Raw genomic sequence first — 241,724 nt, 5'->3', positions numbered from 1 at the left:
ATGTGCATAGATACATGCCAATACAAGATTTTTGTGTGTTGCAGATGTCGGTCTAGGTTAATATGGACTGTTTTTTGGGTCATAATTCAAAGTAATATTCAAGTAATATTCTATTCAATTTAAAATTTGTTCATGCAATTTGAAAATGCATTTTTCAATTTACAATTCAGATGCTCATCAGGGTGGGGCCTACCACCTTCATAAATTTGCTAAATCCTGCCTGCAACTTCCTTCTTGAGATCTGTTCATAGGACAGAGTGTAAATCCTAACGCAGAGGATGGAAGAGCTTTTCCTCCTCTCAGCACCAAACACGTCTGTTGTAGAAACCAAACATTTTGTCTCTACTCGTCAGATCTTGACGGTGCATTTTTAGGCATAATGTAGAAAGATTATCCATCTAGATCTAAACAGATGAATAGATATGCATACATATTCATACAGCATAACAAAAAATACATACTAGGCTAGTTTAGTGTCTTAAACTTAGACTTTGACGATTTGACGATGACGATTTTCCCTCAGATGCTAACAACCGGACGCTGACTTTAGCTGTGTCCGACTTCTAAGGTGTGACGGATAAATAAAGCAAAATAAAATGACACAACTTTTGTAAAACTGGTATTTTCTAAATATAATATAAACGTGAATCCACCGTGTCTGCAACTTCATTATCCGTGTGTGTGAAACAGAAGAGAGTCAGTTGCTACTCAATATTTCACAGAGCGGCTTCTGCTACGTAGGAACAACTGTCTTAATACGTATGTCGAGGAAAACTCCCGGTTTTGTCGGTAAACACAGATAGACACAGAAGCTAATTCATTAGCATTATCTTCTCTAACCTCCGACAACAAATAATTCCATCAGTTAGTTGAGTCTTTGATATTTTTAATTGGTCATCCAAAGGAAATGGAGGCGGGATTTAGCAAATTTATGATGGTGATAGGCTCCGCCCTGATGAGCTTCCGGCAGGTTGCATTTCAATTAGAATTTTGACACAGATAAAGCACAATGCCATGCAAATGTTTGTTTGTTTCCCTTTCGGCTTTTCCCATCAGGGGTTGCCACAGTGAACGAGTCGCAGGGTAAACTTGGCAATGTTTTACGCCGGATGCCCTTCCTGATGCAACCCTCTCAAAGCAACCGGGCTTAGGACCGGCACAGAAGTCGAACCCTGGTTTCACGGACGGAAGGCGCCGTAAACCAGCACGAGCTAAACCGGCTCCCCTAAAACCGGCTCCCGTCACAAAGCCATGCAAATGAAAATGCTTTAAATCGGGGAGTGCAGTTTTGCTATTTAATTTGAATTTTGACACAAAATCAGCATGGCATTTAACAATGCAATAGATATGAAGTTACTTTAAAATGAAGTCAAAGCGAACAGTGTATTTAAATGTCATGTTTTAATATTGAATTGTACATTGCAAAATGCATTGCCATTTGAGTTATGACATTCAAAACTCATGACAATTTAAAGTGCAATTTGTTTTGTTGTAATTTAATATTTTTTTGTCATATTAACTTTTAATGTTAATACTGAATTCTAAATTGCTAAATATGTTTTCATATTCCAAGCCTAAATTACATATTGAATTGTCAACTGAGAATTGCATGTTACCTTGATTTATGACTCAAAAAAACTTCCATGATAGAAACTCACATTAAGGAAATTTGTTCTTGAGACCATTAGACAACATTTACAGTTACTGCTTAGCTAAATGCTAACAGGCTAGCATTGGTTCATGGATTCATGATTTGATTGAGCGTATTTTGCTAGTTAGCTTCATGTGATCACAACTTTGTTTGAATAACTTTTATTCATTTGAGTTTTAGATGTCTGTTCGGGGATGCACTCACAGCCGCGACTGCTGCAGTACTTCCATCCCGCAAAAATAAAAGTCTGTTTAATCCCTCTCAGCTCATTTGAACTTTCAGGGAGCTTGCAGCTTTTCTTAGGCCTTACACACTGCAGCGAGCTTCTCGGGTATCATGGACGTCCAGGGCTCCGTCCCTGTGGTGCAGCCGCTGCCGCGTGGAGGTAACTCAAGCATGCTCAGCATTAATGACCAGTGACCAGGGCCTCCTTGTAATCCACTTACAGTCATTACACAGGGTCAGTGTGGCTTCTCCTGCTGCTCCTGCTGCAGCGCTCTAGTGGTCCAGCTGGACGCCGTGCTTCATCCCATTTGTGCGGTGTGCAGCTGGAAGATCCCAGCAACCTTGTTTAGCTACTTACGCTCTCAAGACCTTGGGGTTTTACAAAGTTGCAGGGATTTAATCCGTCAGCGCAGCTGAAAACCCATCAGAATTGCAAACTTTTCCAAAAAGGTCTTTGCGAGGCAGGGGATGTTTTTGTCGCCTTCACTCATCCAATCACAACAGCGCTGACAACGGTTTGAAGACTCCAGAGAATTATCGTTTAAAAGCTGACAGCTCCGCATTGCTTTAATTATGAACACCTTGCAGAAGAGGCCTGCGAGCCCAAGGGTTTAAGAAAATACAGGTGGACAGCGCTGAACTAAGGTAACAGCCGGTGCTCCTGGACCCCCACTCTCACTCCACGCGTGTCAGAGGAATTCTTCAGCTGCGAGGACCCTCCTGCTGAACTTTTAGCCCCGACTATCGCTGTCAAACCTCACAGTGTCACGTTAACCTGCAGGCAACTTCACGCCCCACCCTGACTGACTTTCAGACTGTTATGATCCCTACAGTCAGATCAGGGTGAAAATAAGGTTTCGTACGGAGGAGCCGTCATTCAGGAGCCGTCATTCCCCCCACCAAAAACATTACCGCTTAAGACTTCTAATTGAGAAGAGCAGGTCAGAGCAACACGGCCTGCAGATCGACAGCAGTAGCGTCTCCCTGTGGTCAACAGCCAAGGATGAGGACATCATAGATGGTTTTTCTTGTGCATGGCCACATGAAAGACAACAGGAGGAAGAAAGGCATTCAAATGCAGCAGGAGTCCCTTCTGAAGCCTCGTTCTTCTGCTCACACTCAACTAGCAGTCACATTATGGGATAACTCAGCCCTGTTCTGTTGGTGTATCCTGCCACCGTGCTTCCAAAGCTGTAAATCAAAAGTGCCGCAGACCATATTAAGACGCTGGACTTCTAATGGATTCCAAAAAATGCGTCATGGGATGCTGAAGGAACCGTGGTGACATGTCGCTGGGTTCCCAACTTTTCCACATCCTCTCCATCCATTTATTCTCCTCCCAAATAATGGGATCGGTTAAAAGCCCAGATTTATGGACATGAAAAAGAAATATGTAAGTAGGAAAGCGAGCGATTCACGAGACTCCACTGGGGTGACATGAACATCCCAGATCCCAGATGAAAGCAGGCCCCATCGTTCCATAAATCCCTGGATTTGGTTCTGCTAAACTATTGCAGCCATCGGGAGTAGGGGGGCGGGGGGCAGACGGCGAGCTGCTCTTTGATTTGGTGGGCGCCAGTGTTCATGTCCTAAGCTGGGGAAGCCATCACTTGGCCTGTTCTCACATGGCAGCTCACTTCTCAAGGGATGTCAGGGAAACATGAATAAAGGAAGCGGGGGAGATTTGCTACCTAAACCTCGCTCAGGCCAGAAGACAGACGCTCATAGAATTACGGGAAGATTTATGAAGCCATGTCAATCTTTGTTCCTACTTACCTCACAGACTCAAACGCACTGAGCACGTTGTCATTTTCTGTGATACATCATCACTCATGTCAAGTGCCCTGGCATGTGTGGCTGCTTCCTCTCTGCTCATTATGCACGTCGGGGGGGAGGGAGGGACACACCAACATCCAGGCGTTCTGAGCCACAGCCTGACAGCACGTCACCATGCAAAGATGCAAAACTGCTTGTCCGTCACCGCCGTCCACCAACGCAGCAGGAGCTACAGGGAGTCTGAGGATCATCAGGGCAAAAGTAACCAGAGACGCCTGACACGTCCAGTTGAGCAGAGCTGAATAAACACATGGAAAAAAAAAAAACCTACAGCAGACGAAGTTCTGGGTGATTTGAGACATCGGCTTGAGAAAACTTTGAGATTTATTTGGCTTCCTCAAACTTACCACCACCTTTACCCCCTTAGGGCTCTTGGTAGGACGGTCCACAGCGGCACTCCACGTTTACAGGAAGTGGGGGTCAGTAAAACGTCGGTGGAACTCCTCCAAACATGAAGCTTTTCCTAAAGACAGGAGCTACTCAGCACAAACCCAAGAATAAAGTCATGGAATGTCTTCCATTGGATGGTTCTTGGAGGAGGCCTGGTCAACTTTAGAGACATGAAGAAGAAGCCTTCAATATTTTCTGCTATACTGTTTTTTAACCAGGAGGAAAAAGTCATTACTTTTGCATGACTTTATCACCTTAATACACCAAAGTCCAGCAGAGTAACACATCTGAGTGAAAATTAAGGAGATGGAAGATCTCATTTGAATCAAGTGGAGGATAGAAGGTAAAATCCAAACGTTAAAACCTAAAATATGAACTTCATGTTGATTTCAGAAAAAGATATTCTACGGAACTAACTTCTTTTTTTGAATCATCTGGATGTAAAGAAGCATCCAGATTTCAATTGCAAAAAAAGCCAAGAGCAGCGTTGTATGACCCGCAGGCGCTTCCCGACCCCACCATGTGGCTACATCCTGACACGCCCTCATTGGCATAGCTGCTGCTAACACCCCACCCCACCCCCCCGTCCACCCCCATCCACACTGGTCAGAGCTACATCTAACAAGTTCATGATAAAAATAAAAATAAACTTTCTAAAAATGACAGCTTTCCTGTTGGTTTAATCTCCATAGCAACCACTTGATGTTTTGGTCGCCTGGGGTTGACGAACAGGTCAATGTAATTTCTAGAAGATTTGGCCAAAGTAAACTTTTAGATTTCCTTGGCAACAGAGGTTATTATTAAACCCTGCCCACATTTCTAATATGACGATATGTCATATCATTTTGCTCAGTTTGAGCCAATGATTCATATATTAAAGTTTCACAATATTCAGATAGAAAAAGTGTGAACAAGCTCGCCATGCTTACACCGTTCAACATCTACAAACCTTAAAACCGATATTTTTTACAATGTAGTTTCCCAATGAGAAGGAGTTAGGCGGTGATAGATTGAAATCTCTAGAGTTTTATTTACACTTTATTCAAGAGTTTAAAATTGGTTGCTGGTACTTAAAAGGATTTTCTTTTTTATGTTCAAGATGGCGGCCTCATCCCAAGATCAGAGGACGACGTAACTTCTGCGGTGGTTGTAGACTTAATCTTCTTATGTGTGGGGGAAAATTTTTCTGAAGATCACTTGATCACTTGAATTGTGGATAAATGTGAAAATAGCAAAAATTCACACTTTGCAACCAAATCGCCAGCAAGTCCAGCTTCTGTGGCCATCCCATAATAATTTCAAAGCTTCCTTTGGTTATCCCTGACATGTGTGCTTAGGTTTTGTTTGCAGATTTAGAAATATTTCTTTAAGCCCCATAAGAGATTTTGGTGAGATTTTAGAGATCTTTGTTCTTTTTTTGGCCATTTCCCCTGCTGTGATGTCAAACTTTATTCTTTTTTGTGGTGGTGGTCGTTATTCCAAATACCAAAACACTTGTGGTCGAGGTGACATTTTTGTAAGAATGTAAGAAATACGGATTGCTAAACAATCTAAGCTTTTTTTTTTTTAAACTCCTGCTTCGTTAGGTATGCAACAGAAACTTCTTTGACATGCTCTCTACTTTTGGCTCAGATAAAACAAAGCCCATAATCCAGCCATATCTTACTCTAGAAAGCCAGAAATATTCATAAATTCACGGTGATACAGGGAAAATATTTCAGTTTTCTTTTGGGAATAGAGCGTTGAGCGCATGACTTTTCCTGCTCTCCCGTGTCGTCATTTACAATGTGAAGTGTGTCGGAAAATTTTCCACTGGTGAAGGGAGATGACCGACGGCACAATGGGATCCCTCTCCGCTCGCCGCAGCTCCAACTGCGCAGACGCAGGCACAAACCCATGAAAGGCGCATTTGAAGTTGTGATTGGCTGGATGTTCTTTACTGTAGCATAAAGACCCATACAGTGTGCCACATAAGCGGCCTCTTCATTTACAAGTTAAAAACAGTCTTCTGTACAAATGTGACCCCTTATCAATGGAAGAGTGGAGGTGTGGCGCACAGAAAATGAAGTACTTGAAATCCCTAAAACACTGTTTGAAACCAAAATTTGTGACAACTGTCAACATGACAGCAGATGGAAAAAAACAAAAAACATTTGAGCCTTTTTTGAGAATAAAATAAAAATGTATTCATCACCCACAGTCGACGCACAGGAGCAAACAAGGCCTTACATTTCTCTACTGCATTTTATAAAACTAAAATTTGTGTTTTTGAACTTTTATTATGAAATTGATACCAACTTTGATTCTTATACGTACCTTTCAACCCAGGAATTATTTAAAAACAGATGTAATTTTCTCTTATGAAATATATTTTTTTTCCTTCAACTCTCTTTGAGGTTTCTCCAAAGTTTGTGACGAGAGCACATGAAAAAAACAGGAACCAAAAAAGAGAGGAGGAAAGGAAGTGTCGTTTGATCACAAGCTACAGTTCTGGTTCTGTTCTGGTTTGAGACCACTTTAAATTCAAATAAATGAAAGTAAAAGCCTTTATTTTATCCAAAAAAGTGAAGATCTGGAAATGAATTTCACAGAAGTTACAGTATCTTTGTGGAAAAAAAAACAAAAAATGTACCCTAAAAAAATCTAATAAAACCTGGCTTTTTCAAACTGCTTTAAATGGAACCAACAACATCTAGCTGATGGGAAATGAAACTCTTCTAGAATAGAAAATATCCATTTAAAAAATGGTGCTACAGTTAAGACCAGTTCCTCTGAAAGTTACATTTTGTGTATAAAAAGAACTAGTGGAACATTTCAGAAAATATATTAATTTCTTTAAATAAAATAGTTATTGCCCTTCTTGTTGGAGTACCTGGCTGAGTTTTATTTGGACTGAACGTTGTGAAAGCTCAGGCGTGTGGTCAGAGAGAAAACTTCTTTTTTTTTTATTGTTTACCCTGTTTTTTTCCCTCACAGTTCTGGAGCCAGCATGAAGTCCGTCGCTCCTTCTGGTCCATTTCTAAGCCACCGGATAATGTTGGCAGAAAGGACAAACAGGTTGAGGATTCTGGATTGGACCTGGAAATGTGTCCAGAACTCCTATCCTGAACAAAATGGATGGAACTGAAGATCCAAATCCCTCCACATCCCACTTTTCTGGTTTTAGTGTGGCAAAGCCAAAGTCGGCGGGGCGGTCCAGATTTGTTCTGCCGATTCCCTCAGAACTAGTCGCAGCAAATATGAAACAGATATGTGTATTCATCTAGAAAAAAACACGTATTTTTGTGGGAAAAGCCCCGCCCTTTAACCCTTTTACAGTCCTTGCTGGTTTCAGGAGTGAGTCCAGCTGACTGGAACCCAACGAGCTTCCGTCTCCACTTTCTTTAGTGCTGACCGCAGCTCGCTGAAGGCCGTTGAGAGGTCGTCGTTGACTATGACCTTCTCAAACAGATGACCATACTGAGTCTCCATCACCTGCGCAGTGTTCACCATCTCCTGGAAGTCTTCCTCCTGCACACAGACCAGAGGAGAGAGGTCAGCACATCCAAGTGGAATTTAAGAAAAAGATCAGAAAGGAGTCAAATACTTATATCGTTAACACTAAATGCATGGCTTTAGCGCACAAATAAACATTAGACGTGTTTGCAGAGCCTGTTATAACCCCGGTACCCACGCATGAACCCTGGCACCCCTTCTGCACGAAAGCCTCAAGGAATTTTTCCAATTTCCACCATCGAGTACACACAGTTATCCAATTCCCTAAGCAAAACAGAATCTCCTCAAAATAAGTCAAGTACAAAACATAGCCTTAACTTAAAAATGGCAGACACGAATAAGCACACATGACTGAGAAATGACAGCATGTGCACAGACAGTGGACTAAAATGGACTCGACTCAGGTCAGCCTTGAGGTTTGATGAGGTTTCAATCATGGTCATCAGACGTGGGATTGAACAGCCGGCCCTGCAGGCCCGAGTCAAACCAGAATATCAGTTTCTAATTCAGCACAAGTCTATTTTAGGTTGACCTGTCGTTGGATCAAAGCAAACTTAGGAAAATAAAGACTTAAAAGTCCCAATCCAATCATCTTTTGATCTATTTCGAAAGCCTTCCCAGTCGTCTTTTAATTATGATTGTGATTTTTTTGTCAACATCAAAAAACCTGTGTCGTTTTCTAGGATATAGTTTCTGCAGAGTAGCAGGAATTCATTAAAAGTTTGCCTCAGAGTTATGAGCATGACTGTTGGCAGAGAGCAACCCCCACCCCTCTTCCCATCTCCCATAATTGATCTGTTTGTTTAAATGGTCTTAAAGGCCCTCATTAAAATTACTAGTGCAAAAAAAATGGCACGGCATAATGGACAGTTTGGACAGATGCCAGCTCTGATGAGGGAAACAGAGACATACATTGATCTAGTCGTATGTAGGTGTATTTGTAAGAAATGTGATTTTTTTTCCAACAGTTGTCTGCTCTTTATTAACAACAATTTAAATAGAAATTTAATTTTAAGCTGAATTTTCTTTACACAAGAACATGTTAAAAACAGAAACACAATCGTCAGAGTGGGTCTTTGAGACTGTATAGCTAGGGCGGGTTGTGTCTTTTTAAATCTAGAAAGGGGGATGCACATCCTTCTTTGGTCAACCTCTGGACTGCAGTAACACACTTTGACACCAGTCAAAACACACTTCCATGTTTGCAGTTCATCCGCAACTCTGCTGCCCAAGAAGCAAAAACACGATCATGTAACTCCATGTCATGCTTCCCTTCCCTGTCTGACTCCTTTCATTTGGGAGTGACTAAAAGATTCTATTGACTTCATTAGAACCTCCAAAGACTCTTCAAGTTTAGCTGGTGGTGTTTCTGTTGGCACTGATGTCTTTGGAGGCGATTATGGCTCAAAGTCAAGCGCAACAAGTTCAACTGACTCATTCTCCACCAGAGAGTCTCACAAGTCCCTTTTCCCAAGTCCAAGTCAAGCGTAAAGTCTTAAAAGGGTTGATTAAATAGATATATTTTTGGGTGAAAAATGGTCAAGAAATTACTTAAATAACTTTTTTGGGACACAATACCAGGCATTAGGTGTTTGTGAATTCTCAAAGCAATAATATGTGAAGGGAGTTTTTATTTTCAGACCTTTCAGCATTGTCCAAAAATAAAAATAAACATCGTTTGCAAGTCCAGAGTCCTTGAGGTTGAGTCTTAGGTCAAGTGTAAAGTCTCTGCACATGTGAAAACAAACCATAACTTTTATAAATATTCATCTATCAGTGAATTTTCAGTTCCTGCCGAATCCCTTTTGGGGTTGCAGGAGTTATGCAACTAATGCTGGGCGATGATGGGGTTACACCCTGACAGACCCGGGCGCAGAGCATCATTGTAAAACTCTCCTCTGAACCTCCCTTAGGGTTAGTGCTGGTGCAAAACCCATACAAGGAAAATCAAGCAGGTCCTAGCTTTAGCTTATGTGCTGAAAGACAAGTGAAAGGAGCGCGTCATAGAAACCTTAAAGTGACAGACAGCAGTACTCACAAGCAGAATTATGATGTCATTAAATGTGGTTTATTAAACATTCTATCCATTTCCTCTAAGTCTTAATCAATGAGTAAATTAATGATAACAAAATTAGTCTACTAGCCTTAACAGAAACTTGTTAAACTATGTTAGATTGAATGAAGCAACCCCTCCCACTTATGCTAACTATCAGAAATCTAGGATCTCAGGGAAAGGAGGTGGTTTGGCAGTAATATCACAGTCTAGCTTACTTCTCAGCCCTAAAGTTAAAAATATTTTTAACTCCTTTGAAAGCATAATATTGTCTATAAATCACCCAAACAGGAAGACTCAAAAACTTGTTTTATTTATAATTATTTACCCCCCCCCCCCCCCCCCCCCCCCCGGCCCGTATTCAGAATTTTTAACTGAGTTTTCCGACTTCCTATCGACTATTGTTTTAGATTGTGATCAAATTATAATAACAGTGGATTTTAATATTCATGTTGATGACCCCAGTGACTGTCTAGGAAATGCTTTTGCAGCTTTATTAGATGATGTTGGTTTCACCCTAAATGTAAATGAACCCACTCACTGTCAAAGGCACTCCCTGGACCTTGTTTTAACCCATGGTATAGAGATTGGCCAGCTGAGTGTCCTTCCTCTTAACCCCATCATTTCTGATCACTTTCTGATTACCTTCCAGTTTACATTAGATCATGCTACTGCCCCAGTGAATAAGAAACAGCTTAGAAGAACCTTAACTGACCGTTCTGTGTCTGAGTTTAAACTCACAGTTCTGCCAGTACTTAGTGACATTCTGAGAAAATACTCTGAGACCAGCTCCCATAGTATCAGTCCTAGTATAAATGACCAGTTTGTTAATGATGCCTTACAAGCCCTCAGGAGTACATTCAATGTTGTTGCCCCCCTGAAACCTAAGTGCGTTAGACAAAACCGAGTAGCACCGTGGTTTAACGCTGAAACACGTTCTCTGAAACAAGTAACCCGTAAGTGGGAAAGAGAATGGCGCCGCTCCGGTTCAGAGCAGTCTCTGAATACCAGGAAACATAGCCTATTAAATTATAAAAAAGCTCTGCGTAGAGCTACAACCCAGAACTATCCAACCTTAATATCAGAGAATGGAAATAATCCAAGATTTCTTTTTAGTACTATTGCTAGATTAACTCGCAGTCAGAGCTCAGTAGACACACATTCCTGTTTCTCGCAGCTCTGATGATTTTCTTACATTTTTCGACAGTAAAATCTCAAATATTAGATATAAGTTGAATCAAGTTATTCCTACTATCAGCCCAGAGCAGGCTGAAGCGGTAGAAGTGGAGGCATCCATAGAAACCTCTGTAACATTGGACTGCTTCACTGCTGTGGATCAAGTGGAAATGGCATCAATTATTACGTCCTTCAAATCCTCAACTTGTCTGTTAGACCCAATTCCCACTAGACTTTTTAAAGAAACCTTTCCCCTAATTAATGACTCCATATTAACAATGACAAATACCTCTCTGGAAACGGGTTACGTGCCACAGTCTTTTAAATATGCAGTTGTTAAACCTCTTCTGAAAAAGCCCAGTTTAGATCCTAGCAACTTGGCCAACTATAGCCAATATCAAACCTCCCATTTATTTCTAAAATCCTAGAAAGAGTTCTAGTTAAGCAGCTTCACTGCCACCTACAGGACATCAGCCACTTTGAAGACTTTCAGGAGGGGTTTAGACCCCACCACAGCACGGAAACTGCATTAGTTAGTGTCAAAGGCTGCACTGAGGTCTAACAGGACCAGAATAGAAAGTAGCCCCTTTTCTGATGCCAATAACAAGTCATTAGAGACTCTATCGACCACAGTATTTTACTCCATAGATTAGAGCAGGACATAGGGATCAGAGGATCTGCTCTCCAGTGGTTTAAATCCTTTTTATCCGATTGGTACCAGTTCGTTAATGTAAATGGACATTCCTCTCAGTGCACTCGAGTTAACTATCCTAAGAGTTCCTTAAGAAGTCTCCAGCTTGTTCAGAACGCAGCAGCTAGATTGTTAGCTGGAACTAGCAGAAGAGATCACATCACTCCTGTGTTAGTTTCACTTCACTGGCTCTCAGTTGATTCCAGAATAATTTTCAAAATCCTCCTGCTAACCTATAAGACCTGACATGGTATGGCCCCGTCCTATATTAAAGACATCATAGTCCATTCCCTTCCAAATAGAACACTTCACTCCCAAAATGCATGTCTGCTTGTGGTTTCTAGAATTAGTAAAAGTGCGGTTGGAGGTAGAGCGTTTAGCCACCAAGCCCCTGTTTTATGGAATAAACTCCCAGCTCATGTAAGAGAGGCCGACTCAGTTTCTACATTCAAAGTTAGACTGAAAACATTCCTCTTTGGACAGGCTTATTGTCAGACTAGTTAGTATTCAGAGATTATTTAACTTAATTTTAATGTGTTTAAATTAAATTTAATAACAATAACAATTAGTTGTTAGTAGGCTGCTAGAAGTTTGAAGCTGGGGTAACTGTGGTGCACTGGGGTTCTGTCCTCTTTTCTCATCTTCTTCTACCCTTCCTCTCTTGTCTATTCTTGATCATTGTTCATCATTTAGTTCTCCATGCCTCTGTTTGGTGCAGTGCGATTCATGTATTGTCCCTCTTTCCCTCTCCCCTCCTGGGGAGTGGCACTGCTTCCAGATTCCAGTTGGCTTATCCGTGCTCCTGTTCCTGACCGTGTACCTCGTCTCTTCTCCTTCACCTTCACCTGGCTGTGGATCCTGCCTCTGGCTCATCTCTGGCTCGTCTCTGCTCTGTACCTGGCCGTGTACCTCGTCTCTGCTCCTGCTCCTACACCTGGCTGTGGATCCTGTCTACGGCTCGACTCCACGCCCCTGGCCGTCCTCCCAACTTTGGCTGGACGAAGCTCGTCTGCTGGACTTTAAATGTGTAGTTGTAGAGTTAGATAAGTTAATTCTTCTCTATGAGTTCTGGTAATCGTCTGTCCGTCCTGGGGGAGGATCCCTCCTTCATGTGGGCACCCCTGAGGTTTCTTCGTTTTTTCCTGAATCCTTTTTTTTGGGAGTTTTTTCTTACCGTGAAGGAGGGTCTAAGGGAAGGGATGACTGTTTAGTTTAGTCTATTTGGTTATTTCAATTTAGTATTTTCCTATTGAATTCTATTTTGTTTCTGATTCTTTTGATTTTATGTTTCATTTTTTCAACTATTGATATGAAGCATATCATTCGACTGTTGTTGTGAATTTGGGCTATACAAATAAAATTGAATTGAATTGACCCTGAACAGGGCGCAGGTCAGGGACAAACACTCACATGTACACCTAGGGACAATTTAGAGTCACCACTGAACCTATGAAGGGCTGTTGGAGGAAGCCAGAGTGCCCAGAGAATATCCACACATGGGGAACATGCAAACTCCACACAGAAATGATCCAGGATCTTCTTGCTGTTGGGCGAGGGTGCTTACCACTGAACCAATGTGCAGCCCCCTTTTAAAAATACAATTTTTTTTAAAACCAAACTTTTATTGTTAACTGTGCAGCTGAGCTCTGGCATAACATGTTCCCACACAAACAGAAAGACCTTTAAAAGAAAAACCATAAAGTACGCTGCCGTCATGAAGTGCATTTCTTTATATTTAACTTTCAAATCCTCATTTACCCAGTCAGGGTCAGCCAAAGGCCCGGATGTGGCCCTGGTTTGATCCAAAGCACAGGGAAAAACCCCATCCTAACGGCGAGCAGGAGCAAAATAACTTATTTTTATTGGGTTGGAGGTAAATATTGGATACCTGGGGCTCCTGTATTAATAAATAGAGTGCTCTGAAAGAGGGCCGGTATCTCTGGCGGTGGTCCCTGTGAGGACTCTGGTTTGGCCGTGTGGGTTCTGGCAGATCCAGCCCTCAGTACTGCAGCACGTCTAACGTGGCTGCACCAATTTAGCCTCCTGTTTTTACAGGGAACATTCAACTCAAGATTTCAGGACAGATATGGTTTTATAGCCAACCGCGTTGCCAAACAGACTATTATAAATACACATAGATACACATTCAAAGTCAGACGCACAAAATCCGGCAGTGTGTGCGCCCGGCATGTACGCACATAAACACAGCCTCGTAAAAAGTTTCAAACTCCTGAATCGCCTGCTTTTCAGGGAGGCTTCTTCCAGCCAGAAGTTACTTCAGAACCATTCTGGTGGTTTTCCGCTTTATAATGGATTAGCCGCGCAGCTAAATATAAGAGCTTGCTCGCTGTGACAGCCCGCAAAAAACCCTGGCCTGCTTTTCTGGCACGACTCCACCAACGCAGACAGGCTTTCTCAGAGTCTACCGCCTCTTCTCACGGTTTCATCAACTTTGGAGATCACTGAAAGAGGACACGAGGACAAGAGTCTGGCCTCTGATGCTTTCTGTGAAGAAGTCCCTAATTTTACCAATCACTTCAAAAGAGATGGATGGTCGCACGAACCAATGATTTGAGTGGGCGTGTCTGGAGCTTTGAAGGAAGTCTTCTAGATCTGTGGTCATTTTGGCTAGCAAATGAGCAGGACAAACGATCATGACAGGAGTTTGCACTCATACAAAAGGATTTGACTTTTGTCCAATGTCAAATAAGTGCAATTGTGAGTCGAGATCTCACATGACAATAAATCTTTAAAAAAATAAGGGTTTGAAGGCAGGCCGTATACTTCTGTGTGAAGTTGTTTTACCTTGAAGTGATAAACAGAAGGATTTGCTGATTTTCGATGAGTTAATCATTCTTAATACTCTGGCAGGTTTGTTTTCATCATGGTCTTTCGTTTCTTTTTGAACAAAAGCTTGGTGTTCTTCAGATTCAAGTTCTTACTGTCTTTAAAGCATTGACTGTATGTGAGAACTGGACTGAGTGAGTGAGTGTGATGTCACCCATAGAAAATGGTTTGCTTCCAGCTAGAACCAAATGAAGTCAACATTTTTTCACTTTATGAATGCTGCTACGTTGGAGCCAAACATCAGCAGGAAGCGGTGATTGGTCCAAGTCAATCTGAGTCAACATTTCTATGGCAACCAATCTCGCCAATTAGAAGTGTGCTAGTTGGAAGTCCACACACCTATGACTTGAAAGCCTACACATACTTTTATTGAGGCATCTGATTGGTCAGTCTATAAATTGAATAATTTGAACTACAAACAAAATATCATGAAAAAAAAAAAAATAGGAAATTCAAAAAGTGTTAAAAAATGTATCAGAGCAAGAATGGTTATTCTGACAAGTATAATGACTATCAGCTGTTTATTGCTCTTCAGAAGTCCATGGGATTTTGACTTCGTGGAACCGGCGGGTTCTTCCTGTTTGGAACGCAAGGCAGGAGGGGTCTCCGAGTCCAGTTCTGACCATGCTGCATTTGTTGAATATTTTTTTTGTTATTGCTTAGATGCTGCTATGATTAAAGCAGTGCTTCTCAAATAGCGGGGCGCGCCCCCAGGGGGGGGCACGAAGCGATGCCAGGGGGGGCGCGCGGTGGTGGCGGTTTTAGGCACAGGTTTGTCCGGTGCGCAAATTTAACGTGGGGGCAGCGGTGACAGCGGCTCAGTGCTTGGAAAATAATCTGGTCCACTATTCGGTTCCTATTGTCTGTTCTGTCTGTCCGCGGCTGCGCGAGTGAGAACGAAAGGGGAGGGGTGGTGTGGGCCCTGTCTGCCAGGGGAATCGGGGCACGCGGACCACTGCTACCGCTGCCTGTTGCCCAAGATCACCGCTGCCCTTAGATTCCTAAGCTCATGCTAACAATGTCATTCTTTATGAACTATTGTAGACATTTTGATGACGTGTCTTTATTTTCCATCCATGTTTTCTTTGTCTGCCTGTGGTTTAGTTAGTGTCAGACAGACATAAAGACAGCAGGTAATGCAGGAAAACAGCTGCACTTTTATGAGATCAGAAATAAACAATCCGTCATTTAGGAAAAAAAATCAGCACGTTTTTACCTATTTCTTCAGACTAAAAACGTTAAATATATTGGTGCTGCTGTGTTAATGTTTCAGATCAATTTAGATTTAATATTATTTATTGATTGAATTATTTTTTTCAGCATCAAATGGTTCAGTTGGTCAAAATGTTTCTAGTTTAAATAAGGAATGACAGATTTTTTTTATTTCAGGTACTTTCAGCTTCTTTTCTGTTTTAGACTAGAACAGGGTTTCTGTGGCTAAATAAAGTTAATATTTGTTGAAAGTGGATTTATTTTGCTTTTTTCTTTTGTTAGTGTTAAAAGATACAATTTTAGGTATACAAATTTTATAGATACTGACCTGATGTATTGTCACCGCGCGAGTGTGTCTGTGTGTGTGTGTGTGTGTGTGTGTGGGGGGGGTTATGGGGGGGGGGGGGGGTCAGGGGGGGCGCGAAACATTTTCTTTTCCTAGGGGGGGCCTGGCAAAAAATAATTGAGAAGCACTGGATTAAAGTAAGCCACCAGATGCTCAGATGTTTTTAAAAACTAAAAGCCTCAGAGTTCCTTCAAATTTCACTAGCTTTGTTTTCTGAGAAATGCCTCCATTGTTTTTTTCTTCTTTGCTGCTGTGTTTAACTTCTGTTCACTTCCTGTTGTATGTATGCTCGCAAAAATGCTAAGGATGGTAAATGGCTGATGCTTGTATAAGGCTTTTTTACCTTCCTCAATGGCCCAAAGCACTTTACAGCCACAGTCCCATTCACACACTCACACACTGATGTCTCTTTGACACAGAGGATGCTACTATAATCATACCGACTATGGAATCAACGAGAACTTATAAAAACTACACATCCCAAGAGTTTTGGGTCAATTAAGGTAAAGGAACATCACTTGCAGAAGATTGCTGCTTGCAGAGGAAAAAATAGGGATAGTCTTAATTAGGAAAATTTTTAAAATTGTGAGAAAAAGGTAGAGGTCTACATATGAAGAGGGAAGAAAAGGCAAATGGAAAAGTGGGTGAGTCTGAGGGAGTGGATATTCTTTGTCATCCCACGCGTCAAAACAATCCTCGTTAGAAGAAAACTCTTGGGACACATTCATCAAAAATGGCATGACATCACTTCATTTCCAAATGAATCAACCCATGTCATGTGCCTGTTTTAACATTTTATCCTTCCAACGTTTAATGGCCCTTCTGATTGCAAAAAAATGAGCTTAATGACTCAAACTTTGTTGTAACCACTGAGGCTTTCACTTTTGAGTTGTTCATCCTATGATTCTTCAGATCTTTCTGCAGTAAAGTCTGCTTGCTAAGAGAAAGCCTCTTCATGGGACCTTTAACTGCTGTGGGCTTCAGTTTGTCCTCCTCAGGTGTGACCTTTTAAATGCACCACCTGCAGCAGGTCCAGCAGGATGCCTGCTTTATTGCTGAAATAAAAAAAACCCACACACCTGTCATGTCTTTAAAAGATTATCCAAAGCAGGTGGTTCTTTTGCTGTTTGACTGTAATTTTCTGCTGCTTGGCTGCTTTCTGCATTAGAGCGCAGTGATGAATTACATCAGCTTGTCCTGCTCGTCTCCACTCCAGTTCAGATTTTTTTTTTCTTTTTTAAAGAGCTGCAGAAACAATGACACTACTGTCTGTCAGGCTTTAGCACTAAAGCAGACTCATGTCGTCAGGAAAGAAGTGTAGCTGGCAGAGGACGGGCAGGGCTGAAACAGCTTTCCTGACACATTTTACTTTGAAGGGAAGCGGTGACGTACAGTCAACGTTGTTTCACAGGCACTGATTGGAACATGCTTGAAAACATTCCCACCTGCCACACCATTATTACCCAGAGGTCACTACTGATTTTACATTTTTAAAGTAAAGCCATAACCTTTATATCTTGGATACAAGGCATTTCGCTAAAATATCTCCAAAAATACGAAGGGTTCCAAATTAAATGGCAAATACTAATTCTTATTGTCTCTCTACTGGTCAATATCACACCAGCATGGTAAAAGTAAATTGTTAAGCTGATGTATTTTAATATTTATTTTTACTTGATTATAACTGTAAATTGATATTGTTTTTCAAGACAAAAATTGGTTCAGTACTTTTACTGTATATGAAAACTGGACTGAGTGACTCCAAACCTTGGCATTCCGAATAGGAAGTAGCCGCTGGTTCCAAGAAGACAAAATGCCGTAACCTTCTATAGAGAAATAAACAGCTCAGTCATTCTATTTGTCAGAAAAAATTCTTGATCTTCTTCCCTTTTTTTCAACATGTTCAATCCAAACCAATCATTGCTTACTGACCATTGATGTTAAATCAATGGTTAAACATCAATTTACTGTATTATTGTATTCCCATGTGCTAAACCTAAAAGATTGAAGCAGCTATTGAGGACAGCTGTCCCCCCAAAAACCTTCATATATTTCTCATTGACTTTTTTTTATAAATTGTTCTTATAAGCATGGATAGGGAGCCGGTTTAGCTCGTACTGGTTTGCGGCGCCTTCCGTCTGTGAAATCAGGGTTCGACTCCGGGCTGCTCCCTGTTCCCTTCTCTACCTCTGTGCCGGTCCCAAGCCCGGTTTGAGAAGGTTGCGTCAGGAAGGGCATCCGGCGTAAAACATTGCCAAGTTTACCATGCGACTTGTTCGCCGTGGCGACCCCTGATGGGAGAAGCCAAAAGAGGAAGAAGAAGAGTTCTTATAAGCATGGATATAAAAAACGCGTTGATGGAATTTGCTGCTTTCTGATGAGCTTATTTTTTTTAAGTGTTTGATCAGGAACTTAAAAGACTAAAAATGGTTGAACATATCTAAATGGAACAAACACATTTTAAAGGGTAAGATATAGTCCATAAAATCAGTACTACTTTGTCACCAAGAATCACTTTTAATCCATCATCTACAAGCCTCTAGGACCCCTAAGCCCTAGACGGCTGTCAGTCATCCTCCATCTGTTCTGCTGGGTGCGGTCTCCATGTAGACCTTAAAGTTGCCTGTGGTGATTAAGACACGGGAACTGGACAGCTCCGAGCCCGGTGGTGCTGGGAAAACCATCATGCTTTCCCTCCGATCCTTCGCCCGTCAGCTTCACGGCAACCCGCCTGATTGGTTTCATGTGTGTCCCTGCCGGGCTGGGATGAAGGTGTGTGGGGGGATGACCTCATCCCTCCACACACAGACAGAATCCTCAGCGGGACCACAGAGTCTCTGCTGTTACTCTGAAAGGTGCAAAGCCGGGTGTTTTTTACAGCCTTCCAGCTTCATGCTTCAAGTTGACATATTTTTAGCGTGCCCGGAGGTCATCTTATCTTAAAATCAGAACGTGTTCGATTCTGATCGCATGAATTCCACTGTAGCACTTCTGGACGCTGTTGTATCTTTTGGTCACAGCTGTGATGATTCAGAAATTCAAACCTGGAACTACTTTGATGACACTTAAACTTTCAGTGTCCGTCTAAATGACGGCAAACCTGACCCGGCTGTGGCTAAATGCTGAAGAGAATCTGACAATAATTTCCTGTATCTGACCGTGAATGGCCTGGTGCTTCTCTTGTCGTCCTTGCTTGACATGATTTTGGCATTCTTTCTGGTTTCCTTCAGTCTCTCGATGGATGGAGGTTTCACAAACACAATAAAAGGTTTGAACTCTGCTATCCGAAGAACCTTTAGCACCTGAGAAGACAGGGAACACAAAGGAGAAACATACGTATGCTTTTATTCACAGGGAAAATAAAATATAATAGAATCCTCCAGTTAACAGTGTATAATTGTACTTTAGATATCTTCATCAAAGTGTGTAGTGATGAAATAATCTAATCCTATTCTATCTTAATTTATTTTAGGTTGTCGTTAGAAAAGATCCGTTTCAGTCAAGTGAGATTAGTAAATTGAAAAGGGACAGATTTTCAAGACATTAAAATTTTAAACTAAGACTGAACGGACACCAATCCAAAAAAAAAAAAAAAAATCAGACAAAACGCATACACACTGCAAAAGCACAAATATTACAAGGTATGCTTTGTCTAACGTTTAGTTCAAATATCGTTTTTTTCTTTATATAAGTCAAAACTGACTTCACTGTGAAAACTGAATCTTAAGAAAGAAACAGACCGTTTCATAAAAAATATTTTCTGCCTTGCAAAAAAGTTAATCCTGTAAAGAAAGTTTATAAATGGCAAAACAATTTTTGTTTAATACAACAGGTCAAGGGGCTTAGAAACATTTTCTTAAAAAAAAGATTCTTGGTAAAATCCTTAATCTTACCCTATTGGCATTGTTTATTTAAAGAGCCTCTTTTATGTAAGTGTATTATAATGTTCACTCCTCACTGTAGGCAACCCCAAAGCGGTAATTTGATCCGTTCCTCTAAAAACCTAAGCATTAAGCCCTCCCAATCCACGAAAACGAGTGGGTGTAGTCCACTGAGAACAGCCCCTTCCAGGAAGAGCCTAGCGCTGCCAGCCCCGCCCCCAGGCTAAGACACACGCCCACTTTCTCTGTGGAGCTACTGGTGATCAGAAAAACGCTTTACTTTTATATGCACAACATGCACATCTATCTTTGCAAAAGTTCAGATGTTGTTTTTTTTCGTGGACAAAACGCAGACACCCTGCCGATTCCAGGTTGACATCATGAAACCCTTTTGCTATCTTAGATGACCACACCCTTACATTGCAGTGTTATCCCTACCATGACAAAGGTGGATAAAGATGGAAAGATTTCATGTAATCCATGGACACCAGTGAAGATGCAAAGCCACAAAATATCACAAAGTTATTTTTGTCTTGTTTCTAGTTTCAAACACCTTTTTACACTTGATACAAGAAAAAACTCACTAAATTTTCAGTAAGGTGTAATACATGGTTTTAAAACAGCGAGTCGTTTGATCTTGACAACATTTTTCTTTCAAGTAGTATCTCTGATGACAATAGTTTTTAAAGTCATAAATTACATAAATTTTGTAATTCTAGTCTTATTTTAACGGGTCTAAAAAAATAAAGGATAATTGGACTGTTGTAGCACTAAAATCAGGATTTTATAAGCGTATATATATAAGTTTACAGACTTTAAAGATGAAAAAAAACAAAAAACTTTTTTACCAACAAACATTTTAGGACATAATAATTCCAATATTTAGAGCAAAAACCTGCATATGAGCTTGTAGCTGATTTCAATTTTAAAAGGGCAGAAGAAGAAATCTTACCAGAACTATTTCTACTTGTTCCGTTGGCAGATTGTTTTCACTTATAAAAGGGGGAAAATATCTTGTATTCTATATGGTTTACTTGTTTTCACAATGATATTTGCATTTCCTCAGAAACTTATGTGCATCTTTTTTTTTTCTGTCTTTGTAATTAATAATAAAAGGGAAAAAAAAAAAACAGAAGAAGAAAAAAAAAATTAAACCAGGATGTGCCAAAGTAAGTGAAGCCATGAGAAAACACATGCTTGGACAATGATCTGGATTATGATATTGCTTTTACTGCTCCATATGTTTGTGGTTTGAAGACTTGCCATCCTGATGTTTGTTGTGGTAAATGTACCCGCTGAACAAAAGCAAACGGAGCGGAATATCACACAGACTCTGGTTTGTCCAGGCTCAGCTTGGAGCGAGCCATCTGAATAAAGTCTGATCCCAAACTACCCAAGAAATTTAAGACTTTGAATGGAGCAAATTAGTGGCAATTTCGTTCTTGAAAATGAGCCTTCCATTTGCTAAGTTTCTTTAGGAAAGTCAGGGTTTAAAGACCCACTCATGAAAAAGATGTTTTTGGTGTTTTTAACATGTTCTTGCTGAATTTATCTGATGACGGAGAACATATGTAAAGAAAATTAAGCCTTAAATGTATTTGGGAATATTTCTTTTTTTGTCAGAAAGTTGTGAATTAGGTGCAGATGGAAAAATGCAGTTTAAAAAGGGTGTATTTGTTATATAGCAAATACAATGAGGGGGGCACAAGCTCTCTGCAAAGAATCTGGTCGTTCTTCCCAAACACATTTGAATATTTTTCTTATTTCTATCAAGTCAATTATAAAAAGATCCTTTGACTTTGTTCTTATTTTTATTCTTTCCTTCCTCTTACTAATGCGGGACAGCAAGTCGTCAAATTTGGAAGTACTGAAAGTGATGTCATTCAGACGCAGATCCTGCAGTAGATGGTGAGCATCACCGTACTGGGAGAATCTCTGAATGACCTCATGAACCCAGACATGGAGACATGATTACCGATGCTTCTCAAAACATAAAAAACTTGATTTCTTAACATAATTTGTGTCTTTCATGCATTGTAAAAGAGATATATAGGCAATGCTCCCATGTAGTGAAGTTTATGAACACACTTTTAGACTAGCTTGGACCAGCAAATTTGACACGTGTCAATAGAAAGACAGTGGACGCGAATTTGATGCGGGAATAGCGTTCAGTGTGAACGAAGCATAAAAAGAGTAAATATAAATGTTAGCATCTGGCTAAAAGCTCTATTTTTGTTGAACCGGTAATGTGAGATTGGGGGCATGAGGAGCTGCAAGCTAAGGGGAAATAAAACAACACAATTGTGATGATTATGCTATTTTTCAGGCTAAAAACGGCGTAATTCTAATTAAATGACAATTGGTAAAGGTTTGGAAATAGATCAAAAGATGATTAGAGTGGGATTTATAGGTGGATTTAATTCTGAAACAAGTGAAAGTGGAGATCCAAAAACAGAAAGCAAACTGAAAACCAGAGAAAAAGGGCGACAATGTCACTCACATGAGGCTGAACGTCCAACAGACACACTTTGCCTTTGGACAGGACAGAGCGAACCGAGTCCAGGGTCGTCCCGTAGTAATTCCCTTTGAACTCTCCGTACTCGATGAACCTGAAAGAGGAAAAACAGGAGACGGGTTGATGCCCAATTATTGGAGTTTGGCCAAATTATATTCTAAATAATGACTTATAAAAAGTCCCCAAATTTACAGAGACAGAGGAATTGTTCTTTTAATCACTAATATATCTGAAGAGACAAAAGATACTTCTTTCAGTCAAATATCGCCTGCTAAAGAAGAGTTAAAGCCCTAATTTCTCCCCGTTATCCTCAGCACAGCAGAAACTGTACGGGTTGAAGAAAACCCTTTTTCTCTGGATACTTTTTTTTCCAATTGGAATATTTTTAGCTGGAAACCAGGAGGAAAGAAATCCAAGAACGTGGAAAGAGTGTGGTGCTCAAAGAACGGTGTGGTATACCGCCTACCGTCCATGCCATGTAAAAAAGAACATTTTATTGTAATTGCTCTTGTAATTTACTTTTGTGTTTTTTTGAAGGGATTATATGTATATAAAACTCATTTACAGTAATGGAATTCTCATTTACAGCATACAGTAGCCTGTATTGAGAGAAGCAAAACCTGTGTGCCAGCGTGAGGGTTGATGGTCAGAGCCCGTCACGCCGGCAGAGAGAGCTTCACTGAGAGGGTGGAGTGTTGGCGTTCTGACACAGACCAGGGCTCTCCCTGGGAAAGCTGTTCAAGGCGAACACGGATTGTTGCGGCCTTTCATGTCTATGATCACAGCATTGTTTCTGCTGCATGCAATGAGGCAAAACGCAAACAAGTTCATCTTGCATCTTGCCACTGCCGCCTTGTAATTTTTGTAGTGCTGAGAGCTCGGCGCATCTGCCCCACATCACAGCTCCGCTCACCCCCTCCAAACATCGCATGCCTTCACCTCCACCGCAACACGGCCTAAATATACAGCACCTCCTCCTCCTCCTTCATGCCCCGACACAACATGCACTCCCCACCACAGGCTTCCCTCTGCCGTTCGCAGAGGATGTGTTTGTTTGCATGCATGCGCATCTTTTCCTGCAGTTCGTGTGAGACCATCCATCACTCTGATGACCGTCAACAACCTGCATTTTCATTTGTGGGCCACAAATGTAAAGGCGGCTTGCGGTGTGGCTGCACTCTCTGAGAGGGCGACCAGGAAAAGGAGGCATGAGAGACAGGAGATCTAGGGGCCACCGTCTGGAGGGCCCGGCCCTGTCATCAACAGCTCACTCTCAGCTACAGACTCCCAGACGACAGCAGGGAGCTGCTGTTTGAACTGTGGAAACGGGCAGTCTGCAGCTGGGACTTTCAGCTTATAAGGGTTTGGATCTAACATGATAAGCCTGCAAGTTTTTGTTTGAAAGCAAAATCTCAGAGATATGTTTGTCTAAACCCAGCAGCACTGAAATATTAGGCCAGTCTCCATAGCCTACGCTCATGTTGTGCATAAACCTCTTGACCTGAGCACAAACACCAATACAGTAAAACAACCATGTAGAGAAGAGGATGAGGAAAAATGGGTAGTCTTGTGAAGACAAAAGTGCTTTATGATTTAAACCCAAGTTGGTTTGTCTTTTGCAGTGCTATGCTCTTTACAACCTAGTTTTAACTAAAATATTATGTAGAGCAATTGTTAGCACATGACATGTTGTCATCTATTGATGTCAGCTAGTTGGAGAATTTGTACTGAATATCACACATCGGGGTCCTGTGGTCCACCTCTGCAAGTGGACATAAGTATGGTTCACTAAACTTGCCTGTGCACGGTTTGCTTAAATGGGTCTGTGCAGGATTAACCTGCATGATCTTGTGCATGGTTCCCTTAAACAGGGATGGACATGTTCTTTTGGCATTTTTCTGATGAAGAAGGACATATATGAGGAAAATAGCTTAAAATTGCAAATTTGGATTCCAGTACTCCTTTATTCAAATGGTTGTGAATCAGGAGCAGGTGAACATTTTTGAAAAAACTTGTACTTGTTGCGTAGAAACTACAATCGGCAGGCCACAAGCTCCCTGCTCCACTTGTGGACGAATAGAACATGTACGTCTTTGTTTTCCTCGTCTGACTCAAACCTGCACAGCTGGATAGCTCTGACATTCCTTGCGATTGTTGTTGCACTGCTAATGTTAACTAAGGGTTGTGAGCTACCGAGAACATAAAACAAAGGGATGTTGGGAAGAAGTGGCAGGCTTACTCCATGCCAACAGTCCTGCCCACAACCGAGAGGCAAATTTCTAATGAACTCCTGCTGCTCCACAGAAACAATGTTTTAGAAAACGATACAGATTTTGGCTAAAAACTGAACAATGACTATTAGAACTGGGAATGCTTTTTACAACAGATCAAAAGATGAGCGGACTGGGATTTGAAACACGCCTGTGCCTTATTCACCTAAATGGCCTGTACACATTTGACCTCAATGTGCAGAACAAGTGTTGTGTTAAAAGGGCCTTTTCCATGCTAATATTGAGTCTTTTATAGTAAACAATATTCATGTATATAATAATATACTCGCTTTGGCTTACCAAAGAACAAATTTTTGCATTTTTCCCAAGTTCTCTTCCTACCCGAAAGTAAGACGACTCCCCTTTCGCCCATTGTGGGTGCCGCCCATTTCATGACGTCAACCTAGAGTCGGCCTCGGCAGTGTTTCTTCTTTTGCAAAAATGGATGTGCATATTGTGCATATAAAGTAAAAGTGTTTTTGCTGATCATCGCTAGCTTAGCGGACAAAGTGCATGTTTGTGTTGTGTTAGCCTGGGGGCGGGGCTGGCAGCGCAGACTCTTCCTGGAAGGGGCTGTTCTCAGTGGTCTACGTCAGCTCATGAGGATCCACTTATATTTGTGGATCTGGAGGGGCTGGTGCTCAGAGAGCAGGTTTTTAGAGGAATACTCAGAAGTGTGAGAACAGATCTAAATAACACTTTGGGGTTTCTTTTTATGAGGATTAAAAATAATACACTTCAAAGCTCAAAAAGTTGATTTGGCACGGTATAGGCCTTTTAAAAGTTTAAACTTGAATATTTTAAAGGTTTTTCCTTCTTTTTGTGATTGTGTGACATAATTCAATCGTCACGCTGTCAACCAGTGAGACGACAAAATAAAAAAATAATAAAACAATAAACTTAACATCAAGCAGAACCAGCTCTCTGCAGGTCCAGAATGAACTGCAACTGCAACTGCAGACATTATGGTCTATTAATCAGCTAATTATAAATTAGTGTTGAACCTGTAAATGGGGGCTACTACCTACGAAGATTTTGCTTTAGGAATGTTACGAAGCTTTGACGGAAGCTGCAAGCAAATAACCTGTTTGATAAAAACTGCTTTCTTTTACAGTAAAAAGGTAAAAACAAGTTCACACTTAAAACTACTTTGAAAATCGTAAAAATCACAACCCTCTGGTCATTATCCAGTTCAATCTACATCATCAAAGCTTTGAATATGACGATTTTACCCACTTGTTGTTTTGGATGTCCGCCTCAAAGAGATGCTTGGAGATGAAGTGGTACTCAACCCCCTCAGTCTCGTGGTTCTTCTTGGGCCGACTGGTGTCTGTCAAAGAGAAACCGGACCGTGAACACCTGAAGCTTAGACTTTGTGAGTCACTGCTGGAGCTAAAACGGTGCTGAAGCGAGCCATGTTCCCACGCTGCAACCTGCAGATCTCCACAACATCAACAACTGCTAATGACCACAAAGCCCAAAGAGGTTCAAGGGAAGATCAGCTCTCTGCGCTCTCCTTTTAAAAAAAAAGGGGGCCAGAGCGGCACGTGGAGGGAACGTGACCAGGGAGAGGATCTGGATCTGCAAGAGTGCAGGGGTCGACTTGTACTGCAGCTCCTCTCTGAAGGTCAGAGGGGGGGAAGCACTTACCCGTCAGCAGCTCCAAAACAAACTGTTAAACTTTTATCACCTGCAGCCCGACTGCCATGTTTTGCAGAGTTTTTGAGCTTCACTTTTTAGCAGAATGTTTGCAGCATTGTGAACTTTGAAGGCAGATTGAGTAACATTTAATGTCTCAGAATTGCAAATTCCTTTAAAAAAAAACCCAGCTGATTGTGCTAATTTGGATGTAGTACACAGACGAACAAGGAAAAGAACAGTTTATTTTGGAGTGAAAGAAATAATAAATGTATCACAATATTGTAATTACACTTTACAAAATATTACTTAAAAGAACCAAACTAAAATGTTTGTAATATTTCTTTTTTCTATTTTAACAGATGTTTGGGTACAAAATTAAAAACACACATTATAAAAATGATTTAATCAATGATTCAAACCAAATGTGGTTCAAAACTGTTTTTGATTTAAAAAAAATAAAATACTTGGTAGTTCTTCAAATCCAGCCCCATCAGCTGCTGATTACCTGGATCAGGTGTGTTTTGCATATAGGAAGCTAAAAAGTGTCAGGTTAGTTGGTAAACATGTAGGATTAGTCCCCTAAAGGCCTGGAGTTTGACACCAGTGCTTTAGCGTATTGTTCACATTACATTGTTGAGGTAAGAGATGAGAAGTATTATGACCGATGTGATTCTGCAGTGCACAGGCAGAAAGACAAAACAAAAATTGAACGGAGAAAGTAAAAAAGACCAATGTTTCCAGAAAAAAATGTCTTATTTTCTGTCTTGCAAGAAAATAATACTTTTAAGAAAGTTTTTCAAAAATAAAAATCCTAGATCTGAAAAAATATATCTAAGTGAAATGAATTATTTTCCTTAAGATAAAATTTTTTACACCATTAGCAGATTTTCTTTTGCTTATTTACATACAATCTGCCAGTGGGGTGAGAATTACTGACTTATTTCTAACTCCTTTCCTGTTTTTTCCGTGAAATGTCTTTTTGTTGATGCACCAGGATTTCAAATCATCTGGAGTGCCCCCTGAAGTCTTCATTAATGTCAAATGTATTTGCACACATATCTTTGTTACTAGCATCACTAGAGCTCTTTAAGATCACATCCCAGACACAAAAACAATTATCTTCGTAAATTAAATACATTTTTAGTTTGAAAAAATGTGTTTCATAATCTGTTCTGAAGAGATTTGCTGCAACAAGTGTCCGTTTTTCCCGCTTTAAATTGTGTGGAACTCCAGATCTTCAAACCTGAGGGACTGACCTCACCAGGAATCATCAGTGACAGTGCCATCTAACATCTTAATAGTTAATAGTGGCATTTGTTTACCAGAAGCTAATTGAAATAAGATGAATATGAATACTTCGAAATTTCCTTTAAAGAGAGAAGAAAACACTCAACAAAAAAACCCTCCGAAACCTTACGTGTCTGCTTTATATTGGTGATCCAGATCAACAAGTGAATACGATTTCACAAACAGGGTAAATGCATCTGTAATCTTGGATTGGGATGATGGTGTTTAACCTCTAACTCGAGTGCTTTCAATAGTGTCTCTGTTTCCTCGAAGGCTGGTTTACATTTCACAGTGACAAGAGGAGAATAGAGGGAGGGAAAAAGCATCATCGGGACCGCAATCTGGTGGCGTCCCAAGCTGCGGTTTTTAAATGAAGAGAACAGGTCGAGCTTTTAGGCTTAATCTGAAACAACACTACGTTTTGAAGACATCCATGTGTCCTCTGGCAGCAAGTGCCATTGAAAAAGGAGTGAGACGAGATACTTTCCATCCCTTTCCTGTACGCGAGAGCCAGCTCTTGTGCCGTACGTCCTCCAAAATCCCACTGTCTGGCTCTATTAGGCAAGTGCACGTCATATTTGAGAACAATTAACAGACCTAACAGGGGGAAAAAAAAGACCCTTGCCAATGAAATTTTATTACCAGGGACATTTTAAGTGTCAGACTTTGACGCTGCATGTAGCAAAAACAGCAATCACTATGAGCTGTGCTCAGATTTCCTTTAAACTCATGTTGCAAGCTTCCATGCAAGCCCCAGATGGTATGGGCGCAATTAATAGCGCCTTTACTGGGCTTAAATGTACAAACTGAGATTTATTTGTCCCAATATGCTGGCTGTGGGACATCTCAGAGCTACAAAATCCTTCTGCCAAACTGGAGATCCCGTCATCTGCAGAAACCTGGACAGCGTTCAGCAGAGAGGGCTGCGCGTGGGCCCTTAAAAGGAAAAAAAAAATAAGAAAAAAAGCAAGACGCAGCAGTAGAAAGACAGAAAACATAAGGAGAGTGTGTCCCCAGTTCACGAAGGGCAGGACAGACACATTTAAAATGGGAAAGTTGACAATGTAAGTGTGAAAGCTGGACCTCAAGCTGCCTTGTCATGAACGAGAATCTTCCCAGCAGCTGCCACACCAAACAAGCCCAGCTTTTGGGAGGGTTAAAGTTCTCAGAACTCATATTGGGACAAGTAAACTCAACATCCTTTATCCAAAGGGCCTGATTTGAGCAACTTCTGCCGAGCAACTGTGCTTACATTTCTCTGAGTGTTTCCAATTCGTCTCTGTGGACAAGAAGATCCTCGGATGTAAAACCGATCAGAAGGGGAGCAGCTGGTGTGCCGTTCCTCCTCAGAACAGCGCCACATAGAGGCAAATGCTGAAAATACGTCTATTTGAAGCGTTCTTCATCAACCTCAAAGAGTGTGTTTACAAAACCCTCCGTCTTTGATAAGCCCTCCCAAAGACATGCAGTAAAGTCTTTTTGTCCTTTGAGCCACAGGTATGCAAAAATAAGTAAAAAAAGTCAACAAGTTTCTGTAAAAAGCACAACATTAAACTTATACTTTTTCTTTTGTAGGGTCAGAATATTCCCATGTCTGCAAAGGAGAGCTTTAGAAATAAAAGTAAAAGCCGTAAAAAGGATCAAAAGGGAAAAAAAAAACAAAACACCAAAATATAAGTGTGATATGAAAGCACCAAAGAATGAGTGTATATTTCTGAGTTTAAGTCACACGTTTTTGTGTAATTGGGGGTGCAGCTTGTACCCAGGTGTGACTTATCTGTGACGCAGAAGCAATGCAGAAGAAGAAGCGTCGCTCAGTCTGACGACGGGCTCAGAGGAATTGTTCCAAAGCGACACAGAGGATGAAGAATTTAACGGATTTAGTTATTTAAAAGTGATATAGAGAGTTTAGCTGACTTCTCAACGCTGGAGATGTTTCTCTGGCCTGGGAACATCTCGAGGTTCCCCCAGAGGAGCAGGAGGAAATAGCCGGGGAGAGGGCAGTCTGGGTATCTTTGCTTAGATTGCTGCCCCTGTGACCCGCTCCCGGATAAGCAGAAGAAGATGGATGGATGGTTGACTTGTTAGCATGGTCTTTATGGTTATGTCCTATGTCTTATGAAGCTAAATAAGCATCAATATGTTACAATAGTGAAGCGTGTAGATATTATTGCTATTGATTCTGTTTTTATGACTTCCCTTCCAAGATGAAATGTCTGTACTTGTCCCTTATTTTGTGAAATTAATTTCTGCCAGAAGTGTGACCATTAAACATTTTTATCAAGTGCCTTTAGAGAATAATAAACTGCAGGGGAGGCACATTATGCTTGATCACACAGAAAAGCATTCAAAGACTCGGAGCTGAACTTACGTGGGATGGTCACACCAAAATGCTGGGGGTCACTGATCAGCAGCTTCCTCTTCAGCTCGTTCATGCCGACGCCAGTGGGTCCTAGACAAAAACCAAAGTTTTGTTTCAACACTTTCACAAGCAGGGACGGACATGAAAACTTCCTGATGTCCAAAACCAGACAAAGTTCGGACTGTAATGTGCTGAAATACGGGTTTATGCAGCTGTCGGAATGTCAGAGCTAAGATGACAAAAGGATTTGAATTATTAAACTTGATATAATGATCGCTGATCAGAAACTGAAAGGCTCCTGCTCTGCTCTTGTTATCTTTGCTCCATCTGCACGGCTCTTCAGCATCGTAAACGTTTAATGTTTCGACTTTCAACGAAGGAGGACAGCAGAAGTTATTAGAGAAGAGCTTTTCCAGAAAACCAACGGGTCTGACAGGAACCCTCTGTTGTCAGGTATAAAAACAAACTATATAACAACAAAAAACCTTATTTCTTACAAGTTCGTCAATCTGCAACACTTGTTCTTGTTGATGATGCACTTTTAGTCATTTTACATGCAAGATGCATCCCAGACGTGTTCATTTCTGCAGAAATCCTACATTTACAATCTCAAAATTGTCTGTAATCTGATGGGTTCGAGTCTGAAGCGTACTGGAGCGGTGCGGACAGTTGATTTAACTCTGTAAATCTTCGGTTCCACTTCTCCTCTTTGCTCTGGCAGGAGATGAAAGCAAGAAAAACAGAGAACGTAAGAATATTTTTCCTGCCCCGCCGTGAGTCAGCTGGACTTTCCATTAAATCCCCAGTGGGAAAACGGGGGCAGCGAGTGGGAGTGAAGACCGTCTTATATCGACAATGTATCAATTGACGATTTGCTGACAAAACTGAGCGTCTCTCCCCAGCATTTATCACTAATATGGCAGGTAAATTAGACAACCCCAAAAAACCCAACAAAATCTTAATCTGTTAAGCCGATTTTGCCAAATGTTTCCGTTTTTCTAAGTTGATGTTTGTAACAAAATGGACAAAAAAAATTGTGCATAGTTCCTTGCAGAGTGTGCTGGATCTCGGATCGAGATTCCTCGCATGCCTGGCGTTCTGGGCAGGCGGCGCAATCGCCGAACCTGATTGAAAACTCGTTTCTCCAGGCAAATGTGTTTAGCAGGCCGCACCTCTAAAGTAAACGGACGATGAGTTCCATCAGTCCGGTGGATTTGGTGGAAAAAATAAAGGAAGAAATTTCCTCCAGATTTCTTTCAGTGTGAAGGAGGTCACTCTAACTGAACAGGTGTGGACATCACAGGTGTGTTTTTTGAACTCTGAACATCTTCTCCTGCAGTCTAACTTGTGCTCACTACTTCTTCTGTGTCTGCTGCGAGTGATAAAAGCAGTTTCCTTGCTTTGCTTCTGAAAAATCTTCTTTTGGACGGACACCACAGCCTTTCAGGACATTCTGTGGTTACCGTCTCATAGAAAAACAGCAGATGACAGCATCAATCTTCCCGCAGAGGGAAGGCTTTTCACAACACGGACTGAGGAGCTGAGGGCCCCGTGATTTATTGCAGCGACGAAATGGAGTTCATTTAGTATTTTCTTCAGTGGGGAATGCAGCTGTGCCATAGAGGAAAGGGTTCACAATGGCTGAAGGTGTTACAGCATGATAATAGAAGGTCCACCCAGTGGGCTCAAACCTCCACATAGAGTAGGAACGTGGCGCTCTGGCGTCAGCTGCCGAAGCTGCAGCCAGTGCCTGCAGTTCTTCGCACTTGTACAGCCACTTTCACTTTGTCCACCGTTCCACAGCCCCCCACGGGCGATATCAGTGACGCATGGCGGCGGCCCTTCTTCAGAATACCTCAGACAGCGATTAAATGAGCCGCCTGCCTGCCAAGCAGACTCACCGCCCGAACTTTTACAAGCAGAGGCAGCGGCCCGTTCCACCGTCTGACCTCGCTCGCGGCACCGCTTGGTTCACTTTTTTGTGCCAAACAATTCACCGAAACAACAGCAGCATTATGAACATGAAGGCGGCTGTAAAAAGGAGAAACTCGGCGGCTCTGAGCTGAACTGGAGCCCCTCATTTTTTTGTGTGTTCTCTCTGTCCTTGCAGTTTGCTCCCCCTTCGCTAAAAATGTCAGACTTCATCAGTGCTCTCATTAAAGAAGCAGGTTTAATGGAGGGAGCACATCCTGACCATTTAGCGTCCCGTCCAGCACGGTGCTGGCTCCGGCGCTCCCACAGTCAGATCAGGACGGGCAGCAGCACTCCTTTACGGCGCAGGTTCCAGACAAGTAGGAGTTTTACATGTTTGGATAAACTCCGAACAAATATTGACCTATTACATGTGTTCAGGGCGAAGCTGCAAATTAAAAAGGCTCAAATCATCAGAAACCTGGAGGTCATGGCGTCGGGTTACGGGGAAATGTGGGAATCCAGGCAGCTTTTTGACAGGTTAAATAATCAGATTTCTTTCAGAACCCCTCCGCGGTTGGGTCAGACTGTGCGAACAGTGTGTAAAAATATATTTGCACTGGCCGTCGTGTTAGAAGTGAACAAAAGCCCAGATAAGCATCGTGATTTGTCTTTGAAACAGATCTGAGACTTCATTCATCCAGCGCTCCATGCAAGTGTGGGAGGTGGGCGGCAGGTCCATCATTAGTGGGTACTTTGGACCGCGTGCTTTAGAGGAGGACCGCCTGCAGGAGCGAGAGAAAGGCCTCGGGAGGCGGGGGGCGATGTTTGATACAAAAACAACGTGTGGGGAAGGTGTTGGGCCGGAGAGTGGAAAAACGGCGGCGGTGAAGCCAAGTCAGGCACACAGAGCCGCCGCGTTCCTGTCTGCAGCTCCAACAATAAAGCAGACTCCACTTGTGAGCAGGACGCTGACCTTCCCCTAAACCCCTTCCTCGCAGCTCTGCTCTGCTTCGGCTCTCCCGCCTGGAAATAGCTGCAAATGAGCAGCAATTAGGAGAACCATCGAAAAAAGATTTTGACAAAAAAGCAAAACATTTCTAAAATACTGGCCATTAAATCGACTCCTGGTTTCATGCAGAAAAATGGATAACTAGGGTTTAACCTGAAGCTACAAAACATTCAAATGTAAAAGATTTGTATGAAAATCAAACAGTTATTTTAATGCCATAATTACATCAGCATTAAAGCTTAAGCAGAAGAAAGTCTGGTCTTAATGTCCAGTTGTTCCCCTAACCGTTAGCCTTTGGGGTTTCATGTGGAGGGTAGGAAGGTTATTCTTTTAAATGGGATTTGAGCAGGGAGTGCACTTCAGGAATCAATGTGAATCGATTCAATTTAGATTTAGTCAAGACTGTGCTGGTCAGGGGGCTGCACAGTTAGCGCTCCTGCCTCACAGCACAAAGGCCCTGCTTCAAACCCCTTTCTGTGTGGAGTTTGCATGTTCTCCCCGAGCATGCATGGATTTTCTCCAGGGATTCTGGCTTCCTCCCACAGTCCAAAAACATGCTTCAAAGGTGAAGTTTATTACTCTAAAGTGGCCCTAGGTGTGTGCCTGTGTGATTGGGGCCCTGCGACAGCCTGGCGACGTGTCTGGGGTCTACCCCGCCTTCGCTCAACAGTAGCTGGGTTAGACTTCGGGTGAAACCGGTCAAGAGAATGGATGGATGGGTCATGACTTTATTTGATCTGAAATTATATTTTATTTGTATTTTTTAATGCAAATGTATAATTTACAAGCAGTAAATTAAACTGAAGAAGAATTTTCACTTTCTAAATTTCAAATTAATATTTGTTCAAAATCTAAAAGAAATTTGTTATTAGCTTAACCCCTTGATGCCAACTGATGTAAATATGCATCAAACCACTTTTACTACAAAATTAGTTTTATTTAGCATTTACTTGAAAGCAAAACCATTTTTATAGCTGGAAATAAATTCAGGCATTAAGGGATTAAAAAATAAGCAAAACATTGTTATGAAGTCAAATCAATTAATCGATTTCATCAAGAATTTTTTTTAAAAGAAAAGGGTGGATGATGTGTTTTTACATTAGGCTGGCTATTAAATGCACAGAGTTGATTACTTTTGAACAAAAGGGAAAAAAACTGCCTCAGAGCTACAGCACATATAATACACCACTAAATGTATTATAATGGATTTATTAAAATTTGAAATATTACTTTTATATACAGATTTTACTTTAAGAGAAAATAGAAATGTGATGCATCACTAGAAAGATTTATTCATTGTGTGTGTGTTTTTTTTAAATTTAGTGCATCTAAGTACATATTACTACTTAATACTTCCTTTTTTTAAAAACTATTAATCCACATGTTAAGCATGAAATTGTACTGTGCTTTTGCAGGAAAATGTGTTTGTTTTTAACAATAAATGTACTTTATTTGGTGTTAAGACAGTAAAATGCTGACCTCTATCATAGTTGGGTTTATAAATGTAATTTTCAGCTGTCTGAAACTGTCCAAAAAGCAATCTTTGAGTGTAAAAAGATTTCCTCAGGGGTCAAGCGCGGTCATTTGTGTTGTGAAATTCAGAGTAAAAAAAATTTCAGTAAGAAAACAAAGTTTTTTAATGTGAAAAAAATCTAGTGGCTCCTGGGAGAAAATTAAGGAAGCAGGCTGAGAAACAAAAAGCAGATCTTTCTTTGGCCCTCTACGCCGCTGTGTGAGAAATTGTCCACTGATTGTCCTCCAAAATATGGAATTTAATTGGAAACATTTACATTAGCGAGACAGGCAGGAGAGGCTCAGCATCCTGGGTGTAAGGCTGGGACATGCTGGCAGGAAAATGGGCTTTCTAAATGAGCAGCTCGCCTGATGAAGAACATGCTCTGCACACAAAGGACTGGCCAGTCAGGCCGCAGAGCTGCAAACAGGCAGCAGACATGCAAACGTGGGTGGAACACCTTCAGCACAGCTGCCGCTCAAACACTGCTGTGAAGCCTCCAAACCATAACTCAGATGAAGCATCACTTTCAATTTGGTACTGATGAAAACATTTTATAAAGTGACATTAAATAAAAATACGCCTGTATTTGTCTGTCTGTCTGCACAGCGTGACTTTTGTTCATTTTTCATGATCAACATTGGAAAAACTAGTGGATTTCATGTTGTATCTGGTCAAATAAGACTTCATTCTAGCTGTTCTAAATGTAAGAATCCACCGATTGTAGGTTTGATTATTCTTGATTCCTTTAATGCAAAGTTGCTTTTATTCATAGTATGGAAAAACAACAGAGACAAATTCTAGGTTATGTCTCTTATATTATCTCAGCAACTAAAGTTGTCTAAAGAGTTAAGATCTGTGCTCAGGAAGCTGCAGAGGAATTTACTGCTTGGCTCTTTTTTTTTTTAAATATTGGGAATAATATTGGGACTATGCAAGAAGTTTGAACCGTTTGTTCCACCCATTTGGAGCTTAAAGCTGAGTTTTGAGCTAAGCTGGTGATTTTTGCTGTGTGGTGAAGAGACAGTCAGGAGGGCTTGTAGACCCGGATAAAAGTGTTTTAAAAAATTGTGTTTTTAACATGTTCGTGTGGCATTTTTCTGATGATGGAGGACATATATGGAGAAAATAGACCTAAAGTTGCATTTCTGAGTATTTCTCTATTTAAATAGTTGTGAATCAAGAGCAGACAAAAAAATGTTGCTTGAAAAAGCTTGTAGCTGTGACGTAGATGCCACAATTGGCAGGCCATGAGCTCCCTGCTCTGCTCCATTCTGATGCATCCACTTGCAGGCAACTATAAACGTCTTAATTTTCCTCATTGAAGCTGGAATCTGGATCAGAACTGTAAATAAGCCGGATGGCTCCAATATTGCTTGTCATTTTTGTTTCACTGCTAATGTTAGGTTGGGGTTGTGAGGGGCTGTAAGCTAGTGGGAGAGAGTGTAAACAGATGGATGGTGGAAAGTGTGGGAGGGCTTACTCCATGCCAAGAGTCCCTCCCACAACTCAGAGGTGAATTTCTAATGAACTGCTGCTGCTGTGCAGAAACTATCACAGTAAACAAATTATATTATTTTATTTTGGCTAGTAACGGCATATTCATAAATAAAAGACCACTGGGAATGCTTCTAATATAGATCAAAAGTTGATTGGAGTTGGTCTTTAAACATGAACTCAAACAATGATGCCTCTGTTGGATCTTCAATGTTACGCTGAGTCCTATTGCAACAACTTTGAGGCTTTTTTGTCCTGTAAACTTCTTTTTAGAAAGGCCAGAACTTGACATCATCACATCCTGCCAAGATGGAGACTAGTATAAAGAGATGAAGAAATGGCTTTTAATCAGCACGATATAATCAAATGTGCCCTGTGATCACAAATGCCATCTGTTTTTAACATCTACTGGAAAACAAAACTGATGAGTAAAGTTAAGGTATCATCAAACATTTTTAGAGAAACTTTATAATGTTTTGGTTAAAACTGAAATATCGTCATCTTACCTGCTGCACCTGTTTTTCTATCTTGTACCTCTGTTTATGGGTAACACTTGCCTTTCAACCACAAAAACTTCACATGAAGCAGCTGAGTTCATTTCAAGACCTTGGCAGGTTACACAGCTCTTTGTGTGTGTGGGGGGGGGTGTCTCTGCAGCCCCGTGTTAACAACTCCATCAGCGTTCAATAATTCAGGAGACACTGACAGTGAAGTGAAGCAGACGGCGGGAAATACGACTGATAAATATGAGGTCGGCTGTGTCGGTTTAACAGAGCTTTAAGCGACTGCTGGTTAGTTCGAGGCCAAGCCACCTGGAGCTTCTGGATCGACAAAAATCGTGCTGAGGCGTTTGTGTCATCTGTACTTGTCACTACCTAGAAAGTGAGACTTTTCATTAAAATCTGAGAAAATCTTGACTTAGCCAAGTCTGGATTCCACTCCTGACTCACCCACGAGCACAACCAGTCGGTATTTGGCTCCGCTCGGCCTGCGGTGGGGTGCGACCTCCTCGTACGTGGGGACGTCCGCTGTGTCGTACAGTTCACTCTTCTTTGACTCGTACATCGACTTGTTTGTCTTCTTGTCTCTCCTGCTGAGGCGGAAGCTTCTTCTGAAGCCAGCTAGAGATGAGAAAACAGAGAGAAAACTTTCATCTAGAGGTTTGGAGCCGGAGCTGCTGGGGATGTTGGTGCATCTGCAGCTGTGCGTTTCATCTGTTTGCTATAAACTATCATCAGTTTAAGTAAAACTTTATTATTTCATACCATTAAAATGAAAAGAAAGACGTCTGATGCTTTAAAGCAGAAAGAAAATTCACACTAAAAATAGAGAAACTAGACAATCAGAAGAGTTTGCCAAATGACAAAGGGATTTGCATTTACTCTAATACTCTACAGTTTGGGTCTGAGGGCTGCACAGGGGTAACAAGTCCTGTTTGTGTGCAATTTGCATGTTGTCCTTGTGCACGAGTGGGTTTTCTTTGGGTTCCTCCCACCGGCTAAAAACATGGATCATAGGTTAATTGGTGTCTAAATTGTCCTTAGGTGTGCATGTGTCTGTGTGGCCATGTGAAACATGTGCCCAACAGTAGCTGGGATAGGCTCCAGCAACACAGTGACCCTGAAAGGGATTCAGCAGGTTCTGAAAATCGATGGATGGATGTGTCTGATGGACTTTAAAATGTTTAGGGTAAGTAAAAGTTGCAGCCGAATCTACTGCATTGAGGTTTGTACCCATATTGAGTCAATGAAAGCATCTGAATGATTGCTGGATTCAAATTTCTTGCAGATGGTGGAAGATCCCTTCAAAAAAGGTCATCTCTTTACAAACCAGCATGTCTAACACCTCATTTCCCTACTGCCTTCCATTCTGGCTTTCCATCTGTTTTTCCCTAAGCAATAAATAAACTTAAAGATACAATGCCATTTCAAATCTAAAGTTATGGGCTGAGGGAGTTTTAAAAGCTCTCTCATCCTATAGTTTCTGAAGCCGTGTAACACCGCAGTGGGTTGTGGAGGCAAAAAGAGTCTACATTTCTCTCTGCTTTTTCCATACAGCCCCTTAATGAGGGATGGAACTGTAGAGCAATACAGATTTACAAATGAAACACACTGTAAGTCATAAGATCCTACTGTTTTTCTCTTTTTTTGCCTCAGTAGAAATGGGCACATGTGGTCCATAACGGAGTATAATGTTACACTGAACATTTAGGGCAGACTTTGTTCCACTGCGGGTAAGCTGTGGCTTGTGTCGTCTGCGACATTTCTCCTGTGGTCGAGCTATTCATTCGGCATCATCGCTCCATTCCCCACCTCCCAAACCAGGGATTATTACCCTCGACCTCACAGTGGAAAACACACGGCTCATCTGTGTTTCTCCTGTAAAAAGACATCAAACTGTAACCAATATCCACCAGACTGCCATCGGTACAATAAACATTAGGAGTGCAGCGTTGGTGATATCCCACTGAAAGCAAGCAGACGCGTTCTGAAAGTTCAAAAGCCTCAAAAACCACACCGCTCAGTCGTTTAGCACATTAGAAACGGCCTCCTTTGTAATTAAGCCTCTAGTTTAATGATGAAAGTCATTTGTTCTGTTGGCTCACGGCAAGAACAGTCTCTGCTTTTTGCCACAGGGAGAGCAGGTGCACAGTTTCCCTTCCCTTTTTCCTGCAATTTATCTAAGCATGATGCAATTTTAACAAAAAAAAGCTCTTTTACAAAATAAAGGAATTGGCATCTGGTGCAGAAGTATGAATTGCACTTTTCCTCAATAATCACTTCATCCTCTGTTGACAAAGACCGAATTAGGCAGAATACATGATGTAAGTCTTTAACTGGTGGAAGCCTGCCCATAGACATGGAGACGACAGATATGTTGGTGCACCAATCATGTCTGTAAAAGGATGATACAAGCGCAAGGCTTACATGAAAAAGGAAGAATGTTTGCCATTAGAATCCAATACCTCCTTTAAACTTCTGATGAGTCAAATCAGACTTGCTGACAATAGCTCTGCTTTGACTTTCCTTGAAATGGAAAAAAAAAAGTCATGCAGTGTTGAGGTACGACCTTCAAGCTCCAACTAGGGGGTAAATTAGCAGAACGGCATCTTGAAGTTGGACATCCAAAAAACGTGAACCTTCTCCCAAGCTCACTTCGATAAATAACCATCTTAAAGTCTTTTAGGGGGGGAAAAAAAATGGAGCGAGAAAAAATGTTGACATTGTGTAAACATGAGCTGATGACACACAGAGACACACACTCGATTGGAAATAAACTACAGTCCTCTGAGCCCATTTTCCAGTATGATAATGTCTCACAGCCACATAGGAAATTTAGGAAATGTGTAAAGAAAGCAACCAGAAGTCTCTGGAATTTGTGATTAAAGGGCCGCCCCACATTATCTACTTAGACCCCGCACCTGAAAAAGAATGTTCCACAATGGGAGCCCGACAGAATGACTTATGAAAACAAAAGTCTTCACATCTTTTACATGCCTAAAAGGTGACAAGACTGAAAGCCAATTTCCATCAACACAAACTTGATTTTGTGAAGAAGAGAAAAAAACCTCTAAGTGAAACCAACTTGAGGGGCCCCACTTTAGTCAGGACTGCTGTCTGTGGCCCGAGGCCTAACTAAGGAAGAAGGTGCTGACAGCTTCAATGCCATCCTGGCTCTGTCTACCCTGTAGACGACATCTATAGAATTAACCAGGCATGGCGGCTTGGGATTAAACTAGATTAAACCCTTGGCTCAATGCGGCACGCTGCGGTTTGACGCTGTAACACTTAGTCCAACTCATGGGCACCAAAATGTGGGAAGCATTACCAGCTTTCCCTGTCTTATTAAGTACAACCATTACTGTGTTGGCTCGAGTGAATGAGGAAGGCACATGGAAGGCGGTTAGAGAGCAAGATGATTTCCACACCGACAAACGCCGTACTCCCAACAGCACATAAAATAAAGAGTTGTGCTAAAGTACATAAACCCCGAAATTGAAAGAAAAATGTTTCTGTTGAAAGGATCCATTTTAATTATTGTCGTATCCAGGAAGAGATGTTAAACCTCTTTAAACATGGCGGTAACAAAATGTTTAGGGAGCTGAATGCAGGAGAGGGGCCATGCCATTGCAAATGTCCTGGTTACAAAACTTTTATTGATATATTTTACGTCAACAGTGTACCTGATTAAAAATACAAACAAACTTTTTTTTGCTTATGATATAGGTTCAGTTTGGACAAGCAACAGTTTGGGAAGTCCACTACCTTCTACAATCATAGGTGAAAATAGAGTTACCCATAATTCAAAAAAATACATGCAGCAATCTCCCCAGCCCATGATGCCCATGTGTGTGGGGCGGTCGTGGTGCTCTGATCGAAATATTGGCACCAATGTTTAAGCAGTGGAGGAATGTGAATGTGTGTGTTTGGGCCTACAAGGAAGGTAGAAAAGTGCTTTATGTATACGCCATTTACCATTATCATAGGAACTCTGTTAACCCATGGTGACATCAGTGTAACAGAAAAACAGCAGAAATGTATTCCTTGGTCTGTGGTATATTACACATAATTCCTTTTCAGGAAAATGGGTCTGGGTTCCAATGGGTTAAAGGGAAACCTCCAGAGCATCTGAACTAGAGGCCCAGACCTGAGCAAACCATGACTGACACCTTCATGTAGCACAGTAGCAATCAACAGTACTGTGAATACAAAGAAAGCTTTCAAAAATGATAGTGTTGATTGTGTATTTCTAAAAATACACAATCAATACACAGAAGTCTTACATTAAAATTTGGTATGATGACCTTTTCCCTTCAAAATAGCATCAGTTTTCCTAGCCAAGCTTGCACAGTTTTTGAAGAAATTTGGCTGGTAGGTCGTTCCAAACATCTTGCAGAATCAACCACAGATCTCCTGTGGACGTAGGCTTCTCCTTCCGTCTCTTCATGTAATTCCAGACACACTTCATGATGTTGAGATCAGGGCTCTGCAGGGGGCCATGCCACATTACTCGCCCAGTTTTTGCCTCATGCACAGCCGTTTCTGTTTCAATTCATGACTGGGTTTCAACCTACTTCTTACTTTGACCATCATCAGCACCTCTATGGTATAATTGATCAAACACCTGCATGTAATCCAAAAAAACCCCTCACTTTGTGCGGTGAAGGTAGGAACACAACAAATTGATTTGATATAGATTTTTTCTTTTGTTTGCCCACTTGGTTTGTGTACCGACCAACGTAATTTGGTTAGGCAAGAACTTTTGCACAGAAGTGTACATTTTAGAGTCACTGGACATCAGCAGCTGTCCACTGGCTTTTTGAAAGCCTTTGATTCCAAATGGCATTAAAAAAAATCCCATAAAAAATTTCTAAAAGAAGCTCTAAAGACCTCTAATGTTGAAAGTTCAGTCGGTTGGAGCCTTGGTCACATTCACCTGGATGGGAGGTTGACCCGTACGGGTGCTGCATGTTTTTGGGTTGTCTGGGCCCGTGGAGGATCTTAGAGAGGTGCGGTGCATCTAAAGGGGACCGCAGGTGTGTCTTGGGGCTCATGCGGCCACCTTAAGAAACTTCATGAAAATGCCATTTTTTTCACAGACAGAAAGCCCACGTCCACCCATAAGGGTATATATGACTAAAGTGTAAATTAGAATAGTTAACTTTACTAAGATTTTCTTATTTTCTTTCAATTTAAAAAAAAATCCTGTAGGTTAAATGTTATGTTCTGTTTAAGTATTATGGAAAATACATGTTTTAATTCTTAAGATGACATTTAGCATCAAGTGAAATACTTTATGCTATAATTTCTAATGTTTAATTGTTATTGCTACTGACCAAAAAATTATTTTACATCTAAGTGCTTTTCCCTTACCGTAGTTTTTACTATACAAAATAATGTAAATGGTGTTAAATATTACTGATATAGTCCCCAGTGACTTAATAAATAATAAAAAATCCAGATAATTCTCAGTTTGGGTCAATTGAGGGTTAAAAGGCCAACTAGGAAAAATATGAGAGGGGCAACAGTCAGCTATCAATAACATGAAAGCTCAACAGGAAGTTCTGCTCCTCTAATTAACCTGTTGCTGTAGGTTTGATTGATATAATTTCTACGTAATCTGTTCACCCACGTAGACTGTCTCACAGCTGGATTAGGTTTCCTCCAGGCTTCCGTGAGATCATTTTCTACAATAACAGCAAAGAAGAAAGAAAGCGATGGTGGAAGATGCGTTTCTGTGTGGTAACAGGTCCACTGTTACACAGCTTCTCTCGACAATGTGTATATTAAACAAAAGAATCAGCCAAAAACAATATCAACACCTGAATTATGAGCGCAGAAATTGATAAGTACAAGTCCCTAATTACACTCTATTTGTACTACAGCCTCCATTTTACTCTGTTTAATTTCACAACCAGACACATTTACTAAACAGTGACACAGAGGTTTGTATTGTGACTAGAAAACCATTGTAAGCGTTGGCTGGTTGTATAGTTGGATTTGTGGAGATCTCCGTCCCTGTGGCTTCTAAAGTAAACCAAATTAGGATCCTCATGCATCAAATTCAGATTTAATATACTTCCTGATAATCCACTGCAATCAATGATGGCCTGAATGCTGGAAAACATGGACATCACTTTCTAATTTGTGATGCTTTCCCTGCCCTTTACCACAGCTGGACCCATTTATTGACTGACCATGGGTCTGTCTTCATTTAGCTCTACAGCAATCGAAGTGCAACTATATCAAGAGCAGGATCAGGTGATGGCTCAGCCATGGGAAAACGTCCCAATTCTGTTCCTTCTGGACTGATTTACTCCTCCTTCTGGGTCATTGTCTGTCTGTTCTGTGAAGCAATGTCTAATCATTGTTGATGCATTTGGCTGAGTCTGAGCTCACAATAGATAATCTGTTATGCATGGTTTGAATCATGAATTGTTTCAATCCCACAATCTTTTATGTTTTCGTCATTCAACCTAATGAACTATTTGGAGACACTAAAAGTTTTTTTCTCTTATTTTCAAGAAACATTTACACTGGCACACAGAGTTTGTTTTCTCTTAAATCTCGCATCATTTGTAAAAAGCTCAACTTTGGCACGGACCATACCTGGTTGTTTTGGAAACATGAATTGTAATGCAGTTTATTTCAGAGCAACTGCTGACAGACTTTTTGTTGATTCAAGCAAACCAAAGAGAGGAAATGAGTGCAGCTCATTACTGAAAGTGAAATCAAAACTAGCCATAGTGTGAATCTGAAGTAGTATATATCATATATAAGTTGAAAAATATCTCATGAGTAAATGTGGTGGTGGGAGGTGGATTTTAACAATAGAGGACTTTTTAGAGTGGCCAGTTTTCTTGTTGACGTGTGAAATCAACTCAAATTTAACAAAGTACATAAAACTTAATGGCAAACAGGATAAAGAGGTAGAGCGGTCAATCTCTGATTGGAGGAAAGCCGGTTTGGTTCCTTGTCCATGTGTGTAAGTGTCCTTAGGCAAGACACTGAACCCCACATTGCTCCTAGTGGTTATAGGTTGGCGCCAGTGTGAATAAGTGTGAATGTTTGAATGGGACTGTGACTGGACAGCGCTTTGGGACCTAAAGTACGATAGTAAAAACGCTATCTAAGAATAATTTATTTACAATATATCAGTACATTTCTCTGCTAAACATATTTTTTATTTTCCAGCCTGTGTCGTTTCTGTATTTTAAAGCATTAACAGCCTTAAAAAAATTGTAAAATATCTCCAGCATTGTTTCAAAGTGTAGTAATGTTGTCTTTTATACAGTGTTATGATATCTTCTGATAAGTACTAAGTCCTTCATCTTTGTTTCTAGATAAATAATTTGTACTTGGACGAAAAAGCATTAATAACTTTAAAAAGACGTTAAAAACCACTGGATTCTGACAACTATGTCGTTTAAACAAAGTTTAGTAAAATATATTAAGGGTGGGATTATAGAAATTTGCTTCTTCCCACTTTCTTTCAACTTTTAGTCTATTCGACAAAAATTACATCTAATAGATTCAATGTGTTATGAGTGAATTTCATGCACAAATATACCTATTAATGATTAAGAACAAATATACTGTAAAGCATATTTTTCTTTTACTGATCTTTAATCAATTAACGAAATAATATATTAAACACTATTGATATATCTGTATAATCTTTATATTCTTATTTTCCTTTGTTTTTATTGTTAAAATTGCTTGAAATAAACCAATCAATCAATCAAAACAGACCCCCCCCCCCAAAAAAAAAAAAAAAAAAAGTGAAGCCATTATCGGTTCATGGTTTAGGTTCTAAGCAACCTATTCCATTTTGTTTCTGGAAAAACCCAAATATAAAACCTGTAATTCCTTAACCCTCACTTCAATATGAATGGGAAAAAAAAAAACAAGTTTTAGGCAAAAAGTGTGTATTTGAATTTGAATTTACTCTCTCACTACAGGAGTATGCATTGGGTAAAAGGCTGCAAAAAATTAAGTAATCGCACAAATATTTCCGGAACTGTATGTGTTCTACAAATGCTCCCCCTCACACAACTGCAACAACAGGCATCTGTGGGAATGATTATGCTTCCGTAATAAAGTGAGCTCCATGACTGATCTTAAGATATTTGATTGCATCAAGCATCTGTTTTCAGCAGCAGCCTGGAGATACAGTAAAGGGCCTATACGACCTTTCAACAAAGCAACTCGCAGCTGGGTTGCAGCCAACAGATGCACTTCAAACAAGTTTGTGTTGCTGTGGCGAACTCATCAACAGCGTTGCTTAGGGACGACTACAGGCGCAAACATTTTTACAAGACCCAGATTTTTAGAATCTAGTACTAAACCCAAGAGTTATAGGCTTAAATAGAGAAATAGTGCAAAAAATAAGATATTTATTAGTGTTAAATGTTTGCAAACAATCCTGGATACATACAAGTATGTCACCTTTAACTAAAACCCTATGATTACTTTAAGGTGACCAATAAACGCTACAACATGTTTTCATGCTTTTCATTTATGGTTTTATTCCACAGTTCAGGATTTATTTAAAGGTTGGAATCTTTAAACTCCCAAAATGAGGCGGTGCAAATCCTAGGACTACTTTTTTTTTAAGATATACCCCAATAGCATCATTGATAAGAGGCGCAAAGGAAAGAAATAGCCTAAATTAACTTCCCACCACATCCTCCACTTGTCCATGCAATCCCAGTAGCTTTTAAGGAGCATAAGTAGGCTTCTGCACATGTTTCTAAGATTTCAAACTTTTACTGTGGGCCAACTTTAAATCAGACAACCACATCCAACAGGCTAAAAACCAAAGTAGCAAGTACTTCCATAGTGGACTTATTATAACTCGAATTTTTTTTTTTTTTAGCTTCTCCTCCTGAGGTTCTCTCATTTCAGCGAAACCTCGTTCTAGGCCTGTTGGAGTTAAAATGCTGCGACCCCGCAGGAGTTCCTGATGTTGCTTGAGTACTAAAGAGGAGGAGGAGGAGAGGCTGAGGTCGCTGACCTCATGAAGGGGGTAGGGTGACGGTGGAATAGAAGGGAAAAAAAAGGAACGTTGTTTGGGAAAGCTGGGCCTTGGGAAGCGACAGCCGTGCCCAAATGCTGTGCTTCTGAACACGCCTGTACTCTGGAAACCCTGTGAGATGAGGAGATTCAGTGGTGTAGCATAGCTTGAAATGAACTCTCACCTTTTGACCTCAACCTCAAACAAAACAGGAGACCAAAATAAAGACAAATGAGGAGACGGATGAAGAGACGGATTTACATATGAGCAAGTAAGTGCTGGCTGTGGTCTTCCAGAGGGACGATACCTTATGATTTGTTGGGAAAAATGACAGTGGTAATAAGAACACGATGGGGAGAATTGAAAGCAACGTTTGGAAAGAGTTGAGAAGCGGGTAGCAGTAATGGTCATTAAATCTGACCAGCACCACATCAATGAGAGCATCTCTCGAGCGTTCAGAACAAAGTACTGAAAATGAGCCGTTCTTTTAACCCAAATCTGTCCAAAACAGTTCTCTGAGACATCCTGAGACGCAGAGGCAGAAGATGACACATGGTTAACGGGCAAAATGACTTTAAAACTACACCGCTGCTCTTACTTTTGCAGCAAAAGTAAGTCATGGGTGACACGGATTACATTTAAAGAGTGGAACCAGTGGGAACACAATTTGTGTTTTGTGGAACACAGAAGAGTGAAGAGGCCGACAACAGAGGGGCAACTTGAGGATTTCGGGAAAGGAGGATCAGCAGTCACTACTGATGACACAACACATAAGAAAAGAAGAAGGTCGTCTCACCTAAGTGGAATCCGCTAATAGCGTCGGCTTCCTCTGGTGTCGAGAAGAAAAAGAAAGAAAAAGCCGGAAGAATGGAACATCGTGTAAAAAATAAAAAAAACAATTAGAATTGTGAGAAACTCAGACCTACCTCTTTAGGCATGCATAAAAGATTTACACAACTGTACATCCTTTTTGTGGAATCAGATGACTCTCCAAATGACTTGAATAATTGGAAGTTGGGAGATTAAAGATTTGCTCATAAAAAAAGCCAAACGTATTTAGACAAAGAAATAGTCACAAAGCTGAAGCTTTCTCTTAATAGCAGAAGTTTTGACTAAATGACAGACTAAAGAGCAGGGGGGAGAATTTACATATGAAATATTATGAAGAGGGAAACATATAAATGGCTTAACAGTGTCACAATCAGCACATGAGTACCTTTAATCTCCTCATCTGTGAGAGCTGAAGAAGCGAGAACTGCTGTTATTCTTAGTTAGAAGACTGTTAGAGGATTAAAGATTTAAGGTGGGGACAAGAAGAAGACACCTACCAAGTTCCACCTCCACATCATCTTTGAAAAGCAAAAGAAAAGACAAAGAAACAATGAGAAAAAAGGGTTAAAATCTCTTTTTGCTGGTACGCCGTCAAGTCCTTTCTAAAAAAAACTCTCCTTTGTACTTTAATTCTGAGGGGTTTGAATTCTTATTCAGATTTATTTTATTGCTTCTTCTATTCTATGCATAGAGAATTAGAACAACTACAAGCGTGACTTCACATGTGCTTCTATGCTAGATATGTATGGATTATAAAGGACACAATTGGAGTACATTTTGTAAATAGTTTTTTTTTTTTTCCTGTTTCTAATACTTTCAGGAAAAAACTTCAAATAAAATGGGAAAAGACAAAAACCAGTAGGTGACAGTCTGGACAGTCTGAGTGTGGGACTACTCCCATCCTAAACCTAACATTACCGGTGCAACAAAAATGGTGTGCACTACTGGAGCTAACCAGCCGTTCCGTTTTGAGCCAGAGTCCAGCTCAGACGAGGAAAACAAAGACGTACATGGATCTGTTTGTGGATGCACCAGAATGGAGCGGAGCAGGGAGCTGGTGGCCCGCTCAGCATATTTTCTACATAACAACTACAAGATTTTTCAAACAGCATTTTCTAATTAGCTCCTGATTTACAACAATTTGAATAAAGATATACTCAAAAATGGAATTTTAAGCTTAATTTTTTAAATAAGTGGCATCCATGATCAGAAAAATGCCACAAGAACATGTTGGAAACACCAAAAATGCGATTTTAATCAGTGGGTCTTCAGAACTGCACTAATGTAACCTCTGATGTCAGTGAGGTCTACTGCTGTTGCAGGTCAGAGGGATATGCTGTTGGCTTTTGCATTGAAGTGAACCTGACTGAAGACACTGTTTTCTTAATCTTTGTGTACAGGGGCAACAGTGATATCCCTCTGTGTTATGTATATTCCTCAATATATCAGCATCATTTGCTGCTGAAATTTCAGACTCACCTTTTGCACAGAATCAGTCGGTTTTGTCACTTTTAAGCAACACATGAAACTCCTTTAACCACAATAAACAAATCTGTTTTGCTTTTCTCTCTTCCCATTTCTTTGATGAAAATAAATGCTTTTTTTCCCTTTTAAAATAGGTGGTGGTGGTGGTGGTGGTGGGGGGGGGGACTAAAGCTACAAGGATTCAAACTACCAGCTAATGCCTCTAAGTTACTGATGATTTTGCAAATGTGTTTTTACCTAAAGATACACAATCCAGAGTACCGCTCTGTGGAGCATTCACTTCATCTTTACAAGAAAAAAATGACAACCTTTAAACCATCAACCTAGAATTCAAACAGTTCAAAATGCTAAAAGCATTACACTCTTGATTTTACCAATGGTGAAGTGTTTATTCCAGAGTTCTTGTAGTTTTGAATGTACTCCAGATGTTTGTGAGAATCAATGAAGACGGGTTCAGAATGGGTACTGATGCCGGGTCTTGAGGGCGTGTTGGTTTGGTGTATTGTGAATTTTCGGAGCCATTTACAGATGTTTCCTCTTGTTTCACGTCTTCCCATTTGGACCAAAACGAGCTTAAATCAAAACATACACGACTCCGTCTCCCGCAGCATGAGGCTCACCTTACAGCACTGCGCCATATTTTCCCAGAGCGCACTGCAGCTCAGAGAGATGCAGCGTCACAGCTGACACTAATGACCTGTCAACACTAGGGCGGATCGGCGTGAAGGTTGTTTGGGGTCAGAGGAGAGCGGCGACGGGTTTTGAAGTGTGGACCAAACGCCTTTATCTGGCATCCTGTTTGGCATGTTCACGTTAGCTCTACCAGTGATGTTGCCCTCCTTCTGTTGCGACATGACATCTTAAGCTGAACCAGCATCTAAACCACATTTGGAGAGGGTAATTGTAGCGGGGGAGGACGAAGGAAAACTTGAAAGAACAAACAATGAGGACAATGTGAGAATGATAAAGCCGTCCAAAGTCCTTCCAGTGCTGCCTGATTACACTCTGGAAGGCTTTCATCTGGGGCCTATCTGCCACGGGAATGGCTCGGATTGTCTAATGATGTTGCAGCGGCATTCCAAGGCTTATGAAACACCCCGCGATAACATGGCGGGTCTGTCCAACGGCACGTAGAAATCATGATCTGATGCCCAGGCCTGCTGGATCGGTGGCAGCCTAGCCCATCATTTACCCAACTCCAGGGAGCCTTGGCCTCTCACGCTGCGGTCATTGACAGACGCTCTCTGAGGGCAGTCGCCCCATCCGCTGCCAGTCGGCATGCTGCCCTCAGTGGATGCTGAATGCCCTCCCAGGGAGGAGAAACATTCTTAGAGGTTTATCACATGCCCTTTACAAGCCACAAATAAACCACGGAGGACGACACAAAGGGTGAGATGGAGGTTGGAATGTAAGAAAAGGAAGATGTTGCGTTTGTTAGATCAGATTTCATCAGACACATCAGAAGCAAAACTTTGACCAAATTATGTTTTCTCCTTTAGTTCAACCACAAACCCAGATTTGTAGCCTTTGGATTGTTTTCAACCATTAAGCAAATTATACCCGTCGTGCAGTAGTTGCAGATCTTTTAGGCAGAGGGTAGATCTGACAGTCCATAACTGTCTAACATTTTATACCTCCAAACTTCTTTGGGGTGATCTGACCTTTTCCTCTCAGGATCAAAAATAACTTCTCTGTTTCTCTTGTTGCTCCTTTCAATATACTCCGCTATCTGCAAGTGTTTAAGTTGAAAAATGAAATGGATAAATAAACTGAACGTGGAGCCAAAGTTCAGGGCCACTTAAGACCTATCTGGGGTGCTGTTTGGAAAGGGTTCAGCAGCTTGGTGGAAAGAAGGAGCGAGAAGAAGAGGGATGTAATGTATGGAGAGAGCACAGCGAAAAGACCCTGAGGTGAGTGTTAAGTGTGTCCACGTGTTTGGCAGACTTTTACACCGCGAGACGGCAGAGAAGTCTGCATGTCAGCCAGAGCAGCAGAAAACAAAGCTGTCGGGACGTTCGGAGAGCAGAAGCTGCAGGAAAAAACCCACATCAGCTGCACAGATGAAGCAAAAATAACCGATCTAACAAGCAGCTCATTAATAACCGGTTTGAACAACTAATGGCAATTTAAGGATCAGTTTCATGTCCAAAGAATGTATTAATGAAAGCACTGAGATCAACGAAAGGGAAGGAATTATTTATGTCCTGCAAATGTTAAGAGTGAACGGACATGGTTAAGCAACGATCACCTCAACCCCTGCCAAGACCAATATTTTTACAACCAATGGAGCTCCAAGAGAGGAAAAAAAAGAAGAGGAAAAGACCCCCTTCAATCACCACCTCTGCCTTCCACTTACAGCAAAAGGTTCTCCATGGTATTCTTCAATTAGCTTGCAGATTGTACCTCTAAGGTCCAACTCAGCCATGAGCCCAGCTTGATCTCCATCTCCAGAGGCCCTGGGCTGCTCCTGAATGTGCCCCCTTCTTCAACCCCTCCATCCATCAAATGCTCTGCAAGTTATTTCCGTGCTTCTTGTTTTAGTTCTCATCTGTTTATCAAAAAAGACCGTCTATCAAAAAAAACGCAGCAATAAGTTGGACTTTGAGAAGTAGCACAACGGGACACTTCTGCTCCTTCAGTGGAGGCTGCAGAGGACTATTTTTACACCTGGAGGAGGATTACAAATCCCATAACTCATAAAGAGAACCGGGCCAATAAAAAAAAAAAAAAAATACAGAAAGAAAACATCAGAGCGCTGTCTTTTTATTTTTGGCCATCCGTGAATGCCAGCATGTGGTTGAACATAACCAGGAAATGACAACATCTATAATTCACTCATAGACTAGAAGCCGAGGTGAAGGAGGCTAATGGTAAGTTTGGAGGTCGGTCAGTGCTGCAGAGGGTTTGTTTAAACGACATAAAGTGCTTGTGTAAAAGGAAACAAGCAGTCAGATGTGGTAATAGAAGGGAAGAAACAACCAAACACTGTCAGTTAAAAAAAAAGGCTTTTTGGTTTACTGGGGTCATTGCAAGACCAGAAAAAGATTGTTTTCCTTGGAGTGTGTGAAAAAAAAACAGCAATATAAAGTCTAACTATGGAGGGCAAACAGGATTTTATGATTTAAATATAAAAAATTAAGGAATTCATATTCCTAGAAGTTATCCTCCAACGAGTTCGAGAAAACCCTTCAAAAAGTGGGATTGCTTTTTGCCCTGGAAAAGTTAAATTTTGGGTGTCAACTTTTAAAGTGACACAGATAAATATTACAATTCAAACTGTGTGGGTTAGATTTGTAGCTTTGTGTTACCTTATGGCTGCAGGTGCAAGAATTCACATGATTTTGCACTGGAGTTTATAATATACAGCGTTACCTCACTTATTCACGTTTCAATACTCGCAGTTACACGTATTCAACCCAATTTCTCTTTTTTCAATCACGGGACTCCGCCGGTTAATCACAAAAACTCAGACAACGGTTTTGGGTTGTCCAAGCCGTGGAGGGTTGTCGACAGGTGTGGCTGCATGTGAAGGTGAGCGCACGCGTGTCTTGGACCCTTTATGCTCATGCGGCCATCTCAAGGGATGTCATGACAATGGAAAGTACCGTGTGGGAAGTGTATTGTAAAGCATTTGAAAGGATAATGCAACACACACACTTTATCATATTGATTTTTCTTTAATTCTATCCTCCCTGAATCCTGCGCACTGCACCCACTAGTGCTGTTGGGAAAGGTCATGCTCTTTGTGCGCCCATTGCACGCAACCTGGCTGGTAGAAATAAAGAAATTAGACAATCAGAGTGTAGTTTGTGTGGGTGTCCTATGGGCATCTCTTGGGCACTTGTGTCTCATGACGTGCCCATCCTGTGTGAGAAGAATTGCCTGCTGCAAGTAAAGAGTCAATCCTCGCACCCTATTAACAACTAGTGCTGCGTAAAGGGTGTTATGTAACATCCTCACCTGTACGTCATGAGTGTGTGCAACTTACATTATCTTTACAAATACTTCCCAATACACTTACCACACGACAATGACAATAGTACATTACATTTTCATGACAACCCTTGAGGTGGCCGCACTAGGCTCAAGGGAACTGTAAAATACACCTGCGCCCCTCTTATGATGCAGCCCTTGGAGCCACTCTTCGCTACAAACCTGTTGGACAACCCAAAGACCCGCAGCATCCATATGGGGGTTGACCTATACAAGTGCAAGTGACTAAAGCTTAAGGTGTGCGTACCAGCACATGACCGTGCGCAAATGCTGCATGCACAGAGTGTGCAGGTGATAAATAAGAACGCCTGTAGGATGTCCACACACATTATGCTCTGTCTAGTTTCCCAATTTCTAACAGTCTGGCTGCATGCAGAGTATGCACCTATCACATGATGGGCCACTTGCATAGTTCACAGGTTTCGGGCGGGATGAAAAAGTTAAAAATCCGTACAGTTTACCTACGTCAACATTTTTGCTCTACAGGCTCACCTAGCGGTGTGCGCCCTTGCTTTTTCCTCTGAAGACAGCCCTTATCTACCCATAAGAGCAGCTGTGACTAAAGCCTAAGGCATTTTAATGAAATCAATTCTTTGATCTTTTAATCTAAGCTCCAAAAACTGAAACACAGGTTTCAACAAACAGCTTTTTCTCCCTTTTCCCTGCAGCTGGTGTGTTGACAACTTTCCTATAACCACGATACACTGCTTTAAACTCTTTCTGCTGCAATTCTTGTACAACATGGTTTATGTCTTCTGTCGTCATTAAGAAGCAATCAGCAATCCTTGATTTATCAGGGTAATTTAGCCACCATCCCTTCATTTCCCAAACTCCTACATTCAGCCTTGTTTATGGCACGTTTCAGATGAAGCCGTGTCTGGGCCTTCACTGCGGCGGTCTGGGTTGGAGCGCAGATTAATGTGCTGCACAGAGCTGGGTTGAACTTTTATCACACATCCGTGCCTCTAGAATCAGATTGTGAGCCCATCATTAGGCTTTTCACCCGTCATTAGATGGGTAAACGTGCTGGTGGCTGGGCTGGATATTGTTAGCGTTTTGCTTCTTGCATTAAAGCTTCTTAATGAATTATAGCACGATAAGTCTGTAAAGAAGCAGAAACTAAGCAGACTCCAAAGCAAGTGGGGGATCTAGACAGGACATTTCCACTGATGAAAAAAGATCTTATGCCGAAAAGAAAGTACTTACATAATCTCTTGCTTGAAGATCTCTGGATAGGAAGAGTTGCAACAGGCCGTCGAAGAGCTAACCTCCTGAAAGAGGATTGAGATGGATAGGGGGACAGGTACAATAAAACCATCAGTTTTCACGGCTGCTAAGGGAATAATAAAAAGCAGTGTTGTTACAGGGATCCCACTCAACAATCACCACCAGCTCCATTCTGTCAGCTGAGGCTGGTGAAAGAAAGAGAAACTGATAAAGGAGTTCAGGACAAAGGCAGTGTGTAATCATGAAAAGTGCAAGAATGCATCCAAATGTGCAATCTCTTCCTGCATTCTTTGCTTTTTTTTGGATGTGAATAGTTTTACTTCCCAGTCTTGGATCATCCTGACCCTGTCAAAACATTTTTTTAAAAACCTGTCGCAGCCTCCTGAGCTCTGTGTTGGACATCACGTGTGACGGAGAGCTTACACTGATGTGTGTTTTTTCCGTCCGCTTGAGATCCAAAGTGGATCGGTACCAGCACTATCATTTTCTGTCATTACTCATTTTGGGCCAGACGCGGTGCGGAAATCCAGACTATTTTGGCAGTGATAGGCAGGAAAGGGAAAAAAGAAATGAGAAAAAGAAAGAGATAAAGGAAGAAACTTCTGTGGCAAAGAAAAACAAAACAAAACTGGTCCTTACCTCTCCTGGAACTGTCTGGACGGGATTAGGCCGGCGCGGGGGTTGGCGTCACCTTCATGTTTGGCTTGCCACCATGTTGCATCGTCCTGGCTCACAATCTCAAGGATTGAGCCTTTCTTGAAAGCCAGACCAGCTTCCTTGCATGGGATGGCCTTGTCTTCTTTGGGGTCAAAGTCGAAGAGTGCCTTCATGAACACCTGGATGTGCAAAAACGAGGCCATTGGCAGGAAATCAATGTTGCTTTGGCAACTCACGGTGATCCAAACTGTTTTTTTTACTTCTTTAGAACTAATTTTTTTCACTAAAGTTTCTTAGGCATTGACAACCCAATCCAAAGAAAATGGTGATTTTGTTGTTTTTAATATGTTCTTGTGGCATTTTTCTGATGATGGAGGACATATATAAAGAGAATTAAGCTCAAAACTCAGATATATCTTTCTAGTGAGCTCCTGCCGCTCTGTAGAAACTATGTCCTAGAAAACAACACAAGTATTTTTGATTTTGGCTAAAAACGGCCTAATCATAATTAAAATTGATCAAAAAGATGATCAGAGTGGGACTTTAAAGTTTGACCTCATAAAGGAAAATCATCAGCTTTGTTATGTTGTGAAGCACAAACTGCAACCTAAAGCATCTCGCTGCATCTTTCATCTAAATGAAGTCCTCTCAGCATAACATATTACTCCTTGGACAACTTGTTTAAAAAGAAAACATAAGACCAGAAAGCCTGTATGAACAGACAGTCCAGGACAGAGACTGTGTGATGAACTTTTTCAGACTCCTTTTGATTTAAAGAGTGCTTCTGCTATGCGGTGAATTTATGTTGCAGCCGATAGCGTTTGTTTGGAATATAACGGCTGCTTTGGCTGCTGCGCTCTCCAGCAGCTTCCACTCAAACGTGCATGCACCAAGATGTCCTCCTTCTCTTCCCTTAGGGCTTGTTTTGTTCCGACATCAACATGGGTTAGCCACTTCGCTCTTCTGGGTTGCATCTGCACGACCTGATGTAAGCACGCCGGCTATTTTTATGGAGGAGTTGCTGACTGTTTGGCAGCCGAGGACGATTATTCAGAGGGATTTATTAAACAGACGGACAGATTTAACCATTACATGATGACAAAGGATGCAAGTGGCCCACCCTCTCCTTTGTGCATCCATTAAGCATACAGGGTGGGCTGCTGTATGAGTAATCATCGGGAGCCTACACCCTGGAGCTTAAATAAGTGAGTGGATCCAGCTTCTGTCTGCTACTGATAGATGAACTACTGAAAAATGAAGTATCAACACCCCAGTGGGTGAGAGTGATGCCAGAGTGACAGTTGAACTAGGATGAATGGTCATGAGTCTCTAACCAAGCTCTACACATGAATCAATGGATATAGAGATAGCTTGGATGCTATATACACATGTGTTGACAAAAAAAGTAGTGCCATATTAAAAACATTAAGTGTAGAGAAGGGCACCTCGGGTCAAGCAGTGAACATAAAAAATGAGCTGCAACGAGGCTTACCTTTGGCTCTTTGACTGGCGCCTCCTCCTTCACACCGGGGACAAGTTTAAAGGTAATGGCTCCTTCTGACTGAGCCTGCATAAAGGCAAGACGGATGAAGAGGGTTAAGCAAGGTGATGGAAAAACCACATTTACCCAACGACATGTGGAGTTAGAGCTGTGGAACCACACAACAATGGAAAGCTAAAACAGATTCTCTTTGATGCCTTTTGGAATATTCATTATGTGGGGCACAAAAACCTCTCAAGTTATATGAACAGCAAGACTGATCAAACAACTAATTCAAAAACTTTGGTCTGAGAGTCCACAACTTTATACTATTGGAGAAAAACATGCAGTATTGATGTGAGAAAGCTAGTTTGAATGTCCTAAATATAAGCCAATGTGTGACCTGATCCTATACTTCATACGTATCTCAGATATACCACAAGCTTCCAGCTATTACTCCTGATTTTTACACAAATCAGGCAGTACTAATTGTTGCAGTTCTACCAAAGGCAATGGAGGCTGGTTGCAAATGGAATCAATTTTGTATTTATAGCTAAAAAGTCAGATTTTACACCAAGAAAAGTGTGGTTTATAGGATATTTTTAATTTATATTGCTGAATTTCCTATTAATGACAACTCTGGAGGGGTTGAATATTCTACTCGAAAGTAAGAGGACTTGAGTGAGGCTCCGTCTTTCGCTATTTGTGGGTGCCGCTCATTTCATGACGTCAACCTAGAGCCGACCTCTGCGGAGTGTCTGGGTTTCATCCCCAAATACAAATAACATCCATCTGAAGTCTTTCAAAGAAGGATGTGAATATAAAAGGAAATCGTTCAGGTGATCACTGCTAGCTCTGTGGATGTGTGTGTGAAGGCCCGTACACACCGGGACGAATATTCGCCAGGCGTTATTCGCCAGCGTTTTTCGCCACGTTTTTTGTGTTCACACCCAGGCGATTTTCGCTGACGATGAGTGGAGTGAACATGCAATTTCATTCCCTGACATTAGATGGCGCTTAATGTAAAACAGAAATACTCCTGTACACAAGGTGGCGCTGCGCAACTTTACGCTTCTTAAAGTCGCTTTTCACTCAGAAGAAGAGAGCAAGTATTTACGCGCTAGTCAGAATCAAACAAAGAAAACATGAATATTTCAAGCACCAGTAGCTCCAACTGGTGCTTGGTTCGGGGATATTTTAGAATGTCCGTCATTATTGCTTCGCGGCTGTGTAGACGCTACTTGGCGTCTATCTTCTTCGCTGGTATGTGTGCTCAGCAAGGCAGTTTTGTGTTTGAGCGCCCCCAAGTTGTGTTTTACTGTAACTTCAGAAGCTCCAGACACGTGAGCAAAAGTGCCATTCTCATTGGTCGAGTAGATTTCGACGCGACGCGTCGAAAAAAAAAAAACGAACCCTAGGCGTTTTTTTTTTTTGACGCTTTAACGCGTGGCGTTTTTTCGCGTCGGTGTGCACACTCTCGTTGGTGCCCTTTGTTTAGTCACGAGGCGTTAAACGTCGGCGAAAATCGCCGGCGAAATTCGTCCCGGTGTGAACAGGCCTTTAGCCTGGGGGCGGTGCTGGCAGCACAGACTCTTCCTGAAAGGGGCTGTTCCTCACTTGGTGACATCACAATGTGAGAACCCACTCATGGTGCCTAGAGAGCCGGGCTTTAGAGGGATACTCAGAGATGCATGAATGGAGCAAAATACTGCTTTGGGATTGTGTTTTGTGAGGAATTAACATTATAATACACCTAAAAGTTAAAAAAGTTGATTTTGCATGATATATGTATGCCCTTTAAGAAAATCTGTCATTTTGACTTTATTAGGGCTCAAACTAGGACAGATTTAAGGGTTTGGTCTAAAGACTGGCAAGTGTATGGATCTATGAGTAGACCCAACAGAGTGTCAAAATTGTCCTGCCCAAACGTCTTGCCAAAAGATTGCTGATTTGAGCTAAGTAAACACAGGCCAATGCGCCCTCCCCACCTCTGGCTTTTTTTCAGTAGGCACATTTTGTGGCTGCTCGACAGTCAACCGTGAACTGTGTTTGCGTATGTACTGTGTTTTCATGCGTATTGTGCTTCTGTGCTAAAACAGTGTATTTATTTCTTATGTCTATATTTGTATTGTATGGGGTATGGAGATGCAACTTTTCTTTTTGCTACCATGACCATAGTCCACAATTTCTGTTGACTGTCTGATCTTGTTCGGGTTGTACTGAAACCAAGTCCCTGTGACAGTGAGAGCTGTGCATATGACAATAAAATGAATCTGGATCTATTTCTGGTGTAAAGTCTGAGTTTTTAATGTTGGAATCAATGGCAAATTTCTCCTTTTTGCTACCAGCTTCCTGTGGTCATTTGAGGAATTGAAACATTTGGTACTTTGATTCCAGGAAACAAAATGATCCAACTTTAGAACACGAAAAATTCATACTTACACTGTTATTCTAAAAACTATCTTTGACTGCTTGGGTTGTATAGCCAACACAAGTGAAATGGGATAAAACTTTGTGTTTTTGACTATTTTTGTCAATATTTGTGGTCCAGTCATATACATTTCATATACATGTGGTCTAAAGGCTTGCAAAAACCAACGGAAAAAGGCTGTTGCTTCGGTTTTATTGCAGCGGTGGGAGGCTCAGGGTCATAACAGCAGTGAGGGAGGTTTTCACCATCACAAACAAGGAATGTGATCTTCGCCAAGAGAGTGGTTCTAAAACATAAGAGAAACCGCGGAACAGAGCCTTTGCATATAAGCATAAGACATACCATGCGTGGGTTCTCTCCGGGATCTCCGGCTTCCTCACACCATCCAAAAACATGCTTCATAGGTTAATTGGCAACTCTAAATTGTCCATAGGTGTGAGTGTGAGAGTGAATGGGTGTGTGTTTGTGGACATTCTACCCTGTGACAGACTGGCGACCTGTCCAGGGCGTCCCCTGCCTTCGCCCACAAGTGGCCGGGATAGGCTCCGGCATCCCCGTGACCCCAAAAGGGACTAAACGGAATAGAAAATGTAAATGAACATACCAGAATACGGATTATTTCCTCTGGTTTCTTGTCCTCCACAGGGATTCCGTTGACTTCCTTCAGTTCATCACCAACATGAATGAGTCCTACCGCCCCAACAAATAAGAATACAAATCTATGACTATTTAAATTTCATTTTCTGCAGCAGAAGTGGGTGCATCCATCAACATTTTTTTCCAAGGCAGCGTATGGGATCAGAAAAAGTTTGTTTTCTCACAAACACATGTGGACAAACAGTTATCATATCATATATTGATAGTCATGCTATTAATTTAAAATGCAACATGAATGTTGCATCATTCTTTTTTTTTTTATCTGACAAATAAATGTCACTTTTTTTGTCTTGCCGTGACCACAACTGCCAAAAAATAAGAACTGACCGCTTCTGGCGGCTGGTCCTCCTCTCATGATCCTGGCCACGACGATGGCGCCTGTGTGTTCGTCACGTCTTATCGTTGCCCCCTGTAAAGGAATCAGCACTGAACATTACACATGCGCTAGTAAAAAGGTGTTTTTATCTAAGGTAAGCAGATGTAGCAATTAATGGTTTACTACACAACAAAAATGCATCTAATTAGAAAAAATAAACTCCATAAAATCCTTTTAACCCTGCAAAGAGCAAGGATGAGAAAAGGCTGTTTGGAACTGAATCCTCATTACTTGTTGAAGAGAAAAATTGCTCATAGATCCGACAGACCGTCTAGTTTAAACATGTCTACAGACTGCAAACCATCCTTGCATTTTTTTTTTTGGCAGTCGTTTGATCACTCCCTAAGATTGTTTCAATTTCTTGTTGCATAAACAAAGAGGTCTTACCACCTCAATTAGATGATCAGTTCTATATTAAACAGGCTGTTATCAATTTCTGACCAATTCTCCTTTTTCATTAATCTTTCTGACATCCTTGGCGTAGTTCTGGCTACAGCCATCAACACAAATATTGAAAAAAATCCAAGGAAAATCTCTGGTTTTTACCACTTTGGCAACTCCATTATCGTGTCATTTTGGTTGTTATCACAACACAGTCTCTTTTTTATGGTTTTTCTTGAAGAAAATGGGTTCCCCAAGGCTGTTCTAGTGACTATGGACACGAAAACAACAGAAGACATTAGGATAAGACAGTGGCGACACCAAAAAGAATAATTGTGCTTATTAAAGAAACTAGAGAGGTCTAGGTTAGAAAGAGATCAGTAGAGCAGGTCAGCGGGAGAGGAAGGCACTGCCAGAGCTGGTGTCAGGGTCACATAAAACTCTCGTGCTGTGACTTAAAGCAGCCGTCTGCGACGCCGAGACAGACAGAGAGTCCTTTCTCCACGAGTGCCTGGAGGAATTGAGCATTACAGGGAAAGAGACAAACCCTGACAGACAATGGGGCGAGATAGGGACTCTACAGGAAATCTCACAAGAGTATTCAGACATGTGGTCATTGCATTTCTCTCTTTTCCTTTTATATGAGCTTTTTTTCTTTGCCGTTGGATGATGGCCAGAGGTATGATGGATGTTTTTATTGTGTCCCCTGAGGTGTTTGCTGGCTGGTGGCAGTCTAAAGGCTAACCAAACAGCAGAGGAGCAGAAGCCTTGGACTCTGCCTCTATGATGACAATGGGTTGTCTGCACAATACACTCCACACCGCCCGCCTAAGGCCTGTGTATGGAATGTGCTCGCATATGGTGTGTAGATATAAATCATGTTTTGACACACATGGCTTAAATCACACGCTTAAACCCAGATGCCACTCTCAAAGACCATTTTACTGACTTTTATTTCGAGTGGCAAAAGTGATTATAGAGCAGCACATTTAGAATGCAAATAGGAGTGGTGAGGTCAAACTTCTAGGAAGCAGAGACAATTTTATCTCCATTCAAAAACACCACTTTTTATGTGTTTTTACAAAACAAACATGGACATATTTATCATTTTACTTTACTTGCACTCTTTGTAAGTTATTCAAAGTTGCTGTTATTGTGAAATGTTTAAATTTGAGTAACCTAGTTTGACCCAAGACCCTGTGATGTGATGGGCCAATGTCAGACCGCCAATCCAGCAGCAAGAGTGTTTGGGATTTATGAGAAAAGGTGGAGGCTTTCTTTATTATTTGGCCAGCCTTAGTTTGAACTCACACTGGCACGGTAGTCGAACGAGCTCCTTCTGATAAGAAAAACTGAAGAAGGCCAAAAGACTCCAGTGGCAACAAGAGTGAAACAGAGTGCAGCGTAAGTGAAAGAACAGACGATAGTCACAAAACGACGAGCTGCCTGAAGAGGGGAGAAGACATAGGATGAGTAAATGAGAGGGGGTAAAGTGAGGCCAAAACTGTACAGGACAAGGGGTTTTAATTAAATATATGTCCTTGCAATTAGGAACAAAAGTTGATTTTTTTTTAATGAGAAAATGCAAGTTAAGATGGAGATTTGACTGGACAATAATGAACCAAAGACAAGTTTGTCCCTGAGATGAAAAAGACATTCTTGAATTACTTTAACCCCCATGATGTTAAGCAAAAACTATCAATAATTTGCCAATTAATTCAAAAATACTCAATACTCTTTGTACTGTGAAGGGTGTATTGTGTGTGTTGCCTTGGGACATACTGTAACAATCAGCCCTTGCAAACATATTTTTAAAAGCAGTCAATAGTGGTTACATTTTGTTTAGATATTGAAATGTCAAGATAAATGATCTTCTGGTGTTGCTTTCACTCTACAATGTTGTATACTGAAAGTAAGGGAAAAAAGAAAAATAGGTACACTTTCCTTTTGTGTAGTTCGATCTGACTTAATATTCTCAAGGGAAGAAACAATTATCCAAAGAATACGCAGATAGACATCTGACTATCACACATTGATAAATCTCTCTTTATTTTCCATATTTTAAGTAATTAAAAAGAATAAATCACCCCATCAGGAGTAGCAGAGGTGAGGTGTTAGGCTAAATCATGAAGGGCAGGGGTAATTGAGCATCGAGTTAGGAAACTCTGCTGGCCCTGTAACTAGTTATATATTTACTATAGAGTAATTCAGTCATTGCTCAGTTACCTTTTGGATCAAGTATTAAGTAGCTACTCTTTAATATAGCATTCCAACATTACAGTGCAGAAGGCAAAGTAATATCAACATGAAAAGGGTTTTGCTCAACAGCTGCCAGCGTCTTTGGCATTGGCTAAACAGGTCTCAAAGCGTTCCCTCTAGAAGTTGTTGACCTCCAGGGTGGTTGTTTGAGCTGTGGTTAACTGCGGTGAACTCCTGAACTAAGGTGATATTTACAACCATGTTTTTACATTTATGTTAGCGGGCCCTCAGCAGGGGTTTAGGTCGGCCTTTCTAGAGGTAACGATGCGACTTCCAGGAAAAAGGAAAAGACAACATGGCAAAGACAACACTGTAAAGGATAAATCTTTGAAGGGAAGAAAACAGGTAATGACGTACACAGTTAAGACATTCGGAGAAACTTCCGACCGTAAGCAAGAAGACAGAATCAGAATCAGAATCAGAAATACTTTATTGATCCCACACGTGGGAAATTTGTTCGTTACCATAACAACTGACAGGAAAAAAAGAGTAAGAATAATATAAATAAAAATAAAAAAAGAGAACAAGGAAAATGTGGTATAATTTAAAGAGCTATTTACATAACAGTGCAGGTAAAGAGATGTGCAAAAGAAATGTGCAAAATAAAGAAAAGAGAAAAAAAAATGTGCAAAGGTTATCTTCTGCATTGTGAATTATTGAACAGGGTTATAGTATTTGGCAGGAAGGATTTCTGGTACCGGGCAGTTTTGGAGCGGAGCTGTCTGAGCCTTCTAGAGAAGGAGCTCCGCTGTTTGTCCAGAACAGGGTGGAGAGGATGCTCTGGGTTGTCCATGATGGATAAGAGCTTGTTCAGTGACCTCCTCTCCATCACTGCTTCAAAGGTTTCCTGTTTGCAGCCAATGACAGAACCCGCCTTCCTGATCAGCTTGTTCAGTCTGTTGGTGTCACTGACTGCAATGCTGCTTCCCCAGCAGACCACGGAGGAGAACAAGGTGCTGGCCACCACAGACTGGTAGAAGATCCCCAGCATCTTGCTGCACACATCAAATGACCTCAGCTTCCTCAGGAAGTAGAGTCTGCTGCAGGCCTTTTTGTACACAGCAGTACTGTGGCTCCTCCAGCTCAGTCTGCTGTCGATAGTCACACCCAGATATTTGTACTCCTCCACCGCTTCCACATCCCTGCCCAGGATGCAGAGGGGTTGTAAGACTGTCCTTTTCCTCCGGAAGTCGATCACCATCTCCCTGGTCTTGTCCACATTGAGCAGCAGGTGATTCTCTCCAGCCCACTCCACAAATCCGTCCACCAGCCTCCTGTACTCCTCCTCCCGTCCACCGCTTATACACCCCACAACCACAGAGTCATCAGAGAATTTCTGTAGGTGACATGACTCTGAGTTGTGCTGAAAATCTGAGGTGTATAAGGTGAACAGGAAATGGAGAGAGCACAGTGCCCTGTGGGGCTCCCACACCACTCAGCACCACGTCAGACAGGACGCCGCCCAGTCGGACAAACTGTGGCCTGTCTGTCAGGTAGTCAGTGATCCAGGAGACGGTGGACGCACCAGCACCCATCAGCCGCAGCTTATCACCCAGTAAAGAAGGCCGGATGGTGTTAAAGGCACTGGAGAAATCAAAGAAGGTGATTCTCACCATGCCTCCGCCAGAAGAAAGATAAAAACAGGAGTCCATCTTAAATAGAACTAGAATTGTATTTTCCTCTCATAATTTGCACATTTTTGTACTGGAGTCCCCTTTCCCCTGTACCTCATCACAGCCTTTAGCCTGTTTTAGTTCTTTTAACCCTCCAGAGGTATCGCAGTCTCTCCTTGGAATCACAGTGAGGCAGCTGGAACAAAGCAGACAAATCCACCCTTCTGAACTCAACACCACCTTTCGCTGTGGTGTGATACCCTATGGGCGCTATCATGGGCATCCAACCATGCGTAGCCTCTAATGAAGAATGGCTGCTCTGTTAAACAAATGTGTAAACATAGCAGACTTGGACCTAAATAATCACTGTAATGTGTGAGTGTTTTGGAGAAACATAAAGAATCTGGAGCAACAACAGGGGCTTCTTGGTGAAGCAGCTCGGCGTGGACTGATGACTGGGCTTACACCGACTCTTCAACGCCTCCTGGCACATGGAAGCCATCTCAGCCTTTAACTCATGTTTAAACAGAGTAAAACGACTGAATTAGAAATCTACATCTGTCAAATGGCTTGAGGGACAGCATTTGTGTTGTTTTTTGAAGAATGCTAGTGTCTGTTTCTATGAGAATGTGGCATAGAAGTGAGTGTACCTGATGTCAGGCACTGCGGGACCACAGAGAAACCTCAAAAGAATGAATGATTGATGCTGGACATTCACTAAGCCTGATGGATGGGCTACGCTGTATTAGCAATTACAAGTAAGGCACCATTTAACCATCGAGTGTCACAATTCAACTTTTTCCATGGAAAGTGTGCCCAGGAAGGCTAAATAACTTCAGGTTTCAGGTCTAATGCTCGTTAAAGGAGAGTTTCTTGAAAAGCTCACAGTAAAAGGAAAAGAAAGTACACATCTACACCATTTAAAGTGCATTAAAGCAGAGCTTCAACCAAACAACCTTTCAGGTCTTTTAAACATTCATTTCCACTGTGAAACTGTGAAAATACATGCACCACAATCCTTGAGGAGATGAGAGTCACCCCGAAAAATGACCGTGGTAGACATATGCCATTTGTAAATTTACTAGAGACCATTCTTATAAGTCTTTGCAGCATGAAGAATTTCCAAAAGGTTATATTTGTTGTATTCTAACAGTTAAAGGCCGGGTCATACAGCTACTATATACAATTTTGTGCATGTTGCACGGATGAAAATTGGTCATAAATGCCAAAAAAAAAGTGAGAAAAGTTGTGTGAAATTTTCACAGATGAATCATGAATAAACCACATTAAAACCACGGAAGACGTACGAATAAACCACACAAAGAACATGTAAATCAACATAGAACATAAACCGTTCGGATTATTGCGCTGTTAATATGCAATTCATTAATGATTTGTGCGCTAATTACATCATTTTAATGCGACATGTGCACTGTATATGTAATTATAATAACATATACATTGGTGGTACATGCATAAAAACTCCGTTCCACATATGTGGAACGGTCGTAGGAACCCACACATTTGCGTGTGCATTTCGCAAAAATCAATTGCATAAGATCTACATAATAGTTGAATACAAACACGTAGAATACGCATAAACTTTGTAATGATTAACTGACCAAAAATTTTAATCAGCTCTAAATAGAATTCATGTAAAGACCCGTCGGCCGACACCCTCGACGGACATCTGTGCACATTGATGAAAGACAAATGCAAGAAACCCTTTTGTATTAAGTATATCAAGAATTATGTGCATCACAAAAGACCGGAATTTCCTACATGGAAAATGCACAAAATGAATGTAGTGGCTGTGTGACACGACCTTCAAACCTTTTCTAACTCTAGGAACGTTTAAAACACTTCAACGTAATTTTAGGGGTGTCAAATTATTGCATTAATCGGGATTTTAAAAATGTATCACAGAAAATTTAGCACATGATTTTTTTAATCGCATTAATCTCATTTTTGCGTTGGGTGGTTCCTTCCGCATCGTCCATTTTATTTCTCATGATGCACAACTTAAAAGGTTATCCTGCTTACACACACCATGATCAGTAAAAAGAAAAAAAAAATCAGTTTTTAATACTTTAATCTGGTTATACTTTTAAGTGTAAATTGTTTTTCCCAAAAAGTGGACTATTCAAAACTCGGTGACCATACAGACTGCTCTTCTAAACATTATGATGAGTTAAACAAAGCATCATTTCAAAGGGAAAGCTCTTCAAGCTTGTTTTTGTACAGAGAACCAAGAAACCAAGTCCGAACTTGTTATAGTTCAATTCCTCTGGTGTCACCATCCCTGTGTCTGAGCTCCTCGTCCTCAGGTTCTCGTCTCTTTTTCTTCCGCTACATACCAGAATGATCAAATTCAAATCAAGCAGGTTTCTACTGTCTCGATGTTGTGTGTCAAATGTGAAATATGTCAACATATGTTTTGTGGCATTGATAAGAAGTTTGTGTTCAAAATTTTTGAATTGCTCAGAGAAGTGCTTCGAATGTTTTTTGATGTGTTAAATTAGAGCACTCTGGACCTGAGGTATTGTTTTTGTTCCCTCCTAGTGGTGTAAAAGTAAAGTTTGGAAGTCTGTTATAAAAAATAAATAAAAAACTTAATTAAGCCAAATTTCTTTTTGTATTTTTAACTTTTACTGAGCCACAATGTCACAAATTTAAATGAAAATACCTCAAAATGGGGCTTTTCACAGCAATTATTAGATTAGATTAAAAATAGATTGACACGATTAAATAATAAAAGGTCATAATTACTTAATCTCACAAAGCAATTCATCGCATGACAGCCCTACTTAATTTATCAAGAAATTCAGATGATGGACAAGCCAATAACTTATCTGTCTAGTTCTAGTAGCCAATGGCAGAAATAAGTCTTAGGTAATTCATGGAACCTTAAAGATGTAACTATAGACAGAAGTAATTCATCTTTAACAAACAATACAATTTAGCATTACAGGAAAAAAGGAGCAGGTTGGCATGCCAAACTATTATTTCTACAAAGTGGCATTAAATATACAAACGCGCAATTTTAACCCATTTGAAATTGATATCATAACATTGACGCATTACTACCTTCTGCAGTTTTTGGGGGTAAAAAGAAAAAAAAAGTCCATGACTGGGTTGGATTTGGTCCGTCATAGAGAAGAGTGCTTAGCATAGCGTGGCCAACATACAAGCCACACCATTAGAGATGACATAAGCCGATCGCCTCATGCAGAGCAGTAAAAAGCAGAGTATATTGATACAATTTGGATCCTGTTACATCTCACAGGGTTGAGAGAACAGAGCAAAGATTGTCCAGCGAGCTGTCAGCAACACATGAAACTTTAGCAGATAAGAAGTAAAAGACAAGCAGACTTTGGCCTCTCGTCACTTGCCTTGGATTGGTCACAGTGAGTGTTTTGGTGTTTGACTGGAGGCAGTTAGAGTGCCCCCTGGCTGACAGACTTCTGGATGACATAATGGAATTTGGCTGGCTTTGTAAGCTACTTGTAGGAATGACGATAACCCTGGCAAGTTGCATTGGCAAGCCTCATCCTAGTGTCTGTATCTAGACTACTTTTGTCTGTCTTCAGAATGCCGCAGAAGAACAGATGGACACAAGAAGCTCTTCACCCAAGGCACAGCCTCAGCTCACAGCCACTTCGCCATTCCTAACCTGCCAGGGAAAACAAACTCTGAGCTCCATTAAAAAAAAAACTCTCTGCCCTCCACCCGTAACAACCACTCAAAACATTGCCCCCTGAACCCAACTGAACACCATCGCATTTGACAAACATTATTTCTCCCTCCAAATTAAGAGCGACAGGGGAAAACAAACGCGAGCGGCCGGTGAAGGGGCGGACGTGTTTTGACATGATGTCACTTAACAGCAGAAGTGTAACGGGACAATAAACTCCCGCTGACTGCTGTGTTGACTGCTATGTTTAGAGGTATAAATAGGGGTGTAGTGGAAACACATGCCGTCGTTCTTCACACCAGATGTCAGACGTGGAAAAAACCAAATATGAAGTGGGACTGGGCCTCCTGGACATTAAAACACAATTACCTCCAATCATATCTGGTGTTGGAGTGTGTCATTTTGTTTGACCTGAGTGAGATGGCACAGAGCCCCTGCCAAGCACATAACATGCATGACTGCTTGGGTATTTACAAGTTATTGTAAAAAATAAAAACAAGCAAAATTACAAGATTTGTGTATTTGATCAGGCAATAAATGTCCGCTAAGATCACCAAGAGGGAAGAATACAGTGGTGTAAAAAATTAGAGAAGGGAAGCAGTTAAAAGTATCTTTTAAATGATTTTTCTACTTCTACCCCTGCTAGTATGTCTTTTACACCTGTTTCATTAAATCATTTGTTATTTTGACCCATAAAAGCTCAATTTTTAGCCAAGTCTCCCTATAGTGGCTAAAGCAGACTGTGGTTTCCCAATGTTGTTTTCTTAACCCCAAAATTATCCAACTAATTATAATTAACAGCAATACTGAAAATGGAAATTACTGGTCCTTTTTAGTACTATTATTATTATTATTACAGCAAACCCAGTTCAGAGGGCTTTCTGACTGGACATTTGTCTTCTTGCAACCCCTCTTTCCTTTTCCTCTCCCGCTTCTTTAAACCCTAATGTTGGAGCAAATCATTACCCGGTCTACCAAAACACACCTAAGTAGCCCACCTCTGTGCTTCAAGCAGCTGGCTGTACATTTGGGTGAGGGAATCTGTGTATCTGAGGGTGTTTGTTTCCCCCACTCCCGCATGACTCAGTGTGCGAACACTTTGGTGATTCACTTAGGTTGAGTGGAACTGCCACCTCTTTGCTAGAACTTTGACAGCGCCAGAAATTTCTGTCATCATGCAGTGTGAGAGCTGTACGAATGCATACAAAGAAACGGTTGTGCCATATAGAGAAGGATGTCTCTCTGCTTTGGGATTGTTTAGAGTTTTTACCATCATTATACTTTGAATTGGTAAAACAGCGCTTTCACATGCCACTTCTCATTTCCACAGCAAGTCCAGAGGCAGAGCTGCTGAGGGGCAGGTAGCCGATGGGCAACAATACACACATTCAGTCTCAGAGCTCCGTCCAGGGATGTGTGCACACATTCACGACTACGTATCACAGGAGAAAGACTTTATTTAAGGGGGGATGTGAGATTAGGATCTGTGGATGCCTCAGATGTGGCTTTGGAGGCTGTGCATGTTTTCACATTCACAACTCAAGACTGTGAGGTTGGTGTGACAGCCGCGGGAACGAGTGCTCCCGAAGAAAACACAAAAAAACAAACAGCCACTTTTACACCTCTGCTTCAAAACACTGTTATAATACCTGTTCAGTTAGGAGAGAGACATTTCTGCTAAACAGAAATTGTCAAAACGGATTTTATAAGAATCTGATATCAGCACTAAAGTAATATATGTTTCTAGCATAATATTGGTGTAAAGAAAAAACTCATGTGGTCCACTTTCACTTAATTTTAGAGAATCCCTATTTTACCTCTTCATATTTTATAACACAAACATTAAAACAAATTGTTGTTATGATTTAGATTGGCTTCTTGACATACACATCAGGCATTTCTAACAAGTTAGGAAAAGGATGGTTTTGCTCACTTTAGCATGTAAATTGGGGTTTACGTGTTCAGAGTGCCATGCTGTCCCCACTAAAGCAATTCATTCATTAAGTTCTTTTAGTTTGATTTTATTTCTGTTTATTTTTATTTACCTTTGTAGTGGAACCTACGATGGAGTTTTAGCGCCACGCAAAAAATAAAAGTAAAATTAATTAAAGTCTTAAATTTAGACGGAAAAAAACTCGTCAATTTACGAGATTAAAGTGGAAGTGGGCATACGCTACAGCAAGTGAACGGCGTGCAGCAGCAGAGCAGATCGACTAAAATTAATTAAACAGGTGAGCTGAATGTTTATTGATAACGTTAAAAATGTCTGGAAGCTCATTTGTTTGATTTACGATTCATTAATGTTTTAATGTAAAGTATTGCACTATATTTTGTCGTTTTGTAGTTTATTTTCTATAACAATAAATCAAGGTTTTTGTGGGGTATTTTGTTGATATTTCAAAAAGTGTTAGCATACCTTTTTACTGTTTAACATTCGAACACAGATGGAGGATTCTGAGGCGCAAAACTTCTAAGACCGATAAAAAACAAATGTCCTCATAAAAATCTGTGACAAATGCAAAGTTTCCAACTCTGAAGCAGGAGCAAAAATGGGAGTAGGCAGCTTCCCACAGTGAGACCGTCAGCATCAACAGCTCTCTCTATCTTCTGCTGCAGCTTCCCCCAAAACTCCAACTCCCCAGGACAGCGCAGACCAATCCATCACGTGAAAGATGAATTGCATTTAAGGCATGTGGTTCTATCTGTAAAACACTTGCACATGTGCTGTCTTCTTTAATCTCATTAGCTGCTTCATTTATTCCCAGTCAGTGTCGTTACTTTTCTGTCAACATTCTGATAGAGAGAGATAATAGAAAAGTCACTTTCCTTCAACGTATGCATCAATCTGATCTCTCTTGTGTCTCATGTCCTGATTGGTAACGCATTTTTGTAGATTTTTAGTCTTGGAGTGAACCTGTTTGTGTATACGCACAGACTAAACACGTAACACGAATGGCATTGCAGCTTATTTGTGTAGGACAATGACCGCAGCGTTGTAAATCAAAGTGTTTGAGCAGACTTCCAGACAAATGGAGTAGGAGAGGCCCTGATCCCACTGTCCTGATTGTGTCCAAGAGTAGAAGAGGCCTGTCTGCCACAGATGAGAAAAGCATGGCATGTGGAACTGCCAAAATTTCATTCCACTGACTGCAGTTCATGAAAGAACTACCATGTTGCAATCTGAACAGACTACAAGGTTTTTGCTTTGCTGTAATTACAAGCTTCTCATCAAGCAAAGAAAATCTACAAAAACAAAAACTGAAATTAGACTAATCGTTTGAGACACGTCTGTCTTCATACGCGCATTAGTGCCATAGCTCTGACGTCAAAGTGCTGCTATTTGTGGGCCTATAATGAGAAGTCCAGCTGATCCGCTGGTATCCAGGCCGGCTGTGTGGCCGGGCTCAGCAGTGGTAGATCCAGATGGATTGGTTCTAGTTGATGCCAGGCGGGATCTTATGAAGGATGGTGGTGCCAACTGAACGGCAAAGCCAGCTGCACTCAGTGACACTCGTAATATGAAATCCAAACATGGTTATGTATTGACATCAAGTAGAAAGGGGGTATAACTGAAGATTGATACAACCGGACACCGATTGTGGGACAACACTAGAAGCAATTTTGTAACCTAAAACCTAGGAAACCAGGGATCAAAACCTAACGGAACCACAATCTATACATGTGGACTAAAGGTGTAAATACAAACACAACCAAAAGAGCTGATTATTAAGAGACAGCAAACCCTGCCATGGCCTTTTGCTCCCACATCATTCAAAATTGCAAATGAAGGCCAAAGCAAGAAGGGCTTATAGCAAAACCATATGAAAAGAGTGAATTAAAGAGTGGGAGGAGAAGGGAGGGAAGGATGCCGTGCTAGCAGGAAGATCACGAAAGATGAACTGAGTGGGAGAAATGAGTGAATGCTGATCCCACACCGACTCAGCAGCATTGAAAGAGCGGCCGAGTGATGTACGAAACGACAGCGCGCACAGCGGGGCACACGCAACAAGGATCCCCATGTCTGCTATTTACATTTACGTCACCGGGGCTTCCAGAGTATCCAAATGAGAGGAACAGAGTCGGCCACAGCAGGCATGTCCTCCACCGATGTTCTCACTTCATAGCGATGGTCACTCTGAGCAGCTGCAGTGCACTAGTCTGTGGGCGACTTGCTTTTCTCTCAGCTCAAGTTGCAATAGGTTTTGGATTTTTCAAAATTCTTTAGAAATGATGCAGACTGCTCCAAAATAAAGAAGGCCTTCTTTACAAGACATTTACAATACAATTTGGATAAAAAGGAGTAAATGTAATAATGTAAGACAACTAACAGCACTTTTAGACAAATTTCTATAATAAAACTTTTATCAGCTCAATTTTATTATTGATGTTTAGGGAGGCTTGCTGATTGTAGGTCATACGTAACAACTACAAGCTTTTTAAACTGTATTTTATCATCTGCTCCTCAACCACCAAGATTAATCAATCAATCAATCAATCAAACTTTATTTAAAAAGCACTTTTCATATAAAAATATAACACAAAGTGCTTTACATTAAAACAAAACAAAATAAATAATATAAAAACAAGCATGAAAATTAAAATAAACAAGCACAAAAATAAATAAATAACAATAAAAAATAGGGCCCCCCTCCCTGTACCTACACAACCCCCCACTTCTTTCACATGTCCCACCCCTAACCTCTAACTAATGGGGAAAGACAATGAGAAATGGCAAAAAAGAAACAGGCTTAGCACAAAAACAAGATGTTGGAAAGTTGAGGATGTAAAACAGAAAAATATGCAAAGGACTTTGGCAAATGCACATGTCGCCAGATTAATTTAGGACCTTAAAATAATCTGCTACCAATCTAAAAGATTGATAAAATCCCAAAAGAAAGATGGATTACCTTTTAAGGTGTTCAGAATGACAATGAATCATAAAATAAACAATTACACACATAAAAAATGTTTTTAATGCATTTTGGACCCATACCTTTTTTTTGGTACAGTCCAATTCAATGGAATAGGATTATAAGGAATTTTGTTTCTTATTTCAAATTGTTGTGAATCGGGAAAAAAGGAAGGGGGGGGGGATAATTTTATCGTGGCATTTCTAAACTCTCATTTCCTTCAGGACTCCTGGTTTTCTTTAACATGTCAGTTTGTAAAACTACATAAAAAAGTGAAAAACATCCCAGTCCAGGCCTGCTGTTTTCCACGCCACACTCAGACATCAGCCTATTACTACAGGAGAAGATGGGAAGCAGCAGACACACAGGGGAAAGCTCCTGCCTGTTCTCTCGTTCGCTGTGGAGTACTTTGGAATGACACATTTAGTGGCATTTGCTCTGAACTTGACGGATGAAATGTGTTTCTATCTAATTCAAGTGGAAGGCTATAATGAAACGGTTTCCTGTTATAGATCAGAATACCTGCATGTAGTGTGTTGTGCTTCAAAGTCTAAAACAACGAACAGTAATAAAATGCAATTTACTACAAGAATATCTCAAAAGAAAATCAGTACTGTGATACAGTTTTGTGTTTTAGTACTAACAAGTTCTATAATCAAACCCTTATTTATTGAAAACATTTCTTAAAAACTATCTGGATGTGTTTTTTTGAGATTTTCTCTCACATTAAATGATATTTATCCAACAAAAATGTATGCATAATACACTTGAATAAAATTGATTCCTGGTTAAAGTCCGTACTAAAAGCTTTTGAAACCTTTCCTTTACAAGAGGCTGGGATGATTCTTACCATTAGTGTAGTAAAATTCCAAGCCTAGATAGTACTTTTAACGCACTGCTGAAGTATCAGACAGGATTTCAGATTTATTCTTTTGCCAAAGTGGTTATGATAAGAACTAAAGAGCAAAGATTTAGAGATCACAGATGAGAGTTAATCTGATGGCCTCTCAGAAAGACTTTCCTCAAGATTTATGGAATTTTAAATAAATGAGAGATTCATAACATCTTTTTATGTTGAAGAATATCTATTTTTAAATATACTTGGTGACTTTCTTTTATTAACTTTTAGTTAAGGTTTTGATTTTGTACCTAATAATCTTATACCAATGTTCAAACTGTTTTTGAGATGTGAAATGCAAAATTGGATGTACATTAACCCCATATAAACATTTGGTTCATGTATGATACACACTTTTCTGAGACCCCTATGTCATTAGCACGATCCAAACTTCCTTAGAAATTCATTAGATCCAACTTGGTCCACGTTTTTTTGCCTGGTAGTTCATCATCATTCCACTAGGGGCAATAGAAGGACTTTTCCTGCTCATTTCAAACTGGCTGCTTCCATTAATACTCAAAATCACTTTAGGACGACAAAAAAGTGTTTATTTTCACATTTTTATGGTGAGAATGACTTGTCTATTGTTATTCATTTTTTTAATCACTACTTGTATTGAAAGGATGTTAAATGTATTCATAATTAATTCTTTATAATAGAGTTACACCGCAATAAAAAAGTGTGGATCAGATAAAGTGGTTAAATAAGGTGCTTTTTTCCTGAATGCTCATGTCAATATTTTTGCATATTATTTTGCATAAAAAAGGACATTGCAGACATTTTTTGTGGACTTTACAGGGTTCATGGGGGAATTCAATGTAGCTTAACAAATGTGAAGTTTTCTGAACTGAAACTGTGAGAAGCTTTAATCTAATTTGTGGTTGCAACGGAGCCCCTGGCGATCCACAAAAGTGCGTTCTACTTTAACAGCACTACCAATATGGTGCAACAGTGGATGCTGTAACAAACCGATAATGGGTAATTCAGATGTTTTAAGCGGCTAAAATACTTTGAAATAACAGCGTCAGCTTCCTCAAGAATAAATCCAGACAGCCGATTAAGCTGACTGTGGCTGGTGTAAATCTCATTTTGGGTTGATGAAATGGGATCTGCCATCAGGCTCGAGGAGTAAACATCAGCACCAATGTGTGCCGTGAGGTGGAGGAACAGAAAATTCCTCTAAGCCACATTAATTCATTCAGAAGCTACAGAGAACATGCAAGAGGCAGGAACCCAAAAATGGCTTAGGTGTGTTCCCCTTCCACTGGGGTGTGGTGAGAAGAGTGCAACGGCCTGGAGCCAAAATGGTGGTTAGAGTGAAAAACCGCAAAGTCAAAATAGAGGCGGCCAGGGCCAGGATGTGTCCGTCAAAGATCAAAGGTAGGCAGGGCCTCAGAACACAACAAAGGACTGTGAGGACAGAAGGACATGTTTGACCAGCCAATGAGGATGTGTGCTGCTCTGTGTATATTTTGCTGGAGGACACTGAGGTCACCAAGCACAATCTTGGCATTACAATTAAAACTAAATTGGACGTAAATCACAAAAGGAAAAATGGGTATGTGATGCAACCAAAACCAGCGGTTATGGAGGCCCAGTTCCAAATGTCTCCTTTAGCTGAAAAGCGTCAGGAAATGCTTGGAATGGGAACCATCAGAAGACGTAGACTCCTAGGTTGCCACAGGGTGGAGTGACAATGAGAACGCCAGCCAGCATGTAAAAGTAACGTTGAGGCCGGAGGCCAGGACTGGCTGTCGACGTCTGGGAAGTGGACGCGAGAAACATGTTGCTTTGAGAAAGCAACAAGTGAGCAAGACAGGGTAGATGTTTGCAGGCGCCAAGCCTCGGCAGACTGAAATACTCCTGGTAGAGAAAGGGAGCAATTGTGGTTGGTTTTTGTGTGCTTACAACTTCAAGGTTGTGGGCAGGAGTCCCACAAGTTAATACCTAGAAAACATGTATGGGCATGCCTTGTGGTTGGGGCACAGCTTTGATACAGGAGGTTGTAGATTTTTTTTTAAAAGAAATTGAGCAAAACAAAAGCAAAAACAATAGACTGTCATCAGCAAAATACAATGATCACACACTAAGTGTGTGATAAATTCCTTCAACTTCAAACAATAAACAACAAATACACAATTTTCCCACGATTTGACTGCCGATTGCTGTAGATAAAGCTCTGCAGCCTTATCTAGGAGACAACTGCTTATAAGTGTTTTTATGGAATACTGACAATAAGGAATGCAATAACACAAATCTATTATCTCAGACTATTATTGCTATGATTTCCTAATTTAAAAAAAACTGTGTACAGTTCTGCTACGCTCTTACAAACAAATGGTAATAATAACCATCACAAACTAAGAAAAAAACAGTATATTTGGCTACGCTTTCCCTGCTATTACTTGTTCTAGAGTGTTCAGATGGTGAGGATGGCAGATTACCAAGTTCCAGTGACCAGTCGTAACCCAAAACATTTGTAAAACATCTGGACTGTGCAAAAGAAAACGTGTACACAATAAAAAACATGACTCACGAGAGGCTCTTTGTTTTTGACGAGTCTTATGATTTTCACAGAGTCTTCCTCATCATCGTAGTCTTCAGGAAGTGGAGGTAGTTCAGGGTCGTAGCATTTCAGGGCAACAGTGTCGTGGACGGACAGAAGGCACTAGAAGACGCAAAGAAAACAGGCATCTGTTATAGGGGAAAATACATAATAGATTTAAAGAAAATCTACTTTTGATTTGGTCTGAGTGATGAAATAAAGTGAAACAAAGGTGGGGGTTAATATTTCTGTTTCTACGAGCAAGACGGAGAAACTGCAGAGAGGATGACAATGAATTGGGGTGCCTCCCTCAAGTGCAGGGTGATGGATTTCAGAGAACCCAAAGCCAAAAATTGGAGCTACTTGCGTTAATTGTCATTAGGCCTATGCTAACCCTCCATACATCTTCCTGATTAAAGGTAACCAGAGCTCTCCGTGGACGGTAGAGGAAGGGTGGGAATGTACATTGTACCACCCGCTTCCCAAGCCTGTACCCTCTAGCGCGAGGTTGAGAATGCTATAGCGGTGATGCTTTACGCTGTTCAACAGCAAGCTCAAAGTGATGAAGTTCTCAGCTGCCTCAGATATTTCACACGTTCACAAGCAGACATAAAAAAAAAAAGAAAAAAGGACGGGATGCAGACAAGAATGATGCCATTGAAACATTCATTTTTCAAACTGTTTAACGACTGTGTCCTGACCAATTTGAAACTGGACGCGTGCCGCTTTTTCCGTAGAGGAGAAGGGGGATGCAGAAGTGAGAAAAGCATCTTCCACTGCGTGTGCCAGACAAAAACAGAGAGGGAGAGAAGGAGCAAGAAGGAGGGATGAAGAGGAGCTGTGTGTTTTATGACAGGGGAGCATGCTGTAGTACAGCATTCAAGATGTTGTTAACAGGGAGCAGATGAGAGGAGACACAAGATCTTAAGAGTCCTGGATCTGCAGAGACTCGCGTAGATGCAGTCTGTGCAACAAATATTCTGTTTACAGACTGTATACAACAATTTGATATATTAGATTTACAACAAATACTTTTTGTCTGCTGTCCTCTACTAACAAAATCAATACATAGCCTAAAACCAGCTCCAACTGAAACAGATGAAGAGTTCATCTAAAAATATTCAAGTTCTCAAAAGAATAAATTCCATCGTTTCTCTCCCCCCAAGAAATATTCTTATAAATCTTGATCCACCTGTCACAATTCCTTTCAGAACCCATCAGTCAACAATATTTTTGCAGAAATATTTCCAACAGCAGTTAGTTCTTTTCTCAGAACACAGCTAAATAACCGCTCCTGGCTCCTAGCGGCTCTTTGCTTCTAGCAATGTTTGCCCTTTGCTGCATGTTCCTCAAAATGCAGACGAAAATAATAAAAAGCAAACTGTATGAAGATGGATTCCAAGTCTGTACGCAGTTTAAGTGATGAATGATCTAGCAGCTCCATAAAAAAGAATGGATGGAGTGGGTGTAACTGAAGTTTCCAAATTTCTTTAATTCTTCTATCTGCCACACATGAATTTGTTTAAATAACTGACATTGTAGACAAGGCTAAATGAAATATGGATGGTGTATATTTGTAGAGGACAAACTCTTGTTTTCTTTATCCTCCTTTTCCTTGTTTTTTCTGACAAAAAGGGGGTATGTGATAACCAATTTTAGATTTGTTTTGTATCAGATGTATGTATTCCAATAACATCCTCTGGTGAAAACCACACTGTGGTGACAGCCAATGTGTAGAAAGGGGAGAATTCTTTTCTCGTCTCAGGTCGGACGCATGTGGCTTTTGCGGTTTTCTTTATGTTACTTGACTGTCAATCATATTATCAGATCTAGGTTGAAACAACACGAGACTCTGTCAGGCGCCTATCAGCCTCACAGTAGGGAGGGTCAGCCGTGTCAGCCTGGAGCCCAAGAAGCAGGACTGAAGTCAGGAAAAAGAAAGGACACCTTCTTTCAATTCAGCAGTTTTATGCATCGGCAAAATAAACATGATTGGATCTTTAACAGGTTAAGAAATTAGGTCATGTGCTGCCTACAAATGAACATGATGCGTCATAGTACACCATGTCTTTATTTATTTAGTACAAACTAAATCAGAATTATAGTCAGGGTGCAAAAATCCATTAGTAACAATCTGTAGAAGTGATAGAATATGTGCTAAGCTTGGAGAAATTTTGCTCCCCTCTTTAAAATGTTTTTAAAACAAAGGCAATTATTGATTTAATTAATTAAATAAAGCCAATTTAAGAACTTCCACAACATTTACAGAAAACCTGTCAAAATGAGGTCTCAATCAAAAAGAGAATTCCTTACATAAACATATTTTTTAGATTTTCATTTCCCAACTATTTTTTTCTTGGGTTTGAGATCAACTTAATTGTGCTATCCTAGGCACGTTAACGATGGGAGTTGGGTCATCTAGACCCCACTAGACAGTGCGCTGAACCTTTTTTCTTCAATGATTTGTGATCTTCACTGGTGTCCATGGATTACATGAAATCTTTCCACCTTTATCCACCTTTGACATGGTAGGGAAAACTCGTAAATGGGTGGGGTCATCTGGACCCCATAAGATAGCCCAGGGGTTACACAGCACAATATAAGGGGCAGATTATTTAAGACAACTCAACTGGGAGTGATGGAGTAATGGTCAGCACTGTCACTTCACAGCAAGAAGGCCCTGGTTTGACTCCCAACACTGACTTTTCTGTATGGAGTTTGCATCTTCTCCCTGTGCATGCCTGGGTTCTCTTGGACAACTTCATGTTTTAAGAAAAACAGAGATGTTCCATCAAGGCAAGGACGAGTTGGAGAACCAGCTTTAACTTATACTACAGTTCTCCTTCGCTATATTGAGGTTAACCGCGCTTGGTCAGACTTTTTCACTAATTTTATTTAGTGCAATTTAACATACAGCTTTTTTATGTTAAACAGGGCCCCCTATTCTGCTTCTTGATTGGCTGGAGACCTTGTCAATTTTGTGCCATGTCTCCTTTACAGAAATGTGCAGCTCTACCAAATCTCCATAAATCTTTGATCACAAGCAGTTCTTCGTTTTGTTTTCATTCTATAAAACTTATTTTGTTTGAACTTGGAGAGTTTAAACAAGAGAGAAAAGTTTGCAAATGTTCATGTATGTCGGAGAAAAGTGTATCAAGTGTGCAGTGAGGAGTTTTACATCTTTAAAAACATCTGTAATCCTACTTCACAGATTTCACCTATTGTGGATCACTTTTAGAACAGAACTCACGCAATAAAAAAGGGACTACCATATTACCAAGGCAATGGATGACGGCACACACCACCTGTCCATCTATCATGAATATTCTCTCTCAGGCGGTGAACTCTTGACGTCCAACACAATTGTTCTTTCTAAAGATGAATGCTAATATCTTGTTTGGTTTTATGCAAACACATCTGTATGCTTCAGAGCAGCCAACTGCATCACTTCTGCTCTTTAGAGGCCTCCTCACTGGCTTATAATCACCTCATAGACAGCAGTGATGTACAATCATTGGATAAAATTGACCATCTAGTCAACAGAAGCAGCAAAGCTACACTTTCCCACACTGCTTCTGTGTTTAACTTGATTTCAAATGTGTTGTTAATCACCTGAAGCAGCGAGAACCTCATCAAAAGATGTGTTCAGGCAAAAAAAAAGGGTTTTTGTCCCAATAAGTACATTTTTACCGTCCAACCTTGTTTTGCATCATTGCAAAATCTATTTACCTCATTAAAAACATTCAATCAATGATTTATGGTGATTTCTAGAGCCAACAAAGTCACTTTTTGTTAAAAGTTATCTATGAAAGGAACAACTACTACAAAGCAGATTCAGATAAGGAACTATTTGCTTGTTTGCTCCACCAACATAGGTTTCTTTGAACTCAGTCCAACAGACCCAACATCCTGACCTGTGGGTGCACTTTCATAGATGACACTTCCTTCAACAGGGCCCAGCTCACGTCCGCCATACATACCGCCTCCCCCACGGTCGTGCCTAACAACCTGTAACCGAGACACGGCTAATTCCTTGTAAAAACTTTCTTGGAAGTTGCAACAGCAGCTGTTTGCTAATAGACTGCATATGGCAGATGCCCTGGCTGCTGACCACTGACATGGAGTACCACACAGGTACACACACATCTCACCCACCTCCTTCCTCACAGATTTCTAAATAATTAGAAACCTTCTGACTGAGCTCACTGGTTTTAGTCTTAGTTGTCCAATCGAACTTTTACTCTCATAAAGACTCTGCAGCTGAAAAGACAAAAAAGACAGACTGAAAGGAAAACGAAGGGAAACCAAAGCACCCTTGTTTTCCAGGCCTGTCCGTCTTTCTGGGTTCGTGAGTTTATGTTCATTAGGAATAATAGGTATGCTACACAAACAGATCACTGAACTTAAATAAATAAACCTTGCCTGTACATTCCTGGTTAAGGCCTCTCATTAAAGCCCCCAGCTCTATCAAAGTCCTATCTCAGCTTTCAGCAGGTAGAGCTGGGTTGGTGCGACGTAAACACTTTCTTTGGGCTTTGGAGACCACGCTGTGCAGTTTCTTTGCCCGTGTGGAGCCGCTGTAGGTCAGCAGGCATTGCAATGTCACACCAGCCTTCTTTGAGCCTTGAACCTGAGCACACTTCACCCTGTAGCATGCATTCACACAGACCCAAAGGAAACAGGTCATCATAATTGCCTCTTTCATCACTGTCAATATTAATCTTGCTGAGGGGGGCTAATACCAGCAAAAGTTGTTTTTGCACGTGCCAATCATAAAAGGTGAAGTTTGAGGCAAAGAGGAGAGGAAAACATAAGGGTTTCAACGAGAATGATGCGTTTCCTCATCCCAAGAGTGCACCATTTCCACCATAATTAAGAGTGATACAGTTACTATCACATGCAGATGCCATTCAGGGGTAGGAGCGTGTTATCCTCCCTTTGCTCCTGTTTTATATCAAATCGAATGGCCCTGACTGTTAAGTAGTCTGCCAAGGTTCACTACCCAACAAGAGGAAACAAAGGAGAAATGTCGATCAACGTGTGGAGTGGAGCAATTAGGCCACCCTTTATCCTGTACTAAAAGGTACGTACGTTTAGCAGATAAGAGAGTAAGATCATTGTTTTTTTTCCAACATTCTTTATGTTTCCAAGTTTCTACATTATATTTTTTTCTGTTTTCGATCCTTTAGTCTTTATACGTTGGGCTTGAACCCAGCACTGCTCTGCCTTATGAAGCCCCTTGGATGAGCAGTGAAACGTCTCATCTCTAAGACAACACTGCCTGAAATAGTCAAACCTTCATTGAAACATTCTTTGCCTTTTTTCATATGCTTTTTTTAGGGTGGTGTGCACAGTGGTGCATCGTTTAGCGCTCTTGCCCTCAGTTCAAATCCTTGGCTGGGGGGGATCTGACACACATCCCCAATGGTGGAGTTTGCATGTTCTGCCCGTGCGTGCGTGGGTTTTCTCCGGGGACTCCGGCTTCCTCCCACTGTCCAAAAACATGCTCCATAGGTTAATTGGTTACTCTAAATTGTCCTCTAGGTGTGAATCTGAGTGTGCATGGGTTTGTGACTTGTGGCCCTGCGACAAACTGGCGAACTGTCGAGGGTGTCTCCTGCCTTCGCCCATGAGTGGCCGGGATAGGCTCCAGCAGCCCAATGACCCCGAAAGAGACAGAGCGGATAAGAAGATGAATGAATGAATATTGACATAGTCTTAGTTTTGTTGTAAAGCTGTAATATGCAAGTTGGAAAATAAATAAAATCATCTCTCATCATTGGATGTCAAAGTGATATTTTTTTATTTAACATTTACAAAGAAATTTAAAAAAAGATGTGTAAAATAAGCAGCTCACTATGTTTGGTAAAGCTTTCTCCATCCTTGTTCCCATCCCTGATGCCACTGGATGTTTCCAGTAGTGGTCAACCACAAGGTAAATGAAAGCTGCTCTCTATCTAAAAAATGTTCTGCATTTGTTGATGCAGGACATCAGTTTGTGTCCAACACAAGGCAAGTTATATATATATTTTGCACTAAATTAAAAACATCAAGCTGTTCTTGTTTATGATCATGTTTGCCGAATCTAGACTTTTAAAAGACCCATCATCCTGTCAAATGCACATGATGCCACTTTTCTTACCATTTTAAGAGCAGTTTTTATCTTAAAGTCGTGTTTTAGTGCAATACTACTGCATATTTTATTGTGAAGATGTTAGCTGGAAAAAAATATAAGAAAGTAGCTACACGTTATTCCCAGATTGTCTCAGAAATGAAACATTTAAAAAGAAAGTTTATGAGATGTGTCGTGAAGTAAATTCATCTGAAAATAAAAAGGCATAAAAAAAGTATAAATGTTCTTAGTTTTTTGGTTTGGTATTGTGTTTTAACCTGGTCCTTAGTTCAGTCTGATGCATAAAGCTCTCCTCACCTCATCGTTTACAGCTGCAGAGCTCAGTGATCGATGGCTTTTACTAATGCTTAAGCAATGAACCGAGCTTTTCCAAGCCAATTTTTTTCCCCCGTTTATTAAAAAAAATAAATACTGCTGTTATGACAGAAGTGTTGTTTGTGGCAAGAGCAGCCACCATCATCTGTACATGAGGAATGGAAGTAGACGTCAGCGTCCCTCTGTCATTTTTATAGTAGGAGGGAGCAAAGTCGTGATCGATGCTCTGTATTTGTCTTCTGAATAATGGCAGAGTCAGTTTTGAGTGTGTTCACTGTTTGCACCGACTGCGGATGAAGTTTCTTTTCCACCATACCTGCCTGTTAACTTTGGGGCTTCAAAAAAGCTTTTATGGCTCCTAACAGATCAATGAAGTACAGGGGCAGAAGTCACAAAGTGAATCATCCTCACTTTTTCAACTTTAGATCCCCAACTCTATACACATATCCTAACTGATGCTTAGAGGAACTGAATATTTGTATGTAAGTGCACTTTGGTGTTATGGTTGGAAGGAACTTTATAGCGAGCTGTTGTTTCTGGCACAGGCTAAGAAAGCATGACAACGGAGAAGAAGAAGTCGGTCCAACTCTATTCCAACGCTGAGCAAGCCAACTCTGGCTCAGACACCTGGAGCTGCTGATGGAAGCTCACAGCTATTCACAAAAAAACGAAAATCTGTCTGGTTAACAAGGTCAGGGGGCCGCAGCCAAGAGACAAGGAAAATATATAAATGATAAACCATAGTAAAGGATATTTAAAAAAGAGAAGAAACTCACCTTCATGTGAGGTTTTGTCAGTATTTTCTGAAGCTCTTTCATGTCTACATTCTCAGATTTTCTTGCCAGTTCTTCAGAAATCTGGAGAAAAAAACAGAGAATACATTTGGTCACTAAAAAACATTTTACTTTTCACACAAACATTTTAGACTTAAGGTATTTCTTTAAGATACATTCAATGGGCAAATGGAATTTCCAGCAGTTTAAAAGGTAAGATCTTTAGCATTCATGTAGTAAAACTACAAAAAAACAGATTGATATCAAGACAAAAACCAAATATTAGGAATGATTTTAATAAAAGTTTAAGTTATCTGCCTTCAAAAGGTCCAGCTTAAAGAGCAGTCAAGATAAAAGGCTGAAAACACAACTTTCTATGCAAACGCTTGAATTGAGAACAGTGTCCATACATTTTTCTTTTGTTTTTTTTATTACAAAGAAAATGCAGAAAATGAATCTTCATTGTCTGGAGTTGATAGCGGTTTTAATTAATGAGATCACTGTAAGTATGGACAGTGTTAAAACTATAACAAAACTAGTCTTATGACCATATTAGATGAAAGTATATGTATTTGTGAGCATCCCCAAAAAACAAAAAGTGTGATCTGAATATTCCCCCACCATCTTACTTACAGATTTACAACAATTGTTCGATTTCATGAAAATTTACATCATTTTAAAGTAATACAATGCTTTATTGAAATACAAAGCATTACGCCAAACCCAGGAACCTGTTATTACTTTCATATAGATCTAAAAAAATGCATAGATTTGTGCTGTCCGTGGTCCTGAACGGAAAAAAAAAAATATTTTTTTTTTTTTGGTGGAGTACAAAAAATATGTAAGCCTTGAAGAATTTGTGAATATTTCACCACCAACTCAGATCTACTTGTTCATAAGCAGAACATCCCTAACAATTAATGAGCCCTTTTAGTGGCCCTGAGAAATAGACAGGAAATTGGGAACACTTCAGTAGGAGGAAAGGTCAGTTTGTCAGCGGGGTCTATAGGCCCACTTCACTGCCACCTTTCTCAAAATTGGATTTGTTATTTATGCCAGAAAATTGTTCAGGGAGTGAGCAGAAACTAAAGAAAACATTCAGCTTTCAAATGGAGAAAAACAGGAGATGAGAGAGCGTCTTTCAGCAGTAGGACCACATTTATGATATATGTCTGGTAATTGAGACATCTGCGTCTAAGGACACGGTTCTCCTATCCATAAACAAATCTCCCAGATTTTTGGAGTCTGAAGAGAGACCAAAAGGAGTCCCAAACCAAAATAGGACTGTGTTCAACTCAGATGAGGGAGTCTACAAACTAAAGGATGTAGAGGACTTGTTGGGGACCTTCACACTGGGCCGTTTGTTCACTTAGTTGTGGAAGGAAGACTGCCTAGACTTCTGTACACCAAAAAACATAAGGTTTTCATTTACTTGCAAGTGAATCCTGGTGTGGTACAGCAACAGTGTGAATGTGGAATAATAAATCAGATTACCGAACAGCAGAAAGAAACAAAACAGGGCAATAAACCAAATGTTTTTACATTTTCCACTTGCATTATTTTTATGATTTGTGTGCACGCGTGGAAGTGTACACACAAATCATTATTTTATGAAATCCTAAAAATAAGGCAATTGGAAAACTTGAAAAAATACTTTCAGAGGTCTGTCAACTTCAAAAATATCCCTAATTCTTGTACTCTGACATAATATTTAAAATGTTTAGAAAATGTCCCAAACTGTAGAGGATTGAATCATACCAGACCTTTATTTAAACAAATATTTAAACAAAATCAAATAAAGTGAAATATGGTGACACTTGCATACGTTTCTAAGCCACAGACAGAAGTAGGTGATAAAAAGGCGTTCAAATAGGCTCCAATACTCATAAGCAAATGTGATAATAATACTTAAGTTATTAAAGTGTACCTTTTGCAAAATATCCTTAAACCTTTTTTGACTTTAATCACATGTCTGCCCCTTTTCATTTGAAGACTTTGTGCATGAAACTGTTTTTTTTTTATTTAAAACAAAATCTAATTTATGAATTGGTAAAAAACACAAAAGTAATGTAAAATCCTAAAAGGCTTCAGATAAAGTTAATCATTAACAAAACACATTTTTCATCTAAACTGAAAAACACATTAGAGATCGACCTCTCAAGAGAGAGAAAAAAAAATCCACAAAGGTGAGACAGAGGTAAAGTCCAGGCGTTAGAGGTTACTGAAAGTGCCATGTCACTTTTTACTTATTTTTACAAATGAGAATGTCTACCTTTGGCCATGAGGTGATGAGTCATTTTATGATTTCCATTAGGTCTTTATTCTCTCAGGGGAAGCCACAATGAAAAAAAGCAGCAGTCAGGGTTAAGTATGGTGATATTCATTGAAAAGTCATTCAATGAAATTCAAAAATTAATTAAAAAGGGGACAGACGAATGTGTAATCTTGGGAAATGTGATGAAAATGTAGAAAGATTTCAGAAACAAAAAAGGCAAGGTAAGAGAATGCTACAGAAAAAAGCCATCATCTCACCAACACATGGTTTCTAAAAGTAGTAGAAAAAAATCTAAACTGATTGGTCTGTTTTAGCGTCTCCTTCTGGATTCGATGAAACCTGTTTGAAAACAGTCTGCTCTCTTCCTTTAAGATTCCCTCTAAGAATCACATTTTCCGCCTGTAGACGGTTCCAGAAAGTGATGCAGGTCTCCTGCGAGACTCTGGCTCCGTTTTTTTAGACCTCAGGGCAGCCGCAGCAGTGTTTAGATAAGTTAAATCACAGCATGTCAGTTTACAGCTCTCACTTGACCCTAAACGACTGACGGCTCACTTCTTTAATATATGGTCACCAATAGATCAAGCTAAACTTTCTTTAAGAAAAAAAAAAGCTTTCATTAAGTTACTCTCAAACTTCCAGTCTTTTTGTTGTAAAACTGCTCTCCGCAAAGTAATATTCTCCATTTAATATCATAAATACCATCTACTGCGGATTGATTTGCCGGGTAAATGATCTCAAATGCGCCGATTTACTGCAATCTCCTCATGCAGCACTTAAAGCCATTTTCAGGACAGCTCTGCTGAAATTCTATCTCGAAAATGGTCAAATCTCATGGGCTAAATACAGACTTTAACATCCCTTCAAAATGAAATCAAACAAATATCATATTCAATTCATACTAATGTAAATCATCTCTTATTCTGTGGATTCTTTGTTGACCTTAGGGATAAATGACAATACTGATATTGTTAGGAGGAGAAACGACATTGTACTGGAGGGACTGTTAAACTTCACGTGTCAAAAGAAGAATAAATGAATCAATGTCAAATATTGGCATCTAAAGAATGTAATGAACACCTTTGGTTTGAGTTTTTAACAAATTGTGATAAAAACCATAGTTGTAAATAAGTTTTAGTTGCTGGTCCCAGAAATGCTTCATAGGGTCAGAGGTCATTGCCGGCCATACCATAAGAGGCAATCCAACTTCCTGAAGTCGAACTGTGACAATTTCGTCACCATGTGGTGGAACATTATCATCCATCAACAGAAATTTGGGGGTCTGCTGGTAGAATGGGGGGTGATGATGGGCTCCATGTAGTAAGAACATGTTCCACCTCCTCCACGAAAGCGAATCCTGGGGACCATGTTGACCTCAGAGTGTCATTCACCTCGCCTTCTCCAGGAACGCTGACGACCATTGTTTCTGTGCAAGGTGACCCGAGACTCATTAGTGAACAGGATGGTAGACCATTGCTGCATTGTCCAGGTCACATGGTCTTGTGTCCGAATGCAAACGTTCACAGCAGTGTCTTGGTGTCAGTGGAGTCTCCTGCAACGATCGTCTGGCATTCAAATCAAAGCAGTGGGGTCGGTTGTGAATGGTTTGTCTGGAAACCCTAAGTATTACCCCTCACATCTGGTAAACCTGCAGCTGTGTAGTCTTTGCTAAACCATGTCTGAGTGCAGAGGTCCTTAGGTACTGGTAATGGTTGGGGTCCGTCACTGGCAGGGCTTCACTCCTGGGTCCATCACAAACTCTGTCAGCATTTCTGAGTCTTGATTCAAGTCTGCTGATGATAGTTTGAGACTCACCAAGTTCACCTGCAATATCTGACTGTTCACTACCAACCTGAAGGCGCCATGGCCAGATGACACTGTTCGTCCTTTAAGTGATGTGTTCACGGCTGTTTGAATGATGAAAATCTGATTTTTATACCCACAGAATGTTGAATCTGATGCCAATTTGAAAAGTGTTTTTCTTTTAGAATGTTTTGGTTTTGTCCTCAAAGTGTAAGGCACACAATTTATGTTGGAAACACAAAATAAGGTGCTTCCCTATCCCTTATATCTGTGAAGTGAAACAAACACTGTATAAATGACATCCACTGAGTTTTTCACAACATTCCTAACTTATTGTGAGTGATGTAAGTGTGAGTTGATCCTCAGATTGGTTGTGTTTTGTGCAGCATTGCATGTGCTGCTTTGTTACAGAATGGCAGTCGACTGCTGTGAGTTCCAGACACTGCAGACGAGACTTTGGTGTCATTTGATGTTGGCCAGTAAATTAAAGCAGCATTAGCGGAAACCCAAGCCCAAAATGAATGTCATATACTGTAGATCTCTCCCTTTGCACTCCAGTCTGCAGCCACTGCTTCAAGAGCGTTCATTTGGAGCGGTGGCGTGGATGAAAAACAATCTGTTACAAAAATATACTGTAGCGCCCGGTGCAGACGACAGACTCACAACTGTGGTGTGCTGTAAGGAGGCTTTGATACACCATCTCTGAGCTTTATCCTGATACCTGATAATCCCGTCGAGACGGTTTGCGGTGCCTCTAGCAGGAAGAATAAATCCAAAAGTCTATAATTTGACAAAAAGGATAGGAAGGGGAAAAAATGCAATGGGGAGGGAATATTAGGGCTGATAGCTGGGGGTCTTCTAAGTAGGCTGTGGACTCATGCCATGACCTTGAAATGGAGCATCAAGAAATAAAAGACATCCTTCACAGTATTCTAGACTTTTGAATGTGAGGGTTTAGGACAAATATCCTCACCGCTGGCATTTGTTAACTCTGCAGTTGGATCATTACTGTTAAAGACAGGAAAACCCTCCTGGACTAGATCACTGTCTTTCTCTGTGTCCCCCTGTCTTTAGTCTGTCCCCCGTTTCAGTCTTACTAAAAAATGATGCAGTGGAGAAACAGACAGAGACGCTCCGATTACAATAAACGCAGCTGAGGGTTTCATGCAAAATAACACACGCATTTCGACATTTTTTCTTCTTCACATGCCAGGCTGGCCTTTGGGTATATGCAGACGCGTGTTTGTGTGTGCGCACACATGTGAATGCGATCAGTGCACTTGGAAGCTCACATGCACATGTGGCTTTCAATAAATAATGTAAATGAACAATACAGTAACAAATGTCAGGTTATTGGACAGTTAACTAATAAATCAAACTAAACAGCTTTTACAGTTTGATGAGAACTGCAAGGCCAGAGGAGGAAAATGCTCATCAGGGGGCGTGTTGATGATGCCATTGTTCATGTGACGGAAGAATAGGGTCTGTTCCGGCAGATTAATTAAAGAGGATGTTGCGTTTTTGACTTTTGAAAGGAGCCGTCATAGTGAGTCTAATCCATCTTCAGCTTTCCTCAGAGTTCTGGGCCCGTCTGGTTTCTGAATGCGCAAAATAATAAAACCCGTCTTTCCAGAGCTGGACGGAGAATTCGGTGATGTGTGGCTTTGGAAAGATTGCATATGACAGGCAGCAGGTCAAACGGTGAGTTGACGACCGATTTGTGATGCGTCCAAGGAGACGAAAGGGAAGATATCTCAACTTTTCTCAACACACAACTTTAAGAAAAAGAAAAAAAAAGAAATCATCTATATAGAACTTTAAAGCAGAATCATCAAAACAAAGCTAGCAGACAAAACAAAAAGAAAATCCTAGAAAAACAAGTATGAAACTATTATTCGGCCCTGGTTGATCTCTTTGGGAGCAGTAGGAAGGAAAACAAGGAGGCAGCAGATAAACTGATGGACAAAGCTGAGGGACAGCTGAAGCTATAAGGGAAACTGATAGGTGTTGATGAAAAATTCAATCTACAGACTGAGCTTAAATATCTGGTACTGTAAAGCTGCATGTAGCAAATAAAAACAAGGGTATTCATATCGTAGCAGAATACGTTTTGAAAAAGCTTTTCAGTGTTTTTTTTTAAAGTCCCACTCTGATCATTCTTTGATCTAAAAGCCTTCCCAGTGGTCTTTCAGATAGATTATTTCATTTTTAGCCAAAATCAAAAACCCTGTACATCCTTTATGGTGCTGCCACATCCATGAAAGTCATAAAACTTACTTCATGGGCCAGAGCCGCTGCGCTTTTCAGGACAGCCGTGGGTTTGCCCTCCTCGTAGTGCCGCAGCCGCTCATGGATCTGAAAGGACAAATGGAGCTTATAAGTTTCAGCAACCATGAATACCTATAAATTATGCACCATTCATCTATGTGTTCTTAAGGAATCCAATTTTTAACATTGGGAACGCCAGCAGAACCTATACTTCCTGAATTTTTTTCTTTTTCAGACTGGAGAGGGACTGACGTCAAAGAGCAGTTTTTTTTGCAGGGGAAAGACCCTGAACAAGTCATGAGTGCTTTATAGCATCATGTGTAAAAAAACAAACGCTCATATGTTCAGGGGCATATTAGAATCTCCAACCAATAGCTGTTCAAAAATGTAATCAAAACTATCTTCACTAGATTTATTCATCAAATCTAAATATTAATTTTCTTTAAAGAAAATTCTTCAGTCATTTTTTAATTGAAAAACCGATTTCTTATTTACAAAAATGTTCATTGGATTGTAATTCATTTTGGTTAAAATATTTTTTTTGTTGCAAAACGAAATAAATCTGAAAAAAGGCAACCACAAAACAACCATCAAGTTCAAGATTACAAGTTTCTTTTGATAAATGAAAGCAGTGACACATAACACACAATACTATCTGCATTTAAATGCAAAAATTACTAATGAAATGAAACTAAAGTAGCCATTAAGTAGTCATTAAAGTCTCTGAAACAAATACGTATAAATTAGAAGTGGAAACATTTTCATGCAGCAGGAAACCAGCTTTACTCCTTTGTGTAAGATGAGAATCAATACGCCAGAGGCAAATTTCCATAATTTCAAGAGTGAAATCAACAGATTTTCCTGCTCTGTACCTGCATTGCTACTTTGTGACTTTTCATTTGGGCGCCAAACGCAACTATGAGAAGGAGTTGTAGAAAAGAGAGTGAAAACATCAGGCCAGTGACAGACATCTGCGAAAGTAAGGTTACTTTTTGGGTGCTTAAGATGCATTTCAATCCAAAGTTGGGACACACTTTGGCTTCTAAAACATGCTTAGTAATGCTCGTCTTAGTTTACTCGCGGTTAAACTCCCTTAAAATAAAAAAAAATAAAAAAAAGTTGAAAATCTAGTTTACAGCTTTATGTTTCAAATAGTGAAAAGTTTCTGCTCTGGTTTTTGTTAAAGACTTACTCCGACTAAAATTGTGTATTTTTTTTTTTTTTTTTTAAATCATTGTGAATCAGGAGCAGAAGAAAAAAGGCGGTTTAAATGAGGAGTATGAATGAGGAGTGATTGAATGATGGACACATTGTAAAAGCCTTGGGCATCTGGAAAAGCGCAGATAAATCCAATCCATTATATAAAGATGTGCATAAAGATGCAGATGTGCGTCTTTGTGTTCCTTGTCTGAGTAAGCATCTGGCTCTAAACTGTACGGTTGGATAGCTCCAATATTGCTCGCCATTTTTGTTGCACCAGTAAAGTTTGGTTGAGAGTTAGAGGGGCTGTAAGCTACCGGGGTGAGTGGGGCGGGGTTGCTCTGCAACAACAGTCCCGCCCAAAACTCAGAGGCAAATTATAATAAACTACTGCCGCTTTGCAGAAGCTATGTCCTAGAAAACAACACAGTTTTTGTGAGTGAGCATTATCAGAAATTAACATACGCCATGGCCTGAAGAGAGGACGGTTGCTTCCATGAAGTGCTTTACTTTCTGATTGATCACACTTCGAAGGCCGTTAACCTGCTTATAACATGGCCAAATACAAAATGAATAAATATTCAATATGTTTTTAGTACTTTATTCATTATTTTTTCAATTCAGTTTGCTTTTTCACAAAAAGAAAGCTGATTCAGAGCCAGGACCTCGACTGCAGCGGCAAAGAAAAGCGTTATATGTGCTGATCATCACTATAAGTTAAATAAAGCATCAGTTCAGAGAGAAAGTTCACCTCTTACAGCTTGTTTTCATCCAGATGATGAAGCTAAAGTTTGTTTTAAAGAAGCAAATGCAGTGATACGAAACATTTAAGCGATGTGACCGGAAAATCTTTTTAGGTGTGCATTATCACTGTAGATTATCACTGTTGCTGTGTTACAAAGTTCTTTATTTACTTCAAAACAATGAAGAAGTGAACATGTTGCACATGAGACAGGTCTACTGCTGTGTGCAGTCAAAACATATGACATCTTTACACAAACCCTGGTAATTTGCTAGAAAACATTATTACAGTCTGCAATTATTACAGTATACAGACAACTGCATGTATCTATACATCAGCAGATAAATTAAAAAAAGTCCTCCATCTATGATAAAAGTCCATAAAAAAAAGCTTTGATGTTACTTTTATACAGCTGTGTGAGAAATGTCTTCATTGATACATGACCTCTTCTCCGCCTGTCAACACCCCCTTCAAACTGTTGGCCTTAAACAGTTTCAGCCATTTTAGCTGCACGTATCCACACAGTCTGGTGATAAATCTTCTTCCTTAGAGGCACATCGGCCATGTTTCGGGGTCAACTTGGAGGGTTCAAATGCTCATGTAAAGCCGACAATACTGTGCTATAAAACATGGTGCATTAGGAGTGTCATAGAGGTAATCTGTTTGGGCCACTCACCTCTGCTGCAGAAAGTGTATGCTGTGGAAATGAAGTGGAATAAAGATTGAGGAATTTATTTAAAAAAAAAACTAAAGCTTTAGCATTAAAAAGTTCTCTGCAAGCTTCATTGTTCATGACAGGTCAGCAACACGCGTTCAAGCGACCACTTTCAATGAAAAGTCTATGTAAATGCATGTAAACGTGTGTTTTGGGCCTCTGTATTCAAAACTCTAAAAAATAGCTACACAATTTGTAAGACCGTTTTTGGGCTCTACGTTCAAAACGCACAGCCTTCGAACACCCATTAAAAGTGAAACTTAAGCGAACTTTGACGAATCAGGAAATTAGATTTAGTAACTTATGGCTAGCGTCCTTTTGCGTACCAAAAGTTTGAAAATTGTTCTTGTAGGAGAAATGAATAACTCAGGTTTGTGCTCGGCAGGAATTTTATGACACCAAATCTTTTATGTATCGGAACAGAGCTGTGAAAGATAAAGTCTGGATCAAGATTCACCAGATTTGCACCACTTTGACATGCACTAGTAAACAATAGGAAAAGAAGAAGAAGCCCCTCCCCGCTTGTCCAGTGTGAACACCAAATGCTAAACACGGGTTCTTGAACACCATGCCTGGTGTCTCCGTGGTGTAAGAGTGCCACTCATGGAGGTAAGTCCTGTCTTTTCGTCCTCATCCAGGAGGTTTTCTGCAGACACGTCACATTCTTAACGTCGGTGAAGCCTCAGCCACTCCACCCTCTGCTTCTCTACAGTATAAGGCCATAAAAGGACAGGCAGGCAGCTCCAGTTACTTTATCTGTCCTGATCGTCTTTGTAAAAAAACAGATGAAATGAATGAGAGGCTGCCAGGATCCTCGGTGCTCCAACATACCACAGTCAGAGTGACATCTGCTAAGGTAGTTGCTGCGGCACCACCTCCACTTACTTAGTTACTCAGGAATTTCTTCTGCTCTGTGAGCAAATGCAAGATTCAAATGCTTTTATTTACAGTTCAGGACACCCTCCAAGGGCCTGTCCGTGATGCAGTAATGTACTTTAAAGCCATGACTGAACTTCTTGCTTCCCTGTCCCTTTGGTGAGACAGAAGTGATGTTGGCAAATGAAAAGTGTGTCCTGTGGAAATATAATAATAAAAGAGAAAAAGCTAAAAGCATAAAAACACAGCTGAAGCCAAGGAGGGCTTAGCTGAAAACAGAGCACAATTCAAGTCATAGAACAGCATCAAAGACTCAAGTTATGATGCATTTATATAAGAACTGTAGATCCACTTTTAGATTGAATTAAAAACAGTTAAGCAAAAATACAGAAAACCCCATAAGAAGGAAGGTTTGCAGAGGACATTAATGAATGAATCCCCTCATGGACTTCTTCAAAAGAGAGCATGTGGTAAAAGAGCAGTGTGTCCCATTTCCATGGAGGTCTGACTGGTATTTGCTTCCAGAAATACCTGGCGTCCTTCAAATACACATAGCTACATGCAAGGATTAAGAAATGTGAGTGAAAACATCAAGCAAAGGTAGAGAGTGATGTAGCCCAACAAGACTGGAGCGTTGCAAAAACAAAGCATCCATCTTCATCTTTTTGCGCAGCAGCAGAGAATCACTCTCTGGTGAAAGGTCAGATGCCTCCAACTGTTTGAAAAAGTGTGTTCAAGAGTGATGAGCAGCTTGAGACTTGATTTTCAACATGAAGGTACAAGAAAAAGAAAGTCTCGGGTTTGAGCGAGTTAAATCTGACTCAAAAGAATGGAAAAGGCGTACAAAAAAAAAGCAGAAGCCCACTAGATGGAGAGGTGCGATGATAGAAGGAGAAGGAGAGGTCTGGAGATCACAGGGCTGGATAGTGTTTCTGTTTCTTGGTCCTGCATGGCTCTGGTTAATGTTCACCTTCAGAAAACTTCCCATCAGGCCATTTAAGCTGACGCCCCCGCTTCTATATCCACCCTCCAGGAAACATCCTGTATTGTGCCTCTACTGACCAGCCCTGGTTTGATCCAGAACACCTTGTCAAGACACCATGGTCTGGTAAATCAGCCCAAAGGAGGAAACCGTAAGATTAAAATATATACAAACGTCTATGGTTACTATGAGATAATATGTTTACACAAAAAGATCAAGGTTCCTTCTTTGTTCGGTCATGGAAGGTCAGTTGAAATCATATGGGCTTTCACTGTGGTATAATATCATCAGTACATTGACAAGGAGCTTTTTTTTTTCGGGGAACAGGGCTTTTGGTGCCTGAACCACTATCCTTTGAACACCACAAATCTCGTCTCCTAACAATTGATTCTTCTTAGTTTGAGTCACCAAAATCTGGATTGATAGAAAAATAACCAATGAAATTTTCTCAGCCTTAAAGTTTGGTAACCTGCTACAGGCTCTTTGTTATTAAAAAGCAATAGAAAGTGAAGAATAAAAGATAATCAAGAATGCTGATTATCTGAAAAGAGACAAAAGGAAGCCACCAAATCTGAAAGTCTAAACTGATCAATCACTCCATATAAGAATGTAAACAGGTAAATAATGTATGCCTAATGTACCAACTAGCGATGCCACAATTTTGGTTTGAAAACTGAACAGTGCAATACTCCATCAAACTGAATCATGGGGATAAGGGATTATTGCATCCCTTTTTTTTAACCTTCTTTTTTCTAAATGGTCCTGTCCAACAGCTGAGCTTAAAGCCTCGTGTTGGATAGCAGCCCGGTCGATCCAAGCACCCAAGAGCCCCACCGTCAGAGCAACCACCCACCCGGGAGCAACCACCCTCGCGCACACTGGACCCCCACCACAGAGACGGAGCCAGAGGCAAAGCCCCCCAGCCGAGAAGTAGGAGGAATAGAGAGCGCCACCGCCTTGAAGTCCTGAGCTCCCACCTGCCCCCACCCCCAGAGGCTGGCAGGGACATCCCACGGCCTGCCCACAAGTGCAACCTGCCTGCCAGCCCTACCGAGGACAAACCAGCAGAAGCAGCAGAAACCAACCGCCATCCCTTGGCCCCAGACAGGCCCCAGACAGGGCCAAGGGATGGTGAACCTAAGGAACAGGCTCCAGTTTCTGTGAGCAATGATGGAAAAATTGGGGTGCCCCGGAGTGACAACATACTTTTCGGGGGATACTGTCCACCCTGCTCCGATGTTGTAGACTCCTTTACTCTGTGGGAAAGAGTTGCAAGGTCAGGGGCGCAGGAACCCCCCGGGATGCCACCAATGCCCTGACAGCAAACGCCGGCCCGCGCCACCCAGTCTGGGGGGCGGGGGACAGGCAACAACGTGATCTCCCCTTTCTCGCTGTGTATGTGCGTATAGTAAAGAGATGCAAGTCAAATTTGGCGGACCGGGGCCATAAAGATTCCTCCATTCTTCAACAACGGAATCTGATCACCCATACATGTCCACCACAGGGCCCCATGAGCGCATTTGTGTTCGTTGATGTTAAATCTGTAGTGTATGTACTAAGAGGGGGCACAATTAAAATTGGTTGTTGCTTTCAGCAATGATCCCTACGTGTCTAAAGTGAATAAAGCCTGATGCCAACACTTGTAAAACACGCAACTAAAAATGTGTAAATCCAATGAAAGTTTGAACTGTGTCATGAAGCTGCACATCGGCTCAGATTTTTTTGTTTTCACTGTCTTGAAATCTATGTAATTACTATGATATAAGAAAAACAATGACACATCTTAAGACTTAGCTTATTGATAACATGTTTTCATGAAAAACTAACAGCAGAAAGCTTAAAGTGACACAAATATATGTATTTTCTCTTCCTGTATTCCACAAGAACAGAACCGGGCAGAAGAAAAAATTACCAAGCGTTATAAAGCTGTCAACATTTTTAGGGTTTATTGTTTTGTTTGTATTTCAGTCCATTTAATGTATAAAAACAGGGATAGTATATATACAGTTTGCCATGATGAGTTATTACATCTTCTGCATCAGCAAATAATATTAAATAGGATGGAAACTTACAGACAAATGTATGTAATGCATTGAGTCAGAATTATTGGTGTTTGTAAGGAGGTCCAATTTGCTTGGACTATCTTGAAACGCTTCTGGTAAGCAAAAGAAGTTATCGAGCAGTTCCTCAGTCAAAAGGGAACCATAAAGTCAGTATATGGCACCATTAACCTCCTTTTCCCTATTCTGGACATTGCTCCTGTACTCCATGCTTTATGAAGATTGGCTTTGTGTTATTCAAACCTTCTGCTTTCATTTTCAGCTATTATTTTCAGAGAAATACAAATTTAAGTTAGGTCAAAGTGTTCTGAAGTAATAGTTTCAAAACAAACTAGATATTTTTCTCTATCGATTAAAGTTGAGAATGTACCACTTATCAGTCGTAGACGGCATGGATCTGGATGGACAATAGCAGATTTGCTCATAGACTTGGAAGAACTACCTAGGACTGGATCCATGTTCACTCACAGCCCAGCTTGATAGAAAATCAGCTCATTCTTCAAAAATAGTTCACACTTTCCACTTGGGTAGCTGCAGCACCTTCAGAAGAACAAACTGGCAAACCCACATCAATAATGCTGAGAAACAATGAAACTCAAGCCAGGCTTATTAGCAGACAGCTAACAGGGGAGGAATTTACGGGAAAAATGGCTAACCACAAAATGAGCGATCTCAGAATCAGTCTAAAGGTCTGCTGACAGAAACTTGGTCTTAAAAGAGAGCCCCACCTGAGGCAGGTGGAAATTGAATATTGTATTATGTTTCCTGTGGGTTTTTTGTGGTGCTGGAACTTGGCAGCAGAACAATAAGGGGGGGAGGAATTTGCAGAAAGAACACTTGAGTAACTCTTTAATTGAGGAAAGTTGGACTTTCCATGTCGTTTTGGCTTTGCTTAGTGTACACAGTCTCTTTTTGTGTCAATTCTCCTACTGGTCTGATGAAAAAGATTCAAAATAGGGTGTTTTGATGAGCCTCCAGCATGACTAGAAGGAAACAGGAGGAGGTACTTGTTTCATCACTGTGACATAATCGGATTAAGATGGCTGATAGAGGCAGTCCCAATCGTCGGATAACAGAAGACAAAGAGGGAACGCAAGACTCTAAAGTCTAGTTAATATCCGTGACCCACTTCTTGATCTCTGACACCTCCTCCATTGGATCTTCCCTCCCTCCAGACAGAAAAGCGGTAACTGATGCGCCATAATTACCCAGGTGAGGCCTGAACATTACCACGTGAGCAACCTGGGTTGCAAAACCTGTCAGATTAACATGATATGTGTGTTTTCTCTGTGATTTTTAGCCTTTCTCAAAGTACACCCTAGCAGACTTGTGGAATAAAAAGAGTAATCTTTGGAGAATTTAGAGGAAGAGGAACAATTTAAAGCTTTATTAATGGCGTGCCCCTGACAGTATCCATGTTCACCTGAATGTTGCGTCTGTAAGGCGAGATGGTTGAGCTGCAGGTCTGTGTTTTACAGTCAGTCTGTCTGTACTTTTAGCTGACGAGCTGACAGGCTGTCTTATGTCCTAGTCCCAACGAGAAAGAAGAGGAAACACATAGTTGTGCTTGTCTGGAAGAGAGCAGTTTATACTTAGACCTTTCTGCTAAGGAGGGACGTTAATGCAGCTCTTTCTATTTCAACTTAACAGGAATTGCACTGAAGTTATTCATTTAATTAAGGCTTTTTCCAAAAGCCCCAGCATCATCAATCAATGAAAACTCCTGGTTTGTCAAGATTTGTCATGAAACAGAGCAAAATAACCGAGTCTATATTGGGTTACAAACTCTCTTTCCTGGTTTGTCTCATGTGATCAACACTAATGACCATGACAACAATGTAAGTAATTATTTTAAAGTGTAATTACCAATTGTCTTGTTCTTTCTAGCATTTATATAAGGTACAACGCCTGGTTGGTTTAGTGAAGTCTGTTAATTTCTGATAATGAACACCTCGAAAATCATTATCCTGCTTATACCATGATCACTTAAACAATAACTAAATATTTAATCAACTTTTAGTACTTTATTCTTATTATTTTTTCAGTTTAAATAACTTTTTACCTCTTACCACTTGTTATTGTCCAGATGATGAAGTAAAAGGTTGTTTCAAATAAGCCAGCAGTGATATAGGACATTTGGGTTATGTGACCAGAACTTCTTTTTTAGGTGTACATCATCACTGTCCATTATCACTTCTTAAATCCAGACCCAGGAGCCGATCAGAATTGAGTATTCATATCCATGGTAAAATGAACAGGTAAATACACCGTAGCTGTGGCAGCCACTTTAAAAGTTTAAAAGCTTCTACTTTGGCTGCAGAAGTAAATAATTTTTTCTCACCATAATTTAATTTGATCACGTAGGGGTAGGATTATATAAATTCGCTTCCTTCCACTCTCTTTCAAGCAATCTTTGATTTATTATCTAATTATCCTAAGTTTGATATGTCTTTGAATGAATGCACTAATGCTTATTGTATTGTTTTCTGCATTATTCCTTGATTGCTTGAAATAAACCATTTCGAATCAAATCAAAAATCAAATCACGTAATGTTAGGATTTTATTTTTCAGGGCAATTGGACTTTGAAAGGTTGATGTAGAGGATTTTTCTCTGCTTATCCAAAGCTTGAACTGCTGATGGGAAATAAAGTAATTAGCATGTAAATAACCACTTGCCCTGATTTCGATAACTATTAATTTAGTCACTTGAGGAAAAAGTGCGAAACAAAAATGAGCCCCTTTCACTTCATGTTAGATCATTAAGAAATAGTGCTTTCTGCTGTCAAACTAAAATGAAAATTACTTTTATTCTTTTTTTTAGAAATGAGTATAATTCCTGCAACGTGTTTCAACAAACAGCTAAAAAACTTCGTTTCTAAATGAAGGTAAACTTTTTATAATGAGAACAAAGAAAACAAAGGGTTTTGGATTTCAAAAAACATTACTAGAAAAAGTTTTGGAAATAAATGTCTTCTTTTTTTATTTGCATAACTGGAATCGAGGACGATACCCAGCCAAAAGTGGCCCCTTGCTCATTTAAGAGCTGGTCTTCAGCCAAGCTGTTGAATGAGTAGAAAATGTGATAAAAATGCGTTGCACAGAAAGAGTTTTGTGTTCATGCTCACACAGTTTCTTAAATATCTTAAATTGTGTGTTTAACCGCTTCAAAAATGTCATATTTTCACCTTTTCACCTTTTTTGAGCTACACTGAACAAAACGCACTACTGTGTTCGTATGCAGAAAACCCTCAGTGACTCTCAGGCTATCAGGGTACAACAACACCGGTGTGAAAATATCAATGGGTGGTCATTTCACCAATTCAGCCTTTCTATACGACAAAAAAGGAATAAAACGTTTGGAATATTTTTCCAAGTCTCTTTGCTTTTTGTGTGACTGCTGTCGTCGAGTCAACGTGATCCCGCCTATTTATTCATCAATCCATCCATCATCAATTATTTTTTTAACTAATAAGATTTTTTTACAGATTGCATTCTGTTTCCAGGTACTATGTCTCCTCAACAAAGAGGCACACTGTATACTATGAAAAACTGAAAAAATGGCCCATATAGAGGAAGTTTAAACAAATTCTTTCCTTGGTTATCAGGAAAAAAGTGTAAAAATAAATTTTTTTATTAATCTGCAAAGTTGGCTTTGTGCATTTGAAATCTAAACAGCAAAATAGTTTGTATTCCAAATAAATCAAATTGCAACCATGAAGTACTTGTCATGTTTGTGTACATCAAAGTATACAATTTTCATTAGCAACCAACTGAAAAATCCTCCAGGCAGTCTCAGTGCATTAGGAGTTTTTACTATTTACTGTTTTTTAGTTTGGGTAGGATCAGTGTGTTTACAGAACCTCTAAATGATTTGTAGCTCGGTTGGTAAGTTGCAAGACTGTCATGCAGGAAACCCGGGTTCGATTCCCAGGGCGGAACGAACAATTAATGGTAATGGAAATGGGGCAATTACCATAACAATGGAAATGAGGCAATTACCATAACAAAGACGGGCAATGACATCACCCAGTGAGGGTCCTTGGGCAAGACCCTTAACGTAAATGCCTACCTCACAACATGAGAGACAATGAACCACATGTCATGCCGGCTCAGACGTCACCCGGCCAAACAAGATCTGCGTCAGGTGCTGAGGAACCAGAGCACCCTGATGGAAAGTGGGCTACTGGAACAAGACGGAAATGGACTAGATGTGAGAACAAGGTTCTGTTAGAATGCTACTACTCAAGTAATCCCACCCAGAGAGGTTACATGCAGAGAATGTGGAATGAATGGATGCTTCGAAACCCACAATCAAGGTGAACTGCCAAACAACTGGTAGCTCACTGCTCTAACATCCACAAACGGCAACTCCTATCACAACTTGAGATTGAAGCGATACAATACAATGCCATGGGAGAGCCAGAACAACAGGTCAGAGATGCCACTCTCCCACCCTGAGATTGGGTACACAGCCCCAACAACCACAATTACGCTGAGCGAGGCAGCAACTGACCTGAAAGACAAGATCATGTCTACAATGAACACTAGGCAACCCCGACACCAACTACAACGGTTAAGTGACGTACCTGAAAGTCTACTGGAAACTGTGAATGAAGCATTGAGGGCAATTCCTACCACGACCATCACAGAAACCAATGAACTGGTTTACACTTCAGCAGCAGTGATCCCTGAGATGCTTGGCTATAAGAGCAACCATGGAAGAAAACAGTACCCACCATGGAAGCAACGGTTAGAGGCCAAAATCAAGGCAACTCGGAAGGATGTGAGTAAGCTGACAGAGGCTCAAAGAGGTACAATGAGAAAGCAAGTACCTAAGAGATACAGCCAGATGTCCATACCTGAAGCACTGGAAACTGCCAAACAAAGGCTCCTAGCCTTGAGCAGCCGCCTAAAGAGGTACACAAGAGACAATGAAGCCAGACGAATAAACAGGCTCTTCGCAACTCAACCTGCAAAAGTGTACGCTCAGTGGCAGGGTCAAAACAGCCGAGCAGACCCACCAAGGCTGGAAACTGGAAAAGTATATGGGAGAAAGAGACAGCACATAACAGCAATGCCCAGTGGCTGGTCTCTCTGAGAAAAGAAAAATAACAACCTCCCTGAACAGAATCCAGTAACCATCACAGTGGCTGACATCCAAGAAAGAGTCTCAGGTATGAAGAACTGGACAGCACCGGGGCCTGACATGATACATGCCTACTGGCTAAAGAAGCTTACCGCACTCCACGAGCGCCTGGCAGCACAAATGAACCAGCTGCTTAGAGATGAGACTCACCCCGAATGGCTAACGGAAGGGCGAACGATCCTGATCCAGAAGGATCCCTCAAAGGGTGCAATCCCATCCAACTACCGGCCAATAACCTGTCTGTCCACAACATGGAAGCTCATGTCAGGCATCATTGCAACCAAGATAAACAGGCACATGGATCAATTCATGAGTAACACACAGAAGGGCATTGGTAGAGACTCCAGAGGAGCCAAACACCAACTCCTGGTCGACAGAACAGTCGCCCAAGACTGCAAGTCACGACACACCAACCTGTGCACAGCCTGGATTGATTACAAGAAGGCCTATGACTCAATGCCACACACATGGATCACTGAATGCTTGGAGCTGTACAACATCAACAGGACTCTAAGAGCCTTCATAGGAAACTCGATGAAGCTGTGGAAAACCACCCTTGAAGCCAATGGGAAGCCACTTGCACAAGTGTCCATCAAATGTGGGATATACCAAGGTGATGCTCTGTCCCCACTGCTGTTCTGCATAGGTCTGAACCCCCTCAGCCAAATAATCAACAAGACTGGCTATGGATACCGACTCAAAAATGGGGCCAACATCAGTCACCTCCTCTACATGGATGACATCAAGCTATATGCTAAGAGCGAGCGTGACATTGACTCCCTGATCCTTTTTGAAGGGTTTCCTGTGACGTCATTTCCGGGTGAGCTATTCCCAGTGCTAGTCGTGTGTGACTGCTGTCCTCTTGTTTGGCATTAGCCTTACTACTATTGCTTACTCTAAGGGTTATCTGGGTTAATATTCACATCTAGTACTTTTTATTAGCGAATTCACCACTGTTAAACCGCTTGCTGTTCACTTTCTCATTTTGCTAAATAGACCACTTCTCTTTACCTAAACACCGCTAGCCTTAGCTTTAAACCTGGCATGGCCACCACTTCTTCCGCCTCTCCTCCTCTCTCCTGCCCCATGTGCCATATGTTTAGTGATGATCCTGCCTCCTTTAGTGAAAATAGCGGTAGTTGTGTTAAGTGTAGTCTTGTGTTAGACTTGGAGGCCAGGCTGGAGCAGTTAGAAGCGCGGCTCCGCACAGTTGAAGCTAAGCCGGCTAGCCAGGTCGTTACTCGTAGCGCGGGCCGCGCTACCAGGGCTAACTTAGCTAGCACCCCAGCGCCCTCCCAACGGCCGGGAGACAGTCAGGGGTTTGTACCGGTTGGGAGGAAACATAGTGCTAAACGCAAAAACTTAGAGCACCCGAGACTCCACGTTAGTAATAGGTTCTCCCCCCTCGGCGACACACCCGCTGAACACTCAACTCTGGTTATAGGCTCTTCTGAAGTTAGAAACGTGGAGCTCCCAGCGGCTACAGTCAGGTGTTATCCGGGGGCCAGAGTTGGTGACATCGAGCGGAACCTTAGGATGTTAGCTCAGAATAAGTCCAGGTTCCGTCGAGTCGTGATTCACGCAGGCGGTAATGATGCCCGACGGAGACAGTCAGAGGTGGTTAAGTTAAACGTAGCTACGGTGTGTAAACTGGCTAAGACGATGTCCGACACTGTAATTTTCTCTGGTCCCCTGCCGAACTTAGTCAGTGATGAAATGTACAGCCGCTTTTCATCATTTAACCGCTGGCTTTCTAGATGGTGCCCAGAAAACGGCGTTGGTTTTGTGGATAACTGGAGCGCGTTTTGGGGGAAGCCCGGTCTCATGCGGAGAGACGGCGTCCATCCCACCCGGGACGGTGCCGCTCTTCTTTCTAGAAACATTTCTGCTAGCCTTAGTCTGTTAACCTGACAATCCAGAGACGAGACCCGGGCGCAGAGCAGCAGTGTAAAACGCTCCTCTGAGCCTCCCTTAGGGTTAGTGCCGGTGCAAAACCCATGCAGGGAAAGTCAAGCAGGTCCTAGCTTTAGCTTATGTGCTGAAAGACAAATGAAAGGAGCGCGTCATAGAAACCTTAAAGTGACAGACAGCAGTTCTCACAAGCAGAATTATGATGTAATTAAATGCGGTTTATTAAACATTAGATCCATTTCCTCCAAGTCCCTCTTTGTCAACGAGTTAATTACTGATAAAAACCTTAGTCTTTTAGCCTTAACAGAAACTTGGCTCCATCAGGATGACTATGTTAGATTGAATGAAGCAACCCCCCCCACTTATGCTAACTATCAGAAATCCAGGATTTCAGGGAAAGGAGGTGGTTTGGCAGTAATATCACAGTCTAGCTTACTTCTCAGCCCTAAAGTTAAAAATGCTTATAATTCATTTGAAAACATCATATTGTCTTTAAGTCACCCAAACAGGAAAACTCCAAAACCTGTTTTACTCATAATTATCTATCGCCCCCCCGGCCCATATTCAGAATTTTTAACTGAGTTTTCCGACTTCCTATCGACTATTGTCTTAGATTCTGATCAAACTATAATATTAGGGGATTTTAATATTCATGTTGATGACCCCAGTGACTGCCTAGGAAAGGCTTTTGCAGCTTTATTAGATGATGTTGGTTTCACCCAAAGTGTGAATGAACCCACTCACTGTCATAAGCACACCCTGGACCTTGTTCTAACCCATGGTATAGAGATCAGCCAGCTGAGTGTCCTTCCTCTTATACCCATCATTTCTGATCACTTTCTGATTACCTTCCAGTTTACACTGGAACATCCTTCTGTCCCAGTGAATAAGTAACAGCTTAGAAGAACCTTAACTGACCGTTCTGTGTCTGAGTTTAAACACACAGTTCAGCCAGTACTTAGTGATATTCTGAGAAAATACTCTGAGACCAGCTCCCATGGCATCAGTCCTAGTATAAATGACCACTTTGTTAATGATGCCTTACAAGCCCTCAGGAGTACACTCGATGTTGTTGCCCCCTTGAAACCTAAGTTCGTCAGACAAAACCGAGTAGCACCGTGGTTTAACGCTGAAACTCGTTCTCTTAAACAAGAAACCCGTAAGTTGGAAAGGGAATGGCGCCGCTCCGGTTCAGAGCAGTCTCTGAATACCTGGAAACATAGCCTTTTAAATTATAAAAAAGCCCTGCATAGAGCTAGAAGCCAGTACTATTCAACCTTAATATCAGAGAATGGAAATAATCCAAGATTTCTTTTTAGCACTATTGCTAAATTAACTCGCAGTCAGAGCTCAGTAGAACCACATGTTCCTGTTTCTCTCAGCTCTGATGATTTTCTTACATTTTTCGACAGTAAAATCTCAAATATTAGACATAAGTTAAATCAAGTTATTCCTACTATCAGCCCAGAGCAGGCTGAAGCTGTAGAAGTGGAGGCATCCATAGAAACCTCTGTAACATTGGACTGCTTCACTGCTGTGGATCAAGCGGAAATAACATCAATTATTACGTCCTCCAAATCCTCAACGTGTCTGTTAGACCCAATTCCCACTAGACTTTTTTAAAGAAACTTTTCCCCTAATTAATGATCCCATATTAACAGTGATAAATGCCTCTCTGGAAACGGGTTACGTGCCACAGTCTTTTAAATATGCAGTTGTTAAACCTCTTCTGAAAAAGCCCAGTTTGGATCCTAGCATCTTGGCCAACTATAGACCGATATCAAACCTGCCCTTTATTTCTAAAATCCTAGAAAGAGTTGTAGTTAAGCAGCTTTACTGCCACCTACAGGACAACAGCCACTTTGAAGACTTTCAGTCAGGGTTTAGACCTCACCACAGTACGGAAACTGCACTAGTTAGAGTCTCTAATGACTTGTTATTGGCCTCAGAAAAGGGACTACTTTCTATTCTGGTCCTGTTGGACCTCAGTGCAGCCTTTGACACTATCGACCACGGTATTTTACTCCATAGATTAGAGCAGGACATAGGGATCAGAGGATCTGCTCTCCAGTGGTTTAAATCCTATCTTTCCGATAGGTATCAGTTCGTTAATGTAAATGGCCATTCCTCTCAGTGCACTCGAGTCAACTATGGAGTCCCACAGGGCTCAGTCTTGGGACCGATCCTGTTTACGCTTTATATGCTACCCTTAGGAAACATAATCAGGAAACACAGCATTAATTTTCATTGTTATGCCGACGATACGCAGTTGTATTTATCCATGAAGCCTGACCAGAATGACCAGATAGAGAAACTGAACGCCTGCATCAGTGACATCAAGACCTGGATGACAATTAATTACCTCCTCTTGAACCCAGAAAAAACTGAGGTCATTATACTTGGTCCTAAAAACCTCAGAGATACTCTGTCTGCTCAGATAGTCTCCCTGGATGGCATAAGTATAGCCCCCAATTCCACAGTTAGAAACCTTGGGGTTTTACTTGACCAGGATTTATCATTTAAGGCTCACATATCTCAGGCGTGCAGAACTGCCTTTTTTCACCTGCGGAATATTGCTAAGATCAGAAATATACTTTCTAAGAGTGATGCTGAAAAACTCATCCATGCATTTGTTACGTCGAGGCTGGATTACTGTAACTCCTTGTTAGCAGCGTGTCCTAAGAGTTCCTTAAGAAGTCTCCAGCTTGTTCAGAACGCAGCAGCTAGATTGTTAGCTGGAACTAGCAGAAGAGATCACATCACTCCTGTGTTAGTTTCGCTCCATTGGCTCCCAGTTGATTCCAGAATCAAGTTCAAGATCCTCCTGTTAACCTATAAGGCCTTACATGGAATGGCCCCGTCCTATATTAAAGACATCATAGTCCCTTACCATCCAATCAGAACACTTCGCTCGCAAAATGCAGGACTGCTTGTGGTTCCTAGAATTAGTAAAAGTACGGTTGGAGGTAGAGCGTTTAGTCACCAAGCCCCTGTCTTATGGAATAAACTCCCAGCTCATGTAAGAGAGGCCGACTCAGTTTCTACATTCAAAGCTAGACTGAAAACATTCCTCTTTGGACAGGCTTATTGTCAGACTAGTTAGTATTCAGAGATTATTTAACTTAATGTTAATTTGTTTAAATTAAACTTAATAATAACTATTTCTTTTAAAAGGCTGCTAGAAGTTGAAGCTGGGGTAACTATGGTGCACTGGGGTTCTGTCCTCTTTCCTGTTTTTACTTCTACCCTTCCTCTCCTCTATTCTTGATCATAATTTATCATTTAGTTCCCCATGCCTCTGTTGGGTGCAGTGCGATTCATGTATTGTCCCTCTTTTCCTCTCCCCTCCTGGGGAGTGGGAGTGCTTCCAGACTCCAGTTGGCTCATCCGTGCTCCAGTTCCTGACCGTTTACCTCGCCTTTGCTCCCGCTCCTACACCTGGCTGTGGATCCTGCCTCTGGCTCATCTCTGGCTCGTCTCTGCTCTGTACCTGACCGAGTACCTGACCGAGTACCTCGCCTCTGCTCCTGCTCCTACACCTGGCTGTGGTTCCTGTCTCCGGCTCGACTCGCGCCTTTGACTGTCCCCACAACCACGGCTGGATGAAGCTCGTCTGCTGGACTTTTATATATGTAGTTGTAGATTTAGATAAGTTAATTCTTCTCTAAGATTTCTGGTAAATCGCCTGTCCGTCCTGGGGGGAAATCCCTCCTTCATGTGGGCACCCCTGAGGTTTCTTCGTTTTTTCCGGAATCCGGTTTTTTGGGAGTTTTTCCTTACCGCGAAGGGGGGTCTAAGGGCAGGGATGCCAGTATAGCTTAGTCAGTTTGTTAGTTCATTTTAGTATTTTTCTATTGAACTCTTTGTATTCGTGATCCTTTTGATTTCATGTTTTACTTCGAAGCCCATCGAGACGACTGTTGTTGTGATTTTGGGCTATACAAATAAAATTGAATTGAATTGAATCCACACCACCAGGATCTACAGTACTGACATTGGGATGTCATTCGGGCTCGAGAAATGCAGCCAGATGGTGACAAAGAGAGGCAAGGTAGTCCACACAGGAGGGGTCTCACTCCCAGAAGGAACAATAACAGACATCGAGGACAGTTACAAGTACCTTGGAATTCCCCAGGCAAATGGCAACCTGGAGCAGGCAACAAGGAAAGCTGCAACAGCTAAATACCTCCAACGAGTAAGGCAAGTCCTGAGAAGCCAGCTCAATGGCAAAAATAAGACCCGGGCAATAAACAGCTACGCACTGCCAGTTATCAGATACCCTGCAGGAATAATAAGATGGCCAAAGGAAGAGATACAGACCACGGATGTTAAAACACGAAAGCTCCTCACCATGCATGGAGGGTTCCATCCCAAATCCAGCACCCTGAGACTGTATGCTAGCCGCAAGGAAGGAGGCCGAGGACTAATGAGTGTAGAAGCCACTATCCAGGATGAAACATCAAAGATGCATGAGTACATCAAGCTCAAGGCCCCAAATGACAGTGTGCTCAGTGAATGTCTCAGGCAATGGAGAGCAGAGGACACAGTGCTGGAGGACAGATCCTCATGGGAGGACAAACCCCTGCATGGGATGTACCACCGGACCATAACTGAAGTGGCTGATATCAAGAAGTCCTACCAATGGCTAGAAAGGGCTGGCCTACAGGACAGTACTGAAGCGCTCATCCTGGCAGCTCAGGAACAAGCCCCTGAGCACCAGAGCGATAGAGGCTCAGATCTACCACACCAGACAAGACCCAAGGTGTAGGCTGTGCAAAGAGGCCCCTGAAACAATCCAGCACATAACTGCAGGATGTAGGCAGGTAGGGCATACATGGAGCGCCACAATCAAGTGGCTGGAATAATATACAGGAACATGTGTGCAGAATACAAACTGGAAACCCCAAGGTCAAAATGGGAAACACCTCCGAAGGTGGTAGAGAATGAGAGGGCAAAGATCCTGTGGGACTTCCAGATCCAGACTGATAGGATGGTAATGGCAAACCAACCAGACATTGTAGTGGTGGATAAAGAACAGAGGAAAGCCGTTGTGGTGGATGTGGCAGTGCCAAGCGATGGAAACATCAGGAAGAAGGAACATGAGAAACTGGAGAAATACCAGGGACTCAGAGAAGAACTGGAGAAAGCATGGAAAGTGAAGGTGACAGTGGTGCCTGTGGTAATTGGAGCACTCGGGGCAGTAACCCCCAAGCTGGAGGAGTGGCTACAACAGATACCTGGAAAGACCTCAGACCAGAAAAGCGCAGTGCTAGGAACAGCTAAGATACTGCGCAGGACCCTCAAGCTCCCAGGCCTCTGGTAGAGGACCCGAGCTTGGAGGAGAAACCACCCACGGAAGGTGAGAGGGGCGTTTTATTTTTATATATATATATATATATATATATATATATATATATATATATATATATATATATATATATATATATATATATATATATATATATATATATATATATATATATATACATATATATATATACACACACACACACACACACACACACACATATGCATATATACATATGTACATATACATATATGTAAATATAAATACCTATATATATACACACTGAGAGAGAGAGAGAGAGCTGCTGAAGGGGAAGCTTGAGAGGATGGGAATTGATCCAGTTTTTGTTCGCTGGATCCACAACTATCTAACTCTAAGGTCACAGTTTGTCCGAATGGGAGATTGTGTATCTGGGACATTGATGAGCAGCAACATTGGTGCACCACAGGGAACTGTACTATCGCCTTTTCTATTCACACTCTACACTGCTGACTTTAATATTGCATCTGCAGCTTGTCATGTCCAGGAGTATTCGAACGACACTGCTTTTGTGGCGTGTCTAAAGGGAGGGGATGAGAGTGAGTACAGGGAGCTCATCACCAGCTCATCACCAGATTCACCTCTTGGAGCAGGGACAATGGCCTTGTGCTGAACATCTCAAAGACCAAGGAGATGATCATTGACTTTGGTAGGAAGCCCTCCCACCAACCATTGATCATCGATTGAGGGAGAATCAAGGTGGTCGATTCCTATAAGTATTTAGGTGTGCACCTTGACCACAAACTGGACTGGACAGAGCAGGCTCAGGCTCTGTAAAGGAAAGGACAGAGTAGGCTGTTTTCCTGAGAAAGCTAAGGTCCTTTGATGTATGTACTGACATGTTGCTCCTCTTTTATCTGTCGGTTGTGGCGAGTGCTGTCTTCTATGGGGTTGTATGCTGGGGTGGCAGTATGACCACAAGGGATTGCAATCGATTGGACAAACTGATAAAGAGGTGTGCAGCTGTGATCGGGAGGAGAGTGGAATCTGTGGGAACTGTGCTGCAGAAGAGGATGAGGGCCTTAACTCAAAGCATCCTGGAAAATCCGAGACATCCCTTGCACAACACAATGTCTGGTCAGAGGAGCACGCGGAGTAACAGGCTCTGTTCACTGCGCTGCAGGACAAAGCACTTTAAGAACTCATTTGTCCCTTCAGCTATCAGGCTGTTCAATGAACCTGCCTGATATGAACTGATATTTTATTTTATGAACTGCCATTTTATTGTAATTTATTGTGTGTGGTTGTGTGTGTTTTGCTGCCGGACACCTGAATTTCTCCCTTGGGAGAAAAATAAAGTTTATATCCATCCATCCATATATATATATATATATATATATATATATATATATATATATATATATATATATATATATATATATATATATTGGTTTTTTTAATGAGAACTGGAGTAAAAATGCCTTATTTCCAACTCCAACAAAATAGAGTCAATTCAGTCGCCATTTTTTTCATGATACAGACAACGCCATGTGGGAACCAGAAACTGTCAATAAGCAGCGATTGCTTCGAGTCGGTCTGAGTCGACATTTCAACCACTCTCATCAATCACAACCACTTTCACTCATCAAAAGGGAGTTTGTTGGAAGTCCGTAAAGCTACCACTTGAATGCGGGCTTGGGTGAGTCTGTCAATCAAACATTTTAAAATCTAATTGGCCACCAACCCTATCATGAGAAAACATTAGGATTAGCAAGAGTGTGTTTTTAAAAAATCAGATCAAGAATGGTTATTCTGACAAAGATATTGACTGAGTAATAGCCGTTTATTTCTCTATAGATGTCTAAGAAATTTTGGCTTCATGGAGCCAGCGGTTCCTTCCTGTTTAGAACACCAGGGGGGAGGAGTTACTCAGTCCAATTTTCATATACAGTTGAGGGGTTTCATACAGATAAGTATATTGTTGTCTAAAAAAAGTTTAAACATTTTAAACAAAACTAATGTTTGGAGTTGTTTTTTCAGCTTCTGCCATACTGTGTAATTTTTCTTGAACAATTTGGGTCACAAAAGATGGGAAGAGAACCCTTTCAGAAGTAAATTCAATGCCTGTACAAACATGGAACTTGTTGAGCTCCACCCTTATGCCTGGCTACATCTCACAGAAACATAATGCCACCTTCATTAGTATCACTATCTGCCCACCACTGTGCTGTGTTTTCTTTGGGCCCATGGAGAAAGAACATACACAGCCCTGCCCGTCATTATCCACGATCTCGATGCCTTCTTCTTTGGCCATGCATAACAAGCCAGGCATCAAATGAAACCCTTTTGGTTTCCTAAAAATCCCAGCATCAAGGCTTTAACTTAAGCGCCTGAGGTATGCCATAATTCAGGCGCTTTAACATCCTCGCACTGGCGAGTTACAACCCTGGATCCTGAACAAACACGCTTACAGAAAATGTTTCTTTCAATTGAGGGCAGGGAAATTATGCCAATTTTTATCTCTGTCAATTGTATTTTTGACATCTTGCAATAATTCTGGTCAAGCCAAGAGAGACCACCAAATGGGGAAAAAGATCTCAACAGCTTACAAGACCATCTGGCTCGTCTTTCAAGACTGAGACTTTGCTACAAAGAATACAGTGTAATACAGCTCTAACAATTAAAGTTTTTTTTCCTCTTTTTAGTGACCAAGTACTAAAACATACCCAGTTCCATCTGTGAATTAGACAAAGGCATAAAAAGGTTGTCTGGAGTCTATATGTTGGTCAACATACATTGAAGTTGTTTTGGCAAATGGACCTGGAAATCATGGTAAAAACTTGAAAAACGGAAAAGCTGCACAAAGCAAAAAATGTCAATACCGGTATATTTTTGTCACAGAAAAAAAAAAGCATGCAGTACTATGTTTTATCATTTCTCAAAGGTTGAGCTAGGTGCCATTTTGCATTATTAAGTACTTAAGTGTAAAAAATCTATTTTTTAAATGTGCAATCATGCTGTTGATGATTAGCTCGTGCTGGTTTGCGGTGCCTTCTGTCCGTGAAACCAGGGTTCGACTCCGGGCTGCTCCCTCTTCCCTTCTCTACTTCTGTGCCGGTCCCAAGCCCGGTTGCTTTGAGAAGGTTGCGTCAGGAAGGGCATCCGGCGTAAAACATTGCCAAGTTTACCATGCAACTTATTCGCTGTGGCGACCGCTGATGGGAAAAGCCGAAAGGGAAACAACAACATATCCAATAATGCTCTCAACATAAAGCAGAATGACATCAAGCACAAACAGAACAATCCATTAACTTCTTTTGAGACTTTTTAGCAAGTTACCTAATCACTTAACAGTAACAGGGGTGTACCGGTACTTATTCTGCACTTTTCTGTCTACCTTGAAGGCCTGAAGCGCTTTACAGTCACGGTCCCATTTACCATGAACACACATTCACACACTGCTGCCATGCATAGTGCCAAGCTGTAACCACTAATGTGGTTATGCGTCTTTTCCAAGGACATTTTGAAACATGGGAAGGGAACCAAACCTATGATCTTCTGATTCAAGGACGGCTGGTCTACCTCTCCACCACAGCTACCCCTGATGTTGAGCTGAACAAGAACTCTGGGGACATAAGTAGTTAAAACCAGCTTGGTAAAGTGACTAACATCTTGATGATCGTGATCTGATTGCAGTAGCAAAGAAATGTTTCAGAAGGTTTGTGGTTCTTATTTATGGTCAAAAACAGTGTATGAGGATGTGGGAGGGGTCAATGACAAGACCAAGCTTGTGTTTCAAACCAATTGCCAAAAGTTCCTAAAGATAACATAAACATCAAGTAAATGTGTCACCAATCCTTCTTCAAGTTTTAAAGTTGGCAATACGTTGATTGAAATGTTACAATACAAAGACGTCGGGCGCTGGGGGTTTAGTCTTTGATGACTGAGATTCATAAACATAATGCAAAATGTTGCCCAAAAGGTGGACTGTCTGTAGAAGTCATCTTGAAAGAGTTTGCTCAAAACACATAAAGGTCTGTCTCTTTGAAGAAAAATGATTTGTAAAAAAAAAAAAAAAAAAAAAGAAGAGTAAAAGCCAGTTAAATAATATATCAACGTAACTATTTTTTTAAAATAATTTATTGTAGCAAGAAAAGACAATAAAATAGTGGAGTTTGTCTTAATATTGTAAGCAGAAACATTTCTATTCTGTTTACAACTACAATGGTTGCTAATGTGGTCGTCTCAATAAGAAGTTACAGGGCTAAAATAAGGAAAATAAGGTGTTTATAGTAGTAAAATGTGGATCTGACAAGCCAAAACATGACCTTACTGGATTTGCAATAGGTACAAGTTCTTGTAGGAATTACTTTTGGCCTCCAACACAGTCCCGTTTTTTTTTTTTTTTTTAAATTGGGGTTGTCCAAATCCTATAAACGACTTGCATTTTAAAAACTGAAATCATCTTCTTTTGAGTACAAGATGAAGAAGGAGATTTCCTGAGGATTACGCAAATCCCTAATGAAGACGAGAGTAGACAGAGAAATCTGTTCACTCATCCCAACTTCATGATATGCAGGTTTCAAGTTCAATAAGAAAACAAAGCAGCGCCTGCTGCAGAAAGAGCAACACAAAACATACAAATTGTGATGAGATCCAAGTTTGTGATGAAAACAAGACAAGAAAATAGAAGGCGGAAACTACTTAAGATATACACATATGTTTTAGACAACAAAAACAAAGATTCAGAATTTTATTTTCACTAAAGCTGGTAAAATGTAAACCCGTTTGACAGAGATGTAAGAAGATCCTAAAATGTCCATGTACGGCTGCATCCCATTCACACATGCACCAACAAACATTTACAAAAGATCATCCATTAACTGTCGAGGTTGGAGGGCTGTGAGGGTAAAAAAAAAAAAAAAGAAGTTCTTTTTACCTTAACAAGCGAGTGGAGGCCTTTCTCCCCAAACATATTCTGAAGGAAGGTGTTATCTTCAGGGCAGCTGGCGTGAGGCTGAAGCTGGGAAGGCAATGCCGCCAGCAGCTCATACAGACCTGAGGATGAGGGGAAGAGGGGAAAAAAAAAAACTCACTGAGACAAAAACATAGAATCTCTATGCACCACACAACACAAAAGGGCCGACAGGCTGGGATTAGTTGCAAATTTAAAAAGAGCAAACATGAAAGACATATGCGTTAAAACATTCCCTTAGACAGGCTGCCGATACGAAATAAATAAACTGATGCAACTGAATGATTATCCAAATCTGAAAACACTTAAAACAGGGAAACATAAAGCACAGAGCATTTCCTTCAGCCTTTGCTTCCTGCTTTTGTTCCAGCTTTTCCTGTTTTTGAGGAACAATAAGTGAAAACTACAAGTTCCATTCATAAAGTCATCTGAAAGGTTAAAATTTCAGTTTTCCTCCATTGAAGTTGGAACACTTTCTTTAGGAGATCTACATCCTTTTTTTTCTCCATGTAAACAGAAAAGCACATCTTTGGTGTTTCCAGCATGGTCATGTGGCATTTTTCTGATGATCGAGGACATTTATAAAGAAAATTAAGCTCAAAATTGCATTTCTGACTATGTCTTTATTCAAGTTGTTGAGATTTGGGAGCAGAGGAAAAAATGGCATAGACATAGAAGAACAATTAAAAAAAAAAAAAACATTTGGCGTGCCACAAGCTCCCTGCTCCATTCAAATATATCCATTTGCAGGGAAGTAAATCCATGTTTGTCTTCATTTTCCCCTTACGAGCTGGTATCTGGTTCAAAACTGTACTATAAAACTATAGCTCCAATGTTGCTCGCCAATTTCATTGCACCAGAAATGTTAGGTTGGGGGGGTAAGGGTCTGTAAGATAGTAGTAGAGCATGTAAACAGAGTACTCTCAGCTATGGCAAGGGGGGACAGAGTTCCACTAAAGGTCTCTTTAAAAGATTACATGCTGTCCATTTAAAGTCATCAAAAAAAAAACTTGACATAAACAGGCTCAATTTGGGGGAAAAGAGGGTGAACAGGCTCAGATGTCCAGTAGCTGACGTCTTAAGCACAAAAGCACAGCAGACCTTTACTTTTCTAGAGTCGGAACAAAAGCGGTGGCACTGAGGCTTAAGGAGCCCGCCAGGAGCAAAAAATACGCAGAAACCTTTCACGGTTTACTAAACCAGCTTATTTCAAAGAACAAATACTTCAAAAATCAGTTTAAAGAAAACCAGACTGGGGAAACTGATGGTTTCAAGATTAAGCTGCAGGGAGGTGAAGCACTCTGCGGAGAGAGCGCAAAACCAGCAAGTCTATGGGTCCACTTCCAAACACAACAGAATCCTGGAGTGTAACTGATGGAGTAGTAGCAGATACTTGTCTTTCTGCTCAGCTCTGGTCCTCCACACGCCTAAGATCTATTAAACTAGGAGGTACAACAAAGGTCAGGCACTCAAGCTGAGCTGTGTGCACCAAAGACCGCATCAAAAAAGCCTCCCAAACTCAAACCCCCTGTACTTGAAACCGTCTGAATTAAGACAGATCTTTTAAAGAAACCCCAAAGCCATGGCCCAGCCATTGGAACGTCAAAATAACTTGAGTGGCTTGGCTACCTCCATGAGGGTGTCTTTAATCAGTGCATGGAGTAAAGAGGAAAAAAAAAATACTAAACTGGCTAAAAAACAGTTGACGGAATCAATGGTTGACTGAAGGGTCCACTGCTTTCCTGGTTGGAACTTGTCGGATCGGCTCATATCACAAAATCAAAACAAACGTTATTTATATAGCACTTTTCCTATAAAAACATAACACAAAGTGCATTACATTAAAACAAAATAAATAATATAAAAACGAGCATGAAAATTACACACAACCCCCCACCCCTTTTGTAACCTCCCACCCCCTAACTCAGTGCTTCTCAATTATTTTTTGCCAACCCCCCCCTAGGAAAAAGAAAATGTTTCGAGCCCCCCTCTAATTTTTTTCCAAGCACTGAGCCGCTGTCCCCACTGCCACCCGTTAAATTTGCGCCCCGGACAATTGCCCGTATTACCTGTGCCTAAAACCGCTTCTACTGCCCCCCCCCGGCATCGCTTTTGAGAAGCACTGCCCCAACTGATGGGGATAGACAATAGGATATAGGTTAAGCACGAAAACAAAATGTTGGTTATTGGAAATGCTAGTAATAGTTGGGACCTCCCTCCCTGTGAATAGCTGCATCTCAGGCAGGGACCAGCCTCACCACAGCTAAGCGGCGATGCGGGTTCCCATCTAGAGCTGCAGCCGACCCAGAGGGAGAGGACCCAACTGAGGAAACACCGGAAATAAAAATTTAAATTAAAAATTAAAAAGTAAACATTCTGATAAAAGCAATAAACATTGAAATAAGGAAATATTATAGTAAATGATTAATTATCTCGTGTAAATTCCTCAAACAAGATTACAATAAATCAATAAATACAAAATAAATAAAATAATAAAAGTAGTAAAATTAGCTATAAGTCAGCTTAAAAAGTTGTGTCTTGAGCCTTTTCTTAAAAGCAACTATGCTCTCTGGTTATCTCAAAGATAACCATCTTGTCGTCTCCAGCATCCAACAGTCTGTGCGGCGTTAGCACCTCCTCGCTGCTCCGAAGGGTCGGCTTACAGCAGAGGAGTGAAATACACTACGAACAAGAGAGCTTTAACGTGCAACGCGTTTGCAGCAGTCCCAAAGTTGTGAACCCTGTGGTTTTACTCGAGGGCGTGATCTCTGGTACGAGATCTAAAGCCTTGTTCTGAGGTCCTCACAACCACAAAGTTGCCCCTCCGTCTTTGGTCATTTACATTTTGGAGCCCCCATCAGAACATCTCACATAATCTGTTTAAAAAAAGGGATTTAAAGAGACATGAGATGAGGTGATGGGTGCAGGAAGTGCAGAAAGAGTGGGGGAAGGAATATGGTTATGTCGTTACGTGTTGGCAGTGATGAGATGCTGGTAGGCGGGAATGAGGGGAGGAAGAAAGAAGGTCAGAAAACATTTTTTTCTCCCAAGGTGCAAACTTTCTCTGCGTGTCCGCACTCAGCTCATTATCTCTCTGGACAAGGGCGCCTCCTTGTCAACACTGAGAGAGCGTTCACAGTCTGAGAGATGTGTGCCAGTGGTAACATATGGGAAACAGATTCATTAACTGATTGGAAACAACAACTTCAAGGGAGACGAAGATAAAAGACAAGCTGTTGCAATTCTCGCCTCATCAGGTCACTGTGTCGAGCTGAACTCTGTGACCAGGAAGAAAGCCAAATTCAAGAAGAAACCCAGAGCTAAAGTAGGAATCGCCAAAACAGAAATCAAATCTGAGAACATTCAGGGTCAGAAAAGAGTCAGACAAAGAACTACTGAAGGTCAGATCATCATGAGCATCCTAAAGTGCAAACACAGAGGAGTTACCAGTTCCCCCATTTGCACATAGATCATGCATACGAGTGTATTAAAGAATCACTCTAATGAAAATCCTTTTTTGGGTGTTTTTAACATCTTCTTGAAGCATTTTCTGATGATGATGACAGAAAATGAATCCTAAAATTTCATTTCTAATTATTTCTGAATGAAGAGCCGATGACAAAGTGCAGTGGGGAAAAGCCTGCAGCAGGTGCTACAGCCAGTGGCCCACAGGCTCCCCGCTCCGCTCTATTCTGATGCATCCAGTTAAAGACTAAAAGCTCCATGTGCGTCTTTGTTTCCCTCGTCTGAGCTGGAATCTGACTCTGCATGGCTACATAGCTAAACAGGTTTTTTGATTTAGGCATAATCATAATTAAAGAAACCACTGGGAATGCTTTGAAAATAGATCAAAAAATGATCAGAGTTAACTTTAACAGCTGCAAGGTCAGTAAGACAATAAAAAGACGACAAAAGAATGGATGGAAACAAAGTGAATGTAGACCAGCATTTTACCACTAAAGGGTGGAACAACTAACTTTTTTTTACTGGACCGATCTGGCTTCATGCAATTTGTTTTGGCAAGACTATTCTGGACCCACTTGTATGGCGGCTGTGGCTAGTGAACCTGACAGCATCTAGCAGTGGACCACTTGGTTCGGTTGTGGCTAGCACTGGACCAGCCCAAAGCTGCCAAAGTCCAGCATTATGCCGCGCAGCACAGCCCAAACAATCTTCAGAGAAATCCGAGAGGCCAGGGCCTCCGGGGCGACCCGTACGCAGGAAGAGAGCACTTTAACTGCCAAGCGGCACTTCCCCTCTCACGCCCACACCCGCAGCGGTCAAGAAAAATCACAGATCTCCTTCATGTAAAACACAGTAAAAAGACAGACGCTGAAAGGCATTATATACGATATGATTCAAATTGCTAGTCACATAGGTCAGCAACCTCAAAGATTTTTCAAGGGCTAAGCAAAACAAGGAAATTGCTAGGACAAATCTACAAATATGAGAAAATTATGACTCTTTCCATCAAACTGTAACTCTATAACAGGAGGATCAAATCATCAGTCTGCCTGTAATTTTACATGTTGGACTGTCTGGTTTGAATGAAGCAGAACCCACTTTAATCTTATAAGTGATGAACAAACACTGAGAAAGCTGTATGTGCGTCTGGTGAACATGAACATGCAGGAAATGAACGGTGGGTTCTGACTCCATTTCCTCCTCGCGCACTTTCTACCAGGTGCCGAATGATTAATTGACCACCCTCATTTATCTCGGGTTCACTGGAGGGCTGAGGAGAGAACGCTACGGGAGCAGTTTTCAGCCGAGGAATACTGGCAGACATGTTAGCGAGAAGAGTCAGCTGAAGACAACACAAACGAACCCATTCGAGGTTTGATTTACTATTTTATTCTCAAGTCGAGGGAGCCAGAAAAAAAAAATAACCCTCAAACATGGTAAACGCAGTTGAAACACAACATCTGACATATGCATGAGCATAAATAACACCTGATTAAAGTGTGCACGCAGACAGAGGAAGATTGATGACAGTGAGGATGAAGATGAGAGGGAGCGATGGTTTACTGCAACAGGAAGAAATAACAATCACACAGATGATGGTTCCTGCACACATACTTTAATCCAAAGGGAGAAACCCTAGACAGACAGTGGGTGGAAAGATAGATTTGACCAGAGCGAGGTGCCAAACAAAAGGAGAAGTGTTTAGGGCCTCTTATTGACAGCCAGCACAGGGCAGGACAGAAACGTCATCAGCCCACCAGTTCTCCACAAGGAGGAGAGGCGTAGTACAGCTGCACCTACCAGGAACAAAATGATATGGTAATACAAGACAGATTAGCTAATTGGACCATATAATCTTTTTAACACATCATGCACTTACTCCAAAAACCATTTTACTTTGGGTATGGCAGGGGTACGACCGTGGAAGAAAAAGCTATTCAAGTGACTGGATCTGGAACCTCACAGCAGGGGTTTGTGCTCCATTCAAGCCCACAAGCCGCCGATTACCAGCTCCAAAGACCAAAACCACTTCAATATCATGTTCACTGATGTTTCAAAGTCACACTCACTGAAAAATTCCATCCTTTCAGATTGGAAGAAAAAGTGAGCAGCTCCTTAGCATGGAAAAATGACTTCAGTGAGTACGGTTCAGCCAACAACGGCCTGTTTTTTTTTATTGGCTGCTTCACCACAACAGGTTGAACTTTGAATGTCAGTGCTTAAACTAAATTATTGTGAAATGATGCTTTAAATCCTAGATGCTCATCAGATTTGTGTTTGACCCATGCCAGAACTGGCTAAACTAATCAGTTTATGATAGCTTTTTTTTTTACACGGTCAAACTCCCACATCCATTGTTGACCTTTTAACCCCTTATGGTTTGTCTTGACCTATGAGGCCTGCAAACCAAAAACTTCTAACTATCCATAAAACTGGATTTCCTCCCTTTGTCCTTATGACAAATCAACTCTGTTGAGTGTTTGAAAAGGACTAGTCAAGACTGTCTTTTACTGTGAATATCTTAATTTGTGTTTGTCCTATTAACATGATCATTGTTCTAATTTCCTGCTTCTGTCTTCTGTGTGATCTTATGCTCCCCTTTTACTGTTGTGAGGTATTTGTGATTTTATTGTGGGTAAAAGTACTTAATAAAAAAACATTTACTTATGTCTCTACGATTGGTGAATGAAATACGAATGAAAGCAGAGAGAATATAGGGACAAATTTAACCCATTTATTTTAATGGGGATTTAAATGCTCATTAAAATAAATGTGGTCTTCCCTGTCATGAACTAAAAAACGTAGAAAAAAGGTTTTGGAAATATCTTATGTTAGCCAAACATTTAATGATTTTCAGCTATCTTTCACAGAAGAGAGAACATATAAAGAATCGCTGCAGCTCTGCTTGTGGTCAAACACAACACAATAAACTGGTTGTGTGAACAGTTTTGTATAATAAAACTCAAATGACATTCAGCTTAAAAAAATGTGGGCTAGGATAATGAGTGAGTCAGGAAAATGCTGGTGTCAAATCAAAGTCCCTTTTTTGTCTGATTTTCTGCCATTAAAGTTTTTTTATGGATGCTTGAACTCAACTTCAGCAAGGGTTCGATGTATCTGTTGGCTCTAATGTTCATCAGTTAACACAAAAAGATCCTCTTGTCTCACAGACATTTGGAGTCTGCATTAATCAAACATTCAGACGTAGCCAAGTCTATCCAGATGTTTGTTACATAGTGGGACGTGCAGACATGCCATGTAAGCATCGTTTGGTAACTTGTTGATCAGGGGTTTAAATCTCCACTAATTGTGTCTTTAGGAAGGGCAACTTTTGTAATGAGCTTCTAAATTATTATTTTTTACTTTTTTTTTAATGTATTTATTTATTGTTCTTGTCCTGTCCAAAAGCTGGGCAAACAGATGAGAGCTGAGGGCCTCTTGTGTTGGACATATTTTACTTGAACAACAGGGGTTATGAATCTTCTGACAAACCAGAGGTATGTCTGAATAAACCCCTTTTTTAATATGAGGCCAAACTTTATTAATTTTAATCATATTTGAAAATCTTTTGTGTTGGACCGGATGGAAAAGGAAAATAGGGACTTTTGTAATGAGCTTGACAGCAAGTTGCTTTGGATAAAAGCTTGGTCAGTTACTTTCAATTGTATTTTTATGATTTGCATTTTGTGGAGATCATTAAAAAAAAAACAGATGTTGACATTTTACAGAGAGAAATATCTCTGTAAAAATGTAAATAACAGCTTCAGGAACGAAAACCCATCATTTACTGTAAAGAGCCATACACAGGAGTATATAAATGCATACAAAAGCTTGTCAAACTACAATTTCTAAATCCATAACCGCAAAATAAGAAAAAAGGCTATAGGAGGAGAGAGTATATGAGCCAGGAGTAAACCTACTGTGACTAAAAGGTAAAACTCAAATTCAAATTTTAGCTTTTGAACAAACCTCAAAACTCCTATCAACTTTTTCACAGACATAAGTAGAATTACCATAATTCAGAACTTGATTGTTTCCAATAATTAAACCTAACATTTAGGTGAAAAAGAATACAGTTTTTGGAATGAGAAGTGTGCTTGAAAAAAACGCTCCAGAACTATAATATACACGATGTTACTGCAATGTGAGAAACTGATGAAAGCAAACTAAAATGGCTTCTTGAAATGATCGTAGTTGAAGATGGATTAGCAAAGATGTTGCCGTTTTATTTTTGTAAAAAAGAAGTACATGATGCAGTTTTTGTAGTTATCAATCTTAGTAGCTGAAGATGCCATTAAAACTCAGAAACAGTTTGAACTTTTTGCCTTTTACCATATTTTCCCCACTTTAAGGCACATTTAGAAGCCTAGCATTGTGAATATGCTAACGTGGTTAAAGTGTAGCGTGTAGCGTGCAACGAAGAAGTTCTGGAATTACTGTGAATGTAAAGTTTGACTGACTGATGGATTTATCTCCGACTGTTGTCTCACTGAACACACCTTACAGTTTGGCATGCCGTATATGTGACAAAAATGAGAAAATAACCCATTTATTGACTGTGTGCTCTATTGTGCAAGTCCTCATTCTTCACTCCTTTAGTTGCACTTGATTTATTTTCTTCTTTTCTTTTTTTTACCTTGGATTCCTAATGCTGCATTTTTACTTTCTTTTTTAATAGTAAAATGTGGAAATTTTCTTTTAATGTATGTGGAAACAGGGAGCTTTTCCAGTGGCAACAAATGCAAATCAGTGCTGTATCATTGCAGCACCATGCTGGCTATTGGCTATCAACCAGGACAAATGGCTGGAGGCTCTCAAAAGATCCTCCATACACACTCCTCACCACCACCACCACCACCACCACCCCACCCCAGATGAACTCAGCCTTTAACTGTTCCTAATGTCTCTCGTGTGCTGAAAATGACAAAAGAACAGATGCTTAGGATTTGTGAGCTCAGGATGGAATTTTTTTTCCCCCTTCTAACAGAAAGAATAAAAAAATATGCTAACATTCTCATCATAACACTAGTGTCACTTTAGGGTTTTTAGATTCAACATCTGCCTTAAACATCCAGCAATAAGTTAGATCCCTTCAACATAAGTGTTTCTGCATCTCATTTTGCCCAAATCATCATACAACCATCAAAGTCCACAACAAGGGGCTTCCAGACAGAGAAAAAAGATGACTGAAGTCATTCATCTATCCCGCCGCCCAAACAAGCGCACCGCAGCAAGTTATTAGCGGGTCTGTGAAAAGCGTTGTCCCATTGAAAGATTTCCATGTGTAGCGTTTCATACAAGGCCAGCCACCTCCTCTTGCAGCTGTGCAAGGCTGAACCACCATCACCTTTAAATGCTGTGTGGGGGGCTGTAAACCTTGATAGAACATGCAGGTAAAGCTTGGAAAAACACTGTTAACTTTAATGGGGTTAATAAAAGGGCAAAGAGGTCTTTAGAAGTTCTTCCTCCATCAGAGCGGAGGAGAGTACGGTTTAACGGTCGACATGCAGCGACTGTAAAGGCACATGAAGGATTTCTTCTCAGTGATCATAAAACTTGGCTGCAGGCCCAACAGGACAATTAAAAACACAAATGAGGGTCTTTTTCAATGAATCAAACTAAGTTAACAAGGTCAATAAATAACAGTTGCTGTGTTAATCAGCAAAATTTACCAAAATGGCAAATCAAGAACTATGGAGTGATTCTTACACTAAATAGGAAACAAAAAAACAATAGTTTCTTTTATCTTTGCAAAAATGATATTCATCAACTGCATAAAACATTTTTTGGCTGTTGTAATAAACTTCCTAAAGAGAGCTGTAAAAGCTCCCCCTTTCTTGAAACAATTCTCAGTTTCTTTTTCTTGGCAGCAACAATTAGGATCAACATTGCTGGATAGGAAGTCTACAGGAATAATCTCGATAAGGTCAGTCCAAGAGTTTACCGCAAGTTTACCATAATAAATCAGATTGTTTTGGTATAAATCTATAGATTTATACTTCTATGCTTGTACAGGATGACAGTTATTTTTCTCAGAGCGTGCCATGTTTTCCTACATTATCCCCTCCAGTCTCAGGAAAACATCCACACACATTATGATTGACCATGACAATGTAAATAAACGTGTCTTACTGTCCATCCTCAAACCACCAGTCATTAATCATTTCAATCATTTTCCTGAAACTGACCAGTGGATTCTTGGTGACCTTTTTCGTCAACATTTCTGATCTTGGATCTGGGCCCCTAAAACAAACCCAGTCTCGCAAACACCTATAAAACCCATAAAACTGGCAGAGTTTGGAGGGAACGTTTTTAGATGAAGATGATTAGATGATTAGCTGCAACTGCGGCAATGGGCAAACTTGTACAGGGCATGCAAGTGGCCTTGCACAAAATAGAGGGGTCGTAAACTGCTTGGTGACCCCATAAAGCAAAAATGTTCATGGACAATTTTATACTGTGAGAGATAGGTCATAGTAGACAATTAAACAACGTGTAAGGCAGGGCTGCCAATCCTGGTCCTTGAGATCTACCACCCTGGCTTTTTTGCAGCTCTCCCTGCACCTGGATCAGCTAAGTTTAGTCAATAAGAACAGGGAAACATCCGAAGCCGCTAATCAGCAGAAAGTAGTGCAGGGAGATCTGGAAAACAGGCAGTGTGGTAGATCTCAAGGATCCGGGTTGGGCAGCCCTGACGTGAGGCTAAGTAAGGGTGAAGTTAGTGAGATGCAGGAGTGTTGTACAAATTTTTCTTCTTTTTTATTTTTTAACCCCCACCCCCAAAGAGCCTGTAAGTTCAGTTCATGTTAAGTTTGTTCTCCTTTCACGCACCCTGAGTGTTAGAAGTTAGGAAATTAAAAAAAAAAAAAAATCAGACCATAGTATGTGTGGGCGACTTACGAGCATCTTAGGAACGTTTTACGAGTATCTTACAAACGTCTTACGAACACTTGCCTATCACGTGCACAGCCTGTGCATGTAGCATTTCCACACGGTCAAAGAGGCCCATACTTACCCCTTACTAACAACTAGAGTGTGGCATAAAGGCACCTGTGCATCATCAGCACATGGAACTTACATTAGCCTTATGATTACTTCACGATACATTTACCTCACACACACACAACAATTGTTTGTTTCCTTTTCATCAACGATGAGCCTCAAGAGAACTGCAAGACACACCTATGATCCCCTTAAGATGCGCCCGCTACTTTCTACATCCCTCCATGGGCCTGAACAGGCAAAAATCTATCGGGATGTACTCAGTATAAAAGTTTTGTTTTGTTTTTTATTTGAAATACTGTCACTAATTGGGATCTACAATTACATCTAATTACACACATTCCCATTTGAGAACAGCATCAGCTCAATTTAGCCAGGGAAGAACTACAATAAATATGTTTTTTTTTAATAGAAAGACCCCAAAACTCATTTAATACGTACCTTTGAAATTAGGCAAAACCACACCAGTCCCCTGTCATCTGCAATTCTCTAAGGAAAAAGTTTCTGTTGTGATTTCTCCAGCTTGCGACTGCTGACATTCACCAACTCTACCTTTCCCCCACGACTGCACCCAACAACCACAAGATGACAATCACATAACTCAAGACGTTTGGAGGAAATGGGGCTACAAGGAGAAAACACCCACTCTCACTCCAGGAGACTCGCTGACCTCCGAATGGCGTAAACCAGATGCTGTTCTTTTTAGTGAGCAAAGATTTTAACCGAGAAACATTTGAGAAATCTGTGGCAACAAGTTCCCATTCGGTTCAACCCGAAGATGCTGAGGAGGATCAATTATTTCTAAACAAACTAGTTACAAATTGAAAACACAAAAAAAATGTAATAATAAGAGAGCTCAACAAAAAAAAAAATCAACTTTAAAACTGAAAAAACCTCAATATTTTCCTGACTATGTTCACAGGTTTCTTGGACACAAAGAGATCAGTCTATTCCTGCAGTGAAAATTTGGAAGCCTTTAAATATTCAAACGAGTGTGAAAAAAAAGTTATCTTTGGAACTGATGAAGTCCAACAGAGAGAGATAAATTGTGCAGAGCAGACAGTGGAGTGGGATGGGTTGGCCTGTCTGGATATTCTTAAGTGGGAGACAGAATAAACTGAGACGAGCTGAGCCAAACAGAGCAGAGGCGTAACAGTTATCTGACCCATCCTGAGCTCACAAACGTAGTCCATCACATTTGCAGTGGAGGAGAAAGGACCAAACAACAGCTGTCTGGCATGAGGCATAGCTTTGATGCAAAGGAGGGAGAAAGTGTGTTCAGGTTAATCATAGCTGAATGTTTTTTTCTTTTTTTGAGTCTGGCTTATTGTCTGTCGAGGAGACTCCCAACTGTCAGATTGTGAGGTGTTTGCAGAAATGAAATACTTTTGAATTTCTTTTTATTTTCAGAGTGTTATGGCTGAACTTCACTTGTGTATAAATAAATGCATTCAATTCTTTAAAAGAAGTGTTAGCTTAATGTGCTGCATTCAGAAGAAGTTGGAAAAGTCTTCTAAAGGAAAAGCATGGAGGTCAGGTTAGATTTGTCAGCTGTATTCTACCACCAGTTGACAGATTAAGTACTGAGAGCGGGGGGGGGGGGGAGGGGGGGGGGGTTCAGCCTGCGACGCACCTTGGGGGGAGGAGCTAGTTGGCAGTGGTCCCCCTCCCATGGTTGCCGTATGGAATGCCCCCCCCTCTCGGTTTTATTTGCACCTTAGACATGTAGGGCCCTTGGTAGGGCTGCACTCTATGAGGAAAACTTGCGATATGAGTGATTAATATTGCGATAACGATATAATTTGCGGTATATAAAAAAATAGCAAAACAACCAAAAACATAATTTCCATTTCATTGCAGCGGTTTAAGAATTATACTCCGAATGACCCTCGTCGACATAGGAGGGGAACATCTAACATAAAAGGGCTCCATCTGATTGATCAACAACGTTAAAGAGTTTATCCGATTGGTCAAATGCATAAAGGGATTTATTTCATACGTTAAATTATTCAAGCTGCTATAAGATTGTTTTAGCACATTTAAGGCAACCATTTATTGCAATTTTTGCTGTCCTTTGCGATATGCATATTGCACAGCCTGATCTTGCGATAGCGATAAATTTGCGGTATATTGTGCAGGCCTAGTGGGGGGGGGGGGTGCTTGGACATGCCAGCAAGCAGCAGATGTCCTTTTAGCGCCCTACCCACCAATTTTAACTGCACTGTAGACATTTAGGGCCCCTTGGTGGGGAGGGTGATGGGACATCACTGTGAGTAATCAGGAGATGTCCCCTCAGTGCCTATACCCGCCAATTTTAACTGGTGCACACACCCTCTACTCCTCAAAATATACACTCCAACATAAACACACACACACGCCCTCACAAACACACACACATGTTGACATGTGAACGTTTTTGTAGCCAACAGGTATGTTTATAACATTTGAGTGTGTGTGTGGACAGGCCCCGCCCTTATGACTTGTATTACATCTGAACCTTATCGTAATGATTATAACCATCCAGAAACTTGTTGCTTTATGCTGCTTCATGGTTTTCCCCCCCCCCCCCCCCCCCCTTCTATAATCAACCTCCTACCCCCCCTCTCTCTAACGTCCCTCTCTCTTCTTCCCTCCTTTCCTTTTCCGTCCGGTCCAACACATACGATTTTCAAATATGATTAAAATTAATAAAATTTGGCCTCGATTACAAAAGGGGTTTATTCAGACATACCTCTGGTTAATCTGAAGATTAATAACCCCTGTTGTTAAAGTACAATATGTCCAACACAAGAGGCCTTCAGCTCTCATCCGTTTGCCCAGGTGTTGGACAGGACAAGTAAAATAGATACATTAAAAAAAAAAAAATTAAAAAAATTATTGAGCAAGATTGCACATCAGACACAGTTATGATTGCAATTGTTTGAATTACTATGGTCCTCAAATAGGACAATTAACATTTTAACATTTGTGTGGTACGCCTGCATCTCACTTACTTTACCATTGCATGTTGTATAAATGTTCGCTACGACTTGCTACTCGTAGCATGCCCATAAAAATTAATGTGCATGAACATTCACGCTCTACAGGCTCAACAAACGGTCCATCACCTAACTATTTCGGGCGGCCCGCCCGAGTGCCCTGTACATTTTTTGTCCGCATAAAAGGAATTTGTGACTATGCCGTACAGTAGTGTGCATTTAAGTCTGTTGCTAGGGTTAAAAAACAAAAGTCGAAGATAACTATTTGAGTCTCGACTCCAACAACAATGGGCTGTTGAAAAAATCCAAAATGCAGTTGAACAACTACAGAAAATCTGGGCACAGATACTAAAGAAACAAAGCTTTTCTAGGACTGCCATCTCTGTAATCCAGTTTGAGGTAAATCAATATAGCTATGGTTGAATTAAAAGTCATTTGTGAAACAAAAGACTCTCTGAACGGAACAATAGCATTAATGCAAACCCTTTCTCTATTTTGCTAGAAGCCTGAGAAGAGCACTTCATCATCTCAAAGTGTGTGGCAGAACCACCACATGTGGTGGGAGGAACTGTTTGTGTGCGTACCCGCAACACTCGCTTTTACAAGGAATTGAAAGCACTGTTAAAGATAATTAAAGATAATGACTTTGCTGCAATGATGGTGCGTGTCATTCTTAACCAGATTCTGTAACTCAATATTATGAGTGTAAATTACGAGTGTGTGCATGTGTGTGTGCATGTGCATATATATGTGCAGCTGCAGCTCAACACTAGTTCAAAATTTAAAAAACAAAACAAATAAAATATAAAAAATGGTGGCAAACTGTTGCAGTGTTTGGATGGTGTTAGGTTTGGTTGCCTTTATAATTAAAGTCTTTAAATTGTACCTATGCATTTAGTACTACTGAGGCCACGAAAACCTGTTGAGCGTGACCTTATACAGCTACATGTCAGACCAGCAGACACCAATTTGGGTCATCATCATCATTACTTCAAGACTTTTGTCCAAATTTTTAAACAACTCTTTTTCAACACAATCAAATTTATCTTTTGATAATATTGACTAAATCATTTGTGCTATCATTTCCTTAAATTTGTACTTATATTGACACAGAATTAACCCAGTTTTGTGTATTTTTCTATTTTTCCCTTTTTCTGTTGAAAAAAGACATTGAAGCAGTTTTACGGGTTTTGCCTCTATAGGTGTTAGATTATATAATACTTTATATTCTTCATTATTTTTTTATTTTAAGGTCGTATTAATCAAATTATTAAATCATTTAATTGTTAGATGAATAAAGTTAATCAAAACTGTTATAGTTTAGACAAATACATGTACAGTACAGTAGATGTGTTGGTAAAAGTTAAGGTTTTTAATTCTAGCCTCTGAACAAATTTAACCTTTCAAGCTTTTAGCCTGTCATAGGTAGAGCTCTGGTTGTTTATTAAATATATCATGCAGAAATGTATTCTCATATCTTCATTTATATTTAATTCATTATTGTAGGTTTTGATTTCAAATCGTTTAGTGTTGTATGTCCATCACTGTACATGCATAACCTTGGTTTGATGCTTATTTTTGTGCAGAACCTTTGGGAAAACTTGTAACATTTTTCTCTTAAAATTACATTTGAGTTTATTCAAATAGTGATGACTCAGGAGCAAAACAAAAAAAATGCAGTTTGAAAAAGCTTATAGTAGTTGTTGTAGAAACAATAATCAGCAGGCCACAGGCTTCCTGCTCCGCTCCATTCTGATGTTAAAGTTAAAGTCCCACTATCTGTCACACACCTAGGTGTGTGACAGATAGTGGGAAATTTGTTCTCCGCATTTGACCCATCCCCTGGGGGAGCGGTGAGCTGCAGACACAGCCGCGCTCGGGCTTAACCCCCCCAATCCAACCCCTTAATGCTGAGAGTCAAGCAGGGAGGCATTGGGTTCCATTTTTAAAGTCTTAGGTTTGACTCGGCCTGGTTTAAACCCACGACCTACCAGTTACAGGGCAGACACTCCAACTACAGGGCCACTGAGGTGGTTGTAGGCTAGTAGGCCTCGTTCTGGCCACATGTAGGCCAATAGATCCATGTAAGTCTTTGTTTTCCTCGTCTGAGCTGGAATCTGGATCAAAACTGTACGGCTGGACAGCTTCGATAATGCTCGCCATTTTTTGTTGCACCGCTAATGTTAAGTTGTGGGTGTAAGGGGCTGTAAGCTAGTGGGAGGGCATGCAAACAGATGGAAAATCAGCACAAGCGGATCGAGGACTGAACCTTGCATTTAGTGTGTATTCAGACTGCAGTCAAGAGGTCTTTCCTGTTCCGGACTAAAGCTTGTAAACAAAACCATGTGACTAAAGATCTCTTCACTCATTGGTCAGAAATTATGAGGGCGGGGCAAAGCAAAGCAAATAGAGGCAGAAATTATGGAAGTCCATAGCTTTGCAGTCCTTGTCAGGATAGTTCACTTATTCAAACTTTATATTTCACTGACCAATTTTGAACATCTGTATTTATGTCAGGCTCAACACTTTTTACTTGCTGGTTTGGTGCAGTGGAGGCATGCTGCAAGGCGGTTACAGGCAAGAAGACAGCTAACGTTTGCATAGGAGTTTGCATGTTCTCCTGGTGCATATGTGTGTTTTCTCAGGGCACTGCAGCTTCCTTCCACAGTCCAAAAACATTCTTCCTTGGTAAATCTGTGACTCTTAACTTATCCATTGGGTATGAATGTGAGCGTGTGGTTGTCTGTCTCTGTGTGGCCCTGTGATGAGAATTCAGCAGGTTGAGAAATGGGAAGCAGCAAATGAAAGGTCTTCCTAAAAAATGTTATACTACAAAAAGGTTTGTGCAAGTTCTGCGAAATGCATGAGGGACTGTTGTGCTCTTTGTTCCTAGAAAAAAACTTTTGAAGTCTTCTCACTTATTTAATCCCTTCGTTTTTGCCAGCATTTAAACTATATTGCTACATTAAAATGAAGAAATGAAATTACACTGGCAGCTAGTTATTTTCCAGCTGCAACTACAAACAACTTTTTATTACAGCAAGAGCTTGACTAGAGAATGTGGTTTCATTCATTCAGAAACTATTCCGTTTATTTATTTATTTTACATTTTACTTGTCTTAATGTTTCTTTTACCAGCATTTTGAAATGCACTTGACAATTATCAATTGTGTCAATATCCAGGAAACTTTCCATCCATGCTAACACTGCTCAGTATTCTGTACAAACCTCATTCCTGTGCCAGGCACTTACAGCTCCAGGCCAGCCGCAAGCATTTGTGACTTCACCTGGAGATCAGTGACCTGCTGTCATGATTCACCTGCACACACAGCTCCATAGGATCATCAAGGGGGAAGCGGAGGAGATGGGCTGGAGGAGTCTTTACGTGTTTTATTTGGAAATCTGAGGCCTTGCCGGTAATTGCCCAAAATGACTGCGATCGTAATTGACCGTCTGGCTTTCTACTTTGCCGGCACAAATTTCCACAACGACGGGGGCTTCGGTGACTCTGTTAAAAGTCTGCATGCACTAACGCACACGCTCTTTTTCCATCAGAGACGGACATAACGGCTCCCCCTCCCTTTGTCCTTTAGCGATTTTGTGCCCAAGTCTTCTGGATGCGTGTGCGAAAGCCCCACGGAGGGGGGAGGAGGCGAGGCCGCCCTGGCGGCTGCAGCAGTGATGACAAGCTGGAAACGTTCCTCGATATGACACCCCAAACACACACTCCACAGAAGTGAGGAGTGACAAACAAAAGACAAAACTGGAGTGTGACGCTGAGCGAAGCTGAACATAATCTCTTTGTTTTTGTTGTTAAACTGTAAATTTGCAGTGGAACACTCTTCGTTTTGCTGGGCACAAGACAGGAGATTTGTCTGTGGTTTATTTTACAAATCTTGATTAGTGGCTCCATTCTAGTTGAGAAAAAGCAGCCTGGGGCATCTAAAGAGTAATTCCTTTCTACTTTAAAATTAAATTAAGGCAGCAGTGTTGAGCGCACCACCAGCATGCGCTTAAAGTAAATACAAATGTATTCATTTTTCCGTAGAGGTCATTTAAGGTCATTAAGTCTGGTTTAGAGTTTTTCTACTGATGACAGACATAAACAAAAGAACAGAAGCAAATTACTTGTCTTTTTTTTTTTTTTTTTGGAGGACCTGTTAGTGGAGAACACTTTCAGAGTTCTCCGCCACGAGGCTCGTACCTGGCTCATGGCCGGCCCCGGTGGCCAGTGCAGGCATGACTCTCGCCGACTGCTTCCTGGTTCCCTTCTGGCGGTGGAAAATGGCAGCGCTGCGTCAGAGGGGGTGAGCTCCTTAACAGAAATCCCCAGGAACTGGCAGAATCTGAGAATGGGCCTTATGCCATGGAGTCCTGCAAGAGAACAAGACTTTAGAGCCTACCTGTCAAGTAACAGCATGGCTATACATTGTGCATGTGTGTTATGACAGACGTATCCGTAGCTATGGATTCAAAATCTAACATCGTAGAAAATGCTTCTTTTTTTTTTTGGTCAAAGAGCCAAGGAATGTGAAAAACACATTTTCTGTCAATTTTTCACAAAACATCTACAAACACTTTTCTTTGCTTTAATTTATTTTCAGCATGTATAAAGCATAAAGTAACAAACAAGCAAATGCGAAAGAAACGCACAGTCCATTCATGTACACACACATCTAGATACACCTATACACATATATACACAAAAAAACAGCTTGACAACTGATTGGGAGAAACAAAACTATTTATTTCCACCCCTTACACATTGTATAAGTTAATATTCTATATTGCTGGTGGCTTCTTCATCTATGAAACTAATGGATTTGACATCACTACCATCCTCCAATGTCTGCTACTCATCCACAACAACAACAATTATAATACTAACAGTTAATACATTACAAAAACATATTCAAACCATACGTACAATATCACAAATGCCAATGGTCTTCCTAATGGATAAACTATTCTTACCCATATCCCATAATGCATGTCTCTGCATTGTCACAGCTGAGTCCCAACACCATTTCAGAGTCTTTTGACCATTTGCTGTTTAAAGTTGCTACATCTCCTCAGATAACAAGAACCCCCCTTTTTGTGAAAAAGGTTTTTGGATATTGCATGGCAATGCGTTTTTACTGATGTTGTATTTTGTACAATAATCTACTAAAAAATATATATATACTTTAGATTTATGAAATAATGGATTAGTGTGTTAAAAAAAACTACTTTGTGTTTGTTTCTTATTGCACATTTTATTGTAGTTGCAATTGTAGGTCTTAAGTTATGGAAAAACAATATTTTAACAACTATAACCATCAGTGAGAAATTTAGGAAGTCCCGGATAACAAAAACAGAAAAACACACAAACGTTATCAGATCCCTGAAATGGACCTAGAATTCATGCACAAAAAAGCACTAATCTAATCTAAGCAGAACCCCCCATGCATTTCATTTCATACTAACAAAAAACAAAACTAATAAAAGCAAGCAAGTTCCGATGTGCTTCAAAGTAACCTGGAAGGCCACGTCTGCCATCGCTGTCTTTGAGTTTGGTTTGTTCTATGAACTTGTGCAGGCCTCAGCTGGAAAGAGGAATGGAAAACAATTGGGTTCTATTGTGAGGAGTGGTTTTTGTCATTTCACTAGAATAATTTGTCTCACACAGCCAGGGTGGTGCTTTTTAAGTGTCTTTACTGAACCAGAACCACTTAACCAAGAGAAAAACGGTGAAAAACACCTGTATCCGTTCCACTCATCCACTGGGTGAACCCATGGTTGGAAAATGTCTACAACAGGATTAAAAAACCTGACTTCTTGTCAAGTATGTGGACCTGTGAAAACTCTTTACAAATGTATTTCTCTGTAAGAAATTTCCCAATCAGCCCCCACAGCGACCTCTGGACAGAAGTTTCCTGGGTCTTTGCCCAGAATGTGTACAAACACATGCAGAGATTTAATCCCAGGCAACATAGCAGCCCGAAAGCCAGAATGATACCACGCCTGTCAGACATGCTGCGATATGAAATCACCTCAGAACGGAGCAGACCCCAGGTGGGGCCTTTTGGAAAAGGTACCTCATCAGTAAGGTTCAGCAGATGCTGGAAATGCAAATAGCTGAGGGCAAATCAGAACAGAAATATTTTTTCCTCTGGATTGAGATGTCCAAAGTATGGTGCATCCATCAAACAGCACTTAAATGAGAATCGATTTTCCAAGGAAAGATCTGGGGGACGGATTCAGATCCCACTCTGTGTGCCAGCATTGATTAGTAGGACCGGAATTCTCAGCCTGGCTGTAACGTGCAAATGCAAAACCCGATCACAACAAAGATAACGTTTCGTACATGTCAACGAGAAAGGTTAAGAGGTCCAACAGAAAGGGGCAGTGGCGCCTCAAGCCACGACCGCAAAATCTCTCCAACAGGCCGATTTGAACAAGGGACTAGACCTAACAACCGCTGAGTTCACGCCAAGAGTACTGACCCATGTTAAATCAGTTCAGTGTTTCACTGAGCGGGCTCTGCACGGTTTTGTCATAAACTTTGTGATTGGAAAGACAGACATAAGGAAAGACAAGGGACAGAGGGCATGGACGGTCGTGAGGTATGCTACGCTGTAATATCACCAGATCTTCTAAAAGGGAATGACCACAATCTTAGGAAGCATACGGTTTTCCTTGTGGGGAACTTTCTAAAGGCGAAGGGGCATGTTGCTGTGCCAGGAACACCTGGGACTTTTAACAAGGCCCAAACAGCTCATAAGAGACAGACTTTAAGAAAGATTTTGACAATGCTCTGAGCCTGCCTGGACAAATCACACAATATCAGATGGTCATTGGGGAAGTAAAGCAACACTTTTCATGTGGTTTATGGATAAAATGTGCTGGACTTCCCTGATGTTTTCCACACGCTGCCTCTCTTAAAGCCGATAACATATTATCTTGCTGCCACCAAGTGGTTAGAAATGAATACTTCAGGGTCTGATGGCTCCTGAAACAGCAGATCAAACTATGTAAGGCCCTTTTTTTGGGGTGGGCAAATAAGAGAATGTGGGAAAGTACCAATATACAGCCGAATGAGAGGATTCTAGGGATGCAAGGATTCACTTTCTCCACCATTCAGTTTAATGATGTAACATACTGTTTTCAACTGAGAATCGCGACATGCCTTGTAGACTCATTCTATCTCAGCTGTTTAAAAGACACAAAGGCTACCGGAGTTCAAGAGTTGGAAAACAAATCCTTCCAAGAGCCAATCAACTGTTTAAATGTCTGCACAGATTTTCCAATTATACACTGGACTCCAAAAGAATCAGCGACCCAAACCGTTCGGCCAAAAAGCAACTAGATCCTCATCAGGGAAAGACGAGAAGAGATAAACATATCGTGCTGTAATGCATTCACAACGTTCCCTGAATGGTTTACCATTCCTGTTATCTCCGTCTGGAGCTGGACACGGCAGAGGTCTACTTTCAGCACCGCCTCAGCCTCCACAGACTCTTCCAGCAGCAAGTGACAGGAAGGTCAGTTACTGGCACGGGACTTTTACTGGGCCACCATGAATGACACTGATTGTTTCAATCGTACAGCTGACACACGTCCAGAACTGCTTCATCGCACCTGCTCTGGTTACAACTAAGAAGGCCAATTTAATACAAAACTATCCACCAGCTCCAGAGTCTGCTGATCAGCTTCAGCCTCACTGTTGGTCCCACCAGACCTCTGGATCACTATAGTGTATTCAGCTTATGTCACACCTCCTCTTAAAGTCCCACTCCAATCCTCTTTTGATCAATTGTAAAAGCATTCCCAGTGCTCTATTAATTATGATCATGTAGTTTTAGCCAAAATGAGAAAAAAATAACCTGTGCTGTTTTCTGGAATATAGTTTCTGCAGAGCAGCAGTCGCTCATCAGAGGTTCACCTCTAAGATTTGGTCAGGATTGTAGGTTCGGAGTAAACCTGCGCTCATTACCCATCATCCCATTGTTTGCTCTCTCTCCCGCTAGCTTTCAACCCCAACCTAGCAGTGCAACAAAATAATGGCAAGCAGGTTTGAGCCAGATGCCAGCTCAAACAAGGAAAATTACGACATTAATTGGTCTCTGCGTCTGCAGGGAGATGCATCAGAATGGAGTGCAGGAAGGGAGATTGTGGCCTGCAGATTGTAGCTTGTACATAACAACTATAAGCTTTTCTGGGAACAAAGAAATACTCAGAAATGTCGTTTTAATGTACTTAATATTTGTCCTCCATCGTGAGAAAAAACTTTCAAGAACATGTTAAAAACACCAAAAACACAGGAGTGGCTCTTTAAATCTGTGATAGAGGCTGATATTGTGATGCCAGAAAATAAAGATGCAGTACTTTGCCTTTAAATTTGACTTTTTTTTTTTGAATATCTGTAAAATTGCTGAGAAAGGGTGATGATTTGATTAAAGTAGAAACCCCAGCAGCATGAATAATGATATTTTCAGTCTAGCAGCGAGACAAGGATCGACATTAGACGGCATGAACTGATCTAAAACATCTGGAACGACAGAAAAGCTAAAGTCCCAGTAAGACGATCGCACATCTTGGTATTTTTGAGATATGAGGAAAGCTTGTGGCACCTGTTAGTATTTTGAAATAAAATGTTTTGAAGCATGAAATAAAACACAATTCTATTCATTTTTGGATGTGCTCTCATAGAGGCCAGCAACACCACCAGACCGCGCAGAACCGGACAAACACGGTTTTAATGATCTTTAGAGAGAAGCAGAGTGCATCTGAGACAGTGGAGATGAGTGATTCACTGTCGCAAGGGTTTACAGGGAATAACAAAGTGGTTCCTTTCGTGGAAAACTGAGGTTGATTCACTCAAAGCATCACCAGCTTTGGCCGTTGGTACAAGGCAGCTGTGAAGACAGATTGGATGTAGAATCCATTTGTATTTCAGCTACTCTACATCATATTGGCTTGTAGCAACCGCAGAGTGCAAAGTCAGACAGACACAAGCGGATAAAGTTACTGCCGCGTGCTCACGACCATGCGTGATATAATCATAAGAGTGTAATTGCAGCGCTTCCAGCTGGGGTATGGGCGAACATTTATTTACACACCCGGTCACACGACGGGACTGCATTTCAATGGCCTGTGCATAATTGCAGAATATTAAACGGTGGTCGCGGAGAGTGACTTTTTGAGAAGGAAAACCCTGTTTCAAGAAAAACAAAGAGAAGAATGTCTAAATCCTCCTCACAAGCAGTGCAGAGGCGGCTCTTTGCCTTTTCGGCTTCTTCTGTGGAAAAAACACATTGTTGACTAATGTCTTTCTCCTGGCTGGCTGAAGTGCTGCCAGAATGTCACCACATCAGTTCTTATTAGGTTTAAGGCGTGTGATGTTGGCAGGACGGGGCTGTGTTTTCTGGACTGCATCGTGCATCGTCTCGTTTAATAGCTGTTAGCTTTACAAGGAATTGGGGCTGCTTAAATTAAGACTCAGTGGTACCTGGCATCCCTAATGTTACTGGAATTACCGACTGCTGAGGAGGAGCAGGCCCAGTCACAAGCAGCAAGAGGACACGACAACTTTGGGACATTTAATAATTAGTATTTTTGCAAAAAAATAACTGAAGACACTTCAGTTCACTTTTTTGTCCATATTTGCAATTGCGCAGGTGAAGAAATTGGATAAAAAATTTGTGCAAAAAGGTGAATCATAGACAACAGCTCTATCCAGTATGAGGACAACAGAGAAGTGGAAACTTCCAAACTGCTCATGTCGTTCTATGTTTAGGTTACTTCAACCTTTTGCAGGAAGTCGTGATGAGCTTAAAGACTCACTTAAATGAAAATCCTGTCTTTGGTATTTTTAACATGGTCTTGTGGCATGTTTCTGAAGATAGAGGACATATAAAGAAAGTTTATATTAAAATTGCATTTCTTTATTCTGATTGTTGGGAACCAGGAGACCAAAACATTTAAGTTGGAATAATCTTTTAGCAGTGAGGTAGGTGCTACAATCAACGGGCCACAAACTCCCTGCTCTGTCTTTGTATTGGTATTTGGCGCAAAACTGCACAGCTGGACAACTCCTATATTTGTTGAACTGCTGATGTTAGGTTGGAGTTGTGAGGGGCTAGTGGTAGAGAGTGTAAACAGATGGATGATGGGAAATGGGGGCGGACTTACTCCACGCCAACAGTTCCGCCATAAATCTGAGGCAACTTTCTAATGAACTTCTGCTGATCTGTAGAAACTATGTCTTAAAAAACAACAACACAGGTTTATTGATTATGCCTAAAACAGCATAACCATTATGAAAAGACCACTGGGAACGCTTTGAAAATAAATAAAAGATGGTCGGAGTGTGACTTTAAAAGACAGAACAGTCCGTCTATATAACAAAAGAGATCAATCTGATTTATAAGAAAGATGGTAATGCTTTCACTTGCGATTTACAGTCCAGGTCAGTGTAGGAGGAGTCCAAGACAAATTAGCCCTTGTGCTATCCTATGGGGTCCAGATGACCCCACCCTTACATTGACGTGTTCTCCCTACCACGACAAAGGTGGATAAAGGTGGAAAGATTTCGTGTAATCCATGGACACCAGCGAAGATCACAAATAATTGAAGAAAAAAGGTTCAGAGCACTGTCTAGTGGGTCTAGATGACCCAACTCCCAACGTTAAAGTGGCTAGGATAGCACAAGGGTTAGTGTAAGATCAGTTTGTTGAACAATGCCGAAAAGAAAGTTTTACAGATACTGGGTGAGCTTCGTCCTAAAATACCAGAGCTATTCTGAACAAAAAGTATGATAACTATTAAGAAACAGAAGTCATATTTCTGTGCAGCACAGAAGATAAAAAGATCTGATAGCACAGTATGTCACAGAGCAGTAACAAGAGTTGATGAAATCTGCACGAGCGCTCAGTAGACAAAGATCAAAAGCGACACGAGGACTTACCAAATAACTTTCTTCCGGCTCCAGACACTCCACACAGAAAACAAGTCCTCTCACTCAGGAAAATAACGACCTGCCAGGCTCACCTGAACAGACCTGAAACTCAAGTTTCTTTGTGACTCACAGAGCTCCACCCTCTGTTTTTTTTTTTTTTTTCCTCAAATACATCTCAAATATAAACAGCTGATTAGCCTAAAAGCTGACTTTTAATAAAATGTACTCACTTTATTTTTATAAGACAAGTTTATGAACAGCAATCCCTTGAAAGGTTTTTAACCGACATGTTTCCTTTGACACCCTACAGCGAGAAGCCGTTTCTGTTTCAGCCGAACAGGTCAAACATGCAGCGGGTGAGGCTTTTTTCAGTCATCATGGAGGAAACCTTAAACAGCAACCTTCAATCTTCCATGATCCTGTAGCCTTCAATTTGAATGTTTCACATAAAGCTAAAAGAAAATCATATCTATTAATTTACTGGTTCTTAGGCAGTGCCTGTGCTACAGTTTGCATTTTTTCTCAGAATGAAGTATGGTCAAATAAATCATAGAGACTAAATTAGTCAAGTCAAGTCAACTTTATTTATAAAGCACTTTTAAAACATCAGAAGCTGACCAAAGTGCTTAACAACGCAGGATAAAAACAAAACAATAAACTAAAACGAACAGCATAAAATCAATAAATTAAATAAAAATAAGTAAAAACCAATAAAAAGAAATAAAAACCAATAAAAACATCAACTCACACTGAGTTAACCCTCCGGTCGTGTTCGCATTCAGCCCCCTACTTTAGTGTTCCCGGTCAAAATTGACCGGTCTGTTTTAACTGGTCTTAAATTAGCACACAAAAAAAATTTCACCACCAATTTTTTTATTAAACATTCTTTAGTTGAGAACAACATTTAAAAGTAGTGTCTAACGACAATTTGTAGATGTAAACATTAAATAACATCAGTGAAAATACAATTGGGCACTGAAAATGAACTACAAAATGAACATATAATACAAAAAATAAATGGAAAACCAAACACCAAACTCAACAGGGTGTGTGTGGGTATGTGTGTGTGTGTGTGTGTGTGTTTGTGTGTGTATTCATGCACATGAGTGGCATGTGACACTCAGGTCAGAGTGGGCCTTGCAAACATAAGCATTACATTTGCAGCATGTCAGGCTCGTTTTGATGTCTCTAGGGGCACAGAGGCCACAACGCTTCCTTTTCTGGCAACACTCCAGCTAAAATCAACAGACCTATGTAGGCTTGGAGGTCTACCAGGTCGATTTCTCTCCAGGTGTCCCCAAACACACGCTTCCCCTCCAGATTTGTCATCTCAAGTATAATTCCCTCAATGGACTCTGGTAAAAAGAGTTGGAAGCTGGACTTGATGTCATCCACACGAGATGCTGCATAACGCGTTGGTCCTGGTGTCATCTTTATGATGTTTTCCACTCTCGCTCTACCTCCTCGGTCCTGGGGGGATGATGACCAGAGCAAGTGTCCACTTTTGGACTGAAATGTTTCCTCAGGTGCCTGTTCTTCAGGTGCCTTTCCCTCTCCATCTGTTGACTGGTCAGTCTCCTCAGAGTCTGGTTCAAAATCTGTGATGTCTTCCAATTCCGAGACATCCTCCTCTATCTCTGGTTCAATTTCAGTGCCCTCTTCATCATGCCCAAGAACCTGGACCAGAACCTCTTCCACAGAAAAACGCTTCAGTCGTCTACTCATTGTGCTCAGAGTAAAAGGAATGCAAGGCAAACATCGAGCTATATATAGTATGGGGTTGTGTAAAAATGATACATTGATTAGTCTGGAAGGTGTGGTTCACGTGTGATAGGTACAGAAGCGTGGGAAAGAAATGGGTTCACATAAAAGACACCTGTCTAGTCTGTGTAAACATATGATACATTGATTAGTCTGGAAGGTGTGGTTCACGTGTGATAGGTACAGAAGCGTGGGAAAGAAATGGGTTCAAAAGACACCTGTCTAGTCTGTGTAAACATATGATACATTGTATCATTAGGAAGTTGGTTCACGTGAGAGGATCGGCACATAAGCAGAAAGACATGTGTACCCACAAAAGAAATTGTGTGTGTGTGTGTGTGTGTGTGGGGGGGGGGTGGGTGTGTGTGTGTGTGTGTGAGAGTGTGTGTGTGTGTGTGTGTGTGAGAGAGTGTGTGAGTGAGCTGGGGCAGTGTGTATGGGGATGTTTTCTGTATGTTGAATGAATTTACTCTGGATACCCATTCATTTCCTATGACGGTCACTTTTGACCGGGAACACCACAGGTGTAACAAGGTTGATTAAAACACTCAAAATTGAATGAAATAGGTGATCATCACTTTTATATGTTCAAGTACACAGTGTGAAGGATATCATAAGGTCTTGAGGTAATCAGATGTAAAACATAATATTTATGAGTATTATAAGTTGTAAAACGGTCAGATTTGACCCGAACACGACAGGAGGGTTTTAAAACCCAGGGGAGAAAAGGTGAGTTTATATTTTATATTGTAGAGCTCTTGGTGACTGCTTTGACTTTTCCTGGTCCTCAATAGACCTATTGTGCATTGTTATGCAGTGACAACAGCTCTCCACTAGATGGTGCACCATGCTCATAAAATATATGCAGCATTTTGTCCAAAAAAATCCTGTTTTACTTTTTCTCTTCAAAGGTCAACAGAATAATTTTGTTTTCAGAAAAAATTTTTTTTTAAAATAAGATCTTAAAATTTCTTCAATTCCATTGTAACTTTTCTCTGAAACACAAAAAAAGTTATTACTTTGAGTAGGTTTGAGCTGTGTTTATATCCAGCATTGACTGACAAGCAGGTGCGTTCTAAATGTTTGTACAAAATACAGTGGTGGACAAAATTGTTGGTTCCCCTCAGTTAAAGAAAGAAAGTCCACAATGCTCACTGAAATGACTTGAAACGTTCAAAAGTAACAATAAATCAAAAAAATTGAAAATTAAATAATCAAAATCAGTCATTATTTTTGAGTTGTTGATTAACAAAATTATAAACTAACAAACTAATGAATTAGGGCTGGACAAAAATATTTTGTTGCACAACCTTTTGAGGCAATCACTGCAATTAAACGGTTTCTGTTTTTGTCAATGAGCCTTCTGCACCTGTCCACAGGTATGTTGGCCCACTCCTCATGAGCAAACTGCTCCAGTTGTCTCAGGTTTGACGGGTGTCTTCTCCCAATGGCATGTTTCAGCTCCTTCAACAGATGTTCAATGGGATTCAGATCTGGGCTCATAGAAGGCCACTTCAGAATAGTCCAACGCTTTTCTCTCAGCCATTCTTGGGGTTTTTTGGCTGTGTGTTTTGGACCGTTGTCCTGTTGGAAGACCCATGACCTGTGACTGAGACCAAGCTTACTGACACTAGGCAGCACATTTCTATCCAGAATGCCTTGATAATCTGGAGATTTCATTTTACCTTGTACAACTTCAAGACACCCTGTGCAGATGCAGCAAAGCAGCCCCTAAACAGAACTGAGCCTCCTCCATGCTTCACAGTAGGGACGGTGTTCTTTTGGTTGTATGCTTCGTTTTGAGTCTACGACCATAGAGCTGATGTGCCTTACCTAAAAGCTCCAGTTTTGTCTCATCTGTCCAAAGGACATTTTCCCAGAAGCTTTGTGTCTTGTCAACATGCATTTTTGCAAATTCTAGTCTCGCTCTTTTATGATTTCCTTTCAACAGTGGTGTCCTCCTTTGTCGTCTCCCATGAGGTCCACTCTGGCTCAAACAACGACGAATGGTGCGATCTGACACTGATGTACCTTCAACTAGTAGATCACCTTTAATGTCTTTGGAGGTTGTTCTGGGCTCTTTGGATACAGTTCCAACTATTCGTCTCCTCAATTTGTCATCAATCTTCCTCTTCCGGCCACGTCCAGGGAGGTTGGCTACTGTCCCGTGGGTCTTAAACTTCTGAATAATATGTGCCACTGTCGTCACAGGAACTTCAAGCTGCTTAGAGATGGTTTTATAGCCTTTACCTTTACCATGTTTGTCTATAATTTTGTTTCTAATGTCCTGGGACAATTCTCTCCTTTGCTTTCTGTTGTCCATGTTCAGTGTGGTACACACCTTCTCACCAAACAGCAACGTGACTATTTGTCTCCCTTTAAATAGGCAGACTGACTGATAATGGGTTTGAAAACAGCTGTGATGTCAATTAAAGGACATACCTGAGTTCATCTTGACCCCCTGGGTAATTACTTCTCAGTCTTTTATGGAGGCACCATCATTTTTGTCCAGCTCTATTTCATTAGTTTATTTTTTTTAAATAATTCTGTTAATCAACAAAACTAATGGCTGATTTTGATTATTTAATTTTCAATACATTTTAATTTATTGTTATTTTTGAACGTTTCAAGTCATTTCAGTGAGCATTGTGGACTTTCTTTCTTTAACTGAGGGGTACCAACAATTTTGTCCACCACTGTAAGAAGAATGTGTGTATTTGTTCCAAACAGACTATATACGTTTGTTTGTTTTCTATGGTTCAATGGTTGACTTTAACTTCAGTAGAAGCAATTTTTTAAACCACAAACCATATCCAGTTAGGATTCTTAAACTATGATATTGAGCATCTTCGTTGTATCTTCCTCCTCTGTGGTCATTTTTGGGGATTTATGGCGCATGCTTCAATTGTCCCTTCCTGGTTGTAACACCTCTCGCTGGTCTTTGTCCCCGGTCCATTCCTCCGCTCTGGTTCCCATGCAGACACAGCAGGTCTTTGTCTATCTGACCCATTAACAAGCAGAGGAGTCACAGCCACTGTCAGTCGCTGCTGACACATTCCTTTGTCTCTTTCTTACGCACACTTGTGTGAGTACAAGGCCAAACACAGGCTTTGGACCGACAGCGCTGATCCCAAGCATAAACTCTGAGAAATAATTATCTTTTAATGTGGACAGACAGACTCTTGTGTTGTTGTACTTTTTTGTTTCTAAAAGTCATGCAGAAGCTAAAACTCAACAAACCGAATGCAACATATTCCTTTCATAAGCAGTCCACGCGCCAACTCTACAGATTGCACTGATATTAATTAGAAAATGATGGATTTTCAGAACAGCAATTCACGTGTCAGACAATAACCTCCGAGGGGCACAGAGAGGGAACAGACAGACATAAGCCTCTCTAATCTGGAAGTCTGCCTAAATGCCATTGTTGCTCTGTAACCCACATCCTCAGCAGATAATGCTGGACTGAATTACTCTACCTGGAGTGCATTGACAGCGTCAGGAGGCAGCTGCTTTGACAGACGGCTGTATGAGACAGAGCACATTAAGAAAGCAGCGGGGAAACCAGTAGGGAGGCTGAAATCGTCTCTGCACCGAACTGCCAACCTATACAGAAGTTAACACCTGCAGGGTCACTGTGTTTGCAGCATGAGTCAGCAACGGGAAGTGAGCAGATCAGCAAATGGATAAATGAGTCAACGTAAAAAAGAGCAAGTGAACAATGAAAGAGGAAAACAATGTAAAAAATATTGAAGAAGCAGAGAGAATCAATTTTAGACTTGAGGAACAAGTCAAACTGAGGCTGAAATCTCAACATGACCTACTGTATTAATCAATCAAATCTTTATTTATAAAGCATTTGTCACAAGATTAAAAAAAGGACAAAGTGCCTAACACTTCACAAGTCATCTCAACCTCTTCTTTGGGGCAGGGTAACTGTCAAAAAGCGACATACGCATGAAATCAAAGTTGAGCGTAAAAAATTAATACATTATGCACAACTTTGCAAGAAAAATATGAATACATTTGGTTTCATGTTTGACATGTCTGTTTTGATTTCGATTTGTTTTCTTTGAATTGGAAATTTCCCCCGTTAACTAAATTGTACCTGTGAAAAAAAGTGAAATTGTTCATGCCCATTCTTTTCTATGGACATGCTGTGAGCAACAGTTTGTAGCACTGACACTGAAGCTACGTTCAGCAACGCACATTGGAGGCTTCAAAGGCCTTTCAAGCTTTTTTCCACAGGTACATTTCATTGCATCACTGCATTCTGGCGATTCTACCCTACTGCAGTGCACAGACATCTCCTTTTCTCTATCATACCATCATGTTGGTGCTCATCTGCTGTACTGCCGCTTTTCTGCCTTGTCGCCGCTTTTTAAACTTGACAATCCAGCCAAATCAAAACATTTTTTGAGGCTAAGGTTAAGGATGAAAACCCTTAATGTTTGCCTCTGCCTGTAGGCTAAAAGCAATCATTTCTGACAGTTACCCAACAACTCCAGCTATTGGTTGCTGAAAAACCCCAGTAATTGTGATGAAAGTCAAAAGAATGACAACACTGCAACCAGCTGGTGGAAAGCCATCATTCTGCTGAAAAAAACTCAACTTCAGGGCATTACGCAGATGTTCTGCAGTTCATCTCCTGCCAAATAGGACTTTCATTTGACAGAGGGACAGTTTTGGGAGTGATGACAAAAAAACGAAAAAGCACCATTTTACAGTTTATGGAAGTAAGAATGGACACAAAAACACATGGAAAATATTTCATTCAACTGCTTGTATCACAAGACTCTCTGGTTGTCAAAACTTGTGACAACATTGGATCATTGCCCGTTTGGTAAAATAGGTCTGCTTCTCAAAACAAACACGGGTATAAATAAGGCAAAAGTCAGGAAAAAAAATGTTGACATAGAAACTGTCTTAAAACACTCCCACCGTCATTGCTAGCAGATGAAGTGCTGTTAGATACGATTGCTCTTTGAGGTGAACCTTCTTTTAATACAGGAGCAATGCTGCTACTGTACATACACTGGTTTTGCATGCTAGTCCTGTCATAAAAAACATAAAAGCCATTTATTTTAGGTGGGGAATAGCACTCTTCCTTCTTTCCACTCTATCTGATTACAGACTCCCTCTGGGAATGATGACACCACTCCCAGAGGAGCCGGACCTGACCCTGGCAGCTGAGCCCCACATTACACCTAATGGCACTCAAACATTATTAAACCCATTGCTTAGACCAGTGGCTTTATTTCTCAGTTGCTTTATTTCTTTATATGCGGAAATAGGAAATCATAATGACTTCAAAATATTCAGGTTCTGTGGCTGTAACACAAGCCCCAATCACCACACTTCTACACATTTGTCGTTTTAGACAACAGGCTTTGGTGTTTGGACATTTATGCTGTTCAGGGATTTACCAAAGGTACATTATGGCTAAACAACAAGAGCTAGCGCTGGCTTTCTTTAGAGCACCGTGCTTCATTCACAAACCAGCTTTACAACAAAACAAAAAGGACAAAAAGGAAGTAAAAGAATTGGTAGTAAGTAATTGATGGTAAGAAGAAAAGATCATGAATACAATGAGGCTTCAGGATTAGTCTTCTACAAACCGACCCTTTCAGGCTGCAGGATTTCCAGAGCCTTTTATTTTAATCTTTATTAATGAAATACTTTAAAATTTCTAAGCCTTTATGAATACTTTTAATATTATTTAACATAAAATTTGCTTTTGCTAAATGAAAAGATGTTTTATTATTAACCTGAGGCAGTGAGTGGGTGCCTAATTTTTTTAAAGGGCTGTCAAGGACATTTTGTATAATGGCTTGAAACATGAAACTCATTGCTGTGAGAGGTTTTATTTTATATCATAAAAGGAGAACATGACTGAACTTTGGCTCGGCTCACTGGTAGGTGTTATTAACATGTTTGGCAAAGACGGAACCCTGTTGTTGCAGACAGACAGCGTTGGACTGAATATCTTTGAAGCAGGTTACTACTTTCCACAACATTAAAATGCCTAAATCATTTTTAGCAGTTCTTCAAAAACCTATTTTGTGTAAAATTGAAAGTAAAAAATTTAATAAAAAAATAAAAATAAAAAAAATCACAAAACGACATTTTGCCCTTTTTGAACATACCGGTGAGTGTTACTGCAGCGAGACTGTAGTGTTAGTGTATTATTAAAAACCATGTGCTTCCAGAATGAACATTTCTGAAGCTTTGGCTCATGATACTGAATCTGAAATTCTGCATCCTGGAAGACACAAACATGTCAGAACAACAAGAACTCTGTTTGGTTCCTATGGGTTTTTTTTATTTTTTATTTAATTAATTGGTTTCATTCTCCGAGGCCAAACTGGATATGAAAGGAGAGATGAGGTTTCCTCACATGTCTATACAAGTTCTGCATGACGGATGAAAGAAGTCTTTTAATTTAAAAAATATCTGAGGATAAGTATGAACCAAATCCAATGAAACAGTTTCAGAAACAAGAGAATCTCTAATATCCTACAATCACCATATACTCCTTTAACCCTTTACCACCAGAGCTTTAGCCTAGTTTTGCCTATATTTCAACTACCGTTACTCTTCAACTGTTTACGCAAATTAACATAACTCTAGCAAAGAAAAGCAGCCTTTTGCTAATTTGGAACACTTAACAGCAGTGAATGTTTATGAAATCAATGTCAATCAGAGGATTCTGTTGTGGAGAAAAGTGCCTTTGCATTGTTATGCTACATTAAAAGTGTGTTGCGTATTGTTGCAATGCCGATCTGAAAAGCTGCTTTTCTCCGTGCCGGAATCAGCCGATTCACGTTGATCGTGTGAACATGTGGAGGGTTCCGGTGTGTCAAAAGACCATGTGTTATTAAGGCGTTGCGAGGGACATCTCTGGTGTTCGAGGGTTTAAATCAGACTATCAGGCAAAAAAATGGGCCAGAAGAACAAAATATTTAGAAATGCAAATTGGACACTACTTTTATTTGGAATAACACATGACAGACATTTGATTACCTTATTGCAGTTCTTTTAAATGATCCCCAAGTTTAAACTGTCTACTGTCCTCTAGTGTAGAAGTGGGGCCAAAGCATTAAAGCTACATTGTTTAAAAAGTTTCAGAACCACAGATATAATCCAACAAAACTATGCCTGGAGCCATTTGCTCAAGGGCACTTGTCAGTGTGGCTAGAGGAGCAGAGAATCAAACCACTTTTTCTTAAGCTACGTCGGCAACGGGCGGTCAAGCAACCGCTTCCAATGAAAAGTCGCTGTGAATGTGCGCAAGTGTGCGTTTCAAGCTTCTGTGTTCAAAACTCTTGAACATCTAAACCTAGAATTTCTATTCAAATTGAATCAATTCTGGAAATTATTGCCATTAAAATATTTCACTAAAACTGGGGAAGAATGTCTCCACCAGCCGAGGATCTCCACAGGGCTGTGTACTTTCTCCTCTGCTCTTCTCTCTGTACACTTACTGCTGCACCTCCAGCCATGACTCTGTTAAACTGATCAAGTTTGCGGATGACACCACCCTCATTGGGCTCATCTCTAACGAAGAGGACTCTGCCTACAGGAGGGAGGTGGACCAGCTGGGGTCGTGGTGCAGCATCATCATCCTGGAGCTTAACGCTCAGAAGAAAATCGCAGAAATGATCATGCACAAACTGTCACAGCCTCCTCACCCCCTCTCGTCCTGTCAGACTCTCCCATCACCATAGTGGACTCTTTCTGTTTCCTCTGCACCACTATCACACAGGACCTTTAGTGGGAGCCGTCCATCAGCTCCCTGCTCAAAAAGTGTCTGCTGCAGTTGAGGAAAGCCAAGCTGCAAGCCCAGGTGATCATAGAATCCATCCTCACCTCCTCCATCACAGTGTGGTACGCTGAAGCCACAACCAGGAACACACATAGACTCCAGGGTATAGTGCACTCAGCTGAGAAATAATTGGCTTTAGTCTTCCATCTCTCCAGGACCTATATGTCTCCAGAACCCGGGGGCGTGCAGGTCGGATAGAAGCCGACCCTTCTCACAACTCCCTTCGGGCAGGAGGCTACGGTCCATCCGGACCAGAACCTAGCAACACAAGAACTGTTTCTGTCCCTCTGCCGTTAGACTCACAAATACTTTTTAAATCTTCCCCCATAAAACATGTCAACTTATCAGTCCAGTTTTCCACTACCTGCACCTTGTTTCATTCTCTGCTGAACTATTGTCTTTATTTTTATTGTTCTGATCACTGTGTCTTTGTCTTTTGGCTCATTAATGTTTATTTTATTATTTTTAGTTCATTATTATTCTGAAGTGTTGTATGTGGCAAATTGGCACCACAGCTAATTCCTAGTCTGTGAAACTGTTTTGTTCACAATCACTGAAAACAGCAATAAAAATCCCTCTGACTCTAAATTCCAATTGGCAAATGAATTCATCACCAGACATGATATCACATGTAGTTTACTTGCATTGGTGCTTTGTAAATGGAGTAAATGGACCACAGAAATTCAGCTCTCAAAGGTGGAATGGGCTCTCAGGATGCTTCCCTTCTCATCCCCTCCTTTAACGCCAGCAATTAAAACATTCCTCCATGCTACTCAGCTGTGGATCAATGGACGTGTTAGTCCACTGAATAAAAACATGGGTGTGAGTGTAGCCTCTTTTTAGCTGCTGGAAAGAAGAAGAAAAAAAAGAGTAGGCGCTAAGTAGGTGGGAGTTTAAAAAAAGCCTCCATTGAGAATCAAAGAATGGTGTCACACACTAAATGAGACACACCTCTTAAATAATACAAGTCTGTAGGAGACAAAGCTCCATCAATGCAGTCCATTCATAAAGGAACTGAGCCACACAACAAACAAGCGAGTACAAATGCCGGTGCTTTACTTTCCGCTCACTGTTCCTGTTCATTACAGTAATTGGTGGCAGCTTCTTTCAGCGTTTTGTTCCCTCTTCTGTCACACGTATTAGATGGCGGTGATGTGGCTGAGCTGAAAGACATGTCATCAGGCGTGTGTTAATCTGCATTGTCCGCATGGCTCATTCTGAATAGCTAAGCAGCCTCTAATAATAGCAGGTACGAAGGAGAGTCCACCAAACATCGGGGTCCCTCTGTACTCATTGGGAAGCACCCTAATCTTCACTCTTCCGCAAACAAAGCCAGCTCTTCATCGGTAATGGTATGTTTCTGTCAATGCATTACTCGTTTCCCTGCTTCTTTGGAACTGAAATCTGAGCCTTATGAACACAATTTAGTAGAACTTATATTTAAAAAAAAATTTAAAAGGAGCAAGATTTTTTCATTTTATGGACAACTTTGGGTGTTTTTTTGCCTATATTATTGGTCCCAATAGTGAGATAACTTGAATTTAAATGTGGTATTTTTTGTTAGCATTTTGTTGGCATAAATAGGTACTTTTGTTTCTATTTTACAGCTTTAAAGTCCCACTCTAATCATCTTTTGACCTATTGTACAAGTGTCTCCAATGATCTTTTAATTATGATTATGCCATTTTAGGGGACATAGTTTCTGCAGAGCAGCAGTAGTTCCTTAGAAATTTCTCACTGAGTTGTGGGTGGGACCATTCGCGCGTAGCAAGCCTTCCCACACTTCCCATCATCCCTTTGTTTACACTCTGTCCCACTAGCTTACAGCCCCTCACACTCCCAACATTAATGGTACAAGAAAAAGGTCTAGCAATATTGGAGGTATCCAGCCGAACACTTTTGATCCAGATTCCAGCTCAGACGAGGAAAACAAAGACGTTTATGGATCTATTTGTCTGCAAGTGGATGCATCAGAATGGAGCGGAGCAGGGAGATTGTGGCCCGCCGACTGTAACACCTACGTCACAGCAACAGGCTTTCTTTCAGCTTAATTTTTTGTCTGCTCCTGACTAACTACAATCAGACTGAAATGAATCCTCAGAGAACAAGATTTTCATTGGAGTGGGTCTTTGAGAAATGTAAAAAATTGCCTTCATACCGTTAACCATTGAAAACATCTCAGCTAAACAGACACACTTAGTTAAATTATCTTTTTCTTCTTTTTTAACCAACAGCTTGGCTCGTTTCCAACAAATGATCTCATCTCATGCAGTTTAAAAATGAAGCTTTCTGCTGCTCCAACACTTTTACCTTGAAACCACATGTGGGTGGAACCACAAAACATCGACTGGACAGTTAGTTGAACCCAAACTCTTGCAGACCACAACTAATGGAAGCACTCCAACCCAGAGCAAGGAACCACCTCAGGTTTGCTTTTTTAAATCACTTCACTACATGTTTTCCATCCTCGTCACATAAAGAATATTAATATATTAAAACATAATATATTTAGGAAAGACAGCATTGTTGTTTAGACAAAAATCACTCAAATCAAGTTTTCTTAATCATCCTTAAGTTGGGCAAGCGTGATGCTGATCGTCCTTTTTCCATCAGATTCTTACCTTTTATCAATTTTAATAATTACACTTTATCATCTGAAAATAACATTTAAAATAAGAATTATTTAGTAAATTAAAAAAGCATTTTAAACTTAAATATCATTCAGTGTTCCGTGTTATCTCAGGTGTACACACGCAGCTAAAAAGATACTTTTTAGTCAAATTTAATAGAAGTATGAATGAGAAATCACAATTAATGGATTATGCTTTTATCCAAAGCAAATAGCAAATGAAAAACAAGACTGAAAGAGCTTTTTTTTTTTTTATTTGTCTGGGAAGTTGCCAAATACTTGAGTGTTCAGCCATTGCTTGAAGATTGCAAATGAGGCTGCAGATCATCATCAGAGCATCGTAGGACCACAAAGCAGAAGGTTTAGCTTCTTATCTTCTACTATGTTGATATGTGAGTGTCAGGCCTTTGAATCTGATGGTGCAGGTGTTGGAAGCCCATGCAAAGACTTGAAGAGTGATATGGCTTATCTGATTGGATGAAACCAAGGAGTGCTGCATTTTGGGCCAAAGAGGCTCGAGTGTGTAGGGCTGATAGCCCTATGGGGCTGATAAACGACAGTTTCACAAGATGATGAGACAGAGAAAATCTGACACAGGAGACAACTATTAAAATCCCACTCTGATCATCTTTTAAAGCATTTTCAAAGCATTCCCAGCGATCTTTTAATTAAGCAACCAGTATCCCTTTCCCCTCCCCATTCATGGAGCTGTCCGTTTACACACTCTCCTGCTAACTTACAGCCCCTCACACGTTCAAGCTAACATAAGCAGTGCAACAGATATGGCAAGCAGTATTGGGTCTATCCAGCTGGACAGTTTTGTAGGGCTGTCACAAACGATTATTTCAGTAGTTGATTAGTCAATGATTATTGTGTACGTAACGTGGTGGGCAATTTTTTTTTTTTTTTTTACAAAAGGTGATCATGCTGGTAGTCAGTCTGTGGAGGTTCACGCCATGTATGGTAGTGCTACTGCTCGGCGGTGCGTACACAGAAATTAAAATTTTACATGTATAGTTCATGAATTTCAATTTGACCTTATAAAAGATTAAAAAAATTACGGTCCCAGGTCAGCTATATGCTAGCACAAAAAAAGACATAATCGGCTTGCAAGCTATAGGGTTCCTGATCCCTGCTCTAAATCGTTGTCTAAACGTCCCATAGAAATAGTAAGCAAAACTATTTTTATGAATATGGGTTTTACTTTATTGCAATTAGTGAATAGTAAAATATTCCACAATCATTTTTCCCTCATTAGTTTGCAAAAATGACAGGTGGTACCAGGGTGCAGCACCCCAATCATGTCTTCAAATCCATCCTCTTCAGCAATTGACAGAGGTCTCAATTCTTTTAGAAACGCGTTAAAAAAAAGGTCCATACACACGGACTCGCGTTCAAGCAGCCACTTCAATGAAAAGTCTAGGCCAGGGGTTCTCAAGGTTTTTGTAGCGGAGGGCCAAATTAGGAACTCGACATTAAACTGGCGGCCAATTTTGGTGAAAAAATGGATAAACATAAAAAGTTATTTTTAATAACTTTAATGACCAAGTGTCATTTGTGCAATTAACCAGGTGTTCCAGAAGTTTTCCCAGTTGCGGTCGGAGGTTGCCGCCCGCAGATCTTCTGATTGGTCTAATGATTGTGTCATTTGACAGACTTAATTCTTCAAACTTTCTCTTTTGCCGTAAACAAACAATGTCAGCTACTTTCAGCACACATTCTTTTTACAAACTCCCCGTCAGTTAAGGGGCTTGCTTATCATTCTCGCTGGGCCATTTCCAAAGCCACAACGTAGCTAGCTTCTGTCACAGCTTCACTGGCTTTAGTCATTTTTGTAAACATTATCTGCAGTGCAGCACAGCCTCGTTGTAGTTGTTGGAGCTTATTGTTGCGCTCCTCGCCGGTAAATTTGTTATAGATTTTATGATTTGTAACATAGTGAAGTTCTATTGATTTCTTAGAGCATTGCATTTACCTGCTTGCAAATAAGGCACAGGACTTATCCAGCCTATGAGGTACGAAAAAGTTAGCATTTGTCCACTTAGCTTGAAGCGCCTTTTCTCCTCGCCAACACAACGTTTTTCCTCAAAGGAACCTGCTCTGGCCCTCTTTTATTGAGGGCCACAAAATATCTTCCTGTAGGCCGCCATTGGCCCCTGTGCCGCACCTTGAGAACCCCTGGGTTGTGCAAATGCGCACACACCTGAATTTTAGGCCGCTGCTTCTGGAACACACGTGATCACACGACACTACGCAACTTTTTAAGTTGGGTCATGGGCTCTACGTACAAATTGGGCGTTTCCTGATTGTGTGCTGAATGTTCACCTAATTGAACATTTTTACGCAGAATCGCGGCAACGTGGCACTATGACCAATCGGGGATTTGCAGAATTTGCACCACTTTGCGCACCGAGCCTTTTCCTATTGTAGGTGCCGGACGAACCCTAATAACAGTAGATACACCAAAGAAAAATAATCTTTTCCCTGTCGCACCTGCACGTCTGGCGTTTGTCTGATTTAAACACAAACGGCTGGATGCACGTTCATTAAACCAAAAGGACGAAAGGAAAAAAGACCCGTTGACGATACCAAATTAGCGTAGCGGATTTTTATTAGTTGACAGCCCTTCAGTTTTGATCCAGATTCCAGCTCAGACGAGGAAAATAAAGGCGTACATGGATCTATTTGTCTGCAAGTGAATATATAAGAATGGAGCAGAGCAGGAAGGTTGTGGCCTGCTTATTTTCTGTCAATTTTTTTTTTTGATGCACAATGATTTGAATAAAGCAATACTCAGAAATCCAATTTTCTTTAGTTGTGTCATCCATCATCAGAAAAATTACACAACATGTTAAAAACAACAAAAAAACAATATTTTAAATCAAAGTGGGTCTTTAAAAATTGAGGATAAAGTTATGTTGAATGGCGGGACAGACACAAAAGACCAGAATTTATGCCTTGCAGAGATTCAGCTTGAATTTGATAGATAAAATATCCCACATGAAAGAAGAGGAGGTAGATGATTTAACAGAGAAAAAATATTCTGCAAACGAGATGCCAGTATAGCTTAGTCAGTTTGTTAGTTCATTTTAGTATTTTCCTATTGAACTCTTTGTATTCATGATCCTTTTGAGTCCATGTTTTACTTCGAAGCCCATCGAGACGAATGTTGTTGTGATTTTGGGCTATACAAATAAAATTGAATTGAATTGAATTGAGAACAGGCTGAGGAGTCGGATTAACACGCATCAGCCAACATCAGACGTCCAAATGTTTGCTGTAAATCTGTTTACAGCAGTGGAACTGGTATTCAGCTATGACACAAATACACAATGCATGAAAATACCAATACAAATGAATTCATCCAATGTTTCTGGGGCTATTTTTCTCACAATCGAAGTGTATTTATGATGAACATTACAGACCAAACTCATCTTTTAAAGCGGGACTTTAGTGAAGCTTAGTTTCATTTTATATGCAAAATTGAAGGTGCAGATCTGTAATAATTTCCTGTCTTCAAAACCAGTGGATCATCGCCATTTTTCATAGTTGTCCTTGAAAAAAATAAAAATTGTAGGTCTGTCTTTTGTTAGCGGGACAACAAATGACCCAGTCGTCACCCTTCACATCCTCTGCTGGACTCTACTGGACTTTCTGTGACTGAGAAATGGCTGATGGTTAGCGAGATTAGTATCCAGTCACTTAGAAGCAGACCTCAGAATGGACAAAGACTGAGCTGTTTTTTTATTGTTTTGTTTTTTTCTTCACTGGTGCCGATTAACCCGAAAAAAAAAAAGAGAGGAAATGCCATGCTCAGAAAGGAAACCCATTGGGATGAACATTTAGAAAATGACTAAGTTAGGAGTGGTTAATTTTTTTTTCAAGATGGATATTCTTTAAATTTCTACAATAATGATATAAAACTATTTAACTCCTTATCAGTTCTCACAGGAAAGAGGTTGTCCTTGCCACCTTTGGCTTCATACAAACAAACAAAAACTCAAATCTCAAAATGACAAGAAATATTGTTATGCAGGGTTAGAGGAAGTTGCTATTCTAGACTTAATCTATGCATTCTAGTAATGGCATTTCTTCAGGAGTGAGTTTCAAACCTTCTACAACTGTTATTCCTCCTCCCACCTATTCAAAGTGTGTTTTGCTAATGTGATAAAATGTCAACAAATGTTTTTGCAGTTTTTTCTATTTGACTCGATGACTAAACTAAACTAAATCGAGCCCCTCAGTCACAACTGCCCTCATGGTTGGATACGGGCTGGCAAAAAATCCACAATTCTGTACGGGGCACGCAAATGGCCCCACAAAATCTTAAAGTTGCAGACTTTGAGCCTGTAAAACAAACATGTCTATGCACATTTTTTCTATGGGCATGCTACAGGTGACAGATTTTTGCAAACACGTAACCAACATGCAAGGGTGAGGCAGGCGAGATGCAGCCATGCCATATGGATTCTTTTTTCTTTTTCTTTTTTAACCTCCCCAAAACCCTGGCCTGTTCAAGTGATAAGTGTGCGCAACTTACTAACGACTGAGTGTGGCGTAAGGGTTCCATTACCTTTTTGTCCTAAGTGTGTGTAACTTACATTGCCCTTAAAAATACTTACAATACAGTTACCACATGCACACCACCCCACCACCCATTTGGGTGCATGTTACTGAGGCTTAAGCAGATCCTATTCAAGGAATTGAAGGTTTATCCATGTGTTTGAAGTTACGCCACGTCTGTATGGCGTCAAATTTCTGTTGGAATAAAAAAAAAATAATGGCACAAGTGCAACTAGCCTCACACTGGAGCAAAACTGTTCTTTTCTTTGTAAAACTATGCTCCTCTGGGTACTGAATTCTACAAAAAAAGCAGACTCATAAGCGTAAGGACACATCACTTGTGTATGCCCACCTGTTACCTCATGGTTCTAGATCGCTTATTTACCAGTAGCCATTTTTAGAGGGCGGTTTTGAGAAGGAGAACGTCAATATTTCTTCTGATTGGCTAATACTAAAGGCAGTCGATTTTACTAGCCATCACAAAAGGGTTGCTAAGTCAAACCTGTTGCCCCTACTTTACCAACACCTTATGGCTCATCTTTTCAATATAAAATTCCCTGCAGCATGATGGCTGGTGGGTTAAAACATGACATTTTGGTGGTATTGATTGGCCTTTAACAATCAATCAATGCATTTCCACTAGGCCTGCACAATAAATCGCTAAATCGCAATAAATGGTTACCTTAAATGTACTAAAACAATCTTAAGGCAACTTGAAGTATTTAACAAATCCCTTTATGTGTTTGACCAATCGGATGGACTCCTTTTAACCCTTGTGCTAACTTAGGTGACCCCACCCTTGCATTGACGTGTTCTCCCTACCATGACAAAACAGGAAAGATTTCATGTAATCCATGGAAACCAGTGAAGATCACAAATTATTGAAGAAAAAAGTTTCAGAGCACTGTCTAGTGGGTCTAGGTGACCCAACTCCCAATGTTAAAGTGCCTAGGATTGTACAAGGGTTACGTTAGAGGCTAGGCTCCTATGAAGACAAAGGTCATTAAGAGTGTAATTCAAGTTTTGTTGACTTTTATTTCAATTAAAATGTTGCAATGAAATTATGTTTTTGGTTGTTTTGCTATTTGTGTATCGCAAGTTATACCATCATCACAATATTGATCACTAATATCGCAAATTGTGAGCTTTCCTCATATCGTGCAGCCCTAATGTCCACTAAAACTATGCCTCTTGATGGGAAAATATTGTTGGACATACTGTGCCCTTAAATGGGCTTGAATTGGTTCTGTGGTGAATAGATTCACCACCACAGCCTTATTTAGAAAATATACAGATGGCTGGAGTTCTACAACATTGGTTACTAAAAGACAGGCAGACATTGTCTCTAATGGACCCAAAAAACATTCTAACCAGATGTGTGTAACAAATGAAAACTTAATGGAGCGCTGCTATTGTAGATTGTGCAATTTTTGCAGTCCTTACATTAGTCGTGTCATGAAAGCACACAGACAAATTGCAAGCATGTTGAGTTATGACAAGTTATAGGGTGTAAAATTTGAGCAGGCGGGCCAGTTAGAGGCAAGTTACACGCAAAAAGATCAAGGAAATAGCAATATATCACTGTAAAACAAAAGTAGATAATCAGAAAACTGTCTGCTTTCGAAGGATGTTTAAAGAATAGACAAGTCAAACAGGAAAAAGGAGACAGCTGGACGGGGCAAGGCAATGAGAGTGAAACCGAACAAACAACCAAAGAAGGTTGAGAAAAGACCAGTGAGACAGAGAAAGAGACAGAAAAACATGAAAAAGCCCCAAAACAAGAAAAAGTGAAAAGTAAAAACAAGAGTTTTCAATCTGTATAGAACTTCACTTTGAGGACTAAACCAGGGGCTCTCGTGTGTTTAGGAACAGTGGCTTCTGTTTAAAATACCAATGGGAAACAATATTACGAGACAAAACACAGAAGTTTTGAACAAACATACCCACTAAAATCTGAGGGAAGATCACAGAAAAGAAATACTCAGTTGGAGGTCTGTATGAGCCACTCATTCACTGAACATGCTCAGCAGTTACCTTAAACTTCCTGGTATATTGGACCAACATGCAAAAAGTTATTAATCGATGGAGGTAGTGCCAAAGAATCCACAAGTGCAGTGAAATCAAATTCAAAAGTTGGGTGATAAAGCAAAAAAATGATCCCTCCACCTCCTGGCTCCAAATGAGACGCCTTTTCTGGGTCCGAGTACAGTGGCTCTGTACATAGCATTGGCTACATGTAACCATGAAGCAGCTTTCCCTACAATGATTTCTATTCAAATCAAATATCAATCCAAGCTCATCAATAAACACTTGCACAAGTGACTCCATTCAAACCACTATTAACTTCGCCAGCCAGTTCTGGTTTTAGTCTTAATCTTTTGAAGGACATGGTTTCGTTTAAGTCTTATTTAAGTCATCAGATGTGTTTTTCTTAGTCTGGCTTTAGTCGACTAAATATCATGAGAATTTTAGTATTAATGTAGCCTTAAGGTTTTTAATCTAGTTTTACAGTAAACTGATCCGCTTTTTTTAATTGCCAACCATTGACTGTATATGAGAAATGGACTGACTAAATGAAACATAACCCATTGAAAAAGGCTTTTAGGTGGCTCTAACAAAAAAAAAAGGCAATCCAGTAGCCATTTTTTCATGTAACAATCACTGCCACATTGGAACCAGATGACATCAGTGAACAGTGATTGGTCCCAGCTGGTCTGAGTCAACATTTCTATTACAACCACTCTCGCCAATCAGGAATGAGCTTGTTGGAAGGCTGCAACCCTACCACTTGAAAGCAAGCTACATGAAATCAAATGTTTTGAACATTTGACATGAGCCAACATACTTTTATTGAGGCATCTGATTGGCCAGTTTATAACTTAAAAATACTTGCATCATAGAAAAAATACCAAAAGAATGGTGGATTATGTATAACATGTTAAAAAGGGTATCAGAGCAAGAATAGTTATTCTGACAAATATAATGGCTGTTTATTTCTCTGTGTTTATGGAATTTTGGCCTTTTGGGACCAGTGGGTACTTCCTGTTTGGAACGCGACCAAGAAGGGGTCACTAAGTCCAGTTCTCATATACAGTATTCACTCTGATTGGATACCTTTAGAAAGGACCCAGAAAAGAGGAATTCTTACTGGGTCTCTTCACTATTCGTATCACCCCAACATTTTCATTTTGTTTTTAATTAATCGACTGGAGTGTCAAATATAGATTGTTAAGGTCTTTCTTATTACATGCAACATTTTATTGCCTTTTAATTTAGTTTAAGGCTGAGTCCGACTTCACTCAGTACTCCCTAACCCCACTGAATAGTCTCCACTATGCAGTGTGGGACTATCCAGTGCCCTGGATTTTGTAGTATGCAGTATGGACACATGCCCTCTACATTTTTATTTTTTAATGCCAAATGTGACCTTACCCATTTGCCAAAGTAAAATCTAATAAATTTGAACATTTTACAAAGACTGTAATGATTCTGTGTTCTCATGACTAAAACTTGGAGGGTTTATATATATATATATATATATATATATATATATATATATATATATATATATATATATATATAAATATTAAAAAATGTATAAAAATTACATAATCTCCCTTGTGTGACTTATTTTCACCATTTTTCAAATGACAAATCTCTACACATTGGGGTCTATATTTCCCAATCCAGTGTGCATTGATACACAGTTGTTGTTTCTTTGCAGAGACTTCTGGGAAATGTCCAGGGCATTGGACTTTGGAATTGTAGATTTAGACATCCCTAGAAAAAGGCAAACGCCCTTTGTTGACTAACTTAACGGCAACTCCAACCCATATTTTAAATCCCAGCAGGCTAGAGCTTTAATTTCTCTCTTAGAAAAAATAAAAGACGGAAAGATCATTGTTAAACATAACTGATATTTCAAATTGAAACAGAAACCCCCCTTAAAAAAAAAAAAAAAAAAAAAAAAATCAAGGTTTGATCCGAATTAAGGGTAAAGTGAATTGTTGTATCCCTAATTAGAATGAGACATTAGAAGCATGTTCCATCATGTTCATGTTCCATCAATGATAATTTTGCTGTGTTCCATTAAAAATAAATGAATGTACACACAGACCAAACCCCAACTCCAACCTGCAGATCTATTCAAATTCTATTCAAATCTAAAGTTACTCTGGCAACAGCCTGGCTGTGCAGTGACCATCTCTTCAGACTTTCTAGAGCAGAAACACCACATGTGTCTTCTGTTATCAAGGACCAAAAACCCCAAGAAACTATAAACGTCACACTTTAACTCCACCAGGGCCAAAAGCCTCCACTGAAAGAGGTTTCTACAGGGGAGGTGGCAATTAGTGGTCACCATAAGGCCTGCTGTTTGATACGAGTACCCTTTGATAGGCAGGAGAGAATGATTATAGCTCTATAAACTTTAGGATGGCTCCTCAAAAAAAAAAAAAAAAAAAACAGAGAGCAGATGCCAAATTATATCTGTGATAAAAATAAGTTCCAAACATGTCAGGCACAGTCGGATCTCGTCTCTTTGTTTCCAGAAAAAGGTTTGCAGGAGTTTCAAGACATAGAAGCCCCTTCTATCGAATAATCCTGCAAGCCTCTGTCTGGCCAGGCCTGAATAGTTTGGATCACACGTCAAGAGCCAACAAAGAGTGAAAACGGCGTCATTAAAGCTTCTAATAGGCCTTTAAATATGGGCATTCATTCTCAAATTGCCTTAATTGCCCGTATTGAGCAGTGAATGAATACGTGTGCTCTATAGATGAATGAATCTCTATTCTGAATACACGACCACATACAAGGAGCCAAAAAAAAAAAATGGACTTGGACACAGGGAGAAAGTCTCACATGCCCACACAGGCTCCTTGATGGCCAGTGTCATTAGAAGCCAAGAGGTTAAAAAATGTATAAAAGGGACACTGCTGTGGCAGCAGGAACAGCCACACTTGTTTGAAATGCCAAACAGACACAGATAGAATAGCTCTTTTTAAACACCACTCCTCTTCGGAAAAACGACTAGACTGTAGAAAATAGGCGATGAAAGCACGTCGCTTCGGCTAATAAGCACCTTACTGAGCCACCGCCCTGCCAGCTTTAAGGCAATGCTTCACACCAAAAGGTCAAGGATGAAAACACTTAATTTACAGAGACATGAATCTTTCCTTTCTTAAATGCAGCTATCTGTTAGTTTATTATTATTAACCTATTACCCACTTGTTGAGTTTGATATCTCTGATTATTGAAGCCAAAACGTCATTAGGATCCCATATTAGAAGGGCGCAATACAGCAGAAGATATTGAGTAACTGTTTGACCCATTTTTATCTCCTTCAGTAGATTATGTCAACATCAATGCATCAAATGCCTTCTCACCTCGGGACAAATTGCTGTCTGGGTTTTGTTTTTGCTGTCAAGTTGAGACATCAAGGAAAGGGAGAGAACAGATGTCAAGGCTGTCGTATGGCAACCAAGCCCCCCCCCCCAAAAAAGAATTTGTGTAAATATCAACACAAGATCCATTAGTATCGACATCAGATGGGCCATTAATAGAGCACCGGATATCAGCTGACAGCTTTCATAAATATCCTCTTCCATCCTTTGATGGTTTGGACCCCAAACTATGAGCTCAAATGGCAAGAATGGTAAGAAGTTATGACCTTACAAGGCCCAATCCCTCATATCATGTGTTTGAGGGGTTCTTAGGAAAGACAACCATAAAATTCATAATTACATGATTTATGTTTACAAATCTTCGGTACGTGTTGTGATTCACACTTTGGAATATTTTTGGTTTCGTCTTTCCCACACATACTAAATTATTCAATGGGCTTCCATACGAGGAAAATGCATCGTAAATTTAGCCCTGGAGCCATACATGGAAACTCTCGTAAATAAAACAGTTCGACAAATAGTCCCAACGTGGATTTAGTGAGTCCAGTGCGTTGCCACGAAAAGCAACACCCTTCGATGGCTGCTGACGAATCACAAGCTTCTGCAGAGATCTAATATGCCTGCAGAAATTTTACGAAAGGCTTTTGGATTGGGATGACAGGTAAGAGAAAGAGGTAAACATGAAAACAGCTCTCAAAGAAGTTAAGAAAGGCTATGCAGGTCAACCAACAGCCACACATGCAGCTATACACCCATGCACTGAAACTGACAGGGCATTTCTTAAAAACAGAAAGCAAATGGGTGAAACTCAAACCACTTTCAGTCATGTCATGTCAAGACCTGTGCATTATAGCTTAATCTTAATCCCGCTGTAAGTACTTTTACTGTTGCCCTTCGTTCTGGCTCAAAGCGTTCTCTTCAAAAGCCTATACCATGTCATTGCGCAGCATACCTATGCAGCGGCCGCAGCATTTTCTGCACACAGGCCAGACTAAAACCCACCCGATGCCGGTGTCGGATGGCCGGTATCTGCTGGGTGGGCTCATTCCAGCGCAGAAGTGCATGAGTTTAGGTGAGAGCAACTCTAAACCTCTGCAGGGCAGCCAGGGGAGGAAAAAAAAACCAACATCACAGTTGATGCAACCTAAGTTGGATTTTTCTAGAAATAAGTTAATCACTTTATCACAAGATTGTCCAAAGAGAAAAAAGCAAAACATAGTTGAGGTTTGAGTTAGTAAAAATTTTTTATCTTTGAGATTAGTTTTTTTTTTAAGATTCAGCAACTTCATTACATTGACTGTAAAAGAGCTGGACTGAGAGACCCTTCCCCCTCGCGTACTAAACAGCAAGTACCTCCAGGACCCAAAAAAACAAAATCCCATAAACTTCTATTGAGAATTAAACATCTTTACTCAGTCATAATATTTGTCAGAATAACCATTTTTGCTCTGATATCTTTATAATATGTTCTTGCTAATCCTTATTTTCAATATACTTTCAAAATGTTTGACTGATTCTCTTGAGCCCGCTTTCAAGTGATAGCGGTGTGAACTTCCAACAAGCCCACTCCTAATTGGATGAGAGTGACTGCCATAAAAATGTAGACTCAGACCAATTCTGACCAATGACTGCTTACTCAGAATTTCTGCTTTAGGGTGAAAAAAAGGCAAATGAATTGACTTTGGAACTGCAAGTAAGTCATTGTCTACAGGTGACGTCACACTCACTCGGTCCAGTTCTCATAGTCTTAGTCATATGTTCATTCTGATTATCTATTCAAAATAAGTCTGGATAAATGCTGCATCATGCTCAAAGTATTCTTGATTTTGGGTCTGTGTTGTTAGATGTAATTTTGACGCCCATTCATTGCAACATCAGGCAGAAATTCCTAAATCACCATTCTTAGACAATGACTAAAAAACACTGATTCTAAAACCTTTATAATAGATTATTTTAAATAATTTGGCAAAAAGGATGGATCCACTCTGTGGTGTTGGACTTCTAAAACATGACTACAAACACAAATCCATTAAGATCCCTACGTTTCAAATTAACAGAGCATTGATGCACTAAAACAGCATATAAACTGTCACAACAACAATAAAAAGCCCCATAAAACTCATGTTCAATTGGTAATGTGTTACCAAAAAGCTTTCAGTCAATCAGCCGATGGGTAAACATCCATAAAATGGAAGGGAAGTAAAGGGGAAACACAATGAAAGGCCAAGCAAGATGCAAACAAGTCAACTGTGAAAACCAGATTAAGAAATCACACAATAACCAAAAAATGTAAATAAATAATGAAGATCAGACATTAAAAAATGGGATTGAGATGCACAGATGACAAACTTGAACCTGTATATGTAACCATAGATGTGCCCTGAAGGTTTGTTTTTATGGGTATCGTTTCCCCATTTATTTCCCTTATGTGGTATTGAAAAAGGGCCGCATCGTGGTTGTGAGAGAGCTGATAGATACCCAAACTAATGCTGGGATTAAGCATCTTAAACCACTGAATCCTGGCTGCCCCTAAACTCTAAGACAATAGCCTTTCTGCTGACAAGCAGTCGTGGAGACCACCTCTCAGATCGTCCCTTGCCATGGCTGACGCAGTAGCCCGCTGACAGCTTTTTCATCAACAAAAGCCTCGCTGTTGCACTGACAGGAAGTGGTTGACCCTATCAGCAAGTTGGCTTGGGAGGAATCTGGGAGTTGAAGCTCGCAGGCAAAGCATTCCTGCCTCCCCCTAAAGCAGTGGCCTTCCACAGGAGGCAGAATAGCTCTGGGAATGTGAGCTATGTGAAGCAGCAGCTTGGACACACCTGCCCAGACAAACCAGCACTATGGGAAACCTTCTAATGCTGGGTTTTAGAGTAAGCTGCCACATTCAACCCCACCCTGACCTCAGCCAATTCCACAAAAAGAGCCCCCCCCCCCCCCCCCCCCCCCCCCCCCCCCCACCTCCAGATCCTGTGCAGACACACAAGTCATCCCGGTCAGGCGAGTTTCCAGGTGATGAACCTCAACAGCTTCAATAATTACAGATGAGTCTACTTGTGGTGGCAAAGGCAAAACAAAGCCGTTCCCACACTAGAAGTGATGCAGTTGACCTGACAAACAAACCTAAAATACTTCTAATCAAAGCCTCCTGAGAAACTCTCTCAGTCCTTTTGGAATGTAGACTGAAGACCTCCTGCCTTTCTTTAATCAAGATTTAGAGGGAGAACTAGGTTACTCCCAGTGAGAGTGAAGCAACTGGCCAAAAGCTGCAGACAAATCGAGAAAAGACGAGCTCTTTTATTTTGAAAGTACACGAAAAAGACAACCTATTTCCCCCACTTATAGATAGTAAACACACTAACTTTTATTTATTTATTCAGGAAATTCTTAGGACAATAAGGGACCTAATGGGTCTTGTTTAAAGGCTGGTCGCTGTCAGCCAGTGACAGGCTCCATGTCAGCATCCAGGACCCGGCACAGCACGGCACGGCTTTCTCGGATCACACTACGCGGCACGCCGTGCTTCCTGGAGAGCAGGAGCGGTGCGTTCAGGGTGTGGGCGGGAGCGGTTCTTTTCGCAGGAAGCTCGGAATTGTGTCACAGGAAAATTGTGTCACTTTTTTTTTTCTTCTTGGACGTGTTACTAAGATTATCTTGGGTTTCGAGCTCGGGCTGTGCGGTCACGAAGGGTTCAGTGGCTTTAGCATCTCATCCTCGCCGTTACGACACGTTGTTTTTAAGCCTGAGCTAAAGATGCGTTCACTTCCCCGAGGAAGTATCAACAAAAGTGAACTTTCATTGAAATAAAATACACAGAAATGGGACAGCCTTCGACACAGACGTTAATAGATTCATAATTAGCATTTTAATGCAACTTTTAATAAAGCCTACAAAAAGCAGGCTCGTGCACCTACAATTAGTTAATGAATCCATAAATTATCTTCCTCCTATTTTTTTACAAACCACTAGAAAATATTGTAATCACTGTTAGTGTTTAGTAGTGACTTCTTAAGTATTTTTCGAAACGTGCACACAACACCACCTTCCATTCACAATCCTCCTGCCGTTGTGTCTTCAGTATAAGAAATACATTTAATTTTCAGTTTGCAAGTACAATACATGCAACAACTTACTTCGTATGTGTGGTCGGAGCTGAAATGCTTTGTTGCTTTTGTCGGGCGGCAGCCTCCTTCGAAAACCAAACTTTTCGCTTGTTATATTTTTTTCGTAAGTCTCAAAATGAATATCCCTTTTCACGTCTGTTCATTGTGCCAAATCTTTTTAAATGTTACGCATCGACAGCACGCTCTGTAAGTCAGAGAACAGATTATCGCAGCACTGGTTTGAAAGCGGTTTGTTTAGCTCAGTTTCGCCAGAGTTTGAGAGGAAGGCTGATCTGAGATCGGAAGAGGTTTCCCTGAAAGGCCCGCTCATTCGGCTTGTTCATTGGTCAGTCGTTTCTAGGCGTGGTTTGCGTGTAAGGGCGGGGAATGATTGGCTGGGATCCCTGTCAATCACTGTATTTGTTTTATATGTTGCTGTGATCCCGAGTGTGAATGAATTTTCGTCACTTCAAGGGAAAAAACTATGCTTTCAAACCTTCTGTTTACTTTATTGTACTTTAAATTTGCATTTAAATTGTACTTTCATAAAAATCTGTGTACTTTGTCGTAAATTCAAATTATTGTAATATTATTCGACAGACTAAAATAATGCGAAACTTGTTTTTTTTTTAATTAACCTTGATTCTACACGTTTACGTTTCTCCTTGTGCCGATAAATGTTATCTTGTTTTTGATATACAAATATCTAAATTTCCTTTAAAGGACACAAAACATTTTTGACAGAAGTTGGAAAATAAGTTAATAATTATGTGTTTAATTTCTCGTTTTGGTATCAAAGTAACAAAGATATTGGAGAACATCGCCCCCTTCCGGTTAAATCAAAAATAAAAATAAAGTCAACCTCGTGTTCTGGTACAACTTGAGGTTACTTAATCAACATAATGCATTTTTTTTAAACAGTGAATAATTAAAATGTATAGAATAGAATAGAAATGTATTGATTCTACAAAGAGGAAATTACTTTGTTTCCACTGCTCAACAGCGATGGATCAACAGCGGATAGATGATAAATAACACTAAAAGTAAATTATAACAAATTCTCACTTAAATTCTACAAATGATTCCTTAAAATATTCACAAAAATAGTTGATTGAACCAATATAATAATTATAGTATAAATAATCATTTTAATAGATAGATAGATAGATAGATAGATAGATAGATAGATAGATAGATAGATAGATAGATAGATAGATAGATAGATAGATAGATAGATAGATAGATAGATAGATAGATAGATAGATAGATAGATAGATAGATAGATATTTGACCTTTCAATTTTAAACCTGTAATAACATTTTACAGCCACTAGATGTCTCTGTTAAACAACGTACTCTACAAGTTCTTATGACCACACATCACCTGTCAAAAGCGTTTGCGTACAAATTGCAAACAACTTTACATTTTTATTTGATGAATTAGGGTTAGGGCTGTTTCAAGTGTTTTAACAGGAAAGTGTAGCGCCATTAGACTGCAGATGCTGGTATTTGAAATTTTAGTTGGACCAAGGTTGCCAGGTTTGTTATTGCAGACTTTAGTTTCAAGTAACATATCGGTTTATTAAAAATATTAGGTTGCTCTGATTACCATTGTTTTTGATTTTGTTTTGCATTTTAATCATTATTTACTTGCTCGTGCGTGTTTTTGTATTCCTTTCATGTCTTTCTTAATTTAATCTTAAATAGTTTTTGATTTCATTTAACACACACACACACACAAATAAAATTATATAGATACATTATATAGATAAATTATATACAAAAAAAGAGAAAAAAATCTATCTATCTATCTATCTATCTATCTATCTATCTATCTATCTATCTATCTATCTATCTATCTATCTATCTATCTATCTATCTATCTATCTATCTAGATATAATTTTTTGTCTGAAGCACTCGTGATTTTCCGAGAGACTTATAAATAAGCGTAGACGTCTTCAAAACTGGCAACCCGAAGCGCAGTTGAGCAGCAGCGGCAGCAGCGCTGCTGTTTGTGTGAGTGGGAGATGGACTGAAGGAGGGCGCTCTATCAGACCAGCGCCGTCGCTAGCTTTGCTCTACCCACTAGCTAGATAGGAATAACAGACCAATTCAGGTCGTTGAAATCAACAACAAACTACGGTGCCATTACCAGTCTTTCACATCCCACTCTAAACACACTAACACGGCATTGATGGTAATGTATGCAAGGAAACAACCGAGACTCGGCGATGGGTAAACACCTTTTTAAACATTACTTATTCTGATTTTTGCCTCGTAGCTTCGCTTTGACAAGCCGCCATTTTTATGGAAACAAAAATAAGTGTCTGGAAACTCGCCCTTTCGACTAGTGCGGCCCCTCGAGGCATGTCTGAGCTCGGACATTACAAGTTACTCACTGCTGCATGTTTTCTCTCTTTTTTTGCAGGTGCGACCGAAGAGATTCTCAGCCCTATCAGGTACGTGTTAGCCAGCTTGCTAGCTAGTCCAAATAAGATTAAAATGGACACTCCAGCTCGGGCTGTAGTAGAGCTCAACAGGCCCAAACAGTGCGGCAAAGAACGCGAAAAGTAGTACAAGCTTCGTCACAGCTATGCATTCAAGCCCAACAAACAAACATAATGCATGTTTTTGTTGACGTATATAAAGTAAACGAGTTTTATTCGTCGACTTGGACGCTTTTGTAAACGACATTAGCTAGTTTTACTGCATCTTCAAGCTAACACTAGCTAAGTAGCTTTCTTGCTAGCAATTCCGACTTGGGCCTGACCGCGATCTGTCATTTTAAGGTTAAAGCCAGCTATACTGTCTTTATTAATTTTTTTCTTTGAATTAATTGGCAAAGAAAGAATTGTCATAACTAATCAATAGTTGCAAGCGGTCGCTGGCAAAGACCCCATAACTTCTGTCCTTTGATTTCCTGTTTACATTAGACTGATCAGGTATTTAACTGCACCCTACGTGACAATTTACCTAAGCTAAGCTTTTTTAAGTAATAGTTTAATGGATTTGGTTCTCTATTTGTTATAACTGGCTGTTTTGTAAAACTGAAAATACATTCATCTTTTTAGAGATGAAAGTTTTGATTTGTATTGATAGTTTTCCTATTTATGGTTTTCAGTGGAGGTTAGCTATGATAGTATTTTCTAATAGTACCAAATTACCCTTGTGTTTTGATGGAGCTGATAAATGCTTTAAACTAGTAGTAGGCCTCTGTGAGTACGGTATCGGACTCGATCTGATAGTGTTTACCTAAAACCAGATGAGTCATTCTAGTGAAGCATAACCAAAGGTCCAATGTGAAATGTTAATAGGACACCATCCCATTTAGCATATAACACTCATCTGCCTTTACCGAGTCGCACATTTGGTCCGGCAGGGAGTTTTACGCCGGGTGCCCTTTCTGACACAACCCTGCATTTAATCCAGGGAGACCCAGACGTGGGCTCCCTTGTGGATAAATAGTTACAGTAACGGGAAGGGTCTTGCCCAAGGACCAACACTGAATCAAGCTCATCACGCCCCCTGGAAAATAAACCCTGGTTTCCCATGCGTCAGGCCTTCACACAGCCACCTAAACCATTCGGCTGCTATGACACTGGACAGTATGACCAGGGTTCGGCTGGAATTATTAAAAAAACAAACAAAAAAAACATCTTGAAAGCCTTTGTTTAAAGTCAAATATTACAATCATTAAGCTTTTCTAAGGCTTTCCATTTGTTATCTATAGGCTCTCAAATATTCATCGAAGAGCCATCCAGGAGGGGACCATCGACATGAAAAGATGCGCGACTCCGCAGATGTCACTCCTCCCTGCAAAATGCTCAGGAGGTCCGACAGTCCTGAAAACAAACACATCGACGGCACAGGGCACAGCAGACCCAAAGCTGTCCACACACACCGGGCCAGAGACAAGGATGGAGGTGAGCAGATGAGCGGGCTTTAGCTTTTAAACTTGGGTGTTTGACCAAGGATGGCTGTTTAACACAGGGTTTGGCAAGCTCATCAACATAAACACAGATCAATCTCAATTCACCGTGTGATCTAGTTTTAGATGCCTTCATGCAGGTCACTTTACTCCTAGACGCGCTTACCAAACTATTACTTGTGTGTAGACATGCTAAATTCATTTATTGGTTTCATTAGGTATGCTGTGACTTTAAGTAGCCTGGATAATGAAGAATAGCGGGTGCTCAATCTAGGCTGTTTTTGTGCTTTGTTAATGGTTTGTTTTTGTTTGGAAATATAAAGACTCTTTCAGCAGCTTCAGGTCATTTGATAGATTTCTTCAATTATACATATATTATATTTTTTTTTCTTGCAACAGATTTGGGACATTAATAGTCACAGCCTTTATGAAAATGAGCAGTATCAGCAGAACCGTCCTTACTTTCTTTTTTTTTTTTAGTAAAAATTCTCATAATTGGAATAGACAATACTGATGGAGAATTTAAATTATTTTTTGTCAGCAAAGATTGCTTGGTAATTTTTTCATGAATGTATGAATATGTTGGGCAAGACCTATACATTTAAAGGGCCTTTCAGAGTAAACTGTATCCATGTATATGATAATATATCATCTTTGGCACACTAAAGAACACATTTGTTTATAAAATATTAGTTGTTTTTGTAGTCAATTTTCCTACCCGGAACACAAGACGTCTCAATCTTAATCTCTAAAGCTGAACTCTTAAAAAAAAGCATGTCGTGTTTACCAACCAAATGCTAGCAAAATGATTCTCTTTGTGCATCAAAATATGAAACTGAATAACAAAAATTAACTGAAATGAATAGAAGATGGGTGAACTAAATACTATCAAGTATTTATCAGAATCAGAAATACTTTATTGATCCCACACGTGGGAAATTTGTTCGTTACCATAACAACTGACAGGAAAAAAAGAGTAAGAATAATATAAAAAAAGAGAACAAGGAAAATGTGGTATAATTTAAAGAGCTATTTACAAAACAGTGCAGGTAAAGAGATGTGCAAAAGAAATGTGCAAAATAAAGAAAATTACTAAATAACTAAAGAAAATTTAGTTCACTCATCTTCTATTCATTTAATTAGACTCCCATATTGTAGTTTTATAAAAATGGATGCATTTTCTTTTGACATTCACCATTTGTTTTTTGCAGCTTTGTTTTAGCAACTTGGATAATTATGTGTTTGAGAGGAATAATACTGTATCACAGCCATAAACAGTCACATTTAGCAACATTTTTAAGATAAAAATCAGCTATTGGTTGAGTAATTAACACAACAACACTTGTGCGTTTACATTTGCGTTCAGCGAGTCTTTTCAGGTAATATTTATAGTGAACTGGTGATGAGAAATTTATCCGTGGAGCTTTCCAAAATAGTTCCACCCAGCTAATGTTTGTCACTGTGTTTAACTAGATTCTGTTGATTCTGAATAAAGACAGAAATGGCTTTAAAGTTAACATTTTCTCTACTTTCTCTAATGCTCTAAAATCTATTTTTTTATCCTTCTGAAATATTTCTAATACAATAATTATGTAGCTGTACTGGATTCTGTTGGATTCTGTTACTCTGCAAAATGAGAGTGTGCTGTCAGTTGTCTTGTAAACATCAGAGACTTTAGACCAGGGGTCGGGAACCTATGGCTCGCGAGCTATATATGGCTCTTTTGATGGTCACATGTGGCTCGCAGACAAATCTTTAATTATACTTTTTTTTTCATTAGACCAGTCCTTCTCGGGCGCGATGCGATGCCAGAGGCGCACAGTCGTAGCGGTGCTTAGAGAGAGAAATCTGCGCCAGCACTATAAGTTTACAATTGTCTATTATTTCACAGAGTTTGTACCAGCCGGAAACCTGTGAATTGCCGTGCCTAAAGCTGCGCGCTCCCGTCTCTGAGAAAGAGCGCACAGTTGCGGAGACGGGATGTGTGAGGAAGAAAGCAGAGGGTGGGGGTGAGGGGTGGGGGGGACCGGCAGCAGGTGAAACGCGCAGGGATTGTAAAAATGTAAAACCCGCTGCCCGTCACTCACTGCAGCGTGTGAGTGTGTGTTTGGCTCCAGGTCTGCATGTGAGCAGTCTGTCTCACATCTACAGAACATTCATACTAACCTACCATCACGTTTAAAGTCTCAACGCCTGCATGAAGCAGAAACTCACCACGTATAAACCAGACTAGACCATCAGCAAAACTACAACGAGAAATACTCATCATTTATTAGCAACAGCATAACGATGTTATTAAAAAGAATCCACAGACTTATTGTACTTTAAAAATGTTGAAATTACATCAAATGCACACATTCATTTGTATATTTAGTTTTAAACATATTGTCGCGGACTGAGTTTAACTTGGCTGTTGGGCCGCGTTATAAGTTCTGGGGCCTGTTTCAGAAAGGAGGTTCAACCAACTCTGAGGTTGAACTTGAACTCTGAGTTGGTCAATCGGGAGATTAACAACTCTGAGTTTTCTGTTTCAGAGAAGCTGATCCGAGTTAGGTCAATCAACTCTGAGTGGACTGATTCGGAGTTTAGCGTGCGCACCGCGACTATAAGAAGCCATTATCAATGGAGCGCAGATATCACGAGTCACCATGGCAACCGTGAAAAAAAGAGGTCTGCGTATTTTTCGCCAGCTGAACTTGACGTGCTGCTGCAGAGTTACAGTGAATATGAGCACATATTCCAGAAGAAAAGCAACACCGCTGCATCTGCAAAACAGAGACAGTTAGCGTGGGAAAACATTGCTGCTCCAGTTAATGCGCAAGTTTGCATTTAAATCATTGTTATAAAATATTGGCTGTAATAACTTTTTAAATAGCGTAAGGAGTGAAATAAAAAATGGCGATATTTAGGTGTACTTTTGAAGTGTCATTCCTGGTGTAATTGCATGAAATGCTGCATAGTGTACAGAACCAATCTGGGGGGGAAATGCATTTAACGTCAGTAATGTTTAGAGGACTTTTTTGTTAACCTCCCCCTCTTGCAAATGTTGGACAGTTTAATATTAATACATGCAATTGTGTTTTTAAAAGTGAACTTTTGTCTACTGTTGAACCTTTCGCTGCGCGAAGACTTCTCCTTTCTTTTCTCTCGTCTTTCCGACCGACCGTGGTCAGAAGCGCAGGGGAGATTTCCTTCAGGGCCGAAGGGAATTCTCCTTCGGGGTTCACTTCCCGTTGGAAACCCTCAACCTCCAGAGCGGATTAAGAATGACTCCAAAACAGTTATTCTGGGAATGACACCTTCTCTTTATTTAACTAAGTGCTCCGTCCTCCGAACACACAATATATTCCACGCACACACCTCCGCTCCGTGCTCACACACCCCCATCTGCACCTGCACTCCCACCCCGCTCAGCACACACACGCTGCAACACTACCCTTGTATTGGTCAAGTGGTATAGGTTTATATGGGATTAAATTAAGCAGTACTAGCAAATTGTGTTTCCAAAAAGTAATTGTTACATTAATCTAATTCAATGTCCCTGATTTCATTTTCATGTAGATGCAATCCTGCAGGAATTAAAAGAACATGGCAGCAGCTAAAAATGAAGTATAAAAACATAATTCAATCAGGTCAAATTTGAGCATGTCATGGATGTAGGCTTTGTTGACAATATTTGACATATGAAACATCTACATAGCAATACATATCTAATGTTGTTTTCATTTTGTATATGTAATTGACAGCAACGAAAAACGGTAACGCTCAAACAAAAACGTATGGAGCAATGACAAAATATTGAGTCTTCTCAAAATCCTCGTACGAGGTAAATATAATTCTCTACGAATTAATGCAGCCTCCTCGTCTATTGGGTCCTCCAAAAAAGAACAAGCCATTCTTGTCACTTAGACCGTCTCTGTCTGTGTGACGGAAATTTGGGCAATGAAGGTTAAAGCGAAAAATACCACTTCGTCTTTAAAAAGGGGAGGGGACTGGCAGAAACCTTGAGTTCAGAGGATAAAACCTGCTCCCGACCAGGTTAGGTTCACAGCATAAGTAACCATGGACACTGACTCCGAGTAAAAGTTACCTCTCTTTCAGAAACGGGTTTGACTTACTCTGCTTTCTCTGGTTTAACAAACCTCCCATTCTGAAACGGAAAACCCAGGGTTTCCCTGATTCCAGGGTTAACGCACTCAGAGTTTACACTTAACCTCCTTTCTGAAACAGGCCCCTGGAGTTCATTGAACGCATCAAGCAGAGCTGCTGATTGGCTCTCAGTTCTGTCGCTCATCCTGTTGTTAGGTAATTTGGACCAATGGGGTTCAGCTATGGGCCGAATAGGGGAAATGGGAGGGCATGAGCAGGGGAATATAAAGTTGGGAGAAACGCTCTCGTCTCGGCGGGGCGGATTCAGGAGTTGCTGAATTAATTGTACGGCGTTTGTTGCGGTCTACAGTAACCAGAATAAAGAACCCTAAAAGAGGTTAAGGCTCGGTGCCTCAATGTGGGAAAGGGACACTACATTATTGTATGGCTCTTTCGAAATTACATTTAAAAATATGTGGCGTTTATGGCTCTCTTGGCCAAAGAGGTTCCCGACCCCTGCTTTAGACCTTTAGTGTGGAATTTGTTGTTGGTTTGTTTTGAAATTTGAACCATGTGATATTTTTGTCTTTAAGTCCCCCTTTGGCATTTTTTTAAATGTTCCAAGTGTGGTTTTAATTATGATTATGAAGTTTTTAATCAATATCTCACATCCTTAAAAAGCTATATTTCGTGTTTATGTGAAGTAGGGTTGTGCCGATGGACGATACCATTGTCCATCGTGATGTCAGTCAGCCATCACGATGGAGAGACACCGTCATGATGCCGCGCTGCCACGCTGAGTCGACACCATAAGCCGCGGTTACATGTGCAAAATATCTCGATCGGATCAATGGTCGGAATAGAATCCAACTGTGTACATGGGCCCAGAGAAACCTTTTCCGATTATAACAAACGTTCACATGGTCACACTTTCGGTCGGAATAAATCATTCGCACATGCGCAGTAGTGTTTGAAATACCGGAAGAGGAAATGAGTTCCACTGAGAAGCTACATACATAGATATGTCAGCTCTGTAATATACGAGATGATCTTCTAAACTTGCTTTTATTATTGTTACGGTTATTATGAAGCGCCTGTTCGCTCATCATTTTAATTTTAATCCGTGTGGTCAGTGCTTTTTCTGTTGAAGAATGGAGCTGGAAAAAGCCAGGGATGAGAGAGGCTAACACGGGATAACAACATTTAGCCTTTGATGAACTTAAAATCCACACATAGCGCACACGTAACAAGCATTCTCCCTTCCCCTCAAACACAAAGTCCGTTTACTATGCTCAGAGACACGGTTGCTCTGTCCACCGGTCCACTTGACTAATCTATGGAAGCGATTCTGTAGCAAAGAGGTGGTGAACACGTGGCTCTCGAGCCGCATGCGGCTCTTGGCCAATGAGCGTGCGGCTCTTTGCGTCTCATCATATTTTCTATATACGGTGCCTCATTTCATTATTTTTTTCCCTCTTAAACCACACTCAAACCATCACAGGGTATTACAAATAAATAATAATAAAAGTAATTTGGCAGTGTGTGTTTGATGCTGCTCCCGACACATACGTGACCGCCAATCATTTGCGCAGGTTACGCCCAATGCCGGAACACATAGGTAAACATTTGATGTGCGTGCAGACCGTTACCCTCATGGTCAAAATGGTTAAATTCAGAATATAAAGATAAACACAGGACGTTTCTGGAAGAATGGGAAGATTCTTACTTTTTTACTGAACAGAATGGCAATTCACGATGTTTATTATTATCATGAGCTTTTGGAAGCAGTAAAATTGTTCATGGCAGAAACAAAGCGTATCCCGGAAAAATTAAAAACTTCCTGATCTGACACAAATTGTCTCTATAAACAAGTTGTAGCTTTTCAAAGTGCACATTCAAAACGGCCATCATTCCACTTTCCTTCTTTGCGCGGTTCACAGCAGAAAGCTACAATCCAAATGAATAAAGCGCAGAACGTGACGCTGCTTGCACAACTGGACGGAAACGACCGCAACGACTGAAAGAAGGCCCTGTTACATTTAGGAGAACGGAAGAATACCCGTGTGTAAATGAGCTGCTCTCAAGCTGCTGTTGATGTTCTCCTCAATACATGTCTGCCAGTCCCTGTTTTTTACCTTGAAACACGTGAAATCAAGACACAGCTCCGTTCTGACCGACACTCACGTAAGGAACCGATCAGAGAGGCTGCGACTGGCCTGGGGGTTAGCACCGCCTTCAGCCCCTAAGACTCATGGGAAGTGGGGAATTTTAAGTGTAAAACCAAAAGCCAGGGAGCTGTTAGCAGAAGTGACTTTCATGCCGTTTGGCTGTATGAGTGAGTGTTAGTTAATGAGCTTTTGATGTGGACAGAGGGGGCGTGAAAAACACAGCCAGTTTAATGGTAACTTATCACTTGTTTGCTTCCTACATTGAAGAATGAACTGAGTCATTGCAATGTATTGACATTTAATAAATTATTTGCTTTTAATGCAAAAAGTCAGTCATTCAATTTTAAATAAAAAAACATAAAAAAGCAAGATATTCTAATGAAGGTAAAAATTTATTTAAGTTGCACACAACTGAAATGTAATGTATTTAACGTTGTGTATTATGGAAAATAATACGGCTTTAATTGCGTGTTTGTGTGTACGTCTTGGCAGATCAGTGTGTGGTGTGGCTCTTTGACTCTCGCAGTGAAAAAATTCGGCTCTTGGTGTCAAACTTGTTCGCCACCCTTGCTGTAGCATAATTAAAAATAAAAGTCAAAACCAGAATATGTTTTTTCATTTTCAAAATGAAGCTGCATTTTTTGATTCAAAATTAAAATGAAAAAGCATTCCTTCAAAATGCTTTTTCATTTTCTTCTTCAACACCACTTATTCTGTCACTTAATTAAAATGATAATGAAAATAGTATTTGACATTTCATTTTCAAAAGGTTCTCTAGTAAATGTGTAGCAAAATTCATTTAGAAATGTCTAATTTGATCATTAAAATGGATTAGCAGAAATGCTTTTTAATTTTCAAAATGTAACTGCATCAAATGACTCAAAATTTAAATGAAAAAGCAATCCATCAAAATGCTTTTTCATTTTATACTTTAACATCGCTCATTCTGTGACATAATTAAAGCGAAAATGCATAGAGGGGATTGCATTTGCGTTTTCACATTCACCCCGCAAAACTGTAGCAAAATCCTATACCAGTCAGCATTTCCAGGGGGGAGGCGGGGCGATGACATCAGTACTCACTGTCCTTCTGCGCTCTTTTCCCTCCCGGCAGCGTTGCTAGATTGGGTGGTTTTGGTTCTAAATTTGCGGGTAAAAAAGGCTTTAGGGGAGTAGGCAAAATTTGAGGTATTTTAGGGTCGGTCTGGCAGTTCTTATTTCCCCCAGAAAATATTTTACCGGACTGTGTGGCTGTTGGAGTTCAGCGAAGCTTCTATGTACTAGTACTCTGTGAACGCACCAGGCTGAGTGTGGGAGGAGCTACCAACTTATGTTTTTAGCCAGTTCTCTACATGGAGCATGTCTGTGTCACTCACTATCTCACTTTCAATGCATGGAAGACACAGAGATTATTGAGAGATCAGGTTTATTTATTTTGAAGAGTTCTACATGGTAATCATGTTTCCGTGTTCGAGTTCATCCCAGAGATTCTCCCAGAGAGTCTCTGCTTCAGCTTCCAGGCATGACGCCCACTGCAGGCTGCGGTTTTCCATCTCTCTCTCTGACTGAGTCTGAAAGCTTGCTGTCCTGCATTAACCCTTGAGGGTTACTGAGGGTGACTTGCTCGTTGATGCATTTAAACTCCGTACTGCGGGCATAATGCCACAATGTGCATCTTGGCTGTAAATATGTGGGAAAAACTTCAGCCATTATTTTGTCTGGACGCGATTGGAAACACAAATTCACATGATTGCACGGTTTCTCAGGATTGCCCGAAGCGGCACTTCCGCCTTCAAAAGCCGGCTCAAAGCTACTCTTCTGCTCAGAGACTCGGTTCTCCCGGGAGACACAGTCAGACGGACTGAGGTCTGAAGCGTAAAAAAAAACAGAAAATGTTTTTAAACATAAGTGCGACTCATACTCCAGTGCAGCTTTTAATGATTTTTTGTTCTTTATTGTTATACATCTTTTTGTGTCAGGTCTGCAACTTGTACTCCAGAACAACTTGTAGTCAGAAAAAAAAGGTAATTCATTTTAAGAAGATTGAACATCTCCTTTAAGGCGTTATCAGAATGGAGATCGATCAGTTGTAATTTTTGGTGCCATTTCTGGGTCTCATGAGAAAGGACACCACCAGCTGAAGTGACTCAATATACAACACAATTCTTCATGTAGGTCTGACAGGAACTTTGTTTACATGTTGCCGGGCCTCTTTCAATGCGGTTACAAATCAGTAAAGGACTTGCAGGGCTCCAGACTAACTTTTTTCACTAGGAGCACAGTGGCCCCTAACTGAAAAATTTAGGGGCGCAACCAGAAAATTTAGGGGCGCATACCGTAAATCAACATTCTAACCAAATCTACTAATTTCCACTGTATTACTAATAAATACTTTAATAATAGATGCAGAAATTACAATGTGCTGTTTCAAATGCAGTGTCACATTTTATTCTGCACTTTTGAAGATGCAACAAGAAGGTAAACTGACAGCACCATCGCTGTCATGACAGTACAAATAGTTAAGAAAACGGATGGAAATTTATCTTTGACACCAAATAGGTGCAGCCAAGATGCACAACAAGCGTGTTTGAGATCACCCAGGTGGACTCAACGCTGCGCAGATCACCTGGTGTGAGACATATATTTTTGTTTTTGCTCCAACATCAACTGTCAATCATCACAAAAATATCGCGAGAAAGGGGTGGGAGCAAGGGGCAAACCTACCCGGACACAGCTGGAAACTAGAGACTACAAAACAATGCATTATGGGACATGTGTCCTGATGGTTTTTGTAGTGGAGTGATTAATTAAAATAATTTAAAATACCAATTCATTAAAAAAGGCTACATACATCACAAAACATTAAAATAATCATAAAATATATAATAACACAGATCATACTAAGGGGGAGAATAATATGAAAACTAAATTGAATGTTAAGGACAACTCCAACTGTTGTCCTTCAGTCTTGCTGCAGATTTGCTTTCATCTCTCAGCCCCCCCGCCTGGTGTCCCCAACGATCCAGGCGAGCCGCCGGTTCATCTCAAACACGTCTATCGTTGCATTTTCCCCACGTATTTTCAGTGTGTCTAAAACTAATGTTGTTTTTGCTCGCACGTGTTTAAAGTTCAAGCCCCGTTAGCTGTCACGCATGTAGGTGTGGGACATTTATTCTCCTCAGCTGACCCGACCCCCGCGGGAGCGGTGTGCTGCCGTAACCCGTTTGATGCGCCGCCGTAACCAAAACCTAAACCTTCCTCCGGGTCTGTGCGGCCCAGAGAAAAGTTCAGCACGGACTGCATGTATGTAGAAAATTACGAGCGAATAAATACGTTCAAAAGGAAAGTAAGGAACTCCTTAATGTGGTCCGGGGAGGGGGCTGTCAGGTTTCCTGCTTTCAAACCCTGTCATTGTCACGCCCCCAAGAGTCATATACCCCACTGTGATTGGTTGGTCAGCTCCGTGCACGACGATGAAAAAGTGTCATTCATACAAACTGGCGGGCTGCAGTAACATTAAACCTTCATATTAAGGCGGGGACCGCAAAATATCATCTTGGGGGCCGCAAAAAGCCAGCGGCCGCGAGTTTGAGACCCCTGCTGTACACTCTGGCACTGGTACACTAGCCGCAGGTCGGAAGAACGAATCAATAATTCGCTTACCCATAGCTCAGACGCACATATCAGGTTGTGATATTTGTCTCAGTTTCCTTCCCACAGATGTTTACGCGCGCTTGAATATCTCTAGGCCCCGACTGACCCAGGACCGACTGACCCATGTTCAACTGCTGTTCACATGGAACCCTTCTCCACTTCGGCCTTCAAAGTTCTCGTTTGAATATTTGCTACTACCACCAAGATCTGCACCCGCGGCGGCTCCACCCGGGCTCGCGCCCCAGGCTTCTGTGCGCACCGCGGCGGCCCTCCTACTCGCATTTTAGCCACTCACAGTGGCTTTCCCTATTCTTCTCACACGCAGTGGCCGCCTCACAGACAGGTATCACGCGAGAGTGTACGTGCTCGCGTTTCATGAGTATGTGCGCGAGTGTGTGTGTCTGCCTGCATCCGTGTGGCTTGCGTCTCATTGATTATTTCATTGATCATTGACGTGCCCCTTCCACGTTTGATGTATAAAAAATACGAAGGGTGGGGGGGAGGCAAATTTACTGGTCGCACATGTGCGACTGGATGTAAAATTCAGTCGCACACTCTCAAATTTTGGTCGCAAAATGCGACCAATTGCTCGCAGTCTGGAGCCCTGACTTGTCTGGGATTTGCTTTGAAAATGAAGTTAATTTGATTTTGAATGAGAAAATATTTTTGTGCATTAAATGTCAGGCTTGGAGCCTGACTTGCAGCTCATTCATTTATGTCTGGATGTCAGCAGCGAAAGCTGAAACTCTAAGCCGTGTCACTCAGGTCAGGAAAACCATCAGCTTTTTGAGGGAGCTCTAAAAAAGAAGAGAAACTCCTGTTTGAGGTTTTTGACCTGGTATCCCCAAATGTAACCAGTAGACATTAGAGCGGTAAACCAAGTTCTTGTGATTAGCATCAGTTTCTTTAACCCCTTAACATCTAGAACCGTTTACACAGCTAACATAACTCCTACAGATTCTGACATACATGAATCTGTTGCAGAGAAAAGCGGCTTTTCGGCATATTAGAGAGGAGCCAAAATGAAAAGCCCTCTTTTGTCAGCATCAAAATCGGTGGATTCGCGATGGTGTAAACCAGGGGTTGGGAATCTTTTTGGCCAAGAGAGCCATAAACGCCACATATTTTTAAATGTAATTTCGAAAGAGCCATACATTTATGTAGTGTCCCTTTCCCACACTGAGGCACGGAGACTTAACCTCTTTTAAGGTCCTTTATTCTGGTTACTGCAGACCACGACAAACGCCGAACAATTAATTCAGCAACTCCTGAATCTCTCCCGGTGAGACGAGAGCGCTTCTCCCTACTTTATATTCCCCTGCTCCCGCTCCAACCCTCCCATTTCCCTTATTCGGCCCATAGCTGAACCCCATTGGTCCAAATTACCTAACAACAGGCTGAGCGACAGAACTGAGAGCCAATCAGATCGCTGCATGATCCGTTGATTGAACTCCAGAACTTATAATGCGGCCCAACAGCCAAGTTAAACTCAGTCCGCGACAATTTGTTTAAAACTAAATATACAAATGAATGTGTGCATTTGATGTAATTTCAACACTTTTAAAGTACAATAAGTCTGTGGATTCTTTTTAATAACATCGTTATGCTGTTGCTGATAAATGATGAGTATTTCTCGTTGTAGTTTTGCTGATGGTCTAGTCTGGTTTATGCGTGGTGAGTTTCTGCTTCATGCAGGCTTTGAGACTTTAAACGTCATCGTAGGTCTGAATGTTCTGTAGATGTGAGACAGACTGATCACATGCAGACCTGGAGTCAAACACACACTCACACGCTGCAGTGAGTGACGGGCAGCGGGTTTTACGTTATTACAATCCCTGCGCGATTCACCTGTTGCCTGTCCCCCCACCCTCTGCTTTCTTCCTCAATCATCCCGTCCCCGCAACTGCGAGCTATTTTTTCTCAGAGACGGGAGCGCGCAGTTTTAGGCACGGCAATTCACAGGTTTCCGCGTGGTACAAACTCTGTGAAATAATAGATAATAGTAAACTGATCATGCTGGCGCTGATATTTCTCTCCAAGCACCGATACTACTCCGCGCCTCTGGCATCGCATTGCGCCCGAGAAGGACTGGTCTAATGAAAAAAAGAAAAAAAAAGTATAGTTAAAGATTTGTCTGCGAGCCACATGTGACCATCAAAAGAGCCAAATATGGCTCGCGAGCCATAAGTTCCCGACCCCTGGTGTAAACGGTCAGAGTTACGGTTTGTCAAAGAGGGTGTGTTGTTTAGGTGTTGCTGACGACATCTCTGATGTTAAAGGGTTAAGAAGTTGATGATAAATTGTATAAATACATATCAATAGCATGTCTTGTATGTCTGCATTCAGCTGGAGGAAAACACAAGTATCAACCAAAGGCGCATTTACCGTAAATTCCGGACTATAAGCCGCTACTTTTTTCCTGCGCTTACAGCCTTGCGGCTTATTCAGTGACGCGGCTAATTTGTGGATTTATTTGAACGGCCGCCTTGAACGTACTTTTGATCTCGGAGCTGGGGTTGAAAGCGCAATCCAACTCCAAGTAACAAGTCATTTGTTTTTCAACACACCTCTAAGCAGCCAAACAGCATGGACCTCACTTCAGGTCTTAGACACTTCAGTCATGGTTCAACAAAAAGAAACATGCATGGCCAGCCGCATCCCAGAATCCTTTGGTGCCATTGGACCCAACGTGCACGTGATCGCCACTACAATATGATGCAGCTTTCAAGTTAAAAGCAGCGTGAAAAAATCCACGATCACCAACGGGTTTGGAAAAGCCGGTCAGCTGCGTGACGGATAGAACAGCGCATGCTCAGGAGTGAATTTACCTCAGAGTCATAGTGACACTAGCCCATCTATTAGCAGCTCCGTAATATGAGATGATGTTCTCCTGCTGCTCGTTCACATAGAGCTGCGGGACAGATGGCAGTCTGAAGGCTCCCACACGTAAAAACTCATCCTCTCTCGCCCGTCATCCACAAAACGCACAGTATTGAGTCCGATTGCTCTGCACAGACACGATTCGCTCCGTCCACCAGCAGCCGCGCGCAGCGACTGGGCGCCGCACAGAGGCGCACGTATCGCGCTCAGGCGCGTGCTTTTCAGTTGCCGCTGCTTTATTTTACTGGTGTGTTTTTTTTAACCAGCCCTGTTACTACCATAACGCTGCCGCGACACAAGCGCAAGGAGAGCTGCTCTCTCGTTCGCCCCTCTCACCACCGCTGCTCCTTGCTCATTCAATAAACACTGACAACAGTGTGGTGACCCAGGGAATAGCCCCGCCTTAACCCCCTAAGACTCATGGGAAATGGGGAATCGCGGATGTAAATTTCCTCATCATAACTGAGGGATGTAATGTTGATTATATGGTAACTGTAATTTTATGTATGATAACTCAATTGTCAATAAGTTAAAAAAAACTTAACATACACACAAAAAAAACCATAACTGAGGAACTTGTGATCAGGAATGAGGTCCATGCTGTTTGTTAAATGTGGGTATCTTCAAGTACATGAGCTGATGCTATGCCGACTCCTCCCACAGTGGGGTTAAAAGCAGTATTTAGTCTGGGAGTCTGGACATGCTGTGACAGGTTGGCCGCATTGCTGATTACACGCGGCTTGTACACTGCTGTGGCTTATGTGTGTATGAAGGTAGCTCAACACGTGAAAATGAGTGGGTGCGGCTTGTAATGGGTGCGCTCTATAACCCGGAATTTACGGTACTCTTTCTGGTTTGGTCATTGAAAATCTGCTAGAATGATGATGGTAAGCCTGATGCAGCTGCAAAGTTTTAAAATGTTCCAGTTGTAGCTTGCAAAAAGCTATGAAAGTTTGTCCAACATGAGTAAATGACACAGAATGAGGTTTCTTCAAAGCATAGAAGCATTAAAAAATGCTTTTAAAATCAATTGCTTTTACCAGAAAATGTTTAAGGTAATGCATCATCACCAAGTTTGTGCTTGTAGTTCTGATTTAAATGCATTTAATGATTCCTCTGTTGGTTTTCTTCAGTAACTACTTGCCTTTTTTCTTTTACTTCTCTACAAACATTTATAGTTTGCAAATACTGGAAGGTGGTCACTGATGTCAGTCCTCAGCAATCCACTTTTTATTCTGTTTTCTAGGCAGTTTGTGAATATATTGTCTATAAATGTCGCTCTATTTGTTGTTATTTTGCTCGGTTTGTTGATTAATGGATAGAAGCTTAAACTGTACATTTTATGAGTAAAATCTTCTGTTGTGATGTGATTGTTTTGTTTCAACAAATCCATATCAAAATTGCCACAAAGAAATATTACGTTTTTGGAGATATTAGCCAACATGTTTTCAATGGTACTTGTAAAAGTTTCAATGTTTGATGCAGGGGTTCGATACACGCCACTGACGTTACTCTGTTCCTCCATACTGATCTCTACAGATTCCATGACATCATCAATACAGCCAGACATCATTTCCACAACTTTGTGTTTAAGACTGTTGTGTATATAAAGAGCCACCCCCCCGCCTTGCTTATTTTTCCTGTTCCTGTTCACAAAGTGAAAATCATAGCTCTCAAGCTAGAAGTGCAAGTCCTTTATACACGGCTGAAATTGTTTGATTTATGTTCTTAATGCTGGAGAGTTAAACCTATTATTAAAAATAGATTCATATTTTAAAGTCTTTTGTATTTTTAATCAAATCGTTTTGTTTTTTTAATGGATAAAGTTGTGGTTGACGATTGAGGTAATTACTTTTAGGTACTTCTGACTGTAAGCTAACTCAAGCAGGAGATGATCTGCTTGGCATTTCACTGAGTTTTGTCTTTTTGTCATGGGCTGTTCCTTCTGTGTTTTCTCTTTTAGGTACCAGTTATTCACCACAAGAAAACTCTCACAACCATACTTCCCTTTATAGCTCCAACTCGGTTTCAAATCCAAACAAGACCTCAGACGCAGTAAGTGCTCCCCTCTGCTTTAGACAATGTGGACCAATGACTTGCTAAACATTGCTCACCTGGTCCTTAGTGACTGTTGCACCAAGATTTGAATATTTTATGCTGTCTTAATCTTTTGGTTAATTTTTTTTTTAATTCATTCCGTTAAAATAATTGGTGGTCATTCCTTCCTTTCAGTTTATTCTTCAGCTGTGTTCACACCGACTGCGATTCACGCGTTAGGGGCATCCAATTTTTAATCTTAAACTAATGTACGGACGTGGTCAGAGGTCCTGCAGCGCAATTAGGCGTGTGGCATCTACATGATTTGGGCGTTGCATCGAGAGTTCAAATACTTTGGCAAAAAAGACGCCTCGCATCAACCAATTAGGGACTCAGCTTTTGCCCATGACTTCTTGATGATGTCATCAGGGGGTGAAGTACAAAACCAACATGAAGGGGAATCGAATTGTTCTCCTCCTGAGCTTCATATTTTTTTCCATACTTTTATTTTCTAATTCTCTTATTCTTATTTTTCTTTTTTCCTTACTCGGACTAATGTGAGGCAGCAATTCGTCACACTGGGTCACCGAGAGACAGAAGTACCGCTGAAAGCGCCGTCTTTCAGACGACGCTCCTTCAGTAGATGGGGGGAAGCTCATGTACTGGGAGAATCTGAATGACCTAATGGAGACATGATTACCAATGTTTTTTTATCTGGAAAATAAATGAACCTGATCCCAACATCATCCGTGTCTTCCATGCACTCTAAATGGGATATAGAGACATGTATATCCCATTCACGTAGCGATGAAGTTAAAAACTTTGGAGAGTAGCTCCTCCCACATGCGTCTGGAGCATCACGTTCATGAACACAGTTTTTGGCAAGGGTCCAGTGGCAAATTTGTCACTCATCAAAAGAAATGCGCCTGACACAGATTTGACACATGAATCACCTTCGGTGTGAATGTAGCGTCATACTAATGACAACATAAAAATGCTTCAGTTTTAAAATGTTAAATGTAGATGTAAAGTAAATTCACACTGACGATGAAGGGTTAAAGGGGACTTTTCTGTCATAGGAGAGCTAATTCTCCCCTTCTGCTTCCATCCCATCCTCCTTTGCATTTTAGAACAGATTGCCGGCTATTGCATCAGACCTCTACCAAAACACCTGTCTGTCTGACAGGAAGCCATTTGTTTCTAAGTTTGTGTTCTTCTACTCAGCCTTTCGAGCCTGCTGATGACTGGTCAGAGCACATCAGTTCCTCTGGAAAGAAATATTATTACAACTGTAGGACAGAAGTTTCCCAGTGGGAGAAGCCCAAGGAATGGCTTGAGAGGTAGTTTTATGGTTTTTTTTCCACTAATGAAACAGTATTTGGCTTTGCACACTAAAGTACATTTGCACAAGTGTTGTTAAGCACAGATCTCTAACAGTGTTGTTGTATTTGCCGCTTAGAGAACAAAGGCAAAAAGAGGCAACAAAGACTGCTGTTGTCAACAATTTCCCAAAGGACAGGGACTACAGAAGGGAGGCTATGCAAGCAACAGCAGCCCCTGGCTTTACTGGTCCTAGTAAGTGTTGCACAGATCTTTTCTGACTCATCTCACTAAATCACACTTACTTTGTTTTATTGGTCAGACTGTTAATTATGTTTTAACCTAGCAGCTAGTATGGCTAATGCTTAGCAGATAAAACATTTTGTCAGGCATGTCAAATGTTTTGATCATATTACAGGTCTTCGGTGTAAAGAGCATTCTACTCATCACTGAATAACAAAGTTGTAGATTATTTCTCACAGGTCACTGGATATTATTTAGCTGTCAAGTTGTGTGGTGCCTCTGGTGCTTATAGGTCTATAAATCAATTACCTGATTTAAAGCACCTGTTAATATGGGCTGATTGCAAATCTCTTCCAGAAAACAAGAAATTAAAAACTAGTGATCCTTGGGGTTTACGGTTCAGCCATGATCTGTCGCACCCCTACCTTACAACTAGGTTTTATCTGATGGAATTGCACTGAAATTACTTATATACAGTAATCCCTCATTTTGGTGCAGGAGCTGCGTTCTAAAAATAACTTATAATAGACAAAATCTAATATTTGTGCAATGATTTAAGGCTAAATCCCCTCACTACACACTATACACTTTTCTCAGTCAGACATGAACATTTTTACACTTTTCTCTCGTTTAAACTCTCAAAGTTCAAACCTTCATAGGAAAAATAAGTTCAGGATTGTAGAATGAGACCAAAGATCTGCTGAAGGCTTTCTATACAAGAGAAACGGCACAGAGATTGACTGTGAATGCCTTACAACCAATCAGGACACGAAACATAATGTAAAAAAAAAAGCAAAAGGCATGCAAAATTGCACTTAAATGTTAAGACAGCAAAAGATCGACAGCGATATTGAGGGACCACTATACTTCACAGACGACCTCACAAATAAAAAAGTTTTTTTTGTTTTGGTAAATTATTTTGACAAAATGCAAGTGTGAGCTAATATATTATATTCTTTTGTGACTGATATGTTTAAGTGATTTTATTAGAACTGAAACTGGCAGATTACAGTTAACATAGTTTTAGCTCTTTGTTGGGCTAGAAAAACGTATCAGTAGTGAATGTTTCAGATCCAAAACCATCTGATCACACCAACAAACCTGCCAACTCCAGTCTCAACAAAATTAGGAGAATAGATGCTTTTAGCTCCTCTTTTCCAATGTTGGTTACATTGAAGTCATCATAGTACTACTTTTTAGCCTCTGGTACCTCTAGTTGTTATTGAGTAGGTACTAGTATGTAGTACATTTAGCATTTTCCAGGTGTTTTTATCAACAGGTGAAATGAAGCACTTCTACTTAAAACAAATTGGTACTGCAGCTACGTTTGTCTTTTCATTTTAATCCTTTTGTCTGCTCTTTATATGTTCTGAAATTCTGAATTTCAGTACATTTTATGTTTTTGTTTATTTATTTTCTACTAAGGATTGTAATTTCTCCCACCTAGACTCTCTGCAGTTAAAGAATTTAAATTCAGAAAACTGCTTAGCTAATACATGTTGGTAATTTTCCGGAGATTTCGCATTTGATCTCAGTCTCTATTGTAAAACTCATTCATTGTGTTATGATCTGAGAATCCACATGATGTGGGTGCTGGTTTGTCTGTGTAGGTTGTAGCAGGAGAGATTACCGGTTACATGCAGGGTTAGTGGTGTGTGGACACTGAGCGCCAGGTTGCATAATGATTTCTTGTCGTATAAATGAAAAGAGCTGTGACAGTGTGGGATTTTTTATTTTTGATACCTATCTAACTAATGAACTAACCATATGGGTGCTGTAGAATGACTATGCGTGTCTGTGTCAGCGTGCTGCGTGTGGAGGAAGGACCGCGTACAAGTGTGTTGGGGGGTGCGTGTTGATTCTTCTGCAGCGGAGTGCTCTGGAGCTGCATGCGAGGCTTCACCTGTGCTCTCTGGTACAGACATCTTCTCAGAATATTATATATTGCCCAGTAATAAACGAGACTGCAGACACTTTGTCACCTTTCCGGTAGCCATGAAGCCTGACATCCATGAAGAACGCAGGGCAGGAGGCTAGGGTTTTGTTTATACAGACACGAAACGTTGTGCTGCACAAAATAGTTCCCAAACAAAACATGTAGTGATATTCATCGAAATTTAACAGTTCGTGTTTGGTATTACAGAGTGAAGGAGAACAGGAATAATCCCCCAACCCCCCCAACACAAAGTCCTCCGGTGGGCGGCCGTGTCGCGCACTTAAGAAAGCGCTCAGCTTGTAATGGAAATGCATAATTAGAACGCAGTAAATTTGTCATATTTCCTCAAGAGACGGAAACTTCTGTTGTAGAATGAGGATGTGTATGTGCTTCTGAAACCGCGTGTTTTGTGTAAGTAGAGTGAGCCGCGTCCTGCGCCACTCACCTCTTGCGCTGCACGTGGCTCTAAGAGGGAGTGAGAGGCGCGGCGCAGGGAGTGAAGGAGAACATTAATAAAAGGTTTCCCCCAGAAACCCTTAAAGTCTGAGCACAGGACTAGCAGAAAAAGTAAATTATCAGCAAAGATGAATGTGTTTAGTGTGTTTATTATAGTTCCAATCACGGACCATATTCAGAACCTTCACACAAAAAAACTATCAAAAAAAAAAAAGGTGATGAGGTCATCACTCCGGTGATGCGGTTATCATCACGCCCCTATAAATGAATCATCCAACACTGAGGAAGACTTCCATGGTTTCAGTGCACAGGAGGAAGATGAAGAAAGCTCTGTGACGTTTACGTTCATTTTTTTTAAACCAGCCCTGTTGGCGCTGTGTTACGGTGTGTCACTGTTGTGGAAGAAAACTTCCAGCCCCCTCCTTCGCAGCGCTTGCCTCTGTGTTACTGCTGCTCTCAGTGACTTTTACCGGTATGTTTTTTTAACCAGCCCTGTCACTACCATATTGCTGCCGTGTCACAGGCACTGTTTGGAAAGAAAAGCTCAGGTATATTATTACAACTTTGAAAACTCCTTCTGTGTACCTTCTTTATTTGTAAATATATTACATGTTGAACCTTTCCTGCGATTACTTTTTTCTTTCTTTCTTTCTTTTCCTTTCTTTCTTTCTTTGCATTGGGTCCCATTTTTAAAACATTTGCTGTGACTCGGCCGTGGATTTGAACTTATGGCCTTCCAGTTTCAGGGGGACACTCTACTCCAAGGCTGAGCTGTCAAAAGGAAAATAAATGTTGTCCATAGCTGCTTAATTTCTTTTTTCTTTGCTTGTATTTTGCATTTGAAACCCATTTGAAATGGCATTTTGAATGTTAGACAGTCTTTCACAGACATCTGATGCATCCCTTTTGATGACAATGATATGAAAATCCTTTGCTGCATTTCACTCATGAATACCGGTACACACGTTTGGGCAATGTGAAAAGTTTAGACAAAGCAGTTTAAGGAAAACGCCCCGACTCGTTGATCTGCTTAATTAACTTGACAATCATAGTTTTTATTTGAATCTTTATTGGTGGCTCCAACAGAGCCCAGCAGCTCATCCAGGTCACAACACACCTTCACCGGGTCGTGCTGTGGAGTCGACTCAAGACTCTTGTTGCTGGGTGTTTTTCACATTAGGACACTGTGTTGTGTTTAATAGACAGTAATTTTCTTTAAAAAAAATACTCCCCGTCACAAGGCCAGGTTTTATTTGTTGCTTTTGTGATGACATTTACTTTCTGCTGCTCATGTTTAACACTAAGTTAGCATTTAAAGAGCCACTTTGATAAACAGTTGTGTTTTTGGTGTTTTTAACATGTTCTCGTGGCATTTGTCTGATGGAGGGCTTGTATAAAAAAAAAGCCTAAATTAAATTTTTGTGCATTTCTCCATCAAATTGTTGTGAATCAGGAGCAAATGTAAAAGTGCAGTTAGAAAAAGAGCGGATTTTTATGTCAACGAGCTTCATTCTTCGCTCCATCCTGATGCATCCATTGGTAAACAAATAGATCCATGAATGTCTTTGTTTTCCTCGTCTGAGCTGGAATCTGGATCAAAACTGTACGAATGGATAGCTTTGATGTTTCTCTCCACTTTTGTAGCACCGCTTTTGTTAGGTTAGTGGTTTGAAGGGCTGTAAGCTAGCATGAGAGAGAGTAAACAGTAATGGGGGGGGGGGGGGGGGTCCATGACAACAGTCCCACCCACAACTCGCATTACAACTTCTGCCCCTCTGCAGAAACTATGTCCTATAAAATGACAAGGTTTTTGTTTTTTTTGGCTGAAAACAGTATACCATAATCATACCACCAAAGACTGCCATCTACTTTAAAATAAATCAAAAGATGAGCATAGTGGGATTTTCCAAAGTGTACCTTTTTCTTTCAATATTCATAATTTTCACTGTGTAATTTTGATGTTTGCTTTTACAGCCTGAGTTTTACAGTTACCTTTCAAGCTTGTATTTTATTTAGATCTTTTTAGTAAAACTTCTTCAGATAAATTCTGCATCAGCTTCTCTATCTTCTACTTGGTTAAAGCCATCTAAAGGCCCACAGTCATTTAAAGCCTTTTTCGTTGTCTTGTGTAGTTTTCGTGATCTGTCTGATGGTATGAATAGTGTTTGAGGCCTTTAACTTTTATTGACAAACTCAGAGGAAGATTTCACCAGACCTGATTGCCCTCCTGCAAATTACAACCACTGGTCTTTTGTTTTAATGTTTTCCCAGGTTACCACAAAACTACACACTGCTTTAGATAAACAGTTATGGTGTTATGTGTTTTCACTTTATTTATTTAATTGTATTATTAGGCATAACGTGTTATGTTGTAATAGTGTACATAATTTATTACTTACTTACATTTTACTTTTTTTATATTTTTGCACATTTTTGTATTTGTATACTTGCACATTTGGGAACACCCCTCACTTTTGCACATTGCTGTCCCTTTTCTCTGCTTTTTGGAACTGCTGTGATAATTGAATTTCCCCAATGTGGGATCAATAAAGAAATATCTATCTAAAGTATCCACCTTAACACAAAAAAATCCCTAGGACAATTGAGGGTGGTTAATGTTTGAAGTGACTTAGCTCCTTTCACCTGAAAACCTAGAGGCAGCTCCTTAACATGATCAGGACACGCTGCACTTACTTTTTCCTCCCGGACTGTAGTTTTTGAACTACAATGTGAGCAAATACCTAAAATATTTATATATATGTTCTTTTTTCAAATTTTTCACAGAATCATCCCAGGCGGAGAAGCCTTCAGCAGTTCATGCCACTCAGTCATCGTCGTTGTCGTCATCAGGCTCGGGTGGCGTGAACCCGTCATCTGGGCCGCATGGATCGTCAGCTTCCACAGTGCCTGTCTCTCCGGTTCTTCAGTCGTCAACTCCTCCGTTACTGCAGGACCCCACTCTGTTTCGCCAGCTCCTCCCAGCACTTCAGACCGCACTGCAACTGAACAACGCCAGCGTGGACATGGCCAAAATCAACGAAGGTACAGAAGCTTTTAGGATCTGTAGAATTCCCTTCTCGGCGTTGATCTGTCTCCTTTAACAGCATTTATGCCCAAATCCTACCCCAGCTTGAAGTATTTAACGAATCAAATAAATCCCTTTAAGCATTTGACCAATGGGACGGATGCCTTTTATGTTAGATGCTCGCCTCCTAAGTAGACAAAGGTCATTAAGAGTGTAATTTAAGTTGTGTTGACTTTTATTTCAAATAAAATGTTGCAATGAAATGACGTTTTTGGTTGGTTTGCTATTTTTTCATGTATCGCAACTTATATCATCATTGCAATATTGATCACTAATATCGCAGATCGCGAGTTTTCCTCTTATCGTGCAGCCCTATTCTAATGGCTGTTCTTTCTTTTTTTTTTACCATCTTTGGACTAATGCGGGACAGCAAGTCCTCAGACAGAGTCTCAGAGAAGGACGTCCCACTGAAAGCGACATTCTGTACAGGGAGACTGAATGATCTCATGAACTAGAGCTGTGGATGGTTTTTATTTTATTCTTTTTTTATATATAAATTTAAAAGCGCTCTGTTAAATTTAGAACGATTGCGAATAAGCTATCATGGATGATGCTAAATATTCATCTTTGTATTTTTGGGAACAGATCACAAATATCCAAATATTCGGTTACTCGTTACAGCCGCATCATGACAGTACCAAGACATAGCAACGTTCTTTCTGACGCCTTTGTATAGCTTTAAAAAAAAACATAAATGACGTGTCCTCCATGATGTAGCGATGAGGCTATAAACTTTTGACAGTACCTCTTCCCACACGTGGCGGAAGTGTGTGTGTGAACACACTCTTGGACAACTATCAAGCAGCCAATTCAATTCCATTCCAACTGTCTGGAAAATCGAAGTTCAACCCACAGCCTTTTATTTGATTGAAATTTTAATAAGTAACTCTCCAATTTATGTCTTAAGTAATTCAGTAGTGAAATTGATTCATACTGTATGACCGGTTTTTACTTTAAATAGTTTTTAAGGTTCCCATCAGAAGCAGCAGATTTTCTCCGTGCTTCTTGTCCTCTCTGCAGATCATTGAACAGACGGCTTTGGTTGAACAGTCAGAAGCACATTTACTCGGCGCACATCCGTCATTATGGTCGTTGCCTCCACAGCTCTGCGTCTCCTTGAAGCAGCGAGGAGCTGCAGGAGTGGCTGTCATCCAGTAATTAGGCCTCTGCACACAGATCTGTAGTTTCACATTTCAGTAATTGTGAGTGGGCCGTCTGATCTCCTTGTACAGCTGTTGATGCACCTTTGCTGGCTGCCCACCTATTGGTTTTGTGTGCAAAAACCCTACTGTGACAGAATGATTGTAACACTATATAAGATAAATGTAATATTTGAGAAATCAGAGCAGTCGGATTGTTGCGTCTGCTTTATCCGTCTCCAAATGTTATTGAAGTTCTGCAGAAGCAGATTTCCAGTACCATGAAAATATAACCTTTCCAAATATTGACAGTGTTCAGGTGTTTGCTGAATCCAAGCTTGCAAACAATCATGTATTTGTAGTACCTAGACTATTTGATCTGCATGCCTAACAGCGGGTTTCCTCTTGTTTTTGTGTAGTTCTCACAGCTGCTGTCACACAAGCTTCATTACAGTCGATGCTCCACAAGATCTTCACAGCTGGACCGTCGGCGTTCAATATCACTACGATCCTTTCTCAAGCCGCTCAGCTTTCTAACCAAGGTGAGTTCAGGCTTTGGTGTTGTTGTTGTTTTAAAGACATGTTCTTGTAGCATTTTTCACATGTTTGAAGACATAGACAGAGAAAATTAAGCTTAGAATCACATTTCTGAGTAGTTCTTTATTCAAATTGTCGTGTATTAAGCAGATGGTAAAAAAAAGCTTGTAGTTGTGACGTAGCTCCCTGCTCTGCTCCATTCTGATTCATCCACTTGTAGTGGACTACATCCATGAACGTCTCTGTTTCCTCTTCTGAGCTGGAATCTGGTTCCGAACTGTGCGCCTGGATAGCTCTGAGATTGCTCACCGTTTTTGTTGCACTGCTTATGTTGGGTTGAGGTGTGAGAGGCTGTAAGCTAGTGGAAGAGAGAGTAAACGGATGGGTGACAGGAAGTGGAGGGGGGGGGGCTTACTCCACACCAGCAGATCCACTCCACAACCCAGAGGTGAAATTCTAATTAACTACTGCTGCTCTGCAGAAACTATGTCCTGGAAAATGACACAGGTTGTTTGATTTTTCTCCTAAAATGACATAATCATAATTAAAAGACCACCGGGGACGATTTTACAGTAGATCAAAAGATGCTTAGAGTGGGAGTTGATGAATTTTAGTTTTAATTTACATAATTTACATGTGACAACATGAACACAGAATACACTTTATACAATGACTTTAACACACAGACTGATACAGTCATGCAAGACAAAATAAGACGTTATAAAGTACTGTTTATTCAAACAACAAAAATACAGGAAGGGCTCCTGTTAGTTTAAGGTGCATGTGGGTGTGCTGGTTCAAACACTTCTAAAGCTCTAAAGCCTTAGTCACAACTGCCCTGGCAGGTGGATTAGAGCATCACATGCAAGTGAGTGCAACTTACATTGTCCTTATAAATACTTCACAAAATACTTCCAACACGTACAACAGGAGTATGTTCCATTTTCATGGCGTCTCATTTAAGATGGTTACCCTGAGGCAACTGCAAGACACACCTGTGCTCCTCTAAAGATGCAGCCGCTCCTTTCCACGACCCTCCAATGGCCCAGTCAACCCAAAAACGCACAGCACCGTACGGGTCAACCCCCGCATTCTTAAAGGGTTTCTTATTTAAGAAAAGTGGCTCTGTGTCTAACCATCTCAGAGCAAAAGTGCAGCTTCTCAACCTGACTCCACAACAGATCTAGTGCCACTTTCGTGGGTTTTGGTTTTTAAACTAATAACTCAATTATATTTTGTAAAGTTACTCCACTGGTTACAGAGTAGGGCTATACCATAAAGTACTTATAAATGGGGGGAACAAATCATACAGTGTAGGTAGGACTTAGCAGCCCCGATGGAAATGAAAGGCCTGATTTGTTCCAAGTTTTTATGTTAAATGTCATTTTGCGTTTGTGACCTTCTTAATGACTTAAATAATCAGGTTTGGAGTCCAACTGAAAATACAGCAGACCTCATTTTGGAGTTATTGTATTTACTTTGTTCAATTAAAAAACTTACGCAACAACTGATGAGATAAAAGTCTGAATTTATTTTCTACACTCCTCAACAGGCCAGCAGTCAAATCAGTCACCAATGTCTTTAACATCAGACGCCTCATCACCAAGATCCTACGTTTCCCCGAGAATCAGCACGCCGCAGACCAACGCCGGCCCCCACAAACCCCTCCTCAGCACGCAGCCTGTCATCTCACAGTCAAAGGTAAGACACTGCCACCTCTCAACCAGACTGCACTCTTGTCTGACAACCAGTAAAGTCAGGTCATCTCATTTACAACCAAAGATGAGCAAAGATATGACACAGCCTCATGCCAGCTGGGTGATAGTTGACATTTCTGCAGGTTTTTGCTGCTTGATGGAATCTGTCTTGTAAGGTTTCCCAACAATGAAACATGTCATTTCTGGTCTCTGGGATTCTTGGTTTATGTGAATACGTTGACAGAGAAATTGCGGTTTTTGCGCTGATGCAGAGCTTGCGTTTCAGGTGAATACACCAGCAGTAAAGCAGACGTCTCATTCCCAGCCCACATCCCAGCAGCACCTCTCCAGTGAGAAGTCGCACAGTCACGATGTCACCACGGCCTCCCCGAGAGCCCTCCAACGCCAAGGGTGAGTCCAAACCAGAAGCACTGACATCCTATGACCAAAAATAGGCATCTCTATCAATCTGTTTATGTTTAATTGGATGTAGTTGGTTTATAAATCATCCATTTTCCTCCTTATTATTATTTTAAAGCTGTGAACTACATTTTAATCATCTAAAATATATTATACTTTACCTGGAAATCATTGTAGCCATCCACACCTGAAATCACAGCTTATCTTAAATGAGCAATCAGATGTTTTATTTGGAGTCTTTTGGCACCATCTGCTGGTCATTAGTGGAACTGATTCATTCATAAAGGTCATTTACTGCTGTTCTTTTTTGCTCTCTAGTGCAGTGTTTTTCAACCAGTGTGCCGCGGCACACTAGTGTGCCGTGGGAGATGGTCAAGTGTGCCGTGGAGAAATTGCCCTCATTAATCATTCACTGATCTAAAAACATTTCCCATCTCCAGGATATCAGCTCTTTGTTCATCCAAACAGGCCCTGATAAAACACTGAGTAGTTAGGAATATGAAAGATCTTAAAATTACTTTTTCTTTGTGTTTATTTAATTCTATTAAAGACATTTTGATAAGGATTACGTTACCGCGATTTACCTGCAGCTACTTGATCGCTGTCGATCAATACAGACCATGAATTTCTGTTTTTTTTTTTTTTTTTTTGGATGCTGGTGTGCCGCGGGATTTTTGTCAAGGTTAAAGTGTGCCGTGGCTCAAAAAAGGTTGAAAAACACTGCTCTAGTGAATCAATGACCAGGGCTCCAGACTAACTTTTTTCACTAGGAGCACAGTGGCCCCTAACTGAAAATTTTAGGGGCACAACCAGACAATTTAGGGGCGCATACCGTAAATCAACATGCTAACCAGATCTACTAATTTCCACTGTATTACTAATAAATACTTTAATAATAGATGCAGAAATTACAATATGCTGTTTGAAATTCAGTGTCACATTTTAATCTGCACTTTTGAAGATGCAACAACAAGGTAAACTGACAGCACCATCGCTGTCATGACAGTACAAATAGTTAAGAAAACGGATGGAAATTTATCTTTGTGACACCAAATAGGTGCAGCCAAGATGCACAATAAGCGTGTTTGAGATCACCCAGGTGAACTCAACGCTGCGCAGATCACCTGGTGTGTGACATATTTTTGTTTTTGCTCCAACATCAACTGTCAATCATCACAAAAATATCGCGAGAAAGGGGTGGGAGCAAGGGGCAAACCTACCCGGACACAGCTGGAAACTGAACTGACTGAAAGCTGCCCTACAGACTACAAAACAATGCATTATGGGACATGTGTCCTGATGGTTTTTGTAGTGGAGTGATTAATTAAAATAATTTAAAATACCAATTCATTAAAAAAGGCTACATACATTACAAAACCTTAAAATAATCATAAAATATATAATAACACAGACCCCCCCCCCGCCTGGTCTCCCCAACGATCCAGGCGAGGTGCCGGTTCATCTCAAACACGTCTATCGTTGCATTTTCCCCACGTATTTTCAGTGTGTCTAAAACTAATGTTGTTTTTGCTCGCACGTGTTTAAAGTTCAAGCCCCGTTAGCCGTCACGCATGTAGGTGTGGGACATTTATTCTCCTCAGCTGACCCGACCCCCGCGGGAGCGGTGTGCTGCCGTAACGGCCGTGCATAAACCGTTTGATGCGCCGCCGTAACCGTAACCAAAACCTAAACCTTCCTCCGGGTCTGTGCGGCCCAGAGAAAAGTTCAGCACGGACTGCATGTATTTAGAAAATCACGAGCGAATAAATACGTTCTAAAGGAAAGTAAGGAACTCCTTAATGTGGTCCGGGGAGGGGGCTGTCAGGTTTCCTGCTTTCAAACCCTGTCATTGCCACGCCCCCCAAGAGTCATATACCCCACTGTGATTGGTTGGTCAGCTTCGCGCACGACAATGAAAAAGTGTCATTCATACAAACTGGCGGGCTGCAGTAACATTAAACCTTCATATTAAGGCGGGGACCGCAAAATATCATCTTGGGGGCCGCAAATAGCCCGCGGGCCGCGAGTTTGAGACCCCTGCTGTACACTCTGGCACTGGTACACTAGCCGCAGGTCGGAAGAACGAATCAATAGTTCGCTTACTCATAGCAGCTCAGACGCACATATCAGGTTGTGATGATATTTGTCTCCGTTTCCTTCCCACAGATGTTTACGCGCGCTCGATTATCTCTAGGCCCCTCCCCCTACACGCATTTCAGCCACTCACAGTGGCTTTCCCTATTCTTCTCACACGCAGTGGCCGCCTCACAGACAGGTATCACGCGAGAGTATACGTGCTCGCGTTTCATGAGTATGTGCGCGAGTATGTGCGCCTGCCTGCGTCCGTGTGCGCTTGCCTGCGTGCGTGTGCGCTCGCGTCTCATTGATTATTTCATTGATCATTGACGTGCCCCTTCCACGTCAATGACCACCCTTCGTAAAAAATACGAAGGGTGGGGGAGGCAAATTTACTGGTCACGCATGTGCGACTGGATGTAAAATTCAGTCGCACACTCTCAAATTTTGGTCGCAAAATGCGACCAATTGCTCGCAGTCTGGAGCCCTGATGACGTAAGATTTATTGTAAACAAGAGAAACAATGGAGGGTTACAGTAGTTTCATTGAAAGGAAGGATAAATATCTTTTTAATCCAGTTTTATTAGATGACACTTCAACTGAAATGGTTTGTTCAGACCTTTTTTTCCTTATTTTTGAAGATATTGCTGGTTTGAAGCAGTTGAAGAATTGATAAATAAATCTCTTCCAGTTTAAATTGTAACCAGTGATTGTAAATTTAATAATGCTGCACAACTTGCAGTGCATGTTACTCTGCTTATGTACGGATTTTAAATACCGGTAACTGTAATACCTCCACACACTGGGGCAAAATGTAATTTTTATGTAACCGACCAAGTTGACTGTATTATAAAAAAAACGTATATTTTTAACAAATTGTAACACTATTTTACACAGACTATTCGGAATATTTTTAAGGAAATGAAAATGCATAAAAGTAATTTATTAATGCTGTAAACACGTCTTTTTCATCTAACTGTAAACTTTAATTCAAACATGCTGAGAAAACAAAAAACAGATTTACTAGAGATTTCCCTGTTCTGCTTCCAGGTGATCAGGTTTCATATTAAATCAGAACAAAAACAGCATAATGTTGATCTTGTCATTATATATCATTTACATTAAATCTGAAGGAGGAAGGTGGTAGTGAGATTCAGCAAAAACATCTGACAGCTCACAGTTTTTGGTGTAACACCAGCTCAACGCTACAAGGACGCTGCTAAAACAGAGCGGATTCACTTCAATTATATTTAGAGAATATCCGTTCTGGAGACTTTTTTTCTATTTAGCTTCTACTTTGACAGCAGTTATGGGTTAGGGAAGCTCCATGTCTCATTTTAGTGGAACCCACATAAAATCCAGTGTACTAATAAAGTTTAAAGCAGCTGCAGATATTGGACTTGCATCAAGAATAAGTTGGATGTAGTGGAGAGAATCCAGTAGTTTTCCAAAGTAAAACTTCCTTCAGAATCAGAATATAAATAAAACGGCAGAACTGTGGGTTGTGGGTTTTTTCCTCCGTTTCAAAGCTTCTGCAGAAACATCTTGTATGACTGCATGTTTTTTTCCCCTCCATGTAGCAGTCAGAGGAGTCCGTCTCCAGGTTCCAACCACGTCGCCTCCAGCAGCAACGCCCCCAACTCCGCCTCCGCTCCCCCGGCCTCTTCTACATCCCGGCCCTCCTGTTCCTTCACCCCCTCCCTTGCGGCCCATTTCAATGAGAGCCTCATCAAGCATGTGCAGGGCTGGCCCGCAGAACACGTGGAGAAGCAGGTCAGTGTCCACCGCACACCTCCCCTCCCTCCTTCTTGGCTCCGCCCCATTTAAGTTTGCCTCCGTCTCCCCAAAGGCGTCCAGACTCCGCGAGGAGGCTCACACCATGGGCAGCATATGCATGTCGGAGAACTGCACTGAGCTCAAAAACCTGCGCTCCCTCGTCCGGGTCTGTGAAATTCAGGCGACGTTGCGCGAGCAGAGGTGAGTCGTCCGCACGCTTTCTGTTGCTGCGTCCAAACCCCCCCATCTCACTCCTGCTCTCTGTTCTTCTGCCCCCTCCCTTACAGGATATTGTTTTTGAGACAGCAAATCAAAGAACTTGAAAAGTTGAAGAACCAGAATTCCTTCATGGTGTGAGAACTTTTGGTGGGGGGTTTGGGGGGGTGTCCGGAGGTTGTGGGGAGCGGGGTTGTCATTGCACATACTAGGAAGCCGGCAAGAAAAACGGTTCCTCCCGAACCCAGTCTTAACACACGGGAGCTGCAGTCCTGCTGGCAGACCACAGGGGGGCGACAAGGAGCTGCTGGTGTGGTGGGTGGGGTCAGGGAGGGGCTGATTTACAAGACTGTGTTTTTGTAAAAAAAAAAAAAAAAAAACCACGGTGGATTAACATGTAGATTTCTTGTAGATGTTATCTATGTTGTAAATATGTTTTGTAGATTGAATCCATGGAAAGCCATGCCTATCAAAGCTTTTGACATCCAGACTAATCAGCCGAGGCGCCAGCCTCTCCGTCACTCATCTGCAGACTTCCGTTGTCACGTCACGGATCATTGAAGCGCCGTGCCCAACGTGAACGGAGGAGCTGGCCTCACCGGGGTCATCGGTTTGACCTTTTTAGATCCTCTCCCACCTGTGGGTGTGGGCGGAGGCCTCCTCCGTGCAGGTGTTCTGTAAACGCTCACAGCGCTTCAGTGATCCGTCAGCAGTTTCTGGCGCCCCACTTTGAGGAGGACGGGTGACGAAAAGACAGTTCCTGGTGGTGCAATGGATTCCAAACGAGGAGCGTGCTGCTTTGGACCATTCCTTCACCCTCAGCAGACCTCTTTGGAGTTGAACTCCTTTCTTTCCGTTTTGTTCCCTTTTGTTCGTCAGCTCTGCACGCTGACTGTCTTCATTCCTTTGTACCGTCGCTAACAGCAGCGGGGTTTTAGAGAAGGCCAGCTTTCACGTGTGGGTTGCAGTAATAAGCCATGCATCACCCGTCAGGAGCTCAAAAGCGGGTGGAGGTGGGGCGCCTCTCCGGTCGAACGCAGGGCAACCAGGGGTCAAAGCTCAAATGTGAAATGTATGTAATGTAATAAACATGTTAAACTAAAGTGAGCGCTGAGTGTTTTGTTGGAGTGTCTGCTTTGGTTTATATGCTAGTGCCTTGTTGAAAGTCTTAAGCCTCATCACCCGCAGGTCCATGTTTGCTGTCATCCCGCCGGATCAAAAGGCCCAGATTTAGTCAATATCCTTTAGCTCCTCCCCCATATTCATCACTGTCAGCTGCTGCTTTATGCCCACCAACACAACATTTAGTTGAGCTGACCATGTCATTGCTTTGTATAATGTTTCCTGAAATATATTGACAAAAAATAAAGGATGCCTCTCCAAGGCAGTGTTGTGTTCAATGCTCCTTTGAGCTTCAGCTCATTTTGTTTTTTTCTTGTTTGTGAGAAAATGACTAAAGCCTGAAGCTACGTTCACAGCGTCCTCGGCAACGCACTTTCAATGAAAAGTCTGTGTAAGCGTGCATTTTGAGCTTCCGCGTTCAAAACTATCATGTTCGTGAATAGCTACATACGTTTCTACTGCCGTTTTTGGGTTCTTTGTTTAAAACATGGCCATGGAATGTGCGCTTTAACCCTTGTGCTATCTTAGATGACCCCACCCTTACATTGACGTGTTCTCCCTACCATGTCAAAGGTGTATAAAGGTGGAAAGATTTCATGTAATCCATGGACACCATTGAAGTTCACAAATCATTGAAGAAAAAAGGTTTGGCGCACTGTCTTGTGGGTCTAGATGACCCAACTCCCAACGTTAAAGTGCCTAGGATAGCACAAGGGTTACAGTGAAACCACAATGACCAATTTGGTGGTGACGAATGGAGGGCGTCCCCTTTAAGTCATGGAAGTCCTAACCGTTTGAAAATTGATCATGGAGGAGAAATTCATAATTGCGATTTGTGTCCGGCTGGAGTTATGACAAATCTTTCATACATAAGAATAGAGCTGTGAAAGAATAAACCTGGAGTAAGATTCACGAAATGTGCACCACTTCAACATTTCGTATCAAGCCTCTTCCAACTGTAGGTGGCGGACATGAGCTATTGAGTGCTAGGAAAAGAATAGGTCCCTCCTTGATCGTCCAATGTGAACACCATATGCTGACAGTGCGTTCAAGAACACGTGGCATTCCTGGTGTGTGAACATAGGTCACACGGTGTTTTGGTTGTTCGAGCCTGTGGGGGATCTTAAGAGAGGCACAGGTGTGTCTTGCGTTTCCCTTGAGGCTCGTACAACCAACTTGAGGGACGTCATGAAAAATGGAATGTATGATAGTCGTGTGTATTGTGAAGTATTTGGAAGGATAATGTAAGTTGCACGCGTTTATGATGTATGAGTGAAACTGTACTGGCTCCTTACTGACCTTGCGTGTGCAGTTGATGGGTAAGTGTAGGACGTCCACACAAACTAAAATGTGTAATTTCCTTAATTCTACCAGTCAGGCTACGTGCAAGCACCTATCGTGTACAGCTCAAACGGGCTCCTTGCGCATTTCGCCTGCGTGTCACTTGTTTTGCCCTTACATGTTGTTTACGTGTTCGCTAAGACAGCACACAGCATGCCCCTAGAGAAATGTGCATAAACATAATTAAGCTTACTGTACCATGCAGGCTGCCCCCCATGCCCCTACCAGGTTTGCCCCCCTTTTTTGCCTGCAGACAGCCCTATCCACCCTAAAGGGCAGTTGTGAGTAAAGCTTTAATTCACCTGAAGGTCAGGAGGTATCATAGATCACAGACATGCTGACCTGTACTTTGGTGACATCTACTGGCAGTTTGTGCTAATCACAGCTTTCAGTGGCCCTAATAATGAATTAAAATCTTTTAACAAATCAATCCAAAAGATACTATGTAGATTCTGGGATTGTTTTGTCATTTGGGCATTAATTATTATATATTTATAGGTTAACCTTTGAATGGCAGGAACATATAGGAACTAGGCTTGGGTCATAATGCAGCAGAGCTGTATGCTAAGGTTATCGTGTGCAAACGTTTAGGAGGATCATTCCTGACTCTTGAGTTGTTGCAGCTTATTACACTTACACGAGGAGCATGGGTGGATTTTGGTGTGACCCCAGGGTGGCTCAGGGTATGGCTGACTGATATAAAAATCAATTTGAAAAAATTACTGGTATTGTTTTTAATAATTTAAAGTTTCATCAGTTTCCCTTGTTGTAAACTTACCAGAGCGATGCAGTTCTATTACAAAGTGATAAATCCAAAATGTGGACAATTATGTCTCATCCTTTTATTACTATAATTTTCATACAGAGACTAAAGGTTTCATTGCATTTATTTACAATTTCCAATTCTTTATTTCTACCGTCGTGAGGTAGAAAAATAATAAATGAATGAAAACAGAAAGTAAAAGCATCAATTTCTGAATGCACTTTGTCCCTCATTCAGGTTCCTGGTTGAAATCAAACCATAAATGAGCTGTTGCCATGTTTGTCAAATTTAAGTCCAAATGGACCAATTTGACTCCCTAACATTCTCTTTGATTCTTTCCCTAAAAATGACATAAATTTTAGGGAAAGTTTATTGAGCGTCAGTCTGAAGAATTGGACAAGAGTTTGAATCCCATTCTGAGAAGAAACTATTTTTACCGGATCATTCAAAAAGATGCACTTGAATGTAAACATTGAAAGGAGACGTGTTAAAGCTGGTCATGAGAAAGAGCCTCCTCCTCCTGCTCCACCACCTCCTGGTGAGTGAAACATTTTACAGTTTTCATCTGTGGCGGCTCTCCAAGAACAGAAATGTTGGATTGTGTTCAGAAATTATTTCTTTTATTATTTTTTTTAACTTAAGTTTTATTTTTTATTTTTTGTAAACAAGATAAACAAAAAACAAATGATTTCTTTTATTTATCATTCATTGTTTTGTTATTTGACTTATTCCAAATATGGTTGTCTGGGTTTTTACTAGTTCATCATGTTTTCATTTGCTTACAATTCTTAAACATATTGCTATATCTTAGCAAAAACAGATTCAATTCATTTGCTTTCTAAGGTCTACCTTGATAAAACGGTTGTATTTGTGGACTTTGCTGACAGCAGAAACGTCAGTGTTTGCTAGGTGTCATTGATGGTTTGAGGGAACTTTCTGCAGGGAGTCTTAATTAATAGAAGTGGAAGACTTCTCTTGTTATCAGCTTCAAGTTCAGAGAAACTTTTCTGAACAACAAAATGAAGAAGTTTACTGCTTTTAATCCCATTTTGGAAAGAGTTCTCATGTAGAAATATCTAGAATGTTTTCAGATTTGAATGTAAACAAACACTGAGTGAAAGATGTTCCTCTTTATTACTCAGGCATGTGTGACTGCAGGTTCTGCAGTGGAGCATTATGAGAAATGATGTTTAATTGGGGTGTTTTCTGTGCCGATGTTGTTGAGGGTAGAATTAGTTTAGTCTGCTTTGTTTTACTTTTATTTACCTTTAAAAATGTTTGCTGGTAAAGACTCAACATTTCATGATGTTTTCTTCAGGTTTATGTTGGGTTAAAACAGCCTCCAACATCAGAATAACTACATAAGGAAAGAAAGACAACAGACCAAGGTACCTTTTGTGAGGAGAGCGAACAGTGATCATACCCAGAAAACAATCTCTCTCCACTCTGGCGCATAGTCTGTCGCCTCCTTTTTTTATTAAGTTTGTTGGGTTTTCCCTAATTTACATATGCGCTAAGCTCTAAGGAGGGGAAACAGAACACAGCTGCAGCGCTATCAGAAAACATTAATTACGACATGTCTATCTTTTCACAGCCTTCCCACATCATCTTTGGACCTGCAAAGCCTTTTCTCACGGATAACTAACACAGAGCGTCATCCGATTCATTCTAGACTAAAGGTAAGATCTTAAGCCCGAGCCCGAGTCAGAACCCGGCCCGAAATTTGGGTCGGGTCGGGGACTAAAATGACAATTATTACATTCGGGTCGGGTCGGGCCGGGCGTCTCTCTCGCTGACTTTTTTAATAAATATATGTTTATAAAAATGTATACTAAAACGATGTGTGGATACCAATCTAAGGAATACCTGTTATAAATAAATCATTTGGTTAAAACAGAGAAGGTGCTGTAAGGTAATTGCTATATAACTACAACTACACAGGAAGCACAGACGCTGGCTGCAGTATTTCTCCGCGTAATTAAGCGAGTGCGCATCAAGATATGTCTTTCATTCTCTTTGTCTGGCCTCTTATTCTGTGTTCCAGTGTTATTTCGTTGTGCAAAATATCATGATCATAAAAATATGTAGATTATTTTAACCTTAAGAAATCTTGCGTTTTTTTCTGCCATAAATACTATGGGATAAATTGAAATTTCGGGTTTGCTTCGAGCCTGGCCTGCAAATCAAGTTAATTGGTCGGGCTCGGGCTGGGTTGGGCTTTAATGCCCGCGGGCCTGGGTCGGGTCAGGCTGGATTTTTTAGGCCCAATCTTACCTCTATTCTAGACACAGCTAACACACAAGTTCTCAGGAGGATGCTGGTTTCCCCCAAGGGTTTTACCTTCATCTTCCTGTGAAACAGAGTTGGATACACACACACACACACTTTTGCAAACATGATTATAACACCTATATAGCTAGGTAATTCATAAAAGCATATGAGATATCTATATACATTTTTTACTCCTTCAAGATAAAATGACTAGAATGCTGGGTTATCCAGAGGCCTGGATTTTAACATTTGAATGCATGTGTCATGATTTGCTAGGTGGGACAGACCCAGGCGCTGGAACACGGAAGGAAAACACAGGTGAGTAAGATGGTAAGTAATTGAGTTTTATTTTTGGTGTGGCAAGGGCTCGTGGCATGGCTGGAGGTCTTGACATGGCTTGGAGTTCCCAGGATTTTCGGTGAGGATAGGTCTGCTCTTGGAAAAGTGTGACTCAGGTGAACACTCGTGGTTTGAAGTCATGTAGGCGAGGTGGATGAACAAGATTTAGCGACGAGCAAAAACACATGAGCAAAGCTTTAACTTTAGTGACCAGACTAAGCACCATCAGGAGCAACAAACTGGCTATGATTGCTGGAACTGGATGTCCTTATGAAGGGCTGGTAGTTGATGAGGTGAGTGTTCACAGCTGGTCCAAATCAGGAAGCAGAGCAGAGAGGAGAGTCTGCCAGAGGCACCATGACAGTACCCCCCACCCCCCCACCCAGGGACCGCCGCCGGGTGGTCCAGGACGTCTGTCCGGTTGAGCCTGGTAGAAATCCTCAATGAGGGACGGATCCAGGATGAGGAGAGCAGCCCTGGTCTGGCGCCAAATGCGCTGGCACCGCTGGAGATTGTGTTGGACTGAGGGCACTGCCAAATCGAATTTCTGAGACTGAAACAGAGGTGGTGAGTACCCGAGGGAGGCCTCGAACAGAGACACCACAGAGGCGGAAGAAGGGTGAGTATTGTGGGCATACTCAATCCACACAAGGAACTTGGACCAGTCTGTATTATTCTGTGCCACCAGACAACGGAGTGCCGCTTCCAGCTCTTGGTTAGCCTTCTCAGCTTGACCGTTGGACTGGGGGTGGTAACCTGATGTGGGGCTGACTCTGGCTCCCAAGGCGGAACAAAAGGCCTTCCAAACCTGGGAGATGAATTGAAGACCCGGTCAGACACAATATCAGTGGGAATGCCATGTAAGTAATTAAGCCGTTTCTGTGGCGGAGGGCAGCTGAGGAAGGGGGATGAAATGAGCCATTTTGGAAAATCTGTCAATGACTGTAAAAATGACAGTGTTGCCTTGATAGGGGGGCAGTCCAGTGACGAAATCTACAGCGATGTGGGACCATGGAGGAGGATGGTGGAGTTGGTAGTGGACTCAGAGGGACTGTACTTGCGAGAGAGTGCGTCTGGCTTGATGTTGCTACAGCCGGGTCTGTAGGTTATGGTAAAATTGAACCGATCAAAAGAGAGACACCAACAGGTGCATAAGTAAGCCAGGTTCTCATGATCAGTCTACACGATGAACGGTTGTTCTGCCCCCTCCAGCCGGTGTCGCCACTCCTCCTAGGTGAGCTCGATAGCCAGCAGTTCACGATTTCCAACGTCGTAGTTTTGGTCTGTGGGAGAAAGTTTCAGAGAAAAGAAGGCACACGGCTTGAGCTTGCCTGAGGATTCCTCTTTTTCAGAGAGGACAGCTCCCACACCAGAATCAGAGATGTCCACTTCCACAATAAACTGCCGTGTGGAATCCGGTTGAATGAGAATAGGGGCTGTGACGAAGAGTCTCATAAGATTCTCAAAAGCAATCTGAGCTTCAGGATTCCATTTGTAAGGCCTGCTGGTAGGTGTGAGTTGGGTTAAGGGGTACCGATAATGCTGTAGTTCCTAATGAATCGGCGGTAAAAGTTAGCAAACCCCAAAAACTGTTGGAGTTTTTTGCGGGTATCAGGAGGTTCCCTGCTTCAATTTTCGAAGGATCGGATTGGATGCGACCCGCCTCAATGATGTAGCCACGAAATTGAACCGTGGAAACATGAAATTCACACTTTTCGGATTTTACAAAGAGTTGGTTTTCCAAGAGTCTCTCAAGGACTAGGCGGACGTAGTTCTCATGTTGAGCAGGGTTCTGGGAGTAAATGAGGATGTCGTCAAGATAAACAAATACAAAACGGTTGAGAGAATCTCTAAGAATGTCATTAACCAGTCTTTGAAAGACCGCGGGGCCATTGCTTAAACCGAAAGGCACCACCAGGTAGTCGTAATGGCCTAGGGGTGTGTTGAAGGCCGTTCTCCATTCCTCACCTTCCTTTATGCGAACAAGGTGGTAGGCGTTTCGCAGGTCTAATTTTGAGAAGATGCGGGCTTCCTGGACAGAATCGAAAACAGAACCAATGAGAGGGAGATAATATTTGTCTTTGATGGTTATTTGATTTAACTCACGGTAGTCAATGCAAGGGCGTAAGGACTTATCTTTTTTTCAACAAAGAAAAACCCGGCACCCACCAGCGAAGAGGACGGACAAATGTGTCCGGAGGATAACGCCTCCTGAATATAACTTTCCATGGCTGCTTTTTTGGGATCGGATAAGTTGAATAACCTATCCTTGGGTAGGGTAGCACCACTGAGAAGGTTTATGGAACAATCATAGGGTCGATGGGGAGGTAAAGCACTAGCTTTAACATTACAGAAAACAGACTTGAGGTTGTGGTAACAAGGGGGAACTTTGGGAAGGTCAACATCATCGGTAGTACTATGAACAGGTGGTACAACAGACGGAATAGCAGACTGGAGACAATTGGAATACAAAAGACACTACAATTAGTTATGCGTTGATGTGTCCAGTTAAACTGCGGGTTGTGTAATTTAAGCCAGGATAACCCCAAAACAATGGGAGTCTGGGGGGATTGCGTGACAAAAAACTGTAGGAGTTCTCTATGATTACCGGACGTGATAAGGAGGATGGGTTTAGTGCGATGAGAGATGCAAGAGAGGTGTTGACCCCCTAATCCCGCAGCCTCGATAGGGATCTCCAGAGGTTCGGTAGGCAGAGAGAGTTTAGTAACGAGATGATGATCAATTAAACTTTGTTCGGCTCAGGAATCAATCAGGGCTTGAAAATCCAAAACTTCTGACTGACGACAAATCTTGACAGGGATGAATAAACAGTTATTTTCTGTGGAGCACACAGAATCACCCACCCGCGGCCTGTCTTCTTTTTTTTTTTTTTTTTTTTTTTTTTTTTTTTTTAACTTGTGCTGTCCAACAGCTGGGCAGGCAGATGAGAACTGAGGGCCTCTTGTGTTGGACATATTTTACTTTAACAATAGGGGTTATTAATCTTCAGACAAACCAAAGGTATGTCTGAAAAACCCCTTTTGTGATTGAGGCCAAACTTTATTAATTTCAACCATGTTTGAAAATCTTTGGTGTTGGACCGGACGGAAAAGGAAAGAAGGGAAGAAGAGAGAGGCATGTTAGAGAGAGGGGGGTGGGTAGGAGGGTGATAATAGGAGGGGAGGGGGGATAAGACCATGAAGCAGCATAAAGCAACAAGTTTACTGGTTGTTTATCATTACGGTAAGGTTCAAATGTAGTACAACCTGTCCACACACATACTCAAATGTTATCAACACACCTGCTAGCTGCAAAAATGTCCACATGTCAACAAGTCAACATGTACACAAAACAGATAGTGTTCACACGCATACTTATGCCTTAAAACCAACTAGTGTGAAATATTTCATTCATTCTATCACGCAAACTATTAGTGCAAATGTGAGCTAACACCTGTGCTCAGGTGAGTGTTTATGTTCCTCTAAAATGGATGGTGGAATGTGAAAAGAAGGAGGGACAGTGCCCAGCCATCCCCACACCAAGACCCCCGCCGCAGCAGCAGTGGCAGCCGGAACCCCCCAACGCCACACTGGAGCAGGCAGGGAACAACCGCCCCCCCGGGCGACCAAATCCGCCACCCAGGCCAGGGCCAGCAGGACCGCCGCGAGGCCACCAGAGCCAGAGAGCAGGGAGGCACAGGGGGAAAGAGAGCGCCGCCCCAGCCCAACCAGGAAAGCAGCCCCCCCCCCCCCCCCCCGCCGCTCGGGAGAGCCCAACGCAACGCAATTCATTGAGAAATTAATCAGAGTGGTAACTACATCTGGTAGCTTTAAATCGTTGTCTCTGTATTTAAACTTTTTAGTAATAATTGATTTAAGTTGCTGATATTCCAAGAAGTTATTTATTCCATGTTTGTCTTGAAGTTCCTGGGGAGTTATGAATCTTATATCTATAATTATGTGCTCTAGTTGTTTTATGCCCCCTGCTTGCCAAGCTGGGAAGTGGATCCTTTTTTTGTTTATGAGGATGTCTGGGTTGTTCCAGATGGGTGTCGTTTTGCACGGTTGAATTGATGATTTTGCTATTTTGAGAAATTCCCACCAGGCTGTTAAAGCGGCATTTATATTAATACTTTTGAAACAATCCTGTTTTTTAACTGTTTGGCTAATAAATGGTAGATCTGACAGGTTGATCTTTCCACATAACGCCTGTTCCAAATCTAACCATGAGTTGGTTTCTGGATTATTTTTTAACCATTTTAAGATGTATTGTAATCTATTTGCAAGAAAGTACTTGTGGAAGTTAGGTAGTTCTAAGCCTCCACAGCTTTTTGCAGATTTTAAAGTTTTTAGACTGATTCTTGCAGGTTTATTGTTCCATAAAAAGCTTGATATGGATGAGTCTAATGTTTTGAACCATTTTAATGGTGGTTGTGTGGGAATCATTGAGAATAGATAATTAACTTTGGGTAAGATTTTCATTTTTACCGTGGCTACCTTGCCCATAAGGGACAGAGGCAGGTTGGTCCAGCGTGTTAGATCGTCCTGTATGTTTTTCAGTAATGGGGTGTTATTTAGCTGCACCAGTTCTGATAGTTTGGGGGAAAAATTGATACCTACATATTTAATATTTCCTGATTTGACTGGTATTGTGAGTCTTTGTTCCGCATTCCTATTGAGTGGTAATAAAACAGACTTATTCCAATTAATTGAATAGTCTGATATGGAGGAGAATTCATTAATGATTGTTGCTGTTTCATTTACAACGTAAATTACTTAAAAACAGTAATATGTCATCTGCATAGAGACTAATTTTATGATGGCTGTGTTTGGTTTTAATTCCTTTAATGCTCTCATTCTGTCTTATTGCTGCAGCTAGAGGCTCAATAAATATAGCAAAAAGAGAAGGAGAGAGTGGGCAACCCTGTCTGGTTCCTCTTCCAAGAAAAAACCTGTTGGAAGTCTGTTTATTAGTTATAACTGATGCATTGGGGTTGTGATATAATATTTTGATCCAATTGATGAATGATTCTCCAAAACCAAACTTATGGAGGGCGGCAATAAGGAACTTCCAGTTTACTCTGTCAAAAGCGGCCTGTCTTCTGACGGGGGGCTCTGGTGTTTAAAGTAACGGACATTGTGAAACTAGGTGACCTTGGTTGCCGCAGTAAAAATAGGAACCCTCCTCTCTACGTTTTTGACGCTCTTCAGCAGTTAGCTTAGTGTCCGATCTGCATGGGTTCCTCTGTGATTTGGCGGGGTATTTTGAGAACATATTGAGGTAATGAGTTGGAGGTGGTGGTGTGAGGAGTGATGTTAGATGGCAGCTTACGGGCTTGATGGTTGTGTTCACCTTGACGCTCCTGGAGGCGGATATCGGAGCAAAGGACTGCGGAAACAAGGTTTTCAAATGTGTGGGTTTCAGGTTGGGAGCAAAGGTGGTCTTTAATAGTTTCATTAAGAGACTGGTAGAAAAGGCCTCTTAAAGCTTGGTCGGGCCAACCTGCTTCCACTGCTAATATCCGAAAGTCTATGACATGGTCACTGACCGATCGATTGTGTTGCTTGAGGCTTAGCAATCGTTAGCATTCCGTGGCTTCTTCCTGCTTGCGCGGCTGGTCGAAGACCAGTCGAAATTCTCTGATGAACCGGTTGAAAGGCAGGTGTGAAATGGGATTGGCCATTAGGAATGCTTGGGCCATTTGCAGGGCTCTGTTTCTGAGAGAATTAATGATTAGTGTGATCTTACTGTGATCTGTGTGATAATACCTGGGTGCTTGTTGGAATATTAATTAACATTTTAGAAGACGTCCACAGGCTTCAACGTCACCAAAGAAAGGTTCAGGCTGGAGGCAGAAGTTGTAGCGGAAGTGGAAGTGGGCGTGGTGCCGGAAGGTGGAAGCGACGCTGCAACTGTGGGATTAGAAAACTGTCCAGGTAGTTTCATAAAGGTTTGCGTAATACCGTCAAGACCCTGTTGTGCGGAAGCCATTTGGGGTAGCGCGTCAGCATGACGTCCCAGAATGAACTCTTGTTGGGTTACTGCGAGGTGAAAGCCTTCCGGGTCAGCTGGGTCTGGAGTATGGCCAGTTTGTTCTGTCAGGACTTGCTAGGCAGGACAGACCCAGGTGCTGGAACGCGGAAGGAAAACACAGGTGAGTAAGATGGTAAGTAATTGAGTTTTATTTTTGCCATGGCTTGGAGTTGTGGCGTGGCTGGAGATCTTGTCGTGGCTAGGTCTTTTGATGTGGCTGGAGGTCTTGGCGTGGCTTGGAGTTCCCAGGATTTTCAGTGAGGATAGGTCTGCTCTTGGAGAAGTGTGACTCAGGTGAACACTCGTGGTTTGAAGTCCTGTAGACGAGGCGTGAAACAAGATTTAGCGAAGAGCAAAGTGGGTAGGGGGAGGAGAGACTGCCAGAGGCACCATGACAGCATGCTTACTCCTTTTTTTATCTCCCTAGAGAGACTTCAGTCCGCTATTTTTTTAAATGTGAAATTGTTCAAACGCAATGTATTGTGGTCTTTCTTTGCCAAACTATTAAAGAATTATGGTTTTCGCAGAGACTTCTGCGAAAAATTTCCAGGGCACTAGTGTTATGAATTGTTTTCAGGTCTAGAACTGAATGGGTTAAAGAAGGAGAAAACCTCCTCTCCGTGTTTTGCTGTCCAGATTTTAGAAAAGTTTCAGACAAACTTCTTCTCTGTGAGGAGTGATAACCTAAAAACAGCTGCTGTCAAACCATATTTCCTTCTTGTTTTTGTTGCCTTTCAGCAGCTCTGTTGTTTTAATTGTCCGACTTTGTTTCTGTTCATTTTCATCCCAGGATGCTGAAGCCTTTTTTCATTTGATTTAAGATTTTGTTTCCAATGTGGATGTAAAATTTAAATAAACTACGTGAAGCAGAGAAACAGAAAAAACTATTAAAAACAAAACTGTTGAACTGATTTCATTAGTTATGAAGGAAATTTCTGACCTGAACGTCCCTCCAACCATCATGTCATCATCCTCGTTACCAAACCTGGGAAAGACTCCAGACTGATCAATCATCTTAGATTAGTATCCCTCCTCAATCATGAGGATAAAATTCTGACTAACATTCACAAAACTAGAATGAAAACAGGAAGGAATCTGATTATGGACATCAGAGGTGACACTAGTAACCAAAGTATATGGTCTGTATCAACTCCACAAAGCTCAAATCGACCTGTTGATTATTTTTCAGGGTTTTTTCCTATTTGAACTGAAACTCGTTCATCAAAACTAAATGATCAAACACGCCAGATTTAGAGAAAATCTCCTCTCTATGTTCCTGCTGTCCAGACTTTAGACAAGTTTCAGACAAACTTCTTCTCTGTGAAGAGTGATAACCTAAAAATAGGGTCCTTGGGCAAAACTCTTGACGCTACTGCCTACCTCATAACCCATGAAAGACAATGAATCACATGTCATGCCGGCTTAGACGTCGCCCCGCCGAACAAGGTGTGCGTCAGGTAAGGGGGACCAGATAACCCTGAAGAAAATTAGGCTATTGGAACAAGACAGAAATGGACTAGATGTGAGAACAATGTTCTGTTAAAATATCATGAACTCCTCTCTACAGACGGGTATTTTTCCTGCTGCCTTTAAAACGGCAGTGGTGAAACCGTTACTTAAGAAAACTAATTTAGACCCTTCTCATAAAGACCAGGAGGCGGGCTCACATCACCCCAATTTTAAAATCCCTGCATTGGCTCCCCATATGCTTCAGGATTGATTTTAAGATACTTTTAACAGTTTTTAAATGTCTTAACGGTCTTGCTCCTTCTTATTTATCAGATCTTTTAGTAAAGTATGAACCCTCGCGAATCCTGAGATCCTCTGGCACTGGTCTGTTAACCATTCCGTATGCAAAAACTAAAACCTATGGAGAGGTTGCGTTTCAGCACTATGGCCTCCGTTTATGGAACAGTCTGCCAGAGGACCTGAGAGCCGCAGAGAGCATTAATGCTTTTAAAAAAAGGCTCAACACTGTGAAGAAACTGGATTCTCTAGAAAGGACTGTATTAAATTTTAGTTCGTAACCCCGTCAGTTTCTTACACACAGAAATAATGAATAACGACTCAGAGACAAAACTTATCTTTTGTGGAGGTTTTACTTCGCACAAACACGAAGGGGACAGACATGAACATGGTACATTCAAAGTCCGAACCAACGAGCTCAGGGATGGGCTTTGGTATAAAAACCCTGCATTAGCATATTCAGAAGATGGTCTGAGGATCTTCGTGTGAAAATCACGCCCACAGGTTACTGCTGGAGGGAAGCTCCAAGGCTAAAGTGAAGATAAGTCTGAGGCCTGCTCAGCAGAAAACATGCACAGAAAAGAGGGAGTATGGGAAGAAACTGTTAGAACAATAGTTTGGCTGTGCTTTCTTCAAATGTAATATAATTTTGAGATGACAATACATGCTCAGTGAATTAAGTTTAAACCATTAGTGTAATAAAAGTTAAAGGCAGTTTCTAACTATTCTTCACATACCCCCCTGTTTGTCATATTAAAATTATACATGGATAGTCAGCAGAACTCCTGTCATCATCAACCATACACCATTTCACGAAGATTTTCAGTATAGGCAGCATATCGGCTCTGCATCGAAAACAAAAATGTAGAGGTACATGTAAATACAAAAGAAAACATAAAATCAACGTGAATAAATGAGCATATCAGAGGTGGTAGGTGATACATGAGTGTTGATGCGAAAACCTCCAGGGCTAAACTTATACCATCTGTGTGAAACATTCAGTGAGCGATCAGGGAGGGCAAAACTCATCAACGGCTCTGTGCCCCTCAGCAGCCACCACTAAGGATACGCATGCATCACCAGTCCAGACCTCGGCACAAAATCATTAATTAAATTTACATAGAACAAGAAACAAATTAAGAAATAAAGAAAATAAAAAAAAATCAAATCAAACAAAAGAAAAACGATAAAATAAATCTGTAAAGACCAGTTTCAACCATGAGCGGATGCGCATTAGGTTAATTGTTGGCATAATGCTGATAGAGTCGGCCTGACAGCGATCATTCATTTGACACATGGAATCAAACAGGTGACGAAAAGAAAAAAAGAAAAACAACACACAGAGGACCGGAGTGACTAGTTTTATCAGTACACTCCACCAGAAGTAAACCAATAAAGTGGGGACCCAGACCAGTAGGCGTCAGTCATCTGAGAATAAATTTGTGACTTAAGGGCCTTGACCTCATTGATGATGTGAGTGAGATCTCCAGAGGAAGAGGGAATAAAAGTACAAGATGAAACCACGAGGAACAGCTGGACCCATGTTAGCTGGTTCGAAGCTCACTGTAGCTGGAAGAGAGCAGCACTAGAGGAAACACACCAGGGAACGCTCCTCTCGCCAGGAGCAGTGTCACACTGGGGCGGCTTCGTAGTTGGACTTCAACCAGGGATGTGTTCCAAAATGTCAGTCTCATAGGCTCTCAGCAATTTACAGTGGCTTACGTGAATCCAGAAGGGTCGTACAGCAATTCGTACTGCAGTTGGCATAGCGAGGAGAACCTTGAAGGGTCCCGTCCACCTCAGGTGTGACCAATCAGTCCGTTAAATGGCCTTCGAGTAAAGCAGGTCACCAACAGGGGCCTTCTGGTCGGGATGCAGAGTCTGTGGGGAGGAGAGAGCTGGAGGCAGACTCAATGTTTCCTTTGTTCTCACAGCTTTCTTCAAACAATCATGTAAATCATCAATGGTGTCAATAGAGTCAGGCATGAGAGTAGAAAAAAAATCAGGAAAAAAATAAAATACTGTAAATAAAAATTAAAAAAAAAAAAAAAAAAATTGTGAAAAAAACACATTGAAAGTGAAACAGACAAGAACTGCGTCTCATTTTAACAGCAGCATGAACAGGCTGATAACAGTTTGACTAATGGTAATGCTTGGACGGAAGGGAGTGGAGCATACTGCATGTGATTCTGGAGAATTCGCACAAGAGAATCACAGGTCACGTTGTTTCAACTATCAGCCGCGCAAGCAGCTGCAGCTTACAGCAAGTGAGTAAAGGTGGGGGGCTGATCAGATAAGGTGGTGAGGTCCAGGGAAAGAAATAATTTTGCTAGAAACAGAAACTAAATGTCCCAAAAAATTTAACCTGTGCTTGGGCCAGCTGGAGTTTAGTTTTACTGCACGTATTGCCCTGAGAGTTGAAACTTAGAAAGATTAGCAGACATGTCCATTAAAAAAAAAAAAAAAAATGTGAGACGAGTGTGTGAACCAGAGATCCTCGGGAATGCTTTTAAGGGGTCAATCCAGATTTACAAGCAGAAATGCAGGGACCTGATTAGTGGGGTCAGAAGGCTGCAATCAAACTTTTTATGAGCAGGGGAGAGTGAACTAAAAAAAGGGAAGGCTGCACCAGCCATCCGAGTCTGATCATGTTTATACAAGAGGGAGGTGTGTCCTCCACAAAATGATCCACATCTGCTTTCTAAGAAATGATACTTTCTATTGTTTTTTCTGAACATCTACCCTAGTCCATGTCCTAAACACCAAAATACACAATAAAACACGTCCTATCATTATTCGGAGAGCAGAGAAAGCTGTTACACCTGCTTACAACGGAGAAATCACTTTCTGCGAGTCCTCATCAGCCTGTCTGCAGGCTCGGGCACGCGCACTCTGATCTGTGAAGCTGTCCCCCCCTCCTTCTACTCTGTCCTGCACTCTGAGGCTGCTTAACTTTCTATGAAATCCATAATCTTTAAACCATTTATCAAAATACTTGATTTATGTCTGATCCTGACTTCCCACATACTTCCAAACTTTATGAAAAGTTTTCTGGACCTGATCAATGTGCTTTTTTTCTTTTTAGTGAGATTTTGTGAATGAGTCCCACCCATGTTTTCTAGGGTTATGAATGACGATCAGCCACAACGTTCTCAGGAATTCATAGACCACACCAGGCTTCTACAAGAGCTAAATCCCTTGCGGATGTGGCTGTCCTGAGAACCAGCTTCTCAATTTCAATCACAAACCAGAGCTCCCACCCAAGTAACCCTTTTTATGGATCCTCCAGCGCTGAATCTAATCAGCAGAAAAAGCTTGGAGAATCAGAAAAGAAGCCTAATTATTTGTCAACTGAGTCACCATATTCATTATGCATTTATTTAGAATAAGATATGAATCAAAGCCATCATGAGGCATTAATCAAAGCGAGCATACACCACAGAAGCCGTCGCAGAAAGCAGACACAGACAAGACATAAAAAACGTTACACACACATGAATTCCCCGGAGCTCCGTTTGTTCCCAAATGCCGTGCACGACGCGCCTTAACCGAATCTGTCCCTAAGCCGTCCACACAGCCGACAGCACGTTTCAACCGATTCTGTCCCTACGTCGGGACACACAGCTTCCGACGGGTTTCAACCTAATCTATCCCTACGTCGGGGACACACAGCTTCCGACGGGTTTCAACCTAATCTATCCCTACGTCGGGGACACACAGCTTCCGACGGGTTTCAACCGAATCTATCCCTACGTCGGGGACACACAGCTTCCGACGGGTTTCAACCGAATCTATCCCTACGTCGGGGACACACAGCTTCCGACGGGTTTCAACCGAATCTATCTCTACGTCGGGGACACACAGCTTCCGACGGGTTTCAACCTAATCTATCCCTACGTCGGGGACACACAGCTTCCGACGGGTTTCAACCTAATCTATCCCTACGTCGGGGACACACAGCTTCCGACGGGTTTCAACCGAATCTATCCCTACGTCGGGGACACACAGCTTCCGACGGGTTTTTCTCTTACGCTACACACTTCTCCCTGTCATCTCCCGTGAAGGAGGACACATGCACCCGCAGCAGGCTGACTGCAGGCGCTCCTGTGGTCAGCGTGCACGCGCAGCACTGTGACTGCACACGGCTCTCTCTGTTCTTCCCCAAGAGATGAGGCACCCACACACAAGACACAGACACAGTCAACATAAAACCCTAACAAGTAAAGAGAGGACAGACTTTCTGTGTGGCGTACTCACTTCAAGCAATGAACGTCGCTATTTGATGAGGGTCCGACGTCACCGGGGGCACCACCGGACCCAAGGGCGAGGGCCGCCGATCCTGAAGGCGGATTGGTCAATGCTGAGGCTGTGATCTCAGACCGCTAGCGGTTTTCAGGCAACCCCCCCCAGGGGTTCCAGCGATGTCCAGGGCGCGCGCCGGCCGGCTCAGAAGGACCAAATGTGAAGAAACTGGATTCTCTAGAAAGGACTGTATTAAATTTTAGTTCGTAACCCCGTCAGTTTCTTACACACAGAAATAATGAATAACGACTCAGAGACAAAACTTATCTTTTGTGGAGGTTTTACTTCGCACAAACACGAAGGGGACAGACATGAACATGGTACATTCAAAGTCCGAACCAACGAGCTCAGGGATGGGCTTTGGTATAAAAACCCTGCATTAGCATATTCAGAAGATGGTCTGAGGATCTTCGTGTGAAAATCACGCCCACAGGTTACTGCTGGAGGGAAGCTCCAAGGCTAAAGTGAAGATAAGTCTGAGGCCTGCTCAGCAGAAAACATGCACAGAAAAGAGGGAGTATGGGAAGAAACTGTTAGAACAATAGTTTGGCTGTGCTTTCTTCAAATGTAATATAATTTTGAGATGACAATACATGCTCAGTGAATTAAGTTTAAACCATTAGTGTAATAAAAGTTAAAGGCAGTTTCTAACTATTCTTCACAAACACCCATCTTTTTAACCTGGCTTCTAGCTAATTTTTTTACTACTTTTATTTATCTGTTCATTTAGTTATTTATTTATATGTGTTTTATTTATTTTTATTATTTATTTATCCATTTGATCTTGTTTTATGAACTTGAACTAGATTTTTAACGCGTTATTTTAATTTACCTTATTTAAAAGTTTTATTGTTTTTATCAATATGTTTACTTTTTGATTCTCATTTCTATTTTTATTTTTTTTATTTATTTCCTCAGTTGGAACCTCTCCCTCTGGGTCGGCTGCTGTTCAGCCACTGCAGCTCTGGATGGGGACCTGCATCATCTCTTAGCTGTGGCGGAGCGGCCCACGCCTGTGATGCTGCATTTGGCTGTCTATGCGGCTGTTCACGGAGGGGGAGGTTCCAATTATAAGCGTTCCCATCTTGTTTTTGTGCTCAGCCTATTTCTCATTGTCTTTTCCCATCATTTAGGGGGTGGGAGGTGTGAAAGGAGTGGGGGGCTAGGTACGGGGAGGGGGGTCCTATTTTTTATTTATTTTTATTTATTTATTTTTTTAATCGTCATGCTTGTTTTTATATTTTGTTGTGTATTAATGTAAAGCACTTTGTGTTATATTTTTGTATAAAAAGTGCTTTATAAATAAAGTTTGATTTGATTTAACATCCACAAAAGCCAACCCCTATCACTACTTGAAATTGAAGCATTACAACACAAGGTGAGGAGGCTATACCACACTGCCACGCTGATTTAGAGTATACAGCCCCAACAACCACAGATATGCTGAGCGAGGCAGGTCAGCGAGACAGCAACTGACCTGAAAGACAAGATATATGTGTGTGTGTGTGTGTGTGTGTGTGTGTGTGTGTGTGTATTCATATTAGGGCTGGGAATCATGGGGTACCTCACGATACGATACGATTTGCGATACATTGCTCACGATAACGATACTATCACGATATGGCGATATTGTGATAATCGATATATCTTGTCTCTAACAACTCACGATATATCAAACTTTAAGAAAGAAGAACTTGAAAAACTGTTTTTTGGAAAATAGTTCCCCATTTATTTTTTAAATAATGATAATGAACAACTTGTCCTATTTGGTGTAATGAATAACAGACTTTTGTGTACCATTGCTGAAATCAGTAATACTATGTCTTAGACAAACAATGACAATTTTCATTTGGAAATATCTGTAAAATTTGGTTTAAACAATATTAAACATGAACAGCAGTGTCATTAATTAGTACAAAATTGCTGTAAACAGGATAAAAAATGAATAAGTCAAGTAGATGCCAGACACATTGTTATTAACTTTTGAAAAACAAAAGCATAGCCATTGCTTAATTTAAAAGAAATAGCTGTTAATCAGATATTAATTCTGTGAACAAATTATATCGTCTTTGTTAAAAATAAGACACCATTTAGTGGAAATGTGGAGTAAACAAAAATAAAATTCTCCCAGAAAAATAAAAATGAAGTAGCTAGGAACATTCCTTTAAGTTATTTAAGACATAAACTGCTTTCAAAATAAATGACCAGGGATAAAATACACGAAGAACTTAAAGTGCATCTAAAAGTAAACATCTTTGTGAACAACACGATTGGGCAAAAGCTGCATGTGATGTATGTTTAAATGTTCATGTTTTTCTGGAGAACCACAGGCTTTTTAGCGTCAAGCTGCCTGTCTACCTCTGCTTAAAGGAGAAGGGGGGGTCTAACGGATGGATGCCTCTCTTTCTTCCGTTTCCATCTCAACCGTAACTTTGGTCTGGCCGTACAGCGCAGGGATCCTTTTTTCAGTATTTCCAAGAGGGAATGTCAAAGCGTGGCTCTAATGCGTTCAATAAAAACCGAAATCCCTCGTTCTCCACCTCCCGTTTTGTTTTCCGTTGTTAGTTATTGCCGGTGCTCTGTCTCACAGAAGACGGCGGAAGCTTCGTTTGGAAAAAAAGTATCCGCGCTGGGCTGTGTCGGCTTCAGGCCAGCAACAGCCACGGCTTTCTCACACAACTCCGTTGATGCAGCTTCCATGCTGCCGGCGCGTCTTTTAAGTTGTTGCTTGGTTGGTCGGCCAAGATGGCGTCTCGGTAAGACACTCGCGCTCGAGCTCCGCTTAAAAAGCCTTGTTAAAGCCAAAATTAAAAAGACTGTGACAACAACAACCGTATATTTATATCACCACCATGCCAAAACCCGAAAATAAACGGAAAGAGCGAGAAAGTCTGCCCACAAAAGGCTGTGTTATAGACGCACACAACTATGCTAACCAAGCGGCTGCAACAGACTCAATGAAAGCTGACGATTTTACTTTGACCCCCCTCCCTGATACGCCACTGAAGTCCCCACTTCTGAAAAAAGGTAAAGCTTCTGAAATCGAAGACCCTGTAGGCATTGTTTCCAAACTCTCTTGCCTCATTAACTCAAGATCTGACTCCATTGAAAATATGGTGGGGGAGAACTGTATGAAAATTGAGGGTCTGAAAAAAACTATTGATTTCCTTTCGGAGGAACTGAAGGAAATGAAAACTAAAATGAAGGAGATGGACACAAAAGTTACAATGGGGGAACAGCGCATGGCATTGAAGAGCTGGAGCGTTATTCTCGACGGTGGAACCTGCGGCTGGCCGGGGTTCCAGAAAACAACACCGAAGATGTGAAAGCTAAAGTCATCACCATCTGCCAGAAAACCTTACTGGATGAAAACATCAAGGTAAATGAAGGACTCGCCATCATGCACAGACTTGGGAAGAGAGACATTAATAAGACCACGCCACGGAACATCATCCTCCAATTTTCCTCCCGCGCCCTGAGAGATGCTCTCTGGAAAGCAGCCAAAAAGTCCAGATACCTGAAAGAAAACAATATGCGATTCTCTGAAGACCTCATTGCTTCTGACCGGGAGAAACAACGCCTCCTTTGGCCGCTGGTGAGAGATGCTTGGGCTGAAGGCAAAACGGCTTACTTCGTTGCTGGACGCGCCTTCGCCAATGGCACCGAGTTGTTCCTGCCCCCTTCCACCTAACCGTCACCATGATACCATCCTGAGGATGATGTGGGACACCACTCTGACTACTTTCTGGTAGAAAACTTAACTTCAAGGTGTCTGGGAAACTTAGTTATAATCTTTCTGTTTTGATCTTGGTTGTTAAAATGTGACTATTCACGTCACTTAGTTTTTAATGACATTATTAGGCTTTAAACATGTTAATATTCTGAGTAAGTGAAGCTCGAGTTCCAACGTGTTTCTTAAAGTAAGAAGCACTCTTCTGAAGTTCACATTTCTCCTTATTGTTCTCTGTTGAGAATTTGTTCTACTGTTCATGTCTTTATAGTTTCTTTCTTTTAATGCCAGGGGTTTAAGAAATATTTTGAAACGCAAAGCAGTTTTTTTGTTCATCAAACAATTAAAATGTGATTTTTGTTTTATTCAGGAGTCTCATAGCACAAAGGAAGATTTAAACTTTTGGAAAAGTCAGTGGGGTAAAGAAATATGGGGAGCTCATGGTTCTAAAAAAATGGCTGGTCTTTTGATTTTAAAGGATAAGTTTCTTGGAGAAATCATCCATCACTACAGTGACCCTAATGGGCATTTGATTATTATGGTGCTGTTAATCTCCCAGAATGTGGTGATCATTTCTAATGTATATGGCTACAACTCTCCTTTGGAAAACAGTCAGTTATTTGATTTATGGGATGGAAAAATTAGTTTGTGGCTTAAAAAATATCCTGAGGCCTTTTTGATTTTTGGTGGTGATTTCAATGTTGTTAATGACAACACCTTAGATAGACACCCTCCTAAAAAAACTAATCCAAACAATAAGTATTTAGAAAATTTCATGGATAAATTTGAAATTGTGGATGCTTTTAGAGCGAAATTCCCTTCGTTAAAATCATTTACTTGGCACACCATAGATTATTCTAAACAATCTCGGATTGATTACTTGCTGACATCAAAAAGAATTAATGTGACTAATGTTGATGTGAATTCTCATCCAGCTCCCTTTTCTGACCATATGATACTCACCCTAAAGTTAACTCTCTCCCCAATGTCCAAAATTCCCAGGGCTGGTTGCTGGAAAATAAATAACAGTCTTCTGTCCCACAACACTGTAATAGAAATGACAAAAAAAAAATAATACAATCGTACTGGGAAGAAGCTACTGAATTAAAAATATTCAGACCTAAATGGGAATTATTAAAATTTGATATTGGGAAATTTATGAGATCTTATAGTAGTAACTTAGCAAAACTTAGAAGGAAAGAGGAAAATGAACTTTGCTCTAAAATTGCTTCCTTGTCTAATAAAAGCAGTGAGAACATCACTGAAAATGAGCTGATAGAACTTGGTGAATATCAGAACAAGCTGGAAGAGATGTATAAAAGGAAAACACAAGGTGCATTTATAAGATCTAGAGCAAAGTGGATGGAAGAAAGGGAACAATGTTCTTCCAATTTTTTTGGACTAGAAAATTCTAATTTCAGCAAGAACTCTATGGATTCTCTTCAAATTAACAACAAAATTGAAACAGATCATAAAATTCTTGGCTCATTTTGCTCTGACTTTTACAACAAACTTTACTCCTCTAATTACTCAGAAGTTAAAACGCGTGAGCTGCTAGATTCTATTAAACATTGTAAGATTATCAGTGAAACACATAAAAAACTCTGTGATGCCAGTATAACCTTAGAGGAAGTGCAAGATGCTATAATGATTCTAAAAAAGAACAAATCTCCTGGTAATGATGGATTGTCAAGTGAATTTTACAAAAACTTTTCAACGGAACTTAGTACTTTTATCCTGGATATGCTCACTGAAAGTATTAATCTGGGAAAACTACCCCCTACTCTAACACAAGGTATTATATCACTAATACCCAAACCTAATAAGAATAAACTTCAAATTGATAACTGGAGACCTATCTCGTTACTTAATAATGACTATAAAATATTAGCTCTAATTTTAGCCAAACGAATTAAACACACCTTAACATCTATTATAGACGAATCCCAATCAGGATTGATGTCTAATAGACATATTACTAATAACATCAGATTAGTTTTGGATTTATTGGATTATTCCGAACTAATAAATGAGAATAGTTTTATTCTGTTTTTGGACTTTTATAAAGCCTTTGATTGCCTAGAACATGAATTCATTTATCGATCTCTAGAAAAATTTGGGTTTGGACTATTTTTTGTAAAAGCTATTAAAACTCTCTACAATAATTCTAACAGTACAATAAAACTTTAATATGGTACGTCTCCAAGATTTCAGGTGGGTAGGGGGGTACGCCAAGGCTGTCCAGTGAGCCCTTATTTATTCCTGCTAGCAGCACAACTGCTTGCAGCTTTCATCCAGGAAAATAACATCCATGGCATTTCAGTCGCTGATAAACAAATTCTCATAAGTCAAGTTGCTGACGACACCACTCTTTTTCTGAAAAATTCAGATCAAATTCCTGTTGTAATCAACCTTATTCATAAATTCTCAGAAGCTTCTGGCCTTAAACTTAATATAAATAAATGTGAACTTTTACCTATTTCAGAATGCGCTCACTCAGTTTTACATGGTATACCTGTAAAATCACAAATTACTTATCTTGGAATTATGATTTCTAAAAACACAGAGGATAGATGCAACCTAAATTTTAATCCCCTAACTGAAAAGACCAAAAAGAGATTTAACCGCTGGCTTCAGAGGGACATCACTTTAAGAGGAAGAACTTTATTATCCAAAGCTGAAGGAATCTCCAGATTGACATATCCAGCACTTGCCCTCAATGTTAACGCATCCACATGTAAAACCGTTGATAAAATACTTTACAAATTTATTTGGAAAAATAAAACTCACTACATTAAAGATAAAGTGCTTTTGAACACAATAGACTCAGGAGGACTTAATGTCTTAGATTTCACCACCTTAAATTACACCTTTAATATCAATTGGATTAAGAAATTTCTTAGCAACCCAGATTCCTTATGGAATTTTATTCCAAACTATTTATTTTCTAAACTCGGTGGACTCCCTTTTCTTCTCCAATCTAACTATAACATTCAAAAGTTGCCCATTAAATTAGCAAATTTTCACAAACAAATGCTTCTGGCCTGGTCTCTAATCTATAAACATTCATTTTCTCCTCACAGCTTTTATATCTGGAATAATACTAATATTTTGTACAAAAATAAATTTTTATTCTTCCCTTACTGGTTTCAAAATAATATACTCTATGTAAATCAACTTTTTAACTCAGGAGGGTGTTTAATGTCATATAATCAATTTTTGACCACTTATAATATTCCAGTTACCCCCAAAGAATTTGCAATAGTCATGGATGCTATTCCTAAAGGCGTTATAATGTTATTTAAAGGTCTTGTTCACCCTTTACCCTCACGTTCAGTCTCTTTATTTGAAACAAATATTGGTAAGACCTGCTTTACTACTAGAACATCTACAAGAAATAAAAAAAATAAGATCACTGTTTCAGAAAGATATTGCAGTTGTACCCTATGTGACCCACTATTGGAGAAAATTTGCCCCAGATATTGAATGGAAGAAAGTTTGGAATTTGTCCTCCAAATATTTTATTTCAAATAAACACCGGGATGTTTGTTTTAAACTTCTTCACAGAATCTACCCAGCCAAATCCTCATTACACATAGACATTGATAAAAACTGCTCCTTCTGTAAATTAGACACTGAAACAATAATACATCTTTTCTGGAAATGCCCCCCAACAGCAATATTTGGAAAGACATTACCTCCTTTGTTCGATGTAAAGTTTATGAAAAATTTGATTTGGTATACAAGGATATATTATTTGGTTTTTATAGTGTTAATAATTCACTAAGAAGGGAATACTATTTAATTAACCTTTTGATAATACTAGCCAAATTCCGCATACATAAATGCAAATTTTCTGAAAAAAAGCCCTTATTCAAACTTTTTATGATTGAGTTAAACCAATATATCAAAGCAATAAAATATTCTTCCAACCCCAAAGCTATAAGAACCTTTGACACCCCCGAATTTTTTAGATGTACAGAATAGCAACTTACTGCGTTTCTGCTCTTGTTGATAATTTTTGTTTTTTTTCTCTTTTGTTCTTTATGTTCCCCTGGCACATTTTGTTACTCTTTGTTTTGTCTGTGTACTTAAAATTGACTTGAATTTGTATCCTGTATATCTTCAATAAAGTAAAAAAAAAAAAAGAAAAAAAAAAGTTGTTGCTTTCGCTTCTCATTGTTTTCCCCAATGAGTTATATCACTAGAGGAGACATCACGTGGTTCCTCATGGGAGGAGAGCACCGCCATCTTGGTGAGGTCGACTTACTGCTGCAGTGGATGCATGTGAACACGTTTTTTGCATAATACCAGTTCATTGTTTGGGTTTCAACTGCCAAAATCAGAGAAATGAGTCCATGAAGGAGGAAGGTATATCATTTCACACGTAAGTACTATAATTTTTTCTTTTTATGCTGCAGGGGCTTCATTAATCGTACACATGTTGACATGCATGATGCTGCAGGGCTATTATCAACATGCTGCATGATGTACGGATAATTTGCTGTCGACATAAATGTACATTTTATTTTGCTAAACCTGTATACAGCATACTAGGCTATTATAGTAATATAGATTTATACATTTCTGACTCAGTGACTGAACTTTTTTTGCACGTTTCCAAAGGATTCAGACTTAAGGAAAAAGTGGATCTTAGCAATAAAAAGAGCTAATCCAGATGGATCACTGTGGTACCAACTAGTAATACAGTCTGGATATGTTCAGAACATTTTGTGGAAACACATTTTGATAAGAGGCCAGACTGTTTGCTTGAAACCCGACACCATAACATCTGTGTTACACAAATTGATCACTCACATGAATCAGTATAAATCTATTGTTTTTATTTGTTGTTGTTTTTTTTTTTAGGATAAATCTATTGTTTTATTTTTGTACTTCTTTTGAATATTTATTATTATTATTATTATTATTATTATTATTATTATTATTAATAGACTTGTTTTTATTATTATTTATTGACTTATTATTTATTTATTTTTATTATTTATTGTTTGTATTGATTCACTATTGATTTATTATTATTTGTATATTATTGACTTATTGTTGGGTTTTTCTAAATAATTTAAATTACATGTCAAAGAGGTCTAGAACTTCTAAATGTTTAGAAATTATTTTTAAAAATTCTTTGTAATAATTTTTTTATTTGTAAGAACCCTGCAACAATGCATTTTCATTAAAGTTTGAGCTTTTAAGGCTGACTGTTTCTCTTCTTTAACAACAACAAATGATGTATGTATATATATATATATATATTATATATATAAATATAATGTATTTACCTATATGTATAAATATATATATAAATGTAAAAATATATACAGTGATCCCTTGCTATATCACGGTTTACTTTTCACGGTTTTGCTACTTCACGGATTTGGATTGTGCATTGTGTTCTGCATTCTGATTGGCTAAAAAGTCACTCAGCGAGTAGCTCAAGAATGGGACCCTTTGATGAGCCGTTCATAACAGTTCTCCAACATAATCGATGGGGGCATGTCGGTGTATAAGGATCTTTAGCAAAGAAGAAAAAAGAGCGACAACAACTGCCTATCACTATGTTCCTCTCCCGAACAAACACACCTGCAGCTGCACCGCGGGCTTCAGAAGGAAAAAACGCTGCAGAGGATGCAGCGGCTCAGTATGAAGAGCAGTGAAAAAGAAGACCGGAGTCACTATCTGTCCCACTGTACTTTTTTATTTTTTTCATAATCATTTTAAATTTTCCTCCGTTTAATCCACTCGGGTCGCGGTGGGCGGGGCTAATCTCCGCAATTTAAAGCCTTCTGTTCTTATCGATGATTGAAATTATTATTTGACAGCACACTACAGAAGTTATTTGTTTAAAAACGTTTCTAAAGTACTTTTATTTGTTAAAAAAACAATTGATTTAGCCTGTTAAATGGTTTGTTCTTTCTTTTCAATGTATAATAGTGAATTTCATTGTATAATAATTGTAAAAAAATAAAGGTTTCTACTTCACGGGTTTTGCTTATCACGGGTTCTATTTGGAACGTAACCCCCGCGATAATCAAGGGATCACTGTATAGTATATAAAAGCTACTTAGACACCTCTAAAAGCAATGGAAATCATTGTCATGTGGGCGTCGTCGACCTCACCAAGATGGCGTCGCGCTCCGCCACCGTCGGCCAGGCTTCTAAAACGGGCGTGTCTCCTCTAGTGATATAACTCATTGAATATAACCTTTTACAGGGTCTTTACACGTAAGTAAAAGGTCGATACTTGACGAAGACGTCTCGAGAATCAATCTCGGGACTAAATATCTATATATATATATCTATATATATATATATATATCTATATCTATATCTATATATATATATATATATATATATATATATATATATATATATATATATATATATATATATATATATATATTGTGTATATATATATATTGTGTACGTGTGTGTATTTATATATGTACAGTCAGGACCATAAATATTTGGACAGACACATTCTTTCTAATTTTGTTTCTGTACATTACTACAGTGAATTTTAAATAAAACAACTCAGATGCCATTGAAATGCAGACTTTCAGCTTTTATGCCATGGGTTGAACAAAAAGATTGCATAAAAATGTGAAAATGTGATAGCTCCAAAAAGCTTCATTTGTTGCATTTTAAAGCTCATTTTAGATAGACAGAGTTCTTCATCACTATTGGTGTCTAAAAACATTTCTAAATCTTCCTTTATAGACAAACTGATAAATCCATTCCAGAATCAGGATCATCTGCAGGGTCATTGATGAAAAAATGACATGAGTGAAAGTGGGATCCATGTGTAATAGATCAGGAAAATCCTGCTGCTTTCTATGGAGCTACAGCCAAACATTCTCTAGTTTATAACTGTCATACCTCTGGAACAAATGGGACTGACTTCACTTCACTGAAATTCAGAGAAAGCTCATAGTTTTTGTGTTAAACCTTCAACAAATGTTACAAAAATGCTGTCAACTCATCCACGAGGACTTTAAAGAATGTCAGAGAAATAAACAGAAGAAGAAGAAAAGAAAAAAGACCTCTGACAAAGAAAAGTGGGACTCCTAAAAGTTGTCCATCTTTTACTCATGTGGATCCGGGGTGTGGATCCAGCAGTCTACCAGCAGGAATGAAAAATATTGTGTGTGTAAAAGTATAATTGATCATTGAGGCTCAATGAGGAGCAGGAAACAGGGAGAACTATAGAGGCGGAGCCAAAGACACAACAATCAATCGAAAGTCAAATAAGAGCTGAAACAAAAAATTAGAACTCTGTTAATTGAGTTTTTTCATCAGTATGTCTGTTTTTTTATTTTTATGAGACAACAAGTAAACATAATCTAATACCTGGGGGGGAAAAAAATCATTTTTTAACATTTAAATGAGCTTTTCCCACTTTTCAAATCACTTGTTGTACCAAAAGCTGCCAGCAGAGGGAAGCACCTGCATGTAATTGAGCAAAGAAGCACTTTAATTCTTGATCCTCTACAACTGCTTTTTCTCCATTTTAAGTTAAAAAAATGTACAAAGTGATCTATATTAACACAATTATTAGTTCTTTCAACAACATTCATTTTTATGTTTAGAAGAAACCATGGAGTGGGGATTGGTTTTCCTGATGATGAGATTATCTGTGATCCTAACCCGAGAGACGCTGAGCCAGCAGAGTGCTGCTGAATGAGATCTCACGCAGAGACGGAGGTGGACGCCGTCGGCTTCCTGTCTGAGAGCAGCTCTGATCAAACAATGCTCCGCTTTTAACATGAAAGCTGGGAGGAGCGCTTTCCCCGCCTCCCCACTGTACACAGACTGCCTGAAATATTTGTAAAATGATGTTGAGTAGAATAAACTGGATCCTGCGGGATGGAGACAGCCTGCCTGGCTCTGATCCTCCACAGACACCGATATGGTTGACATCAAAGGGAGGGAAGGAAGTCCAGGAGCTGTCAGAGGAAGCTGCCTGACAGATGCCCTTCACTTTCCGCTCATGAATGTGAAGATATCTATTTAGTTTGAGGATCTCAAAAGATGAAAAGTTGATGTTTTAGACAGTCATTGGTGCAGCACCAGGATGGGGGGGGGGCTTTGTTAAACAGACAGGTCACACTTGCGTCTACTAACGTGTGAAAGCCAACGCAGCGACCTGTGGGGGGCAAGACAAAGCTGAAAAAGCCCCCTACGCTGAACCCCACCCTGTGTGCTGAAGAACTTATTGACGCCCATTCTTTCAGCTGGAGACGCGCTCCTGTTTTCTCACCGGGGGGTGGGCTTTGAACAGCATTTTCCCCTGTGATAACAATGCAAAGGTAGGTGTTCTCCCCCCAGGACACTAAAGTCCACTCCATGTCGCCTGAACTTTGCAATCCATAGATTAAAACACAGACAATCAAGGAGGGGGAACATTTTTGACCCCCTCAAACAAACCTGAAAATGCAAAACAAACTAAAAATGTTCTGATCAGGTCAAACAAACTTTTCCTAGACTAAGAGAAACATTTCAGTCATTTTAACGACTAAAGATGAACAAAACGTTTTTTATTGAAAAAACAAAACATTTCGTGTATCATTTGTAAGCTAATACAATTATGTTACAAAAATGTTTTAAAGTTATTACATCTTTAAACAACAGCAAATCCTTTTTCATGCTCAATGCTGAACGTTTGAGTTTCTATCTTCTAAAAAAATACCATTTAAAGACACACTCCGATGAAAATCAGGATTTTGGTGTTTTTCACTTGTTCATGTAGCATTTTTCTTATGGTAAAGGATACATGTAAAGAAATTTAAGATTACAAATGCCTTTTCTGAGTATTTCTTTATTCAAATTGTCTTGAATCAGGAGCAGACGATAAAATGCCATTAGAAAAAGCTTGTAGCTCTGACGTCAAAGTTGCAACGGCAGGCCTCAGGCTCCCTGCTCCGCTCCACTTGCAGACAAATAGATCCATGTACGCCTTTGTTTTCCTCGCCTGTGCTAGAATTGGGATCTAAACTGTACGACTGGTTAACTTCATTATTGCTCACCATTTTTGTTGCACCGGTAATGTTAGGCTGGGGGTGTGAGGAGCTGTACACTAGCAGGAGAGAGTGTACGCCAAGGGATCATGGGAAATGAGTACAGAGGCAGCTCAGAGGTGAATCCCTGATGAATTACTGCTGCTCTGCAGAAACTATGTTTTAAAAATTGACAAAGTTTTTTTATTTTAGCTAAATACATCATTATCATAATTAAAAGACCACTTGGAACGATTTTAAAATAGATCAAAAGACTATTGGAGGATTATCCAGATTAAGATCAGTCAAAAGTTTCACAAACTGTTTCTTTAATATCTCAATACATTAAAGACACACCCCTTGTGCTATGACTCAAAATCAAGTCCCTTATTGTCTTGTTTGTTTATTTATTTTGTGTTGTTTGTTTCCCAATTTTGGAAGGTCAATACCAACTATGTCCGCTAGGTGGTGGTGTTTACCTATCAGTAAAAGGTTAACAGCAGCTTCCAGCGCTTGGAGCTGCTTTTCCAACCAGTCTAAGTTCAAATGAAAGTCATATTAGTGTCAACGGTACCTGATGAGCGACTCTGTCGAGGTTAGGAGCCAAACAGAATACCAGAACTGGATTTGTCCCCAATGTAGGAAAACCCGAGCGTCTGCGCACCTTTTACTCGTTTCACACATGCAGATGGGGAATTGTCCCAGCAGCCGGGGGACTGGCGCCTCTGCGGAATTGCACATAATTGCGGTAATTGCAGTGTGCAACCCCCCCCCGAAAGCAGGATCCTCATCCTGTTGTTTGAGGGCCACAGTAAAAAGCGCACGGATGCTCCTACTAAGTCTGCAGGCATGGACACTGCGCAGACGCGTGACCGGAGGGATCTGCGCAGTGGGGAGAACCCCTCCACGCAAAATAAAAGTTTCCTCGTGGACGCGCTTGGGGGAAAACTGCAGAGATTTTTCTGGGGGGGAAAAAGGATGAAAGCAGAGCTATCACTATTGTAAAGGGCAAAGTGTCCGTGCGCGTGCGCTGCGAGTCTGCGTGTCGTCTCGGTGGCGCCATGCACTTCTCTGTAGATTGCTTGTTTGTGTGAGTCGTGCGCGCCTCCCAGCAGACGGGTGGCCTGAAGGGAGGCGGCTCAGCGCGGCGTCAACCTGGCGGCCGGCGTGATGACGCTGCATTTACCTGCTGACCTGACACCACACCTCACAGCATCCCCGCTCAGTCACGCTTCAATAAAACCAGTTTTTATTCTGAAAAAAATTCCAAATAATACGTTATAAACTAATTTAATATGTTAAGATTCAGAGTATTCACAGCTGGATGACTGAAACGGGACTGGAAGCATTCAGTAATGACATGTGGACCGTAATGTTATGGAGATGAGGGAACATGAATGAATGTATGTATGTCGCTTCCGTCAAGCTATTCAATGTAAAGGACACAACAAACGGAAGTCTTAAAAAATAAAAGGTCTGATGTCGGCCTCTTTAATCATTGTGCACGGATTAAAAGGTTGAAAATTGCCACCACTGTTTAAACATTTAGCAAAAGTAAAAAACACTTCGGGAATTTCTATTGCTGTAATAAATACACTTTAAAAAAAGGAAAGCACAAACCACTTCAGAGCCATGCAAAATTTGTCTTATTTGCTGTGATCCAATACTTTGTTACTCTATTGTTGTTTCAATTATAAGATAATATTGCCATGAAATGCGTAGGTGAGTGAAAAAATGCATAAGGATATGATTTGAATAGATTTTTTTGGGCATGCACTTGATTTTTTCATGCATAAACGTTAACCCAGTATACATTTTAAGGATATAAATGAGAAAACAAATGTTTTTAGATAAAAAAAAGTGGGATAAACATTCAAAAATAACAACCCCCAAAAACGAAGGAATTAGGAAACCAACAGTAGACAGTAATTCCCCACAGTGTTTTCCCAGTTTTAATTGAACACAAAATAGATCATTTATTTTATTTAGCTATTGTTTATTTTTTAAATATAATTGTATATACTTTTTTAAGAGTAAAATGAAATAATAATATTAACTAAATTAAAATACTGACAACAGGACATGGATTTGTTTAAACCTTAGATGTGTATTATTTTGAAAGAACTTAAACGGAAGTTGTGTTGTCACACGTGCAGTTCATACACTTAGCTTGTTATCTGACCAATCAGGTGGATGAGGGCGGGGCGTCGCTTGAACACAGCTATTTCTTCGGGGGTTCCGAGAGTGCCACAGGTCTGAATCCAGTCATCGGTCCTCCGGCGGACTTGTTCTCTTTGGACCGTCTTACTAACCAGGAATACAGACGTGATGCTCCCGTACACTCGCTCTCGCGGAGACGTGGAGACAGAGTAACTATTTCTTCACCGGAGTACACTTTCGGACTTGAAGAAATACGGTTGTTTTTGTTTTCATGTAATGTCGGGCCACTTTCACAAAAAATAAGTCGGCCAGTTTTTTCTCTCGCTTCCATGCGGAAAGGGGAAACGTTTCTGGGTGAATTTGGTCTCCCGGCGTCCCCGTCGGCCTCGTGAGCTGTCGTGTTTCAGCTCAAAATGCCTCGTTTGTCGCCGTAGCTCTGCTCCCTGCTCAGCGCGCGCGCCCCTGCCTCTGCCACTGGAAATACAGGACGCTCCGCGGCGCACCAACCTGGAGTAAATGGATCGCCAGTCCAGTTTCGTTTCCATCTGGCTACAACTGGAACTGTGTGCCATGGCCATCCTCCTCACCAAAGGTAGGTCTCGACTTTGCTCTGCTGACAAGGCGTGTTTTTGTTTCAAACTGTTTGAAGCTGATAAAAACCGAGCTGCACCTCAACCTAACATGGCATACTTCACGCTGAAGGTTCTAAACAACCCAAATCTGATGATCTGATCTAACTTTGAGGATTTAAAACCAGAATGTACCTTCCTGGGCTATTATTAGGGATAAATTAGTCCTAAATAGTGTAAAAGTTGCCTTAAAAAGTTAGATTCCTATCACTTTCTGAACTCTTTATCTTAGTTTGACCTCAATCACAACTCAGCTTTGTGGCTCCCATTAATATTAACATAAGGGCTAAAAGGAAAGCAGTTCTGCCCCCCTCCTGCTCCCTCTCCCCCTGCCCACAAAGGGGCCTCTCCTTCCTAATGAAATATTCTCCAAATGACCTGCCTGAGCCCTGCCGCTCCAATCATTCACAGGGAAAACACTGATCTGATGAATGCGCTGCTGCCCTCTCAAACGCTCACTTTGAGTTGAGGGGGGGGGGGGCTCTAAAACGCCTCTGTTTGCTCTTTTTCTGAGGTTATTTTAGGCCAATCTGCCATGTGAGCGCAGGCGCTGATTTAAGGTCTGTGCAGAAATGAGCAGCTCTTGGAAGCAGGAAGCCTTAATGATAAGGTTGCTGGAGCGCTCTTCAGATGGGACCTCGGAGCACTCTGCCACCCCCTTCCCACCACACCCCAGTCCTGACCACAAGTGAAGCCTTGCGTGTGTGCTGGGGAGGGGAGACGGAGATCCTGCAGGGCGCTCCAGACCTCCACCCCCCTTCATCTTCCTGGTTGCATGTTTTCATTCTGAGAGCAACCGCTAATTAGAAGCTGCATTTTCTCTGTTCTATAATGGGACAAAAGCAGGGGGGTGGGGGCTTACCTGGCTGCTTATTGCCTGAAATTAAAGTGGACTTTTTTGTTGGTTTGTTTGTAATCTTTCAGGGGAAATAAGGTGTTACTGTGACGCGCCGCACTGTGTGGCCACGGGCTACATGTGCAAGTCGGAGGCCAACGCCTGCTTCACCAGGGTCCTCGACCCGCTCAACGCAAACTCCCCCCTCACCCACGGGTGCCTGGAGGCAGGCGCCGCCGACGCCTGCAGCAGCCGGAGAGCCGCCACTGCTGCCGACGGCCTCAGCGGGGCTTTGGTGCTGGAGTGCTGCCACGACGACATGTGCAACTACAGAGGCCTGCACGACCTGGCCCACACCAAGGACTCTGCAGGTGAGCAAGGAAATTCGGGGGAGTCGAACCGCAACGCTTAACCTGTGGAAAAGGATGGATTTGGACAGAACTCTGTGGTTTCTCTTATTTGTTGGTTCATTCTCAGCTTCAGCAGGGATGCATGGCTCTTTAGGGGTCAGGAAACGCTTGATGTTTATGGAGACACAAGTTGTTTTTTCCTATTTTCCAGCTTAACAAAACTTTGCCTGGAGTTTTCATGAGCTGCTGCGCTGTGCCAGAACAGGCAGGGAGCAGCTAGTTTACCCATGAGTGCTTGGAAGTGTGTTTTATTGCGTTTCCTACTAACTTTGTGCCTCCAATGTCTGCATGTTGGGTAGAAATAGCAGAGTTTGAAGGAGGGGAGCTACATTCACACTGGGCATTCGGCCCATTATTAATGAGTAAATTCTCCATGATCAATTTTCAAACAGTTGGCCCTTTTGTGTATCAAAAGGGAGGCCGTCCACCCAGTAGTTCCACCAAATCCCAGTTCCTGATTGGTCAAATGTGTCTTCAATAGATTTGTGTTTTGTTTGTAGAGCCTGAAAACGGTTCTAGAAAATTTTGTAGCTTCGTGCGAATTCAGGAATTTTGAACACAGAAGCGTCAAACAAGCATATATGCGGTTTTTACACTTTTCGTTGTAAGTGGTCGCGTGTACGCACGCGTGTTACCGAGGGCGGAGTGACCGTAGCTCAAGAGAGCTGCTCTTCCTGCTTCTGGAATTAGTTCAGATGAGACTGGCTTCATGATTAAAAGCTGACATCAAGCAGCAGCTGTGTGTCTGACCTGCTGTTTTGTCTGCGCAGACGGCCGATACCAGGCAGACGGCAACAACAGGAACCTAGTGACGCGGGTTCAAGAGTTGGGCTCGGCCAAGGAGGTGTGGTTCAGGGCGGCGGTGATCGCCGTGCCCATCGCCGGCGGCCTCATCCTGGTGCTGCTCATCATGCTGGCGCTGCGGATGCTGCGCAGCGAGAACAAGCGGCTGCAGGACCAGCGGCAGCAGATGCTGTCGCGGCTCCACTACAGCTTCCATGGCCACCACACCAAGAAGGGTCACGTGGCCAAGCTGGACCTGGAGTGCATGGTGCCTGTGACGGGCCACGAGAACTGCTGCCTGACCTGTGACAAGATGCGGCAGGCCGACCCGAGCAATGAAAAGATCCTGTCTCTGGTGCATTGGGGGATGTACAGCGGCCACGGCAAGCTGGAGTTCGTATGAGGTCCTGCTGGGACGTTATGCTTCTGCCTTCAAAGACATTCCAATGTTCTTCATCCGTTGGACCTTTGGTTTCATTTTCTTTTCTTTTAAACCAGTGGTGAAACAATACGAGACTGATCTCATGCCGTGTGGTTCTTGCTGGAGGAGCACTTTACTTGAAAATGAAAGGCAAAGCAGCATGGAGCTGCTGATTTTTTTCAAACTTGAGGGACCTGAGTGGGAGGAGTCTGAGGATCCTGGACTATCTACACTGAGCGCTGAAGGATTCCAAATTTGTCTTATTTGCACACTTGTGAGAAACAAAAAGTTGCTTAAAACAAGATTTTTTTTACACTGACAGCAGGGTACGACACAAAGGAGGAGTTGAAACAAACCCAGTGTTGTGACTGTAGGCGTGCACACTCCTCTGTACGTTTCATGATTCAAGGTTAATGTAAAGATTCTAAATATATCTATCTATTTTTGTCTGATGAATCTGACCTGTGTGTGTCCTGTTCTGGGTGAATGTGCAGCATCTTTCGGACGGAAAGCTCGATTGTGTGCGTGTGAAAGAAAAACTTCCATTAAAGGTGACTTTTATTTATGTCAGGATTTGTTCTTGCCTTTTTTTGTATTATTAAGATAATTTTTTACACATTTCAGGTGATCTGCCTTTTTTAGTTTGACAGACTGCCTGAGGAGAGATTTTTAAAACGTCTAAACTTTTTTGGACATGGATGTTATTGACAGTCTGAGTAGACTGTGAAGTTCTAAATTTATTTAAATATTTGCAATTTACATAGTTAATTTAAGTGTGTATATATATATATATATATATATATATATATATATATATATATATATATATATATATATATATATATATATATATTTTAACTTTTTACTTAGAAAAGGAGCAGATTCTACTTTATTTGAAAGTGTCCCAAAAGTTTAGCATCAGCCCCCTCTATGCATGATCTCATTGCATCTCTCTTCAAAATATGTGGAAACGTTTTCTTATACCTTCAATCTTGTTGCTTTTCCTCAAACTCCTGCCTTCTCCAACTTAAAGTCCCACTCCCATCACCTTTTGATCTAGTTCCAAACTTTCCCAGTGCTCTTTTCTGATTATGTCGTTTTTAACCAAAATCATTAGAAATGTGCGTCTCAACGGTTGGCTCGGAGCAACCCTGTCCCCCTTCCCTCTCCCCACTGCTGAGAGCTCTCTGTTTACACTCTCTCCCACTAGCTTCCAGCCCCTCACACCCCCAGCCTAACATTAGTGGCCCAACAAAAATGGCGAGCAATAATGGGGCTTTCCAGCCGAACCGTTTAGATCCAGATTCCAGACGGGAAAAAATGAAGACGTTTATGGATCTGTTTGTCTGCTAGTGGATCCGATTGTAGAGGAGCAGGAAGACTTTGCTCTGCCCAGCGTACGGCTATGTCACAAATAATTCCTTTATCAAACAGAAGTTTTGTCGTCTGCTCCTGGTTCACGATTTGAATAAAGAAATACACAGGAATGTCATTTTAAGCTAAATGGTTTTTATAAATGTCCTCTTTCAGAAAAAAAGTTACAAGAACATGAAAATCACCTTTTTGTATCAGAGTGGGTCTTAAAGTAGCAGCATATAACAATATGTGTGTGGCTGAGTGACTAACCTGTGAGTGGAGACCCATCCCAAAAAAAAAAATGTTTTTTTTTTTAAACATGAAAATTTCTGCCTGAAAATTCTATTTTCTTTTAAACAAAAACATCTGAAAGACATCCAACAAAAACCCCAAAAGCTCTCATGAAACATAATCCTTAGCTCAGAAAGTGATTAGCTTCTAAATCTTTCCAGTATTCAAGCACGGTCCCACTCTGAGAGATTCGACAGGATTGTTTGACTCTGTTTGTGTCAGATTTGTACACAATGGTCTCTTACATGGACTTTTTGTTCAGCTGTGCGTTTTTTTGTTTCTTCTTTAACAGCACATTGTGTTCTGCGTCCTGATTGGCTGTAGACCTTGTCAATCAGTCTCCTCTTAGCTACGTGTCCTGTACAAATTGCGTCCAGTTTGCCACAGTTACATCAAATCAGAGCTTTTATTTTTATCCTACAGTCCTGGAAAAAGTTTTCTAAGGCAGTTTGAACTTTAAGAGTTTAAAGAGAGAACAGAGTGAAAACATTGATGTCTGTCTGAGAAAAGCCTAAAAAACATCTATCCTACTTCATGGATTTCACCCCTTTTGCGAGTTATTTTTAGAACGTAACTCCCGTGATAAACAAGGGAACACTCCCTTTCAACCAGTTTTGTGCAAAATGTGCACTGAACAGGGTGAATTCTGGGAGATTGTTTGCGGGTCGAGGTCAGGTCTCTGTCGCCGGTCCTCGGTTTCCAAATCTTGTCTGTAAATTTACATTTCTAGGAAAGCTTCTCTGAACGTAGCAGTGGCACAAACAGTTGGTGTCCAACACACTGCACAATTGGAGGGTGGGCAAGGGGGGTGCTTGGCTTTAAACGTTCACACCTTATGGCCCTGGTGGTTACCTCGGCAACCACAGGCAAGGCATCCTGGAAGGAAGTGGAGGTCCACTTGGCTGAAGAGCGTCTGGGCTGAGAGCATTCCCCTATTCCTGGACAGGACAGGAAAACACTATTAGCAGCTAACTACTTAACAGCATCTTAGATTTGCAAAGCTTCAGCTCATGCTCGCCGCTCCCCCAGGACTATTACCCCTGGAACAATAATAACTCCCTCTGCTCACCTGTGGAAGCCTAATGTGTCGCCTGTTTTCTTTAGACTTCCCTTTAGGCTCATTCATCAGTGTGACACTTAGGGTCCATCCGCACTGGCAGGTTCAGCTCACGCCAGGTTTCATAGCTTTGTTTGGTAGTTGTGAAAACTCAACCTGAACTCTGGTGCAGAACAAATAAGTGTGAGGGTCCCCCCCCAATAATGGAAGTACAGTGTGGTACAAGAAAACAATGAAACACTGCAAAACTGAAGAGGTGAGACTTACGGAAAAGTTTGATGATATTGTGAGGATGAACATGTTACCTGCTGCTATTTGGTTGCTTTGGTTTGCTTTCACACTGCACCCTTCAGAGTGGACCAAACCGCTGGAAGTGCAGTGAAGGCCGTGTCACACAGCCACTACATACATTTTGCTCACATTGAACAGCTGAAAATGGGTAATATGTGAACATACGCGGAAAAAGTGAGAAAAATTGTGGTATTTATGTTTAATCCTCACAGATTGCAACCATGGAAGAAGTACCAATGAAAATTAACGTATAACATGAACCGTGCACGATTATTGTGCTGTGTATATGCAAATCATTAGTGAATATGATACAAAAGTTATACATTGGTGGTACTTCGTGTGAAAAGTCTGTTTGACATACGTCGTCCACAAATTTGTGTATGAAAGTCATGCACAATTGCACAAGATTTGCACAAGATTTGCATAATAATTGCGTATAAACCACGTAAAATAAGCTATGTAATTTTCAACCGACCACAAATTTTGGCAATATGTACATCCTCTCAACACGTAAAAAGACCTATCGGCCGGAACCCTCGACAGACATCCGCACACATCAACGAATGATGAAGCCAAGAAACACTTATGAATTACATATATCACGCTTGTATCACCAAAGATCTCAATTTTATACGTGGAAAATGCACGAAATATAAGTAGGGGCTGTTTGACACGGCCTTTATACCACATGCAAAGGTAAGTAAGGGTGAAGAAAGTGAGACACAGATGTGTCGTGCACATTTCTATTTTTACAATCCCCTCAAATCCTGTGGACTGCCATGTAAGTTCTATTGACATAAGTGCATGCTCCTTCCATGCCCTGTGCACGTTTTACACCCACAGACCGTCATAAGTGGGCAAAACTCACAAAAGCCTTGCAAATACTTCTCAATGCACTTACCACCCCCACAACAATATATGTTCCATTTTCAATACCCTCAAAGGAACTACAAGACAAACCTGTGCCCTTGAACCAACCGCTCCTCTCTACGACCCTCCTTGGCCCTGGACAACCTAAATATCGGCAGCACCAGTACGGGTCGATCCCTGCGTGGTTGCTAATAGACAATAGCTTTACAACTGCTATTATATCTCTATATAACATGTGTTAATAAGCCCATTTTTCTCTCTGTAACACATCTATTTAAAATAAATTCTTCTTTAGACTCACACCGTGAATGTCTTTGTCTTATAATGCACGTCTTTTCCCGTACAGATTGATGGGGCGACCAGCTGTCCCTGGTTTCTTTGAAAGCAACTGCAACCCACTACCTGTGATCCCACCTTTCCTTTTCACCTCTCTGCTCTGGTAAAGGACCTGAAGAAGCCAATCTGGGCACCAGGAGACTGTGGAACAATATATGAAGTGTCAACACACATGGAACCAGTTAACACCTGAACATGGTTATAGATCAGGGGTCCCGCAAACTTTTTCCAGCGAGGGCCACTTGACGTTTCCATATTCTCTAATCGGGGGCCAGGGTCAGTTTGAAAATGAAAAAGTGTGACAGTCACACTTTTTGTAAAACTGATGTAAACTGCCACAAAAAAAGCCACACCTAACCAAATAGTAATAACCCAATCTGATATCAAATACTCCTCTCTGGGTTCTTCACCAAAAAAAAAATGTTTATAATAATCAGCAAATATATAATAACACTCTTTATTCTTCTTCCACTTTCGGCTTCTCCCATCAGGGGTCGCCACAGCGAACAAGTCGCATGGTAAATTTGGCAATGTTTTTTTACGCCGGATGCCCTTCCTGACGCAACCTTCTCTAACCGGGCTTGGAACCGGCAGAGGTAGAGAAGGGAACAGGGAGCAGCCTGGAGTCGAACCCGGGTTTCACGGACGGAAGGCGCCGCAAACCAGCACGAGCTAAACTGGCTCCCTAGCATGAGCTAAACTGGCTCCCTATAATAACACTCTTTATGAAATCAGTAAAAAATAAATAATCCTCTCTGGGTTCAGAAATATATAGAAACAGTATTTTAGATTTTAGAAAATCAATAATAACCAAATAAATCTCTGTGGATTGTTTACATAATAAACCTTCTGTTGTCTATTCACAATCTTGGGCAAATATTCAACTTCAGTTATAAGAACAGAATCTCTTCTCATATGAGCAGTCTCATAACCCTTGTGCTATCATAGATGACCCCAAACTGGACTGAGTGACCCTTCCCACCTTGCATTCCAAATAGGAAGTACCTGCTGGCTCCAAGAGCCAAAACCCCATAGACTTTTGGGGTCACAGGGTGGCTGGAACCTGTCCTGGCTACTGTTGGGCAAAGGCGGGGTACACCTTGGACAGGTCGCCAGCAAGGCCACAGAATCACACACACTTACGTTCAATTTAGGGTCAATGAACATATGAAGCATGTTTTTGGACTGTGGGAGGAAACCGAAGTGCTCACAGAAAACATCCTCAAAGAAAGGTCAAAGCCGGGATTCGCACCAGGCTAACCAATTCACTACCATGCAGCCCCCTCCAGTCCGTATCCCTTGTGTTATCCAAGGCACTTTAAAATTGGGAGTGGGGTCACTTGGACCCCACAAGACAGTGCGCTGAACCATTTTTCTTCAATGATTTGTGATCTTCACTGGTGTCCATGGATTACATGAAATCTTTCCACCTTTATCCACCTTTGTCATGGTAGGGAGAACACGTCAATGTAAGGGTGGGGTCATCTGGACCCCATAAGATAGCACAAGGGTTAAACAGTATACAGTCAGTGATGCTCACCAAATGTGTATGCACATTCCACTGATTTTATGCTAACCGTCTCCAATACAATTTGAATGCATTCAAAAAGCAGGCAAATGGAGAGAAATTGGACAAAAAAGAGCTGTATGCCACCTTTTTGTGGTGATGAAGTAAACTGTTTACTTAAAATAGTCTGAAATATGGCAACCTTTGAGACAAACTGTGAGAAGATAAGACATGATTATGTATGAGATGTATGCACTCACTTTAGAAACAACGGAGAAAAAAAACTTGGCTTGGATGTCAGGAGGGAGTTTGCCCTAGTTTTTCCTTCAAAGTTAAACCAGAATTAGTTTCTGCATCGACTGACGTGACTAGAAAGTGTGCTTTAATCAGCATTTAGTCTTGTCTTAGAATCTGTTATATCCCCGCCAAACACTAGAGGGCAGTAGCTGTACTTTATGAAGCACAAGTATGCTAAAGTAGCAAAAAATGCGAAGACTCAAACTTTTAACTCTGACATGATTCCTCTGCTTGAGCTGCAAGACTGTGACATTTATGAAAAAAACTTGCGATTTTTAAAAATCTTGCATGGTTTAAGCAGTCAGCATGATAGGTTTCCTGCTTCTGTCAGCAGGAAACTACTAAAAAAAAAAAGATTATTTAATTTAAAAATAGAAAAAAATTACCCAGAAAAAACCCTTTAAACCAACTTAGTCAAGTTAGCTAAAAACTGTGACAAAATCAAACTGCTTCATACTGTATTGGTGGCATTTTCTCATCTGCTCCTGATTCACAACAATTTGAACAAAGACGTACTCAGAAATGCAATTAAAACTTAGTTTTCTTTATATATGTCCTCCATCATCAGAAAAATGCCACAACAACATGCTACAAACACCAAATACATCATTTCCATTGGCGTGGGCCTTTAAATTTTTGCAAATCATCTTGTGAATTGGCCAAAGTTTAAAGCGCATCCCTGATACTTAAAGGCTCCTTATAATTCCCTAACCACAAACAAATAGAGACATTCCAGAAAACAAAAACAAACTTTTATTCCAGAGCCAAAAAATAAGACAAAGTGTCTCACAGTGAAATGTTCATTACCGTTCAGACAAATCATCCTCTGCGTTGATAGATATCCGCTGGAATAAGACGTAACCTAAATATTTAGCCTCTTCATTTCCTTCCATGGGATAAAACTGCAGCTTTAGCGCATGTCCTCATTAGCCCCCCCATCCCGTCTAAACATTTACCCCAGTGAGTTGTTAACATTGAGATATAAATCTGGCCCAAAAGAAAAATAATAATGTTGGGAATGTTTAGAGGACAGAGTGGGCCTCTTGAAGTTAAACGTCTCTGTCTGAAGATGACAAATGGCAAATTTGTGTTTCAATGAAGCTAAAAAGAAATTAAAAGCAAAACAGCCTGGGAGCAGAGATTGTGTTAGCGGTAGCGAGTAGACATCCGCAGGCAGGGGGGTGTTGGACCTTGTTGGTAGGATGCTCCAGTAGACGTTGCGTGGGAAGTTGATTCTGTGATGGAGCTCGTCCTCCTTGTCATGACAAGGACGGTCGCCGCTCCATCTGTTGTTTAAGGGGAACTGATGAGGGATGGATGAATAGGATGATGCCTGGCTTCACTGTCAAAACCTTTTTCTTGTGTAGGAGTGCCAAGCAAAATCCTGACTGATCAAGGAGCCAACTTTGACTCCAACCTGATGTTACCACTGCATAAAGAACTGGGCATCAAAGGAATCCAGACAACACCATGTCATCCACAAACCAAGGCCTGGTGCGGAGATTTAATCAGTCTCAAGCACATGTTGCGTAAATTTGAGACTCTGGACGTGACTGAGATAAATGGTTGCCTTTTCTCTTGTTTAAATATTATCTCCAGGGGCGAGAATTTGATCTGAAGTCAGATCACAGAGCGCTGCAATGAATCAAAACTATGACGGATCCTAACTCCAGAATTAGGAGATGCTACCTTGCCTTACAACCTTTCAGTGTCAGCACACGCCACAAGGCTGGAAGAATCAACACCATGGCGGACAACTTACCACGATTTCCCAAAATGGCAGCTTCCTGAGAGGGGGAAAGTAATGTGATAGAGCACACGTCTGTCACGGTGTGAAAGCTTAATAAGGTGTCAGTGGTTGCACACACTGTTCAGCTGTAAGGTTCCAAGAACTATTGCAATTCACTTTGTTTAGTTGTCTGTAGTCACCTGGGGGGTATTCCAGAAAGCAGGTTATGCTTGTTACCACGGTAAGTTTGAGGCTAAGGAAGTTGATAACCTCAGCTTTTGGTTCCAAAAATGGAGTTATGTTTCAGGGTATGTCAAGTTGCCATAGCAACTCATGCTCTGAACATAACCTGGTCTGGAGCAGGTGTAGTTGAAGGTTAGTTTGTTTTCAGAGAGGTGAAGCAGCATGGCATGTCCATTTGAAGAAAATTTAATGGATGAAGAAGCTCAGATAATACTTTTTCCACCATGAGAGGGTAAGAAGACCACGTATGGATGTTGGAAAGACAAACCTTTTTACTTTGATCTAACTTAATTATTTAATTCAGTTAAGATAAATCATTTTTTGGAGTTTAGTCTTCCTAAAAATAACACGTAGTTATCAGACAGTTATTTTCCTTTCATTCAAATTAATTCAATTAAGTAGGTGTAACTTTGGTGCTGCTGTTAGATCGGCACCACAAGGGATTGTGGGATACCATTCCCTTTGCCTGTCTGGAAGGATTGGGGTTTAAGTTTGGGTTTTTGACCAAATGTGTTTAGTTGTTTAGCTGTTTTACTGTGTATTGCCCAGTTATTTGTCCTGTTATGTTTAATTCTTTCTGCACCATTGAGAGGGAGGGAGAGGATGATGAGGCTATTTAGCACACTACTAGTTCTGTATCTCGCTGTATGAACTGAAATTTTAGTTATAGTCATGATTAAAGATTGCCTTCTTCACATTGTAAATCCACATTAAATCATTCATTTTAATGTTATAAAAATGGGAATATCTGCTGCCTCAAACTTAGCCATATGAGAGTTCAAGAAGTACAATAAATTAAGATGGAAAAAACATTTAATTGAATTGGAGTAATATAACATTTAGTTAGATAAATATGTAAATTTGAGTTGTAAAAAAAATATTGAGTTGGATATACATAATAAATTAGGTTGAATAAATTGAACTCAAGTACTTATTACCAATTGAATCAATTCATTTAAGTTGGATAAGTTATATATATATATGTGTGTCATAATGAAAATACAAATGAGATAAAAACTGGTGCGTTTACTTTGTCCGTTCTTTTTCTCCAAGCTCTTTTGATGATGCAGGCGTATTACTTTTTTTGATGGGTGTATAATCTTCATATGCCGCCATTAAAATCTCAGACTCTGTCTCACTGAAGTATAGCGCTCTCTTTTTTTCTCCACGCGTTTCCATGGTGACTCTGGAAATCTGTGATCCATTGAGAATGTCTTCATGTACGTGCCGTACACACGCATCAACCCAGGGTTACCACGTCGAGCGTAATTACGCTAACTGATATCTGGTCTTTTGGAACCA

At 40.9% G+C, this 241,724-nt stretch overlaps 3 protein-coding genes across 7 annotated transcripts; 2 read left to right on the top strand and 1 right to left on the bottom strand.

The window, feature by feature from the left end:
* Positions 1 to 6,017: 6,017 nt before the first annotated feature.
* On the bottom strand, positions 6,018 to 163,181 carry mpp7 (membrane palmitoylated protein 7). Of its 4 annotated transcripts, none has more exons than XM_023949912.1 (20): positions 162,921 to 163,181; positions 129,873 to 130,042; positions 112,188 to 112,306; positions 88,338 to 88,415; positions 81,989 to 82,069; positions 74,756 to 74,887; positions 58,416 to 58,497; positions 58,036 to 58,121; positions 55,013 to 55,087; positions 53,503 to 53,699; positions 52,843 to 52,907; positions 46,656 to 46,676; positions 46,544 to 46,567; positions 46,124 to 46,156; positions 36,762 to 36,932; positions 29,888 to 29,968; positions 25,825 to 25,918; positions 22,304 to 22,412; positions 19,081 to 19,224; positions 6,018 to 7,612 (listed from the first exon to the last, which is right to left on the bottom strand). In XM_023949912.1, exons 2-20 carry the CDS (start codon positions 129,907 to 129,909, stop codon positions 7,433 to 7,435), a joined length of 1,809 nt encoding a protein of 602 aa, XP_023805680.1. In that variant the 5' UTR covers positions 129,910 to 130,042; positions 162,921 to 163,181; the 3' UTR covers positions 6,018 to 7,432. The 4 variants fall into 4 exon arrangements, with proteins under 4 accessions (XP_023805680.1, XP_023805681.1, XP_023805682.1 ...); XM_023949913.1 differs by lacking the exon at positions 162,921 to 163,181 and adding an exon at positions 136,617 to 136,694; XM_023949914.1 differs by lacking the exon at positions 46,544 to 46,567.
* A 1,695-nt stretch (positions 163,182 to 164,876) lies between these two features.
* wac (WW domain containing adaptor with coiled-coil) lies at positions 164,877 to 197,929 on the top strand. Of its 2 annotated transcripts, none has more exons than XM_020712509.2 (13): positions 164,877 to 165,125; positions 165,319 to 165,349; positions 166,621 to 166,813; positions 181,572 to 181,663; positions 182,870 to 182,985; positions 183,105 to 183,220; positions 188,385 to 188,642; positions 190,244 to 190,366; positions 191,914 to 192,062; positions 192,345 to 192,469; positions 196,138 to 196,327; positions 196,404 to 196,531; positions 196,618 to 197,929. In XM_020712509.2, the coding sequence occupies exons 1-13, from the start codon at positions 165,085 to 165,087 to the stop codon at positions 196,685 to 196,687; spliced, it is 1,632 nt and encodes a 543-aa protein (XP_020568168.1). In that variant the 5' UTR covers positions 164,877 to 165,084; the 3' UTR covers positions 196,688 to 197,929. The 2 variants fall into 2 exon arrangements, with proteins under 2 accessions (XP_020568168.1, XP_004080932.1); XM_004080884.4 differs by having other exon boundaries at positions 164,878 to 165,125; positions 196,135 to 196,327.
* Positions 197,930 to 229,429: 31,500 nt separating this feature from the next.
* On the top strand, positions 229,430 to 233,015 carry bambi (BMP and activin membrane bound inhibitor). The gene is made up of 3 exons (XM_004080883.4): positions 229,430 to 229,959; positions 230,921 to 231,202; positions 232,012 to 233,015. Exons 1-3 carry the CDS (start codon positions 229,884 to 229,886, stop codon positions 232,425 to 232,427), a joined length of 774 nt encoding a protein of 257 aa, XP_004080931.1. The 5' UTR covers positions 229,430 to 229,883; the 3' UTR covers positions 232,428 to 233,015.
* The last annotated feature ends 8,709 nt before the right edge of the window (positions 233,016 to 241,724 follow it).

Source organism: Oryzias latipes, chromosome 20, assembly GCF_002234675.1.
Source record: "Oryzias latipes chromosome 20, ASM223467v1".
Taxonomy (NCBI): Eukaryota; Metazoa; Chordata; class Actinopteri; order Beloniformes; family Adrianichthyidae; genus Oryzias; species Oryzias latipes.
The sequence above is the reverse complement of the archived record's forward strand: the minus strand, read 5'-3'. Positions and strand labels throughout refer to the sequence as shown.

Excerpts from the sequence above, each read along its gene's own strand:
- wac (XM_004080884.4), top strand. The coding sequence starts at position 165,085 with ATGGTAATGTATGCAAGGAAACAACCGAGACTCGGCGATGG. Across the intron at positions 183,221-188,384 it reads CCCTGGCTTTACTGGTCCTA|AATCATCCCAGGCGGAGAAG; the intron begins GTAAGTGTTGCA and ends AATTTTTCACAG. Across the intron at positions 192,470-196,134 it reads AGAGCCCTCCAACGCCAAGG|CAGTCAGAGGAGTCCGTCTC; the intron begins GTGAGTCCAAAC and ends CCCTCCATGTAG.
- mpp7 (XM_023949912.1), bottom strand. The coding sequence starts at position 129,909 with ATGCCTGCACTGGCCACCGGGGCCGGCCATGAGCCAG. Across the intron at positions 52,908-53,502 it reads TCCAGACAGTTCCAGGAGAG|GAGGTTAGCTCTTCGACGGC; the intron begins GTAAGGACCAGT and ends ATCCTCTTTCAG. Across the intron at positions 46,677-52,842 it reads ATCTTCAAGCAAGAGATTAT|ATGATGTGGAGGTGGAACTT; the intron begins GTAAGTACTTTC and ends TGCTTTTCAAAG.
- bambi (XM_004080883.4), top strand. The coding sequence starts at position 229,884 with ATGGATCGCCAGTCCAGTTTCGTTTCCATCTGGCTACAACTGGAACTG. Across the intron at positions 229,960-230,920 it reads GGCCATCCTCCTCACCAAAG|GGGAAATAAGGTGTTACTGT; the intron begins GTAGGTCTCGAC and ends GTAATCTTTCAG. Across the intron at positions 231,203-232,011 it reads CCACACCAAGGACTCTGCAG|ACGGCCGATACCAGGCAGAC; the intron begins GTGAGCAAGGAA and ends TTGTCTGCGCAG.